The sequence below is a fragment of the Crinia signifera genome, chromosome 5 (assembly GCF_055691185.1).
Source record: "Crinia signifera chromosome 5, ASM5569118v1, whole genome shotgun sequence".
NCBI classification, from domain to species: domain Eukaryota; kingdom Metazoa; phylum Chordata; class Amphibia; order Anura; family Myobatrachidae; genus Crinia; species Crinia signifera.
Genome location: NC_139221.1, coordinates 107,638,574 through 107,890,698, shown reverse-complemented (window position 1 = coordinate 107,890,698; position 252,125 = coordinate 107,638,574). Strand labels below are relative to the sequence as shown.

The following is a 252,125-nucleotide window of genomic DNA, read 5'->3' as shown; positions in this document are numbered from 1 at the left end:
CGCTGTGATTGGCTGTTCAGTGTGAACAGCCAATTACAGCGTTTTCCTGTGTCACCGGCGAATAACGTTCGCCGGTGACACGGGATCAGAGGTGATTGGTGCTGTAAAGTACAGCACCAATCACCGCGGGGTGTAAGGGTGACACTGGTGTCACCCCACCTCACCCCGCCCGCCCCCAAAGGCCGTGATTGGTTCGTCGGACCGACGGACCAATCACAGCCAAGGAGGGGGATTTAAACTAACGGTGACTGCACTGCAGACGCCATTCCGGTCTGGAATAGCGTGCAGTGCGGTCACCGTACCCCCCTGCCGCCATACTGACCAGAACCTTGCTCCATACTTGCTCCATACTTACCTGATCGCTGCTTCATCACTGCTTCCTGGATCCTGTTGCTACTTGTGCCTTCCTGTGAAATTGTGCTGCTGCAGTGTACTAGCTAGATATAGAGAGAGATAGAGAGAGATAGAGAGAGAGATAGTGTCAGAGAGTGCTATATTTTGTGCTGCTGCAGTGTGATATAGTTATAGATAGAGATAGAGAGAGAGAGATAGATAGAGAGGCCTAGTGACAGAGTGCTATATTTTGTGCTGCTGCAGTGTGATAGTTATAGAGAGATAGAGAGAGATAGTGTCAGAGAGTGCTATATTTTGTGCTGCTGCAGTGTGATATAGTTATAGATAGAGAGAGATAGAGAGAGAGAGATAGATAGAGAGGCCTAGTGACAGAGTGCTATATTTTGTGCTGCTGCAGTGTGATAGTTATAGAGAGATAGAGAGAGAGAGATAGAGAGAGATAGTGACAGATTGTGCTATATATTTTTGATATAACTGACTGCTGCCCCCTCCTTTTGTGCTGATCAGTATAAATTAACTGATCAGCAACTTTTTGGGGGCGCAGGTTTTTTTTTATATATAGATATACCTGTCAGTGCTGCTGCTGCAGTGTCATAGAGTGATAGATAGTGAGAGATAGAGAGATAAAGAGAGATAGTGACAGAGAGTGATAGAGAGTGCTAAATTTTGTGTCTGCTGCCCCCGCCTTTTGTGCTGATCACTATATCTGAGGTGATCAGCAACTTTTTTGGGGGTACAGAGGTTTTTTTTTTTTTATATATACCTGTCAGTTGCACCAAAGGTTGTGCACCTGCTGCACCTCACTGGTAATCAGTGTCGCATCACTGATCACCTTTTTTTTTTGTGTGTGTGCTGTGGGGTCTTTTTTTAATTTTTTTTTTACACACACTGTGATTTTGTGGGTGTCCTGTGGCCGCTGTGCGCTGATCAGTGACGTACATCACTGATCATCTTTTTCGGCACAGGGTTGATCTATATTTTTTTTTTTTGATCAAATTCCTGTTGCCTTTGAGCGCTGTTCAGTGACAGACGTTAGTGACCAACATCTGTGCTCAATTTTTGGCGCAGGACCTTTTTTTTTTTTTTAACCCCTTAAATTTTTTATTTTTAACCCCTTCATTTTTTTTTTTTTTTTATTGGTATAAAGTATTTTTTTTTTTCTGCACCACATACACACTACACACTACATACCCCCCGGATTGAAATAAAGTTTGTACCCCCCCCCTACACTATACACGTGTTGAAACATTTCACTACCAGTAACACAAAAATAAAAATGTCCTCCCAAATGTCCTCCCAGTCATCCAGGAGAATGTATTCAGTGGAGGAGGCATATGCCATGCTTGCTTCTGACTCTGACACAGCCAGTGATGCAAGCGGGGAATTTGAAGGATTCGCCTTAAGCTCCTCTTCCTCCTCTGGTGATGAGGGACCCCCTCAAAGACGCCCCCGTAGAGCAGCTGAGACCCCCCCCCCCCCCCAATAATTGATCTCGTATGGACCCCACCACCAGACAATTTTGAGCCCCAGGTTCCTGAGTTTTTGGCCATGCCAGGAATCCAATTTGATTCCACAGGTCTCAGAGAAATTGACTTTTTCAAATTATTTTTCTCTGATGATTTTATAAATTTAATGGTGGACCAAACTAATTTATATGCCCAGCAGTTTATTGCTCAAAACCCCACGTCATCATTTGCTAGGTGGACCCCTGTAGATGCAGTAGAGATGATGACGTTTTGGGGTCTGGTGTTTCATATGGGCATAGTAAAAAAGCCAGAAATTAGGCAATATTGGAGTACAGATGTTCTGTACAGTACTCCATTTTACCGTATGGCCATGACCCGGACTCGATTTGAGACAATTCTTAAATTTATACATTACACCGATAATGCACAGTGCCCACCCAGAGATGATCCCACCTTTGACCGGCTATTCAAAGTCAGGCCGGTCATTGATCATTTCAGTGCCAAATTTGAAGAGGTGTACATCCCTGAAAAATTTATTTGTATCGACGAGTCCCTTATACATTTTAAAGGAAGGGTTAAATTCCGCCAGTACCTTCCCAGTAAGAGGGCAAGGTATGGCATAAAAATGTATAAACTGTGTGAAAGCACCTCAGGGTACACCCACAGGTTTAGGGTTTATGAAGGGAAGGATTCAAGAATTGAACCGCCAGAATGCCCCCCCTCCCTCGTAGGTGTTAGTGGGAAAATTGTCTGGGATTTAGTGCACCCCTTCCTGGATAAAGGTTATCACCTCTATGTGGATAACTTTTACACCAGCATCCCCCTGTTTAAGGCCCTTGGTTCAAGAGGTACAGCAGCTTGCGGTACTGTGCGCAAGAACCAAAGAGGCCTCCCAAAAACGCACATTGCCCAAGTAATGAGAAGGGGTGAAAGCAGGGGAATATGCACCGAAAATATGTTGTTGGTCAAATATAAGGACAAGAGGGATGTCCTTATACTGACAACAATTCACGGAGACAGTACCACCTCCATCCCTGTACGAGGTACCAGTACCCACACCTCAAAACCTAATTGTATCCTGGATTACAATAGGTACATGGGCGGAGTGGATCTTTCAGATCAGGTACTGAAGCCGTACAGTGCCCTGCGGAAAACAAAAATCTGGTACAAGAAGGTGGCCGTGTATATCATCCAGATGGCACTGTATAACGCTTACGTGCTATTCCGTTCTACCGGCCAGAGGGGGACATTTATGCACTTTCAAGAGGAAGTCATAAAGGGCCTAATATTTGGGAACCAGCAGGCAGAGGGCCCCAGTACTTCTAGTACTGGCCCCCGTATTGTACCAGGGCAGCATTTTCCTGATGAAATCCCCTCCACTGGAAAAAAGGGCAGGACACAAAAAAGGTGCAAAGTTTGCTATAAAAAGGGAATAAGAAAGCAAACTATTTTCCAGTGTGACACTTGCCCCGACAAACCCGGCCTATGTATAAAGGAGTGTTTTAAAATATACCACACATCTATGGAATATTAGGTTCATAATTTCACCGTGCTTCGGGGGTCTTGCTAATGCCACATAGCACCCACCATTCATTCCACCAGAATCTGAGCCGCAAAATCCAAAAATCACTCCTTCCCTTCTGAGTCCTGCCATGCACCCAACTGGTATTTTTTGGTCACATGTGAGGCATTGCCGTACTCGGGAGAAATTGGGGCACAGATTTTGGGGTGCTTTGTCTCCTTCATTCCTTGTGAAAATGAAAAATTTTGAGCCAGAACTGCATTTTTGTGTAAAAAAATGTAATTTTTCATGTTCACTGCCCACTTGTATCAAAATTGGTGAAACCCCTGGGGGTTTGAAATGTACACTATACCCCTAGATGAATTCCCTGAGGGGTGTAGTTTGCAAAATGGGGTCACTTGTGGGGGGGTTCCACTGTATTGGTGCTTGGGGGGTCTTGCTAATGCGACATAGCACCCACCATCATTCCACCAGAATTTGTGCTGCAAAATCCAAATATCACTCCTTCCCTTCTGAGTCCTGCCACTTTTTGGTCACACATGAGGCATTGCCGTACTCGGGAGAAATTGGGGCACAGATTTTGGGGTGCTTTTTCTCCTTCATACCTTCTGAAAATGAAAAATTTTGAGCCAGAACTGCATTTTTGTGTAAAAAATGTAATTTTTCTTTTTCACTGCCCACTTGTATCAAAATTGGTGAAACCCCTGGGGGTTTGAAATGTACACTATACCCCTAGATGAATTCCCTGAGGGGTGTAGTTTGCAAAATGGGGTCACTTGTGGGGGGGTTCCACTGTATTGGTGCAACATAGCACCCACCATTCATTCCACCAAAATCTGTGCTGCAAAATCCAAAAATCACTCCTTCCGTTCTGAGTCCTGCCATGCACCCAACTGGTATTTTTTGGTCACATGTGAGGCATTGCCGTACTCGGGAGAAATTGGTGCACAGATTTTGGGGTGCTTTTTCTCCTTCATACCTTCTGAAAATGAAAAATTTTGAGCCAGAACTGCATTTTTGTGTAAAAAATGTAATTTTTCTTTTTCACTGCCCACTTGTATCAAAATTGGTGAAACCCCTGGGGGTTTGAAATGTACACTATACCCCTAGATGAATTCCCTGAGGGGTGTAGTTTGCAAAATGGGGTCACTTGTGGGGGGGTTCCACTGTATTGGTGCTTGGGGGGTCTTGCTAATGCGACATAGCACCCACCAAAATTCCACCAGAATCTGAGCTGCAAAATCCAAAAATCACTCCTTCCCTTTTGAGTCCTGCCATGCACCCAACTGGTATTTTTTGGTCACATGTGAGGCATTGCCGTACTCGGGAGAAATTGGGGCACAGATTTTGGGGTGCTTTTTCTCCTTCATACCTTCTGAAAATGAAAAATTTTGAGCCAGAACTGCATTTTTGTGTAAAAAATGTAATTTTTCATGTTCACTGCCCACTTGTATCAAAATTGGTGAAACCCCTGGGGGTTTGAAATGTACACTATACCCCTAGATGAATTCCCTGAGGGGTGTAGTTTGCAAAATGGGGTCACTTGTGGGGGGGTTCCACTGTATTGGTGCTTGGGGGGTCTTGCTAATGCAACATAGCACCCACCAAAATTCCACCAGAATCTGAGCTGCAAAATACAAAAATCACTCCTTCCGTTCTGAGTCCTGCCATGCACCCAACTGGTATTTTTTGGTCACATGTGAGGCATTGCCGTACTCGGGAGAAATTGGGGCACAGATTTTGGGGTGCTTTTTCTCCTTCATACCTTCTGAAAATGAAAAATTTTGAGCCAGAACTGCATTTTTGTGTAAAAAAATGTAATTTTTCATTTTCACTGCCCACTTGTATCAAAATTGGTGAAACCCCTGGGGGTTTGAAATGTACACTATACCCCTAGATGAATTCCCTGAGGGGTGTAGTTTTCAAAATGGGGTGACTTGTGGGGGGGTTCCACTGTATTGGTGCTTGGGGGGTCTTGCTAATGCGACATAGCACCCACCAAAATTCCACCAGAATCTGAGCTGCAAAATCCAAAAATCACTCCTTCCGTTCTGAGTCCTGCCATGCACCCAACTGGTATTTTTTGGTCACATGTGAGGCATTGCCGTACTCGGGAGAAATTGGGGCACAGATTTTGGGGTGCTTTTTCTCCTTCATACCTTCTGAAAATGAAAAATTTCGAGCCAGAACTGCATTTTTGTGTAAAAAATGTAATTTTTCATTTTCACTGCCCACTTGTATCAAAATTGGTGAAACCCCTGGGGGTTTGAAATGTACACTATACCCCTAGATGAATTCCCTGAGGGGTGTAGTTTTCAAAATGGGGTGACTTGTGGGGGGGTTCCACTGTATTGGTGCTTGGGGGGTCTTGCTAATGCGACATAGCACCCACCAAAATTCCACCAGAATCTGAGCCGCAAAATCCAAAAATCACTCCTTCCGTTCTGAGTCCTGCCATGCACCCAACTGGTATTTTTTGGTCACATGTGAGGCATTTCCGTACTCGGGAGAAATTGGGGCACATATTTTGGGGTGCTTTTTCTCCTTCATACCTTCTGAAAATGAAAAATTTTGAGCCAGAACTGCATTTTTGTGTAAAAAAATGTAATTTTTCATTTTCACTGCCCACTTGTATCAAAATTGGTGAAACCCCTGGGGGTTTGAAATGTACACTATACCCCTAGATGAATTCCCTGAGGGGTGTACTTTGCAAAATGGGGTGACTTGTGGGGGGGTTCCACTGTATTGGTGCAACATAGCACCCACCATTCATTCCACCAGAATCTGTGCTGCAAAATCCAAAAATCACTCCTTCCCTTCTGAGTCCTGCCATGCACCCAACTGGTATTTTTTGGTCACATGTGAGGCATTGCCGTACTCGGGAGAAATTGGGGCACAGATTTTGGGGTGCTTTTTCTCCTTCATACCTTCTGAAAATGAAAAATTTTGAGCCAGAACTGCATTTTTGTGTAAAAAAATGTAATTTTTCATTTTCACTGCCCACTTGTATCAAAATTGGTGAAACCCCTGGGGGTTTGAAATGTACACTATACCCCTAAATGAATTCCCTGAGGGGTGTAGTTTGCAAAATGGGGTGACTTGTGGGGGGGTTCCACTGTATTGGTGCTTGGGGGGTCTTGCTAATGCGACATAGCACCCACCAAAATTCCACCAGAATCTGAGCTGCAAAATCCAAAAATCACTCCTTCCCTTCTGAGTCCTGCCATGCACCCAACTGGTATTTTTTGGTCACATGTGAGGCATTGCCGTACTCGGGAGAAATTGGGGCACAGATTTTGGGGTGCTTTGTCTCCTTCATACCTTCTGAAAATGACAAATTTGGAGCCAGAACTGCATTTTTGTGTAAAAAAAATAATTTTTCATTTTCACTGCCCAGTTGTACCACAATTGGTGAAACCCCTGGGGGTTTGAAATGTACACTATACCCCTAGATGAATTCCCTGAGGGGTGTAGTTTGCAAAATGGGGTCACTTGTGGGGGGGTTCCTAACTTTTAGCATCTTATGGTGCCTTGAAACCTACATGGTGCCTAAAAAATAATCTCATAAAAAGGAGGCTCCAAAATCAAGTAGGTGCTCCTTCTATTATGAAGCCTGTGGTTTGGTCACCGTGCACACTAGGGCCACATATAGGATATTTATGAAAACAAAAGAATTGGGGGAATCAATTTTTAGTCACATTTCTCTAGTAAAATGTACTGTGTTCCTTATAAAAATGTATTAAAATTGCAAATCTGCAAAAAAAAAGAAATTTTGAAATTTCACCTACACTTTGTTTTAATTCCTGTGAAACACCTAAAGGGTTAACAAACTTCCAAAATGCTGTTTTGAATACTGTGAGGGGTGCAGTTTTTGAAATGGCATCATTTATGGGGGTGTCTCACATACAAGTCCCTCAAAGTCACATCAGAACTGAACTGGTCCCTAAAAAAATCAGTGTTTGAAATTTTCTTGAAAATTTGAGAATTTGCTATTCATATTGTAAGCCTCCTAGTGTCCCAAAAAATGAAAAGGAAGTTGAAATAATGATGTCAACATAAAGTAGACATATGGTCTATGTTAGTTATTCACTATTTTGAGTGGTAAGATTATTTGTCTCACAAGCAGAAAATTTAACATTTTGCAAATCGCTAAATTTTCCATTTTTTCACGATATTTTGGTATTTTTCACAAAAAAACACAGACTGTATCGACCCAAATTTACCACTAATTTGAAGTACAATGTGTCACGAAAAAACAGTCTCAAAACCACTGGGATAAGTAAAAGCAAAAAAAAGTTATCCCCACTTAAGTGAGACATGTCAGATTTGAAAAAAAGGGCTCTGTCAGGAACGCAAAAACTGGCTCTGTCAGGAAGGGGTTAAAGAGACATACATCGAACTATAGGACTTTTGCTACAGCAAGCTGGAAGTTGTTGCTAAAGGCAACCAGCCACAAGTGAGTGTCTGGAGTGCGCTGATACTTGTATGTCCTGGCTGAAGGCTGCTGTAACACTGCAACAGGAGACTGTTAAAATGGAGGACCTTTTAAAACACTTGGTGCAGGCAAATGAGCTGCAGCGGCAGGCCAACGCACATCAGCAAAAGGTGCATGAGGAGGCCATGCGTGCCCAGGCTGAAACCAATGTTTTGCTGCTTGAATCCAACAGACAAGCCTTAAAGGAACAGCAGCAAACTAATCTGCAATTACAAGAGCAAATACAGAATGTGGCTAAGAGTGTGGTGCAGAGTGTGCAAACACCCCAACCCTTGCTTCCAACCACACGGGCTGCAGTACAGAAGTCTCTGCAAAAGATGACTCTCACGGATGATGTAGAGGCCTATCTTACAGTGTTTGAACGTGTAGCAGAGCGTGAACAGTTACCCGTGGATCAATGGGCAGGTGTGGTAGCACCTTTTCTAACTGGAGAACCACAAAAGGCGTATTTTGATCTGAGTGAGCAGGATGCTAAGGACTACGCGAAACTCAAGGGAGAGATCCTTGCTCGCTTAGGCGTAAACATGAGTGTGCGTGCCCGGAAGGTGCATAACTGGACTTTTTCTGAACAGTTACCTGCGCGGTCCCAAATGTATGACCTGGTCCACCTGGTAAGGAAATGGCTACAGCCAGAGGAGTCTACACCAGCGCAGATCGTGGAGAGAGTCGTGCTGGACAAGTATCGTTGTTCCTTACCTCCAAAGGTTCAGCGCTGGGTCGGTCAGGGCGACCCTAATGATGCCGAGGGGTTTGTTAACTTGGTTGAGAGGTACAGAGCTACTGAAAATCTAATCCAAGAAGTGCCTCCTGGACATTCCACCCTCAAGAACAGCAAAGCGGCCGGATCATCTGGTAAGACTGTTCCGTTTACTAGAGGGGTGAATAATGTTGTAAAGGGAGGTGGCCTAGATGGGGAACAAACAGTGGAGAGGCGTTCCCAAGGGACAGTAGGGTCCAAACCTGGGTCGCAAAAAGACTGGGGCCGCATACAGTGTTGGCGTTGTCATGGACCTGGGCATATTGCTGCCAATTGCCCCCTTACTTCTGAGCCAATGGAGTGTGATACAGCCAGGCGAAGCTCTTTATATGCACGTTCTGTTTTCTCTGCTGAGACTGTGTCAGAAACTGGACAGCAAATATGTCATGTAAAGGTGGATGGTTATCCCGGGAGGGCTCTACTGGACTCTGGGAGTTTAGTTACTCTCATCCATGCCAGCTTGGTAGACCCTGGGACACTCACAGGACGTTACATAGGGGTCTTGTGCATACATGGGGACACCAAGGAGTATCCCACAGCTTTAGTCCAGCTAAAGAGTACTTGTGGAACTGTGTCCCATGAAGTGGGCGTGGTAGAGACCCTGATGCATAGTGTGATCCTGGGAAGAGACTTCCCATTGTTCTGGGACTTGTGGAAACAGAATGTACACTGCACTAGAAATGCTGTTAATAATGAGAATGTGTGCCCTGTGATTAGTCCTGAGCCTTTTGATCAGGATACTGAGGTTCAAACGGTAGGGGTGACCACTATTGAATCTGACCGTTTTCCCCTAGCTGTTTTTGCAGGTGAAGCTGAGGAGCAGGAAGAAGCGGGTGACATGCCTGAGCTAGAGATGTCACGTGATAATTTTGGGACTGCTCAACTTAGAGATCCCACCTTATTAAGAGCTAGGGAAAATCCTAAAGTCATAAATGGTGAGCCCCAATACCCCAATGCTGACAAAGAGTTCCCATATATGGCCATTAACCAGGATCTACTGTATCGGGTAGATAAAGTGGGAAGTGTAAATTATAAAGTGTATCAACCAGGTAAACGGAAGCCAGAACAGTTGTACCATGTGAACTTAATTAAACCCTGGAAAGACAGAGAGACTCTGACAGCTGTAAGTGCCCCCTCTAGTGATAGCCCAGAGGTGCGGGTGTCAGAGACCCTGTCCAAATCCCAGAAGCAGGAAACTAAAGAGTTAGTACAAAGGAATTATGATGTGTTCTCAGAACTTCCAGGGCGCACCACAGCCATAAAACATGACATTAACACCGAACCTGGAGTTCGGGTACGCTTAAAACCCTATAGAGTACCAGAAGCGCGTAGACAGGCCATATCTGGGGAGGTCCAGAAAATGTTAGACCTCGGGGTTATCGAGGAGTCTAAAAGTGAGTGGTCAAGCCCGATTGTGTTAATTCCAAAACCAGATGGCTCATTGCGCTTCTGTAATGACTTCCGGAAGCTGAACGAGGTATCAAAATTTGATGCCTACCCAATGCCAAGAGTTGATGAGTTAATTGAAAGACTTGGTCATGCTAGATATTTCTCTACCCTCGACTTAACTAAAGGTTACTGGCAAGTACCTCTTACCGATAGTGCCAAAGAGAAAACAGCGTTTGTCACCCCCGATGGTCTGTTTCAATATCTCTGTTTGCATTTTGGGTTGCATGGGGCTCCAGCAACTTTTCAAAGGTTAATGGACATTGTTCTTAAACCCCATCGTCAGTATGCCTCGGCATATCTAGACGACATCATAATTTTTAGTGATGACTGGAAGAGTCATTTACCCAAAGTCCAGGCGGTGTTAAATTCCCTCAGAGGCGGGGTTGACAGCGAACCCAAAAAAGTGTACTTTAGGCCTCGAGGAGGCACGTTACCTGGGGTATGTTATCGGGAGAGGTATAATAAAGCCTCAAATAAATAAAGTGGAGGCTATCCAAGACTGGCCTCGTCCTGCGACAAAAAAACAAGTCAGGGCTTTTTTGGGAATTCTGGGGTATTACCGTAGGTTCATTCCCCAGTTTGCAACCATGGCAGCGCCCCTAACCGATCTTACCAAAGGAGGTAAGGCAGTTATGGTCAGCTGGAACCCAGAGGCTGAAAGGGCATTCCAAGAATTAAAAGTGGCCCTTTGTAATCAACCAGTCCTGATCACTCCAGATTTTAAAAAAGAGTTTGTCGTACAGACTGATGCTTCTGATGTGGGACTAGGTGCTGTCCTCTCCCAAGAAGTTGGTGGAGAGGAACACCCGGTAACATATTTGAGCAGGAAGCTCACACCTGCGGAGAGAAACTACAGTATAGTCGAGTGGGAGTGATTAGCAATCAAGTGGGCCCTTGAATCCCTAAAGTACTATCTCTTAGGACGCTCCTTTAGATTAATCACTGACCACTCCCCACTTACATGGATGTACCAAGCCAAAGAGAGAAATGCAAGGGTCATGAGATGGTTTCTCAATTTGCAAAATTTCAAATTTACAGTGGAACACAGAGCAGGAAGGCTTCAGGGTAATGCCGATGCCCTATCCCGAACATACTGCCAGTTGGCAGACAGTGTCCGACCCCATAGGTTCGAACAGAGGGGGAGGGTATGTAAGACAGTGGCAGGGAAAGTCATAGACGGCAGGTACCTTTCCCCTAGAATCCTGTCTTATGGCATATAGACTGCAGGCTATTTCAATCTGTGTGGTAAGCTCCGGCTTACAAAGGGTGTTCTGTCCTGGGCTGGTAATCAGGAGAGCACCTGATTCTTTAAAAAGGAGTCAGCCCTTTCCATAGAGCTCTCTCTCTCCCTGGGTGTTGGAGGCAGTAAGCTGCTGCTAGAGAGAGACAAGGCTGTAAGTACTGCATTACTTGATCTATATCTGCTGTGTGTGTCCAGTGTCACATAGTGTGGCCCTGGTATAGAGAGGGACGTTTATTCTGTTTAGTTAGAGCTCAGACGAGCAGGTTTTATTTTCTGTTTTGCCTGAAGTGTAAAGGCTGTTTTTTTAGTTTCTTGCTCTGAGTGCTGCAATAAACTCAGGCAAGCCCTGTTTTGGACCCAAGCCGTGATGTCACTGTCTAAGTCTGTGCCAAATCCTCACCTGTGCCTACCCGTTTGATGCTAAAACCCCACAGTGTATTTTGTTGAAAATGGACATCTAGTGTCCATTTACGACAATGCAGATTCAACGTTGCACAAATTCGAATCTGCATGACAAAAAAGACATCCGAAAATGGGCAAGATTGAATAGGTGTGTGCCAATATAATAATGCCGATAATATTGACACGCATTGAATACTCCCTTAGCAGGATGACGGGGATATTGTTACATTTAGCTTCAGGCAGGTAGCAGGGTTTATGGTACAACTGCAATGTGTAAACACATTGTTGTAATCCGGTCATCCTGCTGAACTATCCAGTGGGCACGGGAATGCCACATATGTGTAGACGGCCCTCTAGAACATGTGCAGGCTGCTTCCAGCTAAACAGATCTCACACAGGTTAGACGGGACCTGCTAAAACACTATGGGGGAAATTTACTAATGGTGCCCATACACGTTACAATTATTGTATACAATATTGTATACAATTGTATACAATATCGCATCTCATCGCATATCGGTTTTGCAATGAGATCAGATGAGATAAGATCTAGTACAAAAAGTATGTGCTGCACATACTTTTTGTACTAGATCTCATCTCATCTGATCTCATTGCAAAACCGATATGCGATGAGATGCGATATTGTATACAATATTGTATACAATAATTGTAACGTGTATGGGCACCTTAAGAATACTAATACAAAAAAATTGTATTCGTATTCTTAATACAAATGACTACGACTGCATACGGCTGTTTCAGCCATATGCAAAGTCGTGTTCCAGAGGGGAATTTACAAAGCAGTCAAATACAACTGCTTTGTAACCCTCCGATATCGTATTGTTTTGTATTAACGGCTGTATATACGGCCACTAATACAAATTCCTACAGGCAGTCCGCACGGATCAGTCAGATCCATGCAGGCTGCAAGGTGTAAAAAAAAAATAGAAAAATAAAGAAATAAAAAAACGGTTTGGGGTCCCCCCCACAGCCATAACCAGCACCAGGCTGAAAGAGCCTGGGCTGGTAATAAAAAATCAGGAAACCTGACAAATAGGGGTTCCCCGATTTTTTTTTTTTTTTTTTTTTTTTAAAACCAGCCCGAGGCTCCAGGTCCGGGGCTGGTTCCCAAAATACGGGGGACAAAATGAATAGGGGTCCCCCGTATTTTAAGAACCAGCCCCATGCCAAACCAGCCAGCAGGGTAATGTCACAGCCGGGGGACACTTATTATATAAGGTCCCGCGGCCAAAACATTTATCCCTACTGACCAGCCAGCCTGGCCAGGGGCCCTGGGGGAGTGGAGACCCCCACAATAAAGGGGTCTCCCCCTCCAGGACTTATCTGACCAGGCTGAAGCCTGGTGCTGTCCTCGATGCCCCTGGGAGGTGGGCATCGAGCTGATTCAGTGTCAAAAAATAGAATAAATTATTGTTTAATACTGTGGAACTATGAGTCCCAGCAAGCCTCCCCCGCAAGCTGGGACTTGGAGAACCACAAGTCCCAGCATGCGGGGCATTAAAGGGCCCGCTGGCACTTGTAGTTCCACAGTAATAAAAATAGTCAAATAAACACACTGACACACAATAAAAATAAAACTTTAATACATCCAAAGCCCATACATACGGATACTTACCTATCTTGAGCCCGTAGGTAGGTCCCTGGGTCTTGGTCTGATGTCCTGGTCTGGGTGCATGTTTGCGGCGTCCGGGTCTGAAGTAATCCATGGGGGACCTGTGGAAGGAAATCCAACTCACCCAGGTCCTCCTGCGAAGATCTGTCCTCTTGATCCGACGATGCCGGCGATTACGGCAGCTCCCCGCATCGGACTGAGAAGAGGCGCAGAGATCTTTCATCTTCCGCGCCTCTCCTCCGAATGATTCTATTGGCCGCCTAGCGGCCAATCAGGAGCCGAGAAAGTCTGTTTTAGGAGGAAATGGTCAATTGTCATTTGCTCCAAACATTTCCAGATTTTCATTCCAACCAGCCAGATTGGAAAGATAATCTTCTAGTGTGTATGGGCCTGAAGTCTTGCTGGGAAATTTAATAGGATGAGAGATTCAGAAAGTGAGAAATTTGCTAAGAAATTTCCAGTTTTTTTTAAGCTGCAATCATTTACACTGCAAAACCAGTTTGATTTTGAAGTGTAAATGATTGCCACTTATAAAAAAACTGGAGATTTCTCACCAAATCTCTCACTTTCTGAATCCCCCATCTTATTAAATCTCACACTTTGTAGCAGTTAAGCCCCGTGGACACAGGAGGATATATCGCTGAGGGATATATCGCTCGCGATGAGCGATATATTGCTCAGTGTCCCGTTTGCATCAGCGACCAGAGATGGTCGATAATGAAAAAGAAACTGCCGGGGGAGCCCGGCAGTGGAAATCAGCTGGTCGCAGGAGCATGTTCCTGTGACCAGCGATCACTACGGGGGAGAAAACGGGAGCACACACTCGGCGATATATTGCCGGTGCACACTCCCATCGCGGGCAATATGGTCGCTCAGCGACCATATTGCCTGCGATATTTGACAAAATCGCCCCCGTATGTACACAGCATAACAGCAGCATACCTCTCAAAATGACCCTCTCCAGGAGGGTCACAGTGCTCTGCTCCTGGACTTTCTTCATCTGTGTTGACCAGGTTTTTTTTTTTTTTTTTTATATTCTTTATTAGTTTTCAATATTAACAAACATGAAAGGACAACATATAAAATACATACATACATACAAGACAATTACCTATTGAGAGGAAATAAACCAGTTATCATAATGGCATATCACCCTGGACATGTTGTAAATATAATCAACACTTTTCACCTATATATCCCCTACCAAAACTGCTGTGTTAATACCAGTGTACAATCAAAATATTCCTAATTCATACCATATTCCTATTATACGTATCTGTGCTTCACAAGGAAAAAAAAAGAAAGGACTTACAAATAGAAAAGTAGAGGAGGAATAATTCCTCTGCAGTGAATATATACTATTTACGTCACTTATACCATTGCTAAATCTAGTGTTGGCTACGTGTTCCTTTTTGGGTGATTTCAAAAGCTATTGTGTCTACATATAATTACCAGTGCAATATAAAAACAGAAAAAATTTAGGAATATAAAATTTAGAAAAAAAAGAAGAAACTATATAAAAATAAGAAAAAAAGATTAAAAGTAGTATAACACCCTCATACATTATTACCCATAGTCAAGATAACCTCGATCCTCATTAATACATCCCTTCTAGATACGAAGTGACCTGACAGTTCCCTTTTACATATCATTGGGCTATTTCCTCTCTTAAATTAATTTACATTATTACCACACTCACAACGAACAAATAATTAAATACATACTAACAATACTACATAGACTACAAGTGCCTGCTTTTTTCTTTTGTTAATCCAAGAAGCGCTGAAACCTTAGTTAATTGATCAATCGAAAATATCACGTACAATGTATCTACTGGATCAAATTGGTGCATTGAGAATGTAACCATTTCCCCCATATCAAATAGTATTTCTCGACTGCCTTGTCTGTAATATATACATATTTCTCATGTTCAGCCGTTTTATTAACTAAAGTATACCATGCCGCTATGTCAGGGCCTTTTTGCGACATCCATGATCTTGCAATTACTACCTTTGCCAATGCACTCAAGTTAATAACTAGCCGTCTGTCCTCTTTATTCATACCATTTGCAGGCCATATTCCCATCACAAGACAGCTAGGTTGCATACATAGGTCAGAGATCCCCATCCTGAGCATAGCCCTCACCACCCCCAGCCAGAAGTGCTGTAATACTCGACACTCCCAGATTAAATGCCAAAAATTCCCGCCTATGGTCTTACATTTAGGACACCTATTTCCTGAACCTTCAGAAAATTTACTGATTTTTTCTGGGGTCATGTATGTCCGATGCAGAATGTTCAGCTGAATTTGTTGGGTTCTAATTGATTTGGTAGCCAAGGTTACTGTTTTTAAGGCCTCTTCCCAGTTGTCCTTATCTACCGCAGGAATATCTCTACTCCATTTTACCCGTAGTTTCTCCAAATCACCCATGGAAGTCTGCTCCGTCAGGAGTTTATAGCACCTCGACAGCCGTTTACCCCTAGGTATTTTGGATAGCATCTTTTTTACTGGGGATTCTTTTATTTTCCATTCCCTAGAACGAGATTCAGATTGAATGGCACTTCTCATCTGTAAGAATCTAAAAAACATTCCCTGTGGGAGCCCAAATTCCATACGCATCTGGGAAAAGGTTTTCAAGTTATTTCCAACAAAAATCTGATTCAAGCTGGTGATCCCATATTGAGCCCATATTCTATTTCCCTGCTGGGTTTTCAACTTCTGAAGTTGCGGGAGCTGGAAGATACAATAATCTGGGTCCATTCCCTCATATTGTAAACTTTTCTCCACCCGTTTCCAGATAGTTCTAGCTTGTTTCAAGAGAGGTGGATTATGTTTGGGGGCTAGTTTCCCCAGAAGGGTCTGTAGGGGAGATAACCCGGGGGCGGCCTTAGCTATAAATGCTAACAAGTCTTCCGTATTTTCATCTTTCTTAACCCATCCAGCCAAGTGGTTCATCTGGGCTGCATGGTAGTAGTATCTAAAATTTGGTAACGCTATACCACCGCTATCTTTTGCATTACATAGCGTGTTTAATTTAATTCTGGGGAGCTTATTACGCCAGAGGAACATGGAGATCATAGAATCCAATCGTTTAAAAATCTTATCACCAATATAGATAGGAGAATGCACCAAAATATAAAGTATCTTAGGCAAGATTGACATTTTAACCAGGTTGGATCGACCCATTAATGTGAGTGGGAGTCTCTGCCAACTTTTAAACTTCTTTTTTATTTCCTCAAACAGAGGGAGAATATTGTCTTCTATATAATCAGCAGGTCTCCCCGACACAATAATCCCCAGATATTTAATTTTTTGCACGACTGGAATCCCCAAACTATCTGAGGCCCTGACCGAACCTAACGCCAATAATTGCGATTTACTATAGTTGATTTCCAATCCAGAGTAACAGCCAAATTCAGTTATAATAGACATTATCTCCGGAAATCTATCGGCACCATCCATCAATCCGACGAGGAGGTCATCAGCATAGAGAGAGATTATATTGTAACCTATACCAACCCTCCCAATCCCGCTCCTTAACCTACACGCCAGAGGCTCCATTGCCACCGCAAATAATAGGGGCGACAATGGACACCCCTGACGCGTACCTCGGAATAGTGGAAAGGGCTCCGAAACATAACCATTCGCTAAAATACGGGCCGACGGGTGACTGTATAATAAAAATATCCTATCGATAAATCTATTACTCATACCAAAAGCCAATAAGGTCTGTTTCAGATACGGCCATTCCACACAGTCAAAGGCCTTATTAGCATCAAAAGATGCCACCCCAACCTCGTGTTTGACCATATCTGCCATCTGTAAATACATATGAACCCGGCTTAGGTTATTGGCTGTGGACTTCCCCTTCATAAAACCATTCTGATCCGGGTGGACTATACCGCCAATAACACTGTTGAGCCTATTAGCCAAGATTTTAGCATAAATCTTGGCATCTACCGTCATCAGCGATATTGGACGATATGAGTCCACCCGGAGTGGGTCCTTTCCATTTTTTGGAATCAGAGTAATAATAGCTTCCGACATGGAATTTGGTAATATACCTCCCTGTTCCATGTCCTGAAAAAGTGTTAATAGCTTGGGAGCAAGGTTCACAGCCAATGCTTTATATAATTCCCCCGGGAGACCATCTATTCCTGACGCCTTATTGGCTGGTATAGATTTAATCGCGTCCATTATCTCCTCCAATGTAAAGGGGGAATCCAGTACAGATCTTTCCTCATCCGATAAAGTGGGAAGTCTGCTTTCCCTTAAATATTCCATTAACGTGGCCTCTTCCACGTCGATTCTAGATTGATAGATATGCCGATAGAATTTCCTGAAGGCCTCTGCGATGTCACTAGAGGTGAAACATACTTGACCGTCTTCAGTGATTATCTTAGAGATAATATTAGAGGGCATATTAACTCTGGCCAAATGTGCCATATATCGACCAGATCTATCACAATTTTGATAAAAGGAATAGGATTGTTTTATTAAGTTCTGATTAACCATTACTTGCAAATGCTCCACCCATTTTTGTTTAGTAGTTAGCCAATCATGGCGTGCCTCATCTGACTTATCCTGTATATATTTTTTTTCCATTTCTGACATTAATTTTTCAAGGTCTAGAGCTATTTCTTGATTTTTCTTTTTAATCCCAGCTACCTTTTTAATCAGATTACCCCTCAGGTAGGCTTTGAGAGTATCCCACACAACATTAAACTGGGCAGTATCTACGTTGGTTTTAAAAAACTCCTCAATCAACTCAGTCGTCTCTTCTAGTCCATCGAAATAAGGGATCCATGAGGGATGAAATTTCCAGTATGTAAATCCCCTTTTTTGTCTAGTATCCAACTGCATTAAGATCGGTGTATGGTCAGAGATACCCTGCGGTTTATACTCGATTAACTCTATAGATTTTATCACATTCTCAGAAACTAAAATCATATCTATTCTAGAAAAAGTATGGTAAGTGGCAGAGTAACAAGAGTATTGGTTTATATGCGGATGTCTTTCCCTCCAAATGTCCCTCCACCCTATTTCTCCAATGAAGTTAGCAACATTACTATTACTATCAGCATAATCTTGGTTGCGCTTCCACCTATCCCTACTTGGATTCATAACCGCGTTGAAGTCGCCAAGACAGATTACGGAACTATCTGGTCTTTCGGTGACGAACTCCACCGCATGTCTCAGTACTTCAAAGGAGAAAGGGGGTGGGATATATATAGCAAGAATACAGTACCTGACCATGTCTATACACCCTTCAATGAACACATACCTTCCTAGCTTATCGATTTTGGAGGAGATTATTTCAATTTTAACGTTTTTTTTAATCAGAACCGAAACTCCTCTAGCATATGGGGAGAAGCAAGAGTGAAATGACATTCCTATCCACGACTTTTCCACTGCAACCACCTTATCTCCAAATAGGTGGGTCTCTTGCATACAGATTATATCAGCCTGCATGGATTTACAATGGCTAAGTACCAAAGAGCGCTTTATTCTGTCGCCTAACCCCCTAACATTCCAAGTCAGAACAGATATCATTGACGTTTTAGAATCAAATTAACCACAGGATCAGCAATTATCCAATAGATGTACAACCTAGCTTCAAAAAAAACACTAGCAAAGCAGGCACTTGTAGCATAACAAACAACATTGAACATTAACCCCGGTCCCTCCCCCTCCCTGTATAACCTACCCATCTAGGTATACCTGTCCCCGTACGATACCCTAACTTCAATCAGACAACATAAAAACCATCACACTCCCATTCATTAGAGGCTATTCACTAACAGTCACGAAACGCTAGGCGTGCCTACCCTCCAGTAACCCCACAGGAGTACCCCCCAGCCCTCCCCCAAATCAACGCCGCCATTTTCACCTAAACAGTTTTTATACATTTTCCCAATACTGGGAGTAGGAATTTATGCAAACAGCTGGAATGGCAGACATGGAGAGGGAAAACAACACTAGTAACATTTTACTATGTATACTGATCCTAGTTCCCAGCGGATACCGATAATCTTATTTATTACCACTACTGGGAATGCTGCTATCTATCCACTAGGAATTACCTAGGGTTCCTCATTGTTGCTTCCCCATCCAGTCTACAATTCCAGTCCAATATTATAACCCCGACATTTCCAATGCATATTATTCTTTTTTTTTTTTTTGTTTTTTTTTTTTTTTAAATTTTTAAACGTTATTGAAAGCACTTAAAGTAGAGAATGGAAAACAGAAAATGGAGAGCATAAGAAGAAGCATGCCATAAAGCCATAACATATTCAATTGTTTCAGCACCATCTTAATATAATTCCCCAACTGCCAAAAGATAAGGCTGCCCTCAGACCTCCAGGTCCCCAAACATCATAAAGTCCAGACCGTCATAGTCAGATTATAGACTTTAAGGAATAAGCTGCCGATCCGCAGGGTAGTATTTATTTAGCCACTCCGCAACGGCTCCAGGGCTAGTGAAGAACATTGCCTCGTCATTTACGATGACTTTCAACCTTGTCGGGTAGAGCATCGAGTATTTAACGTTGAGCTCTCTCAGCCTTAACTTAATTTCTCGAAACCGAGCTCTTTCCCTTTGCACGTCTAGTGGGAGATCAGGGAAGATGGAAACTTTATTCCCATTGTGCAACAAGTCCCCCTTACTTCTAGCAGCTCTCAAGATATTGTCCCGGTCACGATAGTGAAGCAACTTGGCGATTATCGTGCGTGGATAAGCACCAGGCACTGGGGGCCTAGAGGGAACGCGATGCGCCCGTTCTACAGTGAAGAAGGGTGATAGGATCTCCAACCCAAGGGTCTGCTTTATCCATTCCTCCACAAATTTCTCAGGCAAGCTCCCCTCTGCTCTCTCCTCCAGGCCAACAATTCTTATGTTGCTACGGCGCATCCGCCCCTCCATATCGACATTCTTATATTGCAGGTCTTTTACCACTTTCTCAAGTATCCCAACACGGGCCTGTAGGGGGGATAAAGTGTCCTCAATATTGGAGACCCTAGTCTCAACTTCTGTTACCCTGGAACGGATTTTCTGAGCGTCCTCCCTTAACAGAGTTATGTCAGACTGGACCTTACCGAGTTGTACCGATAAACGGCTCTCGCTGGCATTAACGGCGTCCAGGACCTGCTGTAGGGTCACCTCTTTAAGGGCCTCCGCCCCATTACTCTCCTTTGTGGGGGTGCTAAGAAGGGTGGTCTCTCTGGAGCTACTAGTATTACGTGGTTGTGTTCGTGCGAACTTTTCCAGTTTAGCTGCTGTGGTGGTCTGGCTTGCTTTCCCCATATTGAGGAGAGGTTAATATACTAAGTATATTCTCAAAAAAAATTTAAACTTGTTTTAGCCCTGTGGATCTTCACCACACACACACTGAGACACGAACGGTAAGCCTGGCTTTAGACAAAACAACTGTTGCCCCACCAAGACAAATAACATCCAATTGCAGCGGAGGTCAGGGATTTGAACAAACTTATGCTGCAGCTTAACTCGGAGTACGGCAGGACTTAGGTGTCACTCTATACCTTTTAAGCGAATATTCAGGGTTTTTAATTTTTCCCTTTACTGCCCAGTCTTTTAAGCAACCTAAAAACCACATAGAATGCGCGATTTCTTTTAGGCATTAGCTTTAGACATTAGTTCCGAGTCTAGGCGCCCCTTGAAAGGGCAAAAGTTGCCCGTGCACACCCCACTGGTAATGTCTATGTGTGTGGACTTTATCCGTAGGGCTAATTAAACTCAGCTCACCGGTAGTCGGACATCACCAACAGGCTTTACTGATGCCTCACTCAGGTAGTAGTTCCCGCGCGGCGTCTGGCAGCCTTACTCCTTACTGCCTCACTCCGTCCAGCCTCACCCTGTCCTGCAGGTACGTCTCACGTGGTGGCTGGCGGCGTCTGACGGCATCAAATGGCACCCGCTCCACGGCTGGATCACGATTGCGCCACACCACCTCCGGAGCTCTCACCCCCGGTATACTGGGGAGTAACACTCTCAGACCGTGACGCTTTGGTAAATATCAGTCAGTCTGCCGGGCGTCGTAGTCGCTTTTACTCCATACAACGGGGGTTTTTTTTCTTTACAAGCCGGCACCTTACTCCCATACCAGGAAGCGTTTCATCAGGAGGGTCGGTCCGGGGATCAGCTCTCCCGCATGTAGTCACCGGAAGGCAGGATCCTCCCTCACGTCACGCACGCCGTCATGACCGCGCCTCACAGCCCGTTCAATCGTGTTGACCAGGTTAATTGAATGCCAGGTGATGGCACTCATACATTAAGAGGGAAGTGCAGGAGCAGGAGCAGAGCAATGTGTCATGTTGGGAGGGTCATGTTGGGAGGTATGCAGTAGTGTGAAAGGATCAGCTGGCAATGACTATTCAGTTATCAGCCTGAATATCAATTTGTTTCTCAGCAGCAGCTGGCATTACTCAAGGTGCCCATACACGGAGTGATGAACTCCATACTTTTTGTACTAGATTGCATTACATGGGCAGTACGGATGGTGTAATGGTTAGCATTACTACCTCACAGCACTGAGGTCATGGGTTCGATTCCCACCATGGCTCTAACTGTGTGGAGTTTGTATATTCTCCCTGTGCTTGTGTGGGTTACTCTGGGTGCTCCGGTTTCCTCCCACAATCCAAAAAAAATACTGGTAGATTTATTGGCTCCCTGCAAAATTAACCCTAGAGTGTGTGTGTGTGTGTGTGTGTGTGTGTGTGTGTGTTAGGGAATATAGATTGTAAGCTCCACTGGGGCAGGGACTGATGTGAATGTTCAAATATGTACAGTGATGCAGAATATGTGTGCACTAAATAAATACCTGGTAATAAATAAAGCATACCATGTGCTACAGCAGCATTCTTTTTGTACTAGCTACGATGCACATACTTTTTGTACTGTACGAAGTGATATGCGCCGGAGCGTGTATGGGCACCTTCAGGCTGTGCGATTGATGTGTTCACATTTTCTGCTAATAACTTAGTGGAACCTGCAAATGCAAAGCCCACAGAACACCCCTTTATCGCAGAGACTGTAAACCAATCCCAGCGCTGCACTCCTGTTGTTGCTCTCTGCAATTGCTTCTGCATTCACAAATACCTATGGTGGGGTTATTCAGACCTGATCACTATTGTGCAAATTCGTAATGTTATTGAAGGCATGCGTAATGATCGTAGCGCACATGTGTGAGGCCAAATAGCTAAAAATATCTAATCGCAATCCCTTCTTCGTTTGACTGTCTGTTTTCTGGTAGAGTCAGAAAAAATGCTTTTGTTCTTACGCGGTGTAAGGTATGGTGTGTGTGTGACATCAGTACCCGTCTCAATCAGCCTGCCTCTGTCGCAGAGTTGTTGATGAATGAAGATTCACTGCTTAGCGAGTCCTCTAACGCCACCCCTGCCGAACTGCGAATTAATATTTAGCATAAATATCTATTCACAACGGCTCAAAAATCATTGACTGAATTATGTTTGCGGCGTCCGACTCAGGCGTGGGTTAAATGCACCACCATTGTCAAAGCCACCCCCACTATCAACGCGACCCGAAGCGTGGCAAGAGCAGGGAGCCTGCGAGGGGCAGCGGTACACGTCCTCCGACCTTTTCATACCCCCACTATCCACGTCGGTGTTGAGTTGATTTTAGATAGTGTAGCGAGCGGACGCGGAATACGATCCGGAAGCATGGCGAACGGATGCGGAATACATGTAAAGTAATCCGTGTCCCCACACGGGGCTCGCTGCACTCGCCACACTATCTAAAATCAACTCCACGCTGACGTTGATAGTGGGGGTATGAAAAGGTCAGAGGATGCGTACCGCTGCACCTTCGAGGGCTCGCTGCGCTCGGCACGCTTCGGGTTGGCGTTGATAGTGGGGGTGGCGTTGACAATGGGGGTGCATTTAACATTGTAAGCACCCATCAGGGTGCTTGTACAATTAAAAATCGCACCGCATGCCGCTATATTGCATGTGATGCGATTGTATTCGATCAAAACAAGTACCAAAAAAAAGTCCATACAAATAAATGGGCAGCCAGTGATTGAATCAGTGGCTGCCCATTCATTTGAATGGGCTTTTTTTGTGTGTGTATGTGCCTACTGCCCAGCTTCCCCTGTCCGGCTCCCTGGTCCCCTTATCTGCAGCTCCCCAGGAGTTGCATATGATAAATTTCATGCAATTATCACATGCAAAACTTGGCACATGAAGTGCCTAATCGCGTGTGACCTCTCCAGCCTTTAGATTTGGGTGGGGTTTGTATTTGAAACTATATTGCGGTGTAAAATTAAAGCAGCCGGTATTTACTCTGCATAGAAAAAAAATAACACCCAAATCTAACTCTCTCTGCACATGTTACATGTTACCCAGGGGGTGCACATGGTTTTGTCCATTAGAGAGTGAATTTGCTTTTGCAAGTGAACCAGAATCAGGCCCATGGAGCGATTTTGGTAATGTACGATGTGGTAATGTGTGATTTCCTTTGAACTCTTTGGTGTCCAGTACCACACAATCTTGACTATATTTACTTGAGATTTTGACTATACTAGAAAACTAGATTGCACACATCATAGTAAGTTGTCTTGCCTGAACAGTCTGTATTTTGTTGCAATGCCGATCCCACAGAGCCATGCACTGACATCGCAAGCTGTATACACTCGTGATTTGTGCTAACTTTTCTTTGGATTTTGACTATATAGTCAAAATCTGAAGCAAAATCCCCCCATGTGTATGCACCTGATGATAATGAATGATAACGTTGTGGAATAGTTGACTTACAATAGGCTTTGTTTTCTTTTTTAAACACCTCAGGAGAAAATGACACCTTCGTTATGTAAGTTTCAATGGCTCTGCTGGAAGGATTTAGGAAAATAAAATGTTTAGATAAAACACCCAATCTAGCTAAACAATACCTTGCCTATTTACATAGACCATCTAATTTACATGTAACAGATGCTAGGAAATGCTTCTAATATCCATCTTCCTGTGCCTAAAGCTCTTCTGCTGCTTTAGGTAGTTACAATGGCTGTCTTCACTGTATATAATTCAGGTACACAGGACACAAGGCGCGTAACAAGTAATATCGGTGGTGGGGTGGCATCATCAGTAAGTACATACACACTTGCCGATGGTGGGGTGATTGGAGGCCATGCTACAGAGTTCTCTGTTGTCTGCGCAGGCAGTACGATGGAGGACATTGCTAATGACCCACAGGAGCATGCATTGGTGACGATATTTATACACACTAAACAATATTATAAACGATATTACTCAGAAGGACCAACATGAGCTATGTTCTGTGAAATATCACGTATATTAACCCCCTCCATTCAATGTTTTACCCTATGGGCCTGCTTCAGGTCTGGTTGCTTTACTGGAAAAGTCGCAATGTTCAGTACAATGGCCCTTATTCTGATTGAGTCGGATGGCCGATTTTTGATATTTGCGCATGTACAGAGGCGTATCTGCACATGTGCGAATGCCTCACACATCCGAACACGTAAGAGTAAGGTTCGTGCAGAAAACAATCGTACGGAACCATCCGAGCAGGGGGTGGAGAGGCGCGTGAAGGGCTGTTTGGGCTCATTACCATATGTGCACGCCCGGCATTTCATCGGCGTTCCCATGAAAATGCTGGGCGTACGCATGGTAATGCAGCCATGACCCACGTGTGGGGGGGGCGGACAACTGACATAGCCGGATGTCAGCTGCCCACCCATATCCCTGCTTTCATATGGAAAAATGTCTGACTGGTCTGGAGCACTCGGTGCTGCCTGACCGTTTGGTCTATCATTCGATGGTTGGCGACCATCGGAGGATGGGGAGGTTCCCACAGATGGAGGAGGTGTTCACATGAAACATCCGTTTAAGCCTTTAAACTGGAGCTCCTTCCTGTGCAATGTTAGCAGTCTCAATCTGCACAGGAAGGAGCTCCAGTTTAAAAGCTTAAACATTTATTTGAAGCCTTGCATCTGGATCTGCATCTTTATATCATTGATTGGTGTTTTTAAAAGCCTTTATTATTTGGAAGACTGTCAATAGACCTAAAACTTGATGTCTGCATTTAATTTAGCCCAGTAATCCTGGAATGCTATTTAAAACGAACTAATTAGGTTTATACCACACTATAATAACAGGATTTATGATCTGCATATCTCTTACTATCACATAGCAGATAGTCAGGACTTACTACATTTTATTTACAGCACAGTCCAATATACGTGGACTCAATTAAGCCAAAGTTTTATGAACAGCCCCACTATGTCCCACAATGAGTTGCATGATTGCTACCACAATGCTGATTCAATATGTTTATGATCTAATGATGTGTTTAAATTCTTTACAGGATTCTCTTACTGACACCTTTTCTATTACTACTACTAAATCTAACTGACACAGAGCTGACAAAGTACAATATACTGACATCATTGCTTCATTTGAGGCTCTGATAAACGCACTGACAGAAGCCACAGCACTGGATATATTAGATTTATCATATACCTGTCTTTACTGTAATGAACAACAAGCAGTGGCCTTGGGAGTTTGAACACATATACATGGGGGTTCACATAGACCCATCAGGTGCTACAGTTGCACACTTGACCGAGTGGCATCTGCTTTACCAACATGTTTAAGGACTGTGGCGGCTGCTGCAGCCTTTGTATAGAAATTACAGAACACCGCACACTATGTGTCTCTAATGCTACATCTTTTCTAATGAACTCTTCACGGACAAGACACATTTCCAGTGCATGGTTCTCTCGTTGGGAACTTTTGCTCCCAGCGCCACATGACCTGACCATTGTCAGGTGTGGTACGCTAAATCCTGCTACTCTGCTACCTAGTGGGACCCGGGAGTCCCAGAGGATGGATGAGAGGCAGGATTTAGAACATGATTGTGAGGAATATTTAAAGCAAAATTTCTCCAATTAGACCTGATATCTCTGACACGCCACTACCATCTACAAAGATTGTAGTTGTCACCAACAAGGAGACTCAGGATGGCCATATACGGGATATGCGGTAGTATAGGATTTAGAGATCCTCATTTTCCATCGTGATTTTGCTATGATATAATACGCTAATATCACAGCAAGTAAAGGAGCTCATTGAGGCTGTGCAACACCCTGCAAAGGCAGTAGTTGTTAAGTGTCAAGCTCACATGTTATAAAGTGATCTTGTTGCACTTGGTAACAAAAATAAGATGGCCACTGTTGTGAATCACACCACTATACAATTTAATGTTTTTACAATTGACCAGCAGAATCTCATAAAACATCAAGAGTTGTGTATTTAAAAGGAATGTGCCAATGGATGATGAATGGATACAGTCAAAAGGCTAATGGCCTATGTAAAGATGGTGGGGGCAAACCAGTAGCTCCCCAAACCCCTCCTCCTGGCATAAGCGGAAGCTGCCCATGGGATGACCCATGTAAGGAGAGAGAGGGCATGTATGTTGATTTCATCTTATGCAGAAAAGGAGTCCCAAACTCATCTGCAGAAGAATGAACTCAGGAAAATTATTCCTATAGAACCATCTCGCATCCCTCCTACCACTGGTCCATTCCTAAGGTTAAAAATAAATTTATTGAATTTACATGCATGCTTTATTTGAAGCCTTGCATCTGGATCTGCATCTTTATATCATTGATTGGTGTTTTTAAAAGCCTTTATTATTTGGAAGACTGTCAATAGACCTAAAACTTGATGTCTGCATTTAATTTAGCCCAGTAATCCTGGAATGCTATTTAAAACGAACTAATTAGGTTTATACCACACTATAATAACAGGATTTATTACTTTATCTGATAAAAATCCCGTATCACTCTTAAGGGAATACCACTTTATTGTATTGGACACTTTACAGCGATAGGAATCAGATCCAACCTATTGGAAGATTTGTTGTACAATCCCCTGATGAAGTCACTGTTGACGAAACGCGTTGGGATTCTCTGTATTGTTGACATCTGAAGAAAACTTTTTAATAAACACATCCAGAGGATGATGAACGTCTCTTCTTACTTTGCTGGAGATTGTGAATAATTCTTGTAAATCGTGTAATATTTGACAATTGTTGTAGGCGCCAGATCACTATTGGGTCAAAGAGTTGTGTGTTAATTCCCTAACCCTCAGGGAATTTAGTGATTGGGCTGCCTCTTCTGTATTCATATTTATAATAGCACGTAGTAGAATTTCGGTATATATATATATATATATATATATATATATATATATATATATATTCATAACAACAGAAATCAAAGCAACGGACAGTAGAGCCAATCATCATGCATGATTTAAACATGCAGTGTGACTCTAATCTGGAAGCTAAACAGAAGACCATAAAGAAGAATTGGCCACTGGTTGTCACCGATACTGCCTTTAAAAAAGGTAGGGTTGGCGCCTCCGTTGCTCAGTATTACAAGAGGATAGAATCTCAAGGACTGTCTACTACAGGCAGATATGCGCCCAACAATGAATAATACTAAGACATGGCTTGCTAAGAAAAACAGCTGTTTTAAATGCCTTGGGTGTACAACCTGTAGGACACTCAAAACAGGATCATACTTTTGCCACCCACATAGTGGGAAGAGGATAGAGTTGAGACACTGTTTATATTGCCAACTTGATCACATTATATATTATCTGATTTGCCCCTGTGGGTTAATGTATGTAGGGAAAACTAGAAGAACCTTAAAGGAAATAAATACCCACCATAAGTCCTCTATCCAATTAGCATATTCCACAGGAAAAACTGTCAAGCCTGTAGTGGCACATTTCGACACTCAGAAACGTCAACTATCCACCTTACAATATATGATGATCAATTGGATCCTACCCTCCCCTCATGGTGGGGACCGTGGACTGGTTGTTCTCAAGAAAGAGGTATTTTGGATCCACTACCTGGACACAGTATTGCCCAGGACTAAATTAAAAGAATTGCCTGAATATGTTTTTGTAACTAAAATCCAGTCTGAAGATGTGCACTGTGACCATGCTTTGGAAGATCCTTCTATGTACTTATATGTACAAGATCTTGACATGATAAAGCTAGTGATACCCAGGGATGGCTCTACCAGCAGGCAGCTTTAGGTAGCTGCCTCGGGTGCTGTGATCTTACTTTGGTGTTTGTATTGTTTAAATTCAGCAGTTTGATGTTCTTATGTAAACTTTATATACCTAGATGACCGAGCAATTAGGTGACTTAGGGCCTTATTCTAGTTCACTCTTTCTGACAAAATCCTTCTTAGATGGACAAAACCATGTGCACTGCAGGTGGTGCCGGATGTAACTTGTGCAGAGAGAATTAGATTTGGGTGGGGTTTTACTTCAAAGTGAGATCTATATTGCAGTGTAGAAATAATTCAGCCAGTATTTTCCCTGCACAGAAACACAATAACTCACCCAAATCTAATTCTCTCTGCACATTTTACATCTGCCCCCCCTGCAGTGCACATGGTTTTGTCCATCTAAGAAGGATTTTGTCAGAAAGAGTGAACTAGAATAAGGCCCTTAGTCTTCCACTTTATATTATTTTCTACATGTCTTCCAATTAGCTATATGTTTCTCCATTTATACACCCTGTATAATAACTAAAATAATTAAAATAACTAAAATATTGGCTATATTATATATATCACAGCACCAGTTATGAAGAACTGTGGACCTTGCAAAATACAATGTTGAAATAGAATTCTGATATGAGTTGACCATGATAGGGCTGCAGTCCAGAACATATCTATATAAATGTGAGCGCATTAAGTAGTTAAAATTGTGTTATTGTATTATGCTCCATGGCAGCGATATATAGGTTATACATATTATATATGGGAACATGGCTGTGCGGTTCACAATGTTTACATGCATATGCCATTTACTTCTGCTTAGCGGTGAGACGCAAGTCCAAAGGATTGAGCTGATGGTAATGGTTCTGCTCTCCACTGAGGTGGTGTGCATGCACCAGCTGCCATCCATGCTTCTGGATGGGGTGGAACACCCAGAAATGGTATGGTGGCGCGGGATCTGCGTTCCACCGAGATCGCACGTGTGCTCCTGGAGACTAACACTGGGGTAGATGTATTAGGCCTTAACAAGAGATAAATGCAATACTGCACTGTATACCTATATACACACACCGCACACCTATATACACATACAGCACTGTACAACTACCGGTATATACACATACAGCACTGTACACCTACATACACAGCACTGTACACCGATATACACACAGCACTGTACACATAGGTGTGCGCAGCCCATTTTCTTAGAGGGTGCACCATTGGAGGGGCGTGTCCATCATCGCCACCTATGCTGCTGAGTGGCTCACACCAGCACTGACGGATATTTGAAATAAGGTGCTGGCTCAATCAAAGCTTGCCGTCTAACTCTGGCTGGCGATCCGCCAGCTCTGACAGGCTGGCAGACAGGCACCATATTTCAAATGGTCATCAGTCCCAGTGTGAGCAGCTCAGCAGGCACTGCTGATTTATCAGGCCCTGGTACCTCCCTGTAGTTTTATTAGTAAACAACAACCCCCTCCTGGTAGTTCTGTTATCTAAATGTTGGCAGCCTCCACACCCACAACCCCCCCCCCCCCCCCCCCACACACACACACACACACACTCCAAGATAATTTAGTTCTTTTGTTATACTGTATCATATGTTCTAATTTTTCTGTGCCCCTCCTCCCCTTAAGTTAGTTTACCTATGGTATGGCTTGGACTTGCTGCTAACGGCGTCATTCATGAGTCTCCAGTTCACTGCTCAGATCACTTGTGTCTGAGCAGTGTCTTCTGGCCCACCCCCCATTCAGCAACAGGCAGCCTCGCGATTGGCTGCCTGTTGCAATGCTGACCGGGAGGAGGTGCAACCCGTCCGCACATCTTTCATCATTGTTTTCGGTATCCCCCTGTGTGCCCGTGCACGCATGCTGGCGACGCATCCTCACTGTGGCCACAGCACTGCTCAGACAGCAGACAGCCTGTCTGAGCACAGCATCCTCACTGCTGCTGCAATTATGCGGGGTGCGGGGGGAGGGGCACCATAGGCGTGCCTGTGATTAGGTGGTGCCTGTGCACCCCTGTGTGCACGCCTATGACTGTACAGGGACACACAGATCAAGGGCGGTCACAGGGCCAGAGACTCTCACCTCTCTCCCCGGACACTCTTACATCAAGCGCATCCCAACAGCTGGGGCGGATGCTTACTCCAAGTGACCCAGGGGTTCCTAGGTGACCCAGCAGTATAGGGATCTCTGAGGGTGGCCCTGAGGGTGTAAGGATTTCTCTATGAGTAATCCAAGGCTGTAGGGATGCAAGAGTGACCCGGTGAGTGTAGGATCTCTGTCTGAGTAACCCAAGGCTGTACAGATGTAAGGGTGACCGGCGGGTGTTGGGATTGCTTCTGTTAGCTTCAGTGATCACTCAGTAGGCCCTGTTCATTCGATCCCATGCATACACATTCGGGAGATGTGCAGGGCCTTCTGAGTGACTGCTCTGGATTTATCCAGCAGGGCCATTTTTCATTGCGGCCAGAGTTAGACCGGAGGGGCCACACTTTTGAAAAGCTGTGTGGTCTACACACACAGCAATAGTCAACCATTTTCTGAGCGCTTTAAATGATGTAAAATAGCGCACAAAGTGGCTGAATATCACTCCATGTGTAGGCCCCATTAGGTTCAGGACTTTTATTCACTCTTATCTCATCTGATAACAAGTCTAATAGGAGATTGTACATCATGTTTCACTAATAGTGACACAGGGGCAGAGGGAAATATTAGTTGCTCCGTGTTTTTTCAATATATATAACTAACGCCCCCCATACGACAAAGCGATTTACATGCAATCAGGTCAGAATCGTATCGCACAGGAGCCTGTGAATTGCACCAGCTGCAGAAGCAATCTGTTGGCTTACTTCCGAGCCGTGCAGGCTTGGCTGGGATGCCATGCGATATATCCCATGCAAAAGGAATGTATGCAATATATCGCATGCAATCTTGCCACCTGAGAAAGGTCCCAGACGGCTTAAGAGGGGGTCGTGGGTGACTTCTTCACGGGAAGAAGTTGCCCTAGTACAGTGGTTCCCAAACTTTTTGAATCATGGCACCTTAAAGTATCAGAATATTTTTTACGGCACCCCTAGGCCAAAAGTTGGTTACCAATTTCAGTAAAAATACTAAATTAGTTGTGATTTAAATGTTTTCCTTAGGTCCACTTATGTGGTGAGAAACATGATTCACTTCTGTTTACTCACATATTCTTAATTGGAAGCCACAAGCACTGCTTTTGCCTATTTCATTGGCCATAAATAACTTGAATTGGCTCTGGACCACCAACCTGAGGCACCCCTGCAAGTGCTCCGAGGCACCCCAGGGAGCCTAGGCGCACAGTTTGGGAACCACTGCCCTAGTATATGCCCATCTTCACAATTTCAGGGTATGTTCTACAGAGTTTACATGAGTGAGTATTTGGTCCCTCCTGTCAAGGGTCATGTTTGGAGATATGGATAGTGTATATTAAATGGAGTATATTAGATTTAAACTAATAGTTTAATAATGTATGGGTATTATTTATAGCTTCAAGAGACATTTATTTTATAAATAGTTATCATCTGTGTTGAAATTCTTTTTTATGCATTTAAAGGTTCAACACAGGTGGCTCCAATCATATATTAACAGTGAAGTCCAGATAGAGAGCATTTTCTCCCTGCTGCAATGGGTCATGTTGGGTGGTATGCACAATCTAAAATAACCCCGCCCCCATTACCCAGGCTCCCCTGCCTGAAGTGCCCCAGGCCCCCTCAGACCTGTGAGCAGGCCATGTGAGATTAATAGTAATACATTCTACTCCTAACTCATTAGTTTTGATTCCTTATGCAACAACAGACGCTTTTATCATATACTAAAGAGAGGACAATCCTTCTGACAGTTAAAAACAAGTATGCAAATGTCCCTTAATGAGGCTGTCAAGAAAACACAAGAGGAGGACAAAGGAAACCCAGCAGGAGAGGGAAGACAAACCAACAGACAATGGTTTTTAAATTAATGGTAGGAGAAACACTCATTCAGATTCACCTGGAAAGCCTGGTTCCAAATACCCCTTTGACATCGCAAATGTTGGGTCGCATCCGGGATTTGGACACGGGTCCGTCCCGGGAGTGACCCGGCATTTGTGAGAAGAAGCTCTCCTCGGGTCGCTGATGTCACATTGGGGGCGCATCAGCGTGTCATCGGGGGTGGGGGAGGAGGCAGTGTTTGGAGCAGACCCTGCCTCCTCCCTATAGTGTAAATGGGACTGGGGTCACTAGACCAGTGTTATCCGTTTATACTGTCCAGCAACCCGGGTCCGACAGGGGTAAAACCCTTCTTTTAACCCAGGTTAGAATGCCAGGTTGCTGGACCCAGGTTTTCCCTGTTGGCACTTTCACACTGCACAGTGACCTGAGTCGACCAGGTAACAACCCGGGATGGACCCAGGGTATTTGTGCGGGGTATGAGTGACAAAGTAGGTATATGCATGGCTATCAACAGGACTGAAAAAACTGTAGGCCACTTCCAAAACTTTCCATTTTTGTCCAAAACATTAAATTTATATTCACCATTTATAATACTGGTAACAATTCCTGGATATAGCACAATGTCAAATTTTACAACCACCCAATCATCCACCTCAAGCTCATTTCCCTTTTTTCTCCTCATATTATGCCTTTGCTTTATTTGCCTTTGATATTGTCTCATGCCCAATTACTTCACCATTACAGAGTTCCAGGTGATGAATGTTGTTGATGGTGTGAAGAGTATGCAATTTCTAAACAATGAATAAAGTTTAGATTTCTTCATTCATAAGAAAATCTGTCACCTTGGAAGTTGGTGGCATTCTGAAAGCAAATTGTGTTATATTTTTGACAGCAAACAAGTACAACATACTTACTGCACCTATTTTTCAATTCTCTTCTCTGGGAGGAGCTGGAGAGGATGTGCTTCAGGAAACTTCTGGTGGTGGGGCAGGTTCTGACATCATCAAGCCCTGCCCTAATTTCAGGAAAACACAGCAATTTGCGGGTCTAAGGCAAGGTAGGTTGGTGGGGCTAAAATTATATAATTTGCATCATTTTAGCTGCTCCCCAGGGGCACATGAATGCCAGTGATTACCTCTCCATCCTGCCCACTGCACTAGGGTGTGCGATGATGCAGGATATCCTCCTGCTCTTCCATGGGTGTGGGGGGCTACCCAAAAATCACAAGCCTCTGGGAGAGTAGCAAGTATGTAGTGGAATGAATTGAGATGAATAGTTAGCTGTTTTCTCAGAAAGACAAAATGAATCATGCTAGCTGCATTATTTTATCACAGCAAACATTTGAAAGTGATTGTCATTTGTGAAAAAAATGGTAATTCAGTTACATGAAATAAAACTAACATAACTCATATGAGAGCCCAAGATGTAGAGCAATTCCACATCTAATAAACATCCACAAACATATTAGGGAGAAAATACCAGAGGATTTTCTCTGACCATCATGCAGGTGAGTTTATATAAAAAGAATGGCGCTGAGCAACTCATGTTACAAATTTTAGGTTAGGTTAAACAAATATGTTCCTACTTTGAACACACTTTTACAATTTACTAAATAGACTATCATGAAAAGAAAAAAAAATCATACTATTTCAATTGTATTATAAGGCTTTTATAAATATTAATATTAAAGTAAATTTTTCATACCTTGAAGTTGTTAAAATTCCCACCTTGAACACATTGAGCATGTGCTATGTACACAAATGCTCACCATAAGTAAACAACTGGTTTTGGAGGGAAAAACATTGATTCTAACATGACTCAGTGCATGCTCTAGGGCAGTGTTTTTCAACCACTGTGCCGTGGCACACTAGTGTGCCTTAAACTGTTCTCAGGTGTGCCCCCAGATCTAAAGATGCCCAAACCAGTTTACAGTCACCACCAGTTCAACTGGTCTCTTTTTTTCATGTAAAGGGCCAATGTATTTTATTTTTGTTACCTGTGGGGACCAATGTGATTGTTTTTTTATATGGGGACCAATAGGTTTTTGTTTTTTTTAATGTGGGGGCCGATGTGTTTTGCCCTGTGGGGATCATAATGTGCCTTGGGAAATTTTAAAACTTATTTAGTGTGCCGCAAGGTAAAAAGGTTGAAAATCACTGCTCTAGGGTAATAATGAAGATACAATATTTCCCAAGAAAAATATATTTTCCACAACCTCATTTAAATGGAATGAACCAGCCCATTAATGACAAAAGATAGTTTAAAAGAAAGAGCATAATTCAGACATTTTGTGAGACAAGTATGTCAACATTTTTATTGAAGTGAAAAGCAGGATATATGACTCACACCTCCATTTTACTGCTTTATGTTTTTAGGGTGTGATCCTGAGTTAAAAGCAAATAGGCCCTAGTTGTGTCCACCGTGTTTGCATAAAAATAGTTGTGTATTTTTACTGGTATATGGAGCATAACTACCGATATTCTGACTGCCCCATGCAGTGCAGCAGGGTCACTGAAACAGGGGTCGTGGCCTCACAACATGGGGGTAGGGTGCAAGGGCATGTTACCTTATCACAGGATGTGTGACCTCACAAGTGGGTGGTACAGGGTAGACAAATTTGCATAATTGTGGCCCTGCTACCATTATTCAATGACAGATTACCAACATTATCGGCCTCCCAGACCACCCACAGATGCAGGGCTCTCCGGCCAGCTCCAGGAGACTTTTATACCTTCCAAGGAGCCAGAGTGGCACTATATTTTTTGCTTCTAGAGGCATAAATATTGATAGATTGGGAGAGGAAATGAATGTCATGTGTCATGCATATTAAAATAATGAAGGCTTTTTAGGAGAATATGATGGTCCAAAAGTCAAAGACCCCATTCAGGTCCATGAGACTAAGCAGAGAGTAGTAATAGGAGATAGGTTAAAGGACAGAAAATGATGGTGAGAGTGAATGGAGAATTGCTAGTCACATTCATCACAGTGGTGAGTGAAAACCAGACCAAGTGATTGTCCACATGCACGTCTCTTGAGGGCATCGTTAATAATATAGTGCATACACACTAGCCGATATACATGATATATCACTAAATATACAGTGCACATTGTTAACCATGCATCGTCTACGCACCATAAAGTACTGCGAACAGCTTATCATATAAACTCCATGCTTAATCAGGCCATTGGTCTGTAGATTTGCAGAATTCTATTGTCGTTTTAATTGGCTGCTTCATTTCAGAGATATGTGGCAAATGTCCACATTTTGGCCCAACTAACGTCGCCTACCAGGAATGTGAATACACGCACCCCACTGGATGCTGAATGTCCCCTCAGGCCTGCAAATGGATGCTTTGCATAAACATACATTTGCAGGCTTGCGGGCGGCCCTGAAATCATTTGATGGTTGTCGACCTACTGTAGATTAGCAGCGCCCTGCTCTGAGAACAGCACAGGCAGCTGACATCCGGTGACATCAGCTGCCCACCTGCATGGAAGCCACCCCCTGCATGCTAACCCCCCCCCCCCCCCGCCGTATGCACCTCAGAGAATATGCGCAGATCTTCAACACCGGACGTCGTGGCGAATTCGCAACGTAGTGTACCAACCAGAATGAGGGCCTTTTTTTACAATGCACCACCATTGTGACAGTTGGTAAACTGTCTCTGTGCACCTGCTGGCTGATTTGGAACATGTGACCTGGTAGGTGGTCTATAAACTGTGACAATTACTTGAAGCCACCCAATAAACGGATTTTTCTTAATGAAGGGATAAAATGGGATAAAATTTTAAGAATAATTATTACACATTGAGATACTTCGGTACTTCCTCATCTTTGCAGCCACCACTACGCCAGTTACATTAGCCGCTACTTAAGGATTTTCAGCGAGGAAGTACCCCACCCTCCTGTGTCCACACCACCCTCCTGTGTCCATGCCACCATCTATTACCTTTAGTAAAGTTGTGGCAAGTGAAGCGTACCGGAGCAAGCCACCGAGCGTAACGCGTGGCAAGGGGATGATTGTGCTACATAAATTCTGTAGCTTAAGCGGTGGCCGCAAAGCTGAAGAAGTACTGATACTTCTAATAAATAAGGTTATGTTAAAAATGCAATCTAATAATTATTTGATAGTAGTTTATTTCTAATAACTCAGTAATTGGGACTGTGACAGCTCTAAATCTATCACATTGGCACATTCCTGGCAGCAGGGCTGGCTCGAGGGATGCTCCATAGGAGTGGCCATGCTGGGTGCCGACTCCTACGGACGGCCTCAGTCCAGGACGCATACAGGGGGGAGGCAGGTGGTACCTGGACAGCGTGGGGTCCGGGCAGAATGAAGTGCCCGGGGGCTGAGGGTGCGGCACCGGAGTGGACAGTCCACAGTGTCCGGGAAGCGGTGAGTGAGCGGACACTGCGGACAGTGGCGACAGCATTTGAAAATTAAAAAGATAGGCTGCACGCGGCGCGCCCTCTGTTGGTGATTGGCTGGGAGAGAGAGCATTCTCAGTCAATCAGCGGCTACTCTATCTTTTGAATTTTCAAATTCTGCCGCCGCTGTCCGCAGTGTCCGCTCACTCAGCGCTTCCTGGACACTGTGCACTGCCCACTCCGCTACTGCGCAGCTGCACCCACAACCCGGAAACTTCACTCGGGCGCAAGAAAGCCTGGAGCCGGCCCTGCTGGCAGATATAAATCTATCACACTGGCACATCATTTTTTTTTCTTCTTCTGATTTTCCAGATGAACTGGCTTTAGGTAAACAATAACAAATTTGTTAATGAATATATATATATATATCATCAATAATTAATTTGAGCTTGGTTTAGTGCCTCTGAGTGAGAAAGCTAAAACAAGTAAGCTATAACAATGATTACAAATGTTTTCAGAACAGAATTCTACACTCTAAAGTGGTCAGTTTTTCAAAAGTCTAACCCCTTAAAGTGTACAACCTCCATGACACTTAACTATTGGTAACCTTTAGCTCTAAACGTCAAAAGAGTGGTGTACTGTACAATCTTTTCCTCATAATAGAAGACATGCTGCATTAATTTCTAACATCAATGGTTCAAGAGAATTTGAAGTAATAAGCTAAGCCTGCAGGTGCATCTCTCAGATGTAACTATCCTCAAGCATCTTTAGACTTTGTGCTGTGTAATGGACCATACCAGTTTACTTTTGCAGAAAAGTAAATCTATTACTAATTACGAGATGTGTGCTTTATTTAAAACTTTAAAAGCACTATGAAAAAAAATGATCACTTGGTGCTAAAAAAAAAGCTTATATTTGCACATAAGTGATATTAAAAAAATATTTGGCAGCACGGGTGGTGTAATGGTTGGCATTGCTGCCTCACAGCACAGAGGTTTTGGGTTTGATTCCTGCCACAGCCATAGCTGAGTTTGTATAGGCTGCTTGTGCTTGTGTGTAGGTTTCCTTAAGCCATCAAACCATATACTGGATGCCAAAAAAGCTTAACTCTAGTATACGGTATATGCTGTAGGGAACACACCAGCCAATCAACTCCTGTCTTTTTTCAAACATAGCTGATTGACTGGTGTGTTATCGCCTTACCATACTTTATCTCCACAATATGTCTTAACCAGTCTTAATACCAGGCCCATAGTTTGTAAGCTCCAGGGGGGGGGGGGGCAGACGTCAGGCGGCCGCACCACCTCACGGCTGTAATTACATGGAAACGCCCAGCTTTTGCATGGGGACGCCCATGAAATGCTGGGCATTCCCATATCAGATAGCGAAGCCAACCCTCCAAACCTCCCCCCCCCCCCCCCGTGCGAGCGGCACGCTGTCAGTGCAAGTCGGGGAGGGTGCATACGCAGGGCACAAACATTAGTCCCCCGTGTCAAACAAACAAGAATGAGGGCCTATATTAAATGATTTAAGAAAATGGAGTGGAGAGTGATAAACAACCAGCCAATCAGCTCCTACCTGATATTTTTCAAACCCAGCCTGTGACATGACAGGTAGGAGCTGATTGGCTGGCTGTTTATTTCTGTCCATACTTTCAATATGGTCGCTGAGCGACCATATTGCCTGCGATTAGAATGTGCACCGGTGATATATCGCCGGGTGCGCACTCCCGTTTTTTCCCCCCGTAGTGATCGCTGGTCACAGGAACATGCTCCTGCGACAAGCTGATTCCACTGCCAGGCTTCCCCAGCAGTTTTTTTTTCATCAGCAACCATCTCTGGACGCTGATGCAAACGGGATAATGAGCGATATATCGCTCGTCGATATATCGCTCGTCGATATATCGCTCGTCGATATATATCGCTGACGTGCGTACGCACCTTAAGAGAGGAGGAGGAGGCTCGTGTGCAGTCTCTTCCATCTGGGTCCCCTCCTCTCTGCCCGGAGCAGCACAGTCTGTAGTTTGGGCTGAGAACTAGATCTCCGGATGGTGCGGAGGACATTTCTCTGGCGATTTTCGAATCCGTGCCGCTGCCAGTATTGTGGAGTCTTAGCACTAGAGCATTCTGTGGGTGCAGTATGGGCCCCCTGGAACTCAGGGACTCGTGTTCACCACGCACACTACACCCATTTTAAATAGCTTAGTTTTTCACTTGTGTGCTGCCCTGGGGTGACTGGCCTATGCCAACCTTTTTGGGGTTCTGCACCCCAGATTCAAACTTAGTATTAGGGACCCACCAGAAATGAGGGCACCGTGAAGCTGGTTGGTGGGCAAATATTTCTTGGCCAATTAATATACCAAGAGCCTCTATTATTGATTAGTAATATGGAGTGTGCATCTGCACCATGTATTTTTCTTTGCAAATGTGCATGCATAAAGGTTTTATTCACAAAATGAGTGACAGGTAGTCATCTATGGTAACTGTGTTATTACAGTGGTGCTGGAGAGATGCCTACCTTTAATAGATTGGAGATATGCTGGACACTGGTATGTTTTCCATTAATGGGTATCAGCGATGGCAAGATGACACATGGAAAGAACCATCAGTGGTATACAACTATGCTATAAAGTACCATCAATGGTTCTTACCATCGACGTTTCATGCATGTGCAAAAGATATATGTGGCTGATGTCTGCCACTGCTCTTACCTTGCTGTAGCTGCTCTGCTGAGCTCATAGGATAAAAGTAGCCTCAAAGCCCCACCCACTGACTGGCAGACACCATCACGCTCCCTCCTCTATAGCAGAGGCGCATGGGAAATGCACATGCTCCATCTTTACTGTTTCAGGGCCAGATGCACTAAGCTTCAAAAGTGATCAAATGGAGAGTGATAAACAGCCAGCCAAGCAGCTCCTACCCGCCATGTCACAGACTGTGTTTGAAAAATGTCAGGCAGGAGATGATTGGTTGGTTGTTTATCACTCTCCATTTTATCACTTTTGAAGCTTAGTGCTTCTGGCCCTCAGTCCTTAAGACCCCACACAGGTCACATTTTCCAAGTCACCTTTCACGAGCACTGGGTATCACCCACTGTCACATGTTGAAGATCTGGAAAACATGAACTGTATGGGGTCCTAAAGGCTGGGCGCTAGATGTATTAAGCCACATTATGGAGGTGAAGTGATATCAGTGCATGTTATGAGTACTAGCTCCTTCCCATGTAAGATGGGGCTGTTGTGTTTCAAATTATGTTTATATTGGCAATGCTCTCTAAAAGGGCAATGTATGAACCTGCAGCAATCGATTTTTGGCAACTGCAGGTGGCGTTACCCTATTCTGCACAGCAGGGACAGTGCTATCCTAGTCTGTGGAGGGTAGGGTTACCACCTAGTCCCTTTAATTCCGGACACATATTAATTACACAGGTTCTGTGGCTGGCTGACTTCAAGACTCCACTTCACCTGATTTTAAACTGCCACAGAACCTGTGTAATTAACATGTGTCCGGAATAAAAGGGACTAGGTGGTAACCCTAGTGGAGGGTGCCCACTCCAGGGCTGCACAGGAGATCTCATGTGAGTAGAGATCTTGTGCATTCCCAGAGGAGCCAGCCTCGTTCAAAGACACCTACTTCCCAAATGTGATTACAATGACACAGTCCCACTAATTGGACACTGTTCCACCTGCAGGTTGTAGTGTCCCCAGGAGGGCGCATCTAGCAGTACAAGTAGGGTAGCCAGGGGCTAGGCCACGCCTCCTCCACAAGATGCCATGCTCATTCCCCTCCAGTGGCTCCATTCCCTTTTTGGGTTAGCCCATGCTGATTGAAGTCTAAAGTTGGGTGGTATGTATGGGGGCACAGTGCATCAACGCTGAGTGCTCAAGGGGGGATTGCAGGAGGAGGGACGTTTAGTACATCTTGTCGGTGTTCTCCTTGGTAATAAGAAGCAGGAAGTGCTATCATGCAGCTATATACCTCCCAATGTCCTCTCCAGGAAGGATAGAATGCATTGCCTCTAGACTTCTCTCTTAATTTATGATTGCCATCACCTGTAGTGAAACACCTTTTTTATAAATCAACCTGTTCAACACAGGTGATGGATATCATACAAATTAAGAGGGAAATACGGGAGCAGAGCATTGTGGGGTAGATGTATAATGAAGCAGTGATAAAGGAGCAGAAGAGAGCCAGATGTAGATGAAGCAGTGATAAAGGAGCAGAAGAGAGCCAGAGGAGAAGTGTCCCATGGCAACCAATCAGCTGCTCTCTATATTTGTATATTATGCAAATTATAGATGTTACTTCAGTGCTGATTGGTTACCATGGGTCACTTCTCCTCTGGCTCACTTCTCCCTTATCACTGCTTCATAAATCCTGTTGAATACTGAAGACATTCCCGCGAGGCCAAGCCCCCGGTTTAGGAACTGTGGGGGCATGAATAGACGCTGTGCGCTTGCCCACAGCGTCTATTCATGGGTGACAGGGGGGACTCCCAACTGCCTGCCGACAATGGGCAGAACACGGGAACAGCCATAGAAAACGGGACATTCCTGCAGAAAGCAGTACAGTTAGGAAGTATGGTCATCCTTAGCATAACTGTGCAGCATCACTCAGTAAAAAAAACGTGCCCAAGGCAACCATCGATGGTAATGGAACATCGAAGTTTTCTAAACATTGACAGTCAATGGCCAGCCCTAGGAGATAAGGAGCTCATCCAGACCATCGGATTACGGTCTGTGGCGGTAACTGTAGCTGGCCAGTCTCTCCCACAGGGTGCTAATGCGTTTAGCACATTTTCCTTTATTTACTAACACACAGGTGACGGGCAGAGACACGCTACATCAGGCGGGAAGACAAGCACACGTGACCGCCATTGGGGCGGACAAGGAGGCGGATCACATGACGCGATACGCTGCTGCCTATAAGACGGGTGGGGCGCGGGAAGCGGCAGCAGACGGACGGTGTTGAAGAGAACAGCAGAGAACGGTGGGTTTTTGCTGACGGGTCCGAGGCGGTGTTTGGGCGGGAGGGCTTACGGTGTTGCTGGGCTGATTCTTTTGGTGCGGTTCGGGATGCTGGTGCGCCCGCATCGCTGATCGCGAGGGGATGTGGGCTGTCCCGCCTCGGTGGTGAAATCCCCGATTCTTGCCCAGATCCTACATCGGGTTTGGCGGTCCCGGTCAGGCGTGTACTATTAGGCGGTTAGGCTTGGGGAAAGTCTCTGCTCTGAGGACTATCGGGATAGGGTGTGCGGGTATGAGCGATGGCATTACCGCCTTGTATGATCCCTAACAGGTCTCCTTATGTGCGGCGCTTGCTGGTGACCAGTGCTGCTCTCCTCCCCCCGCTGCTGCTAGTCCCTATGTGGTCAGTGCCACGCTGGCTGGCTGTGATCCTGGTCTGGCGGGCAGCGGTGTAGTGGGAATAATGGCTGCCAGCAGCAGGCTGAGATGGGCTGTAGCTGCCGAGCTTTATCATCAGTCTTTCCTTTTTGTCCACAGACATCATGAATCCCAACCTGAAACAGAGAGCTGATGCTGGCAGATCTGCCCTTTCTATTAAGGTAATTGAGTACGATGTAACAAGAATGAGCTAAAGTCTGTTAGTTGGGTTCCTGTATTCCCATCTAAAGTGTTGCACTCATAAGTTCTTCCAGTTTATTGTGCCTAAAAACCTTAAACTGTCTGAACTATTGTACCTGCGAAGGAAAGAGCTTTCGGTGCCCAATAATGAGCTGTAAAAATAATGCTTTCCCTATCTTCACATTATGTTCAGAAATTGGCATATGTGACGTGTGGTGGGAGCAACCGTTGTAGTGTCTGTAGAGCTTCTGTTTCTTAAACGAGTGTCTCAGCATTGTCAGTTATGATACTAATGGCCCACATAAATCAGGCTGGTTTTGACGAATCAGGCTATCATATTTGGTCAGTTTAATGTCTCAGGTCTGTGCACATCTGATCTGCTGGTCGTCTGACCACCCGACCTTGAAGCTCCATCCTTTCGGCAAGATGGGTGGGGAGCAGGGACGCATGCGAACTGTCACAACAAATTTTGGTGGATCACCTGTCCCTGCTGCCCAGGAAGGTCCTAGGCGGCTTGCAGGTTATTGTGTTTCTGTACACTGCAGCGAGACATCGCAGCAGAGTATAGGCACCTTAAGATGGGAGTTCATTAATGAGAACTGTCGCGGAATTATGCTTGTTTTATCAGCTTAATTGGGCATACACACTGGCTATTACAGACTTTTCTAAAAGATTTGACTAGATTGCTTAGTCGCTCGGTGTATAGCCCCCCAGCGATGCATAGTGTGGTCACCTAACTAGCTTTATACTGCATGCAGTTTTTAAATCTAGGTATTGCCTCCACTGAGTGCTCTGATCTGTGCTAACGATCACTCAACAAAAATCTCCTGTTAAATCATGTGTAGGGGCATAAAACTTGAGAGCTTGTTAAAATGTAGCTATTTATTTTAGTGTCTTAAAGGGTGCAATTGTGCTGTGAAGCTGCATTGCTTGACTAGGCACACAATGGCCAGTTGCATTGCCCTTGATTTCTTGGCACAGCAACTATGATTTACAGTTGCTTTAATGCACAGATTCTCAATGTCACTCATCAGGACCCCATACTGTTAAGGTCTCTTCACAGAATCAAGTGAAATAATTAGCTCCACCTTTGGCTCTTAAAATGTCACTCGATAATGAGTGCATCTGTTGGCTGACCTGGAAGAACGTGAAATGTGTGGGGCACTGAGTTTGAGAATCACTGCTCAAATGTGTCCTCCTCTGTCCAGTTATGTTCAGCAGTAACTCGTGTGAGCGACTAACTTTATGCATAGCTTTGACCAGTGCTGGTTATCTGTTCTACGGGCTGTAGATTGCTAAGGGTTAAACAAGCAAAAAGACAGAAGTCACTATATTAGTGTTAAGTAAGATTTTCCCATGAGATAGTCTTGTGTTGTACGGTTACCTGTCATATGAGCCACTGGTGTCATGTGTTGCAATTTGAGAATGTGATAATCCATAACTTTAAAGGACTTGCAATAATGCTTAAGGTGTTTAACAATGCTGGTTCCCACAGTCTCAAACATTTGTTCTATTGATTGACAGTGAGATAATAATCAGCAGAAAACCTGACCGTGGGAAAGCTGTACCTGTCATGTTTCATATGGTATGAATCAGTAGCTTTCTCACGGTACTGTAGGGAGACACCTCTCCACCCTGTGGCTATCGCAGTTTGTTTGCATATAGTAGTGGCAGTATAGCCAGTTCTAAAAAAATCAAATGGGCTATTGACTGTAATCTCATTGTTTGCACTGTTGTAAGGCCATTGATTAAATATTTGTCCATATAATAGGCTGTCTAGGTTTAAGAGCATTTGTGATCTCATGTCTGAGAAACTACTGCATTTACTAATTTTTTTTTTTTCTTTTTCTCTAGAATTATTTTACAGACAAAGCAGAGCCCGCTCAAAGAGGGACTCTTAAAGTAATCCAACCTTGTGCCAATGGTCAACTTGTAGGACGGGCTAAAGAGGTACGTGAAAATGCTCTGTAATTCAAGCGAATGACACTAATCTATTTGTGTGGAGTAACTGTACATTGTATAATAGCATGTCTTTATGTTAAATTGGCCATTTTATCTTTGAACAAGACACTTATCAAGTCAGGAGATGAGCCCCATACACTTAGTGATTATTATAAATAGATCACTAATTCTGTCCCTTGAGTGGCATTGCTTGCATTTTGGCCCTTCTGAGTGGCATTGTTCAGTGTTTGCTTAATATTAACTGTGCCCCCTTACGAATGAACCCCTCCATCTGCTGCATGCCCAATGTTGAATATATTGTCAATGAGGCATAATGGCGGTGGGGTTTCAGTGATATCTGAAGTGTAGCAGTTAGTGTGTATTGGGGCTTCAGCAACTATTGCTCTTGGTAGCTGATTGTTAAATGCATAAACTAAGCAACATTTTATTTCTTAATAGACCATCAAAAACTCCACAAAAAGGAAGCTATGGAATGACAAAATCCTATCAAAGAAGGCAAAGGTAGAAGTTGCAGTTGACCCTGAACAAAGGGAAAATGAAGGATGTTCAAATGAAGCATACGACCTTATGGTGAAAGGTATGTCTAAACATATGCCATGAGCTTGACCTACTTATTCTAGCAGGGCTTTATGCAAGGATCTGTTTTCTGGGATACTTAGAAATGATTTGTATGTTTTGCTTGTAGAAAATCCCACTTACCAGTACTGGAAGGAGCTGGCAGAGGAAAGGAGAAAAGCACTCTATGACGTTCTACAGGAGAATGAAAAGGTAACAATCTGATCAGGCTTGCATGCCTTCTACCTGCAGGACTCTTCACATAACTGATCATTGCAGGACTCTACATTGTTAGAAATGTTATTCGAAAAAGGCTAATCCGCATGCAGCTCTGTATGTGGTCTAGCATACTTTGTAGACTGTTACAATAGTTGCCAGAATAACAGCATGGAGCTGCAAATTCGGGCTTATACATTTAACACCCCCCCCCATCACCATTATCTTAACCATAGCAAATGGATGCTTGGTACTTTTGTAGTAAGTGCTCAACAGCTGATCTTTTGCTTACAGTTGCATAAAGAAATTGAAGTCAGAGACGGGGAGATCGCACAACTGAAGCAGGAAAACGATGAGCTTGTGGAACTGGCCGGGCATGTGCAGTACATGGCTAATCTGATTGAGGTGAGTTTAGAGACTTTAGAATATGGCTTACCAAAACATAGTTTGACAATAAAATCTTTGCCCCTTTTGTCTACCCTCTTATCTTTGGCATCTTCCCTATTTGTTCAGCATACTAATGCCTCAGTTTAAATTGCTCTGGTATTATGCCAGGTACAGGCAATATTAAACTAATTTGCTGGTCTTTGCCATTGACTACAAATCCATAATATTCTCCAGTGTACCCACTTCATTGCCAGTGTGTGCTCCTGCATCTCTAGCAACATCCCTGTGTACATGCAGCTCAATTGGGATGTTGCTAGCAATGCTATGCTGCCAAATGCAACATGGCCCAGCTCCCCACTGGCAAGGGCAAGTGAGTGCAATGCTGGTCACACCAGTCTAGTGTGTACCCAGCCTAAGCCTCAAACACCCGATGGAAGGGGTTCCTGCAAACCTCCCCAGGGTCATGTGCCACTGAACATGATCTATAGAAAAAGGCCTAATTATAGCTGGCCATACACTTGTGCAATGTGCCCTTTTCACCTGATTCTGATGCATTGGGCTTAGAAATCCAATGAAACGTGGCAAGTTGTATCCTAGGTCTCCAATCCAATGCATTTCCCCATGCTGATCTGAGGTGGCAAGTGCTGAACATAATAATTCTTGCTGGAGTTGCATAGGATACATTGTATACAAATTGACCATGTGGTATAATTACGTCTGCAATCTTGCTGCCCTGTTCAAGGGGATCACATGCAACATCTCCCCTTGAGAAGTCTTAAGCCCTGTACACACACATCAATTTGCTTTTGTTTCGATGTTCAATTCGATTTTCTATTAGATATGGCATTAGACCTGTACTTTTGCATTCGAGATCAAATTCGATATACATTTATGGTACATTGTACACATTTGCTTTACTAGATCAAATGTTTCCTTGGCTGCACAGTAGATTTTTCAGTTTGATTTTGTGAAAACGGGAGCGCGCATCGAATGTAGATCGACAGTGACACAAACATTAGATTTCGTTTAGGATTTGACTTTGTTTCTGTAAGCAGAATCGAAAATTGATGCATGTGTATGGGAGCCTTAATATGTAAGGGATTTGAGTTGCCTTGAAAATAGTTGATAAAAGCCATGTATTTGCTTCATAAGTCAACTTTAATTAAACTGCATTTATATTCTTCTTGCAGAGACTTACAGGAAGTGCGCCAGAGAGTTTGGAAGACTTGAAAAACTTAGACTTGGAAGAAGCAAGGTGTGAAGATGAAGCAGATGTAGAAGAGCAACAATCTAATTCACCAATGCTTGATGATAGTGATGCTTAAACACTGATGGGACACTGACTGTAGTGTATTTCTCCTGCCCTAGTACATTAATGGGCTGTTACTGCCATTATGCTGCCAGTTTAATGTATTTAAGAGCTCTTCAGATGAAGTCCTTCAGATGTGAATTGAACTGCCTGTACTGTTGGCTTTCCAGCTGGCCACCTGTCTTAACCACAAATACTGTGTATTTTCTCTTGTTTGTAAATAGTTATTTTTTTATCTGCTAGCCTTGATAAAAGGTGTTTGTACATAGTTTGAATAAACTTCAGTTTTGTAAGTGCATTGCAGATGCTATTTATTTAAAGTATGTTATGGATGTCTTAAAGCAGATTATACTAGCCAGGTACTGTTGGTCTGCCACTAGTACAAATCATCCTTATAGCCTAGAGTCTCCTCTAGGTTAAGCTATTGGGTACACACTATTATATCAATGTTCTATTGCATCATCCAGTGTACTGTCAATGGTAACTGCATGCTGGTCATAAACTACCTCCCCTCTTATGTACATGCAGCTCAATTTGACAAGACTATCAGCAACTTCATGTACATGGTGGGTGACATCACTGACGTTGTGAGCAATATCAGCTGTGGTATGCAAGGATTTGAACACCGGGGCAGTATGGCTGTTGTAATGGTTAGCATTACTGCCTCAGCACTGAGGTCATGGGTTTGATTCCCACCATGACACAAACTGTGTAGAGTTTGTATATTCTCAATGTCCCCCCACAATCCTAAAATATACTGGTAGGTTAATTGGCTCCCAATAAATTAACCCTAGAATGTCTTTGCATGTACATGTGGTAGGGGATATAGATTGTAAGCTCCACAGGGACTGATGTGAATGTTCAAATCTGTAAAGCGATGAGCAATATGTGCCCTATATAAGACTGTAAAAACACCATAATTCCAACCGTTGGTGCTTTGATGCAGGGCTGTGAGCAAAGAACTACAGGCTCTATTCTGTATGTCATGTTACCCCACAGTGGAGAATAGTCCCTGTCAGGATGTTGGCCATTCAATCGTTGGAATTCCAATTTCACCTACACACAGCAGGAGCCACTGCAGTCATCACAAATGGGGATAGAGTAGGTGTACTGGAGGAGTGACACTTTAAGAAACTTTACTGCTGCAGGCTCCTCCCTCTATCCCCACCCAGACCCTAGTCTTAGAAAAAGTGCCTGGAGGAGTAGTTTCTCTGGGCCTCTTCTCAGGAGGTTAAGTTACTTACTTTTTTTTTTTTTCCTGACCATCACAGGCAGACCCCTCTGAGGGTCTGCTTGCTCTGTGGGACCCTGGAGGGGTGATGGTCACCACTGCCCGCAGTGTGCCTTCCATACAGCCGGCCACCGGTGCCACCACACCGGGGACCTGCCACAGCTTGTGTTATGGGTAGAAGGCCAGGCCACAACTCCAGGCAGAAAGTAAGCAGCGCTCTGTGCCGGAGATTGGAGGGCGCATCATCTCCTAATACAAGCAGGTCCTGACTCCGCTACACAGCGTGCGGTCAGAGGTATACAGCTCTCCATGCTGGAGGGAGAGGTCGGACCTGGATGATATTACATAGCTGGTGCCAGTCTTCTCCGACTGCACCATTAGTCCAGCGGCTTGCTGTGCTACTGCTTCAACTGGGGACAGTGCAGTGCTGTCACTGCAGTCCGGCACTACCTCACATACTACAGAAGGTCTGTACTTTCCATGGGGTTTCTTGTGCACACTGATTAGGGGTTTTTTAAGGCTCACCCTCCCTATCATAGCCCAGCCTCTGCTGTCTCTGGGGCATTAGGGGCTTAATTCAGTGTGCTTTTCTGTGTCAGTTTGTTACTAATCTTTCACTGCATGGCAGGTAATTTTTCCCTCTAAGGGTGCCCTAAAGGTGTTCACTTGCAAGACCTGCAAGGAACAAAACACCCAGCATATTAAGGGTGTTTCCCTGTGTGAGACCTGCTCATGGCAGATCAGACTCAGGAAGTGGAGTCTCAGTCACAGGCTTCTCAGCCGGAGACTTCAGGGCCCTTACTACAGAATGTGCTGGCAGGCTTGGCTGCAAAGTTAGCTGCATCACACAGATAGAGTGCGCTTTCAGGCCAATCTCTCTCCTATAAACAATACTGAGCCATCTTGGGCAAGGATCCTCATTCAGTCCGTGGATTCCCTGTCTAACACAGTAGCGGGCGAGGTCACCCATTTGCTTACTACAGGGGGTCTGATGATACTAATGAGGAGCATATTTAGATGAGCCAGAACCGGTTCAGTATGAGGGTTTACCTAAATATGACCCCCAGGGGGTGTATGGCATTATTCAGGCAGTCAGAACCACTCTTAATCTGGCAGAGGAGGATACTCCTGCTCCTATGTCCATCTTTGGCCGCACACAAAAACACCAGGTTACTTTTCCAGACTCAACAGAGCTGGATAAACAGTGGCTGTATGGAAAACACCAGACAAGAAATTCCAGTTGTCCAGGTGCATAAAAATGTTACCCTTTTTTTTTCCAGAATCTAGAGTAAAATGGGAAAATCCACCTCCTGCTGATGGCTCGCTGTCACGTCTGTCCAAACGCACTACGCTCCCGGTTCCTGCTGCAGTGCCGTCTACTTGAAACCGCAGTAAAATGTATTTATACTACCTCAGGGGTTTTACTTCGGCCTGGGTCAGCAAGGCCATGGCAAAATGGGCAGACGAGCTTGCGCTTGGGTTACAAAGCGGCAGACCTCGTACAGAAATGCTCCAACTGGCCGTATACATTAAGGACGCAGCCGCATGTACTGGTGAGGTGGCGGCAGATGTAGCAGAATTAGGTAGAAGCTTTACCCTATTCTGAGGATATGCTGCTTGACAAGCTTATTGTGCAAGCTACGGGAGGAACGTCAACATTCCTTCCCTCATCAGCTCCTCCACCAAAACGCAAATACACGGCCCCATCCTTTCAAGGCGGGGCATCCTTTAGAGGATGCTCCAGAGGCGATTTACATCCTTTTGAGGATGTAGAGGCAGAGGAGCTACAGGGGCCACGACCGCCTCAACCCATAGAGCAGAGCCTAAGGTTGCAGACAAGCCTTTGGCATGACAGGCTTCCTGCCCATTTTGGGGATCCCAGGGTGGGCGCAAGGTTGTCTCTCTTCAAAACTGTCTGGAAGTCTCACTGCAGATACAATTGGGTGCTTCAGATTGTGGAACAGGGATACAAACTGGAGTTTGTTCAATCCCCCCCAAACAGATTCTTCACTACAGGCCTACCCGCTTCAGCAGAGGAACAGGTAGCTATAAACAGATCTATACAAAAATTCCTTCAGGCAGGAGTTATTAAACCAGTACCCAAGGCCCAGGAAAGACTGGGGTATTACTCCAGTCTTTTCGTTGTACCAAAGCCGGATAGCTCGGTCCGACCTATCCTAAATCTGAAGCACCTAACGATTATGTAGTCTATCACTAGTTCAAAATGGAGTCCATAAGGTCCTTCATAGCAAGCCTGGAACCAAGGGAGTATCTACTGTCACTGGACATAAAAGATGCCTATCTGCAAGTTCCCATCTGGGAACCCCACCAGAGGTTCCTGCGATTCGCCACCAGCACTTTCATTTCAGGGCACTCCCTTTCGATCTGTAATCAGCACCAAGAACCTTTACAAAGGTTATGGCTTGCATGATATCAGCCCTTCGGATTCAGGGGGTAACGATAGTACCCTACCTGTACAACCTGCTCCTCAAAGCTCCTTGCCCCAAAAAGCTCCAGGAGGTTGTCCGTGCTACATGCCAATTTCTTGTGCAGAACGGTTGGGTTCTGAATTTCAAGAAATCCCAATTACAACCAACACAGTCGATCCTTTTTCTAGGTTTACTGTTCAATACAGTACAGGAAAAGGTATTTCTCCCCATGACAAAGGTCAGGGCCCTCTAGAAGAGAGTTCGGCAAGTCCTATTACCTTGCAGAGTTTCAGTGCATTTATGCACTATCAATTCCAGGGCATTTATGCACTATCAATTCCAGGGATAGCAAACTCCAGTCCTCGGGAGCTACCAACAGTTAATGTTTCCAGGTCTCTTCACAATCCTAGGTGAAGTAATTAGCTCTACCAGTAGATCATTTCTAATGTGTCGGTCAGTAATGAGTGTACCTGTGAGGTGATCTAGAAAATGTGACCTGTTGGTAGCTCTCAAGGACTGGAGTTGGCTACCACTGATCTATAACCTACCACAAGTACATGCATTCATTTTAGGGTTAATAGTTGAAAGCCAATTAACCTAACAATCTTTTAGGTTGTAGGTGGAAACCTGAGAACCCAGCAGAAACCCATGCAAGCACAGGGAGAATATACAAGCTCAACATTTAGGGCCATGGGGGCCCATTTATCAAACTACATTTGCGGCTAAATCCCTGAAAACGCACGTTTTAGGGGTTTAGCCGCAAATATTAAGTATCTCCTAAATGTATCAAAGGGGGACCGCAGCAGGGATCTCCAATCCCTGCTGCGATCCTCCCTGCAGCGCCGCCGGCCGCATCCCCCATAGGTTTCTATGGGGGATGTGAAGCTGGCCGATGTATTAACATCGGGCAGCCCGGCATTGCAGCCCTGGGCTATCGCCATTCTGATATGGCGATAGCCCATTGTAGCCTATGGCTACACTTCGCGCTGCCCGAGCAGGGCAGTGTGGTCAGAGAGGTCAGCGCATAACCGCGCATGCGCTGACTCCCCGGCTTCCGGGTTAGGGCTTCGCAGGGACAGGCTCCTATCGGAGCCCTGTCCCTGCGCCCTTAAAAATTATACATTGCCCCGATATGATCGCATTTTACAATGCGATTCTGGGCGGTAATATTCCGCCCAGATCACATTGTAAAATGCAATATTGATGGCTTATATGTGTAAATGGTGTCATTCCTAGTAGGAGCACAAAATAGCTAAGATACATCTATTTCAACATGATGACACTGGCAGTTACAATGCTGAGATTGACTGACAACTCGTGCAAAAAAGCATCACAACCCCCTACAAATGATATGGACATTGGTCTAGACTGGATGAGGAAACCAACATTATGGGGATTGAATCTGTTGGCAGCAGGGTTTTTTCCAGGCAACATCTCATGAAAGGTAAGGTTGTTACTGCCCTGTAGGTAATCGCAACACTTGGAGGCAAGTAGTGGTGAGGCAATAACTAAGCTAAAATAACTTGTAGCCAGGAACCCTGCCTGAAACTGACGTAAAAGCTGGGGCATGTGAGGTAGGGACGATGGATTAGAATTTGTGGTCTGGATGACAGACCAGTTTTAGGGCTTTTGGAGCAGTTTTTGTGAGGAGGCTGACAGTCATCCGGTACTCCTGCAGTAAAGTAATGCTGTGTCGCCCAGCAGGAACAAGATGCAATGAGTGGCAACCCCTCCCAGAGCAATGATGGTGGTGCAGCACAACTCAGTCTGCAGATAATGCTGTGGCGTGTTCTAGTACAAACGTATCTTTGCATCAGATAATTGGTACATCCAGGCAGTGTAATTATCACATTATGGTAATAAATTAGCCGGTAAGTATGGATTTTAAATGCAATGTACCTGCTGTTTGACTGACAAGAAGCTTGTGTTTGGAACCTGATTTAAACAAAAAAAAAGAAAAACTGAACAATGCAAAAGGGCCAAACTGAGTCTAGCCAGAAAAATCCTTTTATCCATTGTCTTTTAAATCTGTAGTGTAAAGTGTGTTTGAACAATTGTCGAACTTCAATTCTCTATTGATTAAGGTTCAGTGAAAGTCTTTGAACTATCACTCTTGAGGAAATAAGGCATGAATACCAATCTAACACCAGTTGAATTTATTTGCTAAAAGGTTGCTCTAGAAAATCGTGATACAATGGTCAAAAGAATTGCCTTAAGCAAAAATCCTCAAAGTACATGCAAATAGAACAATTAGTGCCACATTGACACTTAGGTGTTAAACATAAGATTTAAGGTTGTATTATTTCTAGCAAATTCTTAATAGGGATTTGTTCAAACACCATCAAATGTCCCCATAAAGCAGATCACAGACCTAATAAAAGCATAAAGAGTGCCAACATGGTACAGTAATGTTGAATTAAAATAAGAATTGTTCATACAACACACTCACAAAAAAACATAATTGGCATATCACCACCACAGGTGGAATCCTGGTAAGTACTGCAAGGATCAATCAGCGTCCAGTCCCAGATCCTTTCATGGGTACTGTGGGCTCCACAATCCTCTACTGCTGGTCAGCGTATTGAAAGCCTAAGGTTTTCAAGGGTAAATTTGTCCTTCACCAGCCCCTTGGGCTTTTATTAGCCATATTGAAAAGCAAAAAAGTATGCGCAGGCAGGTATTTTTAACTAGATCGCATGTTCCCTGTAATTGACTATTGTAGAGCAGTAAAAAAATCAGGTAAATCGGACCCAGTGTAAATTCCAAATGGTATAGCTCACATCTCACTGTGTGTGGGCACCAATAGACTCCATAGTTCTTTTTATTTTGTTGTGGTTTGTTTTGACGTAATACCTGTTCTTCTACAAAGCAAGGCTTAAGTCACTTTTTTATTTTCTTTATTAAGAATTTTATTTCATAAAACAAGAACATTGATTGTAATGTTAGTTTGTGCAGGGATGCTGAAAGTCACATTACCAATGCCGGCATCCTGACCAGTTCCAGGAGATTGGTGTCAGAAGGCTGACATCCAGCAGAATGCTGGTGAAAACTGCCGGCTAGCATTTGGCCAGAAGGGGAAGGAAGGTTATGTTTAGGTACTAGTGCTGGATTTAGGCTGCAGGAAGGGTTAGACACTTAGAGTTGGGGGGGCTTTTAAGTGTCTAACCCTTCCTGCAGCCTAAAGCTAAATTAGGGGGCAGGGGAAGTTAGACATAGGTGGCAGGGTAGGAGGTTAGGCTTGGGGAGGGAAGGTTAGAGTTAAGATGGGAGAGGGAGGAGAAGTATACTTACCTGACCAGTTTCAGGACTCCCATTGGCTCACGGCTATATGCAGTGGGCCTCGCCGTTTGGGGAGGACAGAGAGGATTTCCCCAGAACAAAGAATAGGGCGAGGGTGTTAGACGGCAAGGATGGCTTGTTTTTGGTGATCCTCGCAGAAAACAAGCCATCCTCACCATACAAACCCCCTCACCGGCCACATTGAATATACCCCAATGTCTTTTTTACATGCTAGAGACACAAAAGCAAAACTAAAGTAGGTTAGGATTACCCTTTTCTTACGAAGAATGTGATCTTATAATTGCTTTTCATTTTAGCTATACAAAAACTGAATTATATATTGAACTTGTGTACATACAGTAATGCTGTAGTTAAAATTAGTTCGTGAACAGTAATACTTCACATCAAGGACAAATAGGATCAGGGACATAGCTAGAAATTTGTGGGCTCCATCAAAACTTTATGAAAGGGCCTCAATCTTAATGTTTTTAGAGACACACCTCTCTCTGCATCAGTTGTACAATTTATGAACCATAGTAATGGCCCTACTTAATTTTATGTCCTATAGTAGTTCCTTAGTCCATAGTAGTGCTCTAGTTCACATTAGGTCAGACAGTACCTCCTGTACTTATGCCATACTGTAGTGCCCCAGTTCATATTGGTAGACAACTATATTACCTGGGTGCAGGGAAACCAGGCCCCCCTAAGCTTCTGGGCCCCATAGTAATTGCACTCCCTTGCTTGCTTTAGCTAAAGCCATAAATAGGATATTAACCCCATTGAGTGCCAAGTGAATTTGTCAAAATAGGTGTAAAAATTGGCAAGCAAACATTTTTATTCATCATAATGATCGGATACACATTTTGTTATTGAATTTATATAACAAATTTGAGCAACACTGACATTTTTAGCTATTTTGCACATATCTTACAGATATGTTGGCACTTAATGGGTTATTTGCTTAAAATGAATAATAACTATCAAAATAAAATCTTCACATATGGCCTGAATAGCTGCCCAGGTGATAGGCCAGGGGTGTGGGCTATGGTAGGGACCACTGGAACATGGGCCCCTATTCTGGTTTGTGGGGGCGGACCGTCGTGCGTACGGTCCGTCCGAGCAAATTCTGCATTCTTTCTGGCGAGCGTGATTCTGCCCACAGCACATCCGCGCCCGGACGGAGTCCGCACCGAACAATGGGGAGTGGTGTGCATATGAGCATACGCGACCATGCATGGGCGGTCCACAGCCTCAATGATCGGAGACAGAACGCAGCTCCGATCAGAGGCGGTGGCGTACGCCCGAGCACTGGAGCGTACGCGGCACTTGTCTGGACCAGCAATTGGTCTGCTAATGAGAAAATTGGTAGAAGCCAACTTCAATGGGAAATCCCTTTGAAGTTGGCATCTATCACTTTTCCAATTATCCTAAAGGTGCCCATACACGTACCAATTACCCGGTACTTTTTGTGCTAAAATAGCATCGTTGTGCATGTGTTGTGCATGGGATGCGATGCTATTTTAGCACAAAAAGTACCGGGTAATTGGTACGTGTATGGGCACCTTAAGTGTCATGTTTGATTTGCTTAAGATTACTTCATTGGTCTCCCTTAATATTACTACAATTTAACCCTAATTACATGTCTATTTAATGTGTACTAATGTAGAAATGTTTACACCATCTATGTTTACCCCAATGTGTATTAGTGTTTGTTTTTTTGCATTGTATAATTAATGAGCATACTTAATATATTGTTTGTGTTGCAGTGAAAAAGTTGACACATGTTGAATCTTATCAATTGTGTATCCTGTTTTCCTAACATGACAAGCACACTTGCTTTAAGGGTGTAGATGGTTCAAAAATAACTAATTTCACATATTCCAACATGTGTATTTGGAGTAATAAAACCTAAAAATAAACCTACATTGAAATGGTGACAATTGTAGAAAGAGAACCTTCTAATGTATTTCAGGGCTGTGTATGGCTTGCAGGTACTGAAATGAGGTATTTCCCTAAATGGCCTGCAGCATTGGTTAATATTGCAGTCAGGTGTATGTAATTTACTTGTATTTGGCGTTAATTAGCAAACCAGGGCGTCCGCACTCATGCAGAAACTCTAAGAGTGGTATTGAGCACTCTTTGGCATCTGACTGTTTTGGGCCAAAAATGCACCGTGCGGTTGCCGAGCGAGGCGGTTGTCCCTCCGTGCAGTTTTAGTGCACACCTCTCTGTATGCCCAGGTATACGCCCAGTTTTGCCCACTTTTCTGGCCTCTCCCCTAAAAACGCCCACGGGCAAGATTTTTTGTTAGGAAAGGTCCGTTCGTTAGCGGTGTGCTGTCGCCGCACATGTGCATAGCGGATGGTACGCATGCGCAGAAGAAAAAACCTCCGTTCCATGCGAATGTGGTCCGCCCACACCAACCAGAATAAAGGCCATTGTGAGGAGTTTGAACTATGCTGTGATCTTAATATGTATAGTTTAAAGCAGAGAAAGAGGGGACATGATAGAAACTTTCAAATGTATCAAGGAATTTCACAAGGTACAGGAGGGAGTCATTCACAGGAAGAGGAGCAACAGAACACGAGGACATTCACTGAAACTAGAGGGTGGATAAGTGGAATAGCCTCCCATCAGAGGTGGTAAAGGCAAATACAGTAGAACAATTTACACATGCTTGGGATAGGCATATTGATATCCTTACAAAGCAATAAGGATCAAATATGGTTTGAGATAACATGTTTAAAAAAGGGGTAAGTGGTTCTTATCTGCCATCAAATTCTTGGTTTCTTTGTTTCAATACTTTTCTGTACAACGCTGTTTAATTAGCGGCACTGTAAAAATACATAAAGAATATAAATGAGGAAAAAAGTTTTTAGAGTATGTGTCTACCTTTCTTTTGTTTGTAAAAATGTTTTGTTGTTAACCAATATATTAAAGCTAAGATGGCACTTACGGCAGGAAAAACAAAATCACACAAGTGACATATTAGTGTTTCAAAAATAGTCTTTATTGTAATTTATACACAAATGGGAAATGAACTTAGTACAAATACTGCAGATCTAGAAAGGCACAACAGCACAGGTCAGTGCAAAGGAGGAATCACCTCATGCAATAGAGCGACACAGGTAGGAGCATATAACATTAAACCTTTTCAATGTGCGCCACAGACTGCTCTATATAAAGCAACATTTCAAATGTTGTTCGTGTTACATAAGATTCAAAAGGATAAATCCGTAGAGTGTAATCTGAATAATTAGTAAATATTCTAGAAAATAAATACATGTTTATTTTGTTTTTTTAACTCCTTTTAGAAAACAGGTTCTGCCAGGTATCTTGGCAAATGTTCATTTTGGAAAGGTAAAGTTTTACATAGCGTCACAGAATGTACAATGCAGCAAACCATTACATGCTGTATAGAAAAACAAGCTACAATGCCTCATCAATTACTCCTGCCCATAATAAAGCACAAGAACCTTTTGTTCATAAGTCAAGGTGCGTGGAAACCTCTTACTTGGTGTTTATATTTAAATTATGACAAAGGATAACTGACATCAAGGGCACTGTACTAGCATAAAAAGTTCCAGACTCCCTGTCACTTTCATCTCTAGATGAAAGGTGAGCAGTTACAGTTATTTACATTAAAATGATACCATACTTCAGTTGCACATGGTAATCCCTGAATAAATAGAAATGTGGTCATGAAAATACAAAACAATATAAGTTTTAAAAACTAATTCTGTTAGTACAGTTTTTGCTAAATTGTTACAGTACTACAAATATATTCAAAAGTTTATCTTTCACATATATAAACATGTTGCTACTTTAGAAGGATTTTCTGAACCTTGTACATGGCGGAGAGGTAAGTGTATGAACCTCATCTCTCACTGCTCCTGCGCTGTTGGCAGTGTGTGGTTGCAGGATACCCTGATGTTCTAGCGGTTAAAATGATATTAGTAGAAGTGGTAGAATGTAAACTATAATTTGTGCAATTGTATAAAGTGTAGCATTGTCACACATACAGAAACATAGAGGCAATCACAAGGAAGCTTTTGCTTTGAGCGTGTTTAGCTAAGTGTACATATATAATCCCAATTTCAACCCATTATATTGAATGACACATTTTGGAATCTTCTTTTTGGGTATACATTGACACTTGTCACGTCAGTAGGAATACATATAGATTTATAGGTGGATAAATTATTTTTGTAGGACAAATGTTTCCTGGAAAAAGGGGCCTGCCAGAGTGAAATTGGGGTGTAGGACAGTGAGACGAGAGCTCAGAAAAGCTGAGAGTTGCAGGGCCAGCCAGAACTGAGGGCGGGGCAATGCAGGGGGTGGAGACTGAGGTGGTCTGGTCCAATAACATTTGTGTGTGTTTGTGTGTATAAAATAGCTTAACACCCCCCCCCCCTCACCAAACTCAATATTTGACATGCATGTAGGGCAGCACGGATGGTGTAATGGTTAGCATTATTACCTCACAGCACTGTGGTCATGAGTTTGATTCCCACCATGGCTCTAACTGTGTGGAGGTTGTACATTCTCCCCATACTTGCGTGGGTTTCCTCCCACAATCCAAAGATATACCGGTAGGCTATTTGGCTCCCAACAAATTAACCCTAGAGTGTCTGTGTGTGCGTGTACATGTGGTAGGGAATAAAGATTGTAAGTACAGGTTTTGGGAGTTATATAATGTAGGGCGCTTGGGTGGAAAAAACAATTACTTTTACCCTTTTGCTGGTAAAAAAATACACAATTTATTCACAACTTGAAGTATAGTCGACATGAAAAAAATGCTGACATCAATAAAAAAAATAATTAAAAACCAGAAAAAAAGAATTTTTTGTTGCATGAGATACTGTCCGTTTTTTAGACACTGAACTGGACAAATTGTGGGAGAAAGCGGGGTAGGAAATATAGGATGTTTAAAATAGTACCTCTACTCCCGTCTCCAAAGTTCCGTGTTGTATAGCGCTTCCAAGTGACTGTCTTTAGCGGAGACCTGAGTTTTCAATCACACTGTGTGTCTGCAGCCGTGGGCCCGGCTTCCAGCCAGCAGGGTATGTTCTAATTCCTCAGATTTTTTCAGCTTTCAACGGAGTTTGGATCAGCATGAAGTGAATCCTTATTGATGAAGTCACATGGAAGCGCTATACAACACGGAACTTTGGAGACGGGAGTAGAGGTACTATTTTAAACATTCTATATTTCCTACCCCGCTTTCTCCCACAATTTGTCCATTTCAGTGTCTAAAAAACGGACAGTATCTCATGCAACAAAGACTTCTTTTTTTCTGGTTTTTAATTAATTTTTTATTGATGTCAGCATTTTTTTCATGTCGACTATACTTTAAGTTGTGAATAAATTGTGTATTTTTTTACCAGCAAAAGGGTAAAAGTAATTGTTTTTTCCACCCAAGCGCCCTACATTATAGAACTCCCAAAACCTGTACTTTTCATATGCGTATTGCTGGCCGATTGAACCAGCGGGGAGTTCAAAAATCGGGCTGCTGGGAGGGGCGCATTTGAGTTTAGTCACACAAACCCGATTTTTTCAATATAGATTGTAAGCTCCACTGGGGCAGGGACTGATGTGAATGTTCAAATATTCTCTGTAAAGCGCTGCGGAATATGTGTGAGCTATATAAGAAACTGGTAATAAATAAAATAATAAAATATGCATATTATATTCTGGATTCTGGAAAAAATTGACTGCGAACAATGTACTAAGGTTTGAGTTTGCAAAAGTGCTTATTTTACAGCGATTTTGACATGAAATTATTTGATAGGCAAATCTAAATTCATTTTGCCTTTAAATTAAATCTCTGCTCTAATTCTCACTGCAAACTTGCCAAAATATCTGCGTGTGTAAACTTGGAATCTTCCATTCTCCTTCCCCATAGATCTTGAATTGCTAAAGACTCCTGTGTATGGTTGAGGTGACACTTTCTAAAGAAGCAACACAACATTTTCATTTTTCTTACAGATAACCTACAAATAAGAGCTCAAGCAATGACTCATTTTCAGTTATTACGCCCACACAATAGGGTAAGCTTGCACTGGAATGACTTACATGAAATACTTACAAGTGCACTAAATTATATAAACTATACAAAGGTAAGTAGCTTGTGTGCATATTTCTCAGACTGCGGACACTACCTTAAAGCTAATAAGCAACAAAGAAAAATATGAAATATAATGTACAATAAATAAACAACACTGTGCATTACATGGGAAACCATATTTCAAATAGAAATTTAGACTAAGAATAAGAGAATTTAGATATAAATGTATTTATGTACCCTTATTCACCCCTATTGAAATCCTTAGTATTGGCCGAGTGATAATTGCCCAGACAATACATTATCATGGAGTCAGAATGGTTCACTGTTAAAAGACACAAAGGCTGTGTGAGTATGCAACTTGACCAGTTTGTGAATGGTCTATGATACGGTAAAAAAAATCCCTGATGCTATTTAATCCAGTATGTTTCACCCTTGTTGCAAATGGTACTGAATAATTGCTAAAAGACTGCTGACATATAATTATGTACATGCACGGACAAACTGACCCAACAGGAGCACAGAGGAAACTCCAAGGGGGTTATTCTGGTTCACTCTTTCTGACAAAATCCTTCTCAGATGGACAAAACCATGTGCACTGCAGGTGGGGCAGATGTAACATGTGCAGAGAGAATTAGATTTGGGTGGGGTTTTACTTCAAAGTGAGATCTATATTGCAGTGTAAAAATAATGCAGCCAGTATTTACCCTGCACAGAAAAAAATAACTCACCCACATCTAATTCTCCCTGCACATTTTACAACTGACCCCCTGCAGCACACATGGTTTTGTCCATTTAAGAAGGATTTTGTCAGAAAGAGTGAACTAGAATAACCCCCCAAGTGAGCCCCACTACCCATACCAAATGTCAGGTTCCAGACTGTGTAAGAATGATACGTTGTTACTCTATTAGCGGGACACTGACCTGGTTGATCAGGACCATGGTTGTTTGGCTTCACTTCTGCACAAAGATTTGTCCCCCTGCCAATCAAAGTGGTCAGTCGACACACCTGTCCCCTCCTTCTGTTGGCTGTCAGCTTTGGCATAATGTTTACAGTGGCTCCCGTTCATCTACAATTACTTCATCCAAGTATGACATACAGTTGAATTTGTTTTACAATGGCATCTAATGCTGTTCTTATGGAGTTTTAGATAGTGTGTGGCCGGTACCAGGTCCTCTATCCAACGTGCAATGCATTATTTTATATGTTTGATTATACTGCTTTCCCAGGGCTGGGGTGTGTTCAATACAGTGCATTGCTGTCATCAATCTGGTACATAGCCATGCTTGCACTATCAGTATGTACTATATAAATAAATGTATAAAGGGTCAAGACTGTTTATTCTGTAATGGTCGCCAAGCTGCTGTGATGGCTGGCCACACCCCAAAAGTGTTGTGCTCCACCCACCTCTCCCCAATGGTTAACATGGCAGGCCCTTCATTCCCCATCTGACACTTGGCACATGTTAATCACAGTCAATAATGTGTAGACACATTAAGTAGACAAAAAAAGCCTACTAAAAACAGCATCAGAGATGCACAGACCAGAATATATATGGTAATTCTGGAAGTTACTTATTTCTCGGCTGTACAGATTTGTAGAGATAGGCATCAAATTGCAGGAATTAATCTTGGAAGATTTTGTGTCTATGAATTTTTTTTTGCCAGGTGGCAAAACATAAATTATTAAGTAGGTAAATTTACTAAGATTGAAGTTTTATTGAAGATGTGATGTTGCCCATAACAACCAATCAGATTTGATCTATTATCTTCTAGAAAAGGTGATAAATAAATAAAAAATAGGGCAACATTCCATCTTCCATACAAGTCCAATCTTAATAAAAGTACTTCTTTGGCTGTAATGGATTAAAAGTAGACATGATGTTACTTTTCACTGTAAATCATAGAGTAGTCTTCGCTATGCCTTCCTGCCCTCAGTCCACATAAATAGCTCCATAGTGATCAGGACCCTGGGGGATCCTATTTTTTCTTCTCTTCATATAAAATGTGCAAAGTAAAAAATAAATCATTCACAGGGGTCGAATTGTTTGACTTACTACTAGTATATGGCTTTAATATACTTGCCTGCTTGGTTTAACTCCACTCTAGGAGATGCCCAGAGGGAAGTTGCAGTAGGAGTTATGTGCGCTATAGTTTCACCTTTCCAGTACTGTGCTGAAAACATAGGACGTTAATTAAGTAACAACAATTATCTTGTCAATCAACTGCAGGATTTGGGACATCTTTCATTTAGAAAATATTAATAAAGGCTGTCCAAATACAGTCAGATCATGTTGTTTGGATTTTTAAGTATCTTGCTATGGGCAACCAATCAGATACTATCTATTATCTTCTAGAAGGTGATAAATAAATAAGAAGTAGATTCTGATTGACTGATCATAGCAACATCATACGTGAAATAGAACTCCCATCTATGTAAATTTCCCCCAATGTAACAGCCAAACTTGTGATTATTCCTATGCGGTACAGTAAATAGACTTCTTTGTTACTTCATCAGTGTATATTCAAAAACCAAATAAATGTATAAAAAAAAAAGGAAAGCTTTATTTCAGCACAATAAAATGCTTCAAACAGTGCATTCCTTTAAAGGCACTGCATGGTTGGTCTCTGTTTTGCACAAGAACAATTTGTGTATAGCTAAAGGGTGATGACCTGCCTATTGGCAGTTGGACCTGTGTGGTAGGAGATGCTATATGCTTTGCCTGGTGCACCACTGGCTTTATAATCTATGTCCTACTCAATTGTCCAGATTTGCATTGTAGCATGTATGGTTAATTGGAAACCATCTTTATCAACACCAGCCTAGTTTGGCCCTTATAGGCAAAAATAGGCAACATCATCGGTGTGAGTATTGCCACTTTTGGCTATTATCAATGATAACACCTTGGATTTCAAAGAAAGGTAAATAAGTCCAGAAAAGAAAAATAAACTTTACTGCCCTATATTAGAATAAAAGTGATTGTTTCATGGTCAATACACAAATTAGGTTGACCAAATAAAAAATAAGGCCAACTGGAGAATTGTCAAAATGGCATGAGCAATACCTACTGGTAGAGGGTAACACTGGCCAGTTACCAGCACTGCAGTGGAGAAGATTGAGTATCATTGTACAACATAGTAAATATACTTAGGCTCTCTTCTAAATTTATACTGGCCACAAACACATAATAAAACATGTTATTAGATATAAGGACCCCTGGCCAGTTTACATAGCATTAGTTTTTGTCATGGATACAGCACCGTCTTCTGAAGGCAAAGATGTTTCTTTACATGCTCAGTGTTTATCCAGAGCACACTAAAACACAGTATCAATAGCAGGTGTTCTGAGATCTTCTGTCCTCGAAACTTCTGGAGTAGCTTTGTCAAGGCTTTCATATGCATGTTGTCCATCTTCTCCTTGAGAGCATACAAAATGAAAAATGTCAACACTGATACCATTCTGAGATAGCCTAGTACATTTATACAGATCTCTAACTGCCCTTTGCTTTTCGGTTGTAAATAGTCTAAAATTGAAATAAGAGGGCCATCTATGTCACAACACATCAAACTAGATGGGCCAAATGGTTATTATCTGCCATCAAATTCAATATTTGTAAATGGAGAATGGGGTAAACATTAGAAGAATTACTAAGTATTCACTTGATACTTTACAGGAAACAAAAGCTGCCTGGCCAAACAATTGTTTCACCCGTGTCTTGGTTCTTTAAGTGTTCTGTTTGTCCCGAAGCCCTTGGTGTCCAATGGTTATCTAAGATGACAATGGGCGGAATTTAATGCCGTCCATGTTCATCGGCAGTGCGACATGTCTGCCGACCTCGGACTTTTTTTAAAGGGGAATTAACTTACAAGGCATGACGGACATCTCACACTGCCGCTGAACTCAGGAGGCATTAACTTCCGGCCAACACTGTTTATTTTAAGATAAACGTACGCCATGTGCTAGTTATAGTGACTTATAGGAAACTCACATTGGGTGTAATTGGGTATGTCTGAATCAAACAATTTATTATAGTAAGACTCCCAATTGAACTCTAGAGGAGCATAATCAGACATCCGAGGAACACATAAGGAAATATTTTGCTGTATTTTTCATCAGTAAGAGCAAGCCCACCTGCCCTAAACCAATTATAGAGGCAGGAGGATATAATAGGTGATCTTGCTCTTTTTCTAACCTTCTTGCTCTAACTAGGGAAAGATATTTACCCTGGCAAGAATCTATATGTTTAATGTTTGGTTTGTGTAAACGTTTGTGTGTTAGAAGTCGGCTCATATATTTTAACTAAAAATAATAAAAGTTAATTTTTAACTAATTCAAATCACATTACAAACAAGTTGTGCCCCAAAAAAAGAGAGAGTCCTTTTTCTGTCTTTTTTGTACCATTCTGAGATAGCCTAGTACATTTATACAGATCTCTAACTGCCCTTTGCTTTTCGGTTGTAAATAGTCTAAAATTGAAATAAGAGGGCCATCTATGTCACAACACATCAAACTAGATGGGCCAAATGGCTATTATCTGCCATCAAATTCAATATTTGTAAATGGAGAATGGGGTAAACATTAGAAGAATTACTAAGTATTCACTTGATACTTTACAGGAAACAAAAGCTGCCTGGCCAAACAATTGTTTCACCCGTGTCTTGGTTCTTTAAGTGTTCTGTTTGTCCCGAAGCCCTTGGTGTCCAATGGTTATCTAAGATGACAATGGGCGGAATTTAATGCCGTCCATGTTCATCGGCAGTGCGACATGTCTGCCAACCTCTGACTTTTTTTAAAGGGGAATTAACTTACAAGGCATGACGGACATCTCACACTGCCGCTGAACTCAGGAGGCATTAACTTCCGGCCAAAATGTCTACAGGAGAAACCAGCAGTACTATACAAATGGTACCCAATGGTATGCATTATAGTCTTTTTTGTATAATTTCTAACTATTATAACTAGATCCAGAAATAGGGATTAAATCATTTCACAAAGTAATAATATAAGTGTCTAAAAACTGCTCCAGAGTATGAAAACTGCGAGTCTCGTATCACTTTGTAACTTTAGATGAGAACCAGTAACTTATGTCATGGGAAGGAAAGCATTGTATCTGTTCTGTTACCAGAGGTGTGAGGCGATAAATGGTCTTGTAAACACTTCTACATTGGTTACATTTACAGGCATTAACCTGTTTCAAGTCCATTCAGTTTTCTACATTTGGTTCTAGTTCTCATGACTTAAGAGAATGCCCGGCAGCAGCTATCTCTGTACCTACTGACATTTTCTTACTTTTTTTAAGCTGTGCGGCAGGAACCTAGTGAGCGTTCAAAACTAGCCTGCTAAGTGCTGTCTTCTATATAAACCAAATGGAATGGAGAAAATTGGCTATTTGTAGATCTTATAACAATGATGTGGTAGCAACTGGGTAAACAAATTTTGCATTAAGTTAACACCCCACATTTTCTTCCTTGTGAAAACACGCATAATCATTGTACTGCTTATGGCACAATCTACAGCTACCATTTGACTTACCAAGAGACAGCAATGTTTCTGATGCCACTTTTCTGAGCTCTTCATTATCTGACTGACAAAGTGGGACAAGGATCTTAATGCTCTCTGTAGCCTAGAACATACACAAAAAGTTTATTTGTTATGATTAAAATTTTACTCTTCCAAAAAGCAGGAATAGTCAAGCCACCAGCCACAGTCATGGTGTCAGTGTCATTCTTTAAAGATGCACATTTTGTAGCATACAGTGAAGTCCTCACAATTAAATAAATAAAAATGCCATGACCATGTTATGTAAACTATTTTTCTATAGAATAAAACACAATGCAAGGACTTCTGGTGTGTGGGGCGCTTAAAGCGGCTGCATTTTAGAAGAAAATCTGCCTGCATTGCATCCCCATTGCATTACCTCCAATACTATTTGACCCCACAGCATACCTCACATTGTGGGGATTGCGGTGCTAACTTTTGGAGCCGACAGAGCGAACTACCACGGAGTCTGGCCTTCAGGGAGGAAGGCACGCATGACCGCCTGAACTCAGGTGCGAAAGCCGGCACCATATTGTGGGCGCTGCACGAGATCCGGACTCAGGCCCAACAGTAGATGCCCACCCGAGGACTGCTGCTGCCTGGGGGTGCTATACACTAGCTGCCCAGGGTGAGCCCTCTTGCACGTGCCACCTGCTTATACCGGAGAGCCAGGGCCACCTGAAGGACACAACCCATGGTGCCCGGCCACTTGAGCATCCCTGTGCCGCGGTGGTGCCCCTTCGGCGGTAGTCCGTCGCAGACCCAGCCTGATTACCTGCACTGGCCTCCATGCCAGCCTCACGCCCCTGCTGCAGGGACAGCTCTGCACTCGGGCGGCTGCCGGTGACAGCGGGAGATAAACCGGCATGTCCCTCCTCCCTCCTGGAGCTGCTGGACGGTGTGGGATTTTGGCGATGGCTGGACCTGCTGGGGTACAGATGAGCACCCCACTGACTGTCTCCCACGGCTGGTGAGTGTCCTGGGGGTTCGGAGGTGCCTGATCCAGTTCACTTGTAGCCCCTCAGTTAATAAGAGGAACAGAGCTGTAAAGAGGGACTGTACTCACTTGACAAACTATTATACCCCACTGACTATCCCTAATTGATTGGGGTGAACCATTCCTAATACACCGGGAGCATTCTGAAACTTGCTGGGGACCAGCTTTTTCACATTAAGGCACTGTCTACAACGTGGTGGGTTATTTGACTTTGTTGCACCACAGGCGCACGCAGCACAAGGTGCTTACTAGGATATCACCTGAGGAACACACTACCCATAACTAAAAAGCACATTTAGAACCTGGCTGATCCCCCATGGGTGGAGTCGCTCAGCAAGGGGGGTACATTTTTGGACCGGAAGACCCCACTAATTTGCTGGTTCACTGCAGCCACAGGCGAGTCACTTGTTGGGGTGCGACATTCGCATTTCGACTGAGTGAAATAACACTCACACTGGCTATGGATCGTAACCACATGCAGCCTTGATAACCGTAATATTGCTCATTGTTGTGGTGTTCATTATTCTTACTGTTGGACTATCCCTTCCCATTTGATATTGTTCTGCTTATTACTTTCTTTAGTTTTCTTCAATTGGGTGTATAATGAAGTTGAATATTGGTACACGCCGGCCGAAATTTTGACAGGTGTTGGTTGGGGTTGAAATATACTTTGGCCTATATTTGTACATTTCTATATTTCCCTGTTGACATGAACCTTTATTCTCATACCTCATTATATAGGAATATAATTGCAAGCAAATTAGTATTGATACATTTCAACACATTACTGAGACGGATTTAATAATTCTCTCTTTTGATTCTGGGTTTGCCACTGAGCTGGCGAAAGCTATAACTCAGAACCTTTTGCCACACATAGATAGGTGGATAGAAAAGCTAGACGCATCACTCAATATTGCTGACCATAAAATTGAATCGATATCCATTGGTCTTGGTGAATCGGAGGATTACACCACACCAGAGGCTTAATATGCAGCGGAAGTGGACTGGCTCTCAGCTAGGCCAAAATCCTTTACCCACATCTGCAGAAGCTGATATTTGCCATAGTCAGGATCTCAAGACTTATTTGAATACTAAGATCTTTAACTCCTTGATCGAACAACCTTCCCACTGCCCTCAGTCCATCTTAGGGGATACCCTAAATATTGAAAAAGTTGGACCACTCTGTCAACTTGATAGGGGTACTCCGTGCTGTCCTAAAGTCCCCAATGCTGTAGACACCTTGCATCCTTTAGCAATGAAGATCTTGGATACCTGGGCAATTGGCCATACCTACATGGTTAATAGTGGGAAACCTTTTATTGTTTTGTATTTGAGCAATCCTCGAACTCTGGGATGACTTCCTCCGCCCCCAGGCCTCCTCAGTTATTTATTGCTCTTAATCCAGGGCCTCTTTGGCCCAGTGACTTGAACATTTATGTTATGTTCAATATAGGACTACTTATCAGATTACGATCCCTTTCAAATGCAGTAGCACATTTTCTTGGTATATTGTCTAATATATTTAAACACACTTGTAAGCTTCAAGGTTCAGCTCTTATTTCAGTGAGCTATTTTATTTCTATATTGCCCAGGCTATAGCTACCTTGGGACATTGTTATATAACACATTCTTAGATTCTCATTAAACTGATTTTGTCTTGATTGTTACTTTAGTGATATGCTATCGATGTAACCTTCTATGTACCTTGCGTATATATGGCCTTCCCAACCCCACCTGGTATAACATCCTTTAGTTTCTTTAGATTTTTCACTAGAATAAATATATTTTTAAAAAAAAAAACACAATGCAAATGCCAAAAAGCACAGGGCTGTAAATTAAAGGTCAACTAAGGAGCAAAAAATCAAAACCCCTCTTTTTATGAAGTCATGACCTGCACCTATTTTTGCACAATTAAAATTAAAAGGCCAAGATGGAATCACTCTAGGTGCAAAAACGTAGATTTGCCAATGGAGGGGATCGGAATAGATAGGGGTCATTCTTTGCTGAGCATAGATAAGTCTTGAGCAGTGGTGCACCTATAGGGGGGGGGGGGGTTTCCTGGTGCCAAGAACATCCCCCTGTTCATCTCCATTGCTGTAATTGTTTGAAAAGAAAGTGCTGCTGTGTTTGCTAATCTCTAGGGCCATCCGTAGCTCGGCCCTACAGGTAAGTAACTTTTTTAATGCATATTTTAGCCAGTACAAGCAAGCTATTTAAATAATTCTGTGGAGTATATTTAGCAATGGTATGTTGTTTTTTTTGTGCATAAAGGAATCATGTGGTGGGTGTGTGTTGTTACGGTGTGCAGAAATAGTATAGTGAAGTGCTGTTATCATTTGTGTAGTTTGTACTATTACACTGTGGTAGTAGTGATATGCAAAAGTTTGTATTAGTGTTTTGCACTGGTGTATCATCAAAAATATAAAAACTCCTTCAACAAAATGTTATATTCCACTATTCATAAAAATGTGTGTGTGAGGGGATTGTAATAAAGACAGGTAGAAGGTGAAACAGAAGAAGTGTGCCATAATGGCTGGCAATATGCATGAGATGGAATGGTTATAGGAGGATATTTTGAAATACGGACCCTCCGCATTGTGCAACAGGATGCATGGCCATCTCTTCTCATGAATGAACTTGTTTTTACAGAGCCTCTTCTTCTTTCACTTATAATACAGTAGATGGAATTTTGCAGTTACATTTTGGCAGGAAAACGCATTTTTATGTACACTTTGAGCAATGCCAAAAACATGCCAAAAAAAAGTCCAGACATGTCCAAAAATTCCAAACAGGTTCTAAGGTTTAAATTTAGATATTCAAACTTCTTTTGTGCTACAACTGTTATAAATACGTCAATGCTGGTGACACTTTAGAATGGGGACATGCAGTGTGGGATCCCTCTGCAATAATGTTATCCAGCCCTAGCCTGTTCAGCCAAGAGATGATTTACCTAGGGAAATGGAGATCATACAGAGGCTCACCATAAGCATCTATTCACTGCAGACAGTGGGATACTTCATAAGCGAACTCCCCTGTGGGTCACTGTGGCCTGCAGGAGGGGCAATAGGACAGTACCCAAAAATCTGGTTGAGAAGTTTGCATAATACAATCCTGCACACAGTGTTTACAAACCCACCTGTGAGAAGCAGATCATTTATTCAAAAACCACTACATACCCCTTTCACATCGCAATTCCAGGTTAGGACCGGTGCTTTCACATTAAACCTGGGTCACCCATTATACAGAGGGCGACCTGGGTTTAACCCTTCTTATAACCAAAGTCTAACTTACAGGTTGGTTGACCTAGGTAATAAGCTTTTGGTGCTTTTTACCCTGCACCTCGACCCGGGTCGATAAGTCAGCAACTCGACAATACCCCGTGTCCGAGGTGTGGTGTGAAAGGGATACAAGTAAGCCTATTCTGCTACTGGTAAAAATATTGATCACCATGGCAATGTTTTCATGCCATACCGCCAGTTAGCCACCATAAACCACTGGGATTTCGAATCCGTTGCTTGGAAATTTACCACAAAGATTTGAAACATGGTCGATATCCTCAGAACAGGCAAAGTTAATTTTGGGAGGCCAAAAATACCTAATAACTAGAATCAGTTCTGTGAAGGGCAATATCAAAAACATAAATTTAAATAGTTTAACATATACCCTACAAAATACACATTCATATAGCATAATGTATATTCAGGGTCTAAATAAAGCCAATATGACATCCCAAGATTATTCAAGAAAGAACATGGTCTGAAGCAGCAGAGAGAATGAATACAGAAGAGCATTTTTGTGCACGGCGATAGAGCAAGGTAATCATTTCACAAGAGAAGTGGTGTGGTATGCATGCAGGTAACAATGTCTAGGAAGGATATGGACCTAGCACTGGTGTATCTATAATGGGTGCAAGGTTTTCAGTGCACATGGCCCCTGGGTCTACAAACCGCACCACCCATTTCATTATACTCCCCTCTAAGTGCAGTGGCAAAAATCACAAGAAAAATGGCAGTCACTACCATTTTCACTGTGAAATGCACAATAGAAGTGACCTTGGAATTGGGCCATGTTCCAAGAGACCTGTGCAGTAGACTCTGGCACAATGCTGATTGTGGTGGTTTATCACTCTTCATTTTATATTTTTTAAGGCTTACTACATCTATCCCAATGAGCCTACGTCATTTTCTGCACATACAAGACCGTTTTCCAGGCTCGCTGTGTGTGCCTCAATCTCAGTTAGGGGCAGATTTATTAAGCTTGGAGAAGAGATAAACTGGAGATAAAGCAGAGAAAAGGTAAAAGGAGTTAAAGCACCAGCCAATCAGCTGTGTTTGAAATAGACAGTTGGGAGTTGATTGGCTGGTGCTTTATCTCCTTTTACCTTTTCTCCGCTTTATCTCCAGTTTATCTCTTCTCCAAGCTTAATAAATCTGCCCCCTAGTGACTTAAGCTGTCAGTTTTTGTGGCAGTTGAAATTGATCAGGAATACTATGAGGATTGTACATTGTGTCTCTTTTGTCTAAATGCTTGTTGGAAATGTAAATTTTGCCGGGAATTATGCCTCATTCATCCTCAAACTTCTGCCAAGTTCAGCTTGAAAAATTAAAATGATGAGTCCTATGAATACAAGAACAGGGCACTGTGAAGTAACCGCTACAAAATCAGACTTGTGTACACTTGCCCATGCCATCTGGTGAGTAGCAGACAAAAGATAGATCAGTGCAGGTAATTAACACCCAACAGACGTTTTACCTTTTGGCAACAGTGATGAGCAACATTTTATAGGGTTTAAGAAACACTTTACATAGGGATTTTTCAATATATTTTAAGAAGTGCCAAACATTACAAATGGGCAGGGAATAGAGTCAGGAAATTAATGCACTGGCTCTATGGGCCTTATTCTAGTTCACTCTTTCTGACAAAATCCTTCTTAGATGGACAAAACCATGGCCTTTATTCTGGTTGGTGCGGTAATGTCCGCGTGCGGTCGGTCCGCCGATGTTTTGTGTCTGCGCATGTGCAGAGGCGTCTCTGCGCATGTGCGAACGGGACGCACGTCCAAATTCCGCATGAAATGTGTACACTACGAACAGGGGGTGGAGAGGGGCGTGCAGGGCTGTTTGGGCTCTTTACCATATGTTTACACCCCGCGTTTCATGGGCGTTCCCATGAAAACGCTGGGCGTACGTATGGTAATGCGGTCGTGACGCACGTGTAGGGGGCGGACATATGACATTGCCGGATGTCAGCTGCCCGCCCAGATCCCTGCTTTTGCACGGAGAAATGCCTGTGTGGTCTGAGGTTGCGGGAGCTGCCTGACCACTCGGTCCTGCACGCGATGGTCTGCGACCATCGAATGATGGGGGAGGTTCCCTGAGATGGAGGAGGTGTATTCATGAGAAATACACTTGCGGTCCGTTCGGACAGCTTCTTCCCGCATTCGTGAGCGATCCGTACGAAAGGCGGGGTTTAGGACGCACGGTCCTGGCCACATATTCAGCTCCGTCCGCACAGACCAGAATAAGGCCCCCTGTGCACTGCAGGGGGCAGATGTAAAATGTGCAGAGCGAATTAGATTTCGGTGAGTTATTTTGTTTCTGTGCAGGGAAAATACTGACTGCTTTATTTTTACACTGCAACATAGATCTCACTTTGAAGTAAAACCCCACACAAATCTAATTCTCTCTGCACAAGTAACATCTGCCCCACCTGCAGTGCACATTGTTTTGTCCATCTAAGAAGGATTTTGTCAGAAAGAGTGAACTAGAATAAGGCCCTATGTAAGTAATAACTGTCAGAAAGTCTGGTATGATGCAAACCTGCACAGAGAGTAAGCGGGTAAAGTGGCCATCAGCTTGCGGCAATCAGGTACATCCTTCTAGGTTCTATACCTGCAGCACTAAATAGACATTCTCTGTATGCAACATAATCAACTCAAGCAAGGAGTCCTTGGCCAAAATATCAGATAAGAGCTGGAAATAGATGGTACAATATTGCATTCTACAGCTCAGAACACCATTCTTCTGTTGTTGTCGGGGTTGTAACTCCCACCAAATGGCAATCTTATTTTAGTTGATTACATTCTATATGTATTCCATGTACATGGTCTGTCTGGAAAGTAATGAGACAAAAAATGTTCACGCCACGCACAACAGGCGTATTATGGCACTGCAGGGTGGGATGGGTCTCAGTTACACATTCCTATCAGCAGCAGTCATCTGTGACCCTTTACAATGCACGGATCGAGCTGTAAACAAAGTGTCCTTTTTTACCTTGGTGGAGGTTGGAGATGGAGCGTACCATCGAGTAACGATATGTAATAAAATGTTGTGTTCATTTTGAAAAATCGGGTACCGAGACACTTGCTGTGCTTCAAAATTGCCCTCGGGAGAATCCTTGTACAAGGCACAAGTTTACAGCTGGTTTAAATTGTTCGAGGAGGGAAAAGAAGATGTTAAGGATGAACCACGCTCTGGATGTCCTTCATCAAGCCGAAATGAGCAAAATGTGTACAAAGTGTGCAATGCTTTGACCGTCGTTTGAGTGTTAGAATGGTAGCAAGTAGGTTGGTACTTCCATAAACTGGCAAGTTCCTCTTGGAACATTTGTGAGCCTAATAACAGGTGACGAAAATTGGATCTTTGAGTACAATCCGGACACCAATAGGCAAATCGCAGAGTCACAGTCCCAAAATGGGTCGAATGAGCAAATCAAAAATTTGACTGAAAGGGTGTGGGTCCACAAGGAATTTCTACATAACGGCCAAACTCTATTTTACATGGGAGTGCGCAGCTGCTTCAGAAACCGGCTCCTCTGCTTCCGCAAGGAGATTGCCACTACCTCGGTCCTCCATCACTACAATGCGCCAAGTCACACATTGCTGCAAGTGAGGGAGTATTTGGCCAAGCACACTGGAAACTTCTCCCCCCCCCCAAACTGCCCGCTGGGAGCAGCAGAGCAGCCAGGACTCCACAGCGGTGAGGCCAGAACTGGAGAGCATCCGGAACTTGATTGGCGGTGCAGGGTGGGCTGCTTAGCGTGACATGCGGCATTATCTCGGATTGCGTCACGCTGCGCAGAGCCACACAGCCAGGATGGGAGCTGCCGGGTAGAATCTGAGCGAGAGCTCAGATGCTGCCCAGCATTAGACTGTGCATGCAAAGTCTAATCCTGAAATCTACCTAATCCTTCACCAACTATCAGAAGTAGGGATGCCAATCATGGCGCATTTTTTTCAATCCCAGGATTTGGGATTGAAAAATGCACAAAACCCAGGATTCCTGAGATTGGCCTCTCTAATAAAAAAAGGCCATTATCATAATATTGCCAAGATTATCTGCTCCTAGAATGATTGCGGCAGCTGTAGACACTGAAATAGGTGCCTCTCTCCTGGCTTATTCAGATGCATGGATGTAGATCCAGTGAAAGGACTTTGTAGCTGCATTGGCATAAAGGGCATATGCAGTGAAAGGCACAAGGAAGGCAGCACTTTTGTCCAATTTGGAATCAGGCCCTATGTGGAGGAATCACGCCCCCATACCAGACTCCGCCCCCATTAGGGTTACATTTCCCGGGCTGGTTTTCGAATCCCAATCCACCGCTATATATATATATATATATATATATATATATATATATATATATATATATATATATATATATATATATATATATATATATAATTCATTAATAGGAGTATGAGGTTATGTGTTCAGTATTTGTATTATTTTACTAATTCATTTAAACTGTGGATAGTTTCTATGCAACCAGAAATGTGACAAGATGTGTAATGGTGACTTCTTTGCTATGTGAGGAATTCACATCCAACTCCTGCAGATAGTCCAGAGGCTGTAAGACGTTTCTTTCCCAGACCATTAATCCACCTTTCTGTACAAAATTTGTTCAGTGGCGGTATTACCAGCACGCCAGGTTTTTTTTTTCTTTCTTATCTGTATCTTATTTTACATGGGAACTGCCTGAAGTAAAACAAATTACCTGAGCGTTGTCCAAAAATATGACAAAAGCAACACAACCACATTCATACAAAAAGAATAATAACAGACAGACCTACCAAGTGTTCAGAAATGTGCTTATGACGTGATGCAGCATGTCATGTAAATCTATGTATAACAGATTGTTAACAGATCATTTTTTAGAATTGATCCCTAATGCTGTGTACACACGGTACAATCCAGCATGAGATATTGACTATATAGTCAAAATCGCATGCAGATCGCACAGGTTTTTTACCTTGCGATCCCGATGCGCTCTCCTGTTACAGCACAAATCGAAACCCAGATAGACAGGGCAGCAATGACTATATAGTGCAAATCTAATGCAGATAGCATGAATTGTATGTAAAAAGCAATATAGAACAGCAAAGGAATCTCACAGTGTGTACACACCATTTTATTTTATTTACCAATACCATGGCAGTTTGTTTTATGTTTAGCATATCCTTTATTTTATTGGGCCCCCTTCTCACACAGGTGAAGAACAGGGGTACAGGTTTCACAAACACAGGGATAGGGTGGTACAGTTTGTCATACACATGTGGGTAGGGGGTACAGGGTTTCACACACAGGGCTAGTAGGTGTACACCATCATACACAAGGGGTGGAGGCATACAGGGTGTCACATAAATACTTGTCTTCTCTTCTGGATCCTTAGAGAGACTCATTACTTTTTGGGTAGTCCTCCATTACCCCAGAGTGGGCAACCCTCCCCCAATGGGGAACTAAATAGTGCTAACTTGTGGTTCGGCAGAGGTGGATGAGGGGGCTTAGGGGCAGATTTATTAAGCTTGGAGAAGAGATAAACTGGAGATAAAGCGGAGAAATGGTAAAAGGAGATAAAGCACCAGCCAATCAGCAGTGTTTGAAAAGACAGTTGGGAGCCGATTGGCTGGTGCTTTATCTCCTTTTACCTTTTCTCCGCTTTATCTCCAGTTTATCTCTTCTCCAAGCTTAATAAATCTGCCCCTTAATGTCTCAGTTGTATACAAATTATGTAATTTTAGCCCCAACCCTATGCTCCATTCAACATTTCCATGCAAAGGATGGGGCCTAATGAGGCAAATAGCCCGTTCCCATCCCTATAACACACCTGCTCTTTCTCCCAAAGAGGAAAGCAGTCGTCAGCAAGTACTGTATGTGTCACACAGTATGTGTGGTGTATGGTGTATCATACACAGGGGTGGGATAAGGAGGTATAGGGTCCCCATACACACAGGGGTACAGGGTGTCGGACAGCAATAGGGGGTCTACAAAGTGTCATACACAGGGATTACAGGCACTACAGGGTGTTGTACACACAGGAGTAGGGGTACAGGCAGTGGTGTAACTAGAAGGTGCAGGGAATGCAGCCGCTATGGGGCGCAGCCGCTATGGGGCGCAGCCGCTTGGCGGTCCCAAAGGCCCAGAAATCAAACTTACTGCAACATTTTTGTATTTTTTTTCTATTAAAAGCTTGTGGTGTTCCAGTTTCTGGCAATTTTCCTATTGGTATGTCACCAAGACTGTACCGGGCTGCACTCAATGTTTGCCGACACCTGTTTTAGCCAAAGATACGTGAGATCATGATGATGACGATGGTAAGAAAGCTTATCTACAGCATTGACATGGCTTAAGCCCCATACACACTACACGTCTGGGGCCGTGGCATATCAGCTGCTGCCAGTGGTGGCCGATATTGTCCGCATGATACAGCTCAGTGACATCACCGGAGACCTGCTAAACATGCAGGTCGTTTGGCTATATTGCCAAGTTGACCTGCATGTTTGGAAGACATCAATCATTGTTAATGACGCACTGGAGCGCACATCCTTAACGCTATTTAGTATAAACATTAGTTATTGTGAAAAATATTTCTAAAAAGCCCCTTTCTGAGCGATATTGTTCACAATATGACCTAGTGTGAATGGGGTTTAACAAATGGCTCAAGCATGAAGTGCCAGACAGCCCTAACTCCTCCTGATGGTGAGCAGATCTGTAGGCGAGCCACCCCTGTCCCTGTCACTCCTGTTTCCTGACCCCTCAGTTCTATCCAAGCCTCATCTTACCTGGTCCGGTCCCCACTGTCTTCTCTGTCCTGGTCCCATCATCTCTGTCCTAACCATCTCATTGTCATCTCTATCCTGACACTGCCATGTGTGTCCTGCCATTTGCCCTGGCCCTGTCACCTATTACATGCCCTGTCCCAACTGTCCTGGCCTTGTCACCTCTGTCCAGTCCCTGCCACCTCTCTCCTGCCTCCTCTGTTCTGTCTTGCCATGTCACCTATGTCCTGGTCCTATCCATGTTACCCCTATCCTGATCCTGTAACATCTGTCCTTTTTTCTTTTTTCTTTATATGAGTGCAATGCGTGTGTTGCATTCAGGGATTGGAAAAAAAAAACACAAAAACATCAGGTTGCAAAATTTATAGTGACAAGTGAAAGTAGCTTGCCCCCGGGGTTGTGGGATACAGTGGCGTATCTACAGTATAATGGGTGCAGTGTGCGCGGTACACACAGATTCCTGAGTCCCAGGGGGGCCACACAACGCACACTGCACCCATTTTGATAATACATTTTTCCGGCAATCTGCGCATGCGCTGTGGAGTCCGAACACTCTAGTGCTCAGACTCCACAGCTCTGCAGAGGTACGCACATGCGCAGTAGGGTCTGAGCAGGGTCTGAGCACCAGAGTGATCAGACCCTACTTCTCCTGGTAGAGAGGAGGGGGCCCGGATAAGGAAGCTGCACACGGGCCACCTCCTCTCAAAATATCCCTAGTGGGATACAAATGCTATCTGTACCATAATGACATTAACCTGAACAAACTACTGCAAGCCGGATTAGGTACACATACAATATCTATTGTATATTATAGACAGCAACTCCAATGAAAAAAGGCACTCAGGAAACAACAGTGTAAATGAACACAAAACCGTGTATTGATGAGCTTTCGGGGTTTGACCCCCTTCCTCAGAACACGACTATATACACACACACACATACTGTATATACACACTACATACACTCACACACCTAATTATATATATATGTTTAATATCCAATGTTACGGAATAGGACAGGAATTCCTCCTGTCCTATTCCGTAACATTGGATACTAAACATTACCCATTTATTCTGTATCATTGGATACTAAACATTACCCATTTACGGCATTGTTTCACCATTATAGATCTCGGTGTATTACCCCTGAAGAAGTCCCCAAGGGACGAAATGCGTAGGGTTTTTCTGACCAATATACATCCAGGGTCAAATCAGGAATCAATACACCTATGTGAAAAGAATTACTGGAAAATTTCTGTATTTTGTACTTTATATATTTTATATAATTTCTTTTGCTGTTTGGAATAAATATATTCTATTTTTAAAGAGAAGTCTGTCGTTGGTGAAACACATTTAAGCGCACCTCTACATCTTTCTCTTATATATATATATATATATATATATATATATATATATATATATATATATATATATATATATATATATATATATATATATATATATGAGAAAGATGTAGAGGTGTGCTTAAATGTGAAAAGAAGGGGTATAGAAGTGCGCGGATAGATGTTTCACTGGGGACAAATAAACATCAGTGTAATATATATAAAAGTTATTCCATATAACAATATAAAAAACATACAATAGTTTTTCATACAGGTTTTCACATCAACTTGTCCAGAGCTTGATACCACTTAAAGTCACTGTTTACCTGAAATCATCCTACGCGTTTTGTCCCATACGGGACTTCTTCAGGGGTATCAGTATATTAATAGTTTTTCAAATGATAAGAAGACCCAATATGTGTCAGATCGATGTCTGACTGATGATTTTGTTTACACTGACGTTTCTGATCACAGAATGTCAACTCTGTGAAGGCATTAGTCGGAAAGTGGTCTACACGTGTTCTGAGAATACGGTGCTCTGACAGTACTTATGGATACTGGTCATTTTAATCCTTTAGTTTTATCCATATTGGGTCTTCTTATATACCCCTTCTTTTCATCTTTATTCTGTACCTTTATTAACAGCGAGGTACATAGAAGTGCTGCTTCCGAAACAGTGCAGGGAAGGTCACAACCCCCTTCTTTTATATATATAAACTTGACTTTTTGAATGGTCTTACTGATTTCCCCTTTAACATCAATCTATATTTGCAATTATTGAGATTAGTCCTCACTAAGAATTATTTTTTGTTTGACGGTAAAATGTATCTGCAGACGTCCGGATGTGCGATGGGGGCGGCGGTCGCTCCGGCTTACGCCAATGTTTTCATGTTTAACTTTGAAAATGAAATTATTTTGAGACATCGCTTTGGCCAACACATCCGGACGTACTGCAGATACATTGATGACCTCTTTATGTTTTGGGACGGAGGGGAGGAGTTATTTAACCTTATGATGGAGGAGATTAACCAATTGAATACCCCCATTAAATTCACGTATAAATCTAACAGTGAATGTATTGATTTTCTGGATGTAAAAGTCTCCTTGGTGGGGGGCAGTATCCAGACATCAGTGTTTAGGAAACCTACCGATAGAAATACTCTATTGGTCTCAGGTAGCCACCACCCTCCTTCCCTCAAAAGAGGCCTTCCCTATTCGCAGATGGTACGTGCGTGTAGGATCTGCAGTGATCCGTCCAAAATTGATGGGGAATTGGATGTGATCGTCGATAAGTTTCATGCCAGGGGTTACTTGCTCAAAGAATTGTTGGAGGCCAAAACTAGAGCTCTTAAACTTAAACGTGCAGACCTTCGAATACCTCAGAGAAAACGTAATGACAAGGTCTTCCCCTTTATCTCTAAGTTTGATACCTCAAGCATGGTGGTCCCGGTTGCTAGCAAGGCCCTTTGGCCCATTGTCTCCACAGACAGATCCCTGCCAGTATTTAGAGATGTGCGCCCCCTGGTGTGTTACACCAGAGGACGCAATCTCAAAGACATCTTGGTACATTCCGACATTACTGGGTTTGAGATGGCACCTAATACCAGGTATAAAAAACCAGGATGTTATAAATGCCCTAAATGTGTTACCTGTAATTATATGATTGCCTCCGATAAATTTAAGGATCCACACTCCTCCAAGGAGTACCGTATCAGACATGTACTTACCTGTGATACACAGTTTGTTGTATATGCATTAATTTGCCCTTGTGGCTTGTATTATATAGGCATGACATCAAGAAAGTTCAAGGAGCGGATGGGCATGCACCGTTCCACAATTAAGCATGCTCTACTTGGCAAGAAAGCCGAGCAACCTGTTGCCATTCATTTTAAACAACTCAATCATCCTGTGGAGTCCATGAGACATATCATTATTGATCATATCCCACCATCAAATCGCGGTGGAGATAGGGTGAAACGCCTCCTAAAGTTAGAGGCTACCTGGATCCACAGACTAAATACTGTTTCACCTCATGGACTTAATGAACGGATAGTATGGAGTACCTTTATGTGAACCTGCTATGTGATTAATTGCCTTTTTTGTCCAAATTATTTCCCTGTATCTTATGTACTCTCTTTGATAGTATATACGTTGAATATATGCACTCTTTGATTTGCCACTGTATTTTCCATGGTATTTTGATACTGATATTTCTTGTTAGGCACACAGTGGTTGGCCCCTGGCGCTGGGGGTGTCCCTGGACTCTGCTTCCAGTTGGGCGGGTGTGAGACGTCCTAACTGGCTAGCGGGCCCCCGGGTATCTCTCAGATTCCATGTGACCATCCTCTCTGTGCATTATGTATGTTTTATCTGTATGCTTGGTAACGCGTTGCCATGGCGACCGATACGCTAGTGAGAGAGGCGTGTTCGGTCTACGTGGTAGCGTGAAGCCGGGTCTTGATGAGCGTCTATTTGTGTACGCGTCGCCGTGACAACCACCATGCTAGTGAGAGGCTTGGTTGGTTTGCACGGCTGCGCGTGACACTATTGTCCATACGTTTTATGTTTTAGCTTGTAGTTATTATGTGCTATTTACATGTATTTCTGTGCCTTGGTGCCCATTCGTTGATTGCGATACTGGATACTCCAGGCGCCCTCAAGACGGGAATCCATGGTAAACTAGACGCGTGTGTGAGCCGTGTCTGACGCCATGTGATGACGTTTGTGCGGTCGCCTAGGAGACCCAGACGCTGTCGCTGGTTCTGCAAGCCGGAGACCGTGCTTTTGTTACCATGGCAATGGCATTGTGGGTGTGAGCCACATACGTCTTTGCCATTGGTCCTGTACACAGGTGTACGGGCTTAGCAGTAATGTCCAGCTTCACAAGAATTGGCGCCAATAACTGCTATTTAAAGGCATGCTGCTACAGTGTATGTTGTACTTGTTGTTGCCTCTTGAGAAAGGGGTAGTAACCCCGAAACGAGCCGTTGAGGCTATGCAATAAAGATTTCATCTTCTTCAGTAAGTGCTGCAGTGACGTGTTGTTCCTGACTACCTTGCGGTTTGCTAGGAACCTTGCCTTCTGCATATATATATATATATATATATATATATATATATATATATATATATATATATATATATATATATATATACACACACATAAGTATATATGTACATACAGTATATCTTGTTGGATCCCCCTCAGTGAGGATGCGGAAACAAGCCCATAGACTTCTATAGGGTAATGCCGACTGTTTCTCATATTCCCGTTACTACATCCCGCCCCTAGAGAGATGAGCTTATCCCATGCTATCTTTACAAGACAGGTTACAAATAAACCAGTACATTTGCAAGTTAGTGTAAACCTGTCACCATGATTACAGATACATTTAAAAGCAATGATACTTAGATTTATGCTCTGTGTTATATGTAAACATACTAAAATTGGGTCCCCAACTGTTGCCAAAATATTTGAATAAATATTTATAAGTAAACAGATTGATGATAACCACTGCTTGTCAACTTAGTTTATGCTTTCCCTCAGGGACATTGTGTGGTTCCGCAAACACCAGTGTATTTATGGTTCGAATACTATAAAGCTCTGCCAAGAAACAAACCTGTACGTAAAACCGGTCTGTCTGTCTTGTTCCGAGGGTAATGTAAAACACTTTGCATGATTAGTTATAAGTGCCTGTCATCATTAAGGACACTCACCTGAAGGCATCTGACAGCCAGGCAGGCAGCCTTCTGCAGGTGAACTTTAGGCTGAGTCAATGCCTTGCAATAGTATATCAGAGCCTGCAAAAAAACATATCAATTACTTGCATCTAAAAATAAAATCACTGACAACTTTAATAAATTAAATTCTAGTTTAAACATTAAAATGCATATACAGTATCGTACATTCTTGCTCCGCTTTATACATGCTGGATTTCAGGCCTTTATATCTTATAATTTGACTTTTTTTCTGTTTATTATTGTCTTTTAAATTATGTTTTAATGATTAGTGTGGGGCATTGAATATATACTGTATAGAAGAAAAATGGTGTCAATAAAAAATACCTTTCAGCTCATTTTATTAGTTCCCTGCTGCTGCTGGCACACGTGTATAAGCGGCACTACCACTGGGAGTGTTATGTGTATAAGTTGTCCCATGAACCCCTGTTGTTTGGGGGGGGGGGGGTTAATGGTGAGCAGCAGCCGAAAAGCGCTGGGTGCTAGAACTCATCAGCTTGCAGGAGACTGGCATCATCTTCTACGCATGCGTGGAAATTTCTTCTTTGAACAGCAGAAATCTACCAGGAAATACGTGGCAGCTGGCCAGGTCAGTGGGTGAGGGGCAGAAGTAAATTAATATGGTAGAGCTGCCAAAATCATATTAAGGAGGAGGGGCACACTGTTATCCCATGTCTGTCTCACCCTGTGTATGTTCCACTGTTATCCCATGTATGTCACCATGTGTGTATCCCTATTAGTAAGACCATGCCCATTTTCTGGGAGCACACGTGCCTTAGGCATGTGCAAATGTACTTAGTACCACTATACTCTCCCCCTTCCATTATGATGGCGTCCCCCTCCCCAATCATTTTATTCTGGATCCACCCATAATAAGCGGCTCTACTAGTGGGGGCATTATGTATATATGCTGCACTACTCCTGGGGGCATAATGTATAAGCTGCACTACTCCTGGGGGCATAATGTATAAGCTGCACTACTACTATGAGCATTATGTATAAGCAGCACTAATACTATGGAGGCATTATGTTTAAACGGCACAACTACTGGGGGCATTATGTGTATAAGCAGTACTATTACTGGGGGCATTATGTGTATATGCTGCTCTACTTCTTGGGGCATTATATGTATAAGGGACACTACTACTGTGGGCATTATGTGTAAGGGCTACTACTATAAGTATTTTGTATAACTGGTACTACTACTACTGGGGGCATTATGTGTATAAGTAGCACTACTATGTGTGGAGTGATGTGAATATAATTATGCTTCTGTGTGGCATCCTTTGAAATGAATGTACTATTGTGTGGCTACATACTTCCCTGTAAGACCATTCCCATTTTTCAAGTAATGGAGTCTGTGAAAGTGAAGCAAATATACTGAGCGCTTGTGTTATGTTACAAGGAAAAGGGAGATAATAAGGAGGAGAGGGGGACATGGGGTAGAGAGGATACTGAGTTTGGTAGAGAGCAGAAAAAATTACTGAAAAGGACGAAAGAGGGTAAAATTAATAGGAGAATTATAGAAGAAAAATATAGCTAAAGAAAGATATATCAATTATAATTTCAAAAAATGCAAATAAAAAATGTATTAAAAAAGGAAAGATGGGTAACTATTAAAACAAAATAATAATGGAAATGAAACAAAGGTACTTATGTAGTAACTGGGCTGCCGATTTTTTGATTGTATGCCTTAAGTTAAGGCATACAATCAGATGCGATGCGATGCGATATCGCATCGCATCGCATCCGATATCGGATGCGATGACCCGATTTTTCCATAGGAATCAATGTTAAAATGATTCCTATGGAAAAATGGGTCCTTTTCATACCCCTACTATCCAAGTGGGCATGGAGTTGGATATAAACCTGTGGCGAGCGTAGCGAGCCACCGAGCCCGAAGCGTGGCGAGCGAAGCGAGCCCCGCGAGGGGACGGTATTCGTCCCCTCGCGGGGCTCGCTTCGCTCGCCACGCTTCGGGCTCGGTGGCTCGCTACGCTCGCCACAGGTTTATATCCAACTCCATGCCCACTTGGATAGTAGGGGTATGAAAAGGACCCATTTTTCCCATTGAATTCCATGTTAAAATGGACTCAGTCCATTTTAACATTGATTCCTATGGAAAAATCGGGTCATCGCATCGCATCGCATCGCATCGAATCGCATGGTCGCATGCGATGCGATGCGATCTCCCGATCCGACCCGATTTAGAAATCGGCAGCCCAGTTACTACATAAGTACCGAAACAAATTAAATTAAACTTTCGAAAAGTGATCTTTTATAACTTCTTACAACTCCTAATGGGTATTTTGTTGTGGAGCACAGAGGATGACTGAGAGCCTTAGGAGGAAGAATACCCATAAGAATATGCACTAGCCAGTCCACTCCTAACTGTCATTTTTCAAACATAGCTGATTGGCTGGTGCGTTATCACCTTCTACTTTATCTCTTCACCAGGCTAAATACATCTGCCCTATGAAATAAGTGTCTTAAATAGCATGTTTTCCTGTATCCTCACTACTCACCTTTTCTCTAAAGTCCTGTGACTTGGAAGCAGCAGAGGAAAGTAAAGACAGCGCCTGAGTCACTTCACTCTCATTTTCCGACAGCAGCAATGTTAAGGATGTAAGAATTTCCTGGCAATAAGGCTGGGAGCATGTAGCTAGATCTGCCATTTTATCACCCAAACATGTGTCTGTCGTGCTCTGGAGCATCTGCACAGCTGAAGCTTGAATGAGAGAAAAAAAAAAGGTCAAATAGTCGGCAATGAAGTAATGCAGGGGCCAGACTGACCACAATAAGGGGTTTTCATCTACATACACTTTTCGAAGATATAAAATGTACACCGGTTATTTGGCACACACCACCATATAATACAATATTAACCCTTTGTGTGTCCACAACTCTGAGAGAGATGTGCAAAATATTCGCTAAAAATGCCAGCGTCGCTCACAATTGTTATACTGTATATCAAGGGCGGCACTGATGTCACATACCCTTCCTTAAAATTCCAGGGCGGGTCTGCGTTTTCTGACACTCCCAGAAAACGTCTTGTTACCACTCGCACATGCATAGTTCCTGTCAGCCAAATTGCAAGGGTATTGTGTAGGGATGCCAATCCCGGGGCATTTTTTCAATCCCGGGATTTGGGATTGAAAAATGCTCAATCCCGGGATTCCCGGGATTGGCCTCCCTAATAAAAATAAAAAAGGCCCCTCCCCCAGATGTCAATATAAATTTCTTCTAAAGCTGCACCCCACACATCCTCCCCATGCCCATCCTCTCTGCCCTGTCACTTACGGCGGCGGAGGTGGTGACAGGGCAGCAGCAGGACGTCTATCTCCAGCGGGTGGGCGGAAGGCTGGGGGCGTAACAGCGGGCATCTGTCTGGCTTTGGGACAGTGTGCTGTGCTGACAGGCACAGCACACAGTCCCTCCCAACTCCCGACAGCAGCACCGGGGGTAAGGAACAGTCAGCCGGGCGGCATCTGAGCCATATTCTGGTGCTCAGCGCTGCCCGGCTTTAAACAAAAACTAATGGAGTTACTAATCCCGGGATTGGAAGCTTCAATCCTGGGATTCAAATCCTGGCGATTTTAGGCCAAAATCCCGGGATCTCGATCCTAGTATTGTGGTTAGATATTTTCACTATTTTTGACGCCTGTGCGCTACGATCTATACGCATGTGCAGTTAATAATTAGTGCATAGTGTCTCCCACGCATGGCTACAGGATGCCACAGATATCAGAGATATCTGCTGTTGCCTTCTTACATACATTGCAGGGATACGTAATATTTGTGGCTAACACCCGTGACAAGGCTGGGCATATGTAACACAGTAATGTCATAACTCCCACCCATGGACAAACACTGGGTAGAAGAAAAAGGCGGCTTTTTTGCCTAAGAGATCATGTGTAGTATCTCAGATCCCGTTGCTGTTGCCCAACACTTCGTGAATGCATGCTGGCTTGGGCCTTTCACAGATGAGTCTTGAGCAGACATCATCTGGGCCTACAACCTGCCTAAAAACAACTAGACTGCAAGAAGGAAGGACTTTGATCTCTAAGACACTGCTGGGTGCTAGACTTGTTCTGCTCTGTTCTTTGAAGAAGCAACCTCCATCTGAGATCAACTGAGACCTGGTTGGTATCTTGGGAAAAGAAGCAGAGAAGATGGCCACTGGTGCATCCCAGCAAATGGCCCGGGAGGTGTGTAACTCACCGCGGCTGATCGCCATCATGTTTGCCCATGCGAAGAAATGTGCATGTGCAAACCCCCTACCATCGGGACAGTGGCCGAATTCGGATCACTGTGAGCGATCCAGATAACCTAACCTCTATTTTGCGTCCTAATTAATGGTGTCTTTTTCCATCGGCACTCCTAATGTAAGGAGTATTAAGGATCAGTCCGAATTGTGAGGTTTACTTGTAGTTCTCCATTACAGAACTCTGGGCACATTTGCCCTCCTATTGTTAGGTTGGAGGTCAGTTTGTCTGCAGGGGTTGCCATTCTTATTAGGGGCAGTTAAATCACAGCAGATTCAGTTCAGAAGTTGGCCTGAGATTGCAGTATTTGTATATTATCTGGGCACCCAATATTTTCATCGTAGGGCAAAAAATCGCGTTGCATCGTATCGCATGCAATCATATCACATGCAATGCGACGCGATTGGACACGATTTTTAATTGTACAGGCACCCAGATGCCGGATTTCTATGTTAAATGCCCCCCCAGGGCCGATTTTTTATTGAACACCCACCCTGATGAGTAATTACTATGTTAAATGGCCCCTCATTATTAACGCCACCCCACTATCAACGCCAACCCGAAGCGTGGCGAGCGCAGCGAGCCCGCGAGGGGCGGTGGTACGCGTCCTCCGACCTTTTCATACTCCCACTATCCACTATGTTAAATGCACCCCCAGCCCCGATTTTTAATTGTACACCCACCCTGATGGGTGATTACTATGTAAAATGCCCCCCCAGTATCAACGCCAACCCGAAGCATGGCAAGCGCAGCGGTACACGTCCTCCGACCTTTTCATACCCCCACTATCCACGTCGGTGTGGAGTTGATTCTATATAGTGTGGCGAGTGCGAGCCACCGAAGCGTGGCGAGCGCAGCGTGCCCCGTGAGGGGACGCAAATTACTTTACATATATTCCACGTCTCCTCGGTGCGCTCGCCACACTATATGAAATCAACTCCACGCCGACGTGGATAGTGGGGGTATGAAAAGGTGGGAGGACGCGTACCGCTGCGCTCGCCATGCTTCGGGTTGGCATGGATACGGGGGTGGTGTTAACAATGGGGGGGCATTTCACATAGTAATCACCTATCAGGGTGGGTGTACAATTAAAAATCGGGTCTGGGGGTGCATTTAACATTGGAATCAGGCATCAGGGTGCCTGTACAATGTAATATCGGGTATAATCGCGTCGCATCGCATGCCATTATAATGGCATGTGATGCGACGCGATATTAAAATTGTATTCTCTGCCCAGGAAAGCCTCAAATCGGTGCCCATCGCATCGCATGCCTTAATTAGTAGCATGCAATGCGATATTTCGGGCGCCCATATAATACACAAGTACCCAGATTGCTTATCATAATGGCTCCTGAGCAGGAGGAACCTATTGAGATAATCTGTGGACATGCTCACAACAACCAGGGCAGTATTGTTGGCAGAAGATTTCAACAGTCCCATAGAGGACGACAGTCACGGCTCCATACAATCCTCTCCTTCCCTTCCCCCTATATGTTACTGATGGCAACTAATCTTTGGGCATGATTCTTACCTTCTCACACCCTTTCTTGCATGTCCTGTATTTTATTGATGTGTGTTTTTCTATTTATGCACTCGTCCCTTATATGTGTCTGTCTTTCAGTAAAGCTCCATGCATGTGACCCACCCATCACCCTCTCACCCTTTATCCCCCACCACACCCACTGACCTTTGTTGATTATTGTATTAAGTTTAAGTGATGAGTAAATAGTGCGGAACATGAGAGAGTGCAGGATTTTTTATACCATATGTCTAATTGTGTGCTACAATGTATGGATGATTTGTGTTTTATAGTGTATTGTGTTTTAGCTGTGCTGCTACATTAAAGACATTTAACATTTACGACGTGGACAAGATTGACATAAGCAAAGGTCGAGTTTTGGCGGATCTTTTTTTTTTTTACTTTATTACGCCATCCACCTGGACTCCGATTGGAAAGAGCACAGCAGTAGCACAGCGATATAACTTACCCAGAGCCCATGTGCTCAGGTGTCAACATTGATACCAAAAATAATTGAAAAACCTCATGTCGATCTTTTGGGGTCAACCGGCTATAATACACCCAAGTCTCTTGTGGCTAATGACATATTTCTGTACCAATAATATACAATGGTTTTGTTTTTAAGATTACAAATGTTTTATGCTGGACTTTAGTTACACATCACAATTGTATTAATTTACATATATACAAAACTACAGTAAAACACAGATAAAGCATATTTACCTTCCTTAGTAAGTTGAATCAAATAAGTTTTGAGATCTGTGACATTATGGCTACTGAAAAACTCATAATACTGGAAAACTGTAATGGTTTCTCCAGACAAATTCGATGGCAGCGTGGTCTCCGCTTTATCTAGAATTTGAGCGATCAGCATTCTGAAGACTAGATAAACAGAAGATAATGCAAATATTAGTGACTGGTACATAACTAATGCATATATATATATATATATATATATATATATATATATATATATATATATATATATATATATATATATAACAAATCCAAAAATAAAGGCACTCCGGAAACAGCTGGATAAAGAAAGCATACAAACGTGTATTGATGAGCTTTTGGAGTTTGACCCCCTTCCTCAGAACACGACTACAGGAAGGGGGTCAATCCCCGAAAGCTCATCAATACACGTTTGTATGCTTTCTTCATCCAGTTGTTTCCTGAGTGCCTTTATTTTTGGATTTGTTACATGAACTTTCTTATGGCACCGGGGCAAGTTGCTGTTTTATCAGAGTGCCGGCAGTATTGGACTTGTGTGTGTGTATATGTGTATATATATATATGTGTATATATATATATATATATATATATATATATATATATACACACACATATATATATATATATATATATATACACACATACACACACACACACTTAAAAGTAAGCTAAGCATTTAGGAACAGTAAAGATATAGGGTGGGTATCAACAATAATAAAATCTAGTATTTGAGACATAGAAATCAGTAAATTTCTCACAACTTTTATACTTACAAAGTAAGGGAAAGATAGCGTTTAGAAGGTAAGGGTAGATATACCTTACTCAAGTAACAACAGAAAGTTGTATACCATAAATAAGTGTTCATAGTGCAGAGTTTAGTTTAGATTTACGTATAACCATATATTAAATGGGGTATATTCAATGGCGTTTAAGCCAGCTATGATGGTGAGCAATGCCGATAGCTTGCGCATCAGTATTCAACTGACATCCCCCCTTCAATCGCCGTTTCCACCTCGCTGGTTCTGTTCAGCAAGGTGGAAACAGCAAGAACAGGGCGAGCGGCCTGCGAGAGGGTTAGACAGCGAGGATGGCTTGTTTTCGTCAATCCTCACCAAAAACAAGCCATCCTCGCTGTGAAAATTGGCATTGAATACCGACCAATGGCTGCAAAATACATTTTTATTTATTAAGGTTGCTCTTGTAAATGTAATTCCTTGCAGAGGTTTTAATCTTAAGCATGGTATAGATTATGTGTAATAATTAGCTTCTTATAACAATTATTACTCACCCCCAATGTATTTACAAGGTCAGGGACTCTGAAAGGAGCGTCCCCCTGGGAGGTATAAGAAGTGATGTGATTGCTAGAGCTTTGCTACCATGCATGCCTGTTCTGCTGATCATGCATGTGCAAGCAAACAGCCAGTGCCATGGAGGGATCCTACAGTACCCTCCCTTGGTATATACTGCAAAGTGCAGCCCATAGGCTACAATGGATTGTGTCATCTAAAGTTGATGTTGGCTACAGCGGCCAGACTCCACAATCCAAGGCCCGGTACATTCTACAGTTAAGCAGAAACTGATGGTGGATGCTTTTGTAGTCAAAAACTGAGGACTGCTGCAGATATCGGGAAAATGTAATCTTTGGGGGTACCACTCAAAAACAGGCGTTTCATGGAAAACATTGATAGAGGGATCCGATTTCCTTTTATTTAAACTCTCTTTCCTAGTACAGGTTGAGTATCCCTTATCCAAAATGCTCGGGACCAGAAGAATTTTGGATAACGGATTCTTCTGTAATTTAGAATACTTTTATATTTCAATGATATATCTTTAGGTATCTTGCAATTATGTTGCACAAAGACATCAAACACATGAAATACACACAAATATATTTTATTTGTGCATAAAACAAGGTTTCAAAACATGAAACAAAGTTTGTGTACTATCTCAGATACTGAATTTAAATACAAAGCAATCATTTTCTTGCACATATTTAGTTACATATCATAGTGCTTATAGCAAAAATATATATTTTTTTCACTTTCTGGAATGTATGGTTTTTGGAACATTTTGGATAATGGATATTTGGAGAAGGGATACTCAACCTGTATTGCATGTAATTTGTGTCATCATGATAATCTTCATGTGCTGTAAACTCAGTGCTTTATATTCATTTATTAATTAACAGTTTCTTACGGTATACAGTTCAGCAGGTTCAGTTGCGCTTTTCAATTGGAAACAAGGTTGAAACAAACTGGACAGTGACATACTGTCAAAATGGTAGAAGGGCCTTGCTCACAAGGCTATTATTAAAAATAACACAGTAGTGAGTATGCATGGGCATCTACCTGTCTCTTCAAGGTCCAGGCTGTCTACATTCACAGTTTGGCTATAATGTTCATGCAGCTGTTTTACCATCCGGTCAGCCGTGGTATGATACATGTGCGAGGGTGCGCAGCATTTCCTCCAAAACGATAAAAGTGACGGCATATCATTGAATCCAGCGATAACTAAGAGAATATTTAACATGAGATGGTAAAACTTGTAATATCAGACAGTGTTCTATACAAAATGCATCACCAGTTGTAATAAATACCATTATGTTAGTACCTTTCCCAGAGTAATAAAACAATGGGAACCTTTACCGTCACAGATATTGGAGGTGCACTAATGCAAATATACAGTAGTAATAGCAACTAATGAGTAATAAGCTGCGATGAATCTACCCTATGATCAGAAATGAAAAGTTTGATCAGTTCTCAATAATTACTGCACATGAGAACCTGCTTAGTAAATAAAAAAACACTATAAATGTAAAGTAAAGCGGGGGTATTCATCGGTACGCACTGCTAGAACTATGGGCCTGATTTAGAGCAGATCAGAAAATCTTTGGGTGTGTGTTTAAACTAAAATCTAATTGGCAGTGTAAAAATAAAGCAGACCGTATTTACCATGCACATAAACAATAACTCACCCAAATCTAAGTTTATGCACATTTGCCCCACCTGCAATGGACATGGTTTCGCCCATTTGAGAAATATATTTCTTTATGATCAACTCTGAATAAGGCACAATGTTTTATGTTATAATCTTTAATTCTTATTTCTTGAAATCAGTGAAAGATTTTGCATACCTATAGAAAGTGTGGAAGATACTATACATCTTGTATCACCAAGTACCTTTAGGTGTTTGATTCTACTCTGGGAGGAATTTATTCTTAAGTGTTATCAGACCTGCTGCACAGTGCTAGAAATAAAAGGCCTTAATAATGCATTTCATCGTAAGTCCTTAGTGTCACCAAGATCCCAGACTGCCCCACTGCATCGCGTAATTCATGAATCCGAGAACTTGATGATATTCAGGAATGAATTTCAGGTAAAAGAGCATTTGTGGGCGCTCACACTTCCTCTCTTTGGAATTGTGAGTGGCTATCCATGTTCTTTTACCTTTTGGAGGTATGTTATATGAGTCTACACTCATTCTATGTTTTTTTATATTTGATGGAATATATACAACTAGTTTATCTACCTCCAGGGTTTGCTACAATTTTTGTATTCTCATAATACTGTATTTTTTACACTTTAATTATTTTATCACTTGTCTGGGAGAGAGGTTTTATTAACCTATTTTATTAAGGAGCTCCAATGAAGGAATAACCAAGAAACCTCTATAAGCGTTCTAACAATCTGAATGCAGTGAGATTTGACTGTGTTTAAAGAAACCTTTATATACATGATTCATCCTCATAAAAGGAGGAGTGTGGTACCATCTTTACACAAACGTATACCTTTATTTGCAAAATTTTCACACTTTGGATAGTCACCATTTTTATAGGTTTTCTGTCACAGGTTGGACACCAATTAATGTTATGAACTACTACACATTGGAATTTTTTTTTTTATATCTCACGAGGGAAATTAATTTGTGGAACTCAGAAAGTAAAGCAGAAAGAACATTCTATCAACCCAGACAACGTATTATATTGTATATAAATATTTTTTACTATAACTGTATACGGATATCATTTATAGTGCCTGTGACTTACTACCACCATTATCATGTAATTTATCATTCATCAGCTATGACATGGTTACATTGAGCACCACGGCTGTTTAACAATATGATAGCCTATTTCAATATGGCAAGGAGATCAGCAATAAACCTTATAACCTGCGTTTTAATCTTGTATAATATTTATGAATTATGAAATTTAATTCCCTATAAACTCCCACCACCTGGGAGAGCTCACAATGCATGGTGGGGCAAGTTGCATGCAAAATCCATGTGCCAGCTCCAGTGTCACCCTCATACATGTACATGATTTCCTCCTAGGTTTCCCAGTGTGACTCACAACAGTGATGCAACAGTACTATATTTGCATTTTTTTTTAAATACATACTTATGGTGGTTTCCAATTTAGTAATTTACATGGCTAATAGACTCGCTTGTTGGGGTCATGTTGCTGTCATTTTTCAGGGATTTTCTTTCAGGCAGGCAAAACCAAATCTCTGACTATTATGATTTTTTTCCACTATCACTGCGAAAAAACGTAGGTCTGTGGCATTTTGCAGATCTTATGTGCTTTCATGTAAAAAAACAGATAATTTCTGGCAATGAAAAAAAAAAAAATTAGATTGCCTGATAATGACCATAGGGCAAAAATCATGATAAAAGGCCATTCCCTTGCAACAAAAATAACCGCAGCCAATAGGATACCCCCATACTGCACTAGGCCCCTACTGAAAACCTTCTTCTAGCTCTGTGGAATCCTCAAACTATATATTTTGTTATTATAAATCCTCAATTATTCAACAAGTCCTCACCAAATGGGTCCGGGAGTAGAGCTCTTATTCTGAACATATTTGAATGTATTCACATGCTTGAATATTTGTTTAGAAACTATACAAGGTTAGGCAGGATTATAGGAACAAAGGATCCTTTGTTAAGCCAATCAGTAGCTAGTGTACATGTGAACAGCAGTGTGTATGCCTTAAAATACAGCCCAAGGTTACAATAAAGAATTAAGCAAGGATGTAAACAGAAGTCTGATGTAAATAGGCTAGTTTACATTATCATGGCACTTTCTCCTTTTTAATCAACATGCAACCACAAGAAACAGTTCTAGAATAATCAGTTGAACAAAAAAGATAAAAACATGTATAAACAGAAATGTGTGTCGGTAAAAGAACAGACTGCAAATACTGTGGGCTCAGAAAGAACTGTTTAAACATAATCTCATACCCTGGGGAGCCCCATGCACATGGGGCGATTTCAGCTTGGCATGTGTGCTAAGCAATAAAGTGTAGGCCAGTGGTTCTCAACCTCGGTCCAACAGTGCACGTTTTCCAGGTCTCCACTCAGAATCACAGGTGAAATAATTATCTCCACTTGTGATCTTTTAAAATGTGTCAGTGAATAATGAGTGTACCTGTGCACCTGCCGAGTGACCTGGAAAACACCCACTATCGGGGGGGTACTTGAGGACTGAGGTTGAGAACCACTGGTGTAGACGATTTCCCTTGAGATCCCATTTTAGCTAGATCGCTCATAGACACAGCGATTTGTACTGAGTGATCTGTGCTAACCACTGTGTTCTTTATTAGCTTAGATTCACTTTATTGTCATTGCCCAAGCACAAGTACAGGGCAACAAAATTGAGTTTTGCTTCCAATCAAGACACAGAATTTAAGAATATAGTATTATTGTACACAAAGAGGAGAAAAGAGAGAAAAAAAATATTACAATTTACAAAGTGCAGAATTCAGCATAGAGACAGCCCTAGGAAAAAAAACTACCCCTCATTCTACTAGTTCTAGTCCAAAAACACCTAAAGCGTCTTCCAGATGGCAATAGTGTAAAAAGTTCTTGTGCCATATGAGAGGGATCGTTTGTAATACTGTGAGCGCGGCGCAAACAGCGCCTCCTTTGAACATCCTCGATGGCCAGAAGGGGAATCCCTATAATACGCTCAGCAGTCTTCACTACTCTCTGTATCATAATACGCTCTGCAACAGTACTGCTTCCATACCATACTGTTACACAGTTAGTCAGTAGGCTCTCTATTGCACAACGGTAAAAGTTCTTGAGTTTATCTGTAGATAGTTGATGTCTCTTTAGTTTCCTCAGAAAAAAAAAGTCATTGATGAGCCTTCTTTACCAAATAACAGACATTTGTGGACCAAGAAAGGTCCTCCATAATATGGGTGGCCAGAAATTTAAAACTTGAGACACGTTCCACCTTCATGCCATTAATTCAGATAGGCTCATACTGACTTTGCCTCTCCCTTCTGAAGTCAACTATAAGTTCTTTAGTTTTGCTGATATTAAGGAGTAGGTTATTGGCAGCACACCAGTCAATGAGATGTTGTACCTCCTCTTTATAGGCTGATTCACTTTATGCACATGCAGGTGATCTATCTAGATCTTAACAGCATGTGCTAAAGATCTGAGCCAGCGATGGCAAAATGTAGGACCGTGCCTTGCCATCGCTGTGGGGCATACACATGGGGCAATGTATGCTTCATCTCTTAGTGATCTAGACAGATTGCTTAGAAAATAAGGAAACATCTCTGCGTCCAAACCCCTTATGCTTTATAGCACCTATGCAACCTCAGCTTGTGGTCATAACTAGATCAATAACCTCTTACTAAAGTAAAACTCAAGGTCTATTCTAGTCAGCGATACAGCAGGACCATCAGTAAGCTTTCTAAAGTTTAAACTTTTTTTCAGGGATACCAAAAACAAAAATGAGCATATCTTACCTTAAATACCCTCCACCATCAACCAAGTGTGCTCCATGCTGGATATCTGACTTTGCAGGAACGCTGCCTCCTCTCTGTGGAATTGTAGTTTGTAAGTTTCCATGGCAACACTGTTACCCTTCAAGACATCATACGAAGTCGCCACAGTGCAACTGATCATGGAGCCGGATTGATTGAGAATGCTTGTTTGATGGCAGAGGGTATTAAACACCAGATATGTGCATTTTGTTGTTTCTATCCCTGGAGAAAGTTATTAAACAGAAACATTAGAAACCTAAATAGAATAGCGTGTGTATGTCAGTCTATGGGGGATATTCAATCTCCGGCGAGCGCCTCCCATCGGGGAGATGCCCGCCGGGCCCTATTCAATGCGGTCTTCCCCGACAGCATTGAGCAGGGTATCTCGGCAGAACGAGCCCGACATCACTAGCTGTCGGGCTCGTTCTGCCGAGAACAGCCGGGAAGTGACAAGCTGCCGGCTGCAGCTCGCCTCTTCCCGGCCGCAACTCGCGGCCACACCCCCTTTTCGCTCCCCGGCAGGCGGGACATTGAATCCCGCCTGCGTGTTCTCGGTCGAGCTGACCGAGAACGGGACTGGGTCACGGCGGTCGAGCAAGCTCAACTGCTGTGACCCTGACATTGAATACCCCCCTATGAGTGAGTAAGAATGACCAATAGCATTTGGGTCTGTAAGCATTTGTAAGTCTGTGTATTGACATTTTCCTGTGTAGATCTTGGTTACAGAGGACTTGCATAATAGCTATATCAGTACCAGGCATTGAAACACTGATGGAACATTTGATTTCTCCTTTCATTCACAGGTGATTACAATGCACTCTTGTACTGAATACAGATTTTTGCTAACACATATATCAGTAGTTATTACATGGGTCGTTATACCTATAGTGCTATCTCAATGTTTGTTTTTAGTGGAGGTTTATTGCAGTAACCATTAAACAGAATGTCCTAGGCTGTGTATAGCCATTTGGCTGTTAAAGTTTTATTAGTGTTTTCTTTAGTGTTTTTAAATTTAAATAAAACTGTAGACTTGTACAGGAGGAAACAGACTGGTAACAGTGACCTCTCTCTAACACGTTTTCACCATGTCTAGACTACTTGCTGGGCAAATTGAGTGATCATTGAAAGGAGATAACAGTTGCTAGATATACCTCTGTTTTAAGTCTCTCTCTCTTATGGCTCTTGCACTCCACCTTGAATTCTTTCCCCCAGCTGGACTTCGGTGACCTGGACGTGAGTATCTGTCCACATACCCTAAATCTCATCCTAATACCCGAACCCCTGCCCTTAATGCTAACCACTAACATTAAAATCCTAACATTCAACCTTAAACATAATACCCTAACAATAATAAACTCACCCTTAAACCTAATACTCTAAAAATAATACCCTCACCCTTAATCCTAATACCCTAACTCAAATACTTTATCCCGCACCTTAATCTTAAACCCTAAAACCCATAATTTTCTCAATCAATCCTGCTTTACTAACACTCAAACTCTTACCATTAAGCCAAACCCGGGCCCTAATACTCTAAGGCAGGGCTGGCCAAACCTGTCCTCAAGATCTACCAACAGTTCATGTTTTTCAGGCAACCTGTGGATCTATAGTAGGAATGACTGCAGCATGTTTGAAAATGTGACAGTTAGTAATGATTACAGCTGTGCAGCAGCTCGGTGATTTGGAAAATGTGGACCGTTGGTAGATCTTGAGGACCGGTTTGGCCACCCCTGCTCTAAGACTAACACCCTAATCCAGCGGTTCCCAAAATTCTTTGAATTACAGCGCCCTAGAGTATCTGAATTATATTTTCATTTTTGAGACTTCAGAAAAAAATATACATTAAAGTAAGTAAATTGTGTATATATCTCTTACTTATGCTCAGTTACGTGGTAAGAGACCAGATTAGCTTCTGTTTGGTATGACTAAAAGCCGCGAGCACTGGTTTGCCTATTACATTTACCATACATAATCTGAACTGATCCTGCACCATCAACCCAGGGCACCCATGCAAGGGTCACATGGTACCCCAGAGTGCCACAGCACACAGTTTGGGAACCACTACCCTAACCTATACATCTAATCCAACTCTAACCCTAATAATTGCACACTATATAGGCAGACTAAATGGGTGAAATGGTGTTCATCTACTTATCAAATTCTGTGTTTCTATATATTTGTTCTGGATATCAGGGCTCCGTGCTGCACCTCACCACCCACTCAGTTTAGTTGTTCGGGAGTGCTTGAGTATGTGGAGGGGGGCCCCTGCCTAGCACTTGTAATGGGCCCCATGATTTCTGATTGACTTGTTAGCAAAAATTATGATCTATTCAATTGGTTCATCAACCGCCTTAAGTCCCAATTGAGAAAAAGCATGATATAAATAACAACAATAACAATAATTATTATTATTATTATGAAGCCTGAGGCTCAGGAAAAACATACCATCTAGAACTGAATTTGTGTTATCCATATTCTCTCTGCTGAGGTCAGCCAGACGCTTGATCACTTGGCTTTGGTTACTCAGTTTCTTCTTAAGATCTCTCAGAACAAACACCACTTGACTCGAGATAATAATTTGCTACAATACAGATAAAAACAAAAAGTAGAATAAAGTCTTTCTTTCTTCAGGGGTTTTACCTGTTTTAGGGAAAGTCTTCATAGAACAAAGCAATACATTATTGTTATTTTAAAAGTGGAAAGAGGTTTCAAAATGTTGCCTGTCACAGTCCCAATATATACTATAAATTGACACGCAGGCACCAAGCCATAGTTGCGCAGAACTCTGTTATGAACGGTTTGTGATTGCCAGCATTCTCCATGTTCTGGGGGCAGATATTGCGTAACTATGAAAACTATGGAAGAGCATCTTGGCTTGTGGCTAAATGGGTGTAACAAATTCTCTTAGGGTGTGTCATGGGTACATAGACAGCAGTACAGGCTATGCTTAAATAAGCACACAAAGGTCTCCATGATTTTGGATAGGTCTCTTGCACCTGGTACAGAGCTTGTGAATATGCATGCTTATATTGATGATGGTTAGTTACTTCTCTGCATATGGGTCAATGTCTTCATTCACAGCCCAGCCAGGTTGTGTGGAACTTTTAGCTACCAACGTTTATTACGAAATTAAAGGTAGTAAACCTCACGGCCTATCAGCTTTCTTATAGCAAAAAATTATTAGATATAAATACAATCCTGAAATACAATTTTTATGGGACGCCCATTGGCTCAGAAACTGTGATGATGCCTGAAAGGTAAAAGTAAAAAAACAAAAAACAACAGTACATAAATGCCATTTACTAGGAATGAGTTAAATGACCCTTGAAAACAGCAAAGACAGAATTGCACATACAAACCAAAACTACTTGTATCCCAACTGATTTCATGTGACCTGAAGCGTTAAGGAAAAGCTAAATGATACGTTTTCGGTGGATTTTTAAAGTGTTTGGTTCCAATCTGTATTGATACCTTAAATGTTTATTTTTCATATTGTGTACCAATTATTTTACCGTGGGCTGAAATATAGAAGATAGCCAGTAAATATTCAGCATGCTTGTTCACTGGTTCTGTATAGCAGGAGGCACTGGTAATCATTTAAACAACTAACCTCTTCATTATTAATAATGAGCTGCTGAACTGCAGACGTTTCAAGTGGCTGTGTAGTGGCTACAGGCACTGTTCTTTAGGGGAAATAGAAAATAATTGCTTCTTCTATGGGACAGAGGTTAAAGTAATTTACCATGACTGCAGTCTAAAAAATAAAAAAGTAATATTTATATGTAATGTTTTCTAATGGGCAAGCACATCCACACTATAGCCATTTTTTCCGGGGCGAAGGTTCATCTAAGTTGCCCGGAGGCAAGTTCGAGTTTGGTGCCCACTACCTTACATATGCGGTGTGTCAACATTCGCCTTTGCGTATCATCTCCAGCATCGCTTGCGGCAGTGCAGGCTGAGTGGTACCAGGCAGGAACCACCCTGTCCCCTATTGCAGATGTTAGCAGGGCTCCTGTTATAGAGCGGATTAACTACAGGTGCACCGCAGAACTTCATTGCAAGAGCAATGGTCACACTTGGATCCTGCTGTGAACCACACATGTGCTGCTTTACATGCAGGTGCCCCTTCAGGGCGGGAGTCTCCATTGCCTCTAGTAGTTACGCCCCTGCATACATGTTCAAATATTTTAGCCCATACCAACTTGTAAACAGTGATTAAACCGGCAGCAAACATGACCTCTAAAGAGCACCACAGTTCTAAATGAATGTCTACCTTTATAAATAATAAATCAACCCAAATTGTTCCTTGCCATCGCTAAGATTTAGGGGGTTATTTACACCTGATTGCTGCTGTGCGATTTTGTAGACTCCTGGGATCAAATAGTCACCACCCAGACAGAATGAAAACCCGCCCATTGCAAGTTTGCGAATGGCTTTTGAAAATATCGCAGAGCGTCATACAGCTGCGTTCAGGCATTTTATGATGAAAAGTATCGTACCTTAATGAGTTTGGAGCAATATTGCAGATGCCTGACCAGTGTGATGTCCAGGCTTTCATTTCCTGTAGTAAGTGGTAGGGGACTGCTTGCCACACTAGTACCAACACCAGTGTCTTCTGTTAATGCTTCGCTCAAGTGTCCCCTGGCCTCTGGATGCTGGGCTCTGTAACTGTAAGACACATTTATTACAATGGACATCCTGTGGGCCTGAGACATGTAAGTAGTACACAGTATATTGCTTGCACGCTTATGGACTTTAATTATGTTGTGCTACATGCTTATGCAGGAGTGCCCATAGTTGGTGAGACTAGTATCTGGGCCTTCTTTTGTCGTTCAACCCTTTCTGAGCATTTACCATCTGAGCCAGATTGTGATGGGGCATTATATATATATATATATATATATATATATATATATATATATATATATATATATATATATATATTTTTTTTTTTTCTATTTCAATCACTTTTAGCCCTAAGAAGCACTAAACATATTTGCAGTGCTTTTTTTTTTTTTTGGACAGGCTTGATATCATATGTGTGCCTTTTTTGCTGCCAGTTTGCAACTGAATGATGAAAACCAATTACATTTACAACAGCAAAATACAAGTGACATCATCATCGGGCTCAATTGAAGTTGAAACCCAATTGATGATAAATATGTGGATTTTGCAGTAGCAAATGCAGTCAACATTGGTGGATTTAAATCTATTATAAATGAACAAAATCATGACCTTATATATGATATTAAATATACCCTTTAAGGCCCCTATACACAGGTCCGATTTATCGCATGTAAGGTCTCTCGGGGACATGCCGGTGGGGAGCAGGCTGTTGTAGAGGCCAGACAGACAGCAGCATCAGAGCTGGAAGCGCGCCTTAGCGGATGCTAAAAAAAGCACCTGCTATGGACACTGGTGCATCCAATTCCGATAGATCACTTGTGCTGCAAGTATGATCTACAGGATCTGATGTAAAACAGGTCAGATGGAAATATCCGCCCAATCCAAATTGGACCACTGTATGGGCACCTTTACACATAGTTGCAGACATTTAGAAGTCCAATCCCAGGAGGGGTATCCAAGTCAGCACAGCAGGGAGCGGTTCTAGGGTGTGGCATAAAACATGGAGGCAGTCTAGGGGTTTGGCACGGCATGAGTAGACGCCGCATGAGTAGAAACAGAGGTGTGTTCAGGTCATTGTGGTCACACCCCCGCTATGTAATACCGAGATTACCGGCATTGCACAGTGTGGGTTGTGGCTGCAAATTGCATTGTCTGTGCCTTTTAGACTGCCTACTCACTGGGTAAATTGAGAACTGGCAGTTGGTGGCAGCAGGCCCCCAAGGAGATTCACCCACTCTTCTAGTAAGCCAGAAGAACCACCTGAGTTTTGGGAACCTTATTTGCACTGGGCCTGAAAACTTATTTGTATCTTGGCCAAACGTTTCTCTCGGTAGAGTATTTCTTTTTGACTATAGCAACAAGTCTCCTTCTTTGTTCATGGCTACTAGTATGTTACAGGAAGTATTTGCACTAGAGGAATCATGTGCATGGTAGGTTCCATGGTATGTCGATAACAGCAGGATTGGAAATAAGCCCTTGGGTGCCCCTCCCATGCAAGCGCCGGCCACATGCCTGCCCCAATGAGTAAACCCGGATACAAAAATTCCCCCTCCCTTCCACCTATAGCCGACAACAGGAGCCTTTTTTTTTGGGGGGGGGCTCCATGCTGCAGAGGGAGAGAAGAATCCAGCCTTCTGGCAAGCCGATGGCTGTGCGATGTATGTTACACCTCCTTCTCCAGCTTTTGCCGTTAGCAGAGGGCGGAGATTAAATTAATCAGTCAGTCTTGCTTCAGCACCCAAGTATGGGCAGAGCAGCTCCGGCCAAGCGGATTGTGGGGTACCCCCCACAATCCAGTAGCGCACGCAGGGGGGGTTTCTGAGTACCCAGAAACCCCCCCAGGAGTATAAGGGCCTTAGGCTGAAAGCTGAGGGTCCACTCTTTCCCTAGGTATAAGAATTTAAAAATCGGCCCTTGGGAACCGGAGATATCTGACTTCAAAGCAGTGGTCCCCATCCAAGCCTATTAATTGCTTTTCCCAGTCAGATATTAGAGTTTTTCTGAGGGTATATTCCAAAAGCTGGGACCCTCCCACTTTGAGGGACACTAGTTGCTTGTCTCTACTTTTCCCAGAACCAGAGATATCGGCCTTCAAGCAGCTGGTTACTGCTCCAGCTCCACACCCCTGGTATGTAGTTTTATATACTCGGATCAGAGTTCAGGAGGCAGAGCAATCTACCTCCTGAACTCTGATCCCCTATTCCCCCAAACCATTTGGTAGGTGGGATTCTCTAGTTTTTAATTCCATTAAAATCTAAGAAATCTATTTACGGGAACTGGAGATATCTGCAGTCAAGCAAGCTGTCCTACCAGCAGAAAATTATGAATAATAAGCCCACTTCACTATACACCCCTCCTCTGCATATTAAACATCCTCTACCTGGAAGTTATGTATCAGGGCCCCTTAATTCAGCCCAATGCCCCCTTCTCCCACCCCATCTCCCACCATCTGTGCAGTAAATGGGTAATTAGTGGAAATTACTGATCCAGGCTCTACATGCTGAGCGCTTGATATAAAACCACCCACGGGACATCAAAGCTTTCCCCACCCCTACCGCTGGAGGATTGGTAGGTGCTCCAATACATTGCTATGCCTAGGGGTCTACACTGCTGTTGACGCCCATGTATGTATATATATATAAATATGTATGTATATGTAGGTGTATAATATGTGTGTGTGTGTGTGTGTGTATATATATATTTTTTTTTTTTTATTAACCCCTTCCTGACAGAGCCAGTTTTTGCGTTCCTGACAGAGCCCTTTTTTTCAAATCTGACATGTATCACTTAAGTGGGGATAACTTTTTTTTGCTTTTACTTATCCCAGTGATTTTGAGTTTGTTTTTTCGTGACACATTGTACTTCAAGTTAGTGGTAAATTTTCGTCGATACAGTCTGTGTTTTTTTGTGAAAAATACCAAAATGTCGGAAAAAAAATGGAAAATTTAGCAATTTGCAAAATGTTAAATTTTCTGCTTGTGAGACAAATAATCATACCACTCAAAATAGTTAATAACTAACATAGACCATATGTCTACTTTAGGTTTCCATCATTATTTCAACTTCCTTTTAATTTTTTTGGACACTAGGAGGCTTACAATATGAATAGCAAATTTTCAAATTTTCAAGAAAATTTCAAACACTGATTTTTTTAAGGGACCAGTTCAGTTCTGATGTGACTTTGAGGGACTTGTATGTGAGACACCCCCATAAATGATGCCATTTCAAAAACTGCACCCCTCACAGTATTCAAAACAGCATTTTGGAAGTTTGTTAACCCTTTAGGTGTTTCACAGGAATTAAAACAAAGTGTAGGTGAAATTTCAAAATTTCATTTTTTTTGCAGATTTGCAATTTTAATACATTTTTCTAAGGAACACAGTACATTTTACTAGAGAAATGTGACTAAAAATTGATTCCCCCAATTCTTTTGTTTTCATAAATATCCTATATGTGGCCCTAGTGTGCACGTTGACCAAACCACAGGCTTCATAATAGAAGGAGCACCTACTTGATTTTGGAGCCTCCTTTTTATGAGATTATTTTTTAGGCACCATGTAGGTTTCTAGGCACCATAAGATGCTAAAAGTTAGGAACCCCCCCACAAGTGACCCCATTTTGCAAACTACACCCTTCAGGGAATTCATCTAGGGGTATAGTGTACATTTCAAACCCCCAGGGGTTTCACCAATTTTGATACAACTGGGCTGTGAAAATGAAAAAATTTAATTTTTCATTTTCACAGCTCAGTTGTATCAAAATTGGTGAAACCCCTGGGGGTTTGAAATGTACACTATACCCCTAGATGAATTCCCTAAAGGGTGTAGTTTGCAAAATGGGGTCACTTGTGGGGGGGTTCCACTGTATGGGTGCTTCAGGGGTCATTCAACCAGAATCTGTGCTGCAAAATCCAAAAATCACTCCTTCCCTTCTGAGTCCTGCCATGCACCCAAATGGTATTTTTTGGTCACATGTGAGGCATTGCCGTACTCGGGAGAAATTGGGGCACAGATTTTGGGGTGCTTTGTCTCCTTCATTCCTTGTGAAAATGAAAAATTTGGAGCCAGAACTGCATTTTTGTGTAAAAAATTTAATTTTTCATTTTCACAGCTCAGTTGTATCAAAATTGGTGAAACCCCTGGGGGTTTGAAATGTACACTATACCCCTAGATGAATTCCCTGAGGGGTGTAGTTTGCAAAATGGGGTCACTTGTGGGGGGCTTCCACTGTATTGGTGCTTTGGGGTCTTGCTAATGCGACATAGCACCCACCAAAATTCCACCAGAATCTGAGCTGCAAAATACAAAAATCACTCCTTCCCTTCTGAGTCCTGCCATGCACCCAAATGGTATTTTTTGGTCACATGTGAGGCATTGCCGTACTCGGGAGAAATTGGGGCACAGATTTTGGGGTGCTTTGTCTCCTTCATTCCTTGTGAAAATGAAAAATTTGGAGCCAGAACTGCATTTTTGTGTAAAAAATTTAATTTTTCATTTTCACAGCTCAGTTGTATCAAAATTGGTGAAACCCCTGAGGGTTTGAAATGTACACTATACCCCTTGTTGAATTCCCTGAAGGGTGTAGTTTGCAAAATGGGGTCACTTGTGGGGGGGGTTCCACTGTATGGGTGCTTCAGAGGTCATTCAACCAGAATCTGTGCTGCAAAATCCCAAAATCACTCCTTCCCTTCTGAGTCCTGCCATGCACCCAAATGGTATTTTTTGGTCACATGTGAGGCATTGCCGTACTCGGGAGAAATTGGGGCACAGATTTTGGGGTGCTTTGTCTCCTTCATTCCTTGTGAAAATGAAAAATTTGGAGCCAGAACTGCATTTTTGTGTAAAAAATTTAATTTTTCATTTTCACAGCTCAGTTGTATCAAAATTGGTGAAACCCCTGGGGGTTTGAAATGTACACTATACCCCTAGATGAATTCCCTGAGGGGTGTAGTTTGCAAAATGGGGTCACTTGTGGGGGGCTTCCACTGTATTGGTGCTTTGGGGTCTTGCTAATGCGACATAGCACCCACCAAAATTCCACCAGAATCTGAGCTGCAAAATACAAAAATCACTCCTTCCCTTCTGAGTCCTGCCATGCACCCAAATGGTATTTTTTGGTCACATGTGAGGCATTGCCGTACTCGGGAGAAATTGGGGCACAGATTTTGGGGTGCTTTGTCTCCTTCATTCCTTGTGAAAATGAAAAATTTGGAGCCAGAACTGCATTTTTGTGTAAAAAATTTAATTTTTCATTTTCACAGCTCAGTTGTATCAAAATTGGTGAAACCCCTGGGGGTTTGAAATGTACACTATACCCCTTGTTGAATTCCCTGAAGGGTGTAGTTTGCAAAATGGGGTCACTTGTGGGGGGGGTTCCACTGTATGGGTGCTTCAGGGGTCATTCAACCAGAATCTGTGCTGCAAAATCTAAATATCACTCCTTCCCTTCTGAGTCCTGCCATGCACCCAACTGATATTTTTTGGTCACATGTGAGGCATTGCCATACTCGGGAGAAATTGGGGCACAGATTTTGGGGTGCTTTGTCTCCTTCATTCCTTGTGAAAATGAAAAATTTTGAGCCAGAACTGCATTTTTGTGTAAAAAAATGTAATTTTTTACACAAAAATGCATTTCTGGCTCAAAATTTTTCATTTTCACAAGGAATGAAGGAGACAAAGCACCCCAAAATCTGTGCCCCAATTTCTCCCGAGTACGGCAATGCCTCACATGTGACCAAAAAATACCATTTGGGTGCATGGCAGGACTCAGAAGGGAAGGAGTGATATTTGGTGGTGGAATGAATGGTGGGTGCTATGTCGCATTAGCAAGACCCCCGAAGCACCAATACAGTGGAACCCCCCCACATGTGACCCCATTTTGCTCACCAGCTTTGGGAGGGGGGCTGGCGCTGCGGCTGGTGGGGGGGTGGGAGGGGTGCTGGCACTGCGGCAGCCGGGTGGGTGGGAGGGGGGGCTGCCGGGTGGGAGGGGGGGGGGGGGCTGGCGATCGGTGGTGATCGGTGCTGTACTTAACAGCACCGATCACCACTGATCACTGTGTTACCGAGCGGCTTAGCCGCCGGTAACACAGAAAACGCTGTGATTGGCTGTTCACATTTGAACAGCCAATAACAGCGATCGCTGATTGGGAATCAGGGACAGCAGACATCTCCAAACTGTCACCGCGTCTATAGACGCGGTGACAGTTAAAACCATGACGTATATATACGTCTCCGGTCGGGAAGTACCTCCCGACCATGACGTATATATACGTCATATGTCGGGAATATCTTTCTATCTATCTGTCTCATATATATATATATATATATATATATATATATAGATATATAGATATATATATGTGTACACATATATATATATACACACATATATATATGTCTATATACACACATATACACACATATATATATGTCTATATACACACATATACACACATATATATATATATATATATATATATATATATTTCAGTGTCTTTTTTTTTTTTTTTACTTTTACAGCAGCTCATGCTGCTGCTGCTGCTGCTGAGCCTGGCGGGGGGGGGGCGGGAGGGGGGAGCGCTGCGTGCGCTCAGCGCTTCCCCTAGTGAGGACCTGCCGGGCGAGTGGGTGGGGGGGCTCCTGCTCATCGGTGGTGATCGGTGCTGTATTTAACAGCACCGATCACCACCGTTTTCTGTGTTACCGAGCGGCTTAGCCGCCGGTAACACAGGAAACGCTGTGAATGGCTGTTCAGATTTGAACAGCCAATCACAGCGATCGCCGACCGGGGGGGGCATCCCTGCCCCCCCTGGGCGGCGAGGGGGGATGTCTGCTGTCAGGGACAGCAGACATCTCCAAACTGTCACCGCGTCTATAGACGCGGTGACAGTTAGAACTCATGACGTACATTTACGCCATGTGTCGGGAAGTCCTTCCCGACCATGACGTAAATGTACGTCAAATGTCGGGAAGGGGTTAACCCAGTATATGCCAGGGCAAGTATTATAGATATACCAAATATACTGGTATATACTGGGTCACCTAAGTGTCCCTCTCTGTGCTTTGCTCCGCCCCTCTGGAAACCCCCTTCTGAAAATCCTGCGTTTGCCCCTGCATCCGGCTCTGGATAACAGTTACTAATATTTTATTTCCTTGTACATGTTAATGCAATGGCAGAGATTTCCAATATCCTGACTCGGATAGATCAAAGCCTCAGACAAAGAATACAAGGTTTGTGTGCAAACAAGAAAACAAAGGGAAGGGAACCCTAAAGCATCTGTAAGACATGTTTACACTGCAATCACGGTCAAGGAGCAGAAGTATAAATATTTACTAAAAGTAATATTGTAAATATGAACTCAGGAAGAATTCATATAATTCTTTGCATTGTGTCCCAGTTTCTTCTTGCTGGGCTGAACATAGAGCGTAAGACAAGGCTTAGATTTAATTTTTCCCCCCGTAAATGCGGCTTGCAAAGCTGTAATTATAAGTATTATGCAGATTTATTGTTAACGCATATAAATGTATAGCAACCCGGAATGCTATATTTAATAGTAAAATAGATTCTTTTACATAATAATTAACTTTTTTCTTTACCATTATCAGTTATATTAACCCTTTGAGTGCCAACATATCTGTCAGAGATGTGCAAAATATCCGTTAAAAATACTAGCGTCGCTCACATTTGTTATATAAATTCCAATAATAAAATGTCTAATAAAAGATTAGCTTTCAACTCAAGTAAACATTACAGGTCATTATGATGAATCAAAAGGTTTGCTTGGCAATGTTCACACCTATTTTTACAAATTCACTTGGCATGCAAAAGGGTTAAACTATATTGTGTATGGGTATATATGAGGGATCAAGAAATGATGCTATAATTCCAATCTGTCATAATTTAAGGAACTGTACAAACTAATAAGTATTATAGATCATGTCTTTCGAATGTATGTGACATTTTTTTTTTTCTTAAAAGGGACATGGCCTAATGGCGTCAGTGTGCCATGTGACACCTGGTGCATGGCAAATCCGTTGTGCCGGCAAAAGGAGAACGCTGTTTTTATCACTCCCAGGGTCTGGGAGATACTGGGCCACCCCTGGACACTGCTGTGGCTGCAATTATTATTAACAGTTTCTTATATAGCGCACACAATGGCCCTTATTCAGATCTGATCGCAGTACAAATTTGTTCTCAAAATGGGCAAAACCATGTGCACTGCAGGTGGGGCAGATGTAACATGTCCAGAGAGAGTTAGATTTGGTGGAGTTATTTTGTTTCTGTGCAGGGTAAATACTGGCTGCATTATTTTTACACACAAAGAAAAGAGAGGGGTTTGTGGGGTCTGCACACAACTATAATATTACCCTATAGTATAACAGGTATATATATATATATATGTGTGACGTATATGTCTTGATTTTAATTCTCCTATTTCACATACAATAATGGGAGTTTCCAGATCATTACTTACCATCATCATTACTGCTGTTTACAGCAGCCAAGATTCGCACAACAGCGCTCGTCTGCTAAAGCGAGACGATTTCAGCCTGCGAAGGGTGCAAGTTTGAGTGCTGTTGCCAGTATTAAAATGCACGGCAGCGGTATTCACGTACAATAGGATTGACCCCATAGTGTGAGTGTATATCCCCACAGAGATTCTATCAGCTGAATGAATAGTTACAGCTTGCCTCTTCACCAGCCAAAGATGCTGTAATTGGATTATGGGAAGTAAAACCAACTTTATGAACAGCAGCAAACTGGTCAACTTTTGAGTTCTCAACAAGGAGCCTATTATCCATTTTATATAAGCAGTTCTCTATACAATTTGACTTTCAATATAATTCTGTATATATCATTTGTATCAATATAGTAATCATCTAGGAATATGCCGTCACTTTGATCATTGGTACCTAGCGGAATTCTAGCATGCATTCTTCTAAAATTAGATGACCCATTATGTCTTATACATGTTACCAGCTGGTCAAAGCTCCCCATGAACTTTGCTTGGAGATGAGGGAAAACCCTAGATGTGGAGCAGTGGGCCTATATAGGAGATGATATTAAATAGAATTCAGGTAAGCGGTTATATGGTGCCTGCTGGACTACTACTGCTGCACACTACTGCACCTTCCCATCCACACGGAAGCGGTGTTGACTACTACTGCCACTTTGTGTAACATTAGTGGTCCGGCAGTTGGACAGCATCTTCCGAATACAAAATAAGTGATCTTATTTCAAGAGAGTTTGAGGCTTAACAAAACTTTAAAGCATAACAAATATCCACCCTAATTTATATAACTCCTCTGAGATTCCTCATTATAAACCCTTACTTTTTTCCTTTCTTCCTTCCCTCTTTCCTTTACTATCAATCCCAGGTTGCCATTCATACAACCCTACTAAAGTCTTTTATAAATGCATTGAATGAAAGCTTATCAATAGTCCACAATAGCTAGAGTGGATCGTCTGCATTTGTACCAGTCTGGACAGTCTGCTTTCTATATAAAATATTTGTATATTCTCCCCGTACTTGCGTGGGTTTCCTCTGGGTACTCCGGTTTCCTCCCACAATCCAAAAATATCCTGGTAGGCTAATTGTCTCTCAACAAAATTAACACCAGAATGTCTGTGTGCATGTACATGTGGTAGGGAATATAGATTGTAAGCTCCACTGGGGCAGGGACTGATGTGAATGTTCAAATATTCTCTGTAAAGCGCTGCGGAATCTGTGTGCGCTATATAAGAAACTGTTAATAAATAATAAATAAATATAGTAGTGGCTGAAATATTGCACTCTTACACAATCAATTAGGCGGTTTGTATAGACAACTAGTGCTCTCTTATGTACTTTAGGGGTTGAGTTATACTGTATGTAAGAGGTAAACAGCTCACTGTGAAATATCAGTTATATGTGCTTTTAGTAATATTTGAATAGTGGAATGTGAATGCAAAACCGTGAGAAAATTACACACTGTGTTTTCCCTCCACTGCTTACACACTATTAGTGATAGTATAACATGCAGAAGGGGCCAGACTTGTCGGAAACCCCCACTAGGAATCTAGGAACTGAATGCAGTTATTACAAGACTAATGCACTTATTGTTCTCTTTTAAAATACTTATTCTCCGAGTAGTCACTAACTCTAAAAACCTTCAACAGGGAAGCTAACATAAAAAATTAAAGGGTTACTACTTGTCAAAAAGTCAGATAAAATGCATACTGAAATAAACACATTTTTTAAAGCATATATGGGAATATAATACATTGGCTATTCATATTTGCTGCTATGTTTATATTATGGACTACATGTTCCATTTACTTGTAATCACTGCAATTGTACGCACTGGGGTTTGCTACAGAACCTTCTCCCGGACCGTGCAAGTGGTTGTGTAGTGTAGCATTTCCAATGCGATTGTGTTTGATGTGCGAGTTCACAGGTGTATAAGACAACACAAATAGCTAAGGGTCTTAAAAATTGGATGGTTATATAAAACAATGGCTTGCACATTGCCATCTACAGATTTGTCCACATTATCATCATCCTTTATTTATATGGCGCCACAAGGGTTCTGCAGCGTTCTCACAGAGTACATATAATCAAAACAGGAAAACAGTGACTTAAGGCCCCCATACACTATGCGATTTATCTGACCTGTAAAATTGCATCTGATTTCCCTTGAACTTCCCCAGCAGCTTCCAAGGAGGCCTACAAACAATTTGACACTTGAGGTGCCATTTTTTACATCCAATTTGCGTCTGATAAATCACATGCGATTTATCACATGCGATTTATCTGACGCAAATTGGATGTACCATGAGATTTATCTGATGGGATGGCCCTAGGGAGTGGCCTGAACAATGCTATATGAAGCAGGGGCCGTTTTAACTCTCTGCACACTCTTGTTTTGTAACTAGTAAGGCTGGATTTTACTTGCTGAGCATTTAAGGTGCCCATACACGGCGCAACGGTACCATGCGATGCGTGCTTCCCCCGGGGGCATCACATTGCACAGCACAGCATCTAGTTCAAAATGCACAGTCCTTTAACCCATTGCATGCGTTTTGAACTAGATGTAAGGATGGCAATCAATTCTCGCTGATCCCAAAACATCGATGGTCGGGATCTAGTGCTCAATGTTTTGGGTATCGAAAGAAAAGGCTTGAATAGTTTTATGCCATCGGCATCCGATGGAGATAATTTTTTTTTTCTTTCTCCCTGCCACTGCAGTTGGACAGTCCCTCAGTCTGTCTTCGGCCCTACCACTCTTCTCCGCGTGGCCTTGTGTGCGTGCGCTGGCTGCCGTTTGGCTCTATGTATTCATATAAAATGCCCCCAGGATATTGGACCCTGCCCCCTCTGTCCGTCAGTCAAGGGCCACTGTCCGTCCCACTCGTCTCTCTCCCTCCTTCCTCGGCTCGTCACATCCCCTGCCACTACCCGGCTGGCTACCCGAGACTGGACTACGGTTCGCCCAACGGTAGCGCCACGGCCGAGAGGTGCACGTATGCGTAGAAGAAACTTTGCAAGATTGATCTCTAGTTAAGGTTTCTACTGCGCATGCGTGGCTAAGCGATGGCAGGAACCATCGATGGCTGGTGATAGAATGTTTTAGAGCCATTGATGGTTCATGCTTTAAAAAGCCATCAATGGCAACCGTTGGGATGTGTCGATGGCCATCTCTAACTAGATGCGATGCAAAAGCACAGATTTATCGCACCGTGTATGGGCACCTTTACATAGTTATAGTGCACTTCTTTGTTTGTTGCATTTTTATTAACGCAAGTGCCATCAGCATTGGGGGCGGGATGCACTAAGGGGAAAATGTGGTAAAACCCCTGTTTTACCACATTTTCCGATGTATTAAAACCCCGCCGCCACGATACCGCATAATAGGGTATCGCCACCTTTGGGCGATTATAGCAAATATCGCTGGAAATATGGTCGCTCAGCGACCATATTGCCAGTGATTGGAGTGTGCACCAGCGTTAAAAATCGCCGGGTGCGTGCTCCTGTTTTCAGCCCCTGAATGGTCGCTGGTCGGAGGAGCATGCTCCTCCGACCAGCGACTTCCCCTGCCTCTTCTCCCAGCAGTGTGACATTTTCTGCTGCCCGCACCGACATCCAGCAGCAGGCTAGGGGGGGTGTCAGGCTCTGCTGCCCGCACCGACATCCAGCAGCAGCAGAGGGGGAGGGGGGAGACAGGCTCTGCTGCCTGCACAGACACCCAGCAGCAGCGGAGGGGGAGGGGGGGAGACAGGCTCTGCTGCCCGCACCAACATCCAGCGGCAGCGGAGAGGGGGACAGGCTTTACTGCCTGTTATGACCTGCAGCAGCAGGGGGGGGGGGGGGGGGGCTCTGCTGCCTGCCCTGCACCGACCTCCAGCAGCAGGAGAGAGGCGGGGGGGGGGGGGGGGTGTCAGGCTCTGCTGCCTGCGGTGACCAGTGATGATGCCTGCCCCTTCCGATGACGTGCTACTGTGGAGGGAGGTTGGAGGATGGTCCAGGGCACCGTAAGGAGTTACCAGTAGTTCTACACATAGATATATCAGATCTCAGACATTGTGGGTGCTAAAAAGGGTCAGATTCCGATATATCTTATGTTCTGCAGGTCCGACCACCTGATCCAATCTGATGAGCACGGGAACGCGCATCAGATTGGATCAGATGTCACAAACATGCGATTTTGGGCCGATTTCACCTGATTTATCGGCCCAAAGTGCCGAAATCAGGTGAAATCGGCCCAAAATCGCATAGTGTATGGGGGCCTTTACAGTTGAAATCGGCTGATGTTCCTATAATCATTTACCCTGTAGTTGTCCTGATAATACAGGACAACTACAGGGTAAATGATTATAGGAACATCAGCCGATTACTGCAACATAAGTATCCAGGTGGCAGAAAACAGCATGCTTTGGTGCAGTCCAAGACTACTGAAGAATGGATAAGCACATGAGGTAAGAGGTCCCTGCTCGTGAGAGCTTACATTCTAAAGAGGAGGGGCAGACACACAGGGGTGACACAGGAGGGGTAGACAGGGCAAAGAACAGAAGGTTAGGAGGGCAGTTTGCTGGGTTTGGTTAAGAAGTGGGTCTTAAGAGCCCGTTTGAAGTTCTTTATAGAAGAAGAGAGTCTGAGGGGGAGAGGTAGAGAATTCCGGAGTAAGGGAGCAGCACGTAAAAAATCTTGGTGGTACTGTAGGAGTGGGAGAGGTAAGAAGTCGGCAGAAGTTCTGCTCGCACCGACGAGTGCTAGCAGAACGAAGGGGACGAGTGGGAGTGTAAAGGGATAAAAGGTCAGAGTACATCTTGCCTCCTTGCATGTTAAACAGCCCGTCTAGTCATGCCATGTTACGGAGTGACTTGGTAGGGCCAAACATCTTTTTGTATGACTTTTTTCATTAGAATGCAAAATGATGCAAATAAGATGCCTAGGCAGTGATTTCGTATTAAAATGATATGCAGAATTCTTATCTACTGTGTGTGACTGCGAGAGAAATTCTGCACTAAAATGTTACATTTTGTTTGCAGATACAGCCACAGTTGCTCAAAGAATATAAATGTACTGCATATCACCATCAGTATAGCCCCGTGTCGCTGAATTCCTTTCTGCCATGTCATCTTGGATGTCATCTCACCACCTCAAACTCAACATTTCCAAAACAGAAATAAATTAGATTCCCACCAGCCAAGAGGGGATGCGGTCATTTGGTCTACAGCATAATGATCGACATGGGACTAGGTCGACATGTGAAAAGGTCAAAAGGTCATTAGTTCGACAGGTTAGTCCGACAGGTCATTAGTTCGACATTGTCTAGGTCGACAGTCAAAAGGCCGACATGGAGTTTTTCAATGTTTTTTGAGCCAACATGTGCCAACAGGCGGTATTTCATGCCCTACCATCCACTAGGGCGTGGTGGGAGAATAAAATAGCTGCGCTCGCGATGCGAGGGGATGCAGTGCACTTTAAACTGTGTCCATGTTGACTGTGTTGACATTCAGGTGAAAAAACTGTGAAAAACCAGATGTCGACCTTTTGACTGTCGACCTAGACCATGTTGAACTAATGACCTGTCGAACTAACGACCTTTCAACCTAGAACCATGTCGACCTAGACCCATGTCGACCATAATGCTGTAGACCAAATGATCCCAACCCAGCCAAGAGTAGTTACCAACCTGATATCTTGATCGCTATTTAGAACACTACAACCAATCCTACCCCAGCAGGCTGGATATTAATCGCCGGGTGGCGATTGCTTAGAAAATGCCCCTAATGCTGCTTTCAGACCGCAAAACTGGCTTTGACCAGGTATTTTGAAACGTTTCTAAAAACGGGTCTGCCAGGTAAAACCCCTTTCACACCGCATCTCTTAAACGGTATATTACCGTTTAAGTGCATTTTTTTTTACACTGGCAGACCCGTTTTTGGAAGCTTTCCAAATACAGGGTCAAAGCCAGTCTTCAGCGCGCCGCCCCCCCCCCCCCCTGCCGCGGGTTAACACACACAATCCCCCCCCCCCCCCCACAAGGTACCGGACAGGGAGCCCCGGGACGGTATGGGGGGGGGGGGCAGTGATCGTACATTACCTGCACCCGCCGCCGCTGCTGTGTCCAAATCCCCACCGCTGTGTCCGTATCCCTAGCGCCTGGTACCGGACAGGGAGCCCCAGGACGGTATAGGGGGAGCAGTGATGGTACATTACCTGCACCCGCCGCCGCTGTGTCCGTATCCCAGCAGCCGCTGGACGTTGCTAGGGAGGTACTATGTGTTCCCACCTCGGGCTGATGTATGAACAGGGAAATGTGGGCACAGGAGCTGACGCTCTATGGGGAGGGAGATGTATGAAGCAGGGAAGTGTGGGCACAGGAGCACATCATGGGATGTTAACCCGCGCACTGGGGGGGCGGCTCCAGTGCTATGAATATTTAATGAGGACTCATTAAATATTCACTGCGCTGAATTTAGGACCCAGCTCATTGGCTGGGTCCTAAATACCATTTCAGACCCGATTTTGATCCCAAAATACCGGGTCTGAAACAGGTAGGACCCTGCATTTTAACCGGTTTGAAAAAACGGTATTTTCAAACCGGTTAATTGGATCTGCACCTTTCAGACCGCACAGATTACCGTTTTAAAACGGTAAAAAAACGGCAATATACCGTTTCCAAAGGTAGGGCGCATTACACAAGACACCTTAAAACCTCTAGTCCATGCACTCATGGCATCATTTTACAAGTTAGTGATTTACATGAGAAATTGAATATCCCAGAAACAGTTTTTCATGTATTTACAAGTTTTTGCTTATGCTAAAAAATGAATGAACATTTAATATCTTACAGTCTCCTGACCCTATACAATCGCTTTTGGCCTTAATTGTTTTACACCCTTATCAAGCTAAATATTTGGAATCTATTTTGACTCAAACAATTCCTGAAAAAATCTGGAAGGAAACTATACTGGCATGGAAACAAGATATCCCAGCCTTATCTTCTCCTGAAACGTTACTGCAACATTATGAAAACACATTCAAATATTTAGGAAGCTCATGGCTTCAAGAGGTTCATATTAAAACTATTAATAGAGTTTACATTTCCCCAGCAAGGAGAAGATACATGGTGTCAGGGGATTGTCTTAAATGCAAACGTCCAAATGCTATCTGTGTCCACAATATGTGGCCATGCCGGAAAATACGTCAATTCTGGGGTAAAGTGACTAATTGTATTAACTCTATTTTCCGTTTACATCTACAGGCGGAACCATTAGCCTTATTATGTGCAAAACTTTGCCTATGGTCTTTAAGACCTAATACAGTAGTTCAAAATATATACCATTACTAACTGTCATAGTGACCAACGCCAAAATGGTGATCCTATGTGTTTGGACTTCCCCAAAACCACCGATATTGGGAACTGTAATATCCATTTTACTAGAAATGTTATATTATGATAGACAAATGGTCTTTCCGGCTTTGACGCGGGTTGCTTCAAGCAAAACAGGGGTTGCTTCATTTTATAAAAAATGGGAAGCGCTAATCAATTCACTTGACTCTTCTACTCGAGATAAGATTATGCAAGTGTTTGAGACGACTAGTTGGTCATTGCTGAGTCAAATTCAATAAACTAAAGTATATTTTCAAAACTAATGTAATCTGTAAAACATGTTGATATTTGAAAATCTGAATTTAGTATACCTGAATATATTTGGCAAGTCTTTCCAAAATGTATGATTTCTGGTGATGTACCCATTTCCTTTCCTCCCTATTTATTTGTTACAATATTACTTCTGTGTAATGTATTATTATAATTTCTGTTTAACTGTAAAAATGTAATATAAAATTCCATGCACTCATTATCTCACACATTGATTTATTGCAATAGTCTCCTCACCGGTCTTCCTAAGAAAAGACTCTCACCACTACAATCAATTTTATATGCAGCTGCGAGGCTGATCTTCCTGGCTAGACATTCTTCGTCTACTGATCCACTCTGTCAGTCCCTCCATATTGCTTATATTCTATTGTATTGAATATAAAAAAATAGTTAATCCTTGCATACAAAGCCATTAACCTGACTACACCAACATATATCTCTTCGCTTATCTCAATATATCTCCTCCCGACCTCACCGCTCTGTGTCTCTCGTCCACAGGGCCGGCATTTGCCTAGGGCGCCGGCCACTGGAGGGCGGTAGTGAGCTGCAGGCAGCCGGCCAGCAACAGGAAGCTATGCTACCGCAGAGGAGAGCCCGGAGGAACAACTAGAAGAAGCTGCCTGCAGTGTCAGCGATCATCTGCAGACAGCAAGCAGCTATTAGGTAAGTTATTCGGACCCCCGTCCCCCCCCACCGGAGCACGTCTGTCACCTGTGTACCTTGCTGCCAGCCGCTGACACTCAGTCCCCAGTCGCCCGGTCATCAGGCCTACAGCAGCCAGCGGGAAACTTCGATGGCGGTCGGCGGCCGCCCCTGCCCCCGCCAGCCAGTCAGCGTCAATCCACTGCCCCCCCCCCCACCCGGTGCGCTGGACTGGACACCGACATAGGTGGCACAGAGAGCAATGCTTGCTTCCTTGTAAATCTGCCGCCACCTGCCCCCCTCCCCTCACCCGCCCAGCTTCTCACTGACACAGTCAGTTCAGTTGTAGATCCTGATAACAGCCACCATGCACACTGCACCCACCCCAGGAGCAAATGCAGGATTTTTCTGTTTACATGACTGGCAGCTGCCAGTCATGTAAATAGAAAAATCCTGCATTTGCTCCTGGGGTGGGTGCATTGTGCATGGTGGCAGTTATTTTTTTTATAATAACGGGGGGGGGGGGGGAGAAATGTATGTGAGAAAAGTTGGGGGTGGGGTGTATCCTGTAGGTTTGCCTAGGGCGCCTAGATGCCTTGCACCGACCCTGCTCGTCCACACTTATTACTAGATCCCATTCACTATTTCTTCAGGCAGCACCCACCCTATGGAATGCCCTTCCAGACTCTCCTCTAGCTTCCAAAAATTCAAGCTTTCCCTGAAGACTCCAATTTGTTAAAGGTAAAGTATGCCAAGCACAGTGGTAGCAGAGCGAGCCATGCGAGGGGACGCAGTACACGAATTGGGGGTGGAGCTACGCATGGAGTTGATTTTACATAGTGTGGCGAGCGCAGCGAGCCCCACGAGGGGACGCGGATTACTGCACTCGCCACACTATAAAATCAACTCCATGCGTAGGCCGATATTGCATTTGATATATCGGGCACCGTGAAACAAAACAAGTACCCCAAATCCTTGATAAGTGCCTTTTTTCACAGACACGATTGTGAAAATACAGTGATCCAGGATAAATTCCCAGATCCCTGTGTTTTCACATTTGAAAAATGGACGTGGGTGAGTATGACAAAGGTTGCGGTGATGGCTGACTGACTGACCGACTGACCAAGCAATGATATTCCACTGGATCTACTTACAGATTATGGTAGAATGGAGAACAGGAACCATAATATTCAAACCAGGGGTGAAAATGTATTGAGCGTGTGCCTGACCATTCTAATTTTACACTTCTCATTTAAGTAATTCTTCTGGACAACTGTTAGCACAATCTTAGAATGTTACTATAAATAAACAATACTAATTAGTGTTTATTTTCTTATCTCTAAGGACTACACTATTTTAAATAATTTTTACAATATTTACTTGTATGTTTAAGTAGGTCTACTGCCATCTAGTGATCAAAGTTATGATTATGTTCATAATATTTTAGAATTCTGTGTGGATGACATTACAATAAAGTGTGAGTGACCATGATATTGAAAACCAGGGCCGCCAACAGGGGGGTACCAGGGGTACAATTGTCCCGGGCCCTGCAGCTCTGAAGAGAGGAGAGGGCCCGGTCCACTTTACTAGGCACCACCAGCCGAGCCGCATTCACTTATCAGGAAGGAACCTTGTTGCACCTGCCGAGTGTGTACGGAGAACCGGAAAAAAGAGCGCTCCTACTGGAAGCCGCCCGCAAGTGTTCCACGTGCTGTCCAGTGGCTAACTAAGCAGCTGGGAAGGATGCCAGTACGAGTGAACAGCACGCGCCCGGACTCCAAACAACTCTGCTAGCCAGCAGTTAAACAAAAGGAACCGCCGTAGTCTGCGGAGAAATATTTGTGCTGTGATAGGCCGTGGGATTGAAGGAGGGTGAGTGATGCATGTGTCCCTCCATATGACTGTGTTGTCCGGTCTATTAAATTACACTTTTAATGGATTGTGCAGTATTGACCTACCTACAGAAAAAACAGTTAAAGTGCAATTGGCAAATAAACTTGTGAATCAGTTAACCCATATTGATTTAAAAAGATTGCGTACTATTGTCCTACCTACGGAAAGACTTGGAAAGCGCTAATGAGGAACAAATGTGGGGAGTAATATGTAATCTGCATTACAGTGTGTCCTATATTATGTAACGGGCATAATGGTGTGCTGTATAACATGTAATGGGCATTGCAGTGTGTTGAATAATATGTAATGTGCATTATGGTGAGCTGTATAATATGTAATGTGCATTATGGTGAGCTGTATAATACGTAATGTGCATTACGGTGAGCGGTATAATATGTAATTGGCATTTGCAGTGTGTGACGTGTAATTTAGGGTTTTTGTTAAAACTCAAATTGATCGCGCCATCCGTGAGGCGCCGACTAGAGGGGTGTAGCCAAAATATCTGACTAAAATATTTTGTGTAACAATAAGTGGTGGTGTAAGGGCCCTTCCAATTTTGTCAGTCCCGGTCCCCACCATTTCTGGTGGCAGCCCTGTTGAAAACACACTACTATATCTGGTAAATTCATATCATCTCAATTTATTTGCTGACAGCAAGGAAGGACTTAAAAGGGGTTGTAAATATTTACACATAATACACTTTAATGAAAACCTAAAATGATAAAATAATGGACACAACGCTACTTTCTATTTACTATTGACTAGCTTTTTCCAATGCACAAGTCACAACAGGTGCATAAGAACAAAGAAACAAAAACATTAAGCATTAGCAAAATCACTAATCCACGCTCAGACTGTGTTCAAGTAAGGCTGTTCAGCAAATTATTGTTTTCAAATTTGCACGGTGTACAGTACAAATAATGGAATATTTGCCATTCATCGGCTATTATTGAATATTATTAATTGGAAAAAAAATTGCCATTTTAACATACAGTAGAACCTATTCTACAGAATGAAGGTCCATATTATAGAATGAGACCAGATTGGAAGACTCTTATGTTGCATGGCTTGGCTGAAATACCTTTCTTGAATCATGTGGTCACCAGGATTTTGTTTATACTACTGCAGCACACCTTTGATAACGCTTACCTTAGCTTCTCCACATCGGTGTCTGTAAAGACTGAATCTGCACCACCACCATTACAAACCATTCCACCACCATCTTCCTCAACATCATCATCATCAAAGTCAGAGGTGTTCAGGAAATCAAAGCTCTCTAATGCGCTCTCAACTGTTAGACTTACACTGGAAGACCTGCTTCGGTTTACAGATGGCTTGCACTGCAAAGGTAGAAGGGATCAGTGAAGACCAGACATCTCAAATGGGAACAGAAAATGAGTCAGGAAAAAATAGTAAATGGGTGTTTCCATCACTTCAAGTAACAATACATTTTAAATAATTTATTAAAAATACAAAGTACCGATGACAAAGGATGATTAACTGGCAGACTTCGTAGAGAACCATCGGCTTCAGTTAGTCCTTTGCTATGCAAATTACTATAGGTATTACACATCATGCAGATTTAGTAGACATGTTTTAGAAAGGCTCAATACATTTTTTTACTTCTCAAACATGCATTTTTTTTTTTAAATACAAAACTGCCCAATACAGAAAACATGAATAGGTCAGGTAGGCTTAGCAAACTTTAAAAGTAAATCATGGTTGATCTGAAAAAGAAATTTCTGCTTGACAAAGCTGAAGGATCAGCAAAACGTGTCGGTGTTTGGTGTTTGTATGGTGTTTCCACAGTGCACCGGTAACCTAATAAGGAACTAACAAGACTTCAGGATCGAAATAGTCCCTCTTTCTCAAATTGGACCCATGCAGGACTTGGGTCCCAACTGACCCCACAAGACTTTCTACCTTGAGTGGCCAAGACTTCATCTTGGGAGTAATGCCACCTCTCTAAAGTCGGACAATTCCAAGGTACCCCAATTTCTCAAGGGTAGTTATTAACATTCCATCTACAAGAGGGACATTCATAGGAATGGACACTTGTCCTCGTCACTGTTGATCAAGGGTGACCACATCGAGGGCCTATATACACCCACATCATAGTTTTTTTTTTATCATTCATCATCATTGATTGTTTTTATACAATTATTTTATATTGTGTTTATTAAATTCTTTTTTGGAATATACTTCACACTGTTCTTTTAGTGCAGCAAACCCACCCCCTCTTTCTTTGTTCAAATGTGGGATTGACTCTTCCACTACATTTTGCTTCAACTTCACAAAAAAGCACATACCTTTAGCGCCCCAACAATAACTTGTTATCTCCCCACTTCTGCTGGACCCCTATTATTAAAACATCACAATTGCATGCTATAATCTGACCAATTAAGGTGACAAAGCATTAAGACCAGGGACTATGTCAAAATGCTTGAATCACTCAGAAATATAGGTTCAATTTTTACATAGGCTTTATTTGACCCCGGATAAACTATACCTACTTTGGGCCACATGCTCACAGATTTTCTGGAGGAATTGTGGGGAAGTGGGACATATCTATCATGTGTTCTGGTTATGTCCAAAGATTCAACAGTACTGGGTAGATGTTTTTTTTTTATTGATTTATAAAGTACTTTTAATTTTAATGTCCCCATCCCCACTACTGATCCTTTTACATATCTATCCCTCAATAGAGTTGGCAAATCAACATTATTTATTGGGCCATATCTGTATTGCAACACGTATGGTTCTGGATCAATGCTGGAAACAAACCACTCCCCCATCCATTCAGAAGACAGAGTCCATGCCATATTCTACATCCTCCACATCTCCACTCGTGAGATGGAGGGCATGGCATGAATATGTTACAGAGGGTGGGGGAGCGGCCCTTATACAAACCAGAGGAGATTCGATCCATTACAATTTAGCCTTAACAAACCTGAGGTGTCTGATTGATGGTAGAGGAATATAGCCTTAACAGGATTCCTATAGGCTGTGTAATGTGTATTTCGTATAATACGATTTCCATGGTTGTTTATAGCTCTGCAGTCAAATGTTTTTGTATTAAGTTTTCATCATATACCCCATGAAATGTACCTTCCCTTTCCCTACACCCTTATTTTTTTCTGTATCCTTCCACCCCCTTCCTACCCCATTAAAGGTTTTGGGGGTTTTTTGCATGAAAAAAAAAATTCAATAAAAATTATAGATGGAAAAAAAAAAAAAGGACAAGGAAAACAAATATGATGCAAACAAACCAAAAACTTCTAGAGAGCACAATGGACAAGGTCCGAAAATTTTATAAAAAAGTTGCCATATGGTTTTCATTGCCATAGTGCTTGATGAGTGGTCCTACTAGGATGAAACCAGTTGATCATCCAGTTCATTTAAAATGTTATCAAATGTTGAGCATCAGTAGCGTTATTCACAATGGTGTACTCAAGTAATTCACAGGAGTGGTTACGGGTCTCCCACATTTGTATGGTCTAATAACCTATTCTTTCATTATTAGATAATAAATACCTTTTATTTTCTAATAATTCTTTTATTAAGATACAATTTAAACATTTCTCTAGAATTTGACTTTTACATAAATAAGTCTTAAAAGTGACAAACCTAAATTTTCTATGATTATTTATTAAAATAATTATTTATTTAAATTTAAATTGAATGTCCATTTTCAAGTAAAAATGTGCTAAAAGACAAAATTTACATTTAATAAATGGTGCAGGAGGTGGAAACGATCCTTTAGCATTCCACACACAGGTCAATATCCTATTACCCATGAGCGGTAATCGACTCATTTGATAATGCGCTCGATCAAGGCTACCTAATTAACCCCGAAAAGCCACCAACAAATGGCATGACCTAATCGAGTGAAGAAGCAAAATCGCTGTAAAGCGGTTAGGAATCATCATTTATGACTCATATCTGTCTTGTCTGTTATGGGTTAATTTCAGTCTGTGTTGGTATAGACTCTCTGGTGGCCTCCAGTGGTGAGTCTGTGCCATTATAGCCCAATCTCCTGTGAATTAATGTACGCACAAGTCTGACCTCGTTAGCCCGGCTGGGATGGATTGTGCACAGCTGCCCTGATTACCTGAAGCCTTCATAAGGCATTCTGGCCTATACCACATCGCCAGTTATAGCTTCCAGTTCCCAGTTCAGTCTGAGTTGCTGTCCTGTCTAGTCAGAGTTCTCAGTGTGTTCAGTCGGAGTTCTGCTTCAGTCAAGTCAGTTCTGTCTCAGCCCTGTCTGTATGCTTTAGACCTGTTACAGTCCGGTGTACTCCAAGCTAGCACTCCTGCTGAGCGTCCTGAGCCCCAAGCCGGAATTGTGCTACACTATCTGTGTTCCTTGTCACAGTCAGCGGTCCTGTCTGCCTGCGCTACAGTCCCCTGAGATAGGTCTGCAGTATCACCATCATACAGATAAGTCAGGGGCTTCCCCTGCAGCTGTTTCTTCTATTATTTATTATATGGTACCATCTCTGCATTGTTGCAGCAGATCACACTAAGGGGTCAGGTTTGCCTTCTAGGGGTCATTCCTTCCCTGTGCAGGAGGCTGGAGTTTTATTTTGTATATACCACCTTAGTGCATTGTTGCACCCGCATTGGGGTAGACTCTGGGGGTACCCCATCCTTTGTGTCCCTTTAGTCAGCTTTTCCTCTTGCACTCTTCTCGCCTTGGCGGACATGCTGTCCTATGTAAGACCAGGCGGCATTGGGGGCGGAGCCGGCATAACCAGCTCCGTTGAACGCGGCTGTTATTGGTGAAGCCTAGCACCGCACATGTCCATCAACCATGAGGAGAGGCAATAGAGTTAGGGGTCAGGTTTGGTGGTACCCTCCAGAGTCCTTACAAAAGCAGCCCTGTTTTTGTCAAATCGGGGCTGCATCAGGTAAAAGCATGGGTTTTACTGAACCTGTGTGTTCTCACTGAAAAACTGGGGTTTTAGCAGCGAAACATCCTAAAAATTAGCAAAACTGTCAGTTTTCCATTCCCGATGTTTTAACAGGGGTAATTGAATACCCCCATAGTAACCCCAATTATATACCTGAATAGTAAGGGCAGTAACTTTAAAATTTCACAAAAAAAAAAAATTATATATATATATATATATATATATATATATATATATATATATATATATATATATATATATATATATATATATATATATATATATATATATATATATATATATATACGCAAGAAAAGACGGCAGGACACACGGGGTTAAGGTGAAAAAACTTTGTATTAGAAAACAAACAAACAGTGGTCACATCAGTTGCCCGACGTTTCGAGGCCAGAAGCCCCTTCTACAAAATATTGGAAGGCACCACGGAACTTTGCTACAGCAGGCAAGAGTGCCTTTTTTTTTTTTTACTTTACTTTGGACCCTTTGAGTGCAAAGTGAATTGGTCAAAATAGGTGTAAAAATTGCAACATTATATAGGAAAAATAATCTATTTTACACAGCATTTGTTATTTGAATCTATATTACAAATGTGAGCAACACTGGCATGTTTAGCGGATATTTTGAACATCTCTCACAGTTGGCACTCAAAGGGTTAACAGAACTCCGTAAGATGTGAAGTAAAGAATAAACTCTTATTCATTCTTATTAATAAGAAGGTTATTGAAATATTTTTATCAAATTACCAAAAGTAAATTCGGAATCACGTCCAGGTGTTTTTTCCCCCCCAAGAGCTACTACTATAAAAAAGGAACTGTTCCTAAACAGTACATTAGTAAAAACAAAACAAAGTAGTGCTAACACTTTAGTACATCAATTGTGGTTCAAGTAGAGATCATACAATGGATTGTCCTTTTTAAAAATAGTCTAATATATATTTATTTGTAATAAAAATTTTTTTGAGAATAGATAGTAAAAATACCCACATGTTTTCAGGACGTGCTTATGTATGTATGTATGTATGTATGTATGTATATATGTATCTATCACTGTTCTTGATAAACGTGCACTGAAATGTTGGACACTACACTATTGTCTACTGTACTTATTACAGTCTGTGAGTGCCGCCTTTTGTGGAAAATAAATATATATATATGTATATAGAAAAAAAATTGTGGCCCTAATAATGCACTAAAGGGCCGTGGATTCATGTTATATGTGGCATCCATAAGAATATGAAAATGTGGATGAGGTTTTATGGCACCTTGATAAAGTGGCGACACAGCCACGAAACGTTGGTATTCTACTGCCTTGTGTGTTTATTCCATTGCGAGTGCCACCGTCCCCCCCACGCTGTACATTCCTGTCTCCACACCGGAGTCAAGCTACAGAGGGCACCGCTGTTCTTCATCATATCCCTGCTGGGACTTGTGCATATTCCGGAGTGCCGCCCTGTCTATATATATATATATATATATATATATATGTATATATATATATATATATATATTTATATATTCCAATAATCCACCACGTGCTTATACAAATTATTCGGAACTATTAGGGACTATTGTACATGTTTTGCCTTTGACAACAAGATCAACTAAATTAACAAGTTACTGGACAAACTGTATCCATTTGCTTCACTTGACAACAGATCATCTTATTTATGGACATTATCTATCAAGTATAGGCGCCACAACACAATTGTGCTCTATATGGTCTTTTACGGTCTCTTAACCCTCGGGGGACACTGTGGTGAGGCAGCCAATCTTATTTGACTATAATTTGTATAAGCGCGTGATGGATTATTGGATAATATATATATTTATTTCCAGAAAAGGCTGCACTCACAGACTGTAATAAGTACAGTAGACAATACTGTAGTGTCCAACATTTCAGTGCACTTTTATCAAGAACAGTGAATATATATATATATATATATATATATATGACTTGGTGTCATTTTCCACATGACTTTGTAATACACTCTGGGACAGTTGACCTGGTCAGACGGAGGGTAAACTCAGTAGTGGGTCGAGTGGTTTATCAACAGGGCGGATACTCAATCTCACATGCGGGTATTGCTTTCTATGACCACTGTACAGGAGTGATGGAGTACACCTGTCAGATGAAGGTTTGGCCCTCTTTTTTAGGGACATTATTAATAGGTTGAGGTCGATATAGGTTAGTCTATGGTGGCGGTGCCGGTTCTGGAGGATTGCGGCAGGTGGCCGTTTTCAGAACGGTGGCTAGGTATTTTTTATTAACCCTTTTTTGTGATTTCTTTCCCTTAAGGTGCAACTTCTTTGGAGAAAGTGAGTTCGGCATGGTAACAGTTTTTCCTTCAGGGGCATCACCGATCCAGGTGGGCCCCTTAAGTCACTTTAGTTGAGTTGTTACCTTAGTGGGAGTGTGATTTCTGGGGCAGTAGGCCTCAATTTTATTTTTGTAGGATTTTTACTTAGCTTTTATGGACAGGGACTCGGCAGAAGGCCAGTCCTTGTTCATTAGGGCAGTTGGCCCAATACATTTTATTTAAATGAGTTCTCACCTCGCCACCATAGGCCGCCCTCTTTCAGAAAATAAAAGACGACCCCATTCACCCCAATTTCAGTTGTCCGAGTCGTTATTTTAGATAAGTGGTTTGTGTGGAGTGGGGATGCATTGGGTCATGAAAGACTTATGCACTATGGAACTTGTGTTAACAAGCATGTTGTTACCACCTGTTGCAGACAATCCTTTCAATTTCTAATTAATTCAAAACATATTTTACCTACAGTAATTTATAAGAATATGAGACATATATTCAGAAATAAACTCTTTAGTGTAAATTAAATTTGGGTATATAAATATAAAATTTAGAACATTGCGTGGATACTAATTCCGACCAACTTCTGATGCTTGGAGCAAAATCACGTCCACGTGACTTTAGGTCCACAGATCCTGGTAGAGTCTCAAACACCTAGGATTCTTCAGAAAACGTGGACAATTTAGCAGAAAATATACTCAAAATAAAAACAAACCTTTCTCTAATGGTTTTTTTATGTTAACATATGCAGGACATGTGAATAGATGTAAACCAGGTTCTAGAATACCAGTAATTTATATGGATCTAAAATGTGTTTAATTCCACTAAATTATTTAAGCCTTCCAGAAACATAGAATTAATTCTAAACATCCAAAATCCTTTTTTTAAATCCACTTTCCTATACTGGTTATAATATGTTCTAAACCACTCAATAAAAACATTTTGGATTCCCATTATGAACAACAAGTGTAATGTTTAGATATGGTAGTTCTATTGAAGATGGTATGTTGCCCATAGCAATCTATCAGAATCTAACGGATTTATTTAGAACCTTCGAGTAGATAATAGATAGAATCTAAAAGGTTGCCCATAGCAACATCCCATCTTTCAATAAAACACCCATCTTAGTGAATAAATCCCACCGAGTCTGGATCATCGGCAGAATATTTTGTGGATGCTCTCGTTTTTAAGGCATGAGTTGTTCTGCCTATATACTGCATTACAACCACAAATCAACATGTACTGTAGATCACATTAGTCTCACCGTTGGTGAAAGTTTTTATACTGTAAGGATTACTTTCTCCTCCTGACATAACTTTTTGGGTAGGGGTTTGAATAGATTTGCGTTATTCGTCTTTTTTTCCCACATTTTTTAAATCCTTTTATTCTTTGATCAAGCCAACCTGTTTTTACGCTATTGCCTGGACATTTTAGGTTCCTCAGGGCTAATACATTCTTAATATTGTTTTATTTTTATGAAAAATAAAACAGTTTCTGTAAATAATCCTATATAATAGATTATTCAGTTTTGATACATGGTAATTCTTCAAGATAATTCTTTTAATCTGTGAGCAGTGGCTACTATATGTAGAATGGAAGGCGATATCCAATATCTTTTTAATAATAAAAAATATACATTAAACTATTTTTAAACACAGGCAATCCGTTCTATGAACCTACTTCAACCACATAATACATTAGATATATTTTTTAAATCACTTTAGCTCTACTTTAGATTTTGTTTTACTCATTACCAATATCCCAACTGGTGGTAAATGGTTACTGGGAAGTAGCGCCAATATAAAGAGTAATCCATGTGGATTCCAATGAGCAGGACATACACACGCAGAGAGGTTCCAAGTACCTAGAAACTCCCCCTGGCTACTGATCTATTGCACAGCTGACAGAGATAGCTTTTGGGCCTACAGCTGAGGGTGATTTGGTGTTGCCAATCCAACAGGACTTCCTTGTGTACACTCTTAAGAGCAGAGTGGGGTTTTAGGTCGGGTAGTATACGGTCGTAAGGTCGACATGCATTAAGTCGACAGGGTTTAGGGCGACTCATGAAAAAGGTTGACATGGCTAAGATCGACACAATCATTAGGTTGACAATGGGAAGGTCAACATTCAAAAGGTCAACATGCGGTTTAAACTAATCAAAATATAGTGAGATCACTATATACATAAAATCTATAGGTACTATAAAGGCACTATTTTCATATGGAACTCAAATGTTTTAATATATTATATACATGCATACATACATACACTCAAAATGTATATATGTTCTATAAGCACCATATTCCATCCCTCCCATCCCCAGCTGACCATGCAATGCTGCACAGCTGAAGAATAAGAATACATGTTCGTCCCAATACAATAGAGTCATAAGAACAGGACTGCCAGGGACATACAACATCAGTGTGGCCAGCTTCTACTCCCACCTGGGTATGATGCCACCTGCAATCTGTTCTGACCACCAGTGAATAGGACAGCGCCAAAAGTCCAACATTGACACACGCACGTTCGGCAAGAAACATGTCAACATAAGCAAAGGGTCAACATGAGGTTTTCAGACTGACTGTTGATCTATTATCCATATCCCGCAAGAATACAGTACATATGCCACACATGTAAGTGCTCATTATACATTTTTCACATAATGAGTCCTTACCAATTAATATTGTTTTGAAAAATATAATACACCCATTTCCAATGGGTAATATTGTAGGTGCTAGTAAATAATTAATAGTCCTCCATGATCACACAATACGTACCACCATATAATGGGCTCCTGAAATATGATTATCCATTTACAACCATTATTCTTTGTTATTTTAGAATAAGAGGATTTGTCATTACTTAGGGTTTCTCCTATATGACACATTGGAAGTAATGTGTGAAGCTGCTTATACAGGATACATATGGATGACCGGCGGTCAGGATACCGGCAGTCAGGACACAGATGCTGTGTATAATGGGTTTCTAATTTGGTCACCCATGAGGTGAGGTGAGGTGAAAACCCTAATCACATGTAGATAGAACTCATCAGTTATATCCGGAACCCATGAACTTGTAATTGATAGTTTCCGGCCCTCACTGGAAGTAATTTATAGCCAATGTGATCAAAAAGCCAGTAAAGGCCCATACATACTAGGAGATTTTTGGCTTAAAAGTAGCTCATTTTTGGCATTTTGAGCTTAAAATGTTGTAGTGTGTATGGGCAGCGGTGAACGCTGATGCGTGCTCCCGCACAATCGCCATGTTTTACAGGCTGAGTGAACCACTTTTCATAAGGTCCATACACACTGGGTGATTATGCCCAGCGTGCATGGAGAGCGATGATCGCTATCATCGCTGGGGGAAAGCCATTCACTGCATACACACTGAGCCACTTTCCCCTTGCCTGGCACCATCAGTGGGAAGAGCCGCTCATCTGCTGGTAGCAGCACTCATCCTTGGGCCATACAGACTGGGCGGCTTTGAGCTGAAAGCCACGCAAACTTGCTGTTTTGCACTGAGTGATTTATCGGCCAGGGATTTTCACATCATTATTGTGCAAACACACCCAGTGTGTATGCACCTTAAGACCACTCCTTGTATGGACAGGAGGAAAGACAACACATAAGTGAGGACATAGTGAGTAAAGGACATGAACAAAAAGAAACAAAACAAGATTCTACAAGAATATACAGGCACTGCACATACATATTAAATTACTAAATCTACATATATAAAATAGGTAAGTTTTATTAACACATTACACATTTAATAAAATAAATTAAATGTATAAAATTACTACATTTTACAGTTTTAAAGTACTAAAATATTACTAAAGTACAGTACAAAAAAAAATTATTTAAAAAGAATATTCTCAAACTCCACATGAAACAGGCATGCACGGTAATTAAAACACGAAATGAAAACAACAAAAGAACAAGCATTAGAACAATTTTATTTATGCAAAATATTATATAAAACAAATCTGAGGAAATAAAATAGTAGAGGTCACATTAAATAGGGTGTTTAGATTCTTACCACTTTGTAACCCTCTTTAAAAACAAGTTTAATTTTTAAGTCATCCTGACTTGTGCAAAAAAAATATATATAGGGTTTATTATTTTTATATTAATAATAATTTCACATTTCTGTACATTGGAACCAGGCACAACCATTTGTGTGGAACGTAGACATCACAAACATTTAACAACTAAACCAAATAAGATTTTTTTCTTTGATCTCTTTCAGCAAATTTATGACATTTGCCAAATAATTGCATTCAAACTAGAGATCTAACAACAAAACCAATTACGAGTCATTTGTACTTTCCACTTATTTGTAAGCTTATCTGCCCAGTTAAAACATTAGGATTGCTGAGACATTACAGTTACTTATATATAGCCACGCTATTTGCAGAGTCCTGTTTAACACAACAAAACCAAAATCTACAGAACTCTTACAGGAACCAATGAAAGAAACAACAGAAATAACACTGTCCATAGGAGGTAAATGAACATTGTGATTTATAAGTGCTGTTTTGGACTTGCCCGCCCTTGGTTATACCTCACATATCACAGTCACAAAATCATTGTACAGTCACAGATAATCTAAAGACAGAGTGATGCGTTGCATTCACTTACTTTGAGAACATCTTCTAGGTGTGTAATTTCCTGGTACAATTCTTGATATTCTGAATACTGGTCTTTACAAGGCTCTAGGGTCAGGAGAAGTCCTTGCAAAGATTCTTCTAAACTTCCATCTAAAAAGGACCCTGTGGCTTCAGCTTCAGCACACATGGAGCAATCAGATTGGAATCTTTTTGGAACAGCAGGTATTTCGGTTGATGTAAGCCTTTTTACCAGCTGTTTAGTAATATTCCCTTCACTATTGTCCAGCTCCACAGGCTTCAGCTCAGAAGCTTCATCGGAGTCTTGCAAAATTGACACGGAGACATTTGAATCTACAAACATTTTATCATCCGAATTGGGTGGATGGCTTTGGCAAGAAGACACGTCGGACTTAAATCCTGCTGAGGCTTCATCGCCTACACAGACAGACTCTGTGTGGGATGGAGAGTCCTGCGATTGACTACATGACTCTGCTAAAGTCCTGGCACTCAAATCGTCCTTCAAGGGCTCCTCTGATGACAGATCACTGAGGTTATGTTCTGGTGGTGTGACAGTGATTTCAGGATTGGAGTAGCCAAGAGAGGAAGAGGGAGTAGATCTGGGTGGTGTAGAGTCACCATTAGGCAAGTCATCAAAACTTAGGGAGAAGGTTCTCTTATCAATGGATTCCACTCCACAATCAAAAACATCATCTTGCAAATTGGACTAGAAATAAAAAAAAAAATGCACCAAATAAATGACACTTTCATTATTATATTTAAATTGAAAATACGAAGAAACAGTTTAACAAAGACAAGACCTTTCAAGAAGCACATAGAATGCTACAAACAATTTGTTGTGCCTTTTCTTGCTAGTTCCAGAAATGAGGAATCCCATGTAATGACAAGGAAATGACCAAAAAAACTTCTAGCAACTTATGTTACCTTAGAAAGTTATTGTCATAAGTCCTAGCAATGCAGTTTATTCACGGTATCCACATGACAATGTCTAGGTCAATAGTCGAGAGGTCACACCAAAATGTCAACATGCACAAGATAAAACATTGACAAAAGGTTGACATAGAAAATGTAGACAAATGAAGAGGTTGACACAAGATTGGGGGGATTTTTTTCATTAGTTAAACCTTCACTGTCCACGTGGACTCCGGTGGGAAATGGAAAAATGTGCAGAGCGCAGTGGTAGCGGAGCAAGGCACCCGGCCTGTAGCACGGCAAGCAAAAAGAGCCATACTAGGGGACGTGGTAAACTAATTGGAGGACCAAGTGCCCAGGTATCAACATTGACACCAAGAAAATGTGAAAAGCCCATGTCAACCTTTTCATTAGTCAACCTTTTGCATGTCAACCTTGACACTGTCTGTGAACTATACCACATCTGTATTCAGTGTATTACAATCAATACTATACTAAGAAGAGAGACATTATAATTTCTGGAAAGAGCAAAACTATTTCAATATGAAAAAAAGACAATGTACAAACCAAAAAATAAAACAGGCATACAATAATGAAAACTAGCCTGTATTTATATATTAATATATAAAAACATTTGACAAGAAAACACTTACATTAGTAGAAAACAGACGTAAAGAAAATAAAAAAAATGATAGCATGAGAATAATTCCAAACTGTAATTGTATGGGAAAAATAAAAAAGATAAAATGGGCTAAAAGACTCAAAATGGCAGACCGTCTAGAGTTTTCTTTACGGAAAGTAATAATTGTTATGTTTTATTGCACTTAAAAACAGATATCCTGGATATATGCAATGCACGGTTTTTCTCTGCACTGTATATTTATTTTTATTGATAGCATGGCGTGTACGATTTTCTATTGTAGTAATGTAGCATTTTTTCCCCATCATCTATAAAGGGCTAAAATATATAGCAATGTGATCAAAGACTCAAACTAAAATCCATGCACTATACAAGGCATAATACAAATAAAGAGAGAAATCTGCAGAAAAACTGCGGGCCATAATGCCTCATCAACCCAATGTGACAAAGAAAAAGGGTTCAATGCCTGCAGCTATCCACTGCATTTTTAGAACCTTTAGAGGCAGATGTACTAAATAAAGGCATGTGAAACTAAATCCTCCCTAGTGCCGGCTATTGAGATTATTTGAATTACCCCTTCATTATGGGGATCAGATAGCTACGGTAAGTTACCGCAGCAAATCAATTTCACCCCATAGGGTGTCTGAGGCTTTGAATGATTCTAAAACAGATGAAAGTGCAATGATCAGGAAGGTCAAACATTGGGGCCAGGCCATTTGTGTTGTTTCACAAGGCCGCTTTTAGTAGTGGAACAATACTCAAGGTTCACCAGTATCCAAGTCATACTCATGCGAGGCCAGCACATGAGATATAAACTGTAGGCATTTATTAGCACATTGCAGCCATTGCTTGCGTTTAAACGGTTAAAGGTAGATGGTAAGTGATGCCCCGGGGTAAGGAGGAAAAAAACTGCTGCACCAAGGCCCTCATCTGGCTTGGGAAATGGGTCTATTTCTTTGTGGCATAACCAGAAAGCCACCTGGCCCTGAGATGTACTAACTGTACCTTTGCATGCATGATTACAGTTCATTCTAGTCATTAGAAGAAAATGAAAACAGTATAACAAACAAAAAACAACATGGCATGCATGAGAGCTCATCCACAATCTCAGGAGAGAAGCACAAAGATCCACCCAACAAATAACTCACATATCTCTCTTGGCCTGAGCCTGGTCTCAGCCTGAGAGACGGCAGGTCACTAAAAGAGCGACTGCGCCGGAGCTTGTCAAAGAAAGTCTCCTGCAGAACATCCATAACGGACAGCCGCAGTGTGTTCTGTGGAGGGTTCAGCCATTTCTTCAGCAGGTTAAAAGCAAACGGGATGTTAGTAAGCAGTACAGCGAACAGGACAGAAAGGTTTGTTCCATTAAAAAAAAATCATGTTGCTACTGATAAGGGAGCGGTGAATAAAAGTCAATATTTGCCTAGAGAGGCAAATAACGAGAGAGGAGCACAGAAAGGGGCAACAGCTGTAATAGTAATATCGTAAGTGTAATATTTTGTACCGATCACTTAAAACCATGACTATGGGGTATATGGGCAGTGCAAGGTGAGAGATCACTGCTGTGGGTGTATTCACAGTGTCCTAGAACGTAGACTCTGCATAACTCTTTAGATTTTTATTGCAATGTACAGAAACAAACTTTCCGAAATATCCCTAATATAGAGTACAGGCAGCAGATAGAGAGCTACCGGGTAGCAGAACAGGACTTACAAAGAAGGAATGGTCCTTAAATGTTGGGGTCTCTGGAGTGCCCTGGCTGTATATGGAGACTCTTCTTTGGACTGAAGATGCTTTGTTCACATTACCCGTGGATGGCGTCAGGTCCTCAGCGTCAAATGGGCTGCAATACAATAGCCAAGGTAACATTGGTCTTACAACAATGTATATCTATAATATAATTTATTATTTATTAACAGTTTCGGCACTTGTGTAATATCTGGGCGCTTGATTTTTTCATTGCATTGCATTGCATCACATCGCATTGCATGCAATATAGTGGCATACAATTCATGCAATGCGATTTTTCATTGTAAAGACCCGATTTTTCATTGTATAGTCACCCATGGGTGATTTCATACCCCCCACTATCCAACTACGCAAGAGTTGATTTCATATAGTGTGGCGAGCGAATACATGTAAAGTAATCCGCGTGCGCTCGCCACGCTTCGGGCTCGGTGTCTCGCTGCACTCGCCACACTATATAAAGTCAACTCCATGCGCAGTTGGATAGTGGGGGTATGAAATCACCCATGGGTGACTATACAATTAAAAATCGGGTCTTTACAATGAAAAATCACATTGCATGCCTTAAGTAGTGGCATGCGATGAAAAATATCGGGCACCCAGATAATACACAAGTACCACAGTTTCTTATATAGTGCACACATATTCTGCCGCACTTTACAGAGTATAGTTGAGTTGAACATTCACATCAGTCCTTGCCCCAGTGGAGCATACAATCTATATTACCTACCACATGTACACGCACACAGACATTCTAGGGTTAATTTGTTGGGATGGAATAACAGTATATTTTTGGATTGTGGGAGGAAGCTGGAGTACCTGGAGGAAACCCACTCAAGTACCCGGAGAATATACAAACTCTGCACAGTTATAGCCATGGTGACTTCAGCTGCCCATATACACACACACACACACACACACACACGTTACACATGCATACTACAGCTATATGAACCTTAAGTAAGCATATGGGTAAAATGTGGCACACCCACTGTTAAAATTCTGACATTACACTCCGTATTTTGTGGTCCTAGAGAGAATGAAAACAGACTTCAGCCAATCAAAGTGATACAGGCCCTGGTCTCTGGAAACATGGCCATTCAGGCATTAACATTGGCAAGGCAGTGCACACTTATATAGAGCTCAAAACACAAAAATAATTAACGCTTCGGTTATATTTACTTACCACCATGTTACTTCAAGATTAAGTTTTATCGTGCCAAGGTCATTTACATCAACAGCAACAGCTTGAGGACGAGCAGCAAACAGGTCCTTTGTTTCACAGGTCACACTTCCAACCAGCAGATGAGTTGCAATTCCTTTAAGTTCTGTCACCTTAGGGAACAAAAATAATACATATATATGACTAACCGGAACACTAATAGCTGCAGACATGTTAGATTATTTTCAAACTGGTAGAAACAATGGGGGAAATTGACTAAAATGGGAGCTCTGTTGCAGATTGGATGTTGCTATGGGCAATCTACTACTTTTTTTATTTTTCACTTTCTAGAAGATAATCCATATACAGTAGGGCCAGATGCACTAAGCTTCAAAAGTGATGAAATGTTTGGTTGTTTATCACTCTCCAATCAGCTCCTACCTGCCATGTCACATGCTGTTTGAAAAATGTCAGGAGCTGATTGATTGGTTGTTTATCACTCTCAATTTAATCACTTTTGAAACTTAGTGCATTTGGCCCAATATCTGATTGGTTCCCCATAGCAACATCCTGTGAAAAATAGTACTCCCATCTTAGTAAATTTCCTCTCTAAAACATCTCTCATCTTCTACTCCGGAGTTATATGTGGAAACATAGCATAATATAGCAAATGTCATGGCCAGACAGCCCTTATTACAAAGTTTAAACCGGGTCAATTTACCTTAATTGATATCAAACTGTTAATCAGTGGAAGAAAAAACATTTCTTCACCATCCCAACTCTGTTTGCCATTGAGCTCGATTTTGCCTTTTAATTTCCATCGCTGGCGTCCATACCGCATAAATATCTTATAAAAAAGAAAACAAGGTTCATAATTTGCAGTTATTTATATAATTTTAAGATTCATTAGGTCAAATAAACTACTACTTTTTAGCCTCTGCAACACAAAAGTCTAAAACTATCACCGTATGTCAGTTACTTTGCATTTTTGCTGAGTGTCATTTCAGGTTTATAGAACAACATTCCCAATGGCATACAGTACCTTTATTGTACATGCATAACTACCTCAGGCGGAATCCATGCTTTAGCTCACTTTAATACTGTACATTACAGCAGGCATGTCCAAAGTCCGGCCCGGGGGCCAATTACGGCCCGTGATGTCACTTCAAGCAGCCCGCAGCTTCCAGGCAGAAGCGGGCAGCTGGAGGCTGACGTGGGACGCACAGCACATGATTTAAGAGGTGAGACCCCAGTGAGCTCGCCTTTACCTTGCTGGCTTGCTGTCATTGGTGAGGGGGTGCCGGCTGCCACTGTGAGACGTGTTTGCCGTCTTTCAGATGAGTATGTGTCCAACTCATGCTGCTGCAATCATATATCACCCTCCACCGTGATCACATTGACAGCAGTGTGCGGGGATGGGGGGGGGGGCAGCAAAGGGGAAGCTTGTTCCCGTAATATGCGGAGTGGAGGAGAGCGGCGGCGGCAGCGGCAGCACAAGCATCTGTCTCCTGCAGTGGAATATACAGTGAAGGTAGGCAGTATGTGGTACATACAGTAAAGGAGGGTCATGCTGGGGGACATACAGTGAATGGAAGAAGAGTGATGGACATTCAGAGAAGGGGGGCAGGCTTGGGGACAGAGTGAATGGGGGCAGAGTAGGGACATACAGTGAATGAGGTACATACAGCGAAGGAGGGGCAGTCTACGGGAATATACAGTGAAGGGTCGAGTGGGGGACATACAGTGAATGGAGGGCAGGCTGGGGCACATACAGTGAATGTTAGCAGAGTGGGGGAAATACAGTGAAGGAGGGGCATGCTGGGGGAAATACAGTGAAGGAGAGACACGCTGGGGGAAATGCAGTGAAGGAGGGACACGCTGGGGGAAATGCAGTGAAGGAGGGACACGCTGGGGGAAATGCAGTGAATGGGGGCACGCTCGGGGACATAGCGAATGGGGGCAGGTTGGGGACATACAGTGAATGGGGGCAGAGTGGGGGGCATACAGTGAATGGGGGCAGAGTGGGGGGCATACAGTGAATGGGGGCAGGTTGGGGACATACAGAGAAAGGGGGTCAGGCATGTGAATATACAGTGAAGGAGGGGCATGCTGGGGGACATACAGTGAATGGGGCAGAGTGGGGGACATACAGTGAATGGGGGCAGAGTAGGGGACATACAGTGAATGGGGCAGAGTGGGGGACATACAGTGATTGGGGGCAGAGTGGGGGACATACAGTGAATGGGGGCAGAGTGGGGGACATACAGTGAATGGGGCAGAGTGGGGGACATACAGTGAATGGGGGCAGAGTGGGGGACATACAGTGAATGGGTGCAGAGTGGGGGACATACAGTGAATGGGGCAGAGTGGGGGACATACAGTGAATGGGGCAGCCTGGGGGAAATACAGAGAAGGGGGGGTCAAGCAGGGGAATATACAGTGAAGAGGCACGCTGGAGGACATACAGTGAATAAGGACAAGCTCGGGGACATACAGTGAATTGGGGCAGAGTGGGGGACCATTCTGATGTGATAAATGGTTCAAAGAATGTTAGGCTGAATGGTCGGCCCCCCACACATTTTCACCTCACCAAATCTGGCCCTCTTTGCAAAAAGTTTGGACACTCCTGCATTACAGGGAACATGCTGACACGAAAATAAATGGAACTTTATTTAAGAAACAAAACAGGACTATTTTCATATTGGATGTAAACTCCAATTGCTGTTTTTCCCTACGCAACTTGCACGTTTGTCAGTTCACAATGTTCCTATTTTGCCTCGGTGATTCAGCCATCCTCTCTCCTGTTCCCAATCCTATTTCTTTGTCAGTTGGGGTTTGTCAACCTATAGTTGGCAGCAAAGAAGGGCAGTAGACTGTTCTAGTTTGGCCTTCCCTACTGGGGGTCAGGGGCACTAGCTGTCCCGGCCCTATTATGGTGTATTGGGGGGAGGGTTGGAGCCTCATCAGTCTATTGGCATGGCAGATGAGTTAAAGGCATGTCATGGACAGGAGATGAGCATTAAGACATAATGTCGCTGATCATCTGGCCGTTCTTCTGCTACCATACTCATTTAAAGCGATGTAAAATAAATAACGTTGACTGATTTTAATGGCATTCAGTTTTCTGTGTCGTTATTTCTAGTATAGTTAGAGCTAAATAATTATTTCAGTTGTCCGTATCATTATTTCTAGTTCATTTAGAGCAGGTGTCCACATGCGGCCCGCTGAGGACATTTACATGGCCCGCTGGGTGTTTATGCCGCCGCTGCCTGTCTGTCATTTTTTTTACATGCGAAGGACGGTCATTGGTGGAAGAGGGAGAGGGGGCGGCTGCTGCCGATTGGCTGGCAGGCTGAAGCGCTGGATCATGAGAATTGTTGTCCGGCTGCAATCTAGCTTCAGGCAGTGAGAGGAACCGAACAGCGTAGCCGGACTACAACTCTCATCTCCCAGGATTCAGAGGAAGCCAGGGCATTGAGCGGTGGCTTATGGGCAGTGAAGGTCGGAAGCGAGAGCGGGAGGGAGAGTGCGGGAAATGGAGGCATCACAGCGTAGAGGCAGCTTGGAGGAGGTTGGGAGCATTATTACCCCCTGAAGAGGTGAGTCCTATGGTTACTACTTGGGCTATGCTGGTGAGCACTAATTGGGCTGCGCTTAACTGGCTCTCCCTCCCTCAAAACCATTGATTGCATTCCCAAACAGAACATGTGTGGATTCACTGGAAAAATTGCAAAAGGAGTTCCAATTTAGATTTAAAGAGCTTCATCTCCATGAACAGGACATACAGCTTTTCCATAACCCATTTTCTTCATAGATTTTGTTTTTACTATAGTCCGGCCCTCCAGCGGTCTGAGGGACAGTGAAATGGCCCCCTGTTTAAAAAGTTTGAGGACCCCACATTTAGAGCTTAATAATAATAATCATAAAAATTATCATCAAATAAATGTAATGTGTGGGGATATGAAGCGGTCTCACATCTACCGATGGGAATTTTATAAAAATAATTAACATTCACTAAAATATTTGTTAGGCATGGTTACTTACACATGTCCACTTATATTTCAACTGACTTTTATATCAGAATAGAATATAATATATAGTTACAGTAATTATTTGAAAACTTTGTCAATTAAAAAATTATTAAACTGAATGTAAAACACACAATCTTAGCTACAGTATAAGGATGAATTGTATTCCTGGTTTTCCATCATACTAGTATAGACACATTTCCGCTTAGATTTGTGGCAGATATACAAGAAGCCATTTATTACTGGCTATACACTGTTTTTACCTAGTTTTGGGATAATTTCCCTACTTATACCACTTTTAGACCAAAATCCCGGGTCCGGACCCGGTATTTGGAACACCGTTCCAATATGGGTTGGATCCAGGCTTTTCCCCATTTACACCACGGTGCCGACCTGGATATTCTCAGGCCGGCAAGGTTTACACTGCACACGGATGCAGGGGGTGGCGCTTGGAGATGACATCATCTCCAAGCGCCGTGATCACTGCGCTGGGGGCAAGCCCAGCACCAAGGTAACCTCATGGCTGCATCCAGGCATCCATTCACCTCCTCCCTACCTCTGCACATGTCTGAACAGTACAGCAGAGAGCAGCAGAGAGGCTGCTGTCAGGAGGTTGGGCTCCTCCATTGGTGTAAATGGGAGCCGTGTTGAATGACCCTGCATACCCATTTACACTGCCCGTGTTCCACGTAGGATTCACAAGGAATTGGACCCGTGGGGTTTTTCAGTAACCCTTTTACAGCAGCGCTGACCTGCGTCCACGAGGCAAAAACCCGGGTTTTTGCCTCGGTGTAAAAGGGGAATTTGAGAGAGCTTACAGGTCGCTGATGTAAATAAACTATAAAGTTCTCTATAGGAAACAAATTACTAGAATCATTTACTTTATTACCCTTTTAAACTGTTCTTTAAATATCATTTAAAAAACCGTTACAATTAAGTTACAGAATTATTTAACTAGACTATGGTAAATTAATACAATGACGTTCAAACCATATTCACATTAAAGAGTGGAAGCACATCTGTATACATAAAGATTTTTTTTTACTACTACTACTACAAAAGACAAATAGTTACCAACCTCATACTGGTCTCCTGGACATAGACGGGCAAAGCCAGCTAGACCTAAAATTTAAAAAAAAATTCCACCTTAATGTAAGAAGAACAAAGTTTTAGATTCAAATTTACAACCTTAGTTATCAAATGTCCATCCAGCTCTATGGCAGTCTGGGGGGTTATATATAACTCTCTGGAACAGAGCACCAGAAAGTCTAGTTATGGCACAGTACACATACACACATACATACATACTGTATACAATGTTAATATATGCTTATTTGCAGCTGTTTCCAGGGTAATTTCTCTTCCTGCTTTTATTCCACAGCAGGTTTTACAACACATGTTAACACTAGGTGGTGGCATTGGTACATACTCAAAATGCACAACACCTAAAACAACTTCAGTTACATGAATGAACTGATTGACAGTTGTTTGAATGGCTGCACACTAGGATTAGCTGTGCAATCTTTCTGGTTGGTATGTAAATCTGGCAATGTATAGGGGCAAACAACAACTGACTATTTGCTCCCAAATACTGGAAAGCAGTCAAATATAGACGTTCATACAAATTAGTAAAATCTATTGGATTTAGACATTTTTCTGAACAAGCATTTTTGCCCATTTTCAGGCTTTTGGGCGCAAATGATCAATTGCCACATTACCAGATTTTCCTTCCAACCAGAAAAATTGTATCCAAGAGATCTGGGGTTCCCAATCTTTTTTGAATCACGGCATCCTAGAGTATAAGAATTTTTTCGCGGCACCCCTAGGGCAATTTTTTGAAATTAGATTGGGTTTATTTGCGATTCTTAGTCAGTTATGTGGTAAAGGGCATGATTTGCTTCTGTTTGTACACATTTTATGATTGGCAGCCACCAGCACTGGTTTTGCTTATAAATAATTAACCATTAATAAATTGAGTTGTTCCTGGACCACCAAGCCTGGGCACCCCTGCATGTGTCCCGAGGCTCCCCAGGGAGCCACGGCACACAGTTTGGGAACCACTGCACCAGATGAAAAGAAAGCTAAGTACCAAATGTATGTACTTTCACAATATTGCCGACTTAACCAAAGATTTCTGTGTTGCAATCTCATGACCTAACAGCCAGGGAAGACACTTACAGCAGCAGAAGAGATGGTAATATAGAAAGTCCTAGATCGTGGCGATTGGAAAATCTGTCATCCAGAACACTGCTATAGTAATCTATAGCCTGGATCATCTAAACGAATTGCCGTATTCATGGTGCCAGAGTATGGCATGTGATGGCCTGATTTCACAGATTGCTGGCAAGGGGTGATCATGGATTTGGGCTTAGGGGCCTGATTCAGACACAGAAAGTGTTTTGATTCAGCCACAAATAGCTAGTGTTTTTTTTATCTGTTCTTTTGCAAGAGCAACATTATGGTCCTGCGTCATCAGGCACAAAGTGGCTAAAGACATAGGTGCTTATTCTGGTTCACTTGCAAAAGCAAATTCCTTCTCAAAATGGACAAAACCATGTGCACTGCGGGTGGGGCAGATGTAACATGTGCAGAGAGAATTAGATTTGGGTGGGGTTTTACTTCAAAGTGAGATCTATACTGCAGTGTAAAAATAATGCAGCCAGTATTTACCCTGCACAGAAACAAAATAACTTGCCCAAATCTAACTCTCTCTGCACAGGTTACATCTCCCCCCCCCCCCTGCAGTGCACATGGTTTTTCCTATTTGAGAAGGAATTTGCCATTGCGAGTGAACCAGGACAAGGGCCATTGTGTAACTGACATTCTGCAACCATAAGGAGGCAGGGAGGGTGACCGTTTTAGAAAAGGGGAGGGCAGGGGGAGACAAGTCGGCCCTCATTTGAGGTATGCTGAGGCCATCGACTGTTTAGCCATATACAGTATATCAGTATCGGAAGCATAGGTGTTGGAACAAAGGGAGGCGGGGTTCCCACAAAAATATTTGAGAGGTGCCAATTAATGCACTGGTTTGTGCTGCGCAGTGCAGCGGTCATCTAGGGTTACCACAGGCAGTCTTTGGTTGGGGATAATCTTCATAACGGCTGATCAACCTAGTACCTCACCACAGTCATTCTCTGCCAGCCTCTTTTACACTGTATACAGCTATAACTGCCAGTGTGTGGATATTTACTGTGGGCTCGCCCCTTCTCTGAGACCAGCGCTTGTGCCCCTCACACCTCCCACTTCATATGATTCTTCCCTCTTAGCACCTCCTTCCTCCTTTCACTGCCCTAGATAGATAGATATTTTATATAAAATAGACAGGATAGATCTGTCAGCTAGGTGGTGTGATGGGTAAGAAGTCTGACATTCAGCCAATCAGAGCTGCCAATTACGGTGCCCCTGATTAAACGTGAAAGTACTTCAAGCATAAAATTACCTTTCATTTTGATGTAAAATTCTCCCAATAGGTTTTCCATTTCAGATTCAACTGTGCACATATTCTGCAAAATCATTTAAGAAAGAATGTGAAAAATGTAAAATGCATTAAAAGAAACAAGCAATATATACGTCTATGAATGATGCTTTAAAATGATGTTTTAAGACAGGCAAACCATTTTAGAGAAATCTAGTCCTCTGGGAAATACGCTTTCCTGGTCACACTACTGTAGCTGGATCTAGACTAGTTATGGCTCCAGAAGGCTCAAACCATTAGAACTGAACTTCAGTAAGCTCTCACAACTCTGCTCCAGAGGGCTCCAACCATTACAACTACACTCCAGAAAGCTTTAACAATCCAGCTCCAGTGTACTCCAAACAACTACACTGTAAAAAACTCAATCTGTAACAACCTGGCTCCAGAGGGTTCTAGATGTAACAACCTAACTCTAGAGGAGTGTAGTTGTGACATCAATGCCACAGAGGACTCTAGCCATGACAACCTTGCTCTAGAGCAGAGGTTCCCAAACGCGGCCCTCAAGGCACCCCAACGGTCCAGGTTTTAGGTATATCCATGGCTCAGCACAGATGTTTAAATCAGACTGACTGAGTTACTAATTAAGTCACCTGTGGCCGAACATGGATATACTTAATACCTGGACCGTTGGGGTGCCTTGAGGACCGCATTTGGGAACCTCTGCTCTAGAATATTACACATGATATTCTGACTTCAGAGTACATATCTGTCTCTAGATGTGACAACATGGCTCCACACAGTTCTAGCTGTGACAATCTGGCTCCAGAGGGTTCTAGCTGTGACAATCTGGCTCCAGAGGGCTCTAGCTGTGACAATCTGGCTCCAGAGGGCTCTAGCTGTGACAATCTGGCTCCAGAGGGCTCTAGCTGTGACAATCTGGCTCCAGAGGGCTCTAGCTGTGACAATCTGGCTCCAGAGGGCTCTAGCTGTGACAATCTGGCTCCAGAGGGCTCTAGCTGTGACAATCTGGCTCCAGAGGGCTCTAGCTGTGACAATCTGGCTCCAGAGGGCTCTAGCTGTGACAATCTAGCTCCAGGAGGCTCTAGCTGTGACAATCTGGCTCTAGAGGGTTTTAGCTGTGACAATCTGGCTCCAGGAGGCTCTAGCTGTGACAACCTGGCTCCAGGAGGCTCTAGCTGTGAATCTGGCTCTAGAGTGGTCAAGCTGTGAAAACTTTGTCCCATAGGGCACCAGTAATAATTACCGATCACGAGAGCTGCAGCTATAACAACCCTGCTCCATTGCACCAACTGAATGTAATGATAGGGTCACAGGTAATTAATAGGTGGACCATCGCTGGTTGCAATACACAACATTTAGTCTATTAAGGTTGTCCATCATTAAAATAAAACGTGTCACCACAAGCTCTCTGGAATCATGTGAACACCGCGGTCCAGAAAAGCTACTGCTTTACTTTGAGAACACTTTACCAAAAAGACACAGATCATACAAAACATGCTGTGAAACAGTGGCGTAACAATACTGCCGCAAACCCCACGGTGGCTTGGGGAAGCCAGCACCGCCGGGGTCTGCAGGGAGCACCGCAGAGTCGCTAGCTCACAGGCAGTGGCAATGAAGCGCCAGCTCCGCCCCCAGTTCCCTGCTGCCGGGATTGACAGCCTTCGGCGCTGGATAGAAAAAAAATAACAGCTGAGCGACGGCTCAGCTGTCCAGTCATGTTTCACACAGCAGCCTGCAGCTCAGTGACTGGCTGGGCAGGGCCGGTGCTTCCACTAGGCAGCTTTAGGCAGCTGCCTAGGGCGCAGGAACCTGAGGGGCGGTCAGCTGTCACTGCATAGAGGAAAACACAGTAGCCACACAGAAAAAACAGTAGCCCGCCGCCCTCCATTCGCCCGTCCACTACCCTCCATCCAGCCATCCGCTACCCTGCATCCAGCCGTCCGATGCCCTGCATCCATTTACCTGCCCGCCTGCTCGCCTCCATCCGCCCGCCCGCCTGCCTCGAGTCCATCCGACCTCCCACCTGCCTCCATCCACCCGCGGCTTCAGGCCTCCATCCTCCCGTTACTGCTAACTTCCCTCCGGCCGCCTCTGCTACCAGCGTGTCCCGGATCCACAGTCAGTAGGCTGCCGGGGACGGAAGCAGTGTGACTGCCCACAGTGCCCAGGATCACCAGAGACCCGACACAAACAGCGGCGTCTGGCAGCCAGCCAGCACCCGAAGCGAATCCCCGCACTTTTATGAGAGGTGAGGGGATGCCGGGCTAGAGCAGCCTTTATATAAATACATATATTATACATACACATGGGACGTGCAGGTGTTGATGAATGGGGGGGCGGGCTACTGTGTGTTTTCCAGTTTGCCTAGGGCGCAGACGAACCTTGCACCGGCCCTGTGGCTGGGCATGCAGGCTGCAGAGAAGAAGAAGGTGGGATCCCGGCATCAGTGTGCACTGTGGAGGGAGGAGGATCCCATTCCTAGTAGAAGACTGAGTGAGACAGGTGAGAGAGGAACAAACAGGCTCTCATGTATAAAGCCTGTCTGCCACAGCAACAAGTGTCTCCCCCTCTCGCACTCCAACTCATGCAGCTAGCGTTTGTGGCCCCCATCCCCCCTTGCGCTCCTACACACCCGTCAATGGCCCTTATTCTGATTGATGCGTACTTTTCCGCATACTTTCGGATAGCGTCTTTACGGCGTCTGCGCATGCGTGGAGAACGCAACGCGCATGTGCCACGCATTGACTCCGTACCTGTTCGTGCAAATCCCGTACAAAACTGTGCACCGCAATCACTCGGGAAATATGGGCGTATTATGGGCGTCATGCGGAATGACACATGGGCGTAGTTTCAAAGTGGGCAAAACTGGGAGGAAACATGGGCGGACACGGGGGAGTACACTTATGTTGGTGGGCGTGCATTCGGATAGCACTCCGAATGCACGCGAACAAAACCGATAGAAATGTGCGGTGTCCAAAAGGCTAGTATTGCTTTGCGGAAACCACTCGGTCCTGCGGTAGGGAACGGAACGCCTAATGACTACAAGCATTAACACCTGAACCCAATACAATCGACTCCTTTACTCATTACTCACTAATGGCACGCTTGTCAGTGCTTTAATTGAAACCATTGCTGCTTCAATTGCTGTAAGGGTTAATGTGTGCAATGCATGTGTTAGGCATGGTTGTAAGGATATATTGGCATGTAATTGATTCCAATTCCAAATAAACATTTTTTTATGAGGATAGGTAATTGAATAAGTGGGTCATGTGATGTATTGCAGAATAGACATAATAGTGGGTAGTTTTGCGTAAATACACCGCTTCCGTGCGGACGCCCCGCTTGCCATCCATTCGGATGCGGTATCACCGTGCATACTCTGTAATACCGTGCAGAATCTGAGTGTGTCCACCGCACACGCATGGTTTGTATGTCGTCCGTAAACACGCCCTGTTCTTAAAGAGTGAGTCCGTCCGAATGCGGAGGACACGTGGGCGTTTCTACGGACGATGGCCGCACTGACTGGCGTGCGGACCGCACCGTAAGAATTCGGGAATATCCGCACCGATCAGAATAAGGGCCAATGTCTGGCTGCTCCAGCACTCCGCCCGGCATCTGTGCCCTCACCCCCGCACATTCCCACGCAGCCCGGCGTCTTTGGCACCAATCCACCCTTGTCCTCCCACCTGGCTGCTACAGAAACTATTTTGGCAGGGTGGAGCAAATTTTATAGTTACGCCACTGCTGTGAACCCTACCTCAGTGTACTCTTTAAAACTCTTGTTTATTTCACATAAACTCCCCCGAGCTGCTTTACTTGAGGGTGATACAGCAAAAGCCTGCTTCATTTTACATGCCCCCTCCCGTAGGCGCCTTTGGATGCAATAGGCCTCATACAACTCGTCCACCTTAAACAACAACAAAAAAATTAAAAAAAAATTATTGATACATATTTACACACATTTCTTTTAAAAATGTAAATCAATAATATGGTTTTAATAACTGCAAACATTCCAAAATAATAACAATACCATATGTACTGTATATAAAAGGGCAAAAGTTACTAACACAATGTCTCAGTCGTAATAGTATTTTGTGTGCGACTGAATACAACTTGGTGGAGTATTTAATTTACACATATGTCTTCCAGAGCATAATTTACAAAGGTGTCATACAGATGGGTCACGGTCCATCTTTGCTGGGGATGGCGCTGGCGTCGCCCCCTTCCGACGGCGCTTCCAAACGTTTCCCCGGGTCCCCGCCGGCTTGCCGGCGGTAACCCGGGGTCCCCGCCGCCTGCCCGCATCCCCCCTAACCCCCCCCTAACCCCGTCCGTCTCCCTGAGGCGGAGACGGACAGGGTTTCCGCCACGCTAGCGACGGAGACTGAGACGCGCGTGCGCGTGAGACGCACGCGCGTCTCAGTCTCCTCGCTGGCGAGGCTGCTGGCGGGTCGCCAGCGCGTACGTTCTGGCGACCCGCCAGCAAGGATGTACAATGACCCATCTGTATTTGAGATTCGTATTTTTCGCTGTTGTATGGAGTCGTATTTTTTGGGAGTATTTTTGGTACTGGTGTATTATCACGGCGCCCAAGTTTCTTTCGTACGGTACCGTAGGAAAATCGCATCGCATGGGCCATTGTAACGGCCGTGCGATGCGATCCGATTTTTCTATGTAATGTATTCAGTGCTCTTTTATTGATATTGTATAGGGTGTACAATGCCATTAGGTATACAATAATGACATACAATGAGTTTTAGGTACCCCCCCCCCACTATCCAGGCCACCCTGAAGCGTGGCGAGCGCAGCGAGCCCCGCGAGGGGTGGTGGAACGTGTCCTCCGACCTTTTCATACCCCTACTATCCATGTTGGCGTGAAGTTGATATTAGATAGTGTGGCGAGTGCAGCGAGCCACCGAGCCCGAAGCGCAGCGAGCCCCGCGAAGGGACGCGGATTACTTTACATGTATTCCGCTACGCTTCAGGCTCGGTGGCTCGCTGAGCTCGCCACACTATATTAAATCAACTCCGCGCCGACGTGGATAGTAGGGGTATGAAAAGGTCGTAGGACGTGTTCGGCTGTGTAAAATTCAAGGCATATTTTGTATTTTTGTAAAAATACGAATACGATAGGTTGTTACGGTCGTTAAATACAAAATACTAACATTCTTTCACATTCGTAAATTACAAAAATACAAATATGTGACCGAATACGCCAATTCTTATCATATTTTGCTTCGTAAATTTCCCCAAAATGTCCTTGTAGTACAGATTTTTGATTCATTTTGTTTGGTGCTAGGTTCATAGAGTTATAAAAAAAAAGTAATATTTTACCAAGTTATGACATTTTTGTTGCTCTTAAAGGGTATTACAGTGTTGCAACATATTTATAGTGTTCACTGAAGGGGTATGGTCATTGCGTCGACCACTGAAAGTCAACTGGCCTTAGGTCGACACCTGAAATAGGTCAACATGGTTAAAGTTGATGGGATGGAAGGTCGACACAAGCATTAGGTCAACAATGGCAAGGTCAACAGTCAAAAGGTCGACATGCGTTTTTCATGTTTTTTTTGTCCCAAATGTCCACATAGTGAACATGGACACCGTCATAGTGTACCGCTTTGCTTCCCATTCTTCAGGCACGGTGCCTTGCTGTGCTCAGTACACTATTCTATTCTCCCTCCACGCACTAGACTAGTGGATGGTAGGGAGTGGAATACTGCTTGTCGGAACATGTTGGATCAAGAAAATGCAAAAAACTATGTGGACCTTTTGACTGTTGACCTTGCCATTGTCAACCTAATGCTTGTGTCGACTTTCCAACCCTGTCGACCTGTGTCAACCTAAGGCTTGTTGACCTTCAGTGGACAACCCAATGCAAGTTGATTCAAACACCCTGCATCTATCAAAACCTGTGCAGTTCCTCTTCCCTGCCTGGGGTGTCGCTCTCTGTTGTGGTGCTTCTAGGACAGGTCTGCTATGCATATCAGTGCTGAAATACAGACCACACTGTGCTAGAAGCACCACAGCAGAAAGAAACACTCCAGACAGCGAAGACGAACTGCATGACTCGGGTTGTGGAAGATGCAGGGTGCTAGAATGAACATATCTACATACTTATATATTTCGGTGGCTGGAGGAGCGGCACTCGTGGCTTCAATGTTGATGAATCAATAAACACACCGTGACACGGTAATAGTGATCAACGTTTCAAATATCTTTGTATTTTTCTTCAGCATGAATACAAAGATATTTGAAACGTTGATCACTATTACCGTGTCACGGTGTGTTTATTGATTCATCAACATTGAAGCCACGAGTGCCGCTCCTCCAGTCTCCGTATGTATCACCCCTGAGAGGGCACCGGCTGCAGCTAAGTAGCTGTCCCACGGGAGTGTCAGACCTCTGTCTTATATACTTATATATTTCTAGAAGTCATGCGGTGTGGTTGTGGTTAATGGACACTGACAAACTAATGACTGTGAGATGCATAGCTAAACTTAAAACAACGAAATACAGTTTGGCTGGAAAATGTAGTCCTTCGCAACTACACTGGTTTAACCCTTTGAGTGCCAACATCTCTGTGAAAGCATTGCAAACCATCAACTAAAAATGCCAGAGTCGCTCACATTTGTTATATAAATTCAAATAAAAAATGTTGAGTAAAAAAAGGTTATATTTCCTATATAAAAGGTATTACATTACAGGTCATTATTATGAATACAAATGTTTGCGTGGCACTTTTTCACACCAATTTTGACAAATTAACTTGGCACTCAAAGGGTTAATATTGTCTAACATTGTCACCGGGAAGGCCACAAGGGATTTTGATTGGACACATCATTGGATAAATCAACCTCGCTGATAATATTGATTTGGACCATCAATTGGCTAAACACGTACAAAATAAGATTTCCCTGTGTGGGCTGAAAGATTAAAAAATGGTTCGTAACTGACACGTAACTAATCACTTGACACGTGGTTACAAACTAAAATAAAGTATAAACATGTACCGTGTCATACACCATAGCAATCCATTCTTTGCGTTAAACCTGGCCTAAACTAATTGTTGCTGTGCGCCACCGTAACGACAGATTACAGTACATAATCCTCATGCAAGAACATACAGAGCAATTCGCACCCAGACTGCAGTGGCGGAGTAGTCTGATGATCCATATTGTAATGGGCTCTATGGCGCTGTCATTCAGATATAAAAACAAGTAAATGAAAAAAGCTGGCCAACATTCACCTCTAAATTAAATGATACAACAGTCACATTATATTCTGCATATAATGGAGATAGCAGTGTGGACAGGATGAGACATATCCTGCAGCTTTATTGAAATTCCCAAATAACTATTGTAACATCTATTGCCCATATCCCAAGTGAGCTATCCATAATCCTGCCAACGTCCCTAGAAATAACTGCTGTGCACAATGTATGGGGCTTGGTCAAAACAAGTGGACTTTTATTTAAGCCCACACAGGACAAGGTACTTCTGCTTTGGATTAAATGGGGGGGAAAAAAAAGGGATCTAACAAACATTAATATGTCATTACCACTGAACTGCACATGCTCTTAATTGAACAAATGGTAAAACATTTCTAGAATGTCTGCACTGTACAGAGACATACAGGATCAACAGGAAGTTTCATAACATAACCGGATACAGGGCAGCAGGTGGCACAAAAGAGAAGCAGAAATATGTGCTGCATGCCGACTCAGAACAGCTGGAAACCCTGCTATTTAATAGAAAAATCTCCTCTGGTCTATTTATAGCAGCTCATTTGAGTTACAGAGCTGCCAAAAGGATAAGCATAAAGAAAAGAGCACGTGTGTCACATGTGGTCGCACACTATACTATACTATATATTATATTGTGCTGCATCTCTAGGAGAAAGGATAAGTCGTAGTGACTAAGGGGTCTATTTACTAAGCCTTGGATGGAGATAAAGTGGACCGAAACACCAACCAAATTAAATCAGAATCAGAATCAGAATCTTTATTTGTCATAAAATGGCCACATGCAGTGAACATTAAACGAAAATAAAAGAGCATACGGCACATATATACAGCAAAAGCATAAAAAAAGACAGTGATAGCAGACAACCAAATCGTACATGCCTACATTATTCAAACCCAAGATTTACAGTTATTTAAGATCCGGACAGCTATAGGAAAAAAACTGTCTCTAAATCTCTTTGTCTTACACAAAACTGAACGATAACGCCTATGAGATGGTAATAGGGAAAAAAAGTCATTATATGGGTGGGTAAAATCACTCAGAATACATTTTGTCTTTGAAGAAAGTCGACTCAGAATGATGTCCTGTAGGTTTGGCAGAACAACACCCACTGCCCTACCCGCAGTTAACACAACCCTCTGAAGGGACTTTCGATCCGCAGCCGAGCAGGGACCAAACCAGGCCAGTAACCCATAGGTGAGGATACTCTCAATTACACAGGAATAGAAATTAGTCAGGGTCTTCTCACTCAGACCAGCCAGTCGCAGTTTCCTCAGGAAATACATGCGCTGGTTGGCCTTCTTGACAATTATGTTAATATGGGTATTCCATGAAAGGTCATTAACAATATTGATACCCAGAAACTTAAAGGTATCAACAGTCTCCACTGGTTGGCCATTTAAAACTAACGGACAACACGTAGTCTTTTTGTGCCTCCTAAAATCTAAAATCATTTCTTTTGTCTTGCTCACGTTAAGGATCAGGCAATTCCCACTGCTCCAGGACTCTAATTTCAAAACTTCTGATCTATAAGCCGACTCATCATCATTGGTGATAAGACCCACAATGGCGATGTCGTCTGCAAATTTAATAAGACGGACGGAATCTGAACTTGAGAAACAATCAAACGTAAATAATGAGTACAAAAGGGGCTGAGAACACACCCCTGAGGGACTCCAGTATTAACTACAAGTGTAGTGGAAACCTGGTCACCTATCTTGACGGCCTGAGGCCTATCAGACAAGAAATCCAGGATCCAACCACAGATGGACCCACTTAGACCTATACTAGAAAGTTTTTTTACTAACAATAGTGGCGGTACGGTGTTAAACGCCGAACTATAGTCGACAAACAGAATCCGGGCAGACGAACCCTTAGATTCTAGGTGGGCAGAAAGCTCATGAACTAACATGAGCATTGCGTCATCCGTAGATCTTTTTGCTTTATAAGCAAACTGAAAGGAGTCAAAACCAGGGGGAATGCACTCCTTAACGTGAGCAAGAACCAATCTCTCAAAACTTTTCATAATCAATGACGTCAAGGCAATTGGTCGAAAGTCATTAAGACTTTCGGTTTTTCCTTTCTTAGGGACAGGTACAATGGTCGTAAATTTAAAACATTTAGGCACGTAACAAGCTCTAAGGGACAAGTTAAAAATAAATGTAAAAATTCCTGCAAGCTGGGCAGCGCACTTTTTCAAAACCTTGCCTTGAATACCATCTGCACCAGCAGCCTTCCCAACCTTAGTGCGGAGTAAACACTTCCTTACTGACTCCTCATCTACCTCAAGGTAGGCCCCTGTGTCCCACTGACTCATAGAAGGGGGAGGTGAGGTTAAATTGTCAAAGCGGGCATAGAAAATATTCAGATCTTCTACCAGTGACGTATCCACGCTAGGCTTTTTATTCGCCTTATAATCCACAATATTCTGAACCCCCCTCCAAAGACACTTAGCGTCATTGCTCTGTGAAACCATACGCTCTAATTTTGTTGAGTACAACTTTTTAGCTTTCACGATCCCCTTTTTCAAATTTAGCCGGGCAGCCCTGAAAGCAGGTAGATCACCTGATTTAAAGGCCTTATCCCTCACTGCCAGCAGGGAGTGAACCTCACCATTTATCCAAGGTTTGTCGTTTGGAAAAGAGCGCACCTGCTTCTTAACAGTCACGCTATCAATGCAGCAGTTTAAGTATCCTAACACCATAGATGTTAGGTTATCAACATCGACTAAATAAACACACCCTGTAACATGGTTAATTAACCCTTTCGCTGATAATCCAGAGAATTTTCCGGGCTATGCCTTAATGCCTTAATGCTCAGACTGGCAAGCCCGGAAAATTCTCAGTATTGCCAGTGATTAGCGCCGGGCAGCGCTGCTGATGTCATGGCTCCCTCTCTTCTCCTGCGCCTCCACCTCACCCCGCTCCCTGGCTGTTGTATTACAGCCTACGGTGCTGGCTTATGACAAGCCTTGCTGCCGCATTAAGGGACGGGGCGCAGGGTCGGGCAGCGGCTGATACACAGTTCAGCGGCACTGCCTGGACCCGAGGACACAGCAGTGTTTTTTTTTTAGGGAGCGCTCCCCAGGAAAAACTCACTCACTGGGAAGCGCTTCCTAAAAAATTGACTGGAACCATCTCCATCCAAGGCTTAGTAAATATACCGCTAAAGTTCTTATTCAGAGATGAGCTTAGTTGCATTTGTAACAGCATATTTGTATGCAGTGCTGCTGAAATATGCTACTGCGGTGGCTGCCGGAATTCACACACAGATGCCAAACGGCTGCACCATTGAACATTTGAGCAACCCGACGTCTGCACAGGTTGTCCGTCTGAAGTAAACCGTAAGGGTTATTGTAACTACGGACACAGATGAAATAACTGTCTGTGGTGAGTCAACAATATGCTTGTAACAGGCCTGTGTTTTACTAGCCACTCCCCCTTTACATCCCATAATGTCAATCACTCTGCACCCAAATTCTCACAGCGACCACCATCGGTAATCAATAGCAATGCATACGTAGTGCTAAAAAAAAAAAAATCTCATTCACCTGCAGAGACACCAGCAAAGTGACCACCTTTGAATCAGGGCCTTAGTCTCTGACACACTATACTGTATGTGTTTTCAACCACAATTGTAATAGGTACTGATTATGTGTAGGAAAATTGACATTACTGCTTATTGTAATGTATTGGTTACCCCGCTTTGCTTACCACAAAATTTAACATTTTTGTTGTAAACTTAATTTTAATAATTACATCTAGAGATCAGATATAGAACTTCACAAGGATAGGTGGATCTAGAATTACAAGTAGGAGGAGCCCATAATACAAGCAGCCCTGCTTATGGTAATCTCATGTGTTGCCTGTACCAAATCTCAGAGTATATTATACCAATTAGTCACAAATCACCAGGTATGTGATATTAAAACAGTGCTTTCTGATAAAAAGGCAATCATGTTAGAGGAGAGTGCCCTGTGCCGTCTACTGATGCTGCTGGAACTCCTTATTGATGGGGGCAGTCACAACCTCTGACCCAAGTGCGCTACTGTGCATGCATGTGAGCATCTATCACACATCTTCAGCTCCATCATCCATAGAGGAAGTATACACACACACATATATATATATATATATATATATATATATATATATATATATATATATATATATATATACAGGTGTGCGCACACCGTTAACTGTGCACCACCTGCACATACATTCCAGGCTCGATCTGTCAATCTAACATATGCCTGTACTGTGTACCTGTAGTACTTAATGTACCAGAATTAATTGTTACTCTGTAACATGTTCTGCCTGGTTAATTAACCATAGACCTGATTAAGTTATTGTGTGGACCGGCACTTATAGGATCTGCCAATAAATCCCATGTGATTAGTTGGATTTGACAAACCAGTCTGAGTGCCTCCACCAGAGACAGGAAGCATTGTGCCCTTGCGATGAACCACCAGACCAGTTCAGTACTACCAATCTTATATGTGGGAAAAAGAGAAAATGATCCGTTTGTTATTTGGTCAGATCACGCTCATGCCATTTAGAAATCTTAAAAATAGAAACCTCTAACTGGCTCTTACAGCAATATATAAACAATCCAGTCTTCTGCCCATTAAGTATTTGACAAGTTTTATTGAATTTTGTTACCTTACTCATATGAAATTCCAGTCTTCGTATATAACGTTCAATTGTTTTGATTTGCTGGGGAAAAAAAAAAAGAAGAAATAAAGAAGAAAAGAAGAAATATATTTTAAAAAAGTACTCAAAATTAAAACCATTACTAGTCACTAATGTCTGATTGTATTATAACCACCTTATGGCAGATAGAGGTGTGGCATGGAAGAACAATTGTGAAGTTTTTTACTTTGAAAGCCTGGTACTTATATGTTAGTTGGGCGCCCACTATAGTTAGTTCGCTCATACCCCCACTATCCATGTCGGCATGGAGTTGACTTCATATAGTGTGGCGAGCCACCGAGCCCAAAGCGTGGCGAGCCCCAGGAAAAACTAAGCAAATAGCTTGGTGGGCGCCCAACTAACATAAGTACCGAAAGCCTTACTTCTATTTATTTAGCACCTTCATCTAGACGAAACTAGCTAACTTTCAAATGAACCCATGCAAAGTGCATTCATTGTACATGTTGTATGCAAAGACTTGTGATTATTCACCGATAAGAAATTCATAAGGGTCAATACAGATTAGCATGAATTATACCGTATTTAACGCAAGTATAATGAATAAAAAACAGGTCTAAAGATGAAATATATAGTATTACAATGGTCTCATACTCTATTATGGTACAGATTGTAAGACCAATGGAATGAGTTACATTCAAATGACAGAAATGAGAGAAAAATCTCAAGCAAGCGTTCATGTTTGAGTTTTACATATTGGGTACTTGTGTATTATCACGGCGCCCATCGCATACCACTAATTAAGGTATGCAATGGCATGCGATGGGACCCGATTTGAGCCTTTCCCCAGGCTGAGTGTACAATTTTAATATCACGTCGCATCGCATGCCATTATAATGCCAACCCGAAGCGTGGCAAGCGCAGCGAGCCCGTGAGGGGCGGCGGTACGCGTCCTCTGACCTTTTCATACCCCCACTATCCTCTTCGGCGTGGAGTTGATTTTATATAGTGTGGCGAGAGCAGCGAGCCGCCGAGCCCGAAGTGTGGCGAGCGCAGTGAGCCCTGTGAGGGGATGCGCATTACTTCACAAGTATTACGTGTGCACTCGCCATGCTTTGGGCTCGCCACACTATATAAAATCAACTCCACGCTGACGTACCGCTGGCCACGCTTCAGGTTGGCGTTGATAGTGGGGTGGCGTTAACAATGGGGGGGCATTTAACATAGTCATTACCCATCAGGGTGGGTATACAATCTAAAATCGGGTCTGGGGGGGCACTTAACATAGGAATCAGGCATCTGGGTGCCTGTACAATTAAAAGTCGGGTACAATCGCGTTGCATCGCATACAATCATATCGCATGCGATGCGACGTGATTTTTGGTTGTACAATGCCCTGCGATGGAAATCAGGGGGCGCCGTGATAATACACAAGTACCACATATTGTATTAAAAAACAAAACGCAAAGAAACAACACAATATGGAACTAATTCAGAAACGTGAATGAATGTCTTTCCAGTTGCAAACTTGTATTTATGACTGTGCGATAATAAGTAAATGCCGCAGCAGTCCGAATCAATACTAAGTCACGCACAGTCAGCTTTGCAAATCCCAATGGCCACATACTAATAGGTAGCATTGGTCACACATTAATTATGAAACTACTTAGTAGCCCTGTAGTCAAAAAGGTAGCTGGCGGAGCCATTGAAGCTGCTAACAAGATCAAAACGCCCCAATACGCCGGTTTTATTGCCAGCACATCCCTTTACCACCCCTAAAGTGAATGTTAATTGCTTTTTGCTTTGTGATTAACTCCTCCATACAACCACCGCGACCAGACCGTTACAGCATTGCACGTGTGAAGTGAAATATAGATGCATGCGTGGTCAGCTGATACTAGCACAACTCTAAAAAAAAATTGGGGTTTGCATACATCTGTGAATCAGGTGCTTTATTCACATAAAAAAAATGGTCTGGTTTAGTTTGACAAATAGAATTACAAGGTAGTTGCAACATTTTCACACAAGTTGCATTTTAAAGGAAGGGAAGGAGTTGTTTCGTAACTTTTCTCAACATGTGTCGCAAGTAAAAGACAAATCTTTGCCAAATAAATTGAGCATCACAAACATACAGTAAATACTATACCTGTTACCCTAATACTGAATTGCAACACAGAACTTCCATTTATCAAATGTGGTTTTCTTCACAAGGTAGTTGCTGATATCAGCTAGGGAAGTTGCCACCCAAAAAAGAGGAGAGAGCTGCCACCTGGAGCAATGCATACACAGCCTATATGCATGAATGGGGAACATTGGCTGCTGGATTAGGACTACTACGTAGACTGGCTACGGAAGTAGCAACACAGCTGTCATGTTTGTGTATGCTATGACTCACAACGGACATCAGATACACACCCCGAAAATAATAATAGCATGCCAACCATTTTACTACTACTCCCCACTAACACCTCCAAATGATCACTTCCTGTCAAACACTCTGCTGAGGCATCCTAATTGTGTGCGGGTATGCAGCAGCACCTTGACAATTGCACAATGCAATTGCGGTGCATTCAGTCTGACAGTAAGTGCTCAGTTCCACATTTGTTTGCATCCACCTCTGAATCAGGCCCTAGGTGTGGAGTCCGTGATCGGTGAAGTAAATAACACTTATTAAGTACCAATCTATGGAAGTTCAAGAACTCTAGACCCTGAGATGCTAGAACCCTGGTAACATTAAGCAAGGGAGGTTTCAATCTATTAACCCTGAAAAAAGCAAGTAATTACCTCCTTTGGATTGGCCTGAGAGCCCACTTGAATGTGGCCAAATTTGGACTTCAGCCGGCAAGTGGGGTCTAACTGTTGCCTTCACACAGGACTTTCAAGATCAGATTGAGCTCTGGGATGTTGCTCCAATCAGAAAAGCCCAAGCCATGTCTGAAAGGAGAGACTCTGGGCTATGGGCAGAACTTGGTCCGGTGTCGCTTGGTAACACGGTGCCAGAGCAATGGTGATAAAAGAATCAAAACTGCTAGAGCTTAAGACCCCAGAAAATTTAAATTTGGTTATTCGGCCATAGCTCCGGAACCTAGTGAACCAAAAGGACCAGGATAGGTTTTGATTGAAGGACAGGCAATTGGGGAACCCAGAGCCGCTGTGACCCAGGGGAGGGAACCGGCAGGTGTTGGAACCCGGTGGGTGTTGGAATTAATGTGTTAAAATTATACTATGGGAAAATTGTGTGAATTTGGATGCATATCTCTGATTCCCTGGGGGCTAGAAACTCAGGAATGGAAATGTACAGTGGAGGGACTCTTGGCTATCAGGCACAAGTGTGTGGTACCCAACAATTGTCCGCCCATGTTAGCCTATGAGTGCTTTTTGGTCTATTTGGACCCGTGTATCTCCAGTTCCTAGGGGGGGTAGAACATCAGCTTTTGTTTGGCGGGCCCTCACTCACCCTTGGGTCTAGAGACCCCCAAGTAGTATCGTTGGATAGGGGAGACACTGGAGCACCTTTGGGCTATAGGGTTCCAAGGGGGATGTCCAGCTCCATTCAGAGCAAAAAATCTGCAAAGATTTAAACTGCGACCAGGTCTGGTTCCGACACCCCAGAGCTCATGGGGCCCAATAATGCTCATTTAGGGGACAGTCTTGGCTACCCAGAACAGTTGACCCCAGGTCTCTAGACCCAGTGTTTCCAGACCTACTTGATGGCTATCATACTGTAGGCACAGTTTGCGGTCGGAACAAGCTAAAGGTGCCTTATTGGTAGCTACCACCTGCTGCCCCCAAACAACTTGGCAAATACCCCATGTCTCAAACAGCCTCTCGTGCCCCGACGTACTTGGAAGCATGGGGATGGAGTGATTAATTGGCGGGGTGGGCGCACAATGGGGTGGGCTTAATAGTCATCAATTTCCAGTGGGGGCTGTAAGAGACCCCTCCAACCCCATTTTGCCTGGGATAGGGGAGAAGGGCGTTTATATCCCCAACCCGGTACCCACAACAACTTGGAATGTGCCTCATGACTCAAACAGCCCCTAAGCGCCACAACCTACTTCTGAGCAGGGAGATTGCTTTTTTAGGCCCACCCCACTGTGATCACTATCAGAAGGAGCACAGTGGGGTGGGCCTAATAGTTGTAGAATTCCGGTAGGGGGGCAGTCATTTACCGGGTCATAGCTCTGCCTCCTGGGGCTTAATTTTCTAGATTTTTCTATGGGGCCCACAAAGTACTAGTTACAACTCTGGAGTGGTCTCATGAAAAAAAAAAAAAAAAACACTGCACGTTTTTCATTTTCACACTTGCTTTATTATAAAGAGGTAGCACTGAACAGTGTATATGAGGCATAGGCAGCCCCTGGCACTAGTGCCAATAAGTGGCATTCAAGGATGTCCTAAGTGGCACTCACAAGGTCAGTTATACCTCCCATTTCATGCACTGCATTACTTCTCCCCGTTTTGCTCCACTTTTTTCCTTCACATTTCAGATGTTTTCAGAGCAAACCGTAAGATTGGCCTGCACATCCAGCATACTTCAGTTAGTGCAAACAGCAGCACAAATTTCTGATTCAGGTCTTTGGTCTCCAAGCAACAAATGACCCAATTACTCTGAGCAATTTAGCTCCAAATGGGGAAAGGAATACTCTTTTTAGAACCCATGTATTACTTTTGTATATTTTGTAATAGTGGTGGCACTCCAGGATTTTTTTTTTTTTTTTAAATAAAAACACTCTAGTACCCAAAGAGAAAATGTTGTTGGCCCCTGGTCTATATTATCCCTGACTGTGCACTTTCATTCTTATAATCATATTATTGTTTATTAGAATTCTCCTGAGAATAGAAAAGTATTATACTGTATGTGTTTACAGTTGGATAATGCAGTAAGTATTGCGGACCAAGTGGGTAACGCCATCTTTAGATGGCATTACTCTATAGAATCCTGTTGGCTTGTATACATACTTCCTTCTGAGAGGGATCCATATAAATCATAAACATTATTATTTTATATTATAAAATACTAACCTTATCCAGATCATATAGAACTCCCTGTGAAAAAAAAACAGAAAAATATATATAAATCTCTACGCACATATATTAAACCTAAAATTAATATGATAAACTAATGAACTTTAAATTACCCCTGTGTGGTTGACCTATTTACTGCAGGAACAATTAAGAAAATTCAATGATTACTGACAATATGACTGTGCTTGGTATCTATACGCTCTCACGTGGGGAGGATCACATTTACTACAGAATATATTCTAGTAGGGACAACTTACTAGTCTTGAATTTCTCCTCATGTCCTTCAGCTGCGCTGTCAGCTTCTCTAGCTCACTTTGATGGACTTCAAGATACTCACTATCAGAAGAAAAGAAAAATATTGCACATGATTGACTAAGCTTAATAAACAACAGGTAATAACAAAAATGACAAAACATCCTAAAAGTAAAGCTCTAATTTAATGATATTACACCATATAGACCCTTTTGGTCTCTTGTGATCAAACAAATTCTATTCAATAGTCCAAACTTTGGACATAGTACAAGCCAAACTGTTCCTAAAATGTCAGTTTACGCTATGGTACAGATGGAGCGCCTCTCGTTCAGTGCCGGGGATCAGCAGAATGGCCCCGCTGGCGATCGCCGGCGGAGAGGTGCTCCATCTGATTGAGTTTTCCAGCGGCAGGGGCCGGAAACCCTGCCAGTCTCCGCTTCAGTGAGACGAGCAGGGAGGCAATGGTGACCTCCGTCAGAAGGGAACGTGCGAGCGTCTTGCGCATCCCCTTCCGGCAGTTGCCAATCTGACCACGAGCCCCCCCCCCCTCCCCCCCGCTAGATGAGGTGGGCTCCATCTGTAGTTAGGAGCTGAATGGCTGGTACATAATAAGAATGGTAGTCCGAAAACATCTAGAAAGTACTGCTCTCGTTAGGTTTAACCTTTTTTTTAGTCTCAGACTGCTTTGGTACACTAGGAGGAAAATAATGTACTCTATGGTTATTAATATTGTTGGTTTAATAAAACCGGTTTTCTTTGGTACAGACAGTGCTCCAAATCTAGTTTTTCTTAGTTTATAACTCTCCAAGGATTAGTTAATAAACCCCTATGAACTTTAAAATGACAGTCAGCTACACAACACTTGTGAAAATCTGATTAAGCCCCAGAAGTTGTAAGCAGCCTCTATTAGATGTTGCACCATATTCCACAGGCCATCCCAGAAATGCTGCCATTAGAAAAAATTGTGGTTAAACAGGATTGCTTCAATGCAAATATCTATACAATTAGCAATACTTACTCAAGACCATTTTTTAAGGCGCCGTATATTTCTTCTACTCTTTCTGGTTGAGGTTCTTTGGATGCGCTGCTATTTTTGTGGCCAAGACTGTGCATTTTCTTTTGTTTTGCTTGAGGCTTTTTGGGAACAGAAGAGTTCCCAAGAAAAGAATTACAGCTACATAAAGTAACAAAAAAAAAATTACAGTTAAAAATCATATATCAGAACACACACAATGCATTGTTGCAAACCCTTTTCTATCCAAGAGTAGTTGTCATTACAACTTAAAGTCATTGTGCTACACAGTACAAGGGTCAGACAGTTCAGCACAATCAGTCTGACACATATATGAAGTGTATGTCGTGGGTAACCACTTTCCACTAAAAACCCAGAGACTGATCTGGGTAATTGAACACCATTTCAAACCAGGTCAAAGCAGCTTGAAACCCCATTCACAAGGAAGGCTGGACCTGGGCTAAGGGCGGGTCTTCCCTTTACTCGCGCTTGGAGATTACATCATCTGTAAGCGTTGTGAGCTGGCTCTACTCAGGCCTTTAAAAGATCCTGGGTCAGATGACCTGTTTACATTGCAGCCTTATATGGGTTCTCCCTGGGTCCAGCCCTGGTAGATTCCCTGGTCAGTTTTTCAGGTCACTGGAACTGGATTATTTTTCAAGGATTCTTTTTGCACTGGGTAGAACCCATAATAACTATCATAGAGGGAAAGGGGGGGAGGGGAGAAGAACCTGAGCACAAGTTGCACTAAAGTTTTGCAATTAGTATTTATAAGATGATAAATAGAAGAAATGTTGTATCCACAATATAGAGAATAATATCCTAAATTAGGATAGTCACAGTGTGGAGATGCACCCCTGAATGTAGTACAAATAAAAGAAGGGAGAAAAAGTGCTCTCTTTTGGTTGGAGGCACGCTTTGACAAAGAACAGTGAGTAAGAAAAAAATGTATGTTATTTTAAGGCTTGACCAGCTCTAGCCGCACATGTGACTACACGCTGATCCTGGCAAACCACAGAGAACTTGCATGACCTGACCTACGGCACCTGGTAAGCAGCGATAACGGCTTCATCTAGGACAGCGCATTGCATCACCTGCCCTTAACACAGGCAGCGCCCACATATTCCCTGTTTCTACTCCAGTCTATACCCCAGAAGGGCAGCATTCAGCGCCGCCCACCTTTACTACAGGTTGCGCTCACACATCTACTGCTCTGATTTCTGATCACATTTCACACTGACAAGTGGCGAGTAGTGCTCACCTCTCATCAATCTCCCTGCAATGGGAAGCAGTAGCATACTGATCCGCTAGACATAAGTTGTCTCTGTATCTGTACCTCTATCCCCTACCCTTCTGGGGCACTCTCATCTCCCATTGAGGGACACAGGTGTACCTTGCACTGACCTTGCGTCATCAGGGTACCCAGTCCCCCTGGAGGAGACAGCAGATGTTCCACCATTGTGTACTTTACTCCTTCCATACAGATTACAAATACAGCCCGCTCATTGACTTTCCAGGTGATCAGGACGATCCCGACAGCCAGCAGCTGCATATTTTACAACTGTGGAGTTTCCAACCTGCCCTTTAAATTAATGTGAAAAATACTTCCCATATTTCTATCTTTACCAACACCCTTTTACTGGTTACTGCTGCATCTGCCTGGTTACCACAGGAGTGCTGTTCTCCAAACTATATGCCCATGCAATTACACCTAAACTTGCTATACTCAGGGTAACTTGATTTATTTACTTATTACTAAATTGGTACGTCCGGAACATACCAGGACATGGGGCTATCCCTTCCTGGTTATACATTGATCATAGTAAAATTAATATTTCGCAAGCTTAACACTTAACCAGAGTATCCTAGCATCTAACAGAGAAACCAACACTGAACCCCAAACATACCAGGCCAAACATTGTGGCCATGGTTGGCATTATATGCACATAAAGCATCGTTATCATATTTATACTTACTAATTGACCGGCTATTCAGGGTCTTCTAAAGCATTATACCCAATAGGGTCTTTGATGACCACTCCTAATGACTTTTATTCGATGCATTAACCTTTTTCATTTTTAAATGGAGTTTGTCTGTTTGTCCAAAAATGTTTATGCATGAATAATTAAAAATTATGTCTTAAAATAACATTTTTTTTCTTACTCACCGAGTTCTTTGTCAAAGCATGCCCCAACCAAAATAGAGTACTTTTCTCCCTTCTTCTATTAGAACCCATAATAACTCAGGTTACTGTGGCAGCGGAGAAGAGGTAGGATTTAAATAGCAATAAATCTTACTTTAGACATTTCTAGTTAAAGCCTACACTGTACTTCCATAAACACGGAAGCTCCCAAAAATAAAACAACTTACTTGCCCCTAATTCACAGTTAAAACAAATGGCTGAAATGACAGGGTGGGCACCAACATTGCGTTTGGTACATTCATAGAAGATATCAAAGACTGCAGCACAGTGCAGTCTTTGCCATCTCCTGTGCATGTGATATATTTCCAGCAATCTGTTCAGAAATATGGTGTAAGCAATCACCCGGACATATCTGTTTATATAAAATAACAGTGGGAAGGTTATGGGGCAGACCTTATGATCTGTGCACATACAAGGACTTATGTGTTATTGTGGTACCTCGGAGCAGAATAACAAATAGTAAGTACTTTGTGAAAGAAGCACAAGGGAAATTAAAATGACCATATGCAGTCATATGTCTAAGCATTGGGTCACATAGGGCTATAAAGCCTTGTACTGTCCAGTAAGGAAGTTCACCAGGGCAGCCTGTATGGCAAGTATCCATTTGGCTGCAGGACATACAGTATGCATGCTTGCCAGCAGAATATGCCTTATGTGTTTCTGTGCAATATTTTCACACCAGCCAGCAGAGTAGAAACGGATGTCATCCTAACATATACTATGGGGCATATGCAAAGAAATGTGATCCATTAAAAATGGGTAAGTAAAACAAGACATCTTTTTTTTTTGTATGTTGTATGTTTTGTATGTTGTTAGAGGCAGAAGGGAGCCCATATTAGGAGGAGATGTGGGTCCTGATATGCCACATGGAGTAGTCTGGGGTTGCTCCAAGGTAGGTAGCTCTTAGTTTGGATATATCAAGTAAGGAGCCATTATCATGTGGCTCCTTGCTGGTTAATCGTAGACCCAATTTAGGGTAACGGCGGTGTGGGGTGCGGTGCTCCTGGACTGGATGGGCTGGGTGGCTTTAGTACGGCATTCCCTTACATTCTATTAACACTTTTCCCTCACTAACACTATCTCTATCCTATTTTAATTACATTTCATTTATCTCTCTCTTTATATATAGCTTCGGCTTCCTATCACTAATTATTAACACTTAGTATATCACTGGCATGCCGCACTGGGCTTCCCAGCTTATGATGGTTTTTGGGGTGCCGCACCCTGCACCTAGCTATAGCGCTAGGGACCCCCAATATACAGAGAAGCCTTGACGCGGCTTGGGGGCATAGCATACACCTGCGCAGGTATATGTAACCAATATCTCTGAATTCTATTATCATGTAGTGTTCTAGATTGGTTACTAACATTACTCAGTGTGCTGAGGGAAAAAATGTCTTGTTTTACTTACCCAGTATTTAACCCCTCCCTCATGCACCTGGGTAATGTTACTGAACTAATTGAGCACTATCTGTATGTATCCATTAAAAATGGTCTGCTATCGCAGTGTATGAATGACCGTCATTATCACCATATCCAGTTGGAGGACCAGTGATTATACTCCCGATCCCTTGACTTGTCGCGCCTCGAAGGGTCGTCTTTACATGGATTATGCTTCTGGTCACGTCAACCCCGAAGCATAATCCCAGATTTGTTATACACATATAGATATATCTCCAAAATGTTATAAAACAATGCAGAGACCATAAAGTGCAGCACTGACAAAAGAACTTACAAATACAGTTCTGAAACGTTGATTGAACTACATGGTTTGCTGTCTTTTTTTTACAAGCTGCCAGAATGTCCCGCCCTTTGTGGACTTCACATATAGAATTTGGCAGCAGTTCTTAAAATTGACATGTTGGAGCAGGAATATGGACAAGAGCAAGAATCTTAGCTACTGTGACAAGGTCTAAATTGTGATATTGTGATGGCTGGGCAACTGGGTCAGAGCATCTCCTAAATGTCAGGTCTTTAGATGCTAGGTAACACATGATAGCCTGTTCCTGCCTCCACCACAGAATCCTCTGTCAGAACTCTATCCCACCTCATTCCCAGATAAAGGATTAAGTTACTGTGTATACATGCATATATAGAGATATATTAGAATTATACGTCGCCGTGGACATGTGGGTGTGATATTTTTATAAGCAAATGATTACGGGTACTTATATGTTAGTTGGGCGCCCACTATAGTTAGTACGCTCATACCCCCCACTATCCATGTCAGCATGGAGTTGATTTTATATAGTGTGGCGAGCCCGAAGCGTGGCGAGGGGAGGCGGAAAACTAAGCAAATAGCTTAGTGGGCGCCCAACTAACATATAAGTACCTGATTAAGTTAACTTTAGCCCCCCTCCTAACGTTAAAATTATGTAGCTGCAAAAAACACAGTAATTTACATTAATATATATAGAGTGTGAATGGAAATGAAAAACATTGTTTAGTGATAATTACTACACATATAATAGATAAACCTGAAACAAAAGGAGTTGAAAGCACTTAATAGCATGTGCATTTTTTATATAAATGAAAGTATGACCGACTTACCGAGACCGTCTCTCCGGAGTGCCACTGAAGCCGGCAAAAGACTGACTTCTAAGAATCCCATTAGGCCCTCCCGGAGGAAATGTCTGAGAGCTCACAGACATGATATCAGGGCTTCTGAACGATAACTCTGAAAGACAAAAATCAGAAGAGGTTTTAATGCAAGCCCTCTTTGTGTAACAATAATATATAGAAAGGCTTTCAGTGTTATCACAGCTGATAAGGGAAGCCTGGACGGCACGGATTTAGATTTGCAGTGATGGTTTCTGCTTGGGGGACAAAGAAGCGGATCTTGAACATCTATTTTCACAGTTATTACATTTAAATGCTCTTAAAGTTTGAAATAACTGGTAAGTAATGCTAATAATTTATTCTAGAAAAGGTACTCCAATATATATATATATATATATATATATATATATATATATATATATATATATATATATATATATATATATATATATATGCTCCACGGTCCGGCACTCCAAATAACAATGCAAAAAACTTTGTCCGGCGCCCTCACATACAGAGAGGGTATAACAGATGAGGTATAAACAAAGCAGGGGTTTGTACCAGTCGCATAGGAAAGTACAGTAACAGTCGTTTTCAGGTGGACCCTTATATTTGGTTGTTTGTGTGGAATTCACTTTATTAAACCAGTAAGGGTGTGCTACCATAAGACATTAAATTTGAGAACAAGAAGGGAGAGAGCACAGAATGTATGGGTTGGTGCACCTTGAAAGAAATTGTACAATAAAATGTAACTTTTATTAGGGAATGTCTAAAAAGGTTGCGAAAATTAAAAACACACTAACATACATATACACACACAACTAGTGATTTAAAAAGAGGATTAAATCCTCATGCAGTGTGCCCCCCTTCGTCAGGGCGAAGCGTGCGCCGACCGCACGCAGTGTGTCCCCCGATACCCCCCTCCCCACTTACAAATGTATTTTGATTTATGTACCAGTTGCGCATGACGGGTCTCCGCTGTACACGGAACCCCACTGCTTACAGGTCAGGGTCTGACGGCCGTCACCCGACCTAAGCAGCAGTCTTGTCTCCCTGAGGCAGTGCACGGGCACATACCTCAGGCGCACGATGTTGGTAAGGGACCTGGCGATAATCTCAGGCGCGGTAGCAGTGACCACTACACGGGCGGGTGACGGAGACACTCTCCACACCCAGCACCACGGTCCTACCCTGCATACTTAGACCAGTCTTGAGCCTCCCTGCAGCACAGATTGAGTCCGCACCACTAAACCCGATCTCATGGGAGATCTTATATATGGGTTATATACAAGCCGCAACTGTCTTTGTTATCAGTAAATAGCAATTTTCAAGTGGGTTTCTCTTAGGTGCACAGATACACCAGGAGAATTATAGGATATTCTATTGATATTGACACAACAATTCGGGGGCACACTGCATGAGGATTTAATCCTCTTTTAAAATCACTAGTTGTGTGTATATGTATGTTAGTGTGTTTTTAATTTTTGCAACCTTTTTAGACATTCCCTAATAAAAATTACATTTTATTGTACAATTTCTTTCAAGGTGCACCAACCCAGACATTCTGTGCTCCCTCTCCCTTCTTATAACAGATGAGGGTTCGGCACTCGGACTAACTAAAGAAGAAATCAAACAACTACAACATAGTTTGACAACGTTTCATTTGTAATAGCAATTATTTTCAAGTCCTTGAAAAAACAGTTGCTATTACAACTGAAATGTTGTCAATCTATGTTGTACTTGTTTGATTTCTTCTTGAGTTAGTCCGAGTGCCGCACCCTCACCTGTTTTATATATAGACATGACCCTCTCCAGGAGGGACACAAAGCTTGGTTTCTGGACTTCCCTCTTAATTTAAGATTACCATCACCTTTGGTGAAACACCTGTCTTGTCTATTAGCCTGTTTAAAACAGGTGATGGCAATTATAAATTAAGAGGGAAGTTAGCCCACAACATGGCTGCTCTGAAACATGAATACAAAATAAATAATAATTGAAAAGAGGTGGGAGGAGCCAAGCAGGCTGCATATAGGGTATGTGACACAGGTAGCTCTAAATGTGATGTATTTCGTGTTTGGGAAATCAGCAGGAGTCTTGCCACACATTATGCGCTCACTAGTCTCTTTCACATTATATATTCAACTCTTCAAAATCCTCTCACATAATCCTTCATTTTACTTCTAATCAGCTGAAAGCATATGGTTAATATTCCATGTATAATACAAAATGCAATAGGAACAAAGCTCCCTGAGTATATAATAGCCCAGATCTATCACTCTGTGACTGTGTGTATAACACTGGGCGGAGTCAGAGTGACAGATGGGGGCTATAGCACTTGCTGAGATTGCCCCTCCCCAATCTCTCATCAGGTAAAAAAAAAAAAAAGCATTATATGAGATAGTATCATATGCTCCTCCTGCAAACATCTAATACTAAGCAGCACAGCTCCCATGTAGCCTGTGCCGTGATGTCATTGCAGTATGTGCAGCCGAGCCCCAGCCATGCAGGAATATGACAATAAGCAGCAGGGCAGAGTGCCTGGTTGGAGGCATGGCGTCGGCTAGGGGTGGCCCCGCCTCCTGAGTCCGATCACTGCCTATACGAAGCAGCTGTAGCAGTGCTGTGCTCAGAGGAAGGAAGCGGAGGCACTGCCAACGTCACCCTGGGCCAACACTGTGCAGCACGCATCAGGGGCAGGGTGTTAGATGGACCTTCACAAAGGGTTCAGTGCTATCCTCCAGCGCCCACCTCTGCACCTCCCGCTATGGAGAACACCGTGCACAAAACCTGGCCAGGTTCTGCCCCATCTCTGCCTCTGCCCCATCTCCCTGCATGGGTAACCTGGCATCCGTAGTAGTGATGGAGTTACCTGGCCATTTGCACTGCAGTATATTGTATAAAGAGTGGGCACAGCTGGGGTGGGAGATGTGACTGTGCTGTATGGGTATCGTGGCCCCGGGTTACGGGGAAGACACCAGCACACACTGTATAATGTGCAGGGAGCATGGCCTCATTCATACTTCCCCAACCGGAGTACATTTGCACCCATCCGTCCCTCACCCACCCACACCACCCTCTCTCCCACACCCACAGCATCCCCGAGACTGCCCCTCACTCAACCGCTGCATCACGCACCTATTCACATGTTCCACCCCCGCACCTGCAACTCCGCCACCCCACAGTATCCCTGCACCTGGCACTCCCCCACCACCCCTAAGCACCTTCCCCCACCCATGGCACCCTTGCACCCAACCCTCACCCATACAATAAAGGCATTCACAGGTTAAGGGACGGAGCCCCTTACGACGGTGTGAAGAGTGCCTGTAGGGTGCGATGAATCACCTACTGTTCATATAAGAAAAAACTACACGTGTACAATAACAAAAAACTACAATATCTAGTAAAGCCTCCTAGCTTTTGACTAGGAATAAAGAAAACACTCAAGAGGCCATGCGTTAGGAAACTGCCAGGAAAAATAATAGCGTTACAGTAAGTTACTGCAGGATGGGACAGTAAATCTAGACCGAAATAATAATGCACTAATACAGTATTTGACCACGTAACACTATTAGAATTCTTCAAAATTAAAATCGAGTGCCAACATTCATAACTGAATCTGCAGGTAACGCAGCTGCAGCTTTAAACATTGACATAGATCAATACCAGCTAATCAGCTGCCATGTCACAGCCTGTATTTGAAAAGTGGCAGTTATGAGCTGATTGACTGGTAGTTTTTTCTCTGTCCAAGGCTAATGGGGCCTACACATGTAGCTATTTAGAGGCACTTTCTAAGCGATCTCACTAGATCTCTTACAAAATTCCCCTACATTGGTCTGTGTGTAGGGGCCATAGCAATCAATGGCCCCTCGCATCTCTATCCCCGCCGATTAATATCCAGCATGCTGGATAAATCTAGAATTGCCGGTGTCAGGGCCAGTGCTCTCACCAGAGAACACGGTCCCTGACAAATTGCTCAGCGGCACATCGATATGCAGCGCTGTGTGCTGAGCCTTCTAACATTGCTCAGAACGCTCATCAGCACATCTTCCCGTGTGTAGGCCCCATTAGTAAATAGCCCTCTCAGTCCAAAGTCTGTAAACATTTTTTTACTAAAGCCTTTTAAGACAATGGGCTCTATCGCCAATATCATTAATGATATCGGTGGCAAACCGGGGCAGATTATAGTATGTGTACACACTGAACAATATCAGTAAACAATATCAGTGAGGTTACCCACCCCCATTGCTGCATGTCTCCTTGACGATATAGTCAGCACTGAGCATGCAGCCCAGATGATGGTGGCGGTGTCGATAAGTATGCGCAGGAGCGCGCATCATTAAAGATATTGAGCATACACAAGAAGCAATTTTTTTTTTACGATATGGCTCAGAAGGGCAAAAATGTGCAATATCTTTTAAAAAGTCAAATAATGTGTATGGGGCTTAACCCACAAGAAAATCTGACAATCACTGCAGTAGAGATTAGAATCACAGTGCTTGACGGTAAATTTATTAAATTTATGTAAAGTTCTAGTGTCACCAAAACAGGAGATTTCAATTGTGTTTCAATTCCATTTATCCAGTGGGAAGATATGTTGGAAAAGATTCCATAACTTTGCCAGGGGAAGCCTATTTTACAAGAATTGTTTTGTTATCGTCACCTCAGTATGGTTATAAGTGATCCTTAAGCAGCCCATACACGCTGCGATGCCGGGCTGTGCGTTCTGTGCTTTGAGGTGCGCGCTCCCGTGCACCTCATTGCACAGTACAAAAAGTATGTGCTTGCACATACTTTTTGTACTAGTTCTCATCACATCGCATTGAATGCACAACGCATGCACAGGCAATGCAATGCGATGTGATCCGCACTTTTTAAGCCCACAACGCACGCCCGCATCGGGGCGTATATGGGCAGCATGAGAGAGAAATTCCTATTCTAAAAACAAACTACTCTTTAAATTCAATAATATTTAAATTTGTTGCAAAGTTTTTTAACCCCTTCACGACATTTGACGTATATATACGTCATGGTCGGGAAGTACTTCCCGACACATGACGTATATATACGTCATGACTTCTAACTGTCACTGCGTCTAGAGACGCAGTGACAGTTAGGTGATGTCTGCTGTCCCTGACAGCAGACATCCCCCCTCGCCGCCCAGGGGGGGCAGGGGTGCCCCCCCCGGTCGGCGATCGCTGTGATTGGCTGTTAAAATCTGAACAGCCATTCACAGCGTTTCCTGTGTTACCGGCGGCTAAGCCGCTCGGTAACACAGGGATTCACTGGTGATCGGTGCTGTCAAGTACAGCACCGATCACCACCGATGTGCAGCCCCCCCTCGAACCCGCCGGGCACTCACCCGGCAGCAGCAGCAGCTCCCCCGGCTCCCCCGGAGCGTCTGGAGCGCACGCAGCGCTGCCCTCCTCCCCCCTCCCCCCCGCAGCAGCAGCATCAAGCTGCAGAAAAAGTTAAAAATTAAATGTACAGTATGCACTGAAAAAATATATTTATATATATATATATATATATATATATATATATACACACACACATATATATATATATATATATATATATATATATATATGTGTGTGTATATATATATATATATATATATATATACACACATATATATATATATATATGTGTGTGTGTGTGTGTATATACCGCACCGATTACCACCGATCGCCAGCCCCCCCCCCCCCTCCCACCCGGCAGCCCCCCTCCCTCCCACCCACCCGGCTGCCGCAGCACCAGCACCCCTCCCACCCCCCCGCCAGCCGCAGCGCCAGCCCCCCTCCCAAAGCTGGTGACTAAAATGGGGTCACTTGTGGGGGGGTTCCACTGTATTGGTGCTTCGGGGGTCTTGCTAATGCGACATAGCACCCACCATTCATTCCACCACCAAAAATCACTCCTTCCCTTCTGAGTCCTGCCATGCACCCAACTGGTATTTTTTGGTCACACGTGAGGCATTGCCGTACTCGGGAGAAATTGGGGCACAGATTTTGGGGTGCTTTGTCTCCTTCATTCCTTGTGAAAATAAAAAAATTTGAGCCAGAACTGCATTTTTCTGTAAAAAATTACATTTTTTTACACAAAAATGCAGATCTGGCTCAAAATTTTTCATTTTCACAAGGAATGAAGGAGACAAAGCACCCCAAAATCTGTGCCCCAATTTCTCCCGAGTATGGCAATGCCTCATGTGTGACCAAAAAATACCAGTTGGGTGCATGGCAGGACTCAGAAGGGAAGGAGTGATTTTTGGATTTTGCAGCACAGATTCTGGTTGAATGACCCCCGAAACACCCATACAGTGGAACCCCCCCACAAGTGACCCCATTTTGCAAACTACACCCTTCAGGGAATTCATCAAGGGGTATAGTGTACATTTCAAACCCCCCGGGGTTTCACCAATTTTGATACAACTGAGCTGTGAAAATGAAAAATTAATTTTTTTCATTTTCACTGCCCAGTTGTACCACAATTGGTGAAACCCCTGGGGGTTTGAAATGTACACTATACCCCTAGATGAATTCCCTGAAGGGTGTAGTTTGCAAAATGGGGTCACTTGTGGGGGGGTACCTAACTTTTAGCATCTTATGGTGCCTAGAAACCTACATGGTGCCTAAAAAATAATCTCATAAAAAGGAGGCTCCAAAATCAAGTAGGTGCTCCTTCTATTATGAAGCCTGTGGTTTGGTCACCGTGCACACTAGGGCCACATATAGGATATTTATGAAAACCAATGAATTGGGGGAATCAATTTTTAGTCACATTTCTCTAGTAAAATCTACTGTGTTCCTTAGAAAAATGTATTAAAATTGCAAATCTGCAAAAAAAATGAAATTTTGAAATTTCACCTACACTTTCTTTTAATTCCTGTGAAACACCTAAAGGGTTAACAAACTTCCAAAATGCTGTTTTGAATACTGTGAGGGGTGCAGTTTTTGAAATGGCATCATTTATGGGGGTGTCTCACATACAAGTCACTCAAAGTCACATCATAACTGACCTGGTCCCTAAAAAAATCAGAGTTTGAAATTTTCTTGAAAATTTGAGAATTTGCTATTCATATTTTAAGCCTCCTAGTGTCCAAAAAAATGAAAATGAGGTTGAAATAATGATGGCAACATAAAGTAGACATATGGTCTATGTTAGTTATTCACTATTTTGAGTGGTAAGATTATTTGTCTCACAAGCAGAAAATTTAACATTTTGCAAATCGCAAAATTTTCCATTTTTTTACGACATTTTGGTATTTTTCACAAAAAAACACAGACTGTATCGACGAAAATTTACCACTAACTTGAAGTACAATGTGTCACGAGAAAACAATCTCAAAATCACTGGGATAAGTAAAAGCAAAAAAAAGTTATCCCCACTTAAGTGATACATGCCAGATTTGAAAAAAAGGGCTCTGTCAGGAAGGCAAAAACTGGCTCTGTCATGAAGGGGTTAATCAAATGTCCAGGCTCTTGCTTGTACAGAACTACTCTGCATGAATCAGTGATTGTTATTATCACAACAACAGTGATAAAAGGTATCACTGGATTTAAAAATAAACCCATCACTCTGTTACAAAAGAGAAAGTAGTGGATAAACTCACAGCTAGTCACACTGTCAGCATGGAATGTTACAGATTTCCAACCTCTCAGTACTAAACTGGGCACTATTGTATTGCGGGACAGGGCAGAACTGTGTATCACAGATGATCCCACAGAAAAATATAGTAGTTGGTATAGGGCGGGATTCTCTAAAATCCGCAGCCCTCTTCGCCCGGCATCGCATTTCTAATGACTGCATATTCTCTAAAATATGCGGTCATTAACGCAAGGGACAGCTCTTGCGATAAGAGCTGTCCCTTGCGATGCGGCGCCGTTGCTGGACTTCCGGGTCTATGACCCGGGAGTCCCTCTGCGCATGCGCAGACTGACGCGCCGGCCGCAGGGCATGCTGGGACGGATCCCTCACACACAGCTGCGGTAAGAAGCCCATAGGCTTCTGCAGGGAACCGCCAGCTTTTGCTGGCGATTCCCTCCGCAGCGGTGACACTGCGGAGGGAGGTTAGAGAATACAGAAATGCGGTAAAAACCCCGATAACGGGGTTTTTACCGCATTTCTGTGATAGAGAATCTCGCCCATAGTCTGGCAGAGCTGGTTTACCCTCTGGGGCCCCTAGCAATGCTCTATAAAGAACAGTGCATAGATGGCACCTGGACTCAGGAGAGACCTTGGAAAAGAGGCCATTGACTCTGGCGACCATATTGCTCCCCTCATACCTCCAGGTCAACACTATACCAGCGCTTCCCAAATGGTGTGCCTAGGCACCCTTGAGTGCCGCAATGCAACGGTTTCTTATGCAGCGTGGCAAGTTCCCTTGCACTTTACAACTGGGAATAGGGATTAAAAAACGGAGTAGTTACAGGCAGACAAAATAGTAGAAGGGCCCTGCTCGCAAGCTTACAATCTTTAGCACATGGACAACGAGAATCTTAACTGCACACCACAACATACCTGACCCAAAGGATGAAATATAGACACAATTTACTTTTTTTTTATCCCAGAGGGGATGGTAAGAACAATGCCAATACCTTAGGAAGACGTGATTCAAGAATGTTTTGGAACCACTGCACTAGAATATAGAAGAAATACGGTTTGCAGGTCTTGTTCAAGAGATAACCACCTAGGAAGGCGTGTTTTAACCCTTTGAGTACCAAGCAAATTTGTCAAAATAGGTGTGAAAATGGACAAGCAAACATTTTTATTCAGAATAATGAACTGTAATGTTTACTTATATAGGAAATATAATATTTTTCTACACAACATTCTTAATTTGAATTTATATAACAAATGTGAAAGATGCCAGCATTTTCGCGGATATTTTGAACATCTCACACAGAGATGTTGGAACTCAAAGGGTTAAGAGAGGAGCGGGCCCGCATGCAGCCTATGTTTGTGTGCTTCCTCTTCTGGCATTATGCCGGAGTCTGCTGGGCATGTGCAGGTCCCCGGTAACGTGACTCACTCGGAAACACCTGCAGCAGCAGATATTTTTCAAGTGATTTCTATCTGCACTTCTGGGACACCACCAGAGGACTCCTGAGGGGTAAGTATAATATATGGGTGCAGGGTGTGCACCCCATTAGGCCCAGGGGCCTGTGTGCACAGTACACCTTTTATAGAAACGCCTATGCACATAAGCTTCTTTAAGAAGACATGCCACTCAATTTTTGCTCTTCAAATTCAAAATAACCTGCCATATGAAGTGGAAGAGACCCTGCAAATGTTAATTAATATATAGTTCGTCTGCCAACCGGAGCCCGAAGAAAGATTATTCTCCTTCTAATAAGTGTTTTTTTTGAGCCTTGTTTGTCTTAATGATTGCTTTTTTCCCTGTATGAAATTGTGTGTGCCAAGTGAAATCGTTTCCATGGCAGCAAATGTTACACCATATTAATCAACCCTGCAAGAGCCAACTCAAATTTCTGTTCAAACAGTAAAAAATTCTGAGATTAACAACTCTTTGTAAAAGGTAAGAATTCTAAAGAAATTATTTGTTGTGTCCATATTTTTAGTGTCCAAGAAGCTCATTTATTAAAACGGAGACACCTGGAGACCTAATGCTCTTCACTGCCACAATTTGTGGTGGTTTTTCAACAGGTCCTGGTCTAGTTATAATTGTCCACAAGACCAGGACCAGTGTTTTGATAAGCAGATGTCTTGCAAAGCATATACTGTAAGCTGTACTTAAAGTTATAGCTGCAATATACAATGGATGGTTCTGTCCAGGCATGTATATTATGAATACAGGACCTTATGTCATGCTTGTGCGTACTAAGAACCCTCTTGGAACTCCAGGATCATTTACAATAGGACAGAGAATGCTTCACTATTAGAGCTAAGTGCCGAAAACATTTAACGGTTTAGAGGTCATTTGTCAAGCTTTCAAATTCCCCATACATTCTATGGGACTGGCGGTGAGCTATGATACCAATATCTGCAATTGCACTCTTTAGAAGGGGTTTGGCAGGTTTTGAAAATAAAATATCTACATTCACCATATTGGCATGTTTAGCATGTCAATGTTGACCATTTTGACATTGAGGAACGGTGGATATGGTAAGACTTTTGGCAATGCAACCATTCAGCTCCGAAGGTGTAGTTAAAGCTGGGTACACACTGGACGACGTGTGTGCCCAAATACACCATGCTTGATGGGGACCCGGCATTGGCAAGTGCATAGACACTTCCCTATAATGGCTGCAACAGGCGTTGTGGGGAACTGGGGCCATGCTGCAGAATCTCTTGCTAGTAATATCATCTGTATGTACAGATGATGGAGGATATCACAGACGACACACGGGAACACATAGTCAGCGACGCTGCATACACAAGGGACGATATTTCAATTTTGTTGTTTCAACCAGTTGAAATACGCAAAATTGTTACAAAGGTGTGTACCCAGATTTACTCTATAGGCCAGGGATGGGGAACCTTTGGCCCTCCAGCTGTTGTTGAACTACACATCCCATAATGCTTTGCTACAGTTTTAGCATGGCCAAATAGCAAAACTGTAGCAGTGCATACTGGGATGTGTAGTTCAGCAACAGCTGGAGGGCCAAAGGTTCCCCATCCCTGCTATAGGCCCTACACACTGGGCGATTTTGAGCTAAAAGCAGATTAGTTTTGTTGTTTGGGCACCTTTCAGCTCAAAAGCCGCTCAGTGTATACTGTATGTGCAGGGGATGAGTGGTGAGCGCTGATTCATGCTCCTGCAACATTTCCGGGGCCTACAGTTTGTCTGCTGGTTTTACCAGCAGCCTGAACAGCTTTCCATAGTAGCCTACTGGGCAGGGAGAATAATAAATTGCTTACCGTATATGCACTGAGTGGTTTTTATGCCCAGTGATTTCAGCGATCATTGTTGTGCATACACGCTGGGCAAAAATGGCCAGTGTGTATGGACCTTTTCCGTTCTGGTGGTGTCAGATGAAGCTCAGTTACGGCAGCGTTATCTGATCCACAAGTGAATACTCAAACCCTTATCGCTAATCCTAACAACCCCCTGCAGCTAACCATAACCCTTCCATCTCAGTGTAACCCAAAAACCTCAACATTTTGTATGTGTAGACATTCCATAGTCATTGTTCTGTTATGTTGGGGAGATTTAGCAAACCATCTAAAAAGGAGATGCAGTCACCAGGTCTAGATTTAAACAGTGTAGAAATAACTGTCCGAAGGTCAATGCCAGAATGTTGACATTTTGTCAACATGGCGACTACATCCCCTTTAGAAGATTTAATAACATTTCCCTAAGTAAGAGAGCAAGGACTATAGTAGACGGCATGGATTTACACTGTAAGAGCTGTACAGAAGAATGCAGTGTCTCAGAGCTGTGCTCGCTGTCACATACATTCACATGTACATTTATTGAGAAGTGCTAAGCAAAAAGTTTTGCCTGAGGAGCCTACTAGTGGGGAAGCTTTGCTTAGTTTTATAGCGATATGACATGGCACATTGCTTATCTTGTTGTTTAATGTTGCTTCATTTCCTTGATTGAATAAAATTAGCACTGAAGCAAAATGGTACAAAAGATACTGAAATTACTGGTTATTATAAATAAACGTACTACTACATTATAGAATGGGTAACCTTTATTCAGCGTACGCTTTCAATTTCTGGAGAAATAGAAGTACTTTTTTGAATTGTGTTCGAATCAGTATTAAATAATGGTTTCATAGTATCAGATTGTGGTGGAAACTTAAGGACCAGGGTCATAACTAGGTATCTGTAGGCCTCATGGCAAAAGTTTGTAAGGGCCCACATATATTTAGCAACCAATGGTGATAAATAAGGAATTTGGTACTTACCGATAATTCCCTTTCACCGAATCAGCAGGGGACACTGCAGTCATTACATGTGGGGGATAGAGAAGGTGTACTGGAGGAGTGGCACTTTAAGAAAACTTTACTGCTGCAGGCTCCTCCCTCCTCTATCCCCACCCAGACCCTAGTCTTAGAAAAACTGTGTCCGAGAGGAGAAGAGAGACCGGGCCGACCCGGTAGGGAGCGGAGCTAAAACATAAACAGAATTAGTAGACCAGGCACAAAACGTGAACATTCTAACATAACAAGAACATAGGGAAACAAATATGTTCTCTAACTAAAGGATAACATGTATGCAACAAACAGTGCAACAAACAGAAAGAGCATATCTTTCACTCATACCACACTAACATCATGGCAGGAGAACCAGTGCTGGGTGGGCGTGCAGTGTCCCCTGCTGATTCGGTGAAAGGGAATTATCGGTAAGTACCAAATTCCTTATTTCACCTACATGCAGCAGGGGTCACTGCAGTCATTACATGTGGGGATACATACCCCAGCTGTTAAGTCCGGGCGGGAGAGCTCTGGGGCTCCTGCAACACTGCCCTGCTAAAAGCTGTAGCTGAGCTTGCGAAGGTATCAAACCTATAAAACCTTGCAAACGTGTTAGATCCCGACCAGGTGGCTGCTTTGCACACCTGTGCCAAGGAGACACCTCTCACCATAGCCCAGGAAGTACTGTGGTACCTTCTTCTGAGCATACAAGTAGGCTTCCCTAATTGTACAGCAAATCCATCTTGCCAGAGTCCGTTTTGACGCTGGCCAACCCCTCGAGTGCATCATAGAGCACAAAGAGGCAGTCAGACTTCCTCAGATGTTGGGTCCGCCGAACATAGATTTGTAAGGCTCGGACAACATCCAATGAGGCATCTTCTCCCTTGAGAACCGGCACCACAATAGGTTGGTTTAAGTGGAAAGCAGAAACCACCTTAGGAATGAAGCTCCTGTTGGTGTGCAGTTCTGCGCGGTCCCTGTAAAAAACAATGAATGGAGACTTACATGAGAAGGCCCCTAATTCAGAAACCCTACATGCTGAAGCCAACGCCAGCAGCATCACTGTCTTCCAAGTCATAAACTTGAGATCTGAGGAGTCCAATGGTTCAAAAACCTCTGATTTTAAGAAGTCCAAAACCACCGCCAAGTCCCAGGGTTCTGTCGGGGCAGTAAACGGTGGCTGTAGCCTAAGTACCCCTTTAAAAAAAAGTTTGTACCTCTGGAATCAGCGCTAATCAGCGGTGAAAAAACACAGAGAGGGCTGAAACTTGGACTTTTAGGGAAGCCAGCTTCAAACCCGTAGATAGTCCAGCTTGTAAAAATTCAAGAAGTCGAGCCAGTGAAAACGTCGCTCTTGGTGCCTTCCTGACCTCACACCAACGTATGTATGACTTCCATATGCGATGATAATGAAACGCTGTCACATCCTTTCTCGCCTTGATCATCGTAGGTATGACCGTCCCTGGTATACCTCTCCTCTTCAAAAGCTCGACCTCAACCGCCATGCCGTCAAACGTAGACGAGGCAAGTCGGGGTAAATGAACGGACCCTGTAACAGTAGATCTTCTCGTAGAGGTAGACGCCAGGGGTCGTCTACCAGAATGTCCCTGAGGTCGGAGTACCATGGCCGTCGGGGCCAATCCGGAGCAATCAAGATGACTTCCGTTGTCTCCCTCTTTATCCGTTTGAGTACCTTTTGAAGTAGTGGAATAGTGGGGAAGAGGTATACCAGGTCGAAATCCCAGGGAATGGACAGAGCGTCCACCGCCGCTGCAGCAGGGTCCTGAGCTCTGGCACAGTTTTGTGGAAGCCTGCGATTGAGCCTGGATGCCATGAGATCGATTTGTGGCATCCCCCCATTGCTGGACCAGCTGCTGAAACACCTCCGGGTGAAGGTCCTGCCTGCTGAGGTAATCCGCCTCCCAATTTTCCACTCCTGGAATAAAGACGGCGGAAAAACTGATGGTGTATGCTTCTGCCCAGGTCAAGATCGGGCGGACTTCCCTCATGGCAGTCCTGCTCCTGGTGCCCCCCCCCTGCCGATTTATGTAGGATACTGCCGTGATGTTGTCCGACTGTATCCTTACTGCTTTTCCCATCAGGAGAGTATGGGCTTGTGCCAGGGCCAATCTGATCGCCCGCAACTCCAGGATGTTTATGGGTAACCGGGCTTCTTGACTGGTCCAAAGACCCTGGAATGTGCGTCCGAGGGTGACCGCCCCCCAACCTCGGAGGCTGGCATCCGTGGTTACCATTGTCCAGACCTGTAACTGGAAGGAGCGGCCCTGAGTGAGGTTGGACCTGTCCAGCCACCACCTCAGGGATAGTCTTGCTTCCTTGGAAAGCACAATGGTCCTGTGGATGTGAAGATGGGACCCTGACCATTGTGCCAGAAGATTTTCCTGGAAGGTCCTGGAATGGAATCTCCCGTAGGGAAGGGCCTCGAAGACGGCCACCATCAATCCTAAAAGTTTCGTGCACAAGTGTACGGAGACCCTGTGGGGCAACAGAACCTGTCGAACCTTCTGCTGAATCACTATGACCTTCGTCATGGGTAGGAAGACTTTCTCCTGAACGGTATCGAAGAGCAGTCCCAGGAACAGGATCACCTGTGTTGGTTGCAGTTGTGATTTCCTGAAATTTAGCATCCAACCATTCTGGACTAGGAAATTGCAGGTGGTTTGTGCATCCTCCTGGAGCTTCTGGGGGGAAGGCGCTTTCAGGAGTAGTTCGCCCAGGTAGGGAACAATCGTTATCCCCTGAATCCGAAGAGCTGATATCATGCAAGCCATAACCTTTGTAAAGGTTCCTGGTGCTGATGACAGACCGAAAGGGAGTGCCCTGAACTGATAATGTTGGTGGCGGATAGCAAATCTGAGGAACCGCTGGTGGGGTTCCCAGATGGGAACATGCAGATATGCATCCTTTATGTCCAGTGACAGAAGATACTCCCTTGGTTCCAGGCTTGCGATGACTGATCTTATGGATTCCATCTTGAATCTGTGGTACACTACGTACTCGTTCAGGTGCTTCAGATTGAGGATTGGGCGTACCGAGCCGTCCGGCTTTGGTACCACAAAAAGACTGGAGTAATAACCCAGTCCTTCCTGTGCTTTGGGGACCGGTATAATGACCCCTGCCTGAAGGAACTTGTGAATGGAGTTTTCTACAGCCCCTCGTGCTTCTGCCAAAGCAGGTAGGCCTGTAGTGAAAAATCTGTGGAAGCTGAACAAACTTCAGCTTGTACCCGTGTTCCACAATCTGAAGCACCCAAACGTCCCTGCAGTGGGATCTCCAGACGTTCTCGAAAAGGGATAACTTTGCGCCCACCTTGGGATCCCCCAAATTTTCGGGAAGCCCATCATGCCACTGGTTTTCTGCAACCTTTGGCTCTGTTCTACGGGTAGTGGCGGCGGCACCTCTGCCTCTACGTCGTCGAAAGGACGAGAAACCTCCCCTGGAGCGGCCTCTAAAGGACGCCCCACCACGAAAGGAAGGAGCCGTATATATTGGCGCTTTGGTGCCGGGGCCGACGAGGGAAGGAAGGTAGACTTGCCCCCCGTGGCTTGGGCAAAAAGCTTGTCCAGCTCAGGGCCGAACAGCATATCCCCCGCATAGGGTAATGCTTCTACGGCTTTCTTTATATTGGCTTCAGCCTGCCAGGATCTTAACCAAATAGTGCGCCTGGCCAGGACTGCTGAGGCGGAGACCTTGGCCCCTAGCTATATCTGCTGCGGCCTCTCCTGTATAGATGGACGCGTCTTTTACATACAGGGCCAATTGGAGCAGTTCCTCCCGAGGTCTGCCGCTCTGTAAGCCTAGCGCCAACTCGTCGGCCCATTTTTCCATGGCCTTGCTGACCCAAGCTGAGGCTAAGGCCGGCCTAAGTAAAACCCCAGCTGTAGAATAAATGGATTTTACCGTAGTCTCTAGGTGACGGTCAGGAGCCTCCTTCAATGTCACCGCAGCCGGTACAGGAAGGGTGGTGCGCTTTGACAGCCAGGACAGCGAGACGTCTGCTGGAGGTGGATTTTCCCATTTCTCCCTAGATTCTGGAGAAAAAGGGTACAGCATTTTCATGCGCCTGGACAATTGAAATTTCTTGTCCGGCGTTTTCCACACAGTCAGTAATGGTCTGTACAACTCTACCGAGTCGGGAAAGGTGACCTGTTGTTTTTGTGCGCAGCCAAAAATGGACGTGGGCGCGGGAGTATCCTCCTCAAGTAAATTGAGAGTTGTTCTGACTGCCTGAACTGCCTGTCTTCGGCTTATGCGTCTCCATGGAGACGCATCGCCCAATCACGCTCTCAGCCTGTGTCGCGCTGGGACAACGTGACAGAAGCTGTTAGCTGCATCGGAGACAACCGGTTGTCCCCGCTGTCAGTGCGGGGGTAGCCGGCTCTGCAGCAGAAGGGAGACCAGCGCTGGATCCTGGATCGGTGATTATGTGGTTGTAAAAGTGAGGTGTGTGGATGTGTATGTAATAAAGTTTTACTTTTCTGTGTGTGTGTTTTCTTTTAACATGCTTTTTACAGGTGGACTACAAGTCCCAGCGGGCCTATTAATGCCCCGCATGCTGGGACTTGTGGTTCTCCAAGTCCCAGCCTGCGGGGGAGGTCTGCTGGGACTTGTAGTTTTCCTGTATAAAGCAATGTTAGGATTGAAAGATTTTACACCATCAGGCCGGCGTCCACTGGCCAGGGACGCCGGTGACAGCCCCGGGCTTCAGCCCTGGACGGGTGAAGCCTTGGGGGGGGGGGGGGGAAGAGACCCCTTTATTGGGGGTCCCCACTCCTCCAGGTACCCCGTCCAAGGCGCTCATGGTATGGCCGGGGGACCTTATGTAAAAAGTGTCCCCCGGCTGTGGCATGACACTGCGGGCTGTTGGAGCCCGGTGCTGGTTTCAAAATACGGGGGGGGGGGGTCCCCCGTATTTCTGAAACCAGCCCCGGACTCTTGGACCGGTCCTGGTTCCAAAAATAGGGTGGACAAAAAATCTGGGGGTACCCCACGCAATTTTTTTTTTTTTTTTTTATACAAACCCAAAATCGCACATAAGCTCAAATTTGCACATTTTCATGCCGAAAATTCGCCCATTATCTCACTCAATCGCACTTTTTAGCCTCTAATGCGCATCCCATTAAATATGCGAATTATGACTAAAAAATGTGATTTCTGAAAGTGCGAAGAGCGGCGATGTGGAGTGCGAAAAATATATGCGCTTTTCTCTCAGCCCATAGAATGTCACCCTACGTGTCAAAGTGAAAAATGGCAAATACTAAAGAAAAGTGAAAATAATAAAAAGGCATTGTAGGTCTTAGAAGGGTATTGGCTCACGAAGAGATGTGTAAGCACATCTCTTCTGAATCAAACTTTCTAAAGTTTTGCAACACTCCGCTCATATGTTAACATCAGTTACAGAATTACATGTATTAAAGCCTTAACGTAATTCCGCCAAGCAGCTGGCTCTCAACATTTATTGAAATATCTTATAGTTTCAAGACTTTGAAAGGTCACTGTCTTGGAGAACCCAACTGCGATTATAAATGGAAAAAACAGCTTATAAGTGCATTGCCTGCTTCAATGGGACAGCAGTAATTAGGTGGATGACATGCTTAGGCAAAGTCAATTCCAGTTTCTGTGGGCACCAAGGTCTGGTATTTCAGATGCTTTAAAAAGGGCTGGCAGATATCTATGTGCCAGTTCCAAGGAGTTGTCAGCTTCAATTTGTTTCCTCCTCTGAGAAGGAAGTCAGCTGTTTGGGAGAGCCGTGCCAGACTTTCGTGTAAAAAGGACAGATATACACTTTAGAGAACAGAATTGAAGATAGAAACCAAAACAGATTTAAATAGTGTGTGGTTAATGGAGCGATAGGTGCCTAAAATGCAGACTCCCATTCAGGAGTTGAAAGTTTTTTAGGGTCCGCGCACACACACACACCATGTAAAACTAAGTGACATTAAAAAGAAAGGGTTTCCTACGGACACACATTGCATAAATAAAGTACAATATATATGAAAAGTATAAAAAAAGATCCCCTGATATACAGATATTTTTTTATTAATCAACACATTGGTTTCAAAACACTATTAAATATGCATTTAACTGATCTTATTTGTCCACAATAAAGCAGTTCCGATACATTAATATTGCACAGTGCTTTTATGTGGAGTAGGCTACGATGGGTCCAAAAGGATCCCTCCCAGTGCCCACAGTGGCTAGTGTAGCAGCCACCGCTTGTGCAGTAGGACTACTGGGTCATAAACCAGAGTCCTATCCTGTCAGATCTTGGATTTCTCTGACTAAAAGACCATATGACCCTTTGGATTACAAATTACGGACTCATTTTGAATTATAAAAAAAAAAAAAGGATGGTTAAGGGTCATAAATGGGAGGGTTTTATTTAATTAATGTGCAAATGTGTTTTATTTACTTTTCTAAATGTTATATTTGGATAATGGGTAAAGTTGCTACTGCATGCATCATAAACAGATACACTCACTGTTACGTGTACACTGGCAGCGCAGTAGAGAGCCTGGCCCAGTTACTATCCAGGGGGCCTAATCATGGGAGGGGTGGCCATGCACCTTTAGACTAATATACAGGAAAAAATAGCAGGTGCTGGGTTTAGAAGGGCTGCTGCTGTCAGGTAAGGTAGCCCAACCGGGCCCCTCCATCAGGCCTGGGGCCCCTCTCTTGGCACCACTGAGTGATGGTAATGGGAGTGTGAGTGTATCCTGCAAACTGGTGTAACAACCAGATATATTTGGAGCAGTGATCAAAGTGAGCCGATATGTGACGGTATGGCATAGCGGCACTTCTTCCCCACTGATCCTGAAGAAGTTTTCTTTTAAAGTTTGCAGAGGCAGCGCGCTGCTTTGCACCATGAGGCAGGGGAGAAGGTTTCATCTGGTTTGTAATCCAGTCACTGGTCCCCTCCAGTGACTACAGACGCTGTTCTCCTAGCATCACAGCTGCCGCTGGAGCAGGCTACCCAGTCACCTACTGCCCCTCTCCGACTGCTCCCCAAATCACATGCTGTTCTTCACTGTAGTACCCCCCCCCCCCGGTTATGTGCCGCCCCTCCCACACTATGCCAAGTCACCGGTACACATGTACCCCAACGATATATCGTACACCCTCGGTGGCTGCGCAATGGGTCCAATCCGGTTACACTTCCTTTGGGTGGATGCATTGTGCAGTAAAGTGCCCCTGATTTCATCCCATCCCGTCAGTGCTCCCCCAGGTTACACACTGCCCCACGTAGACACCCCCCTTTTGAGTGACCACACCCTCTTTTTTGAAGCTTGCTCATAACTACTTCCTTTACTTCTCCATGCCCCCACTTTAAAATGTCCACTTTGAGCACTGATTTGGAGTATACTAATATCAGCCGAATGTTTTGATAGGTCTGATCAACAGGTAGTCAATTATACTCACATCATCTGTGTGTATCGTTACCACTAATAAAAACTTTTGGGTCAGTTACCATAGGCAATTGTGACTTACAATACATATAATGAACATGTTTCACTCGTATGCACTCTTTTACTCTGCCTATTAATAGAAAGATTGTGGAACCATTCACAGTGAATATAATAAACAATGTACAGCAAATACCTGTAGTAACAGCAATTTACAGTCTTAAATATACTACCTACATTAATACAGTTACATACTGTATAAATACCTGACCATTGGGACGCCTTATAGTATGTTAAATCATTTCAATTGAAATGGCCTTGTTGGTGCACTATATGGAACTTTCAGGCTCCCTGTGCTATAAAACGGGATACAGTGATTAAGTCGACACCACAAGATCGACATGGGACATGATCGACAGTCAAAAGGTCGACATATGGGTTTTTCACTGTTTTTGAGCCAACATGTGCCGACAGGCGGTATTTCATGCCCTACCATCCACTAGGGCATGGTGGAAGAATAAAGGGGGGACGCGTGCACTTTATCCTGTATCCATTACGACATTCGGGTAAAAAAAACTAAACGGTGAAAAATGTCGACCTTTCGACTGTCCACCTAGACCAGGGCTGGGCAACACCGGCCCTCCAGATGTTAAGGAACTACACATCCCAGGATGCTTTGCATTAGTTTTGCTATGTGGCCATGCTGAAACTGATACAAGGCATGCTGGGATGTGTAGTTCATCAACATCTGGAGGGCCGGTGTTGCCCCGCCCTGACCTAGACCATGCCGACCTAATGCTTGTGTCGACCTAACGACCTGTTGACCTCGTCCCATGTTGACCTTGCAGTATGTCGATCTAGTGGTGTCCACCTAATGACCATCAACCATATGATCCATATCCTATAAAACAAAGTTGCCGAATCAGCGATTTATTCAGAAATTGTATAGACTGGAGCTTCCAAATCGCTCTAGGTTAACACGATTGTTTCTTAATTACTAGTGGCAAAGTTTACTTCGTATATCCAGATGATATCTAAACTCAGTGCGATGCGATTTGCACAACGTGCTATGCGAGATTGACTATAAATCCAAAATCGCTATTGCAAATAGAACAGTGTAGCCACAGCTTTAAGTCTTGGAGGTTGCTGACTGAAGTTTTCAATAAGGTTCTGTCTTTGACTCCTCGCTGGAAAGCGCATGATACATGTTCTCCATTACACTGGATACTTTACTAAAAGTATGGGATATTTCTCGGGCGCTCCTAAGGGGGCTGCGGTCTAACCTTTAAGACTTAATAGAGAATGTGGAGGAGAGCAAAGATGGTGCGCTAGATTGGGCGCTCCCTTGTGTGGACACCCAGTAAATAAATAAAATAATACTTCCTTTATGGGGGTGATCTGTTGTGGTGTTGCTTCTGTTTTTCGTTTCCAAAGCCTCTAAGGGGGGGTACACACCAGAACGATTAGGGCTCAATTCCATCAATCTGGATCCAATTCCGACCGATTGGATGCAGATTGTATGTAGATTGGGCATGTTTAGGTCCAATTCCGATCCGATTCCAATCCGATGCGCGTCCCCGCTGTCGTTTGGTCGTTTTACAGATCCTACCTGCTGCAGTGAGGATCTGTAAAAAGATCCATTCAACTGGATACAGACTCAGATCGGATTGGGATCAGATTGGATGCAGATCGTTAGCAGATTGTGTGCACTCAACAGATCGTGCGAGCATCACACAATCTGCTAACAATCTACTAACAATCAGGATCGTTCTGGTGTGTACCAGGCCTAAGTTTTAATTCACTAAATATGTGGGTAGAAGAGGCAAAATACGATAATGGGTGTATCTGTTTATAATCTTCACATAGGATATATGGTTTGAGGTGCGTACCTCACTAACACAATCTAAGGTAAGGTCAAACACGTAATGGTATCTTTAAAAGAAGTGGTGTGGGTGGCGTACCCGTACTCACTGTGTCATGTGCTGCTGCAATCGTATAAAGGTATCTTTCCGGTATGCTTGCATAAAATGTATTTATTTGCACTGGTACAAGTAATAATAAAAGAAGAGGTATAGGAACAACAGGCAGTGTCCTGTGGTAGCCGTGAGGACCTACAGTCGGACTCAATCTGGATGGGTACCAGCGTAAGGAAATCACAGTTGCACCTCAGGATTTACCTCTGAACCTCCCCCAGCGTTGAAAAAGGGACAGAAGGTCCCGAAACATGTTGGTCTGAGGAGCTGACTATTGTTTTTAAAAAACGATGGGGGGAGGTTCAGAGGTAAATCCTGAGGTGCAACTGTGATTTCCTATGCCGGTACCCATCCGGATTGAGTCCGACTGTAGGTCCTTGTACCTATTATTACTTGTACCAGTGCAAATAAAGAATTTTTATGCAAGCAGACCGGACAGATACCTTTATACGCTTGCAGCAGCACATGACACCGTGAGTATGGGTATGCCACCCACACCACTTCTCTTAAAGATACCATTACGTATTTAACCTTACCTTAGATTGTGTAAGTGAGGTACGCACCTCAAACCATATATCCTATTCCTATGTGAAGATTATACACAGATACACCCATTGTCGTATTTTGCCTCTTCTACCCACATATGTCGTGAGTTAAAACTTCGAGGATTTGGAAACGAAAAACAGAAGCAACACCACAACAGATCACCCCCATAAAGGAAGTATTATCTTATTTATTTACTGGGTGTCCACACGAGGGAGGGCCCAATCTAGTGCACCATCTTTTCTCTCCTCCACCTTTAGAGGGGCTGCCTGTTACCATGTAGTAATGAGACTTTCCAAATGTTGGTTTTAGCAGAACTGTCCTGACAATTAATCTAGGTCAGCGGTTCTCAAACTGTGGGTCCCAGCCTTCTCAGCATGGGGTCACGACTCCATGTTGCTGACCATCAGGCTGATGACTTCTCTAATCTCAGTCAGTGATTCAAGGAGCCTGAAAAGTCTGTTGGATTGTCTGTTATATTAGACTCCTCCCATCACTTTGTGCCTCAACAATGCTGCCATGTATGTGCTGTCTGCTGACTACACGTGTGATGTGATGACCGTCTGCAATAACTTGCTGGGATCCTGTAATTATTTTTATTGTCTGATGGGGTCCCAGAGCAAATAGTTTGAGGACCCCTGGACTAGGTTATACTTTGCTCAGCTAAATGTCTGTGCTCCCTCTGACGCAGTGCCTCTGCAAGAACAGCTTGGGACATTTGTACTTCTGGAAATAGAGGACTACTGACCAGTCATTATATCCAACGGTCACCTCCAGAATGGGCAATTTAGGACTGATAAGCTGCCAGCTCTGTACTAAGGCTCTCTTGAAGGAATGAGGCATCTACTCTGATCTGCCCACCGTCTGTCTTTCAGGAAGAGACCACCTATGCCTCTACACCTTAGTCTGCCTCTGCTGGATCATGCAGATCTGTCCCCCAAAATGGCCACCTCAACACTGCTCCAACTGTCCCCTCAGAGCCCAACTGTCAGTGTGGGGCTACTAATTTATAGACTGCAGTCACGTCTCATTGACTGCATGCCAGCTGCCCCGCTCTACATGGTAACAGCTAGATTCTCTTTGCTGGGAGGACCTTTCCCATCATGCACTGTGTCCATATCTACAGGGAGGGGAAATATAAACCTATGACAAGCAAAGCGAGCCACTGTGCCCTAAGCATGGAGAGAGAGGGTCCACTCAATCTGAATGAAAGCAAAATAACCTACACCAACCTAAATTACAGACAAAATACAAAATGCTGTAAGGGCGTTTAACAACTTATGCCCTCACTTTACGTCACATTCAGGTCTTTTACACAAAGGGAAAATTGATTTAGCCCTGAGGCTCTCTACACGCAGTGCAAGCAGAACAGATATGGGAGAGTCCCCGCTGAAAGCTCAGAGCTCAGTATTAGGGACAGATGTATCAAGCTTCAAAGGACCAGATGTACTAAGCTTTAAAAGTGATAAAATGGAGAATGATAACCAGCCAGCCAATCAGCTCCTACCTGCCATGTCACAAGCTGTGTTTGAAAAATGAGAGGTAGGAGCCGATTGGCTGGTTGTTTATCACTCTCCACTTTATCAATTTTTGAAGCTTGATACATCTGGCCCTTAGAGTCTTACTATAGAGTTGTACAGGATTACAATTTATAAGCCTAGGGAGTACCACACTCTTTGGGGGTACCACACTGGTAGCAGTGCAGAGGTGCTGTAACAGTTTCATATGCAGGGCTCTCTGGAGAGAAGCATGAAGACTTGTGTCCCCAAATATCACATAACAGGCTCACACACAGTACTAAGCGCCAGAGTACTGCTCTGCGACATTCGCACAGTGGCCGATTATCAAAGAACTGTGCATGTGTACGGGCCACAGTGTGTGTGCGCGCAACGCCTGCTAGAGAATAAATCCCGCTGTATTTTTCCTTTGATGGCCGTTTCCAGGTAATTGACAGAACATAGGCATCTGGGGGTGGTAGCCAGCCATTCAGTTGGAGTGCTAAGAAAGAGACAGTTGTAACAGAAAAAATGCTAGGAGTAACTAGGAAAACACAGGGACCAAGCGTTTAGGGGAGGGTTTGCGACGTCTGCTCCATGCCGGAAATGCCTGCATTCATCGCAGTCGCTAATTAAGTCCCTGGCTACTCCCAGCTTGCAATCAGGCAAAAAAAAAAAAAAATATCACTAAATGGTGAGCGGCTTGCGATGAGTTTTGTACATTTTTACCTGACTGCAAATTCTTCGCTAGCAGTATACAAATTCGCAAGGCGGGATTTTACTATAGCGGGGCGTCGTCTACCTGTTTGCTGACCAATGCTAATTCGCTCAGCAGCAGTCAGGTCTGAATCAGGCCCTAAGTACCGATCTACAAGATGACTGCAGTCACATGGTGCAGCAGTCCAACAGATTGGAGGACCGACCTCTCTGGGTCTTTGTGCTAAGCATGTATGCACAGTAAGGAGACAGGGTTATGGTACAAATGGTAGATAATGTCTAGGTAAACCCTTAATGGTTGACAGTGACTAGGGTGACACCTTCAAATGGTTGACATATCCTAGGTCGACATTCACAAAAGGTTGACACAAGCTTCTGATCGTCATGAATAAGGTTGACATGTGTTTTTCACATATGTTGACAGAGACACCATATTAGTCTACATCGCTATGCTCAGCACACTATTGTATTGCCACTTGGATAGTAAAAAAAAAACCTTTTCAACAACAACAAAAATTGTGAAAAACGTATGTCGACCATAAGATTGTGTTGACCTTTTGGCAATGTTGACCATTACAAGGTGTCGACCTGGACATTGTCTACCCATTGACCGCATACCACAGCGCAGTAGTGCCCTTTTTCCTGACACTAAAGGTTAACCTTTAATACACCATTAGCTGGTAATAAAGAAGCCGATGTGCTACATACAAAACAAAAGAAATACATTTCCACTCAGCAAGATGACTTCTAAGAGTGCTTTGACGCATGTGATTGCTTTGACGCAAATAACTACTTTATATAAGCCCTTTATTGTTTGCTTTAGCGAAACAGAAGCAATGTTCATTTACATATTCATGCTTACCACTGTGCTTATGTGCACTTACATGCCTATTCACGCTCTATTTTTGTATCTTCTCAACAAAATAATTGATGCTAACAGCATGCATTGACGATACAATTTCCTAGTAGGATGCTTGGATCTACTGCAGCAAAGTAATTAAGTCAAACATCTTTCAAATCCATTATTTTATGACTCAGTACACACAGGCATCCAGAAAAGCAAACACAGGTTTAGAAGTTAATAAAAATGTAGTAGTATTATAGGGTTATTCTCTCCATTACATACACTGCAGTGGGCACTTAGTAGCAAGGTCAAAAAGCATTGCAAAAGAACTTTAAAGTGTACATTTACATTAATAACATATACAAATATTATGGAACACACAGGGTAGCACTCAAGGTGCTGGGCTATTGGACGGTGAGGAGCGAGTGTTGAGCGCTGCACTAGCGGGTCAGGCTGTGATCATATCAGCGGGATGCCGGGACGGGCAGCGGCGGGTATTAGATTTTTTAAATAACTTGTCAAATGACTGGCCGTTCTACGCCGCTGCCCGTCCCGTCCCGCTAGCACAGCACTCGCCGCCCGCCGTACTGCTCCTCACCACCCACTAGTGCATCGACCAGCAACCGCTGCCCGCCCCACTGCTCCCCGGTCAGGTATGCTCAGAAAACAGGGAGGTCGGACGTAATCTTATGTGCTGAACCTCCTGATCCGGTCCGACGGGACCGCGCATCGGATCGGATGTCACACACGTGCGATTTTGGGCGGATTTCACCCGATTATCGGCCCAAGGTGCTGAAATCAGGTGAAATTTGCCTAAAATCTCATAGTGTATGGGGGCCTTTAGATTTGGGTGGGGGTATACTTCAAATGGATATCTACATTGGGTACTTGTTTCCTAGCACGGCGCCCATCGCATACCTTAATTAGTGGTATGCGATGGGACCCGATTTTCGGGTCCTAAGAGCCGCACTGTACAATTTTAAAAATCGCATTGCATCCCATGCCATGCCATTAAAATGGCATGCGATGCGATCAAAACAATGATTTAATTGTACATGCACCCTGATGGTGATTAGTATGTTATATGCACCCCCATAGTTAACGCCACCGCCACTATTAACTCCAACCCGAAGCGTGGCGAGCGCAGCGGTACGCGTCCTCTGACCTAATTCAAACCCCTACTATCCACGTCGGCGTGGAGTTGATTTTATATAGTGTGGTGAGTGCAGCGAGCCACCGAGCCTGAAGTGTGGCGAGCGCAGCGAGCCCCGCGAGGGGACGCTGAATAAATGTGAAGTTATTCACGTCCCCTTGCAGGGCTCGCTACGCTTCGGGCTCAGTGGCTCGCTGCGCTCGCCACACTATATAAAACCAACTCCACGCCGACGTGGATAGTAGGGGTATGAAAAGATCGGAGGATGCGTACCGCTGCGCTTGCCACGCTTCGGGTTGGGTTTAAAAGTGGCGTTAACAATGGGGGTGCATATAACATACTAATCACCCATCAGGGTGATTGTACAATGAAATCATTGTTTTGATCGCATGCGATCTGGTCGCATTGCATGCGATGCAATCGATGCGATCAAAACGATGTAATAAGATTAAAATCGTGGGCGCCGTGCTAGGAAACAAGTACCCTATATTGCAATGTAAAAATAAAGCAGTCAGTATTTACTCTGCACAGAAACAATAAAACACCCAAATCTAACTCTCTGCACATGTTTCATCAGCCCCACCTGCAGTGCATATGGTTTTGCCCATTAGAGAGTGATTGTGCCTTTCCGAGTTAATCAGAATAACCCCCTATATATCTTGTTCTTTCTAATATCACACATTGTATACTCCAAAACATACCATCATATAGCAGTAATGAGTATGAATGATCATTTGGATGGAATTTGAAGATATACTGAAAAAAGTAAAAAAAAATGTCACAACTACACAACTCTGTTTTATCAGGTCCCACATCCATGCTTCTAATGAACCCTCTGGTACCCAGTGGTATTGTCAATGTCTCCCCACTGCGGGCTTCATTTTTGGATGAGAATTTAGTTTTCTGTATCCACTTTCTTATACTGGCAGTTCCTTACAAGTTGTCCATTATCCTTTTCCTAACTGGCTACTCATAGGAAATTACATAACATAAATAAATGGCAATTTGAAAGTAACAATGTACAAATACAGTGGAGAAATCAGCTACCCCTTTCACATGGCAAAGCAGAGTCGGACCCAGTATCGTGATCCCAGGTCAGGAGCTTTCACATTAAACCCAGGTCACCCATTATACAGAGGGCAACCCGGGTTTAACCCTTCTTAAAACGCGGGTCGACCAACCCGCCAACTCGTCCTGGGTCCCTACATCACCAACTTGGTAATAACCTGGGTCCAATGTGAAAGGGGTAATGCCAGATCCATTAGCATAGCATCAATAATAACCCATGTAGAAGATTAACAAAAATCCCTATAATGTTTTTTAAACTGTAAATGGATTTCAGAGAACACAAAAACATGCAGTCTGTGGAAATACAAGTCATATGAAGATAACGTTGCAAAGTCAAGAGAGAAAAAATAGTGCTGCAGGCCAACGACTTCTGAATGCACTTTCATGTAGAACAAATAGCTTATAATGCACTAGTTGTTGAATTAAGCCCAGAGAAATAGAAGCTCATCTAGATAATACAACCTTACAATGAAAACGAAAAACCTAATGGCACAATGAAAATAACTTAACATGATGGGGAGAGCTCTTTACCCTGTCTTCTGTCTTTTTAACTCCTCCACTGCTGAGGGTTCACAGTCTTGCACTGAGGGCATTTACTGAGGATTGCACCAGGAGTATCAGTAACATTTTTATTCAGTGTCCAAATAATGTATTTTGCAGGAAACATTGCAATTTCAGAAAATATCATTTTTCTGGAGAACTTTGTGATATAAAAAGTTCCCGCCCATAAATCTCTGTTCACTTCTATATCAAGATGCCATAAGAAATGTTAGCATCCAGTTAACAGATGATGGGGTAAATTCCCATGTGAAGTAGAATACACATCTTCGTAATATTGCTATGGGCAACCAATCAGAATCTACTTCTTATTTATTTAGCACCCTCTAGAAGATAGTAGACAGGATCTGGTTGGTTGCCCATAGCAACATCACATGTGAAGCAGAATACATATCTTAGTAAATTTCCCCCGATGTGTTTTGTCTTTGGCTTGTCTTAACAAAACTAAATTGATATTTGCATTAAATGAAACAATATTGTTTTACCTTAATAATGAGGTTGCTTAGGGTTACCACCTTTCCCCTTTAATTCCGGACACATATTAATTACACAGGTTCTATGGCTGGCTGACTTCAAGACTCCATATCACCTGGTTTTAAACTTCCACAGAACCTGTGTAATTAATATGTGTCCGGAATTAAAGGGGAAAGGTGGTAACCCTAAGGTTGCTCAAAAAAAAAAGATTGGTTTATACAGTGATATTGTTATCATCCATTTAGGATTTGTAGTGTAGAACTTTACCTTTTAAAAAAGGTTATGTGCCTAACATAATAAAGAACATGCAGAGGAGCACACAGATATGGAAAGGGAGGAATTTTAGAACACATATCCCCTAACACCTTTGCTCAGATCATGCCAAATACCCTTGCTTAGCTTGCCACAGGGGGATTTACCCAAAGTGAAACGTAGTGAAGCAGTGGATTGCCCAGAACCACCAATTAGCTTCTACCGATCAATATTACAAAATGTACTTGATAAACGCTACCAGGAGCATTTTAACAGACGAGGGGTCAGTTTGCAGACTCTAAGTGGCTCCCCTCCTCTTCACCCTTCAGTATCCTCTGGCATGCACAGGTCTCCGGAGTATGGCAGTCATTTTCCTACTGTGCATGCGTGGTTGCCATTTTGACAGCAATTTTTTAACTGTAGCTGTAGTGGCCAAACGTGAACTCTAAAAAGGTAAGTAAAGACACATGGATGCTGTGTGGGCCAAGTGGATCCAATGGCCTGTGTGTACCACATACATTGCACTCAATATAGAAACCCCTATAAAATAACGCTGCCTCTAAAGCCGATTGGGTTGTTGTGGGCTAGTTCTCCACTGAAAAGGCAGGCACTTGGTTGCTCTGGGCAATTTCTGCCCTTGTCCACTTTTGCACTCTTTATTATGTTTGATACCTCAACCCCAAAATACCAATCAGCATCTACTATTTTACAGACTAGGCTTGAAAATGACAGCTAGGAGCTGATTGGTTGGTACAATCTCTCCTCAACCTTTGATAAATTTCCGCCTTAATAACTTTTTCTTTAGGTTCTGATCAAACAGCTCAGAGGCATCATTAGCCTCTGTGATACCTGGTCCACCGAAGGTAGGGGAGAGGAATGTGGCCTCACGGACCTACCCCCATTTATGTCTGCGGCTGCCAGAGTTGTGGGCTGTCCTCAGAAGCAGTGTAGGCTGCATTACACTGTAACAGGAGCTGGGTTACGCACATAGGCCCTCATTCTAATTCATTCGCTCCCCTGCTCGTTTGCACATAGGGGCATTTATGTGCCTCCTTGTGTGAGCGGGCGCGGAAACTTGATTATTCACTTGCCCGTTCGCATGTAGCACGGGGGCCGTGGGGTGGCGGATATTGGCTGCACCCATGGGAAAGCACAGCTTTTCATGGGCATTCCCATGAAAACGATGGGTGTTCCCATGCAAATTTGCCGGTGATATGGGTGTGAGGGGCGGGCAGCTGACGTCACCGGATGTGGGGCGCCGCAGATCTAAAACACCAGAGAGTGTCTTAGATTTGTGAGTACTAGAGAAATTAGTCGCTGTTCAGCGAATAGCAAATGATTTCTGCCCCGCGCGCGAGCTGCGTAAGGATGTGTATGCAAAACATCCATTGGCATGTGTGCAGGTGAAATCTGCGCACGGACGGGCGTTCATGCAGGCAGTGTTTAGATTATAGCTGGTGCGCTGCTGACCTAATTAGATTACGTTAGAGCTGGGCAGATCCAGTCTGGCCAATTTCCAGCTCTCTGTATGCCCACCAATGGCTGGCACACAGATAGATGGGATAACCAGGTCTCCCTTACTCACGGACGGCACCCCCGGTTGAGTCTCTGCCATGCCTCCATGTTGTGCGCATGTGTTCCTACAAACAATTCATCAGGTATTTTACAAGTATTGTACTCTGATGTTCACAGCACACATTGTCAAATGAAAAATTACTGGATGAGTGACAGCCAATCACGTTAATTCTTTATTTTGACAACATGAATCAGATCACTGGTAGCACTGCTTTAATGTTACTTACTACTGAGGATGGACGTTCAATCTAGTTTTAAGTGAATACAAAAGAGCATTAAACATTCTGATAACTTAAGGATGTTGCAAAAAACCTATTGAGCATATTTTGTAAAAACTATTTTGAACTCACTGTAACAGGTATTTAAATATATGCAAAATATATTAATACAAGGTCAACTTTGTACAGAAAAATCACTATACAAGAGCTATATATAAAAAAAACAACAAAAAAAAACACTAAAAAGCAGGTCACACTTCACATGAAATATGTAGTTCAACAAAAAGTGTGTCAAAGGTCAGCAGTCCCTGAGCTATATATGTGAGGCTGAATGGAAAGTGAAATGGCATTTCTGTTGAGAACTGTATGTATGTCCATTACGTAAAAATACACAAATTGAATACAGATTACTTCTATGTAGTGCTATCATAAATTAAAAAAAAAAAAAAAAAAAAAAATAAGACATTTTCTTCACGTTGAAACCAATTTTTTTCCCCATTTTTCACACTATTATAATCTTTGGTTACACAGCACTGATTTTAGAACTTTGTTAATAAGAATGTAAAATACTAATATTTTGCTTTAGTATTGGAATATTTTATATTTAGGTTATGTGTATATTGCACATAATTCTATTTCAAATTACCGCACGTAGCCCACAAATAATACCTACAATGTTATTTATCAATTTATAGTTGGTTTTTAGTGCGCTTCGGTGCACTAAAACCTACTACTATAAATTGGCCAACCTAATCTAGACTTGTCGCTTGGAAAGTGAAGCAGCTAGCACCAAACAACCGAGCCCAGTGCGCAGGCACCCAAAGACTTATAACTATGTTATTTTTCAACTAACAATTTGTATACAAAACAATGGATTGTCATTATCGTAATAACAATAATATACAAGTTGAGTATCCCTTATCCAAAATGCTCGGGACCAGAAGAATTTTGGGTACTTGTTTCCTAGCACGGCGCCCGTCATTACAGGTCGTGTACCTTAAGTTAAGGTACACGACCAACGCGATGGACCCGATTTCCTTTGAAATCAGGTCCATTTTGCCGGCAAAGGCAAAATCGCATTGATCGCGTGCATTCACATGGCACATTAACAACGCGATTTTGCCATAGGGTTCAATGTTAAGTTATTTTTAACGTTGTAATTGCGTTGATCGTGTATAATGCATATAAGATGCGATGGACGCGATTAACCATATTTTACATAGGAAACAATGGGAAATGGGCCAATATGGCCCATTTCTCATTGCATATGCTCCCATCATGGGTATTAATTAATGCCCCCCCATTGTGAACGCCACCCCACTATTGACGTCAACCCGAAGCGTGGTGAGCGTAGCGAGCCCGCGGTACGCATCCTCCGACCGTTTCATACCCCCACTATCCACGTCGGTGTGGAGTTGAGAATAGATTAGTGTGGCGAGCGCAGCGAGCCCCGCGAGGGGATGCGTATACCTGTGAAGTTATGCTGTTATTGAATCCAATGTAAAATAGGGTCCCAGGGACCATTTCAGATTGGATCTAATGTAAAAATCGGGTCGGTCGCATCGCATGCGATTTGGTCGCATGTGATGCGACCGACCCAATTTTTCTGACCAGATCAAAATCGGTGGCGCCGTGCTAGGAAACAAGTACCAAATATTGTATAATGGATTATTCCGTATTCCAAAATATTTGTATATTTCAATGATGTATCTTGCATTTATGTTGTACATCAAGCACATGAATTACACAGATACCATATATACTCGAGTATAAGTCGACCCGAATATAAGCCGAGGCACCTAATTTTACAACAAAGAAACTGGGAAAACTTATTGACTCAAGTGGGACCCTCACTCGAGTATAAGCCGAGGGGGGCTTTTTCAGCATAAAAAATGTTCTGAAAAAGTAGGCTTATACTCGAGTATATATGGTATATTTTATTTGTGCATAAAACAAGGTTTCAAAAACATGAAAAACGTTTGTGTACTATCTCAGATACTGAATTTGAATGCCAAGCAATCATTTTGTTGCACATATTAGGTGTCCGTTACATATCATGTCCTCAGTAGTGCTTTTAGCCCAAAAAAATTATATATTTTCTGGAATGTATGGTTTTCGGAATAATTTGAATAATTGATATTTGGATAAGGGATACTCAACCCGTATACCAGGCATTCCCAACCACGGTCCTCAAGGCACACCAACAGTGCAGGTTTTAATGATATCCAGGCTTCAGCACAGATGGTTTAATCAGAATCACTCAGGTACTAATTAAGTCACCCTTGCTCAAGCCTGGATATCACTAAAACCTGCACTGTTAGTATGCCTTGAGGACTGTGGTTGGGAATGCCTCCTGTATACTATATCGAGGTTCCAATTATTCAGGCCTGTAGGGCCCAAATCGTATGAAGATCAAGCACCCTGATAAAGTCTATTTTAGAGACAAAACGCATAGGGTATTAGTTACATCTTTGAAAATAAAATGACTGAAAAAAAAAAAAAACACTCCAACAACAAGAAGCCATAAGTGTATTTTATATATGGTGTTTTAAAATTGCTCGAAATGTTGTGAATTGTGAAAGTACAATACTTATTGGAGCGCTGATGACACTATTGTAGGTGTCAAAAATAAATGATATATATATATATATATAACACAATGGGTCCGGCAAATACACTTTGATGAAATAGTCCTTAGAGGGTGCCTACTTGCTTATGATAGCATTCAATATAAAGTAGCACTCCATCCTTGTAAAACGGTTTTATTCAAACACAGCAATGTTTCAATGCATCAGCCTGAAGACAATGCTGATGCATTGAAACGTTGCTGTGTTTGAATAAAACCACAGGTTTTGGGTCTGTACAGAGGTTTTAAAGTATTAAAGTAACTTGTAAGATGCAACAACTTCTAAGGATTGTATATATATTGAGGGGGGACGGGCAGTGGAGTGCTCTGGACTGCACATCCTGAATCTAAACATAGTTTAGAGGTACTACATGCTGAGACTTGTAATTCCACATACAAAAAAAAAGAAAAATGTAGATGCAGACTAAATACTAAACACTGCTAGTCTGAATTTTAACAAACTCTTCAGAAAAAAAATATATAGGTGCACCAACCCTAGAAATGTTAGGGATGCACCAGTTGGGCAGGGACTTAAAGAACAGGCAGGGCCCCCTTTCCCCCTCTTGAATCCCTGGTGAGACCTCCGGCGTTTGCAGCACTGGTCGCGCTATTCAAACTCTAAATTGCTTTGTTTATGACAAATTATACTCTGTCTGGGCTCAGGACTGTCCCCGCAGACCCCCCTGATGGCTGCCCTCCAGATTGGTCAAAATTAATCTAGAACCTCAACTTTACTTTGTCAATACAGTTATCACATCCCAAAGCCGGGTCGGATTCGGAGTCTTGATCCCGGCTATAACTCAGGTCTGGCACTTTCACATTTAACCCGGGTTACCCATTATACAGGGGTCAACCAGGGTTTAACCCTTATTACCCAGGTTGAATTGCCAGGTTGATTGCCCACGGTTATTAGGTGTAAAGCTTTTACACCGCATCTCGACAAGGCAGAAACACAGCAATTGCCCAGGTTCTATTTGTGATCTGAAGAAGTATTACTGTATATTGCAGAATCTATAATGATTATTCACTACTTAGAGTATGCACCTGCAGATTCTCCTTTTCTCCCAATTGGTTGTGACTGTTTAGGGTAGTTTCTAATCTGCCCAACCCTTCCTGCTTGATGTTTGCAAAACTAGGTTTCGCCCCCTCTACCCAAATAAAATGACATGACACATCCACCCTCCCACCCAACTTCCTGCAAGTAGAACACAAGATTTATTCCCTAGCTCTAACAGTAAAATTAGAAATGGCAGTACAGGAATCAGAACAGTAACCAGGCAAGATAAAGAGGGTTATGCCTTTGAACATGTCTTAGTGAGTCAGTCAGACAGAGAAGCCATGCATAATTACTGCACAGGGACAGAAATAATGCAACATTTGTCATGTCCACTGTCATTTCACAGCACAACCTAAAAAAAATAGATAACGGACAGTATATTTTACATTATATTAAAATCCATCTTTGACGGCTTCATCTTGTCACAGATGACTAGCTTGGAGACTGACTCATACAGATGCTCTTGCATTTCATTTTACACTTCACTCCATCACTACCATGGATTTGAAGGTGCCCACACACTGTAAGATTTTATGAATAATACAACCTCTTACCAGTTTCCCTTGAAATCCAGAACACTCCTGGCCAAAAAGATATCAGGCCCACACAAAGAACGATTGTGTAAACAATCAGAGAGGTGGATAGGTTGTTTAACAAACGCAAATCATATTGGCGTATCATTAACTCATCTTGGGTGGGATGTTAAAACATCCGCAGCCCAGCTCCGCCCCCCATCGCCGACATAATTTTCGCATATGCTGTAACATATGCGATAATTATGGCAAAGGACAGCTCTCGCGTTAAGAGCTGTCCTTTGCGGTTCCCATGGGGACCCGGCGGCTCTCCCCTCCCTCCCTTACCCGGCACTGCGCCGGGCTCTCCTCCTCCCTGCACCCAGAAGAGGATCATAGTGCAGGAAGGAGGAGGTCACAGGTCTGGGCAGCACAGCTCTGTGCTGCCCGAACACAGGTGAAGGGGGGGTCGGTGCGGGGCGGCGATGGGTCGCTTTAGAAGCCCATATTTTCTGGCGATGCCCCCCGTCGCGGTAACCCGGCAGGGGATGCTTAGAGCATCCCAAAATGCAGTAAAAACCCAGATTACGGGGTTTATACCGCATTTTGAAGAGAATCTCCCCCTGATGATGAGCTGTTGTCTTTCTGCCTGTTGAAGAGATCAGCAAGCAAGATGATCGACCGGTGGATGCGCGCATTGGATTGTTATTGTGCCCACATACCGGAAATGTTTAAGCAATTGGTTATTGCGACTGGTCGAAAACTGCCATATAGCGTCACACATCTTACCGTATGTGGGCACCTTTAAACTGTATCATTCTAATTATTTTAAAATCCCCCACTTGCTGTCCTAATCAGTGGAGCATTGTGAAGTTTTTAGAACAGTGCATTAAATATGCGCGTTATGCTTTAAACATTTATTTGACTAATGTCATGTAATCATTAGGCTGTCACATGGAGAAACAGAACAAAATATAGCAATATGGGGGATTAAGAACTAGCCAAGTATCTGCACTGATCAGGCCTCATGACCGATCAGTCATTTTCAACAGCAAGGTATTTATATGCAGAAACGTATGCTATAACAACAAGGCTATTAAAGATCATAAGTATATTAGTTCAAAAGTCATAATGGTGTTGATAAATGTCAGAATTATCCAATATGCTACCTGAAACACACAAAAACATCAACAAACAAGATCTAGCCTAAAGTGTGTATAGCTCAAAAGCTCAAAGTATATACAGGTTGAGTATCCCGTATCCAAAATGCTCGGGACCAGGAGAATTTTGGATAACGGATTATTCCGTATTTCAGAATATTTTAATATTTCAATGATGTATTTTGAAGTATCTTGCATTTATGCTGTATAAACACATAATATACACACAAATTTATTTTATTACCACATAAAATACACACAAACATATTTTAATTGTTCAAAAAACAAGGTTTCAAAACGTGAAACAAAATGTGTGTACTATCTCAGCACTGAATTTGAATGCCAAGCAATCATTGTCTTGCACATATATAGTGCCAGTTACATATCATGTCCCCAGTGATGCTGTTACATATGTCCCCAGTGAGTTTTTAGCAAAAAAAAATTTTTTTTTCACTTTCTGGAATGTCCGTATTTCGGAATAATTCGGATAACGGATATTCGGATACGGGATACTCGACCTGTATTACATATATACACATACACATACACACACACTTTTCAAAACTTGGCAAGCACTGTTTTAGGTGCTTTATGTTATGGAGAGACATGTAAACTAATCAAGGGCAATTAAGAAACAAAAGAAAAACAGACACCACAATTCCAACCTGTGGTCCTAGCCTACATGCCATAAGCACCACTTTAATCACTCATCATTACACAATGATGCTCAGCTTCCCTATCAAGGTACCAAATAGCAACTTACAAAACATAGCATGCATTCAACCCTCTCTCAACAAGCAACAATATCTACAGTATATTTATGCCTAAATCTCAGTGACAAGAGGAAAGAAACCAACATCTAATCTGACAGCAGCTTTCATATTCTATTGCTACCCAGAGGAATAACAGCCATGTACAGTGTGCCTTGCTAAAATGATAATATATTATTCACATCAGTGGGTATCCTCTTACCTGCTGGGTGTTGCTGGATGGGTGATACCCCTGTTTAGATCTGTGGTTTTGCACTCATCAACAAAGCTTTACCCTGACCGGTCTGGAGCCATTGTATCTTATTATACTTCCAACATGCCCAGGCTTCAGTGCCAAAAGGAGAGATCAATCAGCAGCTTGTCTTCAGTCACTGGCTGGTATTACCCACACTGCTAGCAACAGCTCCAATGTTCAGAGAGAAAGGGAAAGAGAGGAGGGGGCAGTAGAGGGGGCTGGATCTCAGCCTGATTCTGGTGTCATCTGTACTCAGAGAAGTTTGAGAATCTCACTTACATGCAGCTGCTTGCGTTTAAAGTTGTAGAACCCTGTCACAGTTTCAAACACATCTATATTTAATGCCTAAACAGTTGAAAACTGATCATGTATAATTGCCTATGCCGACAATAATAACAATGATTTTTCCACAACACATGTAACAATACCTTAGTCCCAGGATTGCACACCATTGGGTTTTCATCTTATTCCCAAAAAAGAGAAGTTTTCAACCACTTGAAAAAGGAAAAATACAATGTTACTTATTATTATTGTATATTTGGCGCCCCAGAAATACAGAAATGGCATCGCTGAGCCTGGGTAAGCAGGGCAGCGCCTAAAGTTTGTGGAGATGCCATACAACTCTGTGCGTTCCCCTGCTGCCGCCCACTTCCCTCCCTTTCGCTCTCGCAAACCCCTGAGCATCGGAGATGGGGACGAACTCGGCCAATAACTAATGGGTCTGAATCGGCCCCCAAGTGCACTGGCTCCAAGACACTATACCTTTACTCAGTTTGTCCTGACTGAATGAATCCAGAAGTGTTAACGATTAGAAGACATGATTATGTAATGGGCTGCAGATGTCTGTTGAATGTGTATAAAAAGTAGACCAGATGATGGAAAATGAATGTCACCCATGAGGCGTGCCATGCTCGGCTACTTCAGGATCATTAACATAAGACTGGAAGGATATATGAGGTTACACTAAATAACATGGCTTTAGCCCAATTCAGTATATATTGTTCTAGACTAGCATAGTAGTAACCCACATTTTGAAGTCTGGTAGAAATATGACTGTACAGCGTTAGAATTAGGGGAGTTATTTTGTTTCTGTGCAGGGTAAATACTGGCTGCTTCATTTTTACACTGCAATATAGGTATCAGTTTGAAGTAGAAACCGCACCCATATGAAACGGTCTCTGCACACTTTACATCTGTCCCACCTGCACTGCACATGGTTTTGTCCATTAGAGAGATAATTAGCTTTTGTGATGTCTGATATACAAAATTTGTAATAAACTATACTTTTTAAAAGCAACTTTCCCTTCTTCTAAATACACTATGGACCTTATACAGGTCTGTTCGCAGCTAATCTGCGTTTGCACAGGGACCAATGTTTTTTTAGTGCGTATGCCCATTTCGCCAGGTGCACGCACCCAACATAGCAGGCGGAGAGGGTGTGAGGTGCTGGGCAGCCCCAATACCATATGGGAACGCCCAGCGTTTCATGGGTGTTCTCATGGTAATGAGGCCGTGACGCGAGTGTGGGGGCAGGCTGCTGACCAGATCACTGAATGTCAGCTGGGGAAAGGCAAACTGCCCCGATTGCACGTTATCCTAGTGTATGCCCAGCCTAAATGTGCATTGTAAACTGTAGTATTAAGCACTAGCATCCAGATGACCCACTGTGCAATTTCCACTTTGGTCAATGTGTGGTGTGCGATAGTGAACATTAGTAAGGGCAGCGTTTGAGCGATTGCGTACTAAAAGTATAGCGAGGATGAGTAATGCAGTCTGGTCCTTTTGTAAATGAATGAAGAATATACTGACTCACTGGGACGCAAGTTGCATGTTGTCTGTGTGTCATTAGGACACCAAAAGGCATCAAACACTCAACGCACTAATGTGTGTCTAAACCCATGAATAGCTCTCAATAGTACTAAGCAAACACACTGTCCATTCTCGTCCCAGATCTTCGGACACATTAAATTATACTGAGATCACGTCTGCTATAGACAGGCTCAGGGTTTTTTCTCTCCTGTGTATCTTGTTTTGCTAATTCGGTGGAAAATGCCAGATAATGCTCCCTCGTTCATTCCCTAATTAGACAGGCATAAAAGCTGCCATTGTGCAGTTGTTGTGATAGTGCTACCTATAAATTATTCACTCTATTGAAGTGCAATCTGCTGTGGCGTTTTCAAGCAGGGCACAAATCAAGCAGGCGCAGCCAATGCAGAACTCAAAGCAATATCAGATCACACGTCTGCAGAGCTTCAATGATGTGGCTCCCAATAAAGTAGTTGTCATGCAAACCGGGACTTGAATGGATTTAAAAGTTCCATTGCTATGTGCGAGGATGGTAACTTTACAACTCAGCAACAGCTGTTGAAAAAAATATTTATGTGGGTATTCTGACTATGTGATTGTGTGACTTTCCATGGGTGTGCAGAGCACAAGTGTTCGCTAGTGTATCATAGGAAACATAACAGAACTATAAAGCTATTTTTTTTAAAGTACAATTGATAGATTATATACACTGGCATATATTCAATGCCGTGGGCGAGCGGTGACTGCGAGCAGGACTTTTGCTCGCAGTCACCGCTCACCCTGTCAGTATTCAATTGACCCCCCTCATACGCAAATTCCCCCTCGCTCCGTTTTTTGAGCGAGGAAGAATTGGCGTATGTGCCTCCAAAACCTGCGAGAATCGAGGCTAATTACAGCGAGTTTGCTGCACTAGCCGCGGCTCTCGCAGTTTAGGGGAATCCTCGCAGTTCTGTGACTGCGAGGATTCCCCCGGAACGTTGCATAGTGCGAGAGGCCGGTGCGGGGGTTAAACTGCAAGGATCACTGGTTTTCTGTGATCCTCGCAGTTTAACCCCCTCGCACCGGCATTGAATACATGCCATTATATCTGGGGTAGCCAACCCTAGTCCTCGAGAGCTACCAACAGTACATGTTTTGCAGGTCTCCTCACAGAATCACAAGTGAGCTAATTAGCTCCATCTGTGGATCTTTTAAAATGTGTCAGTGATTAATGAGTGCAGCTGTGCAGCAGCTAGGTTGTCTGGAAAATGTGAACTGTTGGTAGCTCTCGAGGGCTAGGGTTGGCTACCACTGCATTATATCTATCTATCTATCTATCTATGGCCTGTATTCCTGTATCAGTACTATACGTCCTGTAGTAATTAGCATAGGCCACCAGACAAATGGCACAATCTTTTCATTGCGACTATGCATGAATTAACAAAAGTGATGTATAGAAGGATTCAAATGTCTGAATAGTTACAAACTGAGACACATCAGCGAGTAGCTTCAAAATGTATTTCAGACTACTTGTAATTATTCAACATGGTCTATTCACGATAACGCAACCTGATCCGGCATTAACTACTATTGAGCTGGATGGCAATTAATTCTGAATTTACAATGGGGCTTCATGAATAGTCTCCATAGTTCATGGCCATGGGAAATGGTTTGAAGTTCTCTAGAATGTCTGGTTTTAGGTCTTTCAAGAGTTAGAAAGAATGAAATCAGAATTGTAATATTTATGCATTAACGTTACCTTACAGGGCTTCCACTTTAGTGGGATATTATTTGATGAAAGGAACTACTGTACATAATTACGCCTGTGCTGGTATATATAGGGCTATATGACGAATGGGATGATGCTATTTTGTCTGCAAGAATTTTTTTACAGCACGATAAATCTTGGTATTTTCAGATTTTATGTCATTAAATCCATTTTTGTATTTGAAATAATCTATTTACCCAACTAATTGAAGGTATTTACAAATGGAGCTGGTTCGCACAGGGACCTGGTTAAAATTACTGTAAAATGCCAGCCTTCTTCTCCAGGGCAAAATCTCCGTCACGTGAGGAAAAAAAAAAAAGTTTCAGGAGAAACTTCAAAGACATGCAAATCAAAGTAGCAATTATTAAAAGCAAGATATGTTCAATTAACCTCATTATGTAATACCAACAAGTACCACTTTTTTTTGTTTTTGTTAGTAAAATGCATATGGGGACTCATAAATTATAACCATACTTATAAAGAAGCTACTAGAGAGATTCTGGAGAGGTTAGCCTAAGTCTTTATACATTTATATGTCACTACACTTGTGTTGTGTGAGGAGAGATGCTTACAAATCCTCATTGCCGTCAGTTCTCTCAGGAGTATGAAGGAGCTATAGATTCCAGACTGGTGCCTAGCAACCACAATAAGCACAGGGAAGCAGCATGCAGCCCACATCAGGATTTATAAAGGAGCAGCCCACATGAGGGTTTGTGTTACTGTAGCTCGCTATTCCACATAAACTACTTTCAAGCATCAGCGCAAGGGTCTAATTTTTAATCTGTATCATAAAAGCACAGCAGAGAATGACATCATATATATCAGGTTACGAAACAAGTGCACAGTCCCACATTCATTTTTAATGTCACCAGTCTTAAGGCCTCTTGCATCCTGGAAGACTAATGTAGCACACACATCAGAGTTCAATGATGGAGGTCATCCTTTAAATCAAACTGTACAAAGAATACTTACAAAATAGAAGTATTCCATTATACTTTACTATACATTAGTAGTTGTTTAGCAAATACATGTAATGGATAATTGTATCGATATAAAATAAAGCTGCATTTATTCGATATAAGATTATTGTAGCAATAGTTGTACAGTTTCAGTAATTTGAAAAAAATAAAAATTTGTAGCATCATATTGATCTTTCTGGAGACTAATATTATGTTGGTGCAAGCACGGTTAGTGTTTCCAGTAAGATCATTCATGCTGCTTTCACACCGCAAAACCTGCTTAGACCAGATATTTAAAACGGGTCCTAAAACCGGTCAAAGCAGGCTTAATGCCCCTTTCTGACTGCACTTAAAGGGTCTAAACAGGTATTTTGATGTGAAAGCAGAAGGCATCCTTCATTCATTCCTTCCTTCCCTCCCCCCCCCCCCCTCCCTCCAGCAGTAGCAGGGGAGAGCCAGACCGGGCGCACTACATGTGAATGGCAATTGCATATCCAATGACCGCACTGCATATTTTTTTTTATTTTTCTTTATTTTGTAATTTTGAGCAATTATGTCCAACCAGGACAACATGACATTTCGATGTATAGAACCATTTTGTCAATTGGAATGCAATTAATAATAAAAAATATAAATGTGATAAACAATGTCTAACTTTTCTCTCTGTCACATATAGCTGTGTAATAAAGTCTTTATAACTATATTCATTGGGTTGTAAGACAAAGCTTCAGACACATCAGCTTGATCCTATCTAATCTACCCCAACCAGATTCCCCCCCCCACACACACACACACACACACACACACACACACCTCCCTCCTCCCTTTTTACCTTCCCCAACAAATACAAGACGGTTCAGAGTATCATTCTATATCGACAATGACCTATGCAAGTACCACATTGTACCCTCAAACACTTTGTAAATATGAGTTTGTGTTTCAGTATCTACGTAATCAATATAAATTCCCCACTTTTTATAGTATTTTCCACCCCTTTTTCAATATCTATAAGTGTGGCCCCTCTATCCCTATATAAACAATTGCAGCATTGTTGTCTTAACGGCTGATAGAAATGTTGGAGCTGACGACATCCATCATCGTATGACCGCACTGCATATTTAATGAGCGGGTCCCCACCTGCTCATTAAATATTCACTGCACTGGGTCCCGCTCATTAGATATGCACAGAGCGGTACCACTATTGGCTGGGTCCTAAATACCATTTCAGACTGCAAAAAAAAAAAACGGGTCTGAAACGGGTATTACCCGGCTTTTTTACCATTTCCAAATACTGTTTTGAGACAGAGAGAGCGAGAGACAGAGAGAGCGAGAGACAGAGAGAGCGAGAGACAGAGAGAGCGAGAGACAGAGAGAGCGAGAGACAGAGAGAGCGAGAGACAGAGAGAGCGAGAGACAGAGAGAGCGAGAGACAGAGAGAGCGAGAGACAGACATAAGAACAAACTCACTCAGCCATGCAGACAGCTCCTCCTCTGTAGGGTCCCGGGCAATCCCTCTCTCTCACCACCGAAAAGTACCCAGGCAGAGCTCCACAGTGGGATCCCATGGGGGCAACTAGTGGCTCCTGGCAGTACTGCAGTTAAGCAGTACTCAGGAGCCATCCTCTGCAGATCACATTCCTCTGCCCGACACTCGTGCAGGACATCAGAGGCGCGGATGAGTGCATCAAGTTACCGGCGATTCTGTCTGACATGCCGCCGTATGACAGGCAGCGGCAGCTGGCAGTGTGCATAGCAGGGAGAGCGCCTCTACTGGCCTACCTGCTTTGCATCCCTTGCTTTGCGGGTTCCGCTGGCCCTGCAGAAAGACCTTATGGTGTAGTAGGTCGTACAATGGGTTTAAAAGTTCAAAAGACAATGTTCAAAAAGGGTAGAGTCCCCTATGATATATGGGTCCGTGATGTATAACTCCTATGGATTCACCGTTGGTGATTATCGTTAGACGACAGAGGCTTACTTTAGGGAGGTGCTGATAACAAGTACAAAAAGGTATCTTTTTAAAACAAAAATGCTTTGAAACGCTCATATGAAGGCTTACATGCGCGTGTGGAGGATCCTCACATCAAGGTATCTTCTCGTTGTCTTCAAACCGTATTAAAAATTGGCTCATATGGTATTAAAAACATATTTATAAAAGTAAATATATGAAAATATACAGAAATGTGCAAATACATACACATATATATATATATATATATATATATATATATACACACACACACACACACACACACACATATACATACATACACTATGAAGCAAATCACAGATGATATATGTCTAATAAAAAAAACCTTTGCTGGGAGAGATGAAAACACAACTTAACTCGGTTATTGTGCTCATCAGTAGGTCCAATGTAATAGTTGTGGCAGCTCCTGATATAGCCAATCAGGTTACACCAACGCGTTTCAACACCAAGGGACAAATGTAATAGGGCGAGAGGTTCAGAAAGTAAGAGATTTTGGGAGAGTTTTCCCCCTTTTTTTAAAGCAGCAATCAATTACACTGCAAAACCAGGTTGATTTTGCCATGTAATTGATTGCTGCTTTAAAAAACATGGGAAAACTCTCCCAAAATCTCTCACCCTATTACATTTGGCCCCAAGTGTCTTTCAAGGTGACTGAACTAGTAAAAAACATCCACAGGAAGTGATATCAGGTACAGTCTATACTTAAAAGGTGTGTTTCTGAGAAAGACTTGGAGGATAGAAGATTGAGGGTTATCCGGATGATAGGTGTACAGTGAGAAGGTCTACTTCAGAGGTGTCTAAACTTTTTGCAAAGAGGGCCAGATTGGTGTGGTAAAAATGTGTGGAGGCTGACCATTCAGCCTGACATTCTTTAAACCATTTATCATATCAGAATGGACCCCCACTCTGCCCCAATTCACTGCATGTCCCCCAGCATTACCCCACTCACTGTATGTCTCCCAGCGTGCCCCTCCTTCACTGCATTTCCCCCACTCTGCCTCCATTCACTGTATGTCCCCCAGCCTGCCCTCCATTCACTGTATGTCCCCCACTTGACCCCTTCACTGTATATTCCCATAGACTGCCCCTCCTTCACTGTAATGTACTCCATTCACTGAATGCCCCCCAGCCTGACCCTCCTTCACTGTATGTACCACATACAGCCTCCCTTCATTGTCTATTCCCGTGCAGGAGACAGATGCTTGGGCTCCCACCGCCGCCCTCCTCCACTCCGCATATTACGGGAGCAAGCTTCCCCTTTGCTGCCCCCCCTCCCTGCACACTGCTGTCACTGTGATCGCGGTGGAGGGTGATATATGATTGCAGCAGCAGGAGTTGGACACATACTCATCTGAAAGACAGCAAACACGTCTCACAGTGGCAGCTGGCACCCCCTCACCAATGCAGACAGCAAGCCAGCAAGGTAAAGGCGAGCTCACTGGGGTCCCACCTCTAGAGTCCTGTGCTGTGCATCCCTCATCAGCCTCCAGCTTACGCCTGGAGGCTGCGGGCCGCTTGAAGTGACATCACGGGCCGCAATTGGCCCCCGGGCTGGATTTTGGACATGCCTGGTATACACCATAAGGTCGACAGACGTTTTTCATGATCTTCTTCCTTTTCTGGACGTTTTCATACGAACATTTCCATGGATTCTGATTAGGAACAGTAAGCCAACCGCAGCAGTAGTGGAGGGAGAATATGCCTACAATAATTGGAAGCACACTTGCTCTTTTGACAACATTGACACAAAAAGGTGAAAACGCATGTCGACCTTTTCATGTGTCGACATGTCATGTTGACATTTGCCAACATTGACCTGGTATAAGTCGATCTCCTGTATGTCAACCTTTTGATGCTCTAGAATTTAATCTGCAACCGATTGAGAAGAAAGAAGTTTTCCAAGGAAATAATTCCTAGGGGAATTCAGGCGATTAACAGTAATTGTGATTCTGTTATTTAGCTGCTGCTCAACAGGGGGTATAGTCAGTCCCCACCAAAACAAAAACACAACCACCAATCACGCACAAGGCATGAGAGCAGCACTAGTATATAAAAAGAAATTTAAACAAGTGTTTGGTACAATGTGAAAATTTTACTCAATAAAATCATATATAATAATATTCACAATAGATATATAAATACATGTACTGACTGACAGTATTGGAAATTAATTCTTCACGTCACAGGAACAGGACCAGTGTGGAGTGGGCCCAATTGAAAAATAGGTGTACAGCGGGAGGGGGGGGGGGATTGAGGAAGGTCACAGGTAAGTGCACTTTACCAATTGTTGGGGATCCCAATGGGGATGCAGTTTAAATCCCGGCGGTCGGGATCCCGGCGTTCAGAATCCTGACGCTGGAATCCCGACACTTTCTCCCTCCGTTGGTGTCCACGACACCCCTGGAGGGAGAATAAATTAGCGTGCCGAGCGTAGCGATCCACGTTCCCACCCCTTGTCGGGATTTCAGCGGTCGGGATTCCAGCGACAGGATTTTGAACGCCGGGATCCCGACCGATGGCGATACTGAATCCGTCCAATGGTTTCCACTTGTTGGATAGTGATTTCCTCACTATTGAATACGGCACAATGTCAGCCGTTGGAGGAGAAAGGCTTCCGCTTGGGTTTAAATCCTCTCGCTAGGGTGGTTTTAGAGGTTTGATGACAACCAGGGGAGTCCAAGGTGCGGTGTCCGCCAGTAATCTCAGCAACAAGTGGAGTGGTGATATCCGCTCATGTGAATGAAATCCTCCGATTGGTGGCTGGCTGGAATTCTGCCACTGGGGAATTGAGGGGAGCAGTGTTCACCATACAGGAGCAAAAGGGGGGAATGGCAAAAATGGGTGATGGTACACCAGGAGCAATTCTGAAGGACCGATTGAGAAGAGGCTGATCAAGCGAAGGAGGAAGCTAAAGCAAAGGAGGTGGGAATTAGGTGGATAACCAAAAATATGTAAGTCAGAGGCAAATGGAAAAGGAGGAGAGGGATTATTATAAAGGTTGAAAATTATATAAAGCCAAATTTGAGGATTTGATCAGTCATAGATGCTGGGCCAATGTAAAAGCCCACGATGTGCAGTAGCAAACAATGTACGTACAAGATTTACTCAGGTAAAACAGCTCTTCCTAAACGGTCACAGCCAAGGGTGTAACGGCCCAGAGCTGAAGGGGGCCCATCTTTAAGGTCTAAGTAATATATTTTACATACATTTATCACTATCAGTTGATAAATAGGGGGCCCTTACAAACTTTTGCTATGGGGCCTACAAATATCTAGTAATGCCCCGGGTCACAGCACCCTAGGGTTCCATGCCCTGGTAGTCCAGTCCAGACTCACAAATTAAATGATTTGGGCAGCCAACTTATTAGGCTGATTGCAAAAGGCACATATACTAGCGCTGCAGATAGGGTTACCACCTTTGTGTTGAGAGATTCCCCGACAGTAGCCCAACCCTTGACACACCCACAACCCACCCACTGACCCACCCGCAGCCCCTTGACCCGCCTTATGTTAGGTTTTATTTAACCTTTGCTTTAAATTAATTCTTGATTTTGCACACCATAATGCCAGTTACATGTTACACCACACCCAGTAATGTCCATTAAAAGTTATGCCACACACCGTGATGCCCATTACATGTTACGCCATACACTGCAATGGCCATTACACATTATGCCAGGACTCAATCTTTTTCTAAAGGAGCGACAACATGGACAGTGTAAACCCAAAAAATTCACCGTAGTGACGATTACATGTCACACACCCATTACATAGTATACCACATGCCATAATGCCCATTACATGTTATGCCACACATTGTGATGCCCATTACTAGTTATGGCAGGACTGAAATTCTTTCTAAAGCAGGGGCAACACGGACAGGTGCGCGTCAAAAAAAATTTACTGTAATGCCGATTAAATGTCACACACCCATTACATAGTTTACCACATGCCATAATGCCCATTACGTTATGCCACACATCGTAATGCCCATTACATGTTATACCAAATACCATAATGACCATTACGCATTATAGCAAACACCGTAATGCCCATTATACATTATAGCAAACACCGTAATGCCCATTACACATTATTCCACACACTGTAATGCCCATTATATATAATACCACACACAGTAAAGCCTATTACATATAAGGGCTGCTTACATATATGCTCATTGCTACAGGTTTCATTCTTGATGCCAAGGGTTTCATATTCCATGCTCGATGTCAGGGATTGCATGCTCTCTGCCAGGGGGTTACATACACTATGCAATGGGTTATATGCTCTGCCAGGGGTTACATGCTCGTTGCCAAGGAAAGAGTGAGAGGTGAGGTCAGGCAGGGGGAGCTTGTGATCACATAATATTGGGCCAGCCACAGTAGTAATCAAGTTCAACTGTGCCACAAGTTAACTCACCGCCCACTTACTCACTGACACTCATGCCACACCGCTCCCGTCAACAGTCACGCAGCGCCGCAGGAGGAGCCGGAGGGCACGTGATGAGTGACACATTGTGTCCCTGCCTCCTCCCAGTGAGCGCTGTGGCGGCGTGTCACTCATCAGCATCACAGACACAGTGACACTGAAGAGGTCCAATGGAGTGTGTGTCACAGCCCTGGCATCCTCACGTGGGGTATCGGGTAGGTCACTGTGGCATGATGCTATCAATCAGTAAAAGGCTTCGCCAGCCGGGCGGGGGAGCAATTCCCGGACATCATATAGTCCGGGGCAGCCACTCTTCAGGAATCTGGACGCCGGTCTCAATTACCAGACTGTCCGGAGTAATCCTGGACAGGTGGTAACCCTAGCCGCAGACCATCATGCATCTTGCTATGGGTACACCTCCACTGCACAAAGGAATACTAAAACAACAGCAGGAAAAAATATATAATGGGGGGGGGAATCAAAAACAAAAAAAATATTGTGATCACAATCAAATGGTTACGTTGAAAACAAGATACCACACTGGCTTCTGTCATTTATTAAATTTTAATGGAAACTCAAATTACAAGAAAAATAAACCCTTTCCTTGATACTTGGCACAAAGTGCTAGAGTACAAGTTGTTTACATCAGTTTAGAATATAAATCCCTTTATTCCTGTTGTTCACCATTTCCGCTAGCACATAATTTGTCAATCCAGTACCAAGCTTGAAAACTCTGTTACCCTGGTGATAAAGTACTGCCTATTTCTGTGCTCACACCAGATCAGGGAATGTCACCCGCATCCAAATGATACCAACTGAAAAGGGCTGTAAACAGCCAGTGGTGCACTATGCAAATGTGTGTACATTATGTGCTGCATCTAGGACAAAGTGTACAATATGCCTGAAAGGGATGGATGGCTAGGTTAGCAGAGGGGGACTTCAGCATTTGTAAACCTTTTCCCTTTTTAGTCTGTACACAAATGACTATTTAGTGAAATCCTGGCTTGTTCTTTTTCCTGCTTTGCTACGAGAAGAGCCGTGATGCGGATTTGTTTGACAAATTGCAGCAAATGACTGCAGATTAATGTATCAGACAGAAAAAATAAAAATGATCTGGCCACCCAGTACTCCATATACCTACCCAATGTGAGCAAATATGCTCCATCCTGCAATTGCTCTGGAATGTTGGAAAAGCTCCACAGGTCAAAATATACAGGTTTGCACAAGCACAGAGACTCGTACTGCTCTTTGTAAGCTTACACAAGCAATCCATAACCCCTAACAAGGTAGGAGGTAGACATCATTTACACCGATATCACCAGACTCCTTTTTAATACTCTGCGCAGCTTGTTTTGCCTGGAACAACCTTTTAAACTGTTTTTGCCTAAACACTTTTTTTTGGAAGGGGAAAGGGGGGGGGGGGGGGGGATGGCGCAAATCACTAGGGATTAACTTTTTTATGATATTCAATTAGATTGTATTTTATGTAATGGTAATAAAAACATAGGGGCCAGATGTATCCAGCTTCAAAAAAGTGGTAAAGTGAACAGTGATAAACAACCAGACAATTGTCTTCTAACTGTCATTTTTCAAACCCATCCTGTAACATGCCAGTAAGGAGCTGGTTGTTTATCACTCTCCACTGTATCATTTTTTGGAAGCTTGATACATATGGTATCATATGTATCATGCCCAAGGTATCATGAAAAAGTTACAAGATTCCAGAATTATTCCCGATGTTTTGTTTTTTTATGTGCTTAGAGCAATTCAAGAGAATTACCCTAAAATTACACTCAGTTCTCTTGAGTATATGCAACAATTTGACAAGTGTTTCACAGTGCAGAAGACATAAAAAGTTTTACAGAGATGATACACGTAATAGGGAACATCAAAGTGCTGTATTTGGTGGATTGGAAAGAATAATAGAAAATTGAGTTTTCTTCCAAGACACTAGACATATATGAATGATTAATTCTGCATTAACAGATTGGTAAGAGATTACCTTTCACTGATTTTAAATAAAAATTTCTTGATGACAGGTCTACTTTAAAAATAACAAACACTGGCATGGCAAATGGCAAGTGAGCCATGCGAAGGGACGGGGTACACTTTGACGATGTCCATGTCGACTGTGTCAACATTCAGGGGGATAAACCATGAAAAACTCATGTCGACCTCTTGCCTGTCAGCCTTCCCATTGTCGACCTAATGCTTGTGTTGCCCTTCCAACCTGCAGTTGCCGATCTAGATTTGGTTGACCCAATGACCCATACCTTGTGGTGTTTAGTCTGAACATCAACATAACCCACTTAGCTACTGTATGTATGCTTGCATGCTTTAAAATATTACATTGCGGCCATATGACTGGACGAATACCTATATGCAGTAATGCACCGGATAGGATAAGATTGGATATAATAACCTGCAATAATGCTCAGTTTGATCCTTAATACTCCTTACAGTCATCTGTCAGCAGTTGGTCAACTACTAAAAGGGGAGTGTGGCAGAGGACTAAATAGTTATTATACATATAAAGGAAATGAAAACAGAGAAAATGGGAAATATCGCGCTTCTTGCCAAGGTATCAACAAAGGCATTGGACAGCCTTGTGTAAGAAATGAGAACCTTGATCCAAGCTTTTGTTATGAAAACATAAATAGTTAGCTTCAGGGCACTATACAAGTCTTCACATACATCTATTCTCCATTCGCTACCTGTTGTGTTATGGGTGAGAGCCGGGAGGATTTCATGCATCTTTTCCCATTACAATTTGTCTCAGTCACAAAGTGACGCATATATGCCTTACATACTAAAATGATATGTGGCATGCCTATATTCTGTGACCGGGCTGGTATCTGCAATGCATATGCTGCAGTGCAAAAAATGCTATGCTGCAGTGCTTTACTGGAAAACATAGTAGCGCAGCATTTCGTATGCAGTTACAGGTGCAGTCATACACAAAATATAGGCATGCTGCATATCATTTAAATCAGCAAAAGCTTGATGCACAAAAAGACACTCAGTACTACCAAGTCACACTGCAGCACGGTGTGACTAGAAAGGCTGTTTAACATGCAAAGAAGCTAGATGTATGTGGACACATCTGTATTACTTCATTTAGAGCAGCATAGTAATTATTATTTAAACACAAACACATTACCATGAAGTCAAGGTTTGCGATGGAGTATTTATGGAAAACAATGAACAATGTATGACCGGAATATTTAAGATTTATTCATAGGACTGCCACTTATGGGTGTGGATCATTAATAGATTGACAGATTCTGTCGTAGACCACTCTTGGTTGACAGGCAGAAGGATTACATATGAAAAAAAAAGTTGACGCAAGGAAAGGTCAGCGCGAGAAAAGGGAGACTTTTTTTTTGTATACAGATGGAGCGCCTCTCAGCCAGCGCTGGGAATTGCCACATTCCCTTAGCTGGCAATCGCCGGCGGAGAGGCGCTCCATCTGACAAGGATGCGCAAGTGTCTTGCACGCACGCGCATACCTGTCAACACGGTGTCGGGGAGCACTTCCCCTGCTCATCTCTGCTTCAGGGAGATGGGCAGGGTTAGCTGGGAGCTGCAGCGGGCGGCGGAGGGTTCTGTCGGAATGGGGTGCACGCGCTTCTCATGTGTGCACGCCCCCTTCCAGCGGATGGCGGCGGCTGGTGATTCGATTGTCAGGAGCAGCTCCAATGGGAGCTGCTCCATCTGTAGGTCACTTTATACGGCGCCTGGGTTAGAGAAGAAATTGCAACAGAATATACTGTATGATACAGAGGTGGTATATGATGCAAAATTATACTTCCTTTAAAATGCATGAAGTTCCATTAGGTCCTCATATTCACTCAATACAGATCCCCAAGGGGTATAGTATTCCAATATATGTGGAGAGAAAAAGGCTTATAATGGTGAAGCCAGTTTTATTACACACATAAAATACAATATATACACATTAAACTTAAAAAGGTTTCCAGAGGCAGTGTGCAAAAGGTACTAATTACCAAGTCATGTATCAGAAGTGGTGGTTAGTCAGTTCATGCGCATGAAGTTTATCAATATTCACCAGTCCGGTGCCCGGGTGACAGGTCTGGGAATGACTGAAGAGGGGTAAAGTATGTTGTTCCACTTGCCGGAAGTGACATAGCGGACTGTCGGACCCGGAAGTCTTCATGTCTCCACGCCACCATCTATTACCTTTAGTAAAGTTGTGGCGAGAAAAGCGAGCCACCAAGCCCAAAGCGAGCAAACAATGACGCTATGTAAGTTACGTAGCGTAAGCCGCAAAGATGAGGAAGTACCAGATATAATAAGAGAACAGAGTGCACATTGCTCCTATAAACTTGTATTTGACACAAATATATTAAATATGAAAATGAATAGGAGAAACACATGTACAGACACCAATGCATACCTCCCAACAATATAGATATCCCACTCCCCCCCCCCCCCTTCCTGGCAACAAGCATGACACCCACCCCCCCACAGACAACGAGCATGTAACCACTCCCAACAAGTGGTAAACTACCGCCTGGCAATGAGGTGCTGGCATCAGCAAGTGCACACATACATGTGACATCATGCACAGATGACGGAGGGGGGTCATAAGTAACCCGCGGCAGCACAAATTGTCCGTTAAGCAGGGCATACACACCGGGCGCTAGAATAATGAGTGATATCGCTAATTTTATTACCCACAAAAACAAAAAGTCTCCCACCAGGCAGTTATACGATGTCCAGTCGGACAAGCATATAGCTCAGCGGGTATGTGCAAAATGCTTGTGCGCCTGCAGCGACGCTCCAGTGTTAACTAGCAATCTGAGCTAATGGGGATTCATTGTTGGAAGGTATCCCCATTGTTCCATGGGTGTACTTAGTTTAATAGTCCATATTTTGGTTATATCCATGCATGAGCACAGGCGATTTATATCAGCGCATAAATAACCCGGGTCGGACCAGGGTTGTTGCGAAGTCGACACGGGTCACTGTGCAGTGTGAAAGGGCCATTTGAAAAATACCGGGTCCAGCAACCCGACCCGGGTAAAAAGAAGGGTTTTACCTGGGTCGCTGGGCAGTGTGAATGTGTAACCCAGGTCGAGCGACCTGGGTCCCGTTCACTTCTATGGAGGAGACAGCAGCGTTACCTTAGTGCTGCCTCCACCTGATGCAGTTAGCGTGTCCAAATCCTGGGTACGACCCAGTATTTGCTATGTGAAAGCGGTATTAGTTAGTACCTCAGTTAAGTTCACCATCTGTGCTGAAGCCTGGATATCACTAAAAGCTGCACTATTGTGCCTTGAGAATCGAGGTTGGGAATGCCTACCAAACATTCTTAAACCCGTTCATGTTTTCCGGGTCTTCTCACAAAATCGGGGGGAAAAATGGATTAGCTGCACCTGTGATTCTTTCCAAAATGAGTAAGTAATGAATACACCTGTGTGGCTGCTAGGTGACCTAGAAAACGTGAGCGGTTTGGGGTCCTGATGTCCCAGTTTGAGAACCACTGGGCTAAACCAAAGTTCTTAACTTATTACATTCCAGGTTTTAAGGATATTTATTATTATTGAGTCAAGATGGTTAATAAAATTGACTGAGGTACTAATTAGGTCACTTGTACTCAAACATTGAAAGCCTGAAAACCTGCACTGTAAATGGTAAAATTTGGTAAACTCTGTTCTAAACTAAAACAACTTTACTGACCCCCACAAGCCTGCTAGTCCGAAGGGGGAGGGGGGTAAAATACATTAGTACTATACACATAGCATTTATGGCATGAAGAGAAAAACAATGGAAAGTGGATTTCTTTTATAAATGAAAGTGTTTAGTGCTACTGTAATAGTGATCTTTTCTTATGCTTATTTTTTTTTCAACTAATAGAATAGCCATCTGCCTTTAAATTAGCATGCATTGGTTTGGAAAATCTACACATAGATCATATAGATAAATAAAATACAGTAGAATATGTATTTCTGGTACAAAATTTCCTGGTTTACTGCATGTCCTAATGAATAATGTTACCTCCACAATCAAATACTTGAAAGAAACCAAAAGCATTTGATTATTTTCAAAAACACATGAACAGATAGATAGCTACAAAACTAAATGAATGCATAGTAATTTAAGCTTAATGACCTTTACACCATTGCTGATCAGCTGTAGCAAATAGCAATCCACAATGCATGCTTGTATTCAATTTCCCTTTAAACTGAAGCTTCTGTCTTTTTCAAAACTATGCAGAAAACTATCCATGTTATAATGGGTGGTGATATAGCTGGAAAGCAGGGCTATTTACCTTCACACATCACATCATCTGCCTCCTCCATCTCTCCCAGGTAGCAGGTGGGATCTTCCTCTGAAGACATAATTCATTCAACTGAGCCAGACTCACTGCAGAGAGTGCTCACTAACTGCCCAAAGCAGGGAGGAAGTGTCTCTCAACTGCTTCCTCCTGAGTAATGATGACTACACAGCAATACCAGCATCAGCACTGATGATAACAGAATGTCATGTTTGTGGTAATCTTTAAAGGGGACACTCAGTGACAGTGACATCTTGCTAATAACAAAGTGTTATATTCGTATGCACCGGAATAAGAAGGAAGTTCATGTTTAAACTAAAATGAATGTAATGTGCTATGATATAAACTCTGTATCTGTAATACAGAAGATAAGTGATGTGGTTTATAATAGTGACACGCCCGGGAAGTAGTGTGAAGAGATTATGCACTAGTGAAAAAAAATGACATTTCATCACGGTCCCAACCTATGAAGGAGAGAGGGATCTCCAGATATTTGTCATGTAATAAGTCATTTGAATTAGAAAAATATATTCATATATTTAAAAAAAAAATACTTTTTTTTTTTTTTTGCCCACAGGTAAATAGTATTTGACTGTAACGTATAATTTATGCATCTTTGTTTATTCTGCCCTTTTCTTGGGATAGTCCAAATGTGATTTTATGGTTCATGGAAGTTTTTAGTTCCATGACAATAATAATCAGCATTCCAGAGCCACTGCTTCCTCCTAATATATAGGGCGGTATTCAATGAGCCTGATTCGCCATGGCTCCGTCCTCAGGCTCCCTGCGACGTTCGCCGCAGGAGCTCATATTCGCCGGTCAGGGGCAGCGAGGCTCCGGAACGCGGCGACACATGGCGAATGTGCATCGAATCCTAAACAGGATTCGCTGCACGTCGCCGGTATTCACATTGAATACCGCCCATAGACACTGGCAGGGCTATTTTTCAGCAGGCTCCAGCAGGAACTGAGGCCCCTATTCTTGTTCACTCTTTCTGACAAAATCTTTCTTAGATGGACAAAACCATGTGCACTGCAGGGGGGCAGATTTAAAATGTGCAGAGAGAATTAGATTTGGGTGAGTCATTTTGTTTCTGTGCAGGGTAAATACTGGCTGCTTTATTTTTACACTGCAATATAGATCTCACTTTGAAGTAAAACCCCACCCAAATCTAATTCTCTCTGCACAAGTAACATCTGCCCCACCTGCAGTGCACATGGTTTTGTCCATCTATAGCTGTGTACACAAGGGGACGATAGGGGCTGAAATCGCTGGAAATATGGTCGCATTGCCAGTGATGGGAGTGTGCCCCGGCGATAAATCGCCGGGTGCGCGCTCCCGTTTTCAGCCCTGTTCTAGTCGCTGGTCGCAGGAGCTTGCTGATTACCTCATCTCTGGTCGCTGATGAAAAGGAGAAACTGAGCAATATATTGCTCAGCCATATATTGTTAGCAATATATGGCTGAGCAATATATCTCCCCCGTGTGTACGAGGCTTAAAGGTGCGTACACACGGGGCAATATGATCGCTGGCAATATATTGCTCAGCAATCATATTGCCCCGTGTCCCGTTTTCATCTGCGACCAGAGATGGTCGCAGATGAAAATTTAAACACTGCTGGGTGAAGAGGCAGGGGATGTCGCTGGTCGGAGGAGCATGTTCCTCCGACCAGCGACCATGCAGGGGCTGAAAACGGGAGCGCGCACCCAGCGATTTATCGCTGGTGCAAACTCCAATCACTGGCAATATGGTCGCTCAGCGACCATATTCCCAGCGATTTCAGCCCCTATCGCCCCCGTGTGTACACAGCATAAGAAAGATTTTGTCAGAAAGAGTGAACTAGAATTATGGCCTCATTTCCTGCTGGAGCCTGCTGAAAAATAGCCCTGGACAATTTACTAAGCTGGGAGGTCTATTTCATATGGGATTTTGCTATGGGCAACCAATCAGATACTATATATTATAGAAGGTGCTAAATAAATAAGAAGTAGATTCTTATTGGTTGCCCATAGCAACATCCAATGTGAAATAGTACATTTCCCCCACGGAGTCATTATGGTGCTATGGTTTTAATTACATCTGTCCAGGGCAGGGGTTAAAGTGAGGGGGAATGGGGTGGAGTTCCACCACCTCTAAGGCTGTGTACACACGGGGGTGATTTTGTCTAATATCACGGGCAATATGGTCGCTGAGCGACCATATTGCCTGTGATGGGAGTGTGCACCAGCGATATATCGCCGGGTGCGCGCTCCCGTTTTCTCCCCCGTAGTGATCGCTGGTCGCAGGAACATGCTCCTGCGACCAGCTGATTTCCACTGCCGGGCTCCCCAGGCAGTTTCTTTTTCATCAGCGACCATCTCTGGTCGCTGATGCAAACGACACACTGAGCGATATATCGCTCATCGCGAGCGATATATCCCCCCGTGTGTATGGGGCTTTATGGTGAGGTGCGACATTTTAACCGCTACATTAACCCTGCACAGAAAAGCATTCTAGTTTGCAGGGGATGCCAAAAACCATTCCACTGGCCCTGCCTAATGGGGGGAGGAGGGCACAGCCTGTGTGTACGTATGCGGTTTGCGAGGGGGGCGGGCATACCGGCATCTGGAGGGTGGCGTCTGGGGGACTCACAAGGCTGTGAATTGCAGCCTTGCAAATTGACCAGAATAACCCCCAATGTGTACGCTGCTGCTGATCTTGAGCGGGTCCATCCACCACAGATAGTGGGGGAAATTTACTAAGGCATACTGTATATGCCAAAATAATTTGTATTTTCATAGTATTTATTGTATTTATGGTACATTCGTATTTGTATTTACAAATACGAATGTATTCGCCATGGGAAAATACAAATAGGAATCACCATTCATCTTTGTGATACGTAGGAGTGTCTCAGATGCTCCAGCAGCAATGCAATGATACACTCTCATCTGTGCGCTGACAGGTCATTGTGGCGCCACAATGACCTGTCAGCGTAGTGACTCAGCGGCTCTTCAGTGCTGACAGTGCGTCTGAATTTTGCGTCTACTGCTTAGACGCTATAGCGTCCAAGTAGTACACGCAAAATTGGCTACTGCTTGGACGCTGTAGCGTCCAAGTAGTAGACGCAAAATTCAGATGGGTATAGGGGTACAAAAAGGTGCAGTGTGCAAAACACTATTAAACCTGTTCACAATGACAGTAGTCGATGTAACACTTGTCGACCTTGTTTATTCCACCATCCACGCCATCCCGAAGCGTGGCGAGCGCAGCGAGCCCCGCAAGGGGACCCTGTACGCGTCCTCCCGACCTTTTCATACCCCCACTATCCACGCCGGCGTGGAGTTGATTTTATATAGTGTGGCAAGCGCAGCAAGCCACCGAGCCTGAAGCGTGGTGAGCGGACGTGGATAACTTCACATGCGTTCCGCGTCCCCTCACGGGGTTAGCTGTGCTCGCCACGCTTTGAGATGGCGTGGATGGTGGGGGTGTTTCAGGAACACATTCACACCTGCAAAATCATACACCTGAGACAGTAATGACAACATGTGTTAACTCTTAACTGCTTTTTAGTTAAAGATAAAGATGAACGAGGAAAAAATTGATTACATGAGAATACAATTAATTAGAAGAACAATAAAAAGACAGAAAAAACAAGATAATCTAGGAAAAAGTCATTATTGAGGAGCAACAGTGCCGTCATCAGCACTTGCAGAGGCAGCAGCTGCGGACGTAGATGCTGTCGACTCAGGCCGCGCGATGGCTGTCGACTCAGGCTGTGCAGTGTCAACTTTGTCGGCCTAGGGGAGCAGGGTCAGTACCTGCAGAATGCGCTTAAAGGGGTCCTCCGCGCCAAGACTCTTCCTACAGATAAATTCCTGGAGGTATGAGCCCAGGTGAGGACACGCGGTCCCCCTTTGGCGCTTATTCCACCACTTACAGGACCCCCACAGCCTTTCTATGTTCTGCGTATGCACGCCACTCTCTGGATCCACAAAGTGGAATTGATGATTTACCCTGGCATGATGAAAGCCAGCCTGCTCTAGCTGGTCGGTCTGGTATGCCCTCCCACAGTCGCTGTATATCGTGGTCCCTGGGAGCACGTGCCTCTCCATGGCAGCCATGAGCGTGCTGGCATCCCGCCTGTCAACTGCCGTAAGAAGCACTCTCCGGTCTGTCTGGAGATGCCCCCAAAGATCCACTGCTGGGGCATTAGGCGTCCGACATCAGACGGGCAAAAAGGCTCTCATCGACCTCCACTATGGTGCCTGGCCCGCCAATCTTCTGCTGAGGCTGCGACAGGAGGTCAACAGCACAGGCCTCCCACAGCAAACTGTTGTACTGGACAGTGGTGGCCTGGGACACGGAGAGGTGGCGTTTGAAGAACCGCACACTGGTCAGCTCCTCAGTCCAGCAAAATACAAAATGCAGGAGGGTCACAAAGGTCAAGTGGCATCCTGCAAACCACTGAGCAGCCCTCAAACTGACCTTTCTGCCACAGGCCCTGATATTGCAGTGCCACATCCGCTCCCTAACAGAGAGCCTCATCGGGTGTCCATTGGGGCAGGTCTGGGTCTCTGGCAGGAAATGCTGCCCCTGTAGAAAAGACACTGCCTCCTCCTCACTGTGAATAAAGTCCGCCTCCCTGTAGCCATCTCTGTGATATAATAGTACGTCTGGCTCTCACACAATACGAGAGCTGACTGACTACGTACAGTGACTAGGCAACATCTGCGCGCTGATACAGTTACTAGGCAACATCTGCGTGGTCAAGGCAGTCTGGCAAGCTGCCAAGATTCATAGCTAGAGCGGGCTCGGGCGGCCGCCGCTGGAGCGTCTGAGACGCTCCTACGTAACACAAAGATGGAGTGCCTCTCCACCGGCGCCATCATGATCTCCTCTCCACAGGAGAGGGCATAGTGTGTGGGCACAAGCGCTGTGTGAGAGGCGCTCACTTGACAGGAGGTTAGGGGTAGCAGCACTGGCCTGCCACGGAGAAGTCAATGTAATGCGGCATAAGATGCCACCCTGAAACTAAACAAGTAGTAATAATGTAAGGCGGCTAGGCAGCTGGCAAGCTTCCAGAATTCAAACAGTCGCTACGCTACTAGCGTAGCTTAAGGCAGTCTGGCAAGCTGCCAATATTCAAGCTAGAGCATCTCGTGCTGCCGCCGTGAAACTAAACAAGTACCAAAGTGACTACATCATCTGTCTGGAGGCTGGAAAACTAGGGCTTTTATACCAGTTTTTGCACCTTTGATCCAAGCCCAAAAGTAAAAAAGTGATCACTTTTCTTTGTTGGAGGCTAGGAAATAAGGGTTCTTACCATAATTGGCTACCCTTACCCACACAATCATGGTTTACCTGTCCTGAGTACCATTCTCCTATGAAAATCCATTAAAGAATGGGATTACGATTCACTTACAAACGGTTCAGTTTTACCATTGAAATAAAGAGAGATTGAAGATTGATAAAAGTCCCTAACTAAGTAATAATAAATACACTAATATTTCACTTCGAACATCCATTGTGAAAAACTCATTCAAACTTCTTTAAGAGTTAAAACATCTTCAATTCCTTAAAGATTCATACTATAATTATCAAACCCCTGATGAAGTCTCATAAAGAGACAAAACGCGTTGGGTACTTGGTATGATCCCAATCCCAAATGGATTATTCTATTCCAAGTATTTTTTTTTAAATATGTTTTATAATAAATGTTTTGGTACTTGTGGATTATCACGGCTCCCATCGCATGCCATCGCATGCCATATATAGTGGCATGCGATGGCATGCGATGGCATGCGATGCGATTTTTACCGATTTTTGCCGTTTTTTGTCAAAATCGTATGCAATCGCATCGCATGCGATCGCATACGATTTTGCACTGAAAAGCATCCAAATGCATTGGAATTAGTATTAAACATGTTCAATGGCCCCCAAATGGCATTTTTGAGGCTGTACCACCCCCACTATCAACGCGAACCCGAAGCGTGGCGAGCGCAGCGAGCCCGCGAGGGGCGGCGGTACGCGTCCTACGACCTTTTCATCCCCCCACTATCCACGTCTGCGTGGAGTTGAGAATAGAAAGTGTGGCGAGCGCAGCGAGCCACCGAGCCCGAAGGGTGGCGAGCGCAGCGCGCCCCGCGAGGGGACGCGGACACTTGTGAAGGCCGTGAGGGGACGCGGATACCTGTGAAGGTATCCGTGTCCCCTCACGGGGCTCGCTGCGCTAGCCACGTGTCTGTTTTGATTCAATAAATTTTACTGTTTTTAATTGTTTGGTCTACCATTGAATTGTTGATTAAGGTGGTGTACTGTATCAAGCACACCCTATATCTTTTCCTCTATCTATCTATCCCTTGCTCCACTAACAGGGAGGATTTATAGAGTTCTGCTTTAACTACAAGCACAAACAAAAGTCTATTTCTTGATATATATATATATATATATATATATATATATATATATATATATATGGACACACTCTCCAGTTTTTGTAAATGCAATTAAAAATCAGCTGTGTATTTGGTATTTCATATACATCAAGGAAAAGGTTAGGATATGCTCAACGTTTCCGTCCATTAAGGACCTTCCTCAGGAGTAGACATTGCTTACAACCATCCAAAAAGAGCACAGCATGGACCACACAGCAGGTTCCTACATACTTATATATATATATACATATAAATAGTTGGACCAGTTTTAATCCTTGGTTTAAATATATGCCATGTATATATTCCAGGGTTGCCTATCCTCCTGGAATGGCCGTGAGGCTCCCCTGAATATCGGGTCCCCCTCGTGGCCCTCTGAAAAGGTGGGCAGCCTTCCCAGATACCGGCGCCCCCTTGCATCTCCCCCGCGGCAGCGATAATTTCCTGCGATTCGCTGCTTTCTGTGGGAGGGGTGGGGCTGAAGATGCAAATCATGTCAATTAGTCTCGCCCCCTCCTCTAATACCAGGATTTGCAGTACTGGGGGTGGGGCTTGATGACATCTACATCAGGCCCTGCCCACGAAGTGCTTCTGACAGCAGGGCCGCCGACAGGGGAGTGCTATGGGGACAACTGTCCCGCCCCCCCCCCCGCTCTGCCAGAGGGGTAGGGCCCGGCCCAGGCCACTATATCCCTGCAGCACCCCCTGCCTCTTCAGAACGTAGCCACTGGGCCCCATCTTCCCTCACAGCGGCGGGCTGCGCTTCGTCTGCAGCCCGCCGCACAGCATCAGAGCAGCCTGATTGGGACTTCACTGCCCACTGCCTGCCTGGGACCGTAAAACAGGCAGCGCAGTGGGCAGCAGGACAGCCAGGAGCCACAACAGGAACCCCCCACAAGTGCGACGTGACCTGATGACGTCACGCCGCGCCCCGCCCAGAGGACAAGGAGCTGATGCCGCTGGCCAGCAACGGCAGCATAGACCAGGGAGCTGACACTCACTGTATATACTGTACACCCAGCCATCGCAGCAGAGACCAGCATGTCCTCGTGTTCTGTTGCTCCTCTTCCTGTGAAGAATGTCTCCCACCTGTACCTTGTTAAAACCCTTGATATATTTGAAAGTTTCTATCATGTCCCCCCTTTCCCTTCTTTGCTCTAAAGTATACATATTAAGATCTTTTAGCCTTTCCTGGTACGTTTTGTGATGAAGTATAATGTATGTACTCACTGTAAATGTCACTGGCTCATTGTCACCTCCTGTTTATAGCATTGTGCTGCCTCCTATGTATCCCTCCATCCTTACACCCATTAACCCCTTCATTTCTACTGTACCCCATACCCCTTGTGCACCTGAAACTAAGCATTTATGCAGCTTCATTATGCCACGCCCCCACCTGCACTGGCACCTGGGGGAGCTGTGATTTGGGGGTAAATGAAAGGAGCTGGTGGAAGCCAGGATGCTTCTGGCTGCTGTGGATGTTGCCGGCCTGCCACCAATTCTGTCAAAGACAAAGCACTGGCAGCCTCGACGTGGTGGTATGCGTGATCTTTTTTTTGGAGGGGGGCCCTGTCTATTTTGTCCCGGGCCCCACAATTTCTAGTGGCAGCCCTGTCTGACAGTCTCCTCTCTGGACTTCTCCCGGAGAGGTGACTTTAAAACTAGGCAACCCTGATATCTGCTTAGCAATTCCCCATTGCTACACCAAAAACTTTCCACTCAGGGTGCTTCTAACTTCTAGTGATATCAGGCAATGCTGAATAAGCTCCTACCTGTCATATCACAGTCTGGGTTTGAAAAATGGCAGATAGGAGCTTATTGTTTGGTTGTCACTCTCCATTTTATCACTTTTGAAGCGTAGTGAATCTGGCCCAATGCCTGCCCCCCCCCCCCCCCCCCCCCCCCCCCCCCTCCGGCTGGTCTCTGACCCTTCTTATTTATTACCTATAAAAAGACTCCTCTGCGTTTAAGATTGGAGGACTCATACTTTACTTTGCATGTGCAGATCTCTGGACAAAATGTTGCGTGGACATATTTCAGGTGATTTCCGCAGCAGCAGCAGCAGCGTGTACTAGAGCACTGAGATTCCTTTGCGCATGCACAGATATTCAGCACTCCTCAATAGCTCCTCCAATACCTTCTGGCTTCAGATACAGAGAAACAGCATTTTGCTTTAATTGTTTCCTTTTCCTTCAGTGTGAATCCTGGCTGTCAGACTTTCAGCTGGTTGCCACATACTGCATGGTTATTAAGGTTTCCACAAATAGCTTTCCTGTGCGTGGTACAGTATATAATGTAGTGTGCTTGCCATTTTGCAGAGAGTGTCTGCGACCAATATCTGTGGCACAATATTTATGTCAGTTTTTCTATTAACTTATAGGTAATTGATATACTGTATAGCAATCCACAGATACTGCTTCCTTGTGTTTGTAGAGCCCAGCTTTGAAACTTATAGGTAATTGAGTACAGCACCCAACATATACTGCAGCCTTCTTTGCAGTGGCGTAAATTCCTCCCAGTTGCCCGGAGGCAAGATAAATATTGGTGCCCCCCCCTCCCCTTCCTAACACACACACCATCTTATATAAATATATGTATGCATGTATGTATGTTATGGATATTATGATTAGAATAAAGATGGTGTGACATCTATGGTCCTGCTAGGAGGGGGAGTCAGCCACAGAATTGATATAAATGGCTTTCAATTAACTGATTCAAATTCACAGAGGAGGAGAAGTGCCCCCTTGGGAGCAAGAGCCCGGCGGCAGATGACTCCATTGCCTCCCAGAGTTCTGCCTCTGCGGTTCCTTCTATGTCTAAAGCCCAGATTTGAAATTTAAAGATAACCGACACACAGTGGGGTAGATTTATTATAGCGGCGCTAAGAGCGCCGCTATAACACTCCCTGCTTCGCCTCATTAGTGAGGCGAAGCAGAAGGGGACACCAACAAGATCTACTAAGATCTTGTCGCCGAAGCGGGGGAGCGCTAACTCCCCCCTCCGGCGATGTCCCCTCCAGCTGACAGCGCGTCAGTTAACATTGACGCGCTGTCTCCTTCCCCCCGGCCGGCTGGACTGCGCATGCGCGGGATCTCACTACTCACGCGAGATCCCAGCGCAGCTCAGCGCCAGCAGCAGGGACAGCGCTGTCCCTGCTGTAGGTATAGGGCATCGCCGCCTGCAGCTGGCGAAGTCGACAGCTGCAGGCGGCGGAACGGTCAGCGATGCTGACCGTTCATAAATCAGGCAGGAGGCAGGCGCGCAGTACGAAATATCGTACCTGCGCTATGCCTCCTGCCCCACAGCGCCGCACGTTAGACACCCGCTCGGCGGATGTGATAGATCAGGGGAAGCGCTATCCCCTGCCATAACGCACGGGGATAGCGCATATTCCCCTGATCGCCAGTTCATAAATCTACCCCAGTATTACATAGTCGTTTCTAAATGATAAATTAAGGCATTTTAAATCAGTGTTGGATAGACTGACCTGTCATCATTTGGATACCTTTTATTGTGGGATGAAGACTTCGGGGGAAGGGGTGGAATTAGGGTCTGATTCTGATCACATCACTCCCCCGCATGTTCCCTAGGGGGAGTGATTTTTGGCTTATGCACATATGCAGACGCCAGATGCAAGCAAGTTTGCCATCCCGTTCGCCATCCGTTCTCACCCACCATTGCGGGTGGGGGCCATGGGGTGGCGACCGGTGGACACGCCTATGGGAACGCCCAGCGTTTCATGGGTGTTCTCATGAAAACGCTGGCTGTACCCATGGAAATTTTGGCAGTGACACAGCTGCCGGGGGCAGGCAGCTGACATCACCGCATGTCAGCTGCCCGTCCTGTTCCCGTACAGGGCGCATGCAAAACTAAGGCACATGAGAGTGCCTTCATTTTGCGTGTACGCTCCAAATCATTCGATGGTCAGCAACCATCGACTGGTTAGGTCCACGCACCCAAGGCTGCGAATGGATGTTTATGCAAAACATCCATTTTCAGCAGTACAGGGAACACAGCGAGTGAGGGGAGGGCGGGCTTCTGGACAAGCAGACAGGGTTAAATTCATATGCAAAATTAGTTGTAACCACACTTAAGGGGTGTACACATGGACTCGGGCTGGGAGATTTTGACTAAGTGATTTAGCATAATCATTTTAATCGAGTTTAGCCCGATACGAGCGAGTCTGAATCGGCCCCTATATTTGTTTTTCCTTCTTTTTAAGGGGGGGGGGGGGGGGGGGAGGGACCAAACTCAAACTTGCCTCTGGGTGATTGGGACGAACTTACGCCTCCGTTACATGGGGAAAGGTAGGAACTACAATGCATCTTGTGTATACTGATAAGTTAAATGATAATAATAAGAAATAATAAAAAAAAAACTAAGAAATAAAATAATCCTTTTCTCAATTAAACAATAACATGCAGAATGTATTACCTGTCTTCACAATAATGCTAATTTGCATAAACTAGTTATTCACAGACTGTACAAGTGATTATTGCATTTGCTCCAATACACAGTTACCCTAGAATAACCTTTGACCTTTAAAAGCTATTACATGTTTAGAATTCTTTTACTTTCTATCTTTATAGGCACATACTTGCCTGGTCATGAGCACCACCACCATCGCAACAAATATGTGAGCTAGAATAAAGTTACAGAATGAATTGTTCTGATATCCATCAACAAGTAATGGCTTGTTCTAAAGCTAATATCAAGAAGAGCCAAATTCTACTTTATGATAGCATCAATCAACACTACGTAAGCCCTGGATCCTCCTCCGGTAACTTAAATGATGATTCTCAACCTGCCTAGAATCAGTGCGGAAATAACCATTCATATAATATATTTGGCCATTTAACACCACAGTTGGCTGAGAATTTGCTGCCATGATCCTATCTCATGCAACTGTGACATCAGTCCCCCATCTGTAAAGGTCCCATTTATTACAGATATATTGGGATAATGGGACAATTTAAACATGTTAAAAAATTCTGATACCCCAAACTGTGATAACGGAATCAAAATTTTTTAACATGCTTAATTTCCCCATCCAAGGACAGATCAATGATCATTGCGGGTTGGGACATTGGGGCATCAGCAAAGGTGAATCTAGAATTATGGTAATGGGTGGTCCCAGATCTAGACATAATAGCAGGGGGACCTTTGTGTGGCATAGCCGCACAGCAAAAAGGGGGCGTGGCCTCATGGGAAGGAGGCGTGGCATCACAAAAAGGGGTGTGGTATTACACTTTAGACCATACACAGTAATGCCCATTACACATTTTAGCAAACTCCGTAATACCCATTACACCTAAAGCCACACGCCGTAATGCCAATTACACATAAGGCCACACACCATAATGTCCATTACACATTGTACCACACATCATGATGCCCATTACATACTATATAACAAACCGTAATGCCCATTACATATTTGCCACATAAGTGCTGCTTTCCTACGTGGTCATTGCTAGGGGGTTCTTGCTTGATGGCTCCATAGTACCCATTACACATGATGCCACACACCAAAGTCCCCATTACACTTGATGCCGCACACCATAGTACCCATTACACATGATGCCGCACACCATAGTACCCGTTACACATGATGCTGCACACATAATGTCCCTTACACATGATGCTGCACACATAATGCCCCTTACACATGATGCTGCACACCATAATGCCCCTTACACATTAAGCCACACATTATGCGTAATGCCCCCACATACCGCCACTTGTAGCGTCCCTTAAGCAATGCCCCCAAAAGTGCCACTTACTTTAAATTTTTATATGAGCCTTCGCTGCTGCTGCAGTGAGAGATGGAGAGCGTTGCAGCTGCTTCAATGGGGAGAGGAGCAGAGCGCAGCGCAGATCACGCTCCCACTCCCCTCCTGGTGTCCCCTCTAGCCGAGTGGACATTTGAAATATTTTGCGCGCTGTTGTAGTGCGTGACGTCGGGGGAGCACGCCGGGCACCGGCACCACATGATTAAAGGGAGGGCGGGCTGAGGTGAACTTCGGAACCAACTGACCCATTTACATGAGACCAGTATCATATTGAAGAACTTTTGAGTTGGCTTTTGGTTCCGTGAAACTGGGCTGTTTGGTTCTAGAGAAATCTGTCCTCAAAGAACATAAATAAGAAATGAAGAAAAAAAAACGGTTTAACCTCAATATCCCTGAAACCAATTAACCCATATGGATCCAGCCTGATATCAGATTGAATGCCCAGAGATTTGAGTTTGACTGAGATCAACCTCGAGCTTCAGTGATGCTGAAGGGGGAACTGGCAGCCGTTGAACTGGGTGGGGGTCGGAATTAGCTGGTCCCATGTTATCCTATAGGGAAAATGTTCTAGCTTTGCTTGGCAGTATCTCCGGTTCCCAGGGGGCTAGAGACACAGGGCTGGGCTCGTTGGAAAGCCCCACCCCTCAGCTACAAAACCGGACCACCCCCTAGATTCGCCTATGGGCATCAGATGTATAGGGGTCTTGTTTGAAGAATCAGTCCTGCGTGTTTGTAAAAGAAGTTTTTGCTGTTGTTCCTCCTTCAGCCCTCAGGCAGTGATATACAGTAGTGGTCTGTGTCTGCCAAACATCAGTGCCAAACTTGTGCCCCAGAATGCTGTGCAAATGGCACTCTGGTGCACTGTCGTCAGCCTGGAATGAAAGTGTGAGGAGGGCAAATTAGTTGCTTCAAGAAGGGGAATTTATTATTGAAGAAAGTACACGATCCTTCAGTCACCTTTCCACCAAACTACTCCTGACCTAAAGACAAATTAATCTGATTTAAAGTGCAATCATTGTGTAAATGTAAATAAGTATAAATAAAACGAAGCACAAAACAAAACAAGCTTTGACCCAAATCATTTACATACCACCGCATGACTATACAACAAAAGTTATACTGTAAATCTATTTTTACTCAGTCATATTTGCTTTCTCTATGTAGGTCAGTTATGAAATCTGTTCTCTTAAAAAATCTTTTAAGTAATCTGTCCAGTGCCAGCATAAAGGTGCCCCAAGAGGTGTACTTGTTGACTACCTTACGACATCTTATAGCAGCACCATCCTGTATGGCACCCTTGCTAGTCAGACATAAAAATGCAATTACAAAACAGAAAGTCTTAGCAAATGGGTAACTGATAAACTATTTTATATCCCTGTTACTTTTAAACATCTTTCCAAAATAGGATATTATTTCATTGTAACATGGCAGTACTGTATGTTGTTTCTGATTATACCAGCAGATATAGAAAGTTTATATAAATGTTTATATTGTTAGGAAGGTTATATTTAAGAAATAGCTGGGAACTATCTGTTTCAGCCAATATACAGGCATATAGGCATATTTGCATATTTTATGTTTGCTTATTTTCACCTCTTATATGATACCCCTTTCACTCTGCAGCTCTTAAATGATAAATTGCCGTTTTTTTAGCCTTTTAAAACGGGTAGAGCTGCAGCGTGAAAGCTCCAGGGTGCTTTAGCCATTTTTTAACAAATACCGTATTTGTTAAACGTTAAAAAGCAGTGTCCTACCCATTTCAGAGCTGTTTTTTTGGCAGTGTGAACAGCTCTATTTCTATGGCTTGAAACTTGTTCCTTGGGGGGTTAAACGGGTTGAATGTGTGAATGGTATCACATGCTATTTAAAACGGTTTTCACCTGCAATGTGAAAGGGGTTTAGTCGCTCAGTCCCGTTTTAAATACCGTTTCGAAATACTGGGTCTTAAACGTTTAGGCACTGTGAAAACAGCATAACTTACTATGCCTATATATCAGGTTTGCACATAGTGGGGTCTGACGCAGAGTCAGTCGCAACATTTTCGTCTTAGGCAGCTGATGGCTGCCTAGGTGCTGTGCAGCTCGGCGGGTATATGATCATGAATATGTTCCCTGTGTGATAACTGTACTGTCTATGCTTGTATTGCTACCTACCTGGCTGCTGCAATGACCAGTGGTGCCGCTGATGGCTGCCTATGCGCTGTGCAGCTCGGCAGGTATGTGTTCCAGGTGTGATAACTGTACTGTCTCTGCTTGTATTGCTACCTACCTGGCTGCTGCAATGACCAGTGGTGCCGCTGATGGCTGCCTATGCGCTGTGCAGCTCGGCAGGTATGTGTTCCAGGTGTGATAACTGTACTGTCTCTGCTTGTATAGCTTCCTACCTGGCTGATGCAATGTCCAGTGGTGCCGCTGATGGCTGCCTATGCGCTGTGCAGCTCGGCAGGTATGTGTTCCAGGTGTGATAACTGTACTGTCTCTGCTTGTATAGCTTCCTACCTGGCTGCTGCAATGACCAGTGGTGCCGCTGATGGCTGCCTATGCGCTGTGCAGCTCGGCAGGTATGTGTTCCAGGTGTGATAACTGTACTGTCTCTGCTTGTATAGCTTCCTACCTGGCTGCTGCAATGACCAGTGGTGCCGCTGATGGCTGCCTATGCGCTGTGCAGCTCGGCAGGTATGTGTTCCAGGTGTGATAACTGTACTGTCTCTGCTTGTATAGCTTCCTACCTGGCTGATGCAATGACCAGTGGTGCCGCTGATGGCTGCCTATGCGCTGTGCAGCTCGGCAGGTATGTGTTCCAGGTGTGATAACTGTACTGTCTCTGCTTGTATAGCTTCCTACCTGGCTGCTGCAATGACCAGTGGTGCCGCTGATGGCTGCCTATGCGCTGTGCAGCTCGGCAGGTATGTGTTCCAGGTGTGATAACTGTACTGTCTCTGCTTGTATAGCTTCCTACCTGGCTGCTGCAATGACCAGTGTTGTCGCTGATGGGTGACTAGGTGCTGTGCAGCTACTGTAGGTGGGTATATGTTCCCCACGTCTATAATCACCAGGGTACATCCAGTGTTATGTATATCTGTACTGTCAGTAAAAAAAATTGAATTTTCATAGAAACATCAACTAGAATAGTTCTCCAGTGTAAAATGTCATAGCAAAATTTAAGCAACTGGGTGTACCTCAATCATAATGGAGCATATTTACCAGACTGTGAGAATTTTGATGAAAGTGCGATGAATTAATGTCCTTTTAGGCCAATACCAGATGAAAGATGGTGTAATTGTCCCAGAATAAAGCCCATTGAAGGATTATATTTACTCAGAAGCAAATTACCATCTCTGCCAGCCATGACTGCTCCAGTCATGGCTGGCAGAGATTGTAATTTGCTAGGTGGCTGCATGAATGGCGAGTTTGTGGCAATCTTCCTTAAATGAAACAAAATTGGTCCGGGAATATGAATGACCTACAGTCTGGCACTGGATATGGTACCCAGGGATGCAAAGGTGCTCAACACTTTTCAACGTGTATCCACGTCTTCTTCAGGAGCTGCCTCCATCGCTGCACTCCAGAGGGCAAGTATTTAAAAAATGGGTGCAACGTGTATTGTGTGGGAGCCCTTGGGAATCAGAGGCCCATGTTCACCGAGTACACTGCTCCCATTATAAATATGCCACTGTCCATGGGCTATATATTCCACTAATGAAAGGTATCAGGTGAGGAAGCCATCTTGGACACACCACCTAGGATTACCCTAAGTCTTGTAATAGGGTCCTAACACTACAGTCAGGCCCATGTATTTTTCAACCCATCCACAAGCATGCCAGGTGAGGAAGCCATGGTGGGCACACAACAAAGATTACACTGTGGGAGATAAGTCATACAAGGACCCAAGTCATATATGTCCCACTTGTGCAGTATAATATATAGTCTATATCATGTATTCCGAAACTCAGGGGCAGATGTGTTTAGCCTGGCGAAGCGACAAAATGGAAGGCAACAATGCACCAGCCAATAAACTTCCAAACTGTCATTTTTCAAACAGCTGATTGGCTGGCATCTGCCCCTCATTCCCCAAAGAACATCAACAGCCCAGGCCCCAGTGACATGCTGGCTCGTACTGACCCGGAGGGGGGGCCAGGTCTGGTAGAAACTGTATTCCCTGGTCCCCATGCTGAGCCAGGAGCAGCGACAGGCACCTGGCCGGGAGACAGAGCGGGGGACCAGCAGCAAAGATGGAGTGAGAAGCGATAGAGTTAGTGTGGGGGAGCCGGGAGCAGCTGCGTGATGGTGGGAGTGGGTGAAGAAGAGCCCCCAGCAGGTTGCACAGGACAGATGGGCTGACATCAAGATGTCTTCTCCATCATGACGTCACATGCCGGACCCGCCCCCGCATCATGACATCGCACGTCAGACACTCCTCGTTGGGCCCTTACCCTCCCAGTCTGACACTGGTAACATCCATGCCTGAGGAGAGATGACCCAATCAGTACCACAGTTATTCTAATTTACCTATCTGTACCAAAGGCCGGATACCACAAAAACCTAAAAAGGCAGATGGGCCTGGCCGTGAGGAGGAAGGGCCGCTGACGCCAACAGCCGCCTCTTATCTCCCCATGGCAACCGTAGCTCAGAGTATGGGCCAGATTCTCTAAGCTTCAAAAGTGATAAAATGGAGAGTGATAAACAGCCAGCCAATCAGCTCCTGCCTAACATTTTTCAAACACAGTCTGTGACATGGCAGGTAGGAGCTGATTGGCTGGCTATTTATCACTCTCCATTTTATCACTTTTGAAGCTTAGAGAATCTGGCCCTATGTCTGTGAACAGGTGGGAAACCATACGATGGTGAGTTTTCCTCCTGTGTGCATGGCTGCAAACTTATTCACAGTCATGCACAGGGGAGAAGGGAGAATCTGGCAGGGCTGCATTTACCTGATAGCTGAGCTTTGAAGATTCACAGCCCAGTGATCAAGTCTGAATCAGGCCCACTGTTTGTCATCTGGTGAATAGAGAGGAAGGCCAGCACACATTGGCCCTCATTCTGCTTCACTCGCAAATCTGCGGATTTAGCAGCTTTGCGAGTCAATTAAACGCTGCTGCATGAATGCCCGCCCACCGTACGCATGCTGAATTCCCCTGCACGCGAGGCAGAAATAATTAGAAGGTCACAGACCATCGAATGATTTCTCAAGTGCTCGCAAATCTCTCTCAGTCTCTATGGCGCCTTTTTAAGGGAAGTGTGTGGGGAGCTGACATCCGGTGATATCAGCTGCCCGCCCCCGGCACCCGTATCACTGGCAAATTACTATGGGAACGCTCCAGGGTTTTCTTGGGAACGGACATGAAACGCAACCCATTTCCGTTGTCCCACTCCCCCGTCCGCACTGCTGCGTGGGAATGGGCCAGCGAATAATCAATTTGCCACACTCGCTTGCACAAAGACGTTACCCATGCGCATAAATGTTTCTGCGCATGCGCAGTAGCTAAACACCGCTCCCCTGTGCCAACACGAATGGGAGCATATGAATTAGAATGACCTCCATAGAAACCTAGAAATTTGACATCAAATGACAGCCACTTGGCCTAGCTTGTCTGCCCTAAACACATGTACATGCACACACTTACACACTAGGGTTAATTTTTTTGTCAGGGGGTCAATTAATCTACCAGTATATTTTTGATTGTAACAAAACCCACACAAGCACAGGAAGAAAATACAAACTCCGCACAGTTAGGGACATGGTAAGAAACGCATGATCTTAGTGATGTGAAGCAGTAATGGTAACCATCCTAATTATTTATGCCACTCCCTGTTGCCTCCCCTAAACTGCCACCAACTGTCAATAACTTTTCAAACAAATTCTTAATGCGAGCGGTATTGCTAAACAGAGCTGACACCAGAAATTGTGTGGCCCGGGACTGCCAAAATAGACAGGGCCCCCCTTCCATTTCTTGAGCACCTGGAATGTCTGGTGAGACCTCCGGTGTCTGCAGCTTTGGCCACACTTCTCATCCTCTACATTGCTTCAGGGAAATGTGAACTTTGTTTATGGCATTTGTACTTTACAAACTCCAGTCCTGGGCCCTCTTCCTGTCCGGCCCGGGGGCCCAAAGTATGCCCCCCCCGCTGCTCAGTACCTTACCTATGATTGATCTTCATTTCCCTCACTCCCCGAGTCTCCTCTCAGCCGAATGGAGGAAGGAGCTGCTACACATACACACACACACGGCTGCATGGGGGCGGAGCTTCGTGCGGACTCGGTTTGGGGGCTTGTCTACATGCGACTCTGGGGGTGGAGCTAGAGGTGACAGCCTCAGGCAGCTGCTACTGACTGTCTGCAGGGAGAGGAGAAGCTGCTGCATTTCCTGGCCTATCCAGTCAGACTGCACTGTTACTTCAAAGGTACGAGTGGTGTGTGTGTTTATGTGTATATACTTCATATATATATATATATATATTCAGAAAAAAAGGGGGTTGTGACCTTGTCCTGCGCTCTTTAGGAAGCAGCACTACTCTGGGGCCTTGCTGTTAATAGATGTCCAATAGAAAGAGATAGAATGAAAGGTGTAGAGGTGCGCTTCGATGTGTTTCACCAACAACACATTAACTTAAAATCGAAAATGTTTATTCCAAACAATAAAACGTATAAAATACAACGAACTGTTTTCTGATGATTGTCTTCACAAAGGTGTATTAATTCCTGGTTTGACCATAGATGTAGTTGGTCTGAGATACCCTACGCGTTTCGTCCCTAAGGGACTTCTTCAGGGGTAATACACGTGATCAATCAGTTTGGACAGTTTTTACTCGTATATGAGGGAAACTTCTCTGGTGTTCACGTTTAAATAATGGCCGGAGCTGGTACTCGTAAGTCATGAAACAGCTGATATTCAAATATCATGATGTCATGAATATTGGCATTATCAGGGGTGAAACAATAATAGAACACCTCTCCGGCTGTGTCCTTTTCAATTCTGCGATACACTCAATATCAATGTGCAGTGGGGTGTTCGCAGTCCAGGTGGAGAGATATATACATCCTTGGCCGGCGCTCGCCAGATCCCTTTCACTGTAGAATCGCCATCCCCTGCAAGGAGGAGACGGGCTACACCTATATATATATATATATATATATATATATATATATATATACAAACACTCACTACAACAAACTAACTCACCTTAGCATTAAAATAATCAATTAAATAAATAATGGGGTTTTAGTTCATGAATTGATCAATGCATTTAAGCTTGCAGCCCATCGCCAATTTCACCCCATTTCACTGCAAGTCCTACACTAACAACTGGTTTTCTTAGGAACCTGGTAACTGCTGACACATCATAGCTAAAATGAACATGTGTTTTTTTCCTGGGTTAATGCTCAACTGCCAAGTACCTTGTGGCTTTTAAAGGTGAGACCATCCCAAACACAGCACCTGAATTAGTATTAAAGGGGCAGCTGTCACAGGTTTCAGGTAAATATTTTATATATCTATATATATATATATATATATATATATATATATATATATATATATATATATATATATATATGGGTTAGGCTGAGGGGGGGGGAAGGGTTAAGCCACAGGGTATGAGCGTTAAGCGCACTAGCAAAGAGGGTCAGGATTAGGCTGCGGGAGGGGTGGGTGGGTAGGAAGGGCGTCAGTGTTCTAGGGTGCAGGCCACATGGTGAGGGAGGCCTTTAGTGTGATGGAAGGCAGGCCGCAGGGTTAGGAAGGGAGTCAGTGTGATAGAACGCAGGCTGCAGGGTGAGGGATTGGTCAGTGTGATAGAATGCAGACCTCAGGGTGAGGGATTATGTCAGTGTTAGAGTGTAGGCTGCAGGGTGAGGGAGAGCTCCAGTGTGATAGAGTGCAGGGTGAGGGAGAGTGCCAGTATGATAGAGCACAGGCTGCAGGGTGAGGGAGGGCATCGGTGTGAGATACAAGCCATGGGGTGAGAGAGGGCTTCAGCGTGAGAGCGCAGGCCACATGGGTTTGGGCATCAGTGTGAAAGAGAGCAGGCTGCAGGGTGAGGGAGGGCATCATTATGATAGAGCGCAGGCCGCAGGTTTAGGGATCGCCTCGGTGAGGGATTTCATCAATATTATAAAGTGTAGGCCGCGGGGTGAGGTAGAGCGTCAGTGTGATAAAGCGCAAGGTGAGGGAGCACGGCAGTAGAGCGCAGGCTGCAGAAATAGGGTTGCTTCCCAGAAATGTTCCAGGCTAGTTTTCCATCCCAATCTAACCCTCTCTCCCTGCTCCGCAGCAATCCAGTAATTGGCACAGGGCGCTTCCAGTTTATGTTCCAGCATAGGGGGTGGGGGCCCGCAGAGATATCAGTGTATGGGGCCCCAAGAATTCTGTTGCCGGCCCTGGCAATACCGGCGAGTCCGGGGGGGGGGGGGGGGGGGGAAGGGAGATGCGGCAGTAAAGTACAGGGGCGAGAGAGAGAGGGAGGGGGGTTTGGTGGGGGGGGGGGGGCTGCTCCCATGCCACCCTCCAGTGGCCGGCACCCCAGACAAATGCCTAAAGCTGCTTAGTGGTGGCGCCGGCCCTGGATGGCTGCCATGTTGCTAATGTGCATGCACAGTGCAATCCTAAAGCACTCCTCTCACCTCAGTATCCAGTTTCAAATAACATCTCCCATCTTCTTGTAACCACCACCAACCACCATTAATAGCTATTACAGCCCTATAAACTCCACTACTCATCCGGCTGAAGGAACTCGCTGTGGTTCTGAAATGCAGTATAGATGTTGTTTGACATGTGTCTACATGTCTGGTGGGAGATGTTATTGTTCATTCTTTATTATTAACATGTGCCTACATGTCTAAATGTGAACTTTGTGTGCTTCTTTAAATATATATATTGAAAAAATCCTGTAGTGGTGTGTTTTGTGTGGAGCTGACGTTTTGTACTATATGTATTTTGTATATATTACTATATTATTTATATTGTTTATAGTTCATTGTGCCCAAGTTGTCATCCACCGTACCTGGTCCCCCCATAAACATTTTCTGACCTGAAGTTCCTTATCGGACTTCTTCTGCTTTAAAATAAACCACAAAGGATGGCATGAAGCTTGGGAACGGAATCTGTGGTTTTTGCGATACAACCACAAGGAAGCCCCACCTAGCACGTGTACTGATGCGTAAAAATAGGCTGTATAAAAGGGTTGCTTTAGCAATAATTTCTTCATTACACCTTACATTCATGTGATGTAAGCACATGCGCACAGTGCAATAACGCTGTAATCCCTCTCTGAGAACACGCACAGGAAGTGTTTTATTGCAAGGAGCTTAATATTGTGAAAATGAGCTTTAATTCTAAATTTGTGGGAAATAGAAAATAAAATTCTTTACTTTTAACCTTTGACACAATGTGCTAGTTTTACAAGCACACAAACAATACTGAAGCTGGTACATCTATTGTCCCAAGAGAGCATTGTGTCTCTATTTTTTTGTTATGAAGACCCAATAATACATCCTGGCAATATTAGCCTCTAATTTCAAGCTTAGTCATAGAGCAACAGAACTATGGCCCTTATTCAGATCTGATCGCAGTACAAAATGTTCTCAAAATGGGCAAAACCATGTGCACTGCAGGTGGGGCAGATGTAACATGTATAGAGAGAAAAGAGGCAAAATAAGGTAAACTGAGCGCAATGAAAACCCGGTAATGATCTAACCTGCCGATGTTTATAAGGGATACTCAACCCTTTATAGCAAAAAGAACAGTCAGATTGTTTAAACAGCGCTTTTGGACCAACCAAAAAATTATATATTACTCCTTTTTCTTAATCAATATATAATTTATTCACATAAATACACGAAAAAAAAGTTCCACCGGACGACAGAGGTATTAATAAAATATCACAGCAAAAATGCGTAAATAGGCATGCACTTCATAAAATATATACTGCTGACCATTTGACTGGTTTAATTAAGCTAACTTCATAGGCATACTTGTGTATTATCACGGCGCCCATCGCATATCGGAACACAATTTTTCATCGCATCGCATGCCATCGCATGGCATACACCTGATGCACAGCGATGCGAATTAAGCCCCTATACAATTTTATATTGTATAAGCTCCCTAATTGGTGCTTACAATGTTTAATGCACCCCCACACCACCCCCAGTATGAACGTGAACCCGAATCGTGGCGAGCGCTGCGGTACACGTCCTTCGACCTTTTCATACCCCCACTATCCACGTCGGCGTGGAGTTGATGTTATACAGTGTGGCGAGCGCAGCGAGCCACCGAGGGGGCGCGTATTACTTTACATGTATTCCACGTCCGCTCGCCACATTTCGGGCTCAGTGGCTCGCTGTGCTCGCCACACTATATCAATTCAACTCCACGCTGACGTGGATAGTGGGGGTATGAAAAAGTCAGAGGACGCGTACCGCCGCACCTCGCTGGCTCGCTGCGCTTGCCACGCTTCGGGTTCACGTTCATAGTGGGGGTGGCGTGGGGGTCCATTTAACATTGTAAGCCCCCATTAGGGTGCTTATACAATTTATAATCGCATCGCATTGTATGGCATTGTATGCCATATACAATGCCATACAATTTTAAAATTGTATGACATCGGGGGACATTGCGGAACATCGCATCGCACCATTGCATGCCTTATGGTCTGTGATGCGATGGGCGCAGTGATAATACACAAGTACCGCATAAAGAACTAATTTTGTGCTAATAATTGTTAGTGCATAAGCAAAGCAGAAATTCAGTTCGGTGCAGAAAGCAGTCCTTAGTGCTGTTTTGATTACCCAGATATGCACAAGCCTTTCCCTCTTGAATAAAGGTAATAGAGAGTTCCCTTTTTTTAGAAATCATGGCAAACACACTACATAAACCCAACTTTAGATTAGCAGTGTTATGCAGACTTTATAAGCCCAACTTTGAATTAGAAGTCTTATGCAATGGTTAGTATAATTTTAGTAAGCCATAATACTTATACTCCGCTGGATGTGATCTGCAGTCCACATGCTGTGTGTCAAACTTTCACACAGTGAGCTGGCTCCCGGCTGCTGGTGCTTCCCTATTATTGCAGCCTTCTCTGGAATCTCCGGCTCCAGTTACAGGGGTCTCTCAGTCTCTCTCAGCCTGTGGAGTTTCCTTCGTGCAGTAAGCAATGGGTCATGTGACGCGTTTCCCCGCCTTCTGTTAGGTCAGCGGCTTTCTCAGACAAAGGTCTGCGAAATCGGGTTCCCCTCCCGGCCCCCCGGAAATAGGGGCAACCCTCCCGCATTTCCCTCCATCACCCGCGAACCCCCACCCGGCGGGGTGGTCCGCGGGTCAAATGACGCGATTACGGCACTGCAGGGCGGGGCTAAAATGACGCGTTCGCTCTAGACAGACTCCCAATAGGGCAGCCCATCCGTGGCTCTGCCCCCGAACCGCCCCTTTCCCCTCCCGGGGATGGCCCTGCCCCCCTGCTTCAGTGAGCTGGCTGCCCTCTCCCGGAGAGGGCAGCATAAAAGTCGGCAACTATGAAATAGATCATACAGGTGAACTCTTGTAATAAAATATTCAGAGAAATATACAAAAATAGAAATATACTTCTCTTGGGAGTATAAGGAGGATCTCTGTTATTCTCCAAAGAGTTTTCAACATACGATTGATAAGAAATATAATAGTGGTAGAGTTGTGTGGATCCGCACAGACAATGAAATATAATTTTATTGTTGCTTATCAAATAAACTAATATGTTGGACTACTATGAAACACAGTTTTTGTAGTCATAGATTGGTGGTGCACCCAAAACATTCAGTAATTGTGACTGAATAAAGTGGGGTTTGTTTGCATAGACACAAACGGAAATACAAATGTGTCTTTTGGGCTCATTTTTTAATACAGTAGTAATTGTATAATTTGTGTATTTATTTAAAACATAACTTTTATTGAACTTTTATATCTAAAAGAAAGTGAGTGCTTGCAGTAATGTTTAATTACGTTTTTAATTACTGCAAGCACTCCCTTTCTTTTAGATATAAAAGTTCACTAAAAGTTATGTTTTAAATAAATACACAAATTATACAATTACTACTGTATTAAAGAGTGCGCCCAAAAGACACATTTGTCTTTGCGTCTATGCAAACAAAACCCACTTTATTAAGAAATATGATAGTATAATACGTAACACATAATTTATTGTTTCAGAGGTTTACCAGATGTCTTTAAAAAAAGGACTGTAGATTAACAGGAATTCGGCCTCCCTGTATGGTCCGGGCATGTAGTAGAAACCGGACAGTCCGGACCACACGGGAAGGCTGTAATCTCCCCTTCCCCGTATCCCTGGTGAAAGCTATCACCGGGACCCCCCCCCCCGGACAAGACACCCCCCGGACCGGACACTACAAGCTCCGGACTGCAGATTTCGACGTCCGGTCTGGCAGTCCGGGGTCTAGTCCGGGTCCGGTTTTTACATAGTCCCTCTGCTCACACACCCGGCGGTGCTGTCTTTGTCCCTCAACCAGGTGGCTGTGTCCGGCAGCTGCTCCTCCACGCATGTGACTGGATGTATAAGCGTATCATATCAACATGGCACCCACCAATGCCTACTATTATCATGTTCCCCATAAGTCTTTTATATGGTAATGCTCCCTTCATTTCCATACATCAATGTGCCACCAATTACTCAACACTATCAGCATCTCTTCCTTCAGTTCCACATCACCTCTATCATCAACTTCTATATCATGATGTCCCCTATCAGTCTTCATTATCATCATGTCCCCCATCAATCCTCTATTCCATAATGTCCTCTTCAATTCCCGCCATTATCATGACAGCCATCAATACACCATATCATTGTTATTATTGTTCTTATTGTTCCACTGGCAGACATTCAGACTAAACCAGTGACCAGAGCACATCTACTAAGGGTGAGGATTGCCTCCTGGAGCACCCCTGATTCTGTACTGAATTTATCGCCTTTTAAATTGTATTAAGCTGGACCTACCTGATATCTAGCCCTTAAACCAACTGGGCTCCCCCCAGATCCTTTAGGAAGACAGTTATCATCATTTTTATCCACTATAAGTATAGCCACCTCTAAAGGCTCCTTTTTTGGAAAATTTTTGTTCAAAGGGAGAAAGGAATCTTTTATAGCAACATTGTTTGGAAAAAAATCTTTCCCCACCAACCGGTCCTCCTACCTAGACACTGGAAATAGTTAACCCCTAATGAAGTCCCGCTAAAGGGGCGAAACGCGTTGGGTTACTTTCTTCTGCTGTTTCCATGTACCAGAGATGTATCAGTGACATGTACAAAGATCTGGAATAACTATTACCACTGTGTGGAAAGAAAATACTTTTTAATAAATATTTAAAGATTGAATGGACTTTTTTCCTATGTGCTAGATTTATATTGACTAAGGCTTGGTTGATCTAATTGGAGTGATCAACATTAGGGGCGCCAACCCACTATTGCTCTCCATATATATATATATATATATATATATATATATATATATATATATATCATGCTTACCTTCAATTTCCTATATCATCATGACATCCTTCAATCCCTCATATCAAAATATCTTGTATGAATGAATGCACCATATCACTACACCCACAGCAAGCTCCAAGATCATCGTTTTGCTCCCCTTTCTTGTCTGGAGGAAATGGGGCGTGGCTGGGGCAGCTTGTGTGGTAGCTGTATGAGGCCCAACAGCTCAAGTGGACTGACAGGCTCCCTCAGCTGCCAAGTTCTGCATGATTATGCCTTCCTAAAAGAGCATATTTATAAATTCTATTGATTTCTATATCCTGCAGGAGTTAATTGTTATGAAGATAAAATTGTATTGAGGTAAAAACTGTTTAGGTAATTAGACTTATAATATTTAATTTACTTCCCTGTTATGCAAATCGAAAATGTTTTTTCCTGATGTTCATCATTTTAGACCTTGTTAAAGTTGACATTATCAAATTATTGAGATGCCTACATCCAGGGTTGTGGAAATGATCATCAGTTCTTCTACCTAAATGTCTTTTTTATTATGAAGAAAGACGATAAGTTTTCCTCAAGTACTAAATGTTATAATAGTGTAATTTACTGGGGAAACAAAATGAGAATCTGAAGCATTCAGTAGCTGCTGGAGCCGGTAAGGAATAGTAAGGTAGAACTGGTTTAAATCCCAAAAGATCTGCAGATGTGCTGATGTCAGCAGTTGGAATATATCCAGTTTATGCATTTAGTTACTTGCCTTATAAATTTGATCTGCAAACCAATATGTACCCAGCAAAGATTAGAGGAAACAAAGCAAGGATTTGTAATGGGAAATTGCAAAACCTACAAGATGAGGTTTTACTTGGTACAAGTTTAACTTTAAGGACAATACAAGAAGTAGCGGAAATGTGCACTGATACAGTGTGTTAATTGTTGATAGGTAAACTTGACATTAACCACTTATCTGAATAAATGTTTTTACAATACAAATACAATTTGTTTAGATCAGCAGACTCATTTAGCATTATCACCCTCTGTTGTAAAATTGTCCCATCGTGCTGGTAACCATATAGCTTCCTGTAGCAAGTGATCCCTGTAGCACTTCTCAAAAACTTTATTCCTGATGTGCATATAGCATTATCCTCCCACCCCCAGTGTCCATATGTCCTCATTTTGCATCTCACAGTTAAAAGAAAGTTCTTCTCTTGCATTACCCCAACCCTCATAATTTATTTATTAACAGTTTCTTATATAGCGCACACATATTCTGCAACGCTTTACAGAGAATATTTGAACATTCATATCAGTCCCTGATTCCCTACCCCATATACACGCAGACACAGATATGCTAGGGTTAATTTTGTTGGGCGCCAATTAGCCTACCAGTATATTTTTGTGGGAGGAAACCAGAGTACCCGAAGTACAGGGAGAATATACAAACTCCACACAGTTAGAACCATGTTGGGAATTGAACCCATGACCTCAGTGCTGTGAGGCAGTAATGCTAACCATTACACCATCCGTACTGCCCAATGGTAACAGATTTCCAAGTAGCAGCCACGCACCCTCAGGGTGAGATGTACTAAACTTTGAAAAGTGATAAAATTGAGAGGGATAAACAACCAACCAGCCAGCTCCCAACCAGGGGTGTGCAGGTTCACTCGGATTTACCATTTCTGTAGATAAAAAAAAACTATTTATCGTTCCATAAAAAACACTTATCGTTAAAAATTTCCCACCCTCCCCTTTGCTTTGTTGAGGGTGGTGGGTGGTGGGTTTAATCACATTAGCTGATAGGCGGGAAAGAACAGCAGGTTTAAAGAAATTAGCTCACATTATGGCCCTTATTCTGGTTGGTGCGGCCAGAGCCGCACACGGGGCTCCGGCCGCACAAACCAATCCCCGCCCACCCTACGGATCGCCACGGCCGTCCGTACACGGACGGCTGGCGATCCGCATAAAAATGGTGGAGGCGTACGCCTCCACCATGGTGGGAGCTGCCCCCTGCATTCGATGGTCGTCGACCATCGAAGGCAGGTCCGCACGCCCCGGCAGCTCCCGCAAGCTGAGACCACACGGACAATCGTCCGTGTGGTAGCTTGTATGGGGGCTGAAAGCTGACATCCGGCGACGTCAGCTTTCCGCCCCCATGAGTTGCGTCATGCCCTCATTACCATGCATACGCCCCGCGTTTGCATGGGAACGCCCATGAAACGCGGGGCGTACACATAGGGAAATGAGGGCATGAAGCCTCTCACGCCCCTATACGCCCCCTTTGCGGCGGACGAAATACGTCTGCGGCGAAGGGGGCTGCACATGCGCAGATTGACCTCTGCGCATGTGCAGAGTAAAAACATCGGCGGTACGGCCGCACGCGGGCCGTACCGCACGAAACAGAATAAGGGCCCATGTGTTGATGTTACGTATATGGCTTGTGTTCGGCGCACTCACCTCTCATTGACTTGGGCCTTTGCTAGATCCCCCGTTCGGGGACAGCGACCCTACCCGGCTGGGTGGGTAGTCAATGCAGTTGGGTGGAGTTGGATACCGCTTGTTTGAGTTAAGCCAGTTACGTTTGTAGTTGGGGTGGAGTTTTAGTTAGTAGCCATTCTTTCTTGGCCACCATTAGTTAATTAATTAATTTAAATAATCAATCTAGTTTAAAAGTTTCGATAAATAAATCAATTTCTGCCAAACCTATGTCTCTGAGTCGTTATTTCAGGTTTAGTTATATAAGCTAAGAATGTATAAGGTTTTTACATGCTAGAAGAACACATAAGATGTTGGGATGTTTAAGCATACATGTGAGCTGATTTCCTGAGTGCATAAAAGAGGAAAATTTGTGTGAAAGATACCTTTATGAGTTTCCCGATACCCTGTGGAATGTAAGCTGAGTGTGAGCATCAGTCAATATCTTTAGTCTCACGCAGGTGATCCCATAAATATAGAAAATAATACACCATTCCCCATACAATCTGGGCTAAGAAGGACCTGTATTTACAAGAAAAAACGGTACTTGTGTATTATGACGGCGCCCACGAAATCGGCCGAAAATCGGCCGCAAATCGCATGGAAAAATCGGATGCGATTTTGCGGCCGATTTTCGAGCGATTTTTCACTTTTTCCGGCCAATTTGCATGCTGTTCCATTATTGCACACCTTGCACACCCCCGATTTCCATCGTAGTGCATCGCATGCAATATAGTGGCATGTGATGCATGCCATGCGATGCATGTGAAGCAATTCGATTTGTAATTGTACAATCACCCTGATGGGTGCTTACAATGTTAAATGCACCGCCATTGTTAACGCCACCCCCACTATCAACGCCAACCCGAAGCGTGGCGAGCGTAGCGAGCCCGCGAGGGGCAGCGGTACTCGTCCTCCGACCTTTTCATACCCCCACTATCCACGTCGGCGTGGAGTTGATTTTAGATAGTGTGGCGAGCACAGCGAGCCACCGAGCCCGAAGCGTGGCGAGTGCATCGAGCCCGCGAGGGGATGCGGAATACATGTAAAGTAATCCGCTGCGCTCGCCACGCTTCGGCTTGGCGTTGATAGTGGGGGTGGCGTTAACAATGGGGGTGCATTTAACATTGCAAATCACATCGCATCGCATGCCACTTGCTGGCATGCGTTGCTATGCGATATTTAATTGTACAATCAGGGGCATTTTCCCGAAAATCACATCGCATACCATCGCATAGTACCTGGGGGTGTGCAAGGATGGAATAACATGCAAATCATCAGGAAATGGCCGAAAATCGGCCAAAAATCGGCTGAAAATCGGACGCAAATCGGACGCAAAATCGCATCGCAGATAAAATCGGCCAAAAATCGGCCAAAAATCGGCCGCAACTCGGCCGATAAATCGGATGCGATATCGGATGCGATTTGGATGAAATCGGGCGCCGTTATAATACACAAGTACCGAAAAAACGGTACTTATGTAATATCTGGGCTCCCGTTTTTCGTATGAGACCGCGTCCCCTCGCGGGGCTCGCTTCACTCGCCACGATTCGGGCACGGTGGCTCGCTGCGCTCACCACACTATATAAAATCAACTCCATGCGTAGTTGGATAGTAGGGGTATGAAAAAATGGGGTGCATTTAACATGGGAGCCCAGATAATACATAAGTACCGAAAAAACTGTATAAGGACTACTAAACTATATATATGTTTTCTTTGTTTGTTTACATATGAGGATGAGGAATACTGTATAATATAAAAGAAGGTTATAATATAAAAGAAGGTGAGGAGGAAATCTCTTCCATCTATGATTACAAGACCTGCCTCTAGAAAGTTGGTTAAAGGTAATTTTATTTTTCAATGTATTAGTTTCTTACTTGAGCGCAATTAGGAATCAATCATACCTTGTGTTTTTTTTATGTATGTTTATGTGAGAAGGGTTTTCTCGCTTTGGTACCTGATAGCTGTTCTTAGTGCAGTGGGAACTGTAGGGACATCTTGTGCATATTTTTCAAACACAGCCTCTAAAGTGACAGTTAGGAGCTGATTGGCTGGTAATTTACCACCCTCACTTTATCACTTTTTAAGCTTAGTACATCTGGTGCTCAGTGTCCAGTAGTCCCTATTGATGCTCCCTTCCCCCATCCCCTGTGGAAATAATCCCTCTGTGCAAAAGATTCAGCACCTGTCCCCCCAGGACAATAGGTCCCCCTGATTTCCTATATAAAATGCTTGGTACTAAACTGGAGGGCATAGTCAAATGACCATGCCACAAAAAGCCTACATCCAATGTGAATGTATCAGTTAGGTTGTTAAAGGACATATTTGTGTTGAACCGAGTTTGCATTCTCATGAGTATTTAGTCTTTTTTTTTTAAACTAGGAGATCTCTCAAGCTAAACACAGGAGTAAAATCACAGCCAAATCAAAAACCCAATACAAAATATACTTCTAAAATAGACATACGTGTGAGTAGTGCACTTGGAGAAGCTGACATAGATGGATGTCTATACCAGGTTGAACTAGATGGACGCAAGTCTTTTTTCAGCCTTACCTACTATGTAACTATGTAACTAAGATTAGTGTGATCTGTGCAGTGTTTCTCTGTGTTCAAAGTTAAACATATAGAAAGAGTTAAAAAGAAAAAAAATTAAATGCGTAGGATCCCTTGCCTCCCAAAAGCATAACCAGTAGCAGACTCCTTTAGCCAGCCATGTTCCTTAAAGTATAGGTAAAAATTGCACAGTTGTCTCCTGTATTTTAAGATCCAGAAATGGGCTCCACTAGCAGGAAGGTAATGCCACAGTCAGGAAATACTCTGGGGTCACTCTGTCCAAAGCATTACACACCCAATGTATCAATTTTGATAAACCCTGGAAGTTATTTTCTGATTGCGTTCTACAGCATATTGTAATTACGGATGGGGCAGTACAGATGGTGTAATGATTAGCGTTGCTGCCTCACAACGGGCCAGATGCACTAAGCTTCGAAATTGATAAAATGGAGAGTGATAAACAGCCAGCCAATCAACTTCTAGCTGCCATGTCACAGACTGTGTTTGAAAAATGTCAGGCAGGCGCTGATTGGTTGGTTGTTTATCACTCTCCATCTGGCCCGTATGAGTTTGATTCCCACCATGACCCTAACTGTGCGGAGTTTGTATATTCTCCCCGTACTTGCGTGGGTTTCCTTCGGGTACTCCGGTTTTCTGCCACAATCCAAAAATATACTGGTAGGCTAACTGACTCCTAACAAACTAACCCTAGTATGTCTGTGTGTGTGTGTACATGTGGTAGGGAACATTGTAAGCTCCACTGGGGCAGGGACTGATGTGAATGTTCAAATATTCTCTGTAAAGTGCTGTGGAATATGTATGCGCTATATAAAAAAACTGTTAAATAAATAAGTACATTGGTAATCTGTTTTGCAAAAGGTAAGGCCACGGGACTAGTGAAATTGGACAGCTTTTCTTTTATTGCAATACTAAATGCTGTTACCATTCTGTCCTACATCAGTGCTTAGAGCTGCAACATTTCTAAATTGTCAAACAATACATTAAACCTTAGCAACACAATGAATGCATGAAGAGTGTAGGCGGTAAATTGTTCATATATTTCATAAGTGTCTTTTATGCATTACAGTAAGCAAAACGCTGCCTCTTTTATATTCTCAGTTGATGTAAAGATTTCCTTTAACTAAATATACCGTACGTCATAAATGTTTTCAAAAGATTACATTGAATTTGTCAACAACCGCTGTGAATCAAATTTTGCTTTATGTTTTCATATAATGTCCAATATAGCTGTAGCAAATGTTGTGTTTTATTATCAGTCTAATATTCCTCATATAATGAGAGAGAGAGAGAGAGAGAGAGAGAGAGAGAGAGAGAGAGAGAGAGAGACAATAAAAATACACAGTTTATACAGACCCTGGAGTGCCGTGTCGGTTGTGAGTGTTCACCCCCAGCCAGTCCTCTCTATTCTATCTCCACAAGGGCACCCGGGCAGCTGAATCTTGTTGGTATTGGGAGTGCCGGATCATTTTGGATTATATATATATATATATATATATATATATATATATCGGGTTGTGAGGCCGGGCACTCCAATTCAATCGTTGCACGTTGCAATGTACCCGGTGCCCTCACAATAAAGAAATTTGTACAGGATAGATATATATATGTATAAAATATGTATGTATATATATATATATATATATATATATATACAGATAGCGGCGAACAGGCACTCCACGCAGCTGTAGTAAAGGACCTGTGTGCCTTTGCAAGTCGAATATAACCAGCAGGTATGGGGACTCAGACTGGGCTGAGACACTCCAAAGCACGGCACTACAGGATTTGGTGCAACACAATTTTAATTTGCTACGTTTCGGGGCCTATCGGTCCCCATCTTCAGCCCAGTCCGAGTCCCCATACCTGCTGATTTTATATATATATATATATATATATATATATATATATATATTTATATTTATATATATATATATATATATATACATTCTAAAACATGAAGCAATGACATATTTCTAGAACTTAAGGTCTAATTACTGAAAAATGTATAAATCCCCTTGACTTCAGCTCTTAAAATACCTTCTGTTCTACAGTAACGCATGTGACATGTGGTTTCTATGACAACCAGAAGTTTTGGGTAAGGACATGAAAGTATTGAAAGCACTCCAACATCCCTGTTAAATATACACACACACCTCTGTACCGCAATTCCATTGAACAATGATTAATGTTTATATTTGTGCTTCAGGGGCTACGAGGGAGGTACATTTTATGAGTGAGAGAGAGATCTGTGTGCTGGGTTGCAGAGGGTCCAGGGAAGCTGTTTCATACATTTGGAGGGCATGCAGTCACACCTCTCCAATTTGGCCACGCCTCCAGAACCTTGACCATCCCTGCTCTCGATCTCCCTGCTTAAGAGGCATAATATACCCCCATTTTGTAGATCGATTGACAGTCTGCTCTGTCCCCCCAATGATGCAGCGAGTCAATCATGCTGCATCTAATAGGGGACAGCATATGATCAAACAGCATATGATCAAACAGAAGTCGTTCTACACATATTCAGAACAGGTCCGTCGCACACGTAGTTCTTTCACCAACAGTTTAGTACTGGCTTTTTTGTTATGCCTCTGGTACTCTCCAGACATGCCTCAGTTTCCCTGATGCCTGTAACCTCACTTCCGCATGAAGGAATAGTTATTTTTCTGTCATACTAAAGCCTTTCCTACCCCAAAACACTGACCAGTGTACATTTCCTTAGGTATAAGCAGTAGTTAATACTAAACAAAAAGGTCACAAAGGTATAAAATATTACTGGCAACAAAGGGGTTAAAAAAGGATTTATAAACACGTTCATCAATTTATTTGGGGGTGGCGAGGATAAAGTGGTTCTTCAAAAAAGAGTGTTGTAAGATAAAACCCCACCA

At 43.4% G+C, this 252,125-nt stretch overlaps 2 protein-coding genes across 5 annotated transcripts; one reads left to right on the top strand and one right to left on the bottom strand.

Moving 5' to 3' along the window:
- Positions 1-41,566: 41,566 nt before the first annotated feature.
- Positions 41,567-47,030, top strand: GMNN (geminin DNA replication inhibitor). Its single transcript, XM_083187820.1, has 7 exons — positions 41,567-41,707; positions 42,223-42,284; positions 44,158-44,253; positions 44,704-44,842; positions 44,951-45,033; positions 45,331-45,441; positions 46,614-47,030. The coding sequence occupies exons 2-7, from the start codon at positions 42,228-42,230 to the stop codon at positions 46,746-46,748; spliced, it is 621 nt and encodes a 206-aa protein (XP_083043946.1). The 5' UTR covers positions 41,567-41,707; positions 42,223-42,227; the 3' UTR covers positions 46,749-47,030.
- A 12,032-nt stretch (positions 47,031-59,062) lies between these two features.
- On the bottom strand, positions 59,063-218,700 carry RIPOR2 (RHO family interacting cell polarization regulator 2). 4 transcript variants are annotated; one of them, XM_083187816.1, is made up of 23 exons: positions 218,518-218,700; positions 164,748-164,874; positions 160,001-160,156; positions 158,988-159,066; positions 158,728-158,751; positions 153,715-153,768; positions 145,567-145,716; positions 141,813-141,876; positions 139,452-139,495; positions 135,067-135,192; positions 134,370-134,518; positions 133,151-133,280; positions 132,586-132,732; positions 129,899-130,591; positions 119,167-119,357; positions 99,206-99,374; positions 97,152-97,287; positions 90,276-90,437; positions 87,916-88,074; positions 83,934-84,136; positions 81,388-81,471; positions 65,269-65,359; positions 59,063-63,152 (listed from the first exon to the last, which is right to left on the bottom strand). In XM_083187816.1, exons 1-23 carry the CDS (start codon positions 218,585-218,587, stop codon positions 63,052-63,054), a joined length of 3,309 nt encoding a protein of 1,102 aa, XP_083043942.1. In that variant the 5' UTR covers positions 218,588-218,700; the 3' UTR covers positions 59,063-63,051. The 4 variants fall into 4 exon arrangements, with proteins under 4 accessions (XP_083043942.1, XP_083043944.1, XP_083043943.1 ...); XM_083187818.1 differs by lacking the exon at positions 218,518-218,700 and adding an exon at positions 201,722-201,787; XM_083187817.1 differs by lacking the exon at positions 218,518-218,700 and adding an exon at positions 201,261-201,481.
- Between the last annotated feature and the right edge of the window lie 33,425 nt (positions 218,701-252,125).

Bases quoted from the DNA above. Each gene is read 5' to 3' on its own strand.
- GMNN (XM_083187820.1), top strand. From the start codon at position 42,228: ATGAATCCCAACCTGAAACAGAGAGCTGATGCTGGCAGATCTGCCCTT. The intron at 44,254-44,703 runs GTACGTGAAAAT...ATTTCTTAATAG, and splicing joins TTGTAGGACGGGCTAAAGAG to ACCATCAAAAACTCCACAAA. The intron at 45,442-46,613 runs GTGAGTTTAGAG...TTCTTCTTGCAG, and splicing joins ACATGGCTAATCTGATTGAG to AGACTTACAGGAAGTGCGCC.
- RIPOR2 (XM_083187816.1), bottom strand. From the start codon at position 218,587: ATGTCTTCAGAGGAAGATCCCACCTGCTACCTGGGAGAGATGGAGGAG. The intron at 153,769-158,727 runs GTTAGTATTTTA...TTTTTTCCCCAG, and splicing joins TTCTATATGATCTGGATAAG to CAAATCAAAACAATTGAACG. The intron at 119,358-129,898 runs GTAAGTGAATGC...CTACCTTTGCAG, and splicing joins ACCTAGAAGATGTTCTCAAA to TGCAAGCCATCTGTAAACCG.